The sequence below is a fragment of the Crassostrea angulata genome, chromosome 9, assembly GCF_025612915.1.
Source record: "Crassostrea angulata isolate pt1a10 chromosome 9, ASM2561291v2, whole genome shotgun sequence".
NCBI lineage: Eukaryota > Metazoa > Mollusca > Bivalvia > Ostreida > Ostreidae > Magallana > Magallana angulata.
In genome coordinates, this window is record NC_069119.1 from 27,571,610 (window position 1) to 27,859,967 (window position 288,358).

General features: G+C 33.1%; 19 protein-coding genes and 1 pseudogene across 24 annotated transcripts; 13 read left to right on the forward strand and 7 right to left on the reverse strand.

Annotated features, from left to right (window-relative positions):
• Positions 1-4,027: 4,027 nt before the first annotated feature.
• On the forward strand, positions 4,028-6,256 carry LOC128163696 (protein singed-like). The gene is made up of 2 exons (XM_052827326.1): positions 4,028-4,949; positions 5,183-6,256. The coding sequence occupies exons 1-2, from the start codon at positions 4,062-4,064 to the stop codon at positions 5,810-5,812; spliced, it is 1,518 nt and encodes a 505-aa protein (XP_052683286.1). The 5' UTR covers positions 4,028-4,061; the 3' UTR covers positions 5,813-6,256.
• A 6,217-nt stretch (positions 6,257-12,473) lies between these two features.
• Positions 12,474-15,369, forward strand: LOC128163840 (fascin-like). Its single transcript, XM_052827508.1, has 2 exons — positions 12,474-13,382; positions 14,152-15,369. The coding sequence occupies exons 1-2, from the start codon at positions 12,504-12,506 to the stop codon at positions 14,779-14,781; spliced, it is 1,509 nt and encodes a 502-aa protein (XP_052683468.1). The 5' UTR covers positions 12,474-12,503; the 3' UTR covers positions 14,782-15,369.
• A 6,900-nt stretch (positions 15,370-22,269) lies between these two features.
• Positions 22,270-30,723, forward strand: LOC128163138 (neurogenic differentiation factor 6-A-like). Of its 2 annotated transcripts, none has more exons than XM_052826649.1 (2): positions 22,270-22,602; positions 28,630-30,723. In XM_052826649.1, the coding sequence occupies exon 2, from the start codon at positions 28,637-28,639 to the stop codon at positions 29,744-29,746; it is 1,110 nt and encodes a 369-aa protein (XP_052682609.1). In that variant the 5' UTR covers positions 22,270-22,602; positions 28,630-28,636; the 3' UTR covers positions 29,747-30,723. The 2 variants fall into 2 exon arrangements, with proteins under 2 accessions (XP_052682609.1, XP_052682610.1); XM_052826650.1 differs by lacking the exon at positions 22,270-22,602 and adding an exon at positions 27,574-27,958.
• Positions 30,724-33,256: 2,533 nt separating this feature from the next.
• On the reverse strand, positions 33,257-51,119 carry LOC128163794 (electrogenic sodium bicarbonate cotransporter 1-like). Of its 2 annotated transcripts, XM_052827459.1 has the most exons (21): positions 50,996-51,119; positions 47,241-47,270; positions 46,716-46,781; positions 45,707-45,866; positions 44,670-44,830; positions 42,931-43,101; positions 42,500-42,648; positions 41,955-42,203; positions 41,586-41,732; positions 41,214-41,332; positions 40,765-40,939; positions 40,372-40,505; positions 39,445-40,009; positions 38,944-39,057; positions 38,149-38,310; positions 37,211-37,389; positions 36,758-36,830; positions 36,574-36,642; positions 36,146-36,322; positions 35,266-35,376; positions 33,257-34,175 (listed from the first exon to the last, which is right to left on the reverse strand). In XM_052827459.1, the coding sequence occupies exons 1-21, from the start codon at positions 51,024-51,026 to the stop codon at positions 33,996-33,998; spliced, it is 3,222 nt and encodes a 1,073-aa protein (XP_052683419.1). In that variant the 5' UTR covers positions 51,027-51,119; the 3' UTR covers positions 33,257-33,995. The 2 variants fall into 2 exon arrangements, with proteins under 2 accessions (XP_052683419.1, XP_052683420.1); XM_052827460.1 differs by lacking the exons at positions 46,716-46,781; positions 47,241-47,270; positions 50,996-51,119 and adding an exon at positions 46,373-46,442.
• An 11,469-nt stretch (positions 51,120-62,588) lies between these two features.
• Positions 62,589-64,282, forward strand: LOC128164143 (EGF domain-specific O-linked N-acetylglucosamine transferase-like). Its single transcript, XM_052827884.1, has one exon. The coding sequence runs from the start codon at positions 62,966-62,968 to the stop codon at positions 64,280-64,282; it is 1,317 nt and encodes a 438-aa protein (XP_052683844.1). The 5' UTR covers positions 62,589-62,965.
• Positions 64,283-67,840: 3,558 nt separating this feature from the next.
• On the forward strand, positions 67,841-69,204 carry LOC128162547 (EGF domain-specific O-linked N-acetylglucosamine transferase-like). The gene has a single exon (XM_052825784.1). It carries the CDS (start codon positions 67,841-67,843, stop codon positions 69,155-69,157), a length of 1,317 nt encoding a protein of 438 aa, XP_052681744.1. The 3' UTR covers positions 69,158-69,204.
• Positions 69,205-72,396: 3,192 nt separating this feature from the next.
• LOC128164053 (EGF domain-specific O-linked N-acetylglucosamine transferase-like) lies at positions 72,397-74,821 on the forward strand. Its single transcript, XM_052827770.1, has one exon. The coding sequence runs from the start codon at positions 72,702-72,704 to the stop codon at positions 74,016-74,018; it is 1,317 nt and encodes a 438-aa protein (XP_052683730.1). The 5' UTR covers positions 72,397-72,701; the 3' UTR covers positions 74,019-74,821.
• A 2,628-nt stretch (positions 74,822-77,449) lies between these two features.
• On the forward strand, positions 77,450-78,766 carry LOC128162449 (EGF domain-specific O-linked N-acetylglucosamine transferase-like). Its single transcript, XM_052825661.1, has one exon. The coding sequence runs from the start codon at positions 77,450-77,452 to the stop codon at positions 78,764-78,766; it is 1,317 nt and encodes a 438-aa protein (XP_052681621.1).
• A 3,326-nt stretch (positions 78,767-82,092) lies between these two features.
• Positions 82,093-83,732, forward strand: LOC128164196 (EGF domain-specific O-linked N-acetylglucosamine transferase-like). The gene has a single exon (XM_052827951.1). The coding sequence runs from the start codon at positions 82,319-82,321 to the stop codon at positions 83,633-83,635; it is 1,317 nt and encodes a 438-aa protein (XP_052683911.1). The 5' UTR covers positions 82,093-82,318; the 3' UTR covers positions 83,636-83,732.
• An 8,358-nt stretch (positions 83,733-92,090) lies between these two features.
• On the forward strand, positions 92,091-151,945 carry LOC128162947 (uncharacterized). 2 transcript variants are annotated; one of them, XR_008240741.1, is made up of 10 exons: positions 92,091-92,749; positions 101,723-101,930; positions 102,438-102,499; positions 102,643-102,729; positions 102,957-102,993; positions 103,435-103,597; positions 104,681-104,838; positions 106,240-106,334; positions 106,867-107,393; positions 151,928-151,945. XR_008240741.1 is itself a non-coding variant. In XM_052826381.1 (9 exons), the coding sequence occupies exons 1-9, from the start codon at positions 92,512-92,514 to the stop codon at positions 107,040-107,042; spliced, it is 1,224 nt and encodes a 407-aa protein (XP_052682341.1). In that variant the 5' UTR covers positions 92,091-92,511; the 3' UTR covers positions 107,043-108,317. The 2 variants fall into 2 exon arrangements, 1 of the variants encoding a protein (XP_052682341.1); XM_052826381.1 differs by lacking the exon at positions 151,928-151,945 and having other exon boundaries at positions 106,867-108,317.
• Positions 108,735-113,754, reverse strand: LOC128162948 (kielin/chordin-like protein). The gene is made up of 7 exons (XM_052826382.1): positions 113,639-113,754; positions 112,588-112,713; positions 111,975-112,133; positions 111,609-111,767; positions 111,052-111,180; positions 109,999-110,121; positions 108,735-108,917 (listed from the first exon to the last, which is right to left on the reverse strand). The coding sequence occupies exons 1-7, from the start codon at positions 113,691-113,693 to the stop codon at positions 108,772-108,774; spliced, it is 897 nt and encodes a 298-aa protein (XP_052682342.1). The 5' UTR covers positions 113,694-113,754; the 3' UTR covers positions 108,735-108,771.
• LOC128162949 (protein PML-like) lies at positions 117,989-120,111 on the forward strand. The gene is made up of 2 exons (XM_052826383.1): positions 117,989-118,368; positions 118,463-120,111. Exons 1-2 carry the CDS (start codon positions 118,218-118,220, stop codon positions 119,119-119,121), a joined length of 810 nt encoding a protein of 269 aa, XP_052682343.1. The 5' UTR covers positions 117,989-118,217; the 3' UTR covers positions 119,122-120,111.
• On the reverse strand, positions 120,190-138,332 carry LOC128162950 (uncharacterized). Its single transcript, XM_052826384.1, has 8 exons — positions 137,967-138,332; positions 135,338-135,376; positions 133,196-133,387; positions 131,333-131,497; positions 130,651-131,049; positions 130,039-130,141; positions 129,119-129,325; positions 120,190-122,963 (listed from the first exon to the last, which is right to left on the reverse strand). The coding sequence occupies exons 1-8, from the start codon at positions 138,022-138,024 to the stop codon at positions 121,217-121,219; spliced, it is 2,910 nt and encodes a 969-aa protein (XP_052682344.1). The 5' UTR covers positions 138,025-138,332; the 3' UTR covers positions 120,190-121,216.
• On the forward strand, positions 142,275-159,680 carry LOC128162946 (calcitonin gene-related peptide type 1 receptor-like). Its single transcript, XM_052826380.1, has 13 exons — positions 142,275-142,777; positions 150,561-150,668; positions 151,441-151,517; positions 153,032-153,132; positions 153,489-153,615; positions 154,003-154,156; positions 155,385-155,451; positions 155,794-155,857; positions 156,147-156,226; positions 156,575-156,710; positions 157,732-157,773; positions 158,661-158,801; positions 159,440-159,680. The coding sequence occupies exons 1-13, from the start codon at positions 142,678-142,680 to the stop codon at positions 159,467-159,469; spliced, it is 1,227 nt and encodes a 408-aa protein (XP_052682340.1). The 5' UTR covers positions 142,275-142,677; the 3' UTR covers positions 159,470-159,680.
• Positions 159,681-162,641: 2,961 nt separating this feature from the next.
• On the forward strand, positions 162,642-169,305 carry LOC128163779 (uncharacterized). 2 transcript variants are annotated; one of them, XM_052827432.1, is made up of 4 exons: positions 162,642-162,777; positions 165,113-166,609; positions 168,068-168,097; positions 168,831-169,305. In XM_052827432.1, exons 2-4 carry the CDS (start codon positions 165,208-165,210, stop codon positions 169,226-169,228), a joined length of 1,830 nt encoding a protein of 609 aa, XP_052683392.1. In that variant the 5' UTR covers positions 162,642-162,777; positions 165,113-165,207; the 3' UTR covers positions 169,229-169,305. The 2 variants fall into 2 exon arrangements, with proteins under 2 accessions (XP_052683392.1, XP_052683393.1); XM_052827433.1 differs by lacking the exon at positions 168,068-168,097.
• A 148-nt stretch (positions 169,306-169,453) lies between these two features.
• Positions 169,454-188,240, reverse strand: LOC128163778 (uncharacterized). Its single transcript, XM_052827431.1, has 17 exons — positions 188,137-188,240; positions 187,820-187,913; positions 186,615-186,666; positions 186,002-186,091; positions 185,694-185,810; positions 185,172-185,261; positions 184,627-184,776; positions 183,577-183,675; positions 183,350-183,463; positions 182,903-182,989; positions 182,699-182,800; positions 178,677-178,772; positions 177,606-177,987; positions 176,472-176,657; positions 172,836-173,104; positions 172,092-172,618; positions 169,454-171,618 (listed from the first exon to the last, which is right to left on the reverse strand). Exons 2-17 carry the CDS (start codon positions 187,821-187,823, stop codon positions 171,323-171,325), a joined length of 2,661 nt encoding a protein of 886 aa, XP_052683391.1. The 5' UTR covers positions 187,824-187,913; positions 188,137-188,240; the 3' UTR covers positions 169,454-171,322.
• Positions 188,241-191,293: 3,053 nt separating this feature from the next.
• On the reverse strand, positions 191,294-219,097 carry LOC128164308 (uncharacterized). Its single transcript, XM_052828098.1, has 18 exons — positions 219,055-219,097; positions 218,705-218,788; positions 215,548-215,599; positions 213,317-213,406; positions 213,041-213,157; positions 212,033-212,122; positions 210,652-210,801; positions 209,975-210,073; positions 209,754-209,867; positions 209,292-209,378; positions 209,101-209,202; positions 208,622-208,705; positions 198,777-198,872; positions 196,420-196,801; positions 195,477-195,662; positions 194,733-195,010; positions 193,934-194,451; positions 191,294-192,067 (listed from the first exon to the last, which is right to left on the reverse strand). The coding sequence occupies exons 2-18, from the start codon at positions 218,706-218,708 to the stop codon at positions 191,775-191,777; spliced, it is 2,742 nt and encodes a 913-aa protein (XP_052684058.1). The 5' UTR covers positions 218,709-218,788; positions 219,055-219,097; the 3' UTR covers positions 191,294-191,774.
• A 9,662-nt stretch (positions 219,098-228,759) lies between these two features.
• LOC128164325 (uncharacterized) lies at positions 228,760-239,640 on the reverse strand. 2 transcript variants are annotated; one of them, XM_052828117.1, is made up of 4 exons: positions 239,524-239,640; positions 234,813-235,241; positions 231,646-232,074; positions 228,760-229,357 (listed from the first exon to the last, which is right to left on the reverse strand). In XM_052828117.1, the coding sequence occupies exons 1-3, from the start codon at positions 239,599-239,601 to the stop codon at positions 231,841-231,843; spliced, it is 741 nt and encodes a 246-aa protein (XP_052684077.1). In that variant the 5' UTR covers positions 239,602-239,640; the 3' UTR covers positions 228,760-229,357; positions 231,646-231,840. The 2 variants fall into 2 exon arrangements, with proteins under 2 accessions (XP_052684077.1, XP_052684078.1); XM_052828118.1 differs by lacking the exon at positions 228,760-229,357 and adding an exon at positions 229,975-230,164.
• Positions 236,424-237,842, forward strand: LOC128164323 (uncharacterized; annotated as a pseudogene).
• A 14,208-nt stretch (positions 239,641-253,848) lies between the features above and the next one.
• LOC128164324 (uncharacterized) lies at positions 253,849-276,316 on the reverse strand. Its single transcript, XM_052828115.1, has 12 exons — positions 276,235-276,316; positions 275,927-276,023; positions 274,847-274,898; positions 274,407-274,499; positions 273,187-273,303; positions 272,694-272,783; positions 269,757-269,906; positions 269,324-269,422; positions 269,112-269,222; positions 268,592-268,678; positions 268,384-268,485; positions 253,849-254,412 (listed from the first exon to the last, which is right to left on the reverse strand). Exons 2-12 carry the CDS (start codon positions 275,928-275,930, stop codon positions 254,403-254,405), a joined length of 915 nt encoding a protein of 304 aa, XP_052684075.1. The 5' UTR covers positions 275,931-276,023; positions 276,235-276,316; the 3' UTR covers positions 253,849-254,402.
• Between the last annotated feature and the right edge of the window lie 12,042 nt (positions 276,317-288,358).

Consider the following 288,358-nt stretch of genomic DNA (forward strand, 5'->3'; position numbering starts at 1 on the left):
TGTGTACATTTAGGCCAAGTAGAGACACAAATATCCAAAAATATAAATGTTATTAATGTCTCGGGGGGGGGGGGGGGGGGGGGAGGGGGGATTTTGAATCTCCCATATTAGTTGGACATCATTTTGGTCTACATTTGGATCATATTCTTACCACGGAGGAAGTACTAGTTGATATGAAAACTTATATTAATCAACTTTTAAGATGACAAAAATCTTACTCGCGTACATGTATATATGCGCTCAAGGCTGTAGAAACTCTTTCAATAAATGAGTTATTTTCTAGGGTTTTTCCTCTTTTTTCCTCCCTTTTTTTCGTTGTTTTTTTTTATGTAATATGATTTTATTTTTTATCATTCAAGGTGAAAAATTAACGCCAGCAAAAAAAAAAATATATCTGATTTTTAGGTAAGGTAAAGTGTTATTTTTCTAGGCTAGTAAATTCTTCATTCACCACGAAGGTGTAAAAAAACACCACAATGTGTAATATCATGACTGTATATAATATACAAATCTGATCAGAGCGAGAGCGAGATTAACATAAGCCTTTTGGCTTGTTTCTCAATCTTCTGTGTACTGTCAATATAATATGTATGATGAAATTTACTAAATAAATATCGTTTAAACTAAAATACTAAATCTGATCAAAGTTAATTTAAAGCTGCATTATCAGGTCACGGTTTCAGTCAAAAATTATTTTTCCGATTTTAATGTTTACAATGCTTAAATATTTCTAATATGCAACCAAAATTTGAGTGTCATTCGTCGAGTTATAAGCGAGTTACAGAGCTTACAATTCTTTACTATGTAAACAAAGCTTTTGTTTACGTTTTGAATGTTGAAGGGAAAAGTCCAATTTTAGACCTTAAATGAATGTGTTAAACGTTAGGAAATGTTTATTAATGCTTAAAATGAATAAGAAGATAGACAAACCAGCTTGAAAAAGATTTTTTTACTGGTATATTGAACCTATGTAATCAAAAACAGGGCACGAACCTTGTTTACAAATCAAAGAATTGTGAGTTCAGTATCTTGCTTATAACTTCATGACTGACTCTTAAATTTCATTTGATCATTAAGGTGGTATGGGACACATCCATGCTGTGACGTATTGTTTATCGGACTAATAATAAAACCAAGTTTAATTATATAAGAAGTTTCTTCTCCAGTCGTGTTATCTAACAGGTAGTGCAGTGGGTTAGAGGGTTTACTACAAATGCGTAAGTCATGAGTTTGAATCCCACTAGGGGATTTACAATTTTTTCTCTCTCCCGATATTTTTAAAAGCTATTTTTGTGTTAAATATTTTAAAATTTGAAAATTCTAAACCGGTGAAAGTATTTCAATTATAATATACTTTAATCCACATCAATATCAACATGTCCCATATAACCTTAAAAATGCAATTCTAAAGCAAAAAAAAAAAAAAGAAAAATAGAATTTGACCAAAATCGTGACCACGCCCCCTTAAAGGTACATGTATTGGTAAGGTCAGAATATATTAGACCATACTCACACCAAGTTATCTTATGAGGCCCATGGGCCATATTGCTCAGAGACATACCTAGTCTAACTTGCATCACTGCTATCAATAGGTACATGTATATCAATTACAGCACAACAGAGTTGAGTTTAACATATTTTATTGACTAATAATGCCAAAAGGATTGTACACAAGTTCCAAAAACTTAGGGAGAATAGAATTAAAAGAAAAAAAAATCAACATGTAAATTTCTTTCTACATTTAAGTAAAACACATCTAGCGATGTTTGCTGTATCTCCAAAGAACAAGGTTACCGTACAATTTCAGTCATATTTTGCCCTGTTTTAGAGTGGATTTTAAAAATATCACAAAAAATTGAAATGTAACGTCTATCTTCACAAAAATACCCATAAATTAAGAGTCTATAAATAGTTACCTGATTAGACTTTCACAAGGTTTATTGTGACGTCATAAACAGTGCATTTTCCCGTAATTTTCATTAAAAAAAACTGAGCAAAAGACACAGGGTCCCACCGTCACCAACTTTTCTCAAGTCAATACTCTGAGTTTTTACCTCAATTGTTTGTACTTTCTTTTAAGAATTTGAGTTGAGGACTGAGTTGAGTGCTTTGAAAATGTTGGTGAAGGTGGGGCCAGTTCCTTCGTGGTTTTTTGAATAAAAAATAAATATGTCCGCAGCCGTCGCCCACGATGAAACTCATATTATAACTTTATCATGTGATATCACATGAAATATTCAAATTCAAAAATTCGTTGTGGGCGACAACTGCGGACACATTTTCCTCTTCAAAAAATTATGAGAAAATGTGCCATTTTTCATCATTTTTGACTTAATCTTAGAAATCTGCAAAAATGTCTAATTCATAATCTTTTTTGAAACAAGATAAAAGTTTTTGACTTTATATACACACATGTTCAAGATGGTATAATTGTATTTTTATGAGATTTAAAGAACTTTTGAATTTTAGGGCAAATATTGAGAGAAACTGTACCTTCTTCTTAAATGCAACTGTTGATTTTTTTCTACTAGGCAGACATATTTTTATTTATAGCCGCTAACAAAACAATTCAGTCGCTCTCTGGCGCATTTCCGATATTAAAAGCATGAGAGAGAGAGAGAGAGAGAGAGAGAGAGAGAGAGAGAGAGAGAGAGAGAGAGAGAGATTCCCAGTTTTTACTACAAAATATGCATAATGACACATCAAAAGAGCCCGGCTTTCAGTTCTACTTCAGTACTTTGATTTATTGTTTTGTACAGTTCCTCGGTTAATGTTTTAAAGGAATAATCGGTTTAATGATATTTTTGAGTAATTGTTTTAAGTTAATTATTAGTATCTGTTGATGACGTATTTCCACCGCATAATAATATTTCTAAAAATTTTCAACATATATTTTTATGAAAAAAATTAAAAGATATTAAGAATACATTTGCGGTCAACGAATTAATCATCAGATATACCATTAATTTTTTAGATAAAATATTCTTAGCTATATAACTATTATTTAGTAAAGAAAATACTGGATAAATATGTATTTCATCTTTTTCCTGTGTCATTATACAGAGCTCTTTTTCAAAGGAGTTCAGTATAGTCTAAAAATGGGCACGGCCATCTATACATAAATACATCTTATATATATAAGTCGATGACTTTTATACCGAATATGAAGTACTGGAAAATTCGGCATTGCAATTAAGTTAAATTATTATTAATAGCATATTTTATCAGAATGCCATAAAGTTACGGCAGAAAATTCTTATCAGCTAGAGTGGTCGCCAGGGGTAGAATTGATTAAACTCTGCTTGTTTGGCGCGATCGCATATGCCGTAAGATTTGTCTGAATAAAGCGACAGATGGCGGGAAACTTGGTTAAAGCAGACGAGACGGCGAACGTTATCGGGCAGGTCAAGTGGTTGTTATACTTGAGTGTTTTTATTGACGGAAAAAGAGCAAATACAATTTGAAGGTTTTTAATGATTGAACAAACTCGGGTGGGGTTTTATTTAAATTAACTTTCAAAGTATTGCCCTTTGTCAAAACCTAAAAGGCAAAAAAAACAACAACAAACAAAAAAAAAAAAAACACAAAAAAAAACTAATAATCTCCGGAAAAGTTATTAAACAAATGGATAGTATAATCATTATTTTTAAAGAACAGCACTTTAAAATTTCCCTTTCATTAATATTAAGAACATTGAGAGAGAGAGAGAGAGAGAGAGAGAGAGAGAGAGAGAGAGAGAGAGAGAGAGAGAGAGAGAGAGAGAGAGAGAGAGAGAGAGAGAGAGAGAGAGAGAGAGAGAGAGAGGGAGAGAGAGAGAGAAATGTTTCCGTAATTTGAGAGTTCATGTACACACTAGGTCTATATTTTTAGTATACCCGTGTACTTTAACTTTCAGTTTTGTACAAAAAAAATTATTTATACTTCTGTGTGTAATATTAATTTGTCACCCAGTCTATATTTATTTACAGATCAAGTTGACGTCACAACTAACGACGTCACAATGTACAGACTGACGTCATTAAAACTTTTGCGTAGTTACATTTCTCACAGTACTGTCGATTATGGAGTCCGAAAACTTCTTCGAGTGGAAAATCGGGATCATGAACATAGAGGAAAAGTACCTCACGGCGGAAGGATACGGAGATAAGGTCAACGCCTGTGGCACATCCCTCCGCCAAAAGCAGACGTGGACTGTTGAGTTCCACGGGGACGAGACGGTGTACATTCGGAGTTACGCCAGGAACTTTCTCTCGGTTGATCGTCTGGGAACGGTGACCTGCGCAGCTGCAGAACGCGGGGAAAACGAGCAGTTTGTGGTGGAATACGCCACAGACGGTTCCGGACGCTGGGCTTTCAGAAACAAGAAACAGAAGCATTATTTGGCGGGAACTCAAGATAAAATCGACTGCCTAGCCAAGAAGGCATCCGAGGAGGAGCTATCACTGTGGAACACCCCCTTCGTGCTTCACCCCCAACTGACCCTGTTTTCGCTCGCCGGGAAGAAATTTGCGATCGCCGATAAGGACGGAGTGAAGGTATCGGGTACAAAAGCGTGGGGTTCGCATGCTTTATTCACGCTGGTATATCACTGCGGGAAATATCGGTTCATTACCGCCGATAATCGATCTCTGTGTAAAGACGGTACATTGGTGGACACGCACGACAAGGACACGTTATTCGGCATCGAGGTACATCTCAGCGTCGATAAGGCCCTCACTGGCCTAGCCTTCAAAGACAACGAAGGCCGATTCCTGTCCGCGAGTTCCGCTTCCGGTCTCCTTAAAGCGCAACAGAAGCAGCTGAAAAAAGAGACTCTCTTCCGGTTCGACCTTTGTCATCCTCAGGTCAGCATTCTAGGAACAGAGGGCAAGATGGCGCATGTTGCCTTCGGAAATGAAGTCATGCTTAAGAAACAAAACAACGAGCCATCAACATCTGAAATTTTCCAGGTAATGTTATTCTACATGTTACAGTGATCAGCATGTCGAAATGTGCTGCTTAAAAATTATTATTTTGATTGATTGAACCGTATTGCGTGATTTTACTTTAAGAAGTTATTTTGAATTTGAAATTTGGAGAAAAAAAGATTTCCCAGAATCACATTCTTGAGCAATTTGAACAATATTGAAATATGGAATTGTTAATTTCTTTATCCAAACTTTCTATTTTTTATTCGATTTAGTTGGAATACCACGGAAAGAAAAAAAAATGGTCCATTGAAACCTATGAGGGTACATTCTGGGGAGTAGGGCAAAGGGGTAGAATTGATGCTAATGCCAAAACAGTATCAGATGACAACCTTTTCGAGATCACGTGGCTTTCTAACGGAATGGCTGCCATTAAAGGGTCTAACGGGAAACCATTAGTGAGTACCGGAACCGGAAATCTGGCGGCCAACCTTCCGGACGACGCTATAGACGAAGGTTTCCAGATCCGACTTCTGAACCGTCCCCAGATCGTCTTCCGGTGTGACTTTGGTTACATAGGCATGAAAAACGCAACCGGAAGTAACAAAGACGAGTACATCTGCACCAAGCCGTTCCCGAGCGTTATTTCCGTTCAACAAATGGAGGACGGGAAATATAGTCTGCAGAGCGAGAATGGAAAGTATTGGTGCATCAATCTGCAAGCCGGGGGATATCCATCCATTAAAGCGAACAGCGCCGAACCTGTTCCGTTCGTTCTGGAATTTCGGGATACCTTGGTGGTTACCATTTTGGCGCCAAATGAACGGTATATGACCTGCGACAAAGTGGGTCATTTTCACGCAACTTCCACAGAGCCAGGGTCGAAATGTTTGCTGTTCATATGACACTGAGAAATTTGAGATTATTTAAAAGTCCACTTTCAAATTAATTTTGCATGTTTAAATCGAATATAACACTTTATTTGTAATTTTAAGCTGTTTGTTCAGATTAAAAATTGTGACCTTAAAGTCAGCTTTACTCGTTTGCTGTTTATTTGACACTGAGAAATTTGAGATGAATTAAAAGTCCTCATTTTTTCAAATCACTTTCGCATCTATATATATCCAATATCGCACTTTAACTATAAAAGCTGGTTGATTCAGATTAAAACTGCTACTCTTTAATCATCTTTACTTATTCTTAGAAATTTATATTACAAATAAATACTTGTTCATGAAAAAAAGGAAAATTAATAATATTATTGTATTCAATAACTGATATCGTCATCATATTATTATTATAAGTATTACATTGTTATAGAAGTCTGTACTATGGAGTTTTAAATTTTTTTTTCTTTGGCACAGTCAAAGCGTTTGTTTGTTTATTTGACATATTGAGAAAGTAAAGATTATCAAAGTCCTTTATCAAATGAATATATACAGTGTCGAACAATACTGTGGTTTCATCAATATTCGATTAATACCAATTTTCGTGGATTTCGTTGTTAAGTTGATCCACGAAATTAAGTGTTCATTGAAGTGCAATTTCTACTATTTATATGTATTGAAATGATCATTGGCCATGAATTTACGTATCCTTGAAACTGTGATTTTCACTTTATCCGCGAAAATTGATACCCTTGAATATTGATGAAACCAAAGCTGTTTGACTCGGATTAAAAAACTGCTTCACTGTTTTCAGCATAACTCATTTATAAAATTACAGAACATATTATATTTCATTTCTTTAATCAGCATCAGTGCATGACTGAATTCATCTTCTTCTTTTTTTTAGCTCACCTGAGCTAAGTGTTTAATTGTTTACAATTTCTATTTACTAGCCATATTTGAGTGTTAAGCTTCGAATTATAAGCAATTAAGATACAGAGATTTGCTCACAATTCTATGTTTGTACACAGATCTTAAAAACTAAAGATTAAACAAGAGGCCCATGGGGCCACATCGCTCACCTGAGCAACAATGGGCGTTCAAAAGATATGGTCCCTCGGTAGAAAAACAAAAAATAAATATTGTAAAGTATTCGAATTTTACACTTTTTTTGTATACATGTAATCTTTGACATTGTACCTTCATGAAATACTATTTTTTACCAGAATAAGAAAATTCTACGCAAGATATAAAACTAAACATTTGGTAGAGGTATACTGTTAAGTTGTTAACTTCCAAATCCCTATATTTTCGTTCTGCCCCCCCCCCCCCCACTTTGTAAAGCGATCAAAATATATGAGTGCATATAGTTACATTTTTTTCATCAACTACTCAGTACTTACTAGTTATTGTTTTAAAAAAAAATAATAGTTATTGTTTTTTATTTTAAAAACCCTACATGTATAGATGTGAAGAAGAAAATTGTACCTCAATGTGCTCAATTTCTCAAATTAAAAACATTCAAAAATTTTATTTGTCTTCTCCATTACAATTAAATGACTGTTATTTACTTCGCGTACAAACCAGGATAATTATCCGCTGTGATATTCTTAGGAATAGCGATAATTACTTTATCCCCGCAACAGAAATGTGTCAGAAATATGGAAACTGTTTTAAAGATGTCGTTTTTATTTACTCGTGTCTGAAAAACTATCAAAATTGATGTAGATTTCACATTATTTATTGTATAAAGAGAGGGAGAGTAGATATATACAGAATACTGTGGAATCATTAAATTTCGTGGGGGCCAATTTTCGTGGATGACTTAAATTTTACAGATTCGTGGGGACGTAATTTCGTGTTTTCATATATATCTACAAAAGGGAATATGACGTTATTACCCTAATTCATCAATTCGTGAAGGATGTTATTTCGTGGATGAGAGGTACCCAAGAATTCCACGAAAAATGAGCCACCACGAAATCTAATGATTTCACAGTATCATTATTTTATTTTGTTTGTACAAGTATTTAACATACTCTAATTCATAGAGATTTTCTAATGTTCAACCAAAATTTCAGCGTCAATTGTAGAATTATAAGCAAGATACAGAGCTCACAGTTCGCCTAGGTTTGATTCATATTTTGTTCACATGAGTTTATTACATTCAGCTTATGATTTTTAACTTGGTATTTCCTATTCAGCATTTAAAATGGAAAAAAAGAATGGCCTAAGATTTTATATTCTTTTATTCACTCAATACCAGTTCACTGGTATTTGAGGTTCAAAATCAGTTTATACAAATGTACACAAACACAGTGAAGGATCACATGTACAGTAGGAGTAATAATGACGAAAAAATGTTAAGTTTACAATACAATAAGATGTTAAAGTTGGTTTCTGAACGAACAGACTTTGAAAATTTTCTCAATAAATATTGACAATTTTTTTACTTTTTTAATCTTTAGTTTTTAAGATCTGTGTACAAACATAGAATTGTGAGCAAATCTCTGTATCTTGCTTATAATTTGAAGCTTAACACTCAAATATGGTTAGTTATTAGAAATTGAAAACAATTAAACACAAGAAACATTCACTAAAACAAATTAAGAACACAATTTATTTTTTCGAAATGAATCATATAGATACATGTATATACCTACATATTTCCGTCAGCAATGTCAAACTTTATTTAAATTGAATAAACTCGAGAAAATGCCGAGCATCGCAACAAAACCTATTGCATTAATCTACCATTACGCAAAAGATAATGCCGATCGAATTACCGGTAGAATGAATTGTATTTCATTATTATTTAATACATCAGATTTTGCTTAATTTGCGCAGGTATACAGTTAACTGTTTGATTTACCAAAGTCTCTGTTTGATTTGATACGTAAAAATCACGAAATAATACAGACGATTGTTCCCAGGTTACAAGCAGAAATAATGAAAACGAAACGAAAATCGGAACAAGCTAACACCAACGTCATGTGTGAAAACTGTCAACGCATTGAAATATTTAGCCTCAATTTACTTCACAAAATCGGCAACGATATATTTTGCATGTTTCAAAAATTTCCCTTCATACGCGAACTGTTGCACAACAAGCAAATTCATCATAGTCAGATCGACCCTTTTTCTTATAATGTCATGGCTGCTTTAAACAAAGAACCTCGTTTTAGATATATGGAATACGAGTCTAGGTAAAATGGGTATGCAAACCCGGGCCGTGGCAAAATAAAAGCCAAGGCAGATCGACAATCGTCAATTCCAAATACGCATTATTTTGCAGCAATATTTACAGCGAATACAAATATACTAGTCCATCAAATATCCTGATATTTTAATGAGATTGGCAGATTAATATCTGCCAATCTTTGTTTTGCCCAGACCAAGTCTTGCCTACCCATTTTACCGGATGCCGGATTACCGGATGCCGAGCCCGAAGCTATTAAACTGATTGAAACACCCATTTCCTTTATTATTATTTTCGTAATAACTCAAATTTGACACAGAATTAGCACTTAATTTTTGCAATTTATATTTTCCTTCCCATAAGGATAATTTATGCTAAACTACGTTGAATTGGAATCAGTAGTTCTTGAGAAGAAGATTTTTAAAAATGCACCCCCCTTTTTCTACAGTTTCAAGGTTTTCTCCGCTTTGAATACAGATCGGACTTTTATTTTTGCAATTTATATTCGCCCTCACATAAGGATGCTTTGTGCCAAATTTGGTTGAAATTGGATAAGCGGTTTTAGAGAAGAAGATCAAAATGTAAAAAGTTTACAGACGGACAGACAGACAGACGGACAGACGGACGACGGACAAAATGTGATCAGAATAGCTCACTTGAGCTTTCAGCTCAGGTGAGCTAAAAAGTAAAAAATTTGTCAATATTTATTAAGAAAATTTTCAAAGTCTGTTCTTCCAGAAACCAATTTTAACAACTTATTGTATTGTAAACTTAACCTTTTTTCGTCATTATTACTCCTACTGTACATGTGATCCTTGACTGTGTTTGTGTACATTTGTATAAACTGATTTTGAACCTTAAATACCAATGAACTGGTCTTGAGTGAATAAAAGAATTGAAAATCTTAGGCCATTCTTTTTTTCCATTTTTAATGGTGAATAGGAAATACCAAGTTAAAAATCTTAAGCTGAATGTAATAAAGTCATGTCAACAAAATATGACTCAAACCTAGGGAAACTGTGAGCTCTGTATCTTGCTTATAATTCTACGATTGACGCTGAAATTTTGGTTGAACATTAGAAATTCTATATGAATTAGAGTATGTTAAATACTTGAACAAAAAAAATAAAAGAATGATATTCTGTATATACCTATTCTCTGGGGTCCCCTCATTATACAATAAATAATGTGAAATCTACATCAATTTTGATAGTTTTTCAGACACGAGTAAATAAAAACGACATCTTTAAAACAGTTTCCATAGTTTTGACACATTTCTGTTATGGGGATAAAATAATTATCGCTATTCCTAAGAAAATATCACAGCGGAAAATTATCCTGGCTTGTACGCGAGGTAAATAACAGTCATTTAATTATAATGGAAAACAAATTAAATTTTTGAATGTTTTAATTTGAGGAATTGAGCACATTGAGGTACAATTTTCTTCTTCACATCTATACATGAAGGATTTTTTAGATAAAATACAATAACTATTATATATTTTTTTAAATACAATAACAAGTAAGTAATTGATGAAACAAATGTACCTATATGCTCTCATATATTTTGATCCCTTTACAAAGTGTGTGTGTGTGGGGGGGGGGGGGGGGCAGAACGAAAATATAGGGAATTGGAAGTTAACAACTTAACAGTGTACCCCTACCAAATGTTTAGTTTTATATCTTGCGTAGGATTTTCTTATTCTGGTAAAAAATAGTATTTCATGAAGGTACAATGTCAAAGATTACGTGTATGCAAAAATAATTGTAAAATTCGAATACTTGACAATATTTATTTTTTGTTATTCTACCGAGGGACCATATGGCACAATAATTGTTGCTCAGGTGAGCGATGTGGCCCCATGGGCCTCTTGTTTTTATTTCCTTGTCATGAATGTCTACACTGTGGCGTTTTAAGACTTTCGGGGCGATTCTGCAATTTTTTGCTACATTACGGGTATATTGGAGGCATTTTAACTGTTGTGAAGGCCTGTCCCGAGACACAGTTAGATTATTCTAACTAAGCAGAGTGTATTGAAATTCATAGCATTATTGTTGGCTTAAAGCTTGGTGATGTAAATGTCTACAGTACGGTGTGTCGATGTAACTATTTCGTAAATGTCCGATATTATATGCAATGTCAACCCGCGCACGCACGGGTAAAAATCTAGTACACCTTAAAAAAAACACGGGTGAAAACCTAAACGTTTTCAGGCGGGGGGGGGGGGGGGGGGGGGGGGGGTGGGGGGGGGGGTTACACACCGGGCAAGCATATATTAATCACTCAGATTTGCGAAACTCTGGGTGTTACAACACGTATCACTTTTTAATTATGTCTAAAAACCTAAACGTATTGAGGGGGAAGGAGGTGTTGTGTTACACACCGGGCAAGCATATTAATCACTTAGATAAATTGCGAAACTCTGGGTGTTACATCAAGTATCACTTTTTAATTATGTCTGATATTATTCAATCATTTTACTAGAGATATTATTTTCTTAAAGTACATGAATGATATATATATATATATATATATATATATATATATTCAAATCACAAAAGTATTTTCTCGGTGTCCGGTAAAAATATAATAAAAGAAAAAAAGCAACACTAACTGCAGTTAGTGTTGCTTTTTTTCCTTTATAATATATATATATATATATATATATATATATATATATATATATATATATATATATATATATATATATATATATATATATACACACACATATATTTTCGAATAAAGTAAAACAGTTGTGTAATGTTTGAAGTCTACACAATTTATGCTAAAAATTATGGCGATTTATTGATAAGCCAATATTTTTTGGTTCATGGCTCTATTATAATTGCTCATTACTTTATATTTTCCTAGTCTAGAAAGTCGGTTAGATGTAACTCCTTCACACATTACCGGTCATTTGTGAACGTCTGTAAATGAATAAATTCAACCGTAAAGAATAATTGTTCGATCTTGTAGGCGATCGTCTCAGATAGAGAGAGAGAGAGAGAGAGAGAGAGAGAGAGAGAGAGAGAGAGAGAGAGAGAGAGAGAGAGAGAGAGAGAGAGAGAAAGAGAGAAGGAGAGAGAGAGAGACCAATCCACACTTTACAAAAGTTATGTCCCTTGGCCGCCATCTTCGGGGAAAAACCCATGTATTTCTAACAGTAGCCTTTGTAGTTTAGAGGGTTGTAACTTTGTTATTTGACATTAGAAATCGGTTTACCCTGTGGATATTGATTGCCCCAAGTTGGGGCAACCCACACATCGAAGGAATAAATTAAATTCTAAGAGATTTCTTCAAAGGACGCCCAAATGTTTGGTTGCATAAAGAGTGGAAAAATTGTTTTTTTCCCTTTTGACCTTTGGGTTGACCCTGCAAAGGGAACAGCTTTTGCAAACTGTGAATTGGACCAATAAATAACGTGATCTATATAATCGACGTCATAGAGGTCATGACGTCACAATCGAAAAATACATACACGATGAAATAGACATGAAGCCGCCAAAATGAACTATGCGAATACATTTGAGTGGGTGATTGGGATCGTGAACGCGGAAGACAAATATCTTACTGCGGAAAGATACGGGAACAAAATCAACGCAGGGGGGCTCGCTCTACGACAGAAACAAAAATGGACCGTAGAATTTAACGACGACGAAAGCGTATTCATCCGAAGTTATGTCGGGAGTTACATTTCCGTCGATCGGCTCGGAACGGTCACGTGTGAAACCAGGGAGCGCGGGGATGACGAGAAATTCATGCTGGAGTATGCTGCAGACGGGTCGGCTCGCTGGGCTTTTAGAAGCAGGAAGCATAAATACTTCCTGGCCGGAACTGGCGAGGGGATAAACTGTCTCGCCAAGAGGGCCTCGGACGAAGACTTGTCACTCTGGTATACTCCTTTTGCTATGCATCCCCAGGTGACAATCTTTTCGATGCTAGGCAAGAAATTTGCGATCGCGGATTCCAATCACATTTCTTTGGCGGGTATCAAAGCATGGGGCCCTCGGGCCTTGTTTACAATGGAGTTCACGCACGGGAAGTATCGATTCAAAACCTCCGATAATCGATACCTCTCCAAAACTGGATCGCTGGTTTCCACCCAAGACGAGGACACGTTGTTTGGAATGGAAATTCACTTAAGTGAAGACAAGCGGCTGAAAGGTTTAGCGTTCAAAGACAACGATGGTAGATACCTCTCGGCCACTGGACCCTCTGGGACTCTCAGAACTAACTACAAAGTCCTGCGCAAGGAAGAATTCTTCCGCCTGGAAGAATGCCACCCACAGGTCATCATTGTGGGAAATGGCGGGAAAACGGCCTCCGTGGGGATGGAAGTCATGCTGAAGATCATCCGGGTCCCAACTCAGTCCGAAATTTTTCAAGTGAGTATACTTTGTAACTTAATTAACAAATGCGGTTTCAACTTCGATTGGTTATAGGAATAAACAATTACATGTAATGCAACATGAGAGGAGGATGATCGAGCAGATAATTCATACTTCGTAATTTAGAAGAAATATTGTTTACGTTTTAATATTCAAGAATCCGTTTAAGTTACTGTACTGTAATATATCAAATGAACACTAGTGTTTGGTGTTAGTTTCATATCGTAAGGTTTGAAAAAAAAAAATTCAAATTGTGCTTGCAATGATGACAAATATGCAGATCTCTAATTTGTCACGATAACTGTTATTTTTTGTCGCAATTTTCAGGCAAAAACGTTTATATCGTGTAATGCGGAGAACAGAAAAATAAATTCGAGTTGGATAATCTCCTGGGGTGATCAGTTGTTTCCGGGTTCATTGGGGTGTGGTTGCATGGATTTCTTGCAAATATTATTTATAAATAAAGACTTTATTACATAATTCGTCCATCACAGGGATAAAAAGTAAAACACGCACCTTCGAAATTTGCGAAAATTGAGCCCCCCCCCCCCCTTTCACGAACTTTAGTACTGATTTACAGTTTTAGCATTGTAAAAATGCACTGGCTCATTGCAGTTCTGCCAAACTACCATTTAGAGGGAATTCTTTAATAAATAAGTTACTTGTCAACGCTATTTACCGCATGTATTTAATTGAAGGACATACATGTATGAACAAGCTCAGAGGTCATGAACAAAAAATGTGCATTAGATTTGTAATTTTACAGTTGGAATACGACAGCGGGAAAAAGAAATGGTCAATTGAAACCTATGATGGAACATTTTGGGGCGTGACACAAGATGGCCGAATCGAGGCAGTTACAAAAACGTTATCAGACAACAATATGTTCGAAATACGTTGGCTATCTAACGGAAGGGCGAGAATCAGGGGGTCCAATGGGAAATACTTAGCCAGCAAAGGGACTGGGAACTTAGCCGCCCGTATTCCGGAAGATGCAGACGACAGCGGTTTCCAGATCCGGCTTCTTAATCGCCCGGTGATCGTATTCCGGTGTGAGTTTGGATTCATCGGAATTAAAACTATTCCCGGAAGTAACAATGACGAGTACATTTGTACCAAGGCTTACCCGAGTGTTATAACACTGAAGCAGATGAACGATGGGAAATACAGCTTACGGAGTGAAAACGGGAAATATTGGTGTCTCAGCATACCAACAGGAGGTTACCCTTCTATTAAAGCGAACAGCGCCGAGCCTGTTCCGTTTGTGATGGAATTTCGGGACTCCTCGCTTGTCACAATTTTGGCGCCAAACGGTCGTTATCTGCATTGCGATAAAGTGGGCCATTTTCATGCTTCTGCGTTGGAGCCAGACGCGCAATGTTTGCTGTATTGTTAAATTTGAAATTAAAGAATTCTTATCTAACAGATAATAATAGCACCTCATCATTTTGCAGTAGTAACTATTTCAAGAGACATCGGTTGTATACCTTTATTAAAAAAAATCCCAGTTCATACATAGGTAGTGCACGTTTGTTATACATCGTATAAATTTTTGCTCAATCTGGAAAAAGCATGCGAAAAATTCACAAAAATTCTTTTTTTTTCTGGAGGGGTTGGTCGGGGGCTGGAGTCTCTATACTTGTATACAATAGTTGATTTGCAATTTAATGTTTCTCATCATGTGGGTCTTAAAGTACAATACATTTTCAGGAAATGAGTCCAAGATTTTTTCTGTGACATGTTCCCTCTTTTTAAAACTGACAAGGTTTTACATGAATTCATGAATGAAAAATCGTAATATTTCTTTCGACCATTCTAAAGCTCTCGGAACATCTCAAATAATTTTCTCATCCTGGTACTTTCATGTCGTTTGCAATTTTTAAGGCAAAATTACCAAACAAGCTTTAATATTTTAGCCATGTCTTGAAACCTGCATAATGTGATTAATTGGGTTTTTTTTTTTTAAGAATTATTTTTGGAATTTATTTCTTCATTTATTATAATAAGCGATTGAATGTTGTTCAAACATTGATAAATATCGAATTTTTAAAAGCAAAAAGTGGTAAAAACGGTAGCCTGGGACGGACTTAAGAGACCATTCTCCTTATGATATAAACAAGTAAACACCACAAACTACAAAATGTATAATTATCATATGTATAGAGAATATCTGTATTTTCCTTTCAAATAGTGATAACCTAAAATTGTCATGTGGTGTATAAAATAAAAACCGCATGCGTGAGAGTACTTTAAATTTTATTTATAACCAGCATCATGAAATTATTTGCAGCCATTATAACGCAGTTGTTTAGTTATAACAAAATTTGAGTGTCAATCATTGAGTTATAAGCAAGTTATAAGCAAGATACAGAGCTTACAATTCTTTAATTGCTACGTAAAGAAAGCCTACATCCTGTTTTTGCTTACATTTTGAATGTTGAAATGAAAGTTCCAGTTTTAGACTTAAAATGAATGTGATGAACATTAGGAACTAATTATTATTGATTTGTTTATATTTTATTGCATTATATATTACAATGGGATTGCAGGCACGTAGCATCAGGGGGGGGCCAGGGGGGGCCTGGCCCCCCAACTTTTTCTCGCAGCAACAAATTTTTGAAAATTTACATATAAAAAAATGAATTATATAGATTTGGAGGAAAAAGAATTTTGGTAGGGAAGAATTTTTTTTTTGGGAGTATAGTTAATCCCCCCCCCCCCCCCCCCCCCCCCCCCACGGATTGGGATTTTGAAGATTTTTGGAAACTTTAATTTTCCTTTTTTTTTTTCTTTTTTTTTTTTTTTTTTTGGCTTGTCAAGATTTTTTTGATGGGTCTGCCCCCCCCCCCCCCCCACTTTCAAAAACGATGCTACGTGCCTGGATTATAAAAACTTAATTCGCCCTCTCACTACACGTTAAAAAACAAATACAATATTATTGCAAATACGTCTCAGTTTGTACTTATACAATAATAATTTACACCAGTACGTAGATATTTGATTTGTAGTAATTTAAGAAAGTTAATGATATCTAATATTAGTATTACATGTAATTATTATTAATCCTAATAATTAGAAGATGGGCACGAACCTTGTTTACTAGACAAATAAATGTGAGCTCTGTTTATCTTGCTTTTATCTCCACGACTACACGAAACTCTCAAATTTTGGTTGATCATTAAAAATTCATTTCGAAAGTATTTTTTTTTCAATTACATGCAAGAGGGCATTAATAATGTTTGTAACACAATACGATCTTCTGTTCATTTGTGTGAAACGGTGTGAAAACTTACCGTAACTTGAGCGTCAAAATATTAAGCAATCACATCCAATCCGCCCTCCAAAGCATCGAGGATTCTAACTATAGTACTTCATTATTTGAAGGAAAAAAACCCACAATATTTAGGATATTCTACTTTATTATTTGAAAGGAAAAAACACCACCGATTAGAATAAAAATCCTACGATACTCCAAATGTTATAGTTGATATCGGGTGTTAGATTATAAGATCTTTTGTTCTGGAATTTATTTACTCATCCGCCGGATTCAAAACGGAAAATGTCAACTAAGCATTCAAAACGGACAATTCAAAGTTAATTTTTAAAACAATTGAAATTTCCTAAAAATTCCTTTTACGACTTGATTCATTGTGAAAGCTATGTTAAATAGTAAAGTCAGACATTTCTTGGGTTTTGTTTACTTTCGATGCAAAGAACCGATTGGAATGGTTTTTTAAAAAACAAAATCGAAACCAAAAAAAAAAAAAAAAAAGCAAAGACAGAAAAATAATAAAGAAATCGATTAAGATTATATCAAATACAGCCGGTATTTTTCTCGCCTTTCAATGAACTGACTGATAGACCCTACACAACCCGGATTTCCTCTGTCGATACGCATCTTTGAATTGGGATTCAATTTAAAAAAACTGTCAAACATAAACAGTCACATATAAGTAATCAAATGTACATGAATCAAGAATAGTACTGAGTCTGAGTAATTCAAAAACGAATAAATTTATCACTTCTAAATCCGAAAGGGTTAATAGAAAGTGAACGTTCAGAGGTAACATATCGTGTGGTCTAGTGGTAAATCTTCTTTATTGTATTGTGCGTTTATATACCCCCCTTAGGCTGCAAAACTTTAGCTCTATGTGAAAATGGGGTGGCCAGATCGGAGAGCTACAGTGTATGTACAGTTACGTACACACAGAAGAAAAAACTGTATACTTACGGCGCACAAAAAGTTACGCATGGTTTTTGACTAATATCAAACTAATGAAGAGATATATTCAGTAAATATTTCCATACCAAAAGATTTTACTACAAATTTATCCCTTTACTTGCCTCCTAAACGTTTTTCCTAAACGCCTTACCCGACCTCGGAAAGTAAAGCGTGTTAAATTCACTTCATGCAGGATCAAGAGTCGCCATTTTGACATGTAAACAAACTGCACCATTTCCCTTTACGGGGCTGGTGACCCCCACCAGCCCCGTAAAGTGAAATGGTGCAGTTTGTTTACAAAATTAAACAATATTGTTTATAAGATATTTAGAGAAAAGAAAAGTAATGACATATAAAGTAAAATGTCTCCGAGTCGAGAATATTTGGTATTTATATTTTTACGGAATATATTGATTTCCGAAAATACGCTAATAAGTCCAAAACACTACATGCGCAACTTTTTTACGCAATAATTTTGCAGGGTTTTCTTCGGTACTTGGTTTTTCAAGCCGAGTTTCCCGCAATCGCGCCTTTTCGGGCCTTTCCGGCAAGCTCGGGAAAACACATCGAATGTATTACCTAGGCGTCCATGACAACCCCCCTTTTTATAAAACTTGATATAAATACAACACATTTTACGATCTGTTGAGATGTGAGCTATACTTCATTAAAGTAAACAATATACACTAAAATATAACAAAGAAGCGACACACAAGACTGTCTATCCGATACTTATTTTAATGGGAAGCGACTCCATTTTGTATAAAATTATAACGTCTGGTGATGTTAATACATTCGAGGTGTTTTTCCGAGCTTGCCGGAAAGGCCCGAGAAGTTGCGATTGGAGTTTCCCGTAGAGCTACCATAACAGTTCTGCATTTATTATCCCCCCCCCTCCCCGACCATTAGAAATAGCAATGGCCATTAATAACTGCATGGATACAATAATGAGTGGTGTATAAGCATGTATTTTGCATTAGAGACATTCTTTCAAATAAATTATAAACATGCACGTCACTGTACGCGCTTTCTTGCTCAGTAGTACTTTATCCTACTTATGTATATCGTCTCAATATCTATTGTTTGATGCAATGATGAGAATAAACTAATTAATGATAAAGTTCAAAAAGATTTAGAATTGCCTTCGTCAAATTTCAAACTAGTCCCTTTTTTTCTAAGTTGAGATGACAGTTGAGATGACAGTTGAAATTTAGATCGGCCACGCCCTCCACGATCTAAGAGGGTTCATTGGGTGAAATTGATTGATATTCATAAACAAAACGGAAACGCCCTCTTTGTATAAAAATTGTTTTCCCAGAAACAAAATACTCATAATATACGTGACAATATAGAGATTAATTTGATTTACTATTTCATTAAAAAAAAAAATTAATAATGAATCCCTATGATTTGCGCAAAAACAGAAAAATGCACATAAAAAGATATATTGTAACCCTGCATGTTTTGATTGTTGATCATTGGCGGGAAAATACAGTTAATTTTATGGTTTGAGATTTAATATGAATACCATTACCAAATAATCTATTGACTTATTTCTATTTAAACGGCTATATGCTTTGGCTGTTTCTATTGGGGAAAAATCCGTGGGCAGAAGCATTTAAGAGTGAAACTATGATCAAGTGCTATGTAAATAACGATCATAGGATGGAGATTGTTTGAATTTTGTGATCAATAAGATGACTTTCTTCCTATAAAGAAATGGGTTGCATTAATTGGGGAAACCTCGAATATAATCTCATAAAAATGCATGTAGGATATAATACTGCGCTCGTACATGTATATCTTCTAAATGTATGTGTAGTGTACATGTACATTTGTACCTATTATTTAACATGTTGAAATTGACACCCTGCTGGTTTTGAAGGCACAAAATGAAATCGGCCATCGACATAATATATGTTCTATATTACCAGCTCATCATTTATTAAAAATATATATAATAAAAACAAAAGCTTTAAGAGAATGGGTTCGCATGTATTTTGACATAAAAACATACCAAGTAATTCTCATTTCATTGGGTTTTTTTAAAAATATGATAATGCTATGTTCGTAAAGAATATGAATATGAATAACAACACCGACATGAATTAATTGATAATTTGGAACACTGGTATACAATGTACATATGTACATGTAGTTAGGTAGACGTAAGCGGGTCCAGCAATATTTTCCTTCGAAGGGGGAGGGTTCTGATCCATGAGGAATAATTATTTTAAATTTGCAGGAGGGGGGGGGGGGGTGTGTCCGAGGTTAGTAAATTCCAAAAATCTAGCGACCTGTAGCTACATTTGTATAGGTTTTTTTTTTGCATGTATAAAAGTTGCAATAATTTACTTTCGAGTTCAATGGGTTCAAAATACGGCCCACAGAAACTTGCGCTAGTTTTTGGCCTTTTAAACCTTATTTCCTCACAAACGAGACAAGATTAGTCATTTTCATTAAAAATAAAATCCCTATAAATTATAAAAGGGATTAAAAAGTGTCGAAAATAAGCGCACCAATGTAGCCTTGTCAAATACTGTATGTTCAATATAAATTTGAAACGTAGGGAAAAAAAGGAATCAAATTCCAATAAACACCGTGGAAATTAATTCTATTTCAAAGCTTTTTTAACAACTGTATTAAATTACATATTAACAATGATAAAGCGCGTGACCTTTTATTGATGGAAAATAGGAATCTGGGTATACATTTACAATGTTACTACGCACCTGATGCATATATAATATATTAAGTATTTTGCCTGCGTGGGTATCATTGTAAATTATTGCAAAATATTAAAATCTGTGTCATATGTACGCAAACCGAGAGGAAATTCTTCGTATTAATAAAAATGCATCAATTGATATATTAAATATAAACGTTTGACAGAATATATTAAAAAAGGGAGAAAATTAATATTTAAAGCTGACTGAGTTTATCAAGTTTCTTTACCAATTGCACCCGGTAAATTCATATTATTAATCAAATCAACATGACACATGCTTACCATTATATAAATAGTGCCTGTTTGGGAGGGTAACTGTTGAAATTGGCACCCCGAGAATCCCATTGTCAACCGACGCGAAGTGGAGGTTGACAATGGTTTTCGAGGGGTGTCAATTTCAACAGTTACCCTCCCAAACAGGCAATATTTATTTTATTTTATTATACTGAATGTCTTATTTTTAAAGAAAAATTTTACTGCTTTTATATAGAAATGAAGTGGATTTATACGGCGAACCGTACGCGCATTTAACAATTCGTTGTGTTACCCGTTGCCAAGTGTGTTGCTAACGGGGAGGCATCGTCGGAACCCACGGGTTTTCTATCCGTTACACTGCTTTCAACAAAAAAACTGAAAGCAGTGTAACGGATAGAAAACCCGTGGGTTCCGACGATGACGGGGAGGGTAATAGAACGGATTACCAACTGCGTCTAAACCAATCAGATTTCAGTATTTAACATGAAAGTATTATAGTAATATATTGGTATTAATTTCCCCCTAGTTTTGTGCTTACTATTAACTAAAGGAACTGAGTGAAATTAATCGCTTATGATAATGACATGTGTACATACCGCTTACAATGAAGCAGATACATACATGCATTGAAGTATAAATAAACAACCGATCCCTAGGACCTAAAGGTCACACTATTAGCACTAACTGATTTTCAAGCCACGCGAGAGAATTTACTTTAATTCTCTTGATTCAAATTTAGTATTTTAAAATTTGCAGGTTAAATTGGAAAAATTACAACTGACAATTTGCAATTATTAAGATTGATGCGCGAATCCATAGTTTTTTTTTTTTTTTTAGGGGGGGGGGGGGGGGGGTCCCACGTTTTATTGAATTATTGAATCCTCTCTATATCCGCGCATGTTCCCAGGATTACATTATTCTTTCAATTGACCTTAATTTTTATTTTTCTCTCGAATCTGTATTAGCCTATACTCTAGTTTGTAAAGTTCTCGCATTGAAACCCCCCCCCTCCCGATTTTTTAATCTAAAGAGTAATTTAGGATTTATATGTATGTCATCAGCTTTTATCCTCAGTACTCAAACAAAAAACGCGTGATTCGTCTTACAAATGAGTTTTGACTAACGTCCTAAAACGTGGATTAAGAGGTTTTTGAATTCCTTGGGCCTTTGGCGAGCTCCCGTTGCTAAGCGCTTAATGTCGCGTTACCCAGGTAACCGTAAACTTCGGCACGTGCCATTCTGCGGACAATTTTTGAACTGACACGAAAACTTGAGATAAGTGTTTACTTTTCTATTCCAAGATAGTGTCGCCCTAATAGCTTTCTAGCGATATAAAGTGTTCATTATCAAATAATGACGATTTTGCTCTTTTGCTCGCGCCGGGATTATTGACAAGTGTCAAAACAATTTAGATACATTAGAATTAATAAAAATAAAAAAAAATTCCCAGCAATTTTTATCATTTCTAAATGCATACCGACAATAAAATGAAACACTTTATTAAGTAATGTTTAAAAGACTTATTTAGCCTGTTTACTCTGTAGCGTTATTGTCTTTTTCAGTTTTTAATTTAAAGGGTAATAATGAGCCATAAAGCTTGATTAGGTAGTGATATAACCGTCAGTGGCCTGTTCGCGATTCTGTTGTTGGATATTGATCAAATTGCATATCTCCCCCCGATAAGAGAAAAGTAGGGGCATTTGCGGGGATGAATAAAATTTGCAGTTATAATTCTTGAATTTCACTGACAGATGTGGACCTAAGAGAGTCGGACCCGGCATTTCTTTTGATAGAGTCGTATTTATATTTGCATCATAATTAAAAGGGTTAACAGGAGCCGCTTTTATCTTACGACATGACATATGGAAGTGTTTGCGAAAAGTGAAAGTGGTGGCACTAAGAAAATAGAGGGAGACAAAAAAATAGAGGAAGGAAAAAGTCGGAGAATTGAAAAACCCAACCCGTAATCAGCACATATAGAAAATTATGTCAAGATTTCCAGATTGATAAAGGTAGGAGTCAAATTCTCTCTCTTTCTCTCTCTCTCTCTTTCTCTCTCTCTCTCTCTCTCTCTCTCTCTCTCTCTCTCTCTCATTAAAAAAAATAACGTCATTACAATTTTCAATCAATAAAAAAGATATCAAGTTTAAATTTTTTTTTAGAATTTCTAAAATATTTCAGATTTTTAAGATAAATCAATTAAAAGGAAATGCAATGATCGATATACCACATATCAAATTTAAATAATTACAAACATGTCTTAATTTAAAAACAAAATAGATTTAATAAAGTCAAAATTATTTTAAAATGGGAAATCTGCGAGATTTATGAGTACCAAAAATGCGTTTATATGAATTCATATCAACTTGATATATTTGAAAGGCTTATTATTTTTTTAATACTATTAAAAAAATAATGATAAGCCATTCGTTGATTATAAACAGAATCTATTAATAGCATTTTATGGTAGATTAATGCTCATTGTTGACAATGAAAATGTTCAATGGGGAAATTCATCTAATAGATCAGTTGAATCCACTTGATGAAATCTTTTAAAATGCGCACTTGCAGAATGGATTCGATTTCACAAACAAATCGTGATAAACGCCATTTAAACTACGGTTTACTTTGGTCAAATAAAAGAAATCCTTTAAAATCCCGACCGCCGTTCAACCCCGGGGAGAGTTCTGTCGTAATTAGGGAGTAGTCATTGTAAAACGCCTCTAATGACGACACAGCACGCGTGATTGGTATCGCGTTACGGCGTCAAATCCGTTTTTATTACGGAATCACGTACGAGTTAACCAAGAATTTCCCTTGTCGAATATTGATACACCATATTTAGAACTTCTCGAGAAATCGGGAAAAACAATTTACATAAATTAATTTGAATAATAGATATTTTTTGTCATAGTTTTTTTTCCTTTCTCTTTGAGCGACGTCTGCTAAATAGGTTCTGATTCCCATGAAATTTTGAAAATGATGTTTGATGAATCCGAAAAAAAAGGCGTCGTTTGTCGGCTTTTAGCATCTGTCTTCTGCAATAGAATTTTTAACTTTATTTTGTGAAATTTTTATTGTAGACATGATATAGATAGTCTGTTGACCAATTAACCAATCAAACTTTTCTGTATACTCGCACATGTAATTCTTTTACCCAGTAACGGGACACGGTTGCATGCGCTTTTTTTTTTGGCCAAAAAATGAGTGTCTATATTATACTCTGTGTTTAGAAATAAAGTCTGTAGATAATTAAATAAATTGCAATTAATATTTTTGTCATGCAAGCATGTTTCAAAATAAGATCACTATATTCATTTCAATTCATTTCCAAATGAATGTCAAAATGCTCTGTTGTACCTAAAAATAATCAGCGCAATGATTACTAGATAAATCGCATGCACTTAATTTATTTGGTCGTGCAAACATGCTTCAAATTCAGATCACTATTTTTTATCTCCATTTTCCATTTTATTTATTCGAACGTGAATTCAGAAAGTCAAAGAAAAGTGACTACTGTGGAGACCTGTTAAGACATCACGATCTCCCAATCCTTAATTAGAAAACAGCGAAGAAAGATGAAAAAAAAAATCCCGCGGTGTCATTTGCCTTTGATCGAATTTCTACTTCTGCAATTATAAAAGAAATAAATAAAAAAAAATCAATTTTTCTTCGACAATAATTCACCTTAAAAGAAAGTCACGTCTGTTTGGAACATAGAAGACGCGTTAACGGGGACCCCCAAATCGTTCCCCCTCACGCGAGATTCCCCGGCCCTAGTGAGCCCCAGGTGACCGGATCTGATTAAATATGCATTAAGTGGGTAATCAAGACCCAATTTGCCATGAATCACCTGCAAGGAAGAAAAGGGAAAGTTGACAGAAATTATCTACGCCGGCCATTTTAGCGGCTACCTGTCAATTGTATGTTGCATTAAGTATTCATGTGATTTTTTACTCCTTTTTTTTTTTTTTTTTTTTTTGGAGCCTTATTTTCTTGTGGGGTCTTTGTTTAGAACACGCAATATTTATGGACCGGGCTAACAAGACATTGTTGGATTCCGAGTTAATTTGGATTTTATGAGTATTTTAGGTATATGAAGTCGAAAGCGCCGCTCTTAACAGTTAATTAGATTTAATAAATAATCTAATTCACTACTTTACACGCAAAGTAAATTTTGCATTAATTAATTACATGTATGTACATGTGCGAACATTGTTTTTTTCTTGAGGCACTAGTACAATTTAGCACATATTTCTTAGCACAATTTCTACACGTATATTATAATTTTACATGTACATGTATTTATAAAATCCAGTTCAATTTGTAGTATCCAATGACGTGTGTTATTAATCAAACTGGTTTATGCATTGTGTACTTTATTCGGTTTGAAACGAAGCTTTATTCGATTACTGATTAATATCATTCTCTAGTTTTATTCGAAAAGGTTATAGCAAAATCTCCCCATTTTCCCCAATAATCTGCTTCAGTTTCGTCTCCTTATTTCGATTCATCAATAAGAAATAATAAAAATATTACCAGGATCTTAATAAATTAAGCCCAAAACAAACAGCGCCTTTCATCAATAACAACTTTATTAGAATTTAGAAAAAGAGGGGAGGGGGGTGATTGTATTTTATTGGTGACATTTTTAACTGCTGACTTTACTACGAATCTCAATCTGTTATTATAGCGATGTTCAAACAACAACCCGATAAAAGCTATAAACACGGGATTCGCGCGCGTGCCGTACTGTACTTTAAAACCACTCAAAATTCAATAAAATGTAGAATAAAAATTTCTGGCGTATAGATAGACGCGGGATTATGGTCATATCAACGCTTAAGAATTTGTGAAAACCGGTGCGTTCTATTGTCTATTCACACATAACAGAAGCTAGGGCAACTGGTCAGCTACAGAGAGGGTCATCAAGCACTCTATTAAGTCAATTTAGCGGGGGCCAGGTGTCCGTGGTTGACTCAGGGCGACAAGATCAATGGCGATCGGGATATGTTAGAAGATCCTTTGATCCGGTCATCAGTTATACACTGAATCCCTTTCCTTCTTCAATTTGGGTCCAGTTCATTAATTATAGCGGCATAAATCGAAATGATGCACCTCCCCGCATAAATAAATGTCGCTACAAATCGAGTGCATTGCGTTTTCGGGGGATGGGATTCTCGGGGGAGCCGTTTCTTGCAACCTCCCGAAATAGACCAGCTTCTTTTGTGCTCGGAAAAGTTTTGACCAGGAAATACTCAATTTGAAGTCAACCACATGAAAAGACGATAAATTTCATTAATTTTGTTAATGTGCATCGCTCCCCCGGGGGACCGAATGTTAAAGAGTATTGATATCAGCCGAGAAAGAAAACGGTATAGGCATTATTTAAGCAAATTTTCCGGTTTAGGAAGCATTTAATTGCACGTTGAATCTTAAAAAGAACTTGACATACGCGATCTTTAATGCGTTTATTTAAACAAGGAATTTGGCTTTAAGACCGTTTGACGCGGATTGACAGGTTACAAACTGAAATTGAGTTTGCGATAAAGATTCGACATTTCCCGACAAATCTGCACTTTGTTAGAATTCTCCTCATTCTAGTGACCAATGTATCATACCATAAAGAAATGTAAATAATTGAATTAGTTCAATGGATGCATCGCCTCTGTGGCACGTGATCGGCGCGTGCCGACCCTCCTTCAGAGGAAGAGAATAATCTTAATATGCAATAAAAAAAGTTCGCACGTGAAATTGTAATGTATGACTTTTTTCCAAGAGAGTTTGGTTATTCCTCTTTACGAATCTTCGGAATCTCGTGAGGTTATTGTTACATAAAAGTATATAATCATGGTTGAAAATGAGACAAAGTTTTTGAATTATTTGATGTTGAAGTGAAATCAAAGTAAGTTTTAATAAAAAAAATATAAATTGAATTGATTATGTAAATTTCGATGATCAGATAAGTTGATATTTGAATTTTTGATTGAATAAAAGAAAATAACCAAACAGATGTTCAAATGATCACAGATAAATTTGTATGCGAATAATAGAGTAAGGTACACGTATTAATCATATGTTAAGATTAATTAATAGACAAAAATAGTCTGAGAAAAAAAAATTATACTACATAGAATATGAAATACGTTTTTAAAGGGTAATTTATGTTGTAATTGAATGAAGTTTCCAAAACATCGATAAAATTGATAGATCGATTAAGTAAATGAAACATATAGAAGAAGCCAAAAAATCTTGAATCATGAAAAAAAAAATATTTCTAAAATTGAAAAATAGATGGTTATAAATATTATATTGTATGAATCTATTTAAAATAGAAATAAGAATCAATTCTTCATGAAAATGACTTAACGGCTGGATGTTATGAAATTGTTTTAAGATGAAAGGTGATCAATATAAAAGCAGAAAAATCTAGCTCATTCTCCGTTATATAATTTACATATTAACAAAATAGTTAGTGTTCAAATTAATTTAAAAGCCTATAATAAAGAATAGAAATACATGGTTACTAATGTAAACAATGAAGCCTTATTGTGTAAGTATCTGTCAAAATAAGGCTGTTCTTCCTATCTTTAACATCTGAAAACCATCATTTAAATTCAAAAAAGACGAAACTTGATATTATTTTTCGTCACAATCTAAAGGAGAAAGGCTGTGGCTCTTTTATCCGACTCGAACCTTTTAAATATTCGTCACTATAATTGTATGCGAGTTAAATCTGTGAAGATACGCATTTTCGACTCTATCATAAATTCACTATTGTTAGAAAACTCTTGGCAAGAGATGAGTGTATTCTCCATTGTTTGTGCGCATGCTCAGACATCACAGTTGGTGTTAAGCGCACAGATGGCCCAGACTTCTCACAAAAGACTTTGAGGGTAACTTTTTCCTGATATGCCCCACTGAATCAGACATTATCAGCACTAATCAATGTAATTTGATTATAAAGGATGATTTTTATGATGGAAGACAAAAAAAACGAACTGGGACCTGCTGTTATGCTATTCTGTCTTCTGCTCGTTTTCCTCAGCACTGCACCCGATCGCCCAATGATGTCAAAATAAAAAAAAAATCCTAATTGACAATTAAAACTTGTCTTATTCATTACGCGTGAGAAATGACTGGTATAAATGGCCGACCGGGCAGGTCCCGTGACATAGAGACATCTCCCCCTCTCTCTCTCCCCGACGCCCGAGAAATGGAGCTTTGTGTACCCCCCAACGGGATTTCTCTATATTTCTCAACGGTGCCATAGTTCACTTGTGCCTCATTTATTATTTACTTCCGCGGCCTTGAGAATATTAATCGGACGTACGGCGATCATTTTCATTCATTCTTGTTTTAACACAGGTAGTATTTTCAGATTTGTTATTGCTATGTTTGTCTCTGAGGTTCGTTTTTTTTAAGGAAAAGTAAGCACAATTTAAATTTTTTTGAATTTGACTCTAATTTTTTTTTCAATTTCAGCTGTATTGACTTTGTATTATTCTATAATATTTTATCATATTATTATATAAAAAAATATACTTGTATGCATCTCATTATTTTTCACCCGCGATTTTTAAGCATATCGTTAGGCTAATTAAAATAATTTATCAGGTTAAATCTTAAGTTGAAATTTTGTAGAGTTAAATGCAAAATTTACCCGATAGCTTTATGTTAATTTTGAATAAATGTATCTAAAAAACATGCATGCTTCTCTAATTCTTAACCTTCCATTTCCTATAAAAAGTATTCTATCGCCAAATCTATTTGACATTGAATTTCTAGATCTGTTTTATCCAACTTCTTTGACATTTATAATATTGATATTAATTTAATATATAATTACGGATTTCATGCTTTTTCTATATTCAATGTTTTTCAATTGTCCAAGAATTCAAATAAAATTTAAAATAAAATTCATGCAGAAGTTGATGATATTTTTGCAATAATTACATGTGACAAAATTCATTTAATCAACTTGCATTTTGAATTCAAAAAACCCCAAAAATTATAAATAAATGTTTTTTTTTCTTCAGAGGAATAATGCCAATAAAGCTACAGAATCCCAGCATGGACACAGATTTAGATCTCAGTCTTGCAGGAAGTGATTTTGAAGATGCGGACATTGAAGATTTTTCAGACATTAACGAAAGCGATTTCGACCAGTGTAGCATAAAATCTTCAAGCAGTTCCAAACGTTCTAATACTCGGGACGAAAAAGAACCAAAAACAAATAAGGATGAACCCAAAGTGCCGAAAAAACGAGGTCCAAAAAAGAAGAGGATGACCAAAGCTCGAATAGCTAAACTGCGCATGCGTCGAGTGAAGGCTAATGCCCGTGAACGTAATCGAATGCATGGACTGAATGACGCATTAGATGTGTTACGTCAACACGTGCCTTGTTATTCCAAAAACCAAAAACTGTCCAAAATAGAAACCTTGCGTCTCGCCAGAAATTACATCGGTGCCTTAGCAGACATTTTAAAATCGGGAATGAAACCGGATTCGATTTCTTTCGCCAAAGCCTTATCAAAGGGACTGTCTCAAAACACGATGAACTTGGTGGCCGGCGGCTTACAACTGAACCCCCGGACCCTTCTCCCGGAGTCGTCGTTTGGGAAACCGTTCCAATTTTATTACAATAACTCGTACCAAGTGTCTCCGAACAATGACCAGTACCCACAGGCCTATAACAACCCACAGTCGTACAACCAGTCCCCTCCAAACCCCGTTATAAGTGCCTCGATTTCGCCCAACCGTATTATGTCTTACACTGCTCATATCAACCAATCCTCTCTCAGAGGAGATCCGTCTTGCCAAATGTCGCCTTCTTCTATTGGATACGCCACGTCATGTGACACCAGTCCTCTGCAAATCAGCAAAGCCGCCGCTGTGCCTTCTCTTCAAGTCGAAGCTGTGACGTCAACAAATTTCATGCGCTGTGACAGCACCGGCGACTCGTATATGTGTGGCATGACCGGGAGAAATCTCAACAACAATGGGATCTATTCACATGGTCACGTGACATCATCTCAGGAATGCAATCCTTATATCATGCTGGAAGACATCTCCGAGTTCCAACCCGATTCAACAGTGAATCCGGAAATGAACATAATCAGCGCGGCTTCGAATCTGTTCGACGTCACAGGTTAACGTAAGGCAAACATAGTGATCAACCCCACGACGTTAATTTTCCGGATATGTTTTAAACTGTCAACTTTACTGAACGGCTTTCAATCTATATGACGTCACAGGAAACGGCGAACGTAATAACCAACATCATGATGTTACTTTTCCGGATATGTTTAAATATGACTATTTTTTCTACCTATTATTTTTTGAACTATTAAAACCCTCCAACCTCAAAAAATATTAGGGTATAACATACAAATGTACATGCATAAAGAAAGAAAGCTAAATACCATTACAAATGAGGATTACTTTATGTCTCTCTATCCGTCTTTCTTCTTTCTCTCCTCAATGAAAGTTTCTCGTCTATGGTTAGGTTCCATTGTCACAAACTTTACCCAAGTCAAAGTCTGAAGTTTGAGTTTTGAACTCAAATTCATACACTTTCCTTTTAAGGATTTGAGATAAGGAGGCTGGATGGTCAATAAATTAACTATCTAAAATTTTAAGATATGATATCTTTTATTATTTAGTAAAGAAAAAGTCCACATATTTACTTTTTAAAATCTAGTATTTTCCTATATTTTTATATAGAACTCTCGTTTTAAAGGAGGTCAATACAGCCTAAAAAATGGCCACGACCATCGAGCCCTCTTAAAGACTGGGTTCAGAGTTTTGAAATTTTGATAACGGTGGGGACCAGTTCTACATTTGTTTTTTTCTGCAATGATAGCTTATATATTCTATTTATACATTTTTAATAACATGTCATAATTGCCAAAATGGCCGATATTTTAATATACATTAATATGCATCTAGTCAATGTACAAGGCTACTTGAATTTTGTACTATTATTTTTTCTGTAGTTTTTCAATGATATATTTATTTTTTAATATCTTATTTTGATATTATTTTAATTTTACCTAGTCATATTATTATACGTTTTTATTTTTTGCGTTCACATATAATAAAATATATTATTCTTTGATTTTTAAAAATGCCAAAGTTTTAATTTCTGTATGTTTCTGTATATATATGAGCTGTTCAAAAGCTTTTCTAAAGTACATGCATCTATTTATTAATTTAAGATCAAAGTCGATTTTATTTGTGTTTTATGAAATAAATGCTTTTTTCCTAGAAATCGAAACATATATTTTTTTTAAGAGAAAGTAAAACCATAGTTTGCATTTTATTCGAATAATAAAATATTTTAATTGAACAATTATACAAGCATTCTATTTTACAGCCGTTCGTTTTCCTGAGTTTGTTTTCTTTTCTTTTTTGGGGGTGGGGGGTGGGGGTGGTGGTGTTGTATAGCCCATAGGCTAGGTAAAAATTATTAATTACACGTATATTCAAACATATTGTCCACACATTGCTTTGGAGAAAAAACCCACAAATGCTCCTAATTGTTTTTTTTTTAAAGATGTGCAAAAGATGCACCCCCCTCCAAAAAAAAAATGCCATGTCGGGCAATGAAATTTTTTTTATATCAACTTATGTAGACTGATTATTGTAAATGCAAGTCGCTGTAAGCTAATAGAAGAGAATCTGCTTTTCTCTAACCTTTTAATAGGGCTATTAGAGCTGTTGGTTAGTTTGTTAAAAGAGCGATGAGCTTTTGCTCTTCTTTGTATCAAATTTCATTACGCTGTTTTCTTTTATATCATGATGTCATACTTGGCTTACAGTAAATTTTCGTTAACAGTAAAATGGGAATAAACCATAAAAAAACGAGTCCATTATGTTAGAACCATTTCAACAAGAGCTCCATTATATTAGGACCATTTTAACAAGAGCTTGGACTTTCAGTAGCATGTAACTGTCAATTTCTTGCGTCAAAACAAGTTTAAAATGACGCTGGTTTCAAGCGAAATATATACACCGATTGTGTATTCTTAGCTCAAAAGCCAGACAAATCTTGTTGATTTCAAAGGGCCATATATCTGAGAGACCAGCAATGAAATAGACAGGCCTACGTCACATAGCTGTGTTACACAACTACCCAAAGTCTAAGCTCTTGTTAAAATGGTTCTAAAACGACCGGACAGCCACAATCCTCAATTTAATCCTTAAAAGACCGAGGTGCATTGCTCTACATTGTGTCAATTTTCGTTACGCTTTCACACACGCGTCAAGTATCAAGAGAACAACTAATAGACATTTTCTTAAGGTCAAGATGTTGTAAATGAAAGGTGCCTACAGGTTTATGAAATTAAAGACATAAATTCTTTTAATGGTTTTGATAATGCTTTATAACATTACTTTTGTTTCATAGGGAGTATCGGGGCGTAAATTTATGGTAAACACAATAAAAAATCGTGTTTTAAACAACCATTTTCTATGAAATATGAAGGATAAAAGTAACAATTCTCAGCGTTTTGTCCATTTTTGGCTGACGAAATATATCTAGAGTGCCTACAGTCTCTCCAAAAACGGCATTAAACAAGCTCTTGACCTACTCTTTAAAATGATGCCAAATTGAATATAGGTACTTGGATTACTTTTTCCTTGAATAAGTATTGAATGTCAAAGTACTGTTTAATTTTCTACATAATTCCTTTAAAGCCGTAAAATACGGGGAAACATTCATCAAATCAATTATGACGATGAGAACTTTGCAGGTTGTTAAAATCGATTTTGTTTTTATCATGTGTATTTCACATGCAAATTCAATTATACATGTACCCTTTGAACCGTTCATGAAATATAGATAAAAAAATCCACATTTTCGCCGAAATCGAAAAATGTTTTTTAAAGAAATTAAAATGATAATATAATGATATACATTATGTCAAAAGACCCCCCTCGGTGTTTACATAATTATGTAAATTCACGTTTTTATGTGCATTCTGTGTAATTTATTTTTTCGTGAAAAAGAGCCAACGTGTTTCTCATCAAAATTTGGCTTGTGAAATACTAGTAAGATTGTTAATTTCCCGAAACAACATCATAATTATATACCTATCATCAACATGACAAGAAGTTCTCATTTTTTTTTCAAGAGAATTTCGTGAACACATAGTAGAGAAAACGACGTGAAGTGTACATGTACTCAACTTTTATATATATATACATGTAGGATATATATCTCTCTATTCCCATACATTTATCGGATTATTGATAGCCATTCAGAGGCCTTTGATGTATTTGCCTGTAAATTTTTAAAATTTCATAATACGGGCTTGCACCTCGTGCATTAGTAGACTAATTGTTCATGGGACAATTAGTCAGTCTTTTCACCCACCAACTGCTGCTTTTGTTTTGTTCAATTCTATTCCAAGCAATCCGTAAAATTGAAGAAAAAATCCTGGAAGCGGAATCAAACCCGCGAATCTTGGATTAGAGGTCTTTACCTCTACTACATTTTATTAAAATGTAATTTTAAATTTTTAGCAGGAAGGTAAAATAAAAATAAATTAAAGACGTGTTTTTTGCTTTAAAAATTCATTTGAAATTGCTTAAAAAAATATCAAAATGAAATTCTGTACTAAAAAAAAAATAATAGCATAGCGTTATTGCATTAGATACCAATTTAAACATTCATAGACTTTATTAAAAATATGAAAGATCATAAAATATTTACACCATTGTTACAGCATTATCTATCTAACATTTACTAAAGTGGAAAAAAGTTCCAAAGCATCAAACAATTTAAATTCAAATATACAAAAATACGTGTACAAAAATGTATCAAAATTAAACTGACAATGTAAGTTAGTAATCAAGTGGAATTCAAGTCAAATTGCACGACATCAAATAGGATTTTCTTGACTTCAATAATTGTAATGTGAGCACAGTATCAACGCTCAGTATTTTTCTACTGATAAAATAAATTCATATCACTCAAATAATAAATGCATTTGTAATTTCATTAAAGCAAAAAAAAAAGAATGACTATTAACGGAATAAGCCAATGAAAATTATCTTAAAACTGGTTATACCTGGTATAATTTTTTAATAGAAAACATAGGTCACGTGATATTTCCTTTGGTTGATTCTGAGAAAAGAGAAGCACTAAAGTATGAATTAATATTAATTACAAATCAACCTTGAAAAAGAAAATTAACATGACTTCAGTAATAACCAATTGGTTTCAAACAAAATCAAATTGGAAGAACATTTTCATGATTTCGATGTTCAACGTCACAAATCTAAGCGCAATTCTATACAGAACAGTCATGATAAGCATTGCAAGAACGGCCGTGACTAAAGTCACCTAACGTCATCACTTCCGTATTTTTTCTTTAAAAAAAAAAACACCACTTCCGGTTTATAATTTTGTGTTTCCGGTTCCGTTACTTTTGCGGTGATGCATGATACTGGCGTCACATTCGTCGGAAACGAAAAATGTCGGCTTAATGGAGTCCTCCTTGTCGTTGATATCTACAGAACTTCCGTTGTTGGAGGAACTCGAGTAGAAGGACTTGTAGGGCACCTTGCTGACTACGCTCTGAAATCACACATGAAATATGCTGAAGGTAACCATCTTTTTTTTATGTACAAACAAAAATTTTGCTTACAGATTTGAGAATACCTTTGAAATCACACCAAAAAAAAAAAACGCTGAAGTTTACTCTTATTATTTTTTTTTTTGTTAGTGCGAACAAGAATTTTGCTTACAGATTGGAGAATACCTCTGAAATCACACATGATATACACTGAAGTTGTCTCTCAATAACTCTTTTTACGGTAATACAAACAAGAATTTTGCTGAAAGATCGGAGAGTACGTTAAGTATACTATGTAATCTAATAGTCCCGAGGTAGGGTAAAAGTAAGTAGAGAAGGCGGGTATTGACGATTTAAAATCAGCAAATAATACAGTTTGAAAATTTCTCGAAACTTTTACGGTAATGCAAGTGTCTAATGCATTTAATCTAATGGCCCGGGACTAGGATAGAAAGGAAAGGGGGGTATGGGATTCGATGTTACAGTAAGTTTAAATGATAAATAAATGCACTACAATTTACAATGTTCTTAGGTAAAGATTTGAATTAACTATTCTTAAGTCTGTAAAATAATACTGGAAAAGGAGGAATTAATGATTCAATTCTTAGATCTTCACGATAAATAAATTCTAAATATAAAAAGGAGCTTTGCACGTCCCTTGCAACATTATGTACGAAAAACCAGGAATTTGATAGCCAGTATCCTCCACCCTCATTCCCGCGATGGTTAGAGGTGTGTGTGTGTGATGGGGGGGGGGGGGTGTAAATAAATTCTAACTATAAAAAGGAACTTTGCTCGTCTTTTGCAACATTATGTACGAAGAACCAGGAATTTGATAGCCATTTCTCCTCCACCCTCATTCCCGCGATGGTTAGAGGTGTGTGTGTGTGGGGGGGGGGGGGGGGGGGGGGGTGTGTAAATAAATTCTAACTATAAAAAGGAACTTTGCTCGTCTTTTGCAACATTATGTACGAAGAACCAGGAATTTGATAGCCATTTCTCCTCCACCCTCATTCCCGCGATGGTTAGAGGTGTGTGTGTGTGTGGGGGGGGGGGGGGGGTTGTGTGAATGAGTACACTCTTAATAAATACCTTCTCCGATTCCTTCTTGCCGGCCCCGGGAAGAAGATCGTCCAGCCAGCGAAGCTCTCTCTGCTGGAAGAAGCACTCGATGATCTTCCTAACCACTCCTGTGGCGAGCACCTGCAAACCAATGGGGTCAGAAGTTAGATTAGTTGTGAATGATTCATAAGAAAAGTTTTTGTCATATTGGTCAAACTTGTGCATAGGTAAATGCAATGTGTATAATTAAGGTCAATTAATATAAGGTAGTATAACGGATGCATACTTTGCTTATTAAAATGCTAAAATTGGGTTTACAAGATTTCAAATCAATATTTTATTTTTATGAATGTTTAAATTATTTTTAATATTTTCATTATATATTATAGCAACTTATATGTAACTGTACCATTTACTTTGTATTTAATCTGTTTTATACATTTTTTAATATTCATACAAATATAAAAAAAATTAATCAAAATATAAATGGACAATAAAAAGTCTTAAATATTTTTTCTAATAGTCATATATCTGTGAATAATCAATATGCTATCGTGAAGACCAGAGTGCGAGTTTTGAAAACAGTAAACCAACTTTTTTTCGAATATGGGACATTTTCGCAAGGTTCGCTGGGGCCAAATCGTTGGGAATATTTCTCAACGGGAACTTGCCCATGTCATACTGCCATATATAGGTGTTATAAGAAAAGGGATATGGATGAGGCTCGATCGCGAAATTTAGTCACCGCGAACTATAGTCTATGTCCTTAAATCGCGAGAAATAGTTCCTGACAACCGCGAATTAAACTGGTTGCGAGTCAATTTGTCTCATGAAAGTCGCGAAATAAAGTCGCTGCGTATAAAAGGTCTACTTTACTGTTCTAGAATGTAAATAGGTGCTAGGATCTTACCATCATGGGGAAGCCGATGGAGATGACCTTGATCGTCTTAACGACCCACAAAATGGCCAGACAGAGGACCTGGATGATGGTAAAGATGTGGATCCTCCAGAGAGGCACGTGACGCACGTATGGTAGATCGGGCTGGTACTTGACGGGCTGGACGAAGAGGAAGAGGCGGTCCACCAGCTGTAAAAGGGAAGATAATCAAAATATAGGACGATGTTAATTCATAACTGTAAAAGGGAAGATTGTCAAAATAAATGTATGACAATGTTAATTTATATCTTTAAAAATTTAAAAAAGAAGATTTATGAGAACATTTAATAAGTGTATTACTGAACTATAAGTTGAAAACTAAATTATTGTTTGTCATTTTTGACATACATGTAAAATGTAATTTTTTAACCGATATTGAAAAAAAAATGAAGTCTACAAACCTGCATTCCACGTAGAGCAGAAAATCCCATGTAGAAAAATACTCCATACAGAACTGGCATAGGGATATACTGCCAAAAAAGAAAAGACGATTTATTACATGTTTAAATAGATCGTATTATTCAGCTGTCATTCTTTTTTTCAAATTTTTGAAATTATGATAGCTGCCTTGATAGAAATACTAACCTTGAGAACGGATGTAATTAAAACAGCGCATCCACTGAGAATTCCAATGCCAAGAGCGGTAACTCTTTGTTCTCTGAAAAAAAAAACCAATGTAGTTTTTTCGGTTATTCAGCCATCAGAAAAAAATGTTTGATTTAAAAACTGAAATGACAACATGAATTTCACGATTCTTGTTCACTATTTAAAATATACTACTAAAGAAATAATTTTTTCACTTTTTTCTGAAAAGAACCCTTATTTTATTTCAATATGTGTACAAGTATTGCACTTGCGCGCATTCAGAATTTCTTCCGGGGGTGGTGGGGGGGGGGGGGGCGGACGGGGAAATTTTTTTTTTTGCCATATGTAGGTCTTACGCTCTGTATACTTGATAACTTTACTATGAATTTGAGAAATTTAATTGTATGGGGGGGGGGGGGGGGGGGGGGTAACACCCGTTTAGTGTTTGTGTACCTGACTCCAAGGAAAGATGGCTTTTCACCAGGAGCGGTGCATTCTGACTCCTTCTTCAAACTGTTGATGTGCGCAAGCGCAGACACGGTAGCGGCGACGTACCACGGGAGACCAAGGAAAGAATGGATACCCACGCAGATGGCGACGACAAACATGTCCAGATGGTAGCCGACGCCTTTCTGTAGGAAACGAAAAAAGAGAAACAAGATGTAATAATAATCGGGGCGATTATAAGGTCTCCCAAACGAACGAGGCCATCATTGGGAGTAGGGATGACCCACATGGGTCAAACTTTACAGATAAAAAGATTTAGAACTTGATTATTGTTATTTTTGAAGTTTCATGATGTTCCCCAGTGGTCCTTTACTATACATCAGGTGAACCAACATGACCCAAGGAACAAGAATATATATGGTTTAGGGGTGGGGATCTTAACCATTTTCAAGATATTTGGGCACTTCCTGTTTGAGGGGGGTCAGGACCACCCCCGGGGCCAATGACCTACATACCATTTGATGCCCTTTGACACAAGAGACAAGAATATATATGGTTTAGGGGTGCGGATCTTAGACATTTTCAAGTTATTTGTGCACCTCCTGTTTGAGGGGGGTCAGGACCCCCCCCCCCCCCCCGGGCCCATGACCTACATACCATCTGATGCCCCTTAACACATGGAACAAGAATATATATGGTTTAAGGGTCAGGATTCTGACCATTTCTGAGATATATGGTCATTTCCAATTCCTGGGGGGTGGGAATGACCCCCAGGTTTTTAACTTTACATTGAAAATTAGTAAAGTACACTGCGCCAACCCACTCTAAAGATAAATGCTTTGTAAATGTAATATTTTCTATTGTTCGAATGAATAGATCTAATATCAAACGAGGAATATTTAAAAAAAACTGTACACTGTTCTGGATCCACGTTCATATCTTACCTTTAGTTTGTTCTCCTTCCTGTTGACAATAACAGCTGTGATCTGCTGGTCAAGGAAAATCAAGATGGTGGACAGGAGGGCAGGGATTCCAGCCGCTAGGTAGAGCCACCAGGGGTTCTTTTCGCTGAATGGATTCACGGTCCACTGAGCACGGCGTGTCGGCTGATGAAAATTTAAAATCAAAATTATATTACCCTCTAATATAAGTAAGATGTACTTAGAAGTATTTAACTTACGACTAGTATATTTTAAATATACAAAAATTTACGAAAGTCACGCGCTTCTCATACGCTTTTTAGGTGTAGTAGTGCGTTCAAAGGTATGCATATGACCTTGAGAATGACATTGACCTCTTTAATAAGTTTGACCTTGGTACAATGTAAGTGTAAAAGGGGTGCATGCATATTGATTTTTTAAAGACTGTATTTATTTTTTTTATAAGCGCACATCTAGGACAGTATATATAGCTGCACGTTTGTCCTTTGTTTTTGTTTCATAATTCACGGTAAATATTTCGCGCTACGTCTAGTAGAAGCTCGCTAACTCAAATATATACAAGCAAACTTATGATCGAAACAAACGCGCAAATTTTTTTGTGTCGATTGCGATTGCTTTTGAATGCGCTTATATTTGTCTATTTACATTAATTTCTGCTTGGTTCTCTGATGAAAGGAAGTCTTTCAATCTAAAAGAAACTGCCTTTTACTTTTACATTTGTATTTACTATTTTTCGCGTGTGAGAAAATTTCGCGAGGTTCGCGAGAACCTGGTTTTTGTTGACAGTAATTGACCCACCTTGAATTGTTCAGGTACGATAAGTTTGGGGGTGTTAATTCCAACGGCAATGTCCACGCCCACCATGATGAGGATAGCCAATAGGACGCCGAAGTCGCTGATTCTCTGACGGATCTGTGTAGTAAACGAACAAGTTTTTTTAAATATTTGTCATAAAAAGAACAGAGAGAAAATTTCCAAAATAAAGGTTACGATAGAAAGAAACATGCAGTAACAAAAATGGCCGTCGAAGTCACTTTTGAACGAATCTGAGTAGCAAACGAAATAAGTTTGATATTAAGATCCATTTCTTATACACGAACCATCAACTAAAAACGGTATATGAATAATTTTTCAAAATGGGGATATCTAGGTAATCAAAGACAAGTGCATGCACGGTTGATATTTTGGTTCGTATATAGCTAGACTATTTCTGCTTAAGATCAAGTTAGAACATTGTTGTTCGGGTTCGTTTTGCATTGTTTATAAAATCTAAAAAAAAAAAAAATCTTTTTTTTTTACCATTGTTGGAAACAGGGTGGTCCGCTTGAAGTCAATAAAGGCTAGGGACAGGGCGAAGGTACCGATGAACAGAAGAATGGAAAAGAAGAAGACATCCGCCACGTAGTGGACCCCACATCCAGCACCTTCCATGTAGCTGCCGTACATTGCGCATGTGTCGTTAGAAAGGGAAGCCCAGTCGATGGTCATGTTGGCCAGATCTGCGCATGTGTAGTTGACGATGCTAGGTGTGGTTGAAGGAAGAACGGTTGAAATTCCAGTTGACGCAGTTAGTGCGGCTGATGTCGTAATTTCCGTGATGTTGCAGTCACGTGGCACGCATGCGCAGCTGGGTAATGGAGCGTTGGGATTGAAATTGACAGGACTGTCCTGACCAATTTCGATCACTTTCTTAAACGCTTCTACGATGAAGATCACCGCGATCAGCGTCGCAAAGCTCTCTTCCGTAAACCGCGTTATGTATTTTACAAGGGCACTGAGGTTAAAGATGACTATTATCAAGATGAAGCCCACCGTCCACATTCCCACCCAGAATCGCATCGGCATGAAGTCCCAGTCATTGTCCCTGGAAATATAAAAAAGGTCAAAATGATGAAACTAGATTAATTAAGGATGCTTGTGGTTTACAAATTAAGAGGCTTGATGGTCAAGAACTTTACCATCAGATTTTCCTTAATTTTATTTTTTTTATACAATGTCTTGAATTAAAAACATGTATTTAGTAAAGAAGTCCATAAAGTTTACATTTTGAATTTGGGCGGTTTCTCATTTTCTTATATATAGAGCTCTCCTTTTAAAGGAGATCAATACAGTCCCTATATATGCCCATGACTATCGAGCCTCCTTAAAGCAGTTGGTGTACAGATACCGAACTGTAAATACACGTGTCCGTATTGGCAATGAGCCAGGTATTAATGGCGACCTTACTTGCACAAGTTGTAGATGATGGCCTCTAACACCAACATGGGTCCAGTACTTCCGAGGATGTTCAAAGGTTGTCCACTAAACAGGGCAAACAGGATTCCGGTCACAGCGGCGGCAAAAATACACTCCATCACCCCCTAGGGTAGAAGATTTAAATTTGATTGATTGATTGAAATATTGAGACATAGATATATTAATATTGACGTGTGGAGAAGTAGTCTAAGTGAAAAAACACACTATCAAATGAATTGTTTTGACATAACTTGTTGATAATTGTAAATTTAAACTGACCCGTGGTAATAGGTCTGTTTTCAAGTTTTCATATCATCATATAATTTTCCTAAGTAGAAATCTTAGGATTTTCCCCGACATAAAAAAATGGCGTTGCCTGTTTACCATATATTGGTCAGTGGCCTGTCCCAGAAGACCTCCAAACGTGACGTTGGGGGTCAGGGTTCCCAGGAACACGTAGACGAAGGAGCCCAGACACTGCACGTGAAGGGCGTCCTTGAAGTCGGACGGGTAGAAGGGGACCTTCCTCCGGATGTCGTCTATCAGCCCCTTAAACGGTCTGTCAAAATATAATTATAATGGGATCTTTCAATTCAGAAGTAGTGAAGCGTGGAGAGCGCAGTCTGTGCATGCGCAGTAACACTTTAACTTGCAACTACAATTGCAATGGGCCAACCAAATAATAATTTTCTGTTAAATTTGAGTGACTTTTTCCAGGTGTGTTATTCCACCTTAAGTACAGCCATACTTTACTTGTAGTACCCTTTTAAAAATCGCTATTCATAGCTCGATGCTTATCATTATTGTGACATGCATTGTAGGCTTCCACTTACATTTTCGACATTACAAGGGTGGGGTCACAGTGCGATTCTTCTTCCGCATCATCCGGTTTCTTCAACGGAAGTCCTGGAAGTCCCGAACTTCCGGCCACCACTGACTGACGTCTATGTTCCTGTGTACATGAATCTGGTCATTAATACATTTCCAAGTCGAAAAATATAAATACATGCACAGCATTTTTTGATAAATTGTCTTAGTTTCCTTTAACAGATAAATTACTGCGCGCTGTTATAGGTAAAGTCAACGAATAAAACTATTTCAATCGCAACTTCTCGGTTTTTTCCGAGTTTTTCCAAGCTCTGCCGGAAAGGCCCGGTCAGTTGCGATTAAAAGATAGTCCTGCCTGCGTACGTAAAAAAACAAACCTGGGACTGGACTTTTCCAGGGGGCTCCAGACGGATTTTAGGATCCCATTCCCCAGGCGGAAGTACGATCACCTGTTCCATGAACTCGTCAAATCCAGCCAAAAGATCGTCTCTATCCCGGGCTTTATACGCAACTTCCCGGAAAATCTATTAATAAAAATAAGATCTTTATTTTGCATCCTTATATGTATATCGCGTGGATAAAATAAAGGTCTTATGCATACAGATATCAGGATATTTTTGCTAACTAGCATCTACCCTTAACATGTTTCCTCTATAGATTCGTTTCAGAATTATTTTAACATCAAGGAATGCATTTTTATGGGAAAAAAAAATTCAAAACAAGCATTCAACTGATCTGGATCTTACATCATCCACCATCATGGTTCCCATGCATCGTCCAAACTCGATCAACTCCTCCTCTTCGCCGCGTCTGCCAAGACAGAAGAAGACGAAGCGAGTCGGGATGTTGACTTCACTGAGGTCGTTCTGCAAGACCCGGGGCTCCTTCAGCCGCATGAAGCCGACCACGCGTGACGGAAGATCTTCCACCTCACCTACCATGATGTTGGCCACGTGAGAGTCCTTGGGAATTTTTCTGAGGAAATTGGTGTTTGGCTGTTGAATGAATAAATAGAATGAAAACAATGTTACGGGTTGAACGTAATCGTTACTTTTCGGATCTTTCCGGTAAAGCTCGGATTGAATTATAAAAAAACAAAAACAAAATTAATTGATAAAAACAATCCAAAAGAGAAACCAGCTCAAGAAAAGGAATATAAAAAACAGACCTTTTTTTTTTTACCTCCATTTGTTAAATATAAAGTTTTCTTCTCAATCAGTTTGGCGTTCGGGGTTGAAATTCCGGAGCTGGGATTTAAAATAAATTATGAAAGGGGTGGGGTTGAACGTACCTTCCAGCCGGTAGCAATAGAACTCTGTGAGGGGCTCTCTACCATGCCCATTTCCTGTAGGTCATTGTTACTGTTACTACTGCCCAGTCCGTCACTGTTGATGCTCGCCATGCTAGCCGACGATGGGAGGTTGGCCCTACTTCCGGTGTCTGCGTAAAAATTTTTTTTAAAATAAATATTATAAGAGCTCATTCAACTGATAATCGTAAGAAGAAGACAAAAGCAAAATAAAAGAGGGGAAGACACTATAAATATTTGCTATTAGCTTAAAGAATCTTCCCATCATGATCGCTTTTGCCCAGTTACAAGAAGTCAGTTTATATTTATCTCCTGTTTTAATTATGATATCTCTAGACAATCGCAACTTCTCGGTGTTTTTCCTGAGCTCTGTCGAAAATGCCCGAGAAGGTGCGATTGATCCGAAGAATTACTTGATTCGTCCATGATGTCCGCTAGGGGGCGCAAAGTCGTTGATCCGCGCCTTTGGTTCTTGGCTCTCTTGACGTGGTGATGCTTGTGACCTTTGAGGGCAACGTCCCGGATGTGAGGCCGGAAGCGCGGATCTAGCTGATTGCTGTCCACCCATTCGTCGGTGAACTTGTCTAATCAAATAGGAATTACATTCGTGAAATTTCATAAACCTAGGAAATGGGGGGGGGGGATATTTACATACAAGATGGTAGAAAAAATGTTTTCTTGTTTTCTCGTAACCTTCAATGCCTATCATCTACATAAATTTGTCAGTAACAAAAACTCAAAAGACAAAACAAGATTCGTCTTGTGTATATAGAATTACGCTTTGTTTGTCTCTGTTGCATGCCCATTAGTATTAATAAACTTTTTAAGTTTCAAATTATTTTTTTTACAATCCTCATAATCTTATAATTCTTCTTTACGTTTTTTTTTATTTTTACTTTGCTTAAAGCAATTATGAGCTGTATTTTTTTAAATTCTATTTTGCTGCAAAAACCTGCTAGTATGATAAGTCTGCCTGTAACTTAAACTTTTATGATAAATAAGATTTGTAAAAATCATTAATTTTTGTCAGGAAAAAGATTTCACTTATAAGGAATATACAGCCGATCAATTTTTGTACAGGACGACAAATATTCAATTTTGCTCCGATTTAGATTTCAACATGAATATTGCAGCTCATATTGCTTTAAACATCGCATTTTAAACATTTTGATTTTACGAAATAAACACAAACATATGTTCCCATTTAAAAGTACTAACAAACAGTGAATATAGAACCCCATGTTTTATTGCTTTTAATTTAACTGCCAGATATTTCTTTGATGTGATTAAAAAACAGAGAGAAAGCGAACGGGTCTTAAAATATAACTTGCGATTCAAAAGAACACCAGAAGTGGAAACTTCCAGACCAATTTCGGTTGACTTTGAAGCATATCTTAAGGTACTTAACATACTTCCCCTTGTATTTGCTTACTCATCTAAACTTTCAACTTAGATTAGCACAGAAGAAGAACCGCCGAAACTAGTTCGAAATGATTTTACGTTCGAAATACAAGAACGAGTTTTTTCTTCGTTTAAAATTTTGCAAATCAGTTTCTCTTTTTTTTTTTAAATTTCAATTTATGAACTTTGAATCGTGCTTTAATGAGTAGATATCTCATTGTAAAATTAATTCAAATCTTTTAATAAAATTAAAGTTGGTAATTACTACAGTATAAGGGTTTGTAATACTTAATTTACAGAGTAGTTGGATGATTAGAAACATGTAATCAAACAAAGCATTTTTTATTATACAAACAAGGGCTGGGTAGTAATCTTAAAACTTAAAATGATTTTTTTTTACATTTCTAAACAATTATTTACATGTAATTTTACTATTTTTTAAATAAATTGCTTTTAAATTTTAAATTATTTGCTTTGAATTATAATATCAATATTTTCAGAAAGAGTTTTTCTCTTTAGGGAGGTAAGAAAAGCCTTTGAGACTGGATGCCTAACAAATAAACCGTAAGATCTACTTATAAATTTTGAATTTGATTTTGTCATTAACTATACTAGTTAGTAGAGGAAATCCAAATATTTTCGGTTTAAATTTTGAACTTTTATTTTATCTTTTTAAAGAGCTCTTTGTCTCAAGGAGGTATATAAATGACCAAGGCCATCAAGCCACCTTAATAGTACTAAATATACCGACCTATGACCTGGGAGAGGGTGTGGCAATCGTAGTCGATGATGATCGGGGCCTCCTTCAGGGTTTTCCTGAGATTGAACATCGTCTGCATGGACAGGGAGGCCACGTGGGGTTTGGACCACCTCTTTCCTCCCTCCTCCACAACTTCCTCATATTTCACCCACCTACGAACAGCGCAAAATGATTAGAATATAGCTTCAAGTAAATCACAACCCCTCGGGCCTTTCCGGCAGGCTCGGAAGTGTTTTTCCCAGCCTACTGGAAAGGCACAAGAAGTTACAGGTCTGTAGCTCTACGTGCGGGAAAATTCGGGTTGACATGCCGTAGAGCTACGGTAAATAAATATTACTTGCAAATTACTGAAGGGTGTGCACAAAAAGTTGCACTAGTTTTGGACTGATTATCTTATTTTTCTTTAATTATTCAAAACCGAAAAATTCTTATTATAATATTATCAACCTACGATGCACGCAAGGTTCACAAAATATTTTTATTTATCGTCAATTAGCACTATCGACCTCGAAAAAAACTCGGCCAGTCTTGCATACACTTAACACATTGATTTCCGACGACGGAATAGCATAGGAATAGCATAAGGAATAAACATTCACTGTATTCACATTCACAAATATCTGCACATATTTACATATTGTACATATTTGCATGCGAACGTGCATAGAATTTTTAAAAAGTTGCGTTGATTGTAACCGTGTCACTATAAAGTAGGGTACTCTCACTTTTACAGAATAGTGCTGAATAAGGCGCATTTCACTGATTAAATTCAAATTAATCAAATAGTTCAAATTAGAACTGGTATTTTTTAAACTAACGGTAACTATTACAGACCTTGGTTTTTAATCGCCAAAAATCTTAATTTTTAAAATTAGACACGTATTTTAAACCCCTTTTTTTTTTAAAGGTCAATTGACGCAAAAATAATTTAACGTCCGCAAAAATAAACTCTTCAAGGCAACCGTATTTCTGGAAATTTTTTTTGTGAATGCGTGATAATTTCAAAATTAATATTTCTGTGATCGTACCTGGCTGCTTCACGCCATTCGATGTTGCCATTATATTCCTTCAGGACGTCCAGCTCGCTGAAAACTCCATGGGCTTTGTGACCCTCAGACTTCACGTTGTTGATAAGGTTCTGAACCCATTCCGACGGATTATACTTTTCCGAATCGTCCTTCGGCCCACCTGTATAATTAACAATCATTGATGAAATACATCTTTAATTGTTATATATTTTGATAAATAGAAAGTTTGAGACTGTAATAGCAATCTTTTATATTGTCTCTTACTTTTTCTTATCCTGCAGAGTTCCATAGCGGTAAATATTGCACAGGCAAAGCTTTCACAGTGCTTGTGTACACATAAAATTGCGACGCATAAGGGTACGTGTACGTGATAAATTAAGGTCTTTCTTTTTTCGTTTTTTTTATATGTTTAAATAGATTTAACTTATCAATCGGAAATTGTACAGCCTTTGAAAAAATATTGAAAAGTTTTTGGGGGGATATAAATTTAAAAGTCGTGAAAAGGTATTTTTAGGAAAAGTTAAGATTTTAAAAAAATGGATTTCTGCATATCATTACTCTCCCGGCCGCAATAAAAAACAAAACAATACTGAAGAATTATCAATTTAATTTATCTTATTTTAGTTCAAAAATGAAAAGAACAGTTTTAAAAGCATTATTAATTACCCAAGGAAAAAGAGTTCCCTTGTTTCTTCTGAATCTGGCTCTTGCACGTAGACATTGGAATTCAATGGAGTTTTTAATTTTTTTTTTACAAAGATTTTAATCTTGTTTTCTCTTTTTTGCGTTATATATATACACAGTGCAAGAATGCCATAACAAAATGGCGGTATGATTTATTGACGTCGTATAAGAGAAAAACAAGCTCCATGAGCAAACAGACCCCTCTTTTGATATTATTCATTCTCAGACAAATATCCTACATTTTGCAGCTTCAAACGAATTTTTGTAGATTGAGGCCAATTTCAGTATGAAATTGTACAGTGGTGAAAAATCTATTGATATTTACCATTAGACACTACACGTGGTCTGTCTCTTCTGTTGGGCATGCGCACTCCAACAAACTGGCCATTGGCTGAAAAATTTAATAATAATGATAAAGAATGCATTTTTGATTTTTAATAGATGTAAGATTTTTATATGAGGCACGTGTTCCATTATGTTAGAACACTACAAATCGAATAAAAGGCCTCGGTATGAAAGAGCAATCTCTCATCTATTAGATTTTCGTAACCAACTAGGCCATTACACAACTTTACAAGCCATTAGTTTTTACAAGTAAACGTAGTTAAACTGACAAACCAGTTTAACTTTATTTATATAATTTATATTTATAATTTATATAATTATATTTCTTTGGCTAAAATCACAAACTGACTAACTGCATGAAGCATATTCATTTAATTCTTTGATTAAAAGCAAATACATGCATGGTATATCATTTATCATAGTTCTACCAAAAGACTTCGAAAAGCTATATCAATGACATGTAAGCTAGATTTTCAATAATTAGAGCGATTTACAAAATATTTACCTGAATTATTTCTGTCGCTTTCGTCCATTGCTGCTCAAAAAAGCAAAAGAATAGATAATATCAATAATTGATAATATTAATATAATTTACACCTGGTAATAATTAACTTATGCCATAAACATTCATTATGATACAACAAACCTACCGAGCTTCGATTTTGATAGTTTTCTCGTGCACATAGTTTTACTATCGATTTCGATTGTTCCTTTGTATGAATTAATTTGCGCAAAATTTGATCGTGAAAGCAAAGGTATGTGAAAACATGTGTTTATTTTATTCAAAAGAAAAAAAACCAACAACACTAATTTGCGTAAAAAGAACCCTCAAGACCACGAGAAAAGATGCATATATTTAAATTTCAAATTTACAGAAAAAGTCTTTTAGTTGATAGTTTTTCACCGACGTTTCATAACGTTGTGAGGCGCCCCCTGGCGAATTTTGTTTCTCGGCCATATTCTGATCGTATCTAATGGGAATCTGGTCTATTGCTCAGATATTAAGGCGTACCTTTATCTCCCTGACGATCAGAGCTTTGGGCCCGTATTAATTTCTCCTGATCTAACATTGTTCTCTCCTCGTAAACAATAATATATACACGAAACATATGACCCCGAACCATGAGTTTGTAACAAATGAAAAACTCCATGAACTTTTGTTGATTTTATATTAATGTACTTCAATGTATTTATACATTGTAGGTCATACTTGATATGTATACGCGTTCCAGAATGTATAGGTAAATATCTAGATCTACTATTATAGAAAATTGTTTAAATTATGGTTTAATTCTATAATTAAATAAAGATATATTATTTTCATTTAAGGAGACTTCCCTAAAAACTTTTATAAACTTTTTTTTTTAATTTTAGACGGGTCCATTAGAGAAAGCTCATGAGGAACTGGTAAAATGCTGGCGTGTGAACATGAGTGGAAGAGGAGGGGAGGGGGGGGGTACTATTTGTCCAACATATACAATGTACTGAACAAATTGCGTGTACAGTACGAAAACTCGTCTCTTTTGATAAGCTGCGATTGACATTTTCCTCCTATCAATTTGACAAGGGGTACAGCTAGGCATGAGAGTGGCAATAATGTTAAGAATTGTGGGTGGGTGGAGTCGCACGGGTGCTACATGTATGTGTATGTCTGATGCGTGTAGTTGATGTTGTGTTTCTCTCATCAGACAGACAACACAAATATTTATTGACAGGCTTTTGGCTTTAACTGCCGTAACTTTAATCTGGAGGATTCGCGTGGGGGAAGGGTGTCATGGATTCCTCGCCCCCATTCTTTAAGTTTAGATAATTAACAATGAGATGTCCTAAAAACCAGACAGTATTGACTTAAAATTTGTCTGACTCGGAAGACGATTGTCGTAAAATATTTAGGTATTTATGGTAGGTGTTACATACATGTACAACTACATGTATTAGCCGGTGACACCTTTGAAGTAGGGCCCATTATCCCACCTGACGCGATGATTCGTGTACACAATACACGTAATTAAAGAAACGACGACCCGGTAAATTCAATAATAGAACCAGACTTGCGATATCTTTTTGAGACATCTTGTGATGCAATTAATGTTGTTTTATGGAGTCGTTTGAATTGAAAAGTGTGCGTAAGGTGGAACGCAACTAGGTGTTAATCGCCAATTATCCGTGACAGATATACATATGTAAGAAGCGGAAACCGGTTCTAACTGGTCATGCTCTACACACCCGAAAAGCTTTGTTAATTACGCTCTAATAAACGCATCGCCGACAACCCCCCCCCCCCCCCTTTTCCTTCTACCAGATAACGGACTAGACTTTTCACGGTTCGGTGATTTGTTCTTCTTCATAAATTACGGAAATGGATACCTTTTATCAGTTTCTACTCCAATGAATCTGGGAGTTGATTATTGAAAATGGACCTTGGCGTTGCTTTTAGAGCAAGAGATCTGCCCAATGGGCACTATCTATCGTCAGGGTCAAATAGTTCATTTATATTGGAAGAAAATTGTGAATTTTAGTTCAAATCTATCCGGCTCTAAATCTAAGTTTTCAAATCATGCCCCCCCCCCCCCAAACATTAAAGAGTTATTTTGATCAAGTTGTTTTTTTTTCTCTCTCAAAATATTTGATGAGATCTAGAAGGTAATTTTTATTAATTTCGACAATTTCACCTAAATTACGAGTGCTTCCGAAAATTCATAAAACCATATTATGATCGACACTGAAAAAAATATTTTAGCTATCGATTTTTTATATTTGTACAAGACAAAAAAAAAAAAAAATAGAAACAAAAAACAACTGAATTAACTAATGTTGATTGTTCCCCAAATAGGAGGTACAGAACTTAGTCTACCAATAATTTAATGCATAACCTACATGTACATGTAAGTATACTATCAACCTGTCCATACACTGATGCAATCGTAGACGAAATCTAATTAGTCAGACCTCTTTTTTAAGAATTTAGAGAAATACGACACTTGTTACATCTCGTAAGATATTCTGACTCCCTGGGTTAAAGTTTTCACAAGTGCTCGCCAAAAATTACGCAGCGGGGAATTGATCAACAGTTAGTCTAAGGGATCGCTACCTGTCGCGATGTTGCGTCATTTTTACACAGGTGAGAATTTAAATACACGAAGAAACAAATGATTTTATTTTTGAATACATGTCTGAATAAACAGTTTTGTTATGTCTGGTCTGTATACATTGTGTTACAAATCTGAAAAACCTGATTGTGTTATAATAAATCGTCATTTTTTTTTTGGCCTTAATATTCTAATCAATGCGATAAATAAACGTATTTCAATTTCACATTTCTTAAAGAATTACATTTGTTACTACATTGGGTCTACTGGTAAAACACACATTTCGTAAAGCCGTTAGAAAAGATTAAAAAGAAATACTGCTTGTTTTTACCCCCCCCCCCCAGTCAACCCCCTCCACCTTAATCCCAATGATAAAATTAGAAAATTACTACAAAGAAAGATACAGAAGAACTAAAGCATGATATCTGCTCAGATTTTACCCTTTAGCAGAACGGGTCAGTTAGACAAGCTAAATTCAATAAATTTGTTCCGCGTTATTAAATTGGGCGGTTTTAGGTCCATCTGATAATCGTTTGATCAAATTCCCCCAATGAATCAGCAACAGTTGTTTGCATCTACTCAGAATGTACATTGGGTTTCGATGCGATTTTCGTAGTTGCGTCAGAAATATTTGTAGAGAAATTTAAAAATAGGATTTAAATGAATTATTTTCTTAAATTGAACAATTTTGTAAGTTACATGTATTGATCTCTTATATATATATATATGTATATATAACGACTGAAACGATTCATACGGGACAAATCTCCCTAATGTTGAATTGAACAGATTGCCCAGAAATGTTACGCAGAGAATCATTTTTCTCCTTGCGTATCGTCAAAAAATCTTTGTGCAAAGAATTTTTAATAGGGCAGTTAATGAGTTAAAAAATAAAACCGCGCGAAATATTTGAGAACATCGATAATTCAGTTGCAAAAGAAAAACAATAATTTTTTTTTTAAAGTAGCACAAAATCTGATATAAAAGCTTCATAAGATTTTCATTTTCCTAAAAAAAAAACTTATAACTAATTGACAGTTGACTTTTGATAACTTCTTCGACAAAAAAAAATTTTAAAAAGGAAAATTGAAATGAGATTTAAAAAAAAATCAAAGAAAGACCCTGTTATGATTAAATAATGACGAAATAAAAAAAAAAAAAATCCACTCACTTTTTCCGTTGACTCTCACAGAATAACTCATTCCACATACGGCCGCTTGCCTTAACTTTGCAGACTTCTTTGGATTCTGAGAAAAACTCTCACCCCCTCCCCTCCGGAACTGAAGAGGACAGTCCCGAGTCACGGTGCAGTTTATATATGGCGGGAAATTGTCACACTCCAGCGATTGTCCCACTTTCGGACGCAGTCGGTTACGGTCGGCTGCGTTCGGGTGTTCTCGGGTTTATCGCGTGGATCTCGTCAGCGTTTTCTTTAATGGTATTGACAATGGTGGCTCCTGGTACCATTTATTTTTGATCGGGACCAGAGGCCTAATCTGGATGGACCAACTTTTGTACTCAATGGTCTAATATTTGTGGAAAAGATTTTTCACAAACCTTACTCTGATCGAAGGGTCTTTGTCTTCAAATTTCAGTCAGCTGCGTGTTCGCCTTGTAAATAAAAAAAAAAGAATTATATGAAACAAATTTCTGTAAAAAAACTGAAATATTTAATCATTTTGAAAATTGATTGGCTGCATTTGCAGGAAATAGAAATAATACTAAGGGAATAAAAGAAAAAAAGAAAAGTAATATTATGTAATATAAACATCTTTCATAATTTTATTATGAAAGATGTTTATATTACATAAATTAAAAACAATTTGATGAGTCCCCCCCCCCCCTCCCCCGATATTCATTGTGATTAAACTTAAACTGTAAAAAAAAAAAGTCTGATAATGATAAAACGAAAAGAGGGGGTGGATATGCCATATAGGAATTTTTTGAACTTGCTGAACTTGTTGAATTTCTTATTGACTAAATGTTAAAAATCATGATGATGAACCATATTTCGGTTGTCCTGTAAATTTAGGGAAAATATATGGACTGATTCGGTGCATGATTCAAACATGTTGAAAGTCATTTAAAATAACTTAAGATATAAAGAAAGAATTTTGTTGATAAAGTTTCAGGTTTTATAATCATGATGAAAATTACTATATATATTATATGACAGACACGTAATAAAAGATCAAATTCAAATTTCGAAGGCCGTAATCGAGTTTTTGGCCTTTGCCTAAAGAAAATGTCACATCGGTATTGACAAGTAAAATTAAAAAGCATTGAGGCATTGAATCAAAAATATAAAACCTTAAAAAAAGAAAGAAAAACATTACCAATTGATACATTGTCCAAACCAAAATTTCATAAATGTATATACGAACTTTGGTTATAGAAGAAAAGGAAATAAAATGTGTATATGTATTTGAAAAAGTAAAGGTAATTTGAAAAATATAGGGAAACGAAGATATATAGAAACATTTTTTTTAGCCGCTGTTACGCGTTTGATTTGTATTAGCGATGAATCAAGTTACTTTGAAACAGTTTTCATGTATGGCTGCAACATCAGTATGTCTGCATTGCTTCATTAATTAAGCAAATAAAAAGCAAATTCTCTTGTTTACTGAATAAAACAAACATGCTTATACATGTATAGATATCTGATCTGATAACCCCCCCCCCCCCCAAAAAAAAATGCATCAAAAGCAAAATTTCTATCATAGTTTAACATCAAAAGAACTAAAGCCACACAACGCTTGCCTTTTTCTTAAAATTTTTGTCACGTAATCAGTCGAACTCACATCTTCGGGGGGAGAGGGGAGGGGGGAGAGGGTTGGATGTTGTGGGTGGGGGTATCAATATATTTCTGACCAAGACATTATTGTATATTTAACAAAATCAAAAGAAAAAATGGTTCAGCTTCACCGCTTTTTCTCTTATTTAGCTGTCCACCCTAAGGCGTTTGCAATTCACTTTCTTTTTTTTTTTTATCTTTTTGCACGTCACGCTTTGATGTAGATCAATATCATCAACAATGAACTAATGTTCTCAAGGTTTGGTCAAATGAACTAATGTATTCATGCTTTTGGTCAATGTTCTTATAACTACAGGTTTGATCAATTTTGATCTTTAAAAATAGACGTCAACTTTATCTGTATGACGTATATATATAAGGGAAAACCCAAATTACTTATTCGGCTCCAGTGGGCAAAAATGATCATTAACATGTTATGGACAAGTTCAGGAAACTGGACCCCTCCTCCTTTTTTCTGCATCGACACTTTTCTGATATCGATATATATGTACACAAATATGATTTATAAAGCCAACTGACCTCCTAACCCTCTGATTCTAGAATACAGTGTAAAAACAAAAATAATATTTGTACCGAAAATTCAATATTAATTGTACAATCCACATGCATTACGAATCTACAAGTTATAGATAGAATAATATTCAAGTTTGCCAAGGGGATCCAAGGCATATTTTTGGTAAATTTACTACGTAAATTAAAAAAAAAAAGTTTAAATTTTTCAGAAGGGGGGAACCCCATCCACGATACTTCCTCTAGATCCGCGCATATATTGGTGGTGTGCATTTATCAAATATATATTGCGTGATATCCACACCCCGTTTTTACGATTAATTTTTGCATCACAATTTTGCTGACATTATCATTTAACACAGTTCAGTTTACATGAAGGTGAATACATTTATAAATATATATCGTAACGATTATGTATGAGGACGCATGCTATGAAATGCGATCGCTCTCTGTATGATCTAGCATGTATTGTACATTTATTTGAATATTGTTTTGTAGCATATACAGTGTACATGATATTACATATGTAGGTACATGTATAATCATTTTGATCGCCTCATTGTTTGAATACTGCAAGTCGAACAACCCCCCCCCCACCCCTCACAACGTGTTCGTGTAAGGTCACACGTATTTTTTTCTTACGTGTACACGCAAGAGTAAGGGTTCGTCACTTACGGTTGCGTGTAAACACACAGATCCATCACATATGTTTACGCTTATTTGTAAACTTTTTATTTCCTCAGATCTGATCCAAATTCTCTGGACTAAAGTGCTGAATATAAAGCTAACACCATATTTCTACATATAACATTTTAGGGCAAAAGTATTGTAAAAGTAAGCAACATCCTATTTATCAATACAGAATAAGGTGAATGCACGTGTTTTTGTGCATTTATAAGGAAATGGGACCCAGTCTTCTTGAGTTACAGTTGCATCACTTAGTAACGTTATTCACAAGTTATCTTTTTCTCGTATATCAACTTTACCGCTCACGCAGTGTAATAAACATGATGAAATATGATAAAACAATAAATTTTACTCCAGTGCCATGCTAGTGTATAAAATGATAAAGAGCTTGATATATGTTCATATTTAAACAGGAGCGAGAGAGAGAGAGAGAGAGAGAGAGAGAGAGAGAGAGAGAGAGAGAGAGAGAAGTTACTATCATAATCATCCATTCATTGAAACATTTTGATTTAGTTGATACTTTCGGTTGATCGCCGCCTCTATAAAAATAATCCCCGATTTTATCTAATAATTTTCAAGGTTTCTATGGTTGGAGGGGGTGGTTTTATGGTCTTAATTTTTACCGTCTATTTATGCGATCTATAGTTATTATAAAAATATTGAATCAAAATCCAATTATAAAAATGAAAAAAAAAATCGTTTAAAATGGTACTGGGAATATTTGTGTTTCTAACAAAATATAATTTAAACCGTATTTGGAACCATCTAAAACATTGACTATCTTTCACATGATCGTTATTAATATATAAAATTATTCTCAATGTTTTCATATCAAGAATTTGATATAATTGTTGTGATAAAAAGATAGAAATATAATTATATTCTTGTTTAAAATCATTGTCAATTCGACTCTTTTTCTCTTTGTTGTTGCGATTGATATTATAATATGAATGCGCTGCTCGATTGCTTAGATCATGACGATATTATGTACAAATCAATATTTAGATTTAGACAAAATGAATTTTGTACAGGGCAATATGATAATTATATGAATCTAATACATATATATAATTACAGTAACTATACTATATGAAAGTGCTCTATTTTCAGGACATTGAGTTTTTTTCACACTTAGTCTCGATATTTTAGAAGCATGTCCTTTGAGGGTGATCAGAGTTAAGCAGACGACAATCGGTCGAGTAAGACCTTGAATCGGTGACCTCGAATGGAATTACTGAGTAATATTGAATAAGGTTAAAACAACACCGCCATGTTTTTACAGCAATCTAAGCCATCGTTTAGCTCACTGGGAATTTTCACAGATAACTGACCCCCAATTGTACGAGAACCTGCGCAGTTTTCTTTCTCTCCCGATTTTTATGTCTCAATTTAGATTTTATTTTTGCTAGTCTAGCACTTCGTGAGGGCCATGCCCTTTTAAAGATAAATGTCATTCTTTTACTTCTGTGTGGTTTTGTTTTCGATTTGTACATACTCGAGTCCTTTTGTTGAATAAAAAAACATCGTTTTGGTAAATCGAAGAAGGGATGAAACTTTGGAAGAATCTTTGCTTCACTAGACATAAGTCGTTTTCCAAATCCTCTTCAAGCGGATCAACAAAATTATTTCGGAAATAAGCATTCATAAAAAAAATTTGCTGAATAAAAAGTCGATTTGAGATTCACTTTGTACAAAGTACATCCTAGATGACGCCGGGTTGAAATATCAAGATATCAAGATTTTCTTTAACAAGATTTTACAAAAAAAACTAAAAAAAAACTAAAAAAAAAAAATATTAAAACAATTCCAAAAAGAAATGAATTGGTTATTATTCCTTTGTGAAATAAAACGCACCTTTATTCATTTGGCTTGTATAACAATTTTTACAATATACATACATACATGTAATCAATACTTATTATAGATTAAAAAAAAATTGCGATATTTTATCACAGAGTTATAATACGATTAAAAAAAAACTTTTGCAATTCATCAAGTGAACATTTAAACATAAAATATAACTTTATTCATTTTTTTTCTAAAAGAACAAACAATTTTCAGGAAAAGTTTGTTAAAGTTTGAAGTCCTACATTAAACATAAAGAAAATAAAACCAACAATATTTCCTTTTTATCTAAAATACCGAAACTATAAATCTTTTCACAGTCCATTATAACGAGAGAGAGAGAGAGAGAGAGAGAGAGAGAGAGAGAGAGAGAGAGAGAGAGAGAGAGAGAGAGAGAGAGAGAGAGAGAGAGAGAGAGATTTTGAGAGATTTAATGCGAAACTACTGATACTGTTTTGATAATGGTTATCACATGTTTGTAGATCAACTAATTACCATGGCGTTACATAGTCTATTACAGATTTTGGGTCTTTAAATGACTTGTTCTGTTTGCTGGACAGGGGCGAGGACAATAGGGTCAACAAGTTCTGCCCTGGGGGCAGGGTAACGCAATAGTATTTGTCTTGCTAACCTAACCCTTCAAATTAAAATCCAATATTTCGCTTACGATTCGTAAATAGCTTGGGAGCTCGAGAAAACATCAATTTCGTTGTAAAATGAAATGGAGTTTCATTTATTATCTAAAAGGAAGAAATTCTAGATGTTTACTGTCCAAAAGTTAATCAACCATACGATATCATATCGGCGATATGTTTAAAACTAATGAAATCTAAATAAAAAATTTCAAGAAAAGACAGCTGCAGATCATTGATGACCCCCCCCCCCCCCAAAAAAAAAACAAAAAACCAAAAACAAAACAAAAACAACAGCAAAACATCATGATTCTTTTCGTATGATTATATTACATGTAATAAATAAATAATCATCTGTGGTATTTACAGTATTACAATGTAGCTGTAAATGTAAATAGTATATAACTGTACAATGTAGAAAATAGTACGTAGAGAGTGTACAGTATATTGAGACTACATTGTACATGTAGTTTCAAACATGGACTCCCACCCCCCACCCCCGACCAGTTCATTATTTAAATCTATATCATGCAGATCCAGAGAGCTTCCAGGACGTTTGGTCTTACTGATACGCAGTCCATAATTCTCCTCAATGTTCACATTTACCCGGTCTTTAGGAAATTTTCCTGTGGGCAGGCTGGAGGAGAACTATGCTAGACAAAGGAAAATAATAATAAAGTTGCAATGAATTTGCTATGCATTGAACCGAGCGCCAGATTTGGACCTGTATCTCCAATTTTCTAATACAGTTTGTAAAAAAAAAAATTTGATATTACATGTACATGTAATAATATTCCTTCACTTCGGTATCTTTTCTTACTGAGTGTTTAAACTCTTTTAATTTGCCCTATTACATTCTTCTGTGAAAAGTCTTTGAAATTGTTTGTTTTGGATGAAAAGATACATATTTCGTTAACATTAACAATTTGAAGTAGTTGGAGACTTTTGTTTATGACGACGCCATTAAAAATGTAAGTACAGCAACAACATCAATAGAAAAAGGTTTTTTTATACATGTATAAAATTATAAACGGAATTCTTAATGAATTATATTTCGACAGCCTCTAATTAACAATATCGTATATATAATGCAACACCAGTAATGTCTAACTTATTCTTTACTGTCAAATTTTCCGAGACAAACTTCTAAATATTTACATGAATCTTACATTTACTGACAATCATTATTGTATAAAAAAAAACCGCAATGCGTAATATGTGTATATATGTTCTAATTGTATTTGCAGTGACATATAGGCCCAATGGGCCGGGTGTTTCATTATTTATTTGTGTATTACATATAATTATGTAATGTGTTAGAACACAATTCACTTTAATAAATTATTTGCTTACTCACTTACATATCCAGGAACTAGCAAGCGTTATTTAAATACAAAATCAACTGCCATATTCTTCAATGTACAATATACATGTACAAAAAAAAAAAAAAAAATAAAAAAAAAGAGATTTTGATTGCGTACGTACATATATATCAAAATATGCTAATAGAAACCTTACTCTATTGTATGTAAATTATTTTGAATCTTTATATTTGCCAATTATTGTAAGGAGAGAGCTTCATTATTATTATAACTTGACTGTTCCCAATCCCATTGTAAATATATGGGCACACATTAGCGTTGAAATATATTCAAACCAACATTACGCAATGTTGACTTTACTGTTAAGCTACATAGTATCCTTTAAAAAAAGACCGGAAATCTACATTTTTCATGTACAAATCTCACCTACCTCGGTACATCGTACAACGCGGCACGATTACACATAATAAGCTATTCTTCGTGCGTACAACTGGCGTACACTTGTAAGTACATGTATACACTTTATCATCTCTAAATTTGCATAAAATTGTACGTGTACAAAATTTACCTCACTTTAGAGAATAATCATATCGTAAGGTCAAAATCACTTACATTTATCAAACTCTTTTACGTCTGGAGGTGGGGAATACTATAATAACATGTCTTTCTTCTGACTAGCTAGCTTCCTAGCTACATATATGAACCCAAGGGTATTTGTGTAGCATATCTACGAAGATGTACATATATGATATTACGCGTATATATCGAAAATGTATTTTGTGTGAACGGTTGAGTTGTATGGATTTAAGGTCGGTAACCTGCAAGAGAATCTAAGTTAGTTTTCACCCACCTTGTACGGTACAATTAGTATTTCATGTTGGTATCATGGTAATAGTTAGAATCTATTTCTGACCCCCCCCCCCCCCAAAAAAAAAAAAAAACCCACAACAAAACAACAACAAAAAAACAACCCCCCTCAAAAAAACCCCCAAAAAACTAGACATTCTTTTCATCAATTAAAACCTGCCACACATTACTTAACAACAGCTATATAAAGTAAGAAATAAAGGAGAGGAAGTGAACCAAATTAATCACAAATGAAAGTAAGGATCAAATAAGAGAAATAGAAAAAAAAAATCCCGATAATTAAGCTAAAATATAATCAAATTAATAATTTGTACCCATTAAACCTTACAATTTAAAATGTTTATAATATCTGCATAAATTTTCTGACAAAACGATTTATTATATGAATTTCAATTTACTCTTATTTTGACATTAATAGCTTAGTTTTTTTTTTTTAAAGAGAACCCATAGTGACCATCTGCTCCTGCCGATAAGTTCAAACAGAAGCAGGCTCCGGAATTCCTTGGTCATTCCTTGGTCAGTGGGCCATTGAGGACCCACCCCAGAGATATTAAGGCCATAATCTTCTAAATTTAGTCAAAATTCGCTAAATTTAGCAACAGATCAAACGGACAAACTGCCAAATGACCCGATTTTGAAAACCATGAGAAAAGAATTTTGAAGCAAATGATTTAGATTATAGTTCGCTTCATCTCCGAATTAGGTCACGGTCGCGTCTGTGCGTCAGGCCCCGGGGGTAAGTCCGAAGATCAGCGACCTAAATGGACCTCTAAATGAAAGGTAAATTTTCTACAGTAATTGCTAGTAATGTTGATGCTATTGGCAGATTAACCGGATATAGAATAGATAAAAGCCGAACCGAGAACCGTGACGGGGAAAAATGAAAATGGAGTCCGTGTCAAAACATCTAAAACTCGTTTTTGTCCATGTAAATGCAGTCGTGCAGATAATGTTATGTTCTGACCACTTAGAAATATACAGCAGGTCAATTTTTTGGAATGTTTTCTTTAGTCAAATCAAGGTAAAATCATTCCCAAATTAAGAGCTTTTATGGTTTTGATTTTACTGAAAAGATTATTTTTTTGAAAGCGTGTAAATAGTTTTTATATGTATGAAGACACTCTTCAGATATTGATTAGTCTGCATTTTGCCCATTTTCCCATTTCTTCTTTTTTAATTTGTATTTGGCGTTAAGAATAAATTAGTCAATGTCGCCTTACATGCAATCCTTCATGTTAGTCTTATTCATTTTTAGCTTCTGTTACCATGACATCAGCACCATATAAAATAATTAAAATGTGTTAGAGTGTGCCTTGCTTCTTTATTTAAGGAATAAGGAATCATTCTCTGAGTATTATGAAGTGATCAAATACGATCGGGCGCGATCAAATCTTCTAATGCCCAAAGGGCTTTATCACAAAATTGATCACACCTGAACGTATTCGATCACCTCGTGATATATTAAGAATGGTTCCCTAAAACTTATATTAATATACTTTTCATCGATTGATAAATATAGAATAGTCATTGATGAAATTTATAATTATTGGTCTATACATTACAAGATCGATGTTGATGATATGAGTGTTATCGCCGACAAAAACAATGGGAAATGTAAATATTCAGATATCATTGCGGAGAATTTAAAAATAAATAAATTGAGATTTTAAAAAAGGAAGTTTGTAAGCACGTGCTTACAGTTTTTCTATGTAGCATTTTGATGTCAATGAACTAAATCTGTGTTGTGTTATCAAAATTGAACATTTAAATATTTCTATTCATTTTGACCTTGATGTAGGGAGAGGGCCTAAATAGACTTTGCCTGCTGCCTAATCCCATTCAATATATTATATTGAATAAAATTTTGTTTAAAAATAATGAACTCAATCAACTCAGTGTGAACACATTTTTAATGCAATATTCAGAAAGCCATTTTTTTTTTTATTAAAGTGAGTCCATCTATTGATTTTTTGAATCTCGATACCATTTTACAGAGGTACACAGAGATTAGAATAACAAAGTATACAAGTAATGTCCTTGATTTTAAGGTATGTCCAAAAAAATGGCCCAAGGCGTAGATGTTCACTGCTGAACAAGTATACAGCGGTAATAAAATTATATTGACACAGACACAATCGATAAGTTAATTGATAAACATAGACGATCGTGAACTTGAATGTACTATAACAATTACAGGGGATGAAATAGGAGATGCCATTGCTTTCTCTTGGTGTCATCTGAATCTACTGGGAGATCAGTTAATTCAGTACAGCAATTCTGTAAATATGCCAGTCTGTTTATTCGTCAGTTCCACCTGATTTTCTCTGAATTCTGTTAAGAAATAAAAGTATAATGTGAAAAATTAATATAGATGAAGTCGGAATGACCTTTAGTTTTGTTTTAATATAAGAAATTAAGTAAATTGCATATTTTTAGGTTCAATAAATCATTTTTTATCATCATTTTTTAATTTTTTGATTTGACCTTTTTTGAAAAGAATAGTTCACCATCATAGGGTCATACTCAAATACTAAATAGGAGGCATTTTAAATACAACAATACGACATTTTATAGAAATGGCTTTTTATGAAGGTTCTTGATTGATTTAGACAGGTGTTTGTGTAATTTCATAAAAGGGTCGTCCATACTATTAATTAAGGTTCATATCTGATATTCATGTTTTTTCTTCCTTTGCAGTACATTTGTATAACTACATGTGTTTATGTTTACGTATTGTTCATAAGCAAATGATATCTTTGTCATTCCTAAAACCAAAAAAAAAAAAACCCCAAAACAAAACAAAACAACCCCCCTTCCGCGCCCCAATTAAAAAAAAAAAACCCAAAAACAAAAAACAAAAAAACCACAAAAAACACAACCCCCCCACCCCCTCCTCCAAAAAAAAAAAACAAACCAAAAAACATATCATCGCTTCAATAAGAAAATAAATAGCATTTAAGAATCCATCTGAACCCAGTTAAAATCAACAAAAATCTATCAGAATTCTTTTAAAGTATACAACATTGTGCAATATTTTTTTTTTTATTTTAATAACTATATTAGGTCTTCTATAAATATTCAATCTTTATTCTTAACAATCCAATCGGTAAAGGACAACGATACGAAATATCAAAGACCCAATTTATGAAAGTCAAAATAGTCAAAAGCAAATAATTAAAACCCTGTGGTTTTAATTAATTTCTGTAATCATTGGTTGATGAACATTACCATTCACCGGGTTTACTCTCAAAGTTGAGAGTAAATTCAAAATGGTGCGCCAAGGGAAAAGTTGGTTTTCTGGGTTATATTTCGACTCATATATCACTGAAATGAAAAAAAAAGAAAGATGATTAAGCCATTTCTGAATCGCACTTTTGTTTACAATCAATGATTATTAATTTTTAATTTTGAAAGTTGATATTCAGTTTATTTCAAAATTGAGAGTAAATTCAAAATGGTGCGCCAAGGGAATAGTTGGTTTTCCAGGTCAAATTTCAACTCTTATTCATCCATATACTGTATGAAAAATTGCCGGCCTATAAAACAATGGCACTGTACAGATGTAGGGGAAAAATCGAAAAAAGCAATTAATTATGAAAAAGAGACATCATTTGGAAAAAAAATATAATTACGCACCTGTAAGATTGACATATGATAACACACGATATTAAAATGAATATGGGACTCAACAACAATAACTTTCATATTCATAATACATGTATTGATTTTAATTGATCAATATATAAATGAATTACCTTTAAATTTCGCCTGCCTATATTTTTTTTATATCTATACGACACAACGGAATTTCTAAGCCCCATCCCTTTGCTCCCTTATCTCGGTCCTCCAAGAATGTCGTCTATTTGGAACTCCCCCTCCCTTCCCCCCAGAATATATGGTCCATGAACCTCTTTTTAAGGCGTTACCTTGGGGGAACCCGTTCTGAAAATGATCGATTAAGCTATCATGGCAAAGGCATCAAATACGTTTATTGGAATATAGATTACATACCATTATGCTTTAAATATCGCGTACATTCTATAATTCAAATCTAGTGAAAGTAAACTATACATGTATAAATCATTTTATTTTCTTTTACCTAATACTGGAAGCGAAACAATGGTGAATGGCATCGGTGATTTTAGAATTCAATTTGTTCATGAGCCATTCCTCCATAATTCTTATCACTTCATGAAATTTTAACGCTGATAAAAGGTGTAAAGTTCGCCGCAGTGAGCAATTTGAATATTTCATGAACAATAAAAGGAGGATGCCTTAATTGTGGAATTTGAAACGAAAATCAAGTTCATCCATACCAGAAGCCCGGTTTACTTACAAGAACTAGGACGAAAAAAAAATAAGTTTAATGTTCTGAGGTTATGATTAAAAAAAATGCGCTTAGCTGATACTACATGAATCTTGTGCTGATTGCAGTTGAATGCAAGAATTGAGCGACAGCTGGAATGTATAATATAAGGAGGAAAACTTCGTCTATTCTTATCAGTGTAACAGTGGTATACGTTATTTTATTCATTTATATCATCATTTATTCGGATGATTTTCTGTACAATCAAAATGTCGTGAGTGAAATGTGGTTACATTCAGCTTCAGACAATTACTGCTTCCCAAGTGCTTCCTCTCATGCGCAGCAACCACTTTTGTTCAAATTCTTTTACGCCTGTGATAAGGAGATCGTCTTTTTCGACAAGATGTTTGCCGTGGTTAGTAATGTTTTGTTCGAATCTTTCATCCGACCCCAAAATCAAACCCCTACATCGCAACCTTTAACCAAATTTGGTTTAAGATCCCTTTCGACACATTGCGCAGGCGTAGTGGATATAACGGGACTACATCTCAAGGAGCCGATTTTGACCTGGGTTAAACAAATGAAACTAACTGAGAGGTTCAATGACAATGAAAAAGCCCCGGTTCATAGAGATATCGGATTATTGTTATCACGACACGACGAAGGGAACTTGTACCATGCGATGACCCAAATGTACAATATTGTGATAGCTAAGCTTCTTCTAGGGATATCGCCAAACAGAAGCGTTGTTGGTATTTTTGCCGATGATTATGGGAGTCATACGATTCTACAAGAATTATGGGATAGCTTTTTTCAAGAGACCCTGCCACTATCGGGAGAGAGTCATAGAAAATTTTATTTTGATAAACTTATAATGATTAATTCAGGTTATGAAGGTTACCTTAACCATCATCGCTTATCCAAACTTCCGTTCGTCGGGGAATTCAAACAATATTTTAACAGTCTGTTTGGCACATGTAGCCAAAGAAAACTGGACTGTTCTAGCATTAATATCCGGGTAATTCTGAGACAGGACGGAATGTATAGAAATGGAACAACCAAAGTTACAGAGCGAAAATTTTACAACGAAAGGAACTTGTTGAAGGAAATTCAAAAGTCTTTTCCGAGTCACAGTGTGAAAGGCTTAAGACTTGAAAATTATCCAATGAAAAAACAGCTTTTATTTATTTCAAAAACAGATTTTCTGATTGGAGTACACGGAGCTGGAATGACCTTTGCCCTTTTTCTACCGGAACACGCGGGAGTGCTCGAGCTGTTTCCTTTATATAGAGATACCGGAAATGTTCATTATAGAACTATTTCAAAATGGCGGAACCTGCATTACCGAGCTTGGCAAAATTTTAAAACGGAAAATGAATTTCCAAACTTTCAAACTAATTTTCCTGTTCGAGTGATTGCGTATTATATTCAGGAGTTTCTTAATTCTAGATGTAAACGTCACTCGATGAGCTAACAAAAGAAAATAGTTGTATAAGTATTATTGAATACATGATTTTTTGGGGGGCTAAGGAGAGGGGGTGGGGGGCAAAGAGATCTACTTTAATATCAGGAGTGAACCAGGAAAGAATTTTATTGGGAATTGAATATCTGTTACATTATTCATAATGAGTTGAATTACTTATTACATATACACTGTACTTGTCTTAACAATGAGAAAGGTGTAGGCTATACATGTACTAGGCCCCAAAATCATAAATATCTATCTTTGTTGGTACTTATTAAATAATAAACACAAAAGATAAGATGAGGAAATTCTTAAGTTTTTTTTACCAGAATATAAATAAATAATAAACAATATTTATTCAAAAAGACATTTTTCCTGGCCACGATATTAGATTAAGACATACAAATATTTTTCATCCAATATTGATGCTAACAGCCCTTCATTCAGGTATTCCCTAGAGTCACATTTGATGTCAACATAAACTAATGGAGATACGGGATTCACAATTCTCTGTTATGTAGGCAAAGCTCAGGCCATGCTTTAGTTTACATTTTCGTGCTGAAAAGAAAATGCCAGGTTTAGAGGGATATAGACACGATTTGAGCTCAACGTTTTTAAAATTGTATTTCTCTATGCTTAATGTCTAGAATATTTGATATGAGTATTGTTATTCCATCACCTAATTTGGATGTCAAATATCGAGTTACAAGCGAGTAACGGAGTTTAGAATTATTTGTTTCATACGAACAAAGCTCGGTCTTATTATTGTTTGAATACATGTATGTTTTGTATTGGTATAAGTTTCAATCAAATCTTGCAGTGTTTTTTGTTGTTAATATTGTTTTCCACTATTGAATTTATCAAAATTATGGTATTTCTTCACATTACATTATTTGAAATTAAATTTAAAAAAAAACCAAAAAAAACCCCAACCCCCCCCCCCCCCCCCCAAAAAAAAACAGGACTCGAGTTTTGTTTGGATAACAATGAATTTTGACATCTGTATCTTGCATGATTGTAATTAACTTTATCTGATTTTAAAAGTTTCATCAAACAGTAAACTTATTAATTTATACAAATTGAAAAACAAAATTTGAAAAAAAAATTGATCTCAAAACGTTTCTAAAATCCCGTAAAATAAAATTCTAGAAAATATTCATTGGTCTTCATAAAGAACTGGCACATATATATGATACGTTAATCTGCTTGAAACATGATTTCTGCCAGTCTATTTAACTTATGGTAGGAAGATTGTTTATATACCAACTGGAAGAACCTGTGCATGTATCTTTCTAAATAAAACCATTCAATCTTAATGAGGCACTTAGAAAAGATACCTTTAGAAAGTGAAACATTTAATTTTAAAGTATCTAAAATGAAGCTTATTTTGTTCGTTGGTGATTCGGCCTCCTTATTGTTCACAAGCAGGCAGTTTTCAATTGACTGACACAATATGCATCGATCAATCTGGTCTGATCCGATTTTTTTTTTATTTGTTCATTCATTCATTCTTTATTTCTTTAAGCTTTGCAGCTCATCAGATTATACAAATTTAGCATAGTAAAGTACAGAAGTGGGTATTTTACAGGAGACCCTATTACATTGTACATACATAAATATGAAAAATGACATAAGTAAAGGGGAAAAGAATCAAAAGAATTACATCTAAAGTAATTTACAGATATTGTTTCTTAATTTCATACAATAGTAAATGTATTTGCCGAGGTTACACATATTTTTAAAATTTTCGTTATTAAACAATTGCAACAGCTTGAACTTCGATGGTTTCTAAGAGAAATACTTTTAATATATTTTTCACGGTATTCAATATATACTGGACACACTAAAATAAAATGGAATTCATCTTCAACATAGTTTTTACATGAAAAGCAGTTCCTTTGGGCTCTGTGTGTATTGTTGTTCATTCATATAGTTTTACACAATACTTCCTCTAAGTTTTCTTCGAAAATTGATTAAAAAAAATGCATGACAGTTTGACATGCATTAATTTTGTTAATATAAACATGTAACTGAATCGTCATATATTCCAAAACCCCCCAAAATAACACACACTGTAGGACCAATGCATCGTGATGGTTGTTTTTTTTTTTTCCAATCAACTTGAGCCATCCTTAAGAAATCTGTGTTTGGCATTGTCGCCTGGAGGTTTCAAGATCCAGGAGAGAAGTTTTTTTTTCATTTTCAAACTTGAAGTTTAACTAAGTAAAAATTGGTAAAAAATAAAAAAAATCTCCATTTCAAAAAAAGTTCTTTATTTTTTGCCTATCACATTTTTAGTCGGGGGGGGGGGGGATTTCAGTAGGCAAGAAGTAACTCCAAACAAACTATAATAAAATAATTAGAAACCTTTGGTTTTAATTAATTTCTGTATTCATTGCTTGATAAACATTTATTTACCATTCACTGGGGTGCTGAAATGAAAAAAAAAGAAAGATGATTAAGATATTTCTGAATCGAACTTTCGTTTACAATCAAGAACTATTAATTTCTTTATTTTGAAAGTTGATATTCAGTTTTTTAAAGTTGAGAGTAAATTCAAAATGGTGCGCCAAGGGAAAAATTGGTTTTCCGGGTTATATTTCGACTCTTATTCGCCCATATACTGTATGAAAAATTGCCAGTCTATAAAACAATGGCACTGTACAGATGTAGGGGAAAAATCGAAAGTAGCAATTAATTATGAAACAGAGACATCATTTGGAAAAAAATACAATGTAAGATTGACACATAATAACACACGATATTAAAATGAATATGGGACTCAACGACCATAACTTTCATATTCGTAATACATTGTGTACATGTATTGATTTTAATTGATCAATAAATAAATGAATTACCATTCGCCTGCCTATTTTTCTTTTATATCTAAACGACACAACGCAAATTCTAAGCCCCTTTCCTCTCCTCATTGCCGTTTCTCCAAGAACGTGGACTCTATTGGGACCCCTCTCTCCCCCCCCCCCCCCCCCCCGAATATGGTCCATGAAGCTTTTTTTAGACGTTAGCTTGGGGGATCCCGTTCTAAAAATGATCGATTAACCTACTATGGAGAAGGAATCAAATACGTTTATTGGAATATAGATTACATACCATTATGCTTTAAATATCGATTACATTTTATAATCTAAATCTGGTGAAAGTAAACTATACATGTATAAATCATTTTATTTTCTTTTTCTGAATACTGGAACCGCATCAAGGGTGAATGGAATCGGTGATATTGGAATTCAATTTGTTCATGAGCTATTCCTCCATAATTCTTATCAGTTCATGAAATTTTAACGCATATGAAAGGTGTAAAATTCGCCGCAGTAAGCAATTTGATATTTCATGAACAGTAAAAGCAGAATGCTTTATTGTCGAATTTGAATCGAAAATCAAATTCATCCATACCAGAAGCTCGGTTTACTTACATGAATTAGGACGAAAAAAATAAGTTAAACGTTCTAAGTTAACCGTTCTGATTCAGAAAAATGCGCTTGGCTGATAAAACATGAATCTTTTGCTGATTGCAGTTGGATGTAAGAATTGAGCGACAGCAGAATGTATTATATAAGGAGGAAAACTTCGTCTATTCTTCTCAGTGTGGTAGTGGTATACGTTATTTTATTTATTTATATCATCATTTATTCGGATGATTTTCTGTACAATCAAAATGTCGTGAGTGAGATGTGGTTACATTCGGCTTCAGACAATTACTGCTTCCCAAGTGCTTCCACTCATGCGCAGCAACCACTTTTGTTCAAATTCTTTTACGCCTGTGATAAGGAGATCGTCTTTTTCGACAAGATGTTTGCGGTGGTTAGTAATGTTTTGTTCGAATCTTTCATCCTACCCCAAAACCAAACTCCTATATCGCAACCTTCAACCAAATATGATTTAAGATCCCTTTCGACACAGTGCGCAGGCGTAAGGGATATAACGGGACTACATCTCAAGGAGCCGATTTTGACCTGGGTTAAACAAATTAGACTAACTGAGAGGTTCAATGACACTGAAAAAGCCCCGGTTCATAGAGATATCGGATTATTGTTATCACGACACGACGATGGGAACTTGTACCATGCGATGACTCAAATGTACAATATTGTGATAGCTAAGCTTCTTCTAGGTATATCGCCAAACAGAAGCGTTGTTGGTATTTTTGCCGATGATTATGGGAGTCATACGATTCTACAAGAATTATGGGATAGCTTTTTTCAAGAGACCCTGCCACTCTCGGGAGAGAGTCATAGAAAATTTCATTTTGATAAACTTATAATGATTAATTCAGGTTATGAAGGTTACCTTAACCATCATCGCTTATCCAAACTTCCGTTCGTCGGGGAATTCAAACAATATTTTAACAGTCTGTTTGGCACATGTAGCCAAAGAAAACTGGACTGTTCGTCCATTAATATCCGGGTAATTCTGAGACAGGACGGAACGTATAGAAATGGAACAATCAAAGTTACAGAGCGAAAATTTTACAACGATAGGAACTTGTTGAAGGAAATTCAAAAGTCTTTTCCGAGTCACAGTGTGAAAGGCCTAAGACTTGAAAATTATCCAATGAAAACACAGCTTTTATTTATTTCAAGAACAGATTTTCTGATTGGAGTACACGGAGCTGGAATGACCTTTGCCCTTTTTCTACCGGAACACGCGGGAGTGCTCGAGCTGTTTCCTTTATATAGAGATACCGGAAATGTTCATTATAGAACTATTTCAAAATGGCGGAACCTGCATTACCGAGCTTGGCAAAATTTTAAAACGGAAAATGAATTTCCAAACTTTCAAACTCACTTTCCTGTTCGTGTGATTGCGTATTATATTCAGGAGTTTCTTAATTCTAGATGTAAACGTCACTCGATAAGCTAATGAAATGAATGAATGAATGAATGAAAATACAGTGTAGTTGTATGAGTATTAATGAATACATGGTTTGTTTGTGGTTTTTTTTGGGGGGGGGGGGCTCTTCCTTAATATCAAGAGTGAACAAGGAAAGGATTTTATTGGGAATTAAATATCTGTTACATTATTCTTAATGATTTAAATTACTAGATGGATACATGTACACTGTACATGTCTTAACAATGAGAAAGTTGTATACATGTACTAGGCCCAAGAATCCTAAAAATCGATCTCTGTTGGTTCTTGTTAAAGAATAAACACAAAAGATAAGATGAGGAAATTCTTACGTTTTTATTACCAGAATAAAAATAAATAACAAACAATACTTATTCAAAAAGACATTTTTCCTGATCACGATTTTGGATGAAGACATACAAATGCTATTTTTTTTCAATATTGATGCTAACAGCCCTTCATTCAGGTATTCCCTAGAGTCACATCAGATGTCAAGATAAACTAATGGAGATACGGAACTCACAACTCTCTGTTATGTAGGCAAAGCTCAGGCCATGCTTTAGTTTACATTTTCGTGCTGAATAGAAAATATGCCAGGTTTAGAGGGATATAGACACGATTTGCGCTGAACGTTTTTAAAATTGTATTTCTCTATGCTTAATGTCTAGAATATTTGATATTGGTATTGTTATTCCATCACCTAATTGGGATGTCAAATATCGAGTTACAAGCGAGTAACGGAGTTTAGAATTCTTTGTTTCATACGAAGAAAGCTCTGTCTTATTATTGTTTAATTACATGTATGTGTTATATTGTTGTAAGCTTCAATCAAGTCTGCAGTGCTTTGTGTTGGTAATATTGCGTTCCACTATTGAATTTATCAAAATTATGGTATTTCTTCACATTACATTGTTTGAAATTAAATTTAAAAAAAATACACAAACAAACAAACAAAACAAAAACAGGACTCGAGTTTTGTTTGGATAACAATGAATTTTGACATCCGTATCTTGCATGTAATTAACTTCATCTGATGTTTAAAGTTTCATCAAGCATTCAAAATGCTAAAGTATATTTATCAATGCATACAAATTGAAAAACAAAATTGGAAGAACAAAAATGATCTGAATACGTTTCTAAAATCCCGTCAAATAAAATTCTAGAAAACGTTGAAACTTCATTGGTCTTCATAAAGAACTGGCACATATGATAGTTACGTAAATCTGCTTGAAACATGAGTTCTACCAGTCTTACTATTTAGTTTATTGCAGGAACATTGTTTATATATCAATTGAAAGAATCTGTGCATGTATCTTTATGAATTAACCATTCAAATTTTGGTGATGCACTTACAAAAAATACCTTTAGATAGTGAAGCCTTTAACTGAAAAGTATCTAAAATGAGGCTTATTTTGTTAGTTGGTGAATGGGCCTACTTATTGTTCACAAACAGGCAATTTTCAATTGATTGACATAACATGCATCGATCAATCTGGTCTGATCCAACTTTTTTTCTTTGTTCATTCATTCATTCATTCATTCTTTATTTCTTTAAGCTTTGCAGCTCATCAGATGATACAAATTAAGCATAGTATAGTACAGAAGTGGGTATTTTACAGGAGACCCTACTGCATTGTACATACATAAATATAAAAAATGACATAAGTAAAGGGAAAAAGAATCAAAAGAACGAGATCTAAAGTTAGTTACAGATATCGTTTCTTAATTTCATACTAAAGTAAAAATATTTGCCGAGGTTACACATATCTTTAAAATTTTCGTTATTAAACAATTGCACCATCTTGAACATCGATGGTTTCTCATAAAAATACTTTTAATATATTTTTCACGGTATTCAATATATACTGGACACACTAAAATAAAATGGAATTCATCTTCAAGATAGTTTTTACATGAAAAGCAGTTCCTTTGGGCTCTGTGTGTATTTTTGTTCATTCATATACTTTTACACGATACTTCCTCTTAGTTTTCTTCGAAAATGGATTTTAAAAAAAATGCACGACAGTTTGACATGCATTTGTTAATATAAACATGTAACTAAATCGTCATATACACTTCCAAAAACCCCAAAACAACACATACTGTAGGCCCAATGCATCGTGATGGTTGTTTTTTTTTTCAATCAACTTAGGCCATCCTTACGAAATCTGTGTTTGGCATTGTCGCCTGGAAGTTTCAAGATCCCGGATGGACGTTTTTTTATTTTTCAAACTTGAAGTTTAACTAAGTAAAAATTGGTAAGAAATAAAAAAATCTCCATTTCAAAAAAGTTCTTTATATTTTGCCTTTAACATTTTTAGCAGGGGGGGGGGGGGGATTTCAGTAGGCAAGAAGTAACTCCAAGCAAACTGTAATAAAATAATTAGAAACCTGTGATTTTAATTAATTTCTGTATTCATTGCTTGATAAACATTACCATTCACCGGGGTGCTGAAATGAAAAAAAAGAAAGATGATTAAGATATTTCTGAATCGAACTTTCGTTTACAATCAAGAATTATTAATTTTTTTATTTTGAAAGTCGATATTCAGTTTTTCAAAGTTGAGAGTAAATTCGAAATGGTGCGCCAAGGGAAAAATTGGTTTTCCGGGTTGTATTTTGACTCTTATTCACCCATATCCTGTATGAAAAATTGCCAGCCTATAAAACAATGGCACTGTACAGATGTAGGGGAAAAATCGAAAGTAGCAATTAATTATGTAACAGAGACATAATTTGGAAAAAAATATATTTACGCACCTGTAAGATTGATACATGATAACACACGATATTAAAATGAAATGGGACTCAACGACCACAACTTTCATATTCATAATACATGTATTGATTTTAATTGATCAATATATAAATGAATTACCATTCACCTGCCTATTTTTGTTTTATATCTATACGACACAACGCAATTTCGAAGCCCCTTTCCTCTCCCCAATGCCGTTTCTCCAAGAAATTGGACTCTACTGGGACCCCCCCCCCCCCGAATATGGTCCATGAAGCTTTTTTTATGCGTTAGCTTGGGGGATCCCGTTCTGAAAATGATCGATTAACCTATCATGGAAAATGCATCAAATACAAATGTACGTTTATTGGAATATAGATTACATGCTCTGAATATCGATTACATTTTTTTATTCAAATATACTGAAAGTAAACTATAAATGTATAAATCATTTTATTTCTTTTACTGAATACGGGAAGCGCATCAAGGATGAATGGAATCAGTGATATTGGAATTCAATTTGTTCATGAGCTATTCCTCCATAATTCTTATCAGTTCATGAAATTTTAACGCAGTTGAAAGGTATAAAATTCACCGCGGTAAGCAATTTGATATTTCATGAACAATAAAAGAAGAATGCTTTAATTGTCGAATTTGAATCGAAAATCAAGTTCATCCATACCAGAAACCCGGTTTACTTACAAGAATTAGGACGAAAAAAAAAAGTTTAACGTTCTGTGGTTCTGATTGAAAAAAAAATGCGCTTGGCTGAATCTTGTGCTGACTGCAGTTGAATGCAAGAATTGAGCGACAGCTGGAATGTATTATATTAGGAGGAAAACTTCGTCTATTCTTCTGTGTGTGGTTGTGGTATACGTTATTTTATTCATTTATATCATCATTTATTCGGATGATTTTCTGTACAATCAAAATGTCGTGAGTGAAATGTGGTTACATTCAGCTTCAGACAATTACTGCTTCCCAAGTGCTTCCGCTCATGCGCAGCAACCACTTTTGTTCAAATTCTTTTACGCCTGTGATAAGGAGATCGTCTTTTTCGACAAGATGTTTGCGGTGGTTAGTAATGTTTTGTTCGAATCTTTCATCCGACCCCAAAACCAAACCCCTACATCGCAACCTTCAACCAAATTTGGTTTAAGATCCCTTTCGACACATTGCTCAGGCGTAGTGGATATAACGGGACTACATCTCAAGGAGCCGATTTTGACCTGGGTTAAACAAATGAAACTAACTGAGAGGTTCAATGACAATGAAAAAGCCCCGGTTCATAGAGATATCGGATTATTGTTATCACGACACGACGAAGGGAACTTGTACCATGCGATGACCCAAATGTACAATATTGTGATAGCTAAGCTTCTTCTAGGGATATCGCCAAACAGAAGCGTTGTTGGTATTTTTGCCGATGATTATGGGAGTCATACGATTCTACAAGAATTATGGGATAGCTTTTTTCAAGAGACCCTGCCACTATCGGGAGAGAGTCATAGAAAATTTTATTTTGATAAACTTATAATAATTAATTCAGGTTATGAAGGTTACCTTAACCATCATCGCTTATCCAAACTTCCGTTCGTCGGGGAATTCAAACAATATTTTAACAGTCTGTTTGGCACATGTAGCCAAAGAAAACTGGACTGTTCTAGCATTAATATCCGGGTAATTCTGAGACAGGACGGAATGTATAGAAATGGAACAACCAAAGTTACAGAGCGAAAATTTTACAACGAAAGGAACTTGTTGAAGGAAATTCAAAAGTCTTTTCCGAGTCACAGTGTGAAAGGCTTAAGACTTGAAAATTATCCAATGAAAACACAGCTTTTATTTATTTCAAAAACAGATTTTCTGATTGGAGTACACGGAGCTGGAATGACCTTTGCCCTTTTTCTACCGGAACAGGCAGGAGTGCTCGAGCTGTTTCCTTTATATAGAGATACCGGAAATGTTCATTATAGAACTATTTCAAAATGGCGGAACCTGCATTACCGAGCTTGGCAAAATTTTAAAACGGAAAATGAATTTCCAAACTTTCAAACTCATTTTCCTGTTCGAGTGATTGCGTATTATATTCAGGAGTTTCTTAATTCTAGATGTAAACGTCACTCGATGAGCTAACAAAAGAAAATAGTTGTATAAGTATTATTGAATACATGATTTTTTGGGGGGCTAAGGAGAGGGAGTGGGGGGCAAAGAGATCTACCTTAATATCAGGAGTGAACCAGGAAAGAATTTTATTGGGAATTGAATATCTGTTACATTATTCATAATGAGTTGAATTACTTATTACATATACACTGTACTTGTCTTAACAATGAGAAAGGTGTATACATGTACCAGGCCCCAAAATCATAAATATCTATCTTTGTTGGTACTTATTAAATAATAAACACAAAAGATAAGATGAGGAAATTCTTAAGTTTTTATTACCAGAATATAAATAAATAACAAACAATATTTATTCAAAAAGACATTTTACCTGCCCACGATATTAGATTAATACATACAAATGCTATTTTTTTCCAATGTTGATGCTAACAGTCCTTCATTCAGGTATTCCCTAGAGTCCAATTAGATGTCAAGATAAACTAATGGAGATACGGGACTCACAACTCTCTGTTATGTAGGCAAAGCTCAGGCCATGCTTTAGTTTACATTTTCGTGCTGAAAAGAAAATGCCAGGTTTAGAGGGATATAGACACGATTTGAGCTCAACGTTTTTAAAATTGTATTTCTCCATGCTTTATGTCTAGAATATTTGATATTGGTATTGTTATTCCATCACCTAATTGGGATGTCAAATATCGAGTGACAAGCGAGTTTAGAATTCTTTGCTTCATACGAAGAAACCTCGGGTCTTATTTTTGTTTAAATACATATATGTGTTGTATTGTTGTAAGTTTCAATCAAATCTTGCAGTGTTTTTTGTTGGTAATATTGTTTTCCACTATTGAATTTATCAATATTATGGTATTTCTTCATATTACATTGTTTGAAATTAAATCTAAAAATATATGTAAACAAACAAACAAACAAAACAAAAACAGGACTCGATTTTTGTTTGGATAACAATGAATTTTGACATCCGTATCTTGCATGTAATTAACTTCATCTGATGTTTAAAGTTTCATCAAACATTCAAAATGCTAAAGTATATTTATCAATGCATACAAATTGAAAAACAAAATTTGAAAAATAAAAGTGATCTCAAAACGTTTCTAAAATCCCTTAAAATAAAATTCTAGAAAACGTTGAAACTTCATTGGTGTTAATAAAGAACTGGCACACATGATAGTTACGTAAATCTGCTTGAAACATCAGTTCTACCAGTCTATGTAACTTATGGCAGGAACATTGTTTATATATCAATTGAAAGAATCTGTGCATGTATCTTTATGAATTATCCATTTAAATTTTGGTGATGCACATACAAAAAATACCCTTAGATAGTGAAGCATTTAACTGAAAAGTATCTAAAATGAGGCTTATTTTGTTCGTTGGTGAGTCGGCTTTCTTATTGTTCACAAACAGGCAATTTTCAATTGATTAACATAACATGCATCGATCAATCTGGTCTGATCAAACTTTTTTTTTATTTGTTCATTCATTCATTCTTTATTTCTTTAAGCTTTGCAGCTCATCAGATTATCAAATTAAGCATAGTAAAGAACAGAAGTGGGTATTTTACAGGAGACCCTATTAGATTGTACATATATAAATATAAAAAAAATGACATAAGTAAAGGGGAAAAGAACAAAAGAACAAGATCTAAAGTTAGTTACAGATATCGTTTCTTAATTTCATACTATAGTAAAAATATTTGCCGAGGTTACACATATCTTTAAAATTTTCATTATTAAACAATTGCAACAGCTTGAACATCGATGGTTTCTCATAAAAATACTTTTAATATATATTTTTACAATATTCAATATATACTAGACACACTAAAATAAAATGGAATTCATCTTCAACATAGTTTGTACATGAAAAGCAGTTACCTGGGCTCTGTGTGTATTGTTGTTCATTCAAATACTTTTACACCATACTTCCTCTAAGTTTTCTTCGAAAATGGATTTTAAAAAATGCACGACAGTTTGACATGCATTTGTTAATATATACATGTGACTGAATCGTCGTATATATTCCAACCCCCCCCCCCCCCCCAAAAAAAAAAAAAAAACAACCCCAAAGAACAACACACACTGTAGGACCAATGCATCGTGATGGTTGTATTTTTTTCAATCAACTTGAGTGATCCTTAAGAAATCTGTGTTAGGCATTGTCGCCTGGAGGTTTCAAGATCCAGGAGGGACGTTTTTTTTTTTATTTTTCAAACTTGAAGTTTAACTTAGTAAAAATTGGTAAAAAATAAAAATTCTCCATTTCTAAAAAAAGTTCTTTATTTTTTGCCTATAACATTTTTAGCGGTGGGTATTTCAGTGGGCAAGAGGTAACTCCAAACAAACTATAATAAAATTATAAGAAACCTGTGTGGTTTTGATTAATTTCTGTAATCATTGGTTGATGAACATTACCATTCCCCGGGTTTACTCTCAAAGTTGAGAATAAATTCAAAATGGTGCGCCAAGGGAAAAGTTGGTTTTCTGGGTTATATTTCGACTCTTATTCGCCCATATACTGTATGAAAAATTGCCGGCCTAAAACAATGGCACTGTACAGATGTAGGGGAAAAATCGAAAGTAGCAATTAATTATGAAACAGAGACATCATTTGGAAAAAAATATAATTACGCACCTAGAAGATAGACACATGATAACACACGATATTGAAATGAATATGGGACTCAATGACCATAACTTTCATATTCATAATTCATGTATTGATTTTAATTGATCAATATATAAATGAATTACCATTCGCCTGCCTATTTTTGTTTTATATCCATAAGACACAACGCAATTTCTAAGCCCATTTCCTCTCCCCAATGCCTTTTTCTCCAAGAACGCGGACTCTTTTGGACCCCCCCCCCTCCCCCGAATATGGTCCATGAAGCTTTTTTTAAGACGTTAGCTTGGGGGATTCCGTTCTGAAAATGATCGATTAACCTATCATGGAAAAAGCATCAAATACGTTTATTGGAATATAGATTACATGCTTTGAATATCGATTACATTTTATAATTCAAATCTACTGAAAGTAAACTATACATGTATAAATCATTTTATTTTCTTTTACTGAATACTGGAAGCGCATCAAGGATGAATGGAATCAGTGATATTGGTATTCAATTTGTTCATGAGCCATTCCTCCATAATTCTTATCAGTTCATGAAATTTTAACGCAGTTGAAAGGTATAACATTCACCGCAGTAAGCAATTTGATATTTCATGAACAATAAAAGAAGAATGCTTTAATTGTCGAATTTGAATCGAAATTCAAGTTCATCCATACCAGAAACCCGGTTTACTTACAAGAATTAGGACGAAAAAAAAAGTTTAACGTTCTGAGGTTCTAATTGAAAAAAATGCGCTTGGCTGAATCTTGTGCTGACTGCAGTTGAATGCAAGAATTGAGCGACAGCTGGAATGTATTATATTAGGAGGAAAACTTCGTCTATTCTTCTGAGTGTGGTTGTGGTATACGTTGTTTTATTCATTTATATCATCATTTATTCGGATGATTTTCTGTACAATCAAAATGTCGTGAGTGAAATGTGGTTACATTCAGCTTCAGACAATTACTGCTTCCCAAGTGCTTCCGCTCATGCGCAGCAACCACTTTTGTTCAAATTTTTTTACGCCTGTGATAAGGAGATCGTCTTTTTCGACAAGATGTTTGCCGTGGTTAGTAATGTTTTGTTCGAATCTTTCATCCGACCCCAAAATCAAACCCCTACATCACAACCTTTAACCAAATTTGGTTTAAGATCCCTTTCGACACAGTGCGCAGGCGTAAGGGATATAACGGGACTACATCTCAAGGAGCCGATTTTGACCTGGTTTAAACAAATGAGACTAACTGAGAGGTTCAATGACAATGAAAAAGCCCCGGTTCATAGAGATATCGGATTATTGTTATCACGACACGACGAGGGGAACTTGTACCATGCGATGACCCAAATGTACAATATTGTGTTAGCTAAGCTTCTTCTAGGGATATCGCCAAACAGAAGCGTTGTTGGTATTTTTGCCGATGATTATGGGAGTCATACGATTCTACAAGAATTATGGGATAGCTTTTTTCAAGAGACCCTGCCACTCTCGGGAGAGAGTCATAGAAAATTTCATTTTGATAAACTTATAATTATTAATTCAGGTTATGAAGGTTACCTTAACCATCATCGCTTATCCAAACTTCCGTTCGTCGGGGAATTCAAACAATATTTTAACAGTTTGTTTTGCACATGTAGCCAAAGAAAACTGGACTGTTCTAGCATTAATATCCGGGTAATTCTGAGACAGGACGGAACGTATAGAAATGGAACAATAAAAGTTACAGAGCGAAAATTTTACAACGAAAGGAACATGTTGAAGGAAATTCAAAAGTCTTTTCCGAGTCACAGTGTGAAAGGCTTAAGACTTGAAAATTATCCAATAAAAACACAGTTTTTATTTATTTCAAAAACAGATTTTCTGATTGGAGTACACGGAGCTGGAATGACCTTTGCCCTTTTTCTACCGGAACACGCAGGGGTGCTCGAGCTGTTTCCTTTATATAGAGATACCGGAAATGTTCATTATAGAACTATTTCAAAATGGCGGAACCTGCATTACCGAGCTTGGCAAAATTTTAAAACGGAAAATGAATTTCCAAACTTTCAAACTCATTTTCCTGTTCGAGTGATTGCGTATTATATTCAGGAGTTTCTTAATTCTAGATGTAAACGTCACTCGATAAGCTAATGAAATGAATGAATGAATGAATGAATGAAAATACAGTGTAGTTGTATGAGTATTAATAAATACATGTTTGTTTGTGTTTTTTTTTTTGGGGGGGGGGGGGGGCTCTACCTTAATATCAAGAGTGAACAAGGAAAGGATTTTATTGGGAATTAAATATCTGTTACATTATTCTTAATGATTTAAATTACTAGATGGATACATGTACACTGTACATGTCTTAACAATTGGAAAGTTGTATACATGTACTAGGCCCAAGAATCCTAAAAATCGATCTCTGTTGGTTCTTGTTAAAGAATAAACACAAAAGATAAGATGAAGAAATTCTTACGTTTTTATTACCAGAATAAAAATAAATAACAAACAATACTTATTCAAAAAGACATTTTTCCTGATCACGATTTTGGATGAAGACATACAAATGCTATTTTTTTCAATATTGATGCTAACAGCCCTTCATTCAGGTATTCCCTAGAGTCACATTAGATGTCAAGATAAACTAATGGAGATTCGAAACTCACAACTCTCTGTTATGTAGGCAAAGCTCAGGCCATGCTTTAGTTTACATTTTCGTGCTGAATAGAAAATATGCCAGGTTTAAAGGGATATGATACGATTTGAGCTCAACGATTTTAAAATTGTATTTCTCTATGCTTAAAGTCTAGAATATTTGATATTGGTATTGTTATTCCATCACCTAATTGGGATGTCAAATATCGAGTTACAAGCGAGTAACGGAGTTTAGAATTCTTTGTTTCATACGAAGAAAGCTCTGTCTTATTATTGTTTAATTACATGTATGTGTTATATTGTTGTAAGCTTCAATCAAGTCTTGCAGTGCTTTGTGTTGGTAATATTGTGTTCCACTATTGAATTTATCAAAATTATGGTATTTCTTCATATTACATTGTTTGAAATTAAATTAAAAAAATATATGTAAACAAACAAACAAACAAAACAAAAACAGGACTCGAGTTTTGTTTGGATAACGATGAATTTTGACCTCCGTATTTTGCATGTAATTAACTTCATCTGATGTTAAAAGTTTCATCAAACATTCAAAATGCTAAAGTCTATTTATCAATTTATACAAATTGAAAAACGAAATTGGAAGAACAAAAATGATCTGAATACGTTTCTAAAATCCCGTAAAATAAAATTCTAGAAAACGTTGAAACTTCATTGGTCTTCATAAAGAACTGGCACATATGATAGTTACGTAAATCTGCTTGAAACATGAGTTCTACCAGTCTTACTATTTAGTTTATTGCAGGAACATTGTTTATATATCAATTGAAAGAATCTGTGCATGTATCTTTATGAATTAACCATTCAAATTTTGGTGATGCACTTACAAAAAATACCTTTAGATAGTGAAGCATTTAACTGAAAAGTATCTAAAATGAGGCTTATTTTCTTAGTTGGTGAGTGGGCCTACTTATTATTCACAAACAGGCAATTTTCAATTGATTGACATAACATGCATCGATCAATCTGGTCTGATCCAACTTTTTTTATTTGTTCATTCATTCATTCATTCATTCTTTATTTCTTTAAGCTTTGCAGCTCATCAGATGATACAAATTAAGCATAGTAAAGTACAGAAGTGGGTATTTTACAGGAGACCCTACTGCATTGTACATACATAAATATAAAAAATGACATAAGTAAAGGGAAAAAGAATCAAAAGAACGAGATCTAAAGTTAGTTACAGATATCGTTTCTTAATTTCATACTAAAGTAAAAATATTTGCCGAGGTTACACATATCTTTAAAATTTTCGTTATTAAACAATTGCACCATCTTGAACATCGATGGTTTCTCATAAAAATACTTTTAATATATTTTTCACGGTATTCAATATATACTGGACACACTAAAATAAAATGGAATTCATCTTCAAGATAGTTTTTACATGAAAAGCAGTTCCTTTGGGCTCTGTGTGTATTTTTGTTCATTCATATACTTTTACACGATACTTCCTCTTAGTTTTCTTCGAAAATGGATTTTAAAAAAAATGCACGACAGTTTGACATGCATTTGTTAATATAAACATGTAACTAAATCGTCATATACACTTCCAAAAACCCCAAAACAACACATACTGTAGGACCAATGCATCGTGATGGTTGTTTTTTTTTCAATCAACTTAGGCCATCCTTAAGAAATCTGTGTTTGGCATTGTCGCCTGGAAGTTTCAAGATCCCGGATGGACGTTTTTTTATTTTTCAAACTTGAAGTTTAACTAAGTAAAAATTGGTAAGAAATAAAAAAATCTCCATTTCAAAAAAGTTCTTTATTTTTTGCCTTTAACATTTTTAGCGGGGGGGGGGGGATTTCAGTAGGCAAGAAGTAACTCCAAGCAAACTGTAATAAAATAATTAGAAACCTGTGATTTTAATTAATTTCTGTATTCATTGCTTGATAAACATTACCATTCACCGGGGTGCTGAAATGAAAAAAAAGAAAGATGATTAAGATATTTCTGAATCGAACTTTCGTTTACAATCAAGAATTATTAATTTTTTTATTTTGAAAGTCGATATTCAGTTTTTCAAAGTTGAGAGTAAATTCGAAATGGTGCGCCAAGGGAAAAATTGGTTTTCCGGGTTGTATTTTGACTCTTATTCACCCATATCGTGTATGAAAAATTGCCAGCCTATAAAACAATGGCACTGTACAGATGTAGGGGAAAAATCGAAAGTAGCAATTAATTATGTAACAGAGACATAATTTGGAAAAAAATATATTTACGCACCTGTAAAATTGACACATGATAACACACGATATTAAAATGAATATGGGACTCAACGACCATAACTTTCATATTCATAATACATGTATTGATTTTAATTGATCAATATATAAATGAATTACCATTCACCTGCCTATTTTTGTTTTATATCTATACGACACAACGCAATTTCGAAGCCCCTTTCCTCTCCCCAATGCCGTTTCTCCAAGAAATTGGACTCTATTGGGACCCCCCCCCCCCCCGAATATGGTCCATGAAGCTTTTTTTATGCGTTAGCTTGGGGGATCCCGTTCTGAAAATGATCGATTAACCTATCATGGAAAATGCATCAAATACAAATGTACGTTTATTGGAATATAGATTACATGCTCTGAATATCGATTACATTTTTTAATTCAAATATACTGAAAGTAAACTATACATGTATAAATCATTTTATTTCTTTTACTGAATACGGGAAGCGCATCAAGGATGAATGGAATCAGTGATATTGGAATTCAATTTGTTCATGAGCTATTCCTCCATAATTCTTATCAGTTCATGAAATTTTAACGCAGTTGAAAGGTATAAAATTCACCGCGGTAAGCAATTTGATATTTCATGAACAATAAAAGAAGAATGCTTTCATTGTCGAATTTGAATCGAAAATCAAGTTCATCCATACCAGAAACCCGGTTTACTTACAAGAATTAGGACGAAAAAAAAAGTTTAACGTTCTGCGGTTCTGATTGAAAAAAAAATGCGCTTGGCTGAATCTTGTGCTGACTGCAGTTGAATGCAAGAATTGAGCGACAGCTGGAATGTATTATATTAGGAGGAAAACTTCGTCTATTCTTCTGTGTCTGGTTGTGGTATACATAATTTTATTCATTTATATCATCATTTATTCGGATGATTTTCTGTACAATCAAAATGTCGTGAGTGAAATGTGGTTACATTCAGCTTCAGACAATTACTGCTTCCCAAGTGCTTCCGCTCATGCGCAGCAACCACTTTTGTTCAAATTCTTTTACGCCTGTGATAAGGAGATCGTCTTTTTCGACAAGATGTTTGCGGTGGTTAGTAATGTTTTGTTCGAATCTTTCATCCGACCCCAAAACCAAACCCCTACATCGCAACCTTTAACCAAATTTGATTTAAGATCCCTTTCGACACATTGCGCAGGCGTAGTGGATATAACGGGACTACATCTCAAGGAGCCGATTTTGACCTGGGTTAAACAAATGAAACTAACTGAGAGGTTCAATGACAATGAAATAGCCCCGGTTCATAGAGATATCGGATTATTGTTATCACGACACGACGAAGGGAACTTGTACCATGCGATGACCCAAATGTACAATATTGTGATAGCTAAGCTTCTTCTAGGGATATCGCCAAACAGAAGCGTTGTTGGTATTTTTGCCGATGATTATGGGAGTCATACGATTCTACAAGAATTATGGGATAGCTTTATTCAAGAGACCCTGCCACTATCGGGAGAGAGTCATAGAAAATTTTATTTTGATAAACTTATAATGATTAATTCAGGTTATGAAGGTTACCTTAACCATCATCGCTTATCCAAACTTCCGTTCGTCGGTGAGTTCAAACAATATTTTAAAAGTTTGTTCGGCGCATGTAGCCAAAGAAAACTGGACTGTTCTAGCATTAATATCCGGGTAATTCTGAGACAGGACGGAATGTATAGAAATGGAACAACCAAAGTTACAGAGCGAAAATTTTACAACGAAAGGAACTTGTTGAAGGAAATTCAAAAGTCTTTTCCGAGTCACAGTGTGAAAGGCTTAAGACTTGAAAATTATCCAATGAAAAAACAGCTTTTATTTATTTCAAAAACAGATTTTCTGATTGGAGTACACGGAGCTGGAATGACCTTTGCCCTTTTTCTACCGGAACACGCAGGAGTGCTCGAGCTGTTTCCTTTATATAGAGATACCGGAAATGTTCATTATAGAACTATTTCAAAATGGCGGAACCTGCATTACCGAGCTTGGCAAAATTTTAAAACGGAAAATGAATTTCCAAACTTTCAAACTAATTTTCCTGTTCGAGTGATTGCGTATTATATTCAGGAGTTTCTTAATTCTAGATGTAAACGTCACTCGATGAGCTAACTAAAGAAAATAGTTGTATAAGCATTATTGAATACATGATTTTTTGGGGGGCTAAGGAGAGGGGGTGGGGGGCAAAGAGATCTACCTTAATATCAAAAGTGAACCAGGAAAGAATTTATATTGGGAATTGAATATCTGTTACATTATTCATAATGAGTTGAATTACTTATTACATATACACTGTACTTGTCTTAACAATGAGAAAGGTGTATACATGTACTAGGCCCCAAAATCATAAAAATCGATCTCTGTTGGTACTTGTTAAAGAATAAACACAAAAGATAAGATGAGGAAATTCTTAAGTTTTTATTACCAGAATATAAATAAATAACAAACAATATTTATTCAAAAAGACATTTTTCCTGGCCACAATTTTAGATTAAGACATACAAATGCTATTTTTCATTTCAATATTGATGCTAACAGCCCTTCACTCAGGTCACATGAGATGTCAAGATAAACTAATGGAGATATGGGACTCACAATTCTCCGTTATGTAGGCAAAGCTCAGACCATGCTTTAGTTTACATTTTCGTGCTGAAAAGAAAATGCCAGGTTTAGAGGGATATAGACACGATTTGCGCGGAACGTTTTTAAAATTGTATTTCTCTATGCTTAATGTTTAGAATATTTGATATTGGTATTGTTATTTCATCCCTTAATTGGGATGTTAAATACTGAGTTAAAACGAGTAACAGAATTTAGAATTCTTTGTTTCATACGAAGAAAGCTCTGTCTTATTATTGTTTAATTACATGTATGTGTTATATTGTTGTAAGCTTCAATCAAGTCTTGCAGTGCTTTGTGTTGGTAATATTGTGTTCCACTATTGAATTTATCAAAATTATGGTATTTCTTCATATTACATTGTTTGAAATTAAATTAAAAAAAATACACAAACAAACAAACAAACAAAACAAAAACAGGACTCGAGTTTTGTTTGAATAACAATGAATTTTGACCTCCGTATTTTGCATGTAATTAACTTCATCTGATGTTAAAAGTTTCATCAAACATTCAAAATGCTAAAGTCTATTTATCAATTTCTACAAATTGAAAAACAAAATTTAAAGAAAAAAATTGATCTCAAAACTTTTCTTGAAATCCCGTAAAATAAAATTTTAGAAAATGTTCATTGGTGTTAATAAAGAACTGGCACATATATATGATACGTTAATCTGCTTGAAACATGAGTTCTACCAGTCTATGTAACTTATGGTAGGAAGATTGTTTACAACTGGAAGAACATGTGCATGTATCTTTATAAATAAACCATTCAAATTTTGGTGAGGCACTTACAACAGTACCTTTAGATAGTTAAGCATTTAAAGGGGCATGGTCACGATTTTCGTCAAATTCTATTTTTCTTTTTTTATTAATTACAATGCTTTAGAAATACATTTCTAATGATCAAAGGGAATTTAAGTGTCTTTAAGTTTTAAGCAAGATACAGAGGTCACAAATCTGTGTCATGTAAACAAGGCTCGTGCCCTGTTTTTGTTTACATAGGTTCAATTCACCAATTACAAACCTTTTTCATACTGATTTTTCTATCTTCTTATTCATTTGAAGAATAGATAAAACAGTTCTTTACGTTTAACATATTCATTTTAGGTCTAAATTTGAAATGTTTACTTCAACATTCAAAATGTAAACAAAAGCTTTGTTTGCATGTCAAAGAATTCTAAGCTCTGTTACTCGCTTATAACTCAACAAATGACACTCAAATTTTGTTTGCCTATAAAGAATGCCTTACTGAAGCATTGTAATCATTCAAATCGGAAAAATAGTTTTGGCGAAAATCGTGACCATGCCCCTTTAATTTTAAAGTACTGTATCCGAAATGAATCTGATTTTTTTCGTTGGTGATTCGGCCTACTTATTGTTCACAAGCAGGCAATTTTCAATTGATTGACATACAAGTAACATGCATTAAGGTCTGACCCGACTTTTTGTTTGTTTGTTCATTTATATGCTATTGCATGTTACTAAATGTCTTGGTTTTCCTCAAACATAGATTTTAAACATGCATTTGTGAATATAAACATGTAACTGAATCGTCATATATACTTCCAAAAACCTAAAACAACACATACTGTAGGACCAATGCATCGTGATGGTTCTTTTTTTTTTTTTCAATCAACTTGTGCCATCCTTAAGAAGTCTGTGTTAGGCATTGTCGCCTGGAGGTTTCTAGATCCAGGAGGGAGGTTTTTTTTAGATATTTTTTTTAAAACTTGAAGTTTAACTAAGTAAACATTGATAAAAAATAAAAAATCTTCATTTTGCAAAAAAAGTTCTTAATTTTTTTGCCTATAACATTATTAGCGGGGGGTATTTCAGTGGGTAAGAGTTAACTCCAAACAAACTATAATTATGTTTTGGCTCAATAAAGATTTTCATTTTGATATTCTATAATTGCAAATACGCATTTATACATGTACTTTACAAACACTGCAAATAATGTCTTCACCACATAATAGCTATATTTTTTTTTGTATAACAGATATATATCGCTCAGAAAAGCGTAAAACTGAATGCAGCTCTTCGTAGCTATGCATATATAGAACCTTTATAATTACAGACCTGGTTTAATGCTTTCTGCCATTATTAAGTAATGACCATAATATCCGCTGTAATCCACGGATCAATACTAATGTGAAACAATTGTGCCCGTTTATGCAATATTAGAGTTAATCAAACATGTCAATGGAATGCGAGGTGTAAACAAAAGTCTGAATCATCAGCAATTGGTCGATAATTTTATCGACGCACTGAAAGATGGAATTTTTAATTGTAAGTGGAGACCCATGATAAATGAATCTGTTTATTATTGGGTAAAACTGGAATTTCAACTGCCCTATAGAAAACACATGCAAGAAATTGCCAACAGAGCAACAATTGATGACATTGGGTGGATCTAGCGAAGGAGAGAGGTGTGTCGGGCGAAATTCTGGAAAATTCAATTCTTTTTAAATTTGCATAATAAAATTACCGAAAATATGGCTGGGACCATAACCCCCAGCAAACATAAATATATGTCGGACTTCCACCCCCCTGAAAAAAAATTCTGGATCCACGCATGGCACAACGCAATGTTGATTGAATCCGAACATCGTTTATGTTGCAATGCATTCAATGTCCAACGATCCCAGGATACGTTCGAGTTACCTCTCTTGAAATGTAAAATCAGAAACCCAATCGAATTCGAACAATTTTGTTGCTGAATCATCTTTTAAACTTCGGTATGATCTACATGTAAATGTATAAAAAGGAGATTTTTTAAAAATTGATAGATTGAATTTCAGGGTAAAATTATCTCATGTTTGACATAACGAGAAACCTATTTAAAAATGTATGCATGGATTCGAGGGCGACACACCAGAATATTTGCCCTGGGGTGACAGAAAAGCCCTGGGGAGTTACATAGTATGTCACCCGATGCCGAAGGTGGATGTATTATGCAACATGCTCTTTTTTTTTATTAGTTTATGAATCAGACTCTCACGGCCGGTTGTTTGTAACCATTCATAATTATCATGAAAAAAATACTCTATTCTTTTTTTTTTCATTTTAACTTGTTTCAGAACAAAACTATTACAATTTAATTCCTAATATATGCATGAAAGAACTCCCTTAAGTTGCAATATTAATTTTACTTTTGTTATTTTAAAGTTAACCGGCACAAACTATTTGTACGCTGCATTTAAAAGAACGCCATTGCAGCGGTTTTTTTTCTAACAGTTAGCTTTTCTATTCCACAACATACACATTCATATTTGATGAATCTCAGCTCTTTGGCTTTTTAAATGGAAGCTATCAGCAAAATGAAACACGGCTACTTTTTACTTTGAATCAATGAAATGAATTATTGACGGTACGCCATTGGTTTTCTTATCACGTCCTACTGCTTCCTGTCTTTAAAGTAAAGTACCCCCCCTCCTCTTTGGAAAATTTTATTTCATTAAATTCACAAATTCGAATATTAAAACCGGAAAAAGGCATTGGACCCACCAAACCCCCCGCCTTAGAAACACCTTTGGACCCCCTCCCGGAATCAAAAAAATCTACATTGTTTTTTACTAAAAAAACAATCAACAAAAAACCTTCAACAACAAGGCCTGATGGGGATCGACTATGGTATTTCAATGTACATCTCAAACATGAGATGATTCGATCACAGTACTTGTATAGTGGTGGTTCTCGACCACTTGTTGGTGACCCTGAGAACCTTACACTTCAAATGACCACGTTTACCTTGCTCTGTTAGACACACATGCTGCAGTAATTTTAATTTCGAGCAATATTTTTAACTTGTGCATTAATAATCGCGTAGATTGTAGAATCTCATTGAAATGCTTATTCTTAGTAAAAACTATATATATTAAGCGTAGTGGATTTGAATAATTATTTTCCTAAATGTGTGTCTTATACAGAACATATTTTCCTCATTGAGATTAATATGCTCTAGAAATGGCCATCGCCATTCAGCCCTTTACAAGGATATTTTTTCAACGTTGGTAATGGCACGGTCTTTGTCTATCTTTACATACATGAACTTTCAGACCAAAAACTTGATTTATATGTTTTATTTGGCTGTGAATCATGTATGTCTGAACACAAAATCAGCACCGGTGAGTGATATTGCCGTTCACTTATTGCTACTTATAATCGATCGTTTTGCACGCGAGTGCCATTATTATCTTTGGGTTTATGTCTGAAAGGCTTTCTTGTCGAAATACTCCAGCAATCTACAATTTTCATGAATAATATATTCATAAATGCAAAAACATAAAAAAATATTATCTATTATAATTATTCATACCTGTCATTTTGTCCCTCTGTTATATCAATCAATCAATCAATAAATCAATCAACCGATCGATCAATAAATAAATAAATCAGCCAATCAATCGATCAATCTACCAATCTACCAATTTAAAATTCTAACTTCTTTCCAGACAATACAGATACTATTCAATAAATACCCAAAGTCAATTAATTAGTCTTTTTACAACAGTTATAATAATACAATGATCACTGTATAGTTCACCAAAATCAAAGTAATTCAATGTAAATCATTAATATCGATATTAAATAAAGTCAAATTTTTGTCTATTATCAGCTTCCAAAAGCAGTTTGTGTGTGTGTGTGGGGGGGGGGGGTTGATGATTTTCTAATTGGTAAAAATTTTAGCATTTGCCTATTGTAGCTTAGTTTAGGTACATGTACATGTAGCTGGACAATTAACGAATACTTTCTTATTCATCACATGTACCTTAAAATTTAACATATGATACTTTTGATAATAATCTATTATATTGAATAAGAAAATTTCATAAACTAAGTATTATAGCTTTAAAATTTGAATAAAAAAACTCTTAAAATGGCCACGGCCATATCGCCCTCTTTGAAAAGCAAGTGAAATACATTCAAAACCCCATTAGAGTCTATTGAACTATTATTAGAGTGAGTTTTAAGCAGGCTACAAATTCTATATATTTTAGTTTTTATTTTTGAGCACGTTACTTCAGTTATACAGTCTAGAGCTCTTCTCCTTAAGGAGATTAATTAGGTCAAAAAATGGTCACGACCATTCAGCCCCTTTAACAGGGAACGATAATGCGCTATTCTGCTGTAGATTAGCTTAGGTGTGAAACATGGGAATGTCGGTGTGTCGACCATTTAGATGCATTCAGATGCATTATTCTGTCTGCCCCCATCAACAGAAAAAAAGATAAAATATTCATTCCCTAAATGCATGCATGCAATTAAGTTTATTTCATTTTGCACTAGTTCGATGAATTGCTGGATTCCTTTTCCCCACTTAGATTTGTCCAGAATTAAAAAAAAAATATTTGATTTTGATTTCCTGTCTGGCGAAATCTATAACGATTTAAAAAAAATGTTATTACCTTGATTCAGAAAGATAAAATTATATTCTGCGCGGTACATATGTACATGCAGCTACTAATTGCTTTCTGGGAAAAAACGGCGATAACATATTTTAATAATGATCCAGAAATATTCTTCCCGGAGGGGGTGGGGTTTAGGGTGGTTCCAATACTTATTTTCGTCATTAAGTCATTATTTATGAATTTAATATGGAACTGAGTTTTCCGGGGGGGGGGGGGGGCTATATTTTTATAATCGTCCTTCCAGAAAATTATGTACATGTATAAAATACTTATACATTAACATAACTCTAAGTTTGGAACCAAGATGTCGCTGTGTTATTAAGTATATCGCAAATGCTGATTTACATGTATATGTGAATGAATAAAAGATTTCAGAGTTGTAAAACCCCCACCTTTTTACACTTGTCTTGCAAGAGGTTTTAGAACCATTTAAACAGGAGCTTGGACTTTGGGTAGTTGTGTCAAACAGCATTATAACAAAGGCAGGTACTGTGGTTTCATCAATATTCGTTGAATACCAATTTTCGTGGATTTCGTTGTTGAGTTGATCCATGAAATTAAATGTTCATTGAAATGCAATTTCTATTAACATTTTGTATTGAAAGAGTCATTGGCCACGAATTTACGTATCCTTGAAACTGTGATTTTCACTTTATCCACGAAAATTGATACCCTTGAATATTAATGAAACCACAGTATATTTCATCGTTGGCCACTCAGCCATGGGTCTTTCAAATCAACAAGATTTGTCTGGCTTTTGAGCTAAGGCTTAGCATGCAATTTATGTAACTATATTTCATTTGGAACCAGCGTCATTCGATATAAAAAGCTACATGTGCGTTCTACCGAAAGTCCAAGGTCTTGTTAAAATGGTTCAACTTTGTACTCCGATCCCTATCGTGAATCGTCAGATACAAAATATTTAAAAAATCCTACAAATGGAGAGGGGATGTTTGGGCTTTTTTCTTCCCTCGAATATTCAAACCTAACCAAATTCACATATTAGTAAAATTACCAAAATTAGCGACAGAAAGCTTCGGATATCCCAATCCCAGCCCGGCAAACAATAATCTCTCAGCTCCCCCCCCTCCACCCCCCCCCCCCCCCCCCCGCCGTTTCTGAAAAATGTTTGTATTCGCTTTTGGTTGTTGTAATGCATGCAGTTTGACCTAGCAGGATAGACATTTTAGTACACGTAAGTAATGTGTTTTTTTTATTATTTTCAAATGTGAACAACCGTGGGCTTTGACGAAATGCCTTGATTGTATTATCGTATGAGACATTATGAATACATTGATGAGATTAGCAAAACAACTTATTTACGACGTTCTCCTATTTCCATACATTTATATCGCTGACATTGTCTCAGACAGTAATAAAAGAATTCCCTTCGAACATGTCTGCATCGCGATACATCTGTGACGTAACAATGCAGCAAAACAGAAAGTACATCCAGCATGATAAGCTAAAAAACCCGGCCGGAACGGCACAATGATAACACTCAGCATCGCTCTTGTTGCTAAAAATTACTGACGTACTAGCATTATCAGAGATTGGTTTTCTGATTTGATACTCCCATCATGCCTGGCCGTTCATAGACACAGCTGATAATAGCTTGGGATAATAAAACGATTATCATTCCACAAGAGTATTCAGGCAGTGTTGTAATTGGTAACCCCGTCTCTAGAACCATTGTTATATACAGAACCGATCCACGGGACGAACAATGGGTAATGTTTCGGACTTGGCGGCGACGATTCCATTACCAGAGATGATTCTTCAGGACCGTAAATAAACTCGCCATCACTTAATGCTGACAAAATGTACTCTATTAGGGCATCCTGGTCCATTCTCCGATTGTTCTTTAGATAATTCATTAAGTCACGTGGTTTTATTGGTTTCATTTTTCATTAAAAGTCAGCAGTCATAATTTTCTTTCATGAATAGTTTCCTTTCATTTTCTTATTTTTTTGTCTTAATTTTTGATTTAGAAATTTAAAAAGCAGAAAGCATTGAATTTGCAAAAAAACTCACTTTTTATTTATTTTATATTTTAAAGTAAAACTTTAATAGTTTTACGCCACTTTGAATTTCGCTTTATCAATGTCAGAAATATATATTTTTCATAAACATTCACATCTTTGTTTTTTGTTAACGTGCCGCATGTAACAAGCTACAAATGTCACATGCATTCGCTGGTATGCACATGTGCATGTATAAGGACAATATTATATTCTGAGTATAATAAGACAAATCGATTTTTTCTCTTTTTTATGTGAACCAAAGATAATTGTGACTTTTTTGATTGATCATTTTTCGTTTTATGGCCTCCCCCCCCCCCCCCCCATGTGTTATTTGTCGCATTATAGCTGTATGAAGACACAGTGGTAGCAAGTTTCCCTCTGTTGTGATCTTTCGTTGCCATATTGTTTTGTAGGGAGAAAAAATATTTTTTTGTAATTAATTCGAGTCAGCCCTAAATAAAAAAACTATGAAACCCTAATAGTTCCATGTGGTGAAGAAAACCAAATCCATTTTCCTCGCGTCATTCTGTGACATGAATTCAGAATCCTGGCTAATTGCTGCTGTAAATCAGGGCAAAAAAGGATAGAATCTTTTTGTTCTGTGTTCTGGCAAATTCCATTACATTAAGACTGTGCGCGACAATTATACCAATCACGATCAAAGCCTTAACAGCAAAAACATTATAGGGGGGATTTTCCCGAACCAGTCAGATCTCCACGACAGTTCTCGCGGGAGAGACAGTGAATTCAATTACAGATCCGTGTATGGATACTGCCAGTGACGAAATAGAGGTTAAATGCTTCGAGTGAGGACTAATTTCACACATTTCTTAAGATGAGAAGGACCGTCGAAAGAGACCAAGATTAATTGCTTCACGAATAGAAGAGGAAGCCGAAAAGAAAAAAAAAACCCTCAGCCTCTTAAAAGACAGATATGTATGTCTTATGTGCTTTCAGCTACACATATTTTCTGGTTTATGGCTTTTTGAACATATTGTTCGTGGACGCCGCTCGTAGAGATTACAAGGCTTGCAGACAAGGTGTTGTTCCACTTCATCATGTATTCCGGATGGATTGGTCGGACAAAACGACGGCGCAGATTTGTAAGACTCAAACCAAGCACATGAGCCTTTACCGGATACCCAGTAAACGAAAGGAGCCTGAATTTATCCGTGAGTATACGTTCATTTTTAACATTACAAACATGGACCTTTGTGCGTTGTAGATTTAATATTTCTATTAATAAATCATGCTTTTTAAGTATGTTTCACAGTAGAACCTATATCTTTAGATTATTCATTTCAATATATAAAGGTATTCTTAAATAAATTAATTTCTCAATTTATATTTATCATTTTTATATGTTCGCTTGTGTATAAACTTACATGTACAGACGATATATGGAGATGAAAATCAAAGTATCGAGAGTAAGGTTGACACAATCCACGCAGATCACATGAATGTAAATAAAATGAGTTCACTAGATCGTGTCCAAATGGGTCAGGAAAGAATGTCACACATCATCCATGAATTTACATGTAAATGAAGCAGGGGTTGAATTCGGTGGACAGTTAAACATGAATAAGAATCATGATTCTTCTGTGTTGTGTTTGGAGCCAATCAGTATCAATGACCTCAAACACAAAACACGGTTACAAGAAAAAAAATACTAAACAATGCAGAGGACTTGATTGCCATTTTTATACTGAAGCGACCTCCATTATAAAAGAACTCAGTATGAAGATATAGGAAAATTATGAAATTTAAAAACTAAACTTTATGGAGGTTTTCTATAATAAATCATTATAGTTTATTGTTAAAAACAAACATTTATCTATCTGAAAATTTAAGGTAAATCTGATGGTAAATTTCTTGCCCACCATTTTTGGTTTTTGGCTTTTCAGAAACTTCTTAGTGTTAACGAAAAACAAGATTAAGCTATTATTTATGTAGCAATATGTGAACACATTTTAGTGAACACAAAAAATACATGATATAAATGGCTGTACTTAATATCTATAGGCAGAAACCGCATGCGTTTATAACAGTACATTTCCAACACTGTGAACCACGCACAACGCATATTATATAAAGGCTTGTCTTTCTCAAGTGCCCAAGATATAATGATCAAACAATTCTTGTTTATGAAACAATTACTACTACTCTCAAGCCATAGAGAACGAGAGAGAACGAAAATCGATCGCACTAGATTTCAATTAGACTTGTATTCTACAAAAACATTGCTCTGAAATATTGCATCAATATCTTTACAAGCAGACTGACATTAGATTCAATTCTGAAAAACACAATCAAGTTACATGTATTTTATGGGGTTTTTTGAGTAATTTTTGTTGGGTTTACATTTTTCATCAATCAAAAGAGTTCGGTGATTTATCTGCATGTTGGCTATATAAATCAGAGACAATATTGTGTTGTTATTCTAGTATTGTGGTGAATAGTGATTGTCTTTTATCAACAGGTTGAAATGTTTCTGAACCTTTAAAAAACATAACGGTACAGTCATCTAATTACTTAGTTTGACTGAAAATTTTCAGCCCGGATTATGCCGTACTAGTATCAAAATTTAAATTACAGTCAAATTTACCTACATCGTATTTTATATATGTATAATAATGATTGAAATATCACCCATACTATATAACTATATACATATATGACTGCCATTTCAAGGGCAGGGCCCTTAAGGTCAAAATTCTAGAAATTCTCCTTTTGGGTTCAAATATACATCTACAATTATAAGCAAGATCTTGTATATATATTTTAAGCATTTTATTTTTCAACATTTTAATAAAGCAGTTTTCTAAATGAAGGATCAACCATTTTTAACACCCTATATATATATATATATATATATATATATATATATATATATATATATATATATATATATATATATATATATATATATATATATATATATATATATATATAAGAAGCACTAGCAAACCAACAACACTCACACTCAACAACAACACTCAACAACACAACACACACACACACACACACATATATATATATATATATATATATATATATATATATATATATATATATATATATATATATGACCTTTGGCACATTGGTCAAGAGAGAGAGATAGAGAGAGAGAGAGAGAGAGAGAGAGAGAGAGAGAGAGAGAGAGAACTGCGTTTCATTTCCTGACTGGTGTTATATTAATTGACAGAGGCAGTATTCAGGATTATATACATTAATATCTGTAACTGACAAAAAATAGGTCACTACACACACTTGGTCAGCAAATCGATAAAGACATCACATTGTATATCATTTCTGAAATGAAATAGCTAGATACTGTCATAAAAAAAATCAATACTTCGTTTCTTTCTTTCCATTTTGCTGTAGCAAAATAAAGGGCCTTTGTATAGTTATACCTTTAAGAATAATTTCAAAGTACTTGTTACTTGAATTTCTGTAAGCTGCAAGTTTGTATGGAGCAGGGTCGTCTATCCGATTTTTTTGACCGGGGGCTATAGGCCTGCAGCTACAAGGTAAACATAGTGACCGGAGACAGTTGCGCACGAAAACACCAGGTTAAAATTTGAGGGTAGAACCTGATGTTTTAATTGTAATTTGACGGGTATAAACTGCCAAAATAATCATTGCATTTATTTTGTAGTTAGAAGAAATCATGTCCATTTAATTAATATATTTTCCTCAGATATGGACAATCGGAACATTCTCGTTTATTCTCGACCTCACGGAAAAGACGTCGACCGAGTGATGTTCCGATTTCATGCAGACATGAAATGAAAATGCGAAATCGTTGCCAAAATTTTAACTTTTGTTTTTGTGCTTGGAAATAAGACGAAATGTCACTTAAAAGGAAAGTGGCTCCCCCCTCCCCTTCCAAAAAAAAAAAAAAAAAATAAAAATTTGATGATTGTTTGCACTGAAGGACATTTACCTACAAATCCTATGGCAGTTTATGGCAGTTGCGAGGGACTTACGTATGGCGTAGGCGTAAACCCGTGATAATGTGAAAAAATGGGCAATTTTTCGAAATATTTTGAGAAGTCATTGGCAATTTTAATTAATTTTATGTGTAAGTTGCACTTGTTTTATTCTGTTTAATTTGTATTCATTACCAAAAATAGGCCTCGGACCCCACGGCAATAAAACTATTCCTCCACTAATCCCCCTGAAAATTTCTAGATCCGCGCATGCACCGTACCTCTGCACGTAAACAAAATCGGAGCTCCATACAAATAAAGCAGACAATTTTCATATGGTGAGGTTTGTCATCCGACTAGCACTGAATTCAAAATTAGGGTTCAAACGACAATGATTAAGAGGACTGGATACCTGAAGTCAGTTTTTAGATTAAAATAATTTCCTTAGAATGAAGAGGTCTGTATTGTAAAATGTTCAAATATATACAAAAAAAAATGTTTCCTTTACAAAACATTAGATTATGACCAAAAAATCTATATTTGAAGTTTGTATAAGGTAGATCTGTTTTGGAATTCGTTAATTTTCAAGTGTCCGTATTATAAAGGTTTTCCGAGGGGCAAAAATCTACAGTTTTAAAAGGACAAACCCTCATCTCTTGTTACCAACAATGAATTGCTCTTTTAGCATTGAATTTTTTAAAAAAAAATTTAACAATTTAGAATCCATTATTTACTCTTTTATCTTTCTATCTGGATTTTTCTGCATTTTTTCTTTGTATTGATTGCATTGTTTTTTGCGTCTTTTCCTGTAATTTTTGTTCCACTTTATTTCACTGAGTGCATTGTTTCCCGTGTCTAACTTCTACCTTTCTTGCTTCGAATTTTAAACGCATTATAATTTTAAAAAAATCTTTTTCGACAATTTCCAGATCCGGTTTTCTGGTTTTGTTTTTGGTTTTTGCTAATTAAAAAGTTTGCATTGAATTTCTTGAAGCCAATACATTAAAAATACTCATTTTACACTTGCTCGTATAAAACAGAGACAAGACGCTAAAAGCAAAACCTTAAATTATTCTCTAATATTGATTTTTTTACACGACTCATTTACACAAGAGTATTCACATTTGAATTTATCTAGCACTTCGATCCCGACAAGATTAGACGGGGGCAAAATAATTTCCCATGTGATGCATTTCGCAAGGCGTCTTCTTTCTTTCTCCTTTTCGATTCCAGTTTAATTACTCTCGGAAGAGACATTTTGTAGGTTTTATCATTTTGTTAATTTCCGGACATCCAGTGCGTTGTTATTTGTGAGTTTAATTCGCGGTTTCTTCTTAATCGTCTTTGTTTCTTTATCAGCGCTTTAATTGTAGAACATACCATTTGCAGTGCGCACGCTCTTAGAGGTAATTGTGTCCAAATTTTTGGGGTAAAAAAAATGGATCTAACAGTTTTTTATCGCCAAATTTTTTGACCTTATTTGTGAAGCATTAGGTACATAGCTTCTGTCTACCAACCCGCAGGTCCCGATTTCGAATACTGAAGGACCTTAATTCAAAGATATTTTTTTGGTCATTTTCAAAGCGAACACATTGCTTAAAATCCATATTTTTAAGTATTTTTAATTAGAGGAATTGGCTTGTATTCAGAACTTTTCACAGGTGTGTAGGACCCTCGAGGCGATGTTACAAACACAGCGCAATAATATTGAATGAAATATATAGAGTGTGTTTTTTCATGTACATGTAAATATGATAATGAATATCAGCATTATCTCACCAGAGGTCGTGCTGCATAAGCTTCGCTTACACCTCTGTCAACGTTGGAAAAATAGTTTGTCACATGATCAAAACAAGCATGGCGAGCACATGGTGTTGTTGTTTTGATACCAGGCACGTAGCATCGTTTTTGAAAGGGGGGGGGGGGCAGACTCATCCAAAAAATCTTGACAAGCCCAAAAAAAAAAAAAAAAAAGGAAAAGGTTACTTTCCAAAATCCTTAAAATCCTAATCACTTCAATTTCACCAGAGGGGACTCCGTCAGTCAGTCCGTCTGTCCGTCCGTCTGTCTGTCCCACTGAAGTTTTCCACACTTTTTTTCTTTATGCGTTTGAGGAATAATATGAAATTTGCTTAACAGCTTCAAAATGTCAAACTACAGATCAAGTTTACACTTTTGTGGCGTCTGGTTGATATATTTTCGAGAAAATTAATTTTTTATATTCCAATTTTTTTATGTTCGGGTTCGATATTCTGGATAACAGTGCATTGTTTTCACAATTTCCACAAACCGGTAGGGGACGTGTATTGCTTATGCAATACTCTCAGAATGCTTGTTAATTAGTCCCCTACCGGTTTCACCGGAGGGGACTATAGCTTTCCTCTGCGTCCGTCAGTCCGTCTGTCCGTCCGTCCATCCGTCTGTCCGTCCGTCCGTCCGTCAGTCAGTCCGTCTGTCTGTCCCACTTCAGTTTTCCACACTTTTTTTCTTTATGCATTTGAGGAATAATATGAAACTTGCTGAACAGCTTCAAAATGTCAATCTACAGATCAAGTTTACACTTTTGTAGCGTCTGATTGACATATTTTCGAGAAAATGAATATTTTATATTCCAATTTTTTAATGTTCGGGTTCGTTATCGGGTTCGGTGTGTAACTGAATAAACGAGGTCAGTATGTAGTCAGTAATAATATCGTGCGTAACTTGTACCATTCCTTTTCCTGTACCATTCCTTTTATCATTTCTAACAAACAAATAAATTCTATAAAATAGTGTCAAGCATTGTTGTAAATTTAATCGGCAGGGTTTTTTTGTATTATTATTACAATCGGGTTCGTTGTCGGGTTGGGCTGTTTCACTGTTTGGTTTGATTCGAGGTACAGAAGACGGTAAGAAATGATAGTGTGCATAACAGTGCATTGTCTTCACAATTTTTTACTAGCGAATACAGAATAGACTTGGCGAAATTACAGGAGATGAAATAAGGAGTATTATTTTACCTATTTCCTATTTAATTTCTATATCAACTATATAGTTTTAATTTCCTCTGTTCTTTTATCTCTGATTAAAGCATGACATCTCGTTTACAATAGCTCTGAAATAGTTGTGTGCTTGGAAGCTTTCATAGAATAATACAAACCGGTAGGGGACGTGTATTGCTTATGCAATACTCTCAGAATGCTTGTTTTCCTTATTTTCATTTCCATTTTTACATTGTCACAGAAAAGTTTTGGGGGGGGGGGGGGTGCGCAGGCCCCGATGCTACGTGCTTTGATACTTCATGGTAAAACAGGTAAAACGTTTGTGGAGACGTTTAAAACGGTCATTATATACATGTATATGTCATTGCTGTTGATTTGTATAAAATCATTGATGAATTGGGAGCTTGCAGAAACCGCCTTATGAGTCAAAACTATTTTGCTAATTTTTCATGATTTTTCAGCTTTTTAGACCTCCCCCAGCTAATTCCCTGCAGAGGGTTGACCTTCCGTACCGCACTACATGTAGGTCATGTGATCAAATTTTAGTTCTTACCTCCGCAAAATAGTTCTTATAATAACTTTGAAATAAAAATGGATAAAGGCATTAAAGATTCAAATTCAATTATTTATGATCATGTTATAGATAAATTTAATAACTAATTTATTAACTTAATATTTTAAATTGCATTTTGACAGGCACGTAGCAGGTTGCCCCCCCCCCCCTCCCACTTTTTCTCGCAGCAAGTAATTTTATTTTAAATTTACATATAAAAAATTGAATTATTATGGAGTTGCCCCCCCCCCCCCCCCCCCCCCTCACACACACTTTTTGGGGAGTATGTAAAAATTGATATGAAAATAAGGAAATTAGGAGTGAAATTGGAGAAGTTATAGAAATACTACCCCGTGAGACAAGTTGAACAATGGCAGTATCTTAAACTGTATCCAGGTGTCATCCTTTTGGGCATGGAAACTCAAGTTGGAAATTTATTAAGTTAAATGAGTAGGAGAAAGAATTCCTCTGCAATTCGCGTTTTAAAGCAATCAAAACAATGCAAGAGTACGATAAAGAAGCTTAAGAGCGAAATCATAAATTCAACCTCCTTTGACTATGATCATTTATTTAAGGTACATGTACTAGCTAGTATGATGACTATTGGTTTGTTGATAGGAATTAGAACCATTTTAACAAGACCTTGGACTTTCAGTAGGACGTAGCTATCTATTTCATGCGTCAAAATAAGTTAAAAATGACGCGGTTTCAAGCGAAATATGCACCGGTTGCGAAGTCTTAGCTGAAAAGCCAGACAAATCTTGTTGATTTCAGAGTGCTATGGCTGAGTGGCTGACGATGAATTAGACAGACCTACGTCACATTGCTGTTTAACATAACTACCGAAATTTCAAGCTCTTGTTAAAATAATTCTTACTATTCTATTCTACTAGCTAGTAATGATGACTATTGGTTGGTTGATAATTCTTACAGGTAGGTGTTGGAATGTTAAATATTTCGTTTTTGCTGGAGATGTGGGAAAGGGGAGAGGTAGACTGGTACTGGCGCTTAAGGTCAAGTTGTCTTTCCCGTTTTCAGAACTTTTAAGTTTGTAAATATAACTCACGTAGAGCCATTTTAACAAGTCCTTGGACTTTCAGTAGGGCGCATTTATCTATTTCTTGCGTCAAAACAAATTAATAGTCTGTGACGCGGTTTCAAGCGAAATATGTACCGATAGTGTTAGCCCTAAAGCCAGACAAATCTTGCTGATTTCAAAGAGCCATGGCTAAGTGGCCAGCAAAGAAATAGACAGGCCTACGTCCCAATGCTGTTTGACACAATTACTCTAAATCCAAGCTCTTGTTAAAATGGTTCTAAGGTATTACATCGAATTTATAACAAACCAACAGTTATACCGTAGAATCAAACTTCCACACAGCCCTTCTTCCTTTTCCATCAAAGGAAAGGGGGAAAGCCTCATAATTTAATTTCCAGTTGATGATTTGGCAAGTGTTAATGAACGCAATTCTATTATCAGTCAGAATAAGATATATTCCCCTGTGGAGATGCTTTTGATTTGATTTACTGTGGGTGGTGCTAGCTTACGGAAGCGTATTCGTGTCATGTTGACATTTTATTGTTGTTGATTAAGGTCAGACGCGACCTATCTTCCATGATTTTCTCTTTTTTTTCTATTTCCGCAATGTGAAAATTTCCACTGCGTTATGTTTAATTTATATTTTCATGTTACATGAATATTTTCCATTTTGATATATCGAAAATATATCTCATTTAATTGCATTTTATACGCAATTAAAGAAAAATTCAAAATATTTTAACTCCGAATTTAGGTAGCCTGGTAATGCACCCCGACTTTTTGTTTTTAGCTTATAGCATTAACGGGTTTTAATACAAATAAAGAAGAATAATCTATCAAGGAAAATTATATAAAACTGTGGAACATCACATCTGTCATTAAAGTAAAGCTATTGCTGTCCAGACCCCTTATTATGAGTTGAGGTTCCAACATTTATATTTCGTGCGAATTATACAGATTAATGTAGAATCAGCGTTTGCATAAGGAGTCTTAGATTTCTGAGTACTTAAACTACAACACCAAATTTTTTTAACTATGTATAATATACACAAGCTCTAGCATACTTGCGAAGTTAAAAAAAAATTGATCATCTTGGATATTTAAGGTCCATCTCAAAATAAAGGTACATTTACAATAATTTATAGTTGTTATATGTATTACATGTATGGGGAATTGCCATTTTCCAAACTTCGAAGAAGATTATAAAAATGTTGCAATTATTATGATTTTTCGTCAAATTGTATTGCATGAGAAATCGTTACACTCCGTGAATGCATATTTCCTACAGTAGCTAAATATTTCGAATAGCTTCACATTATATAACTCTTCTCAGTGTATTAATTCCACTGTAATTATTTTTAGACAGCATTGCAATCACGTGACACTCAACAACTTGGTTTTTGTACATGTGTAATTTCTGATCGATTGAGCTTTAACGACTTGTAAACTGGTACTAGGTGAATATTTGTAATGTGTGAAACCTCCCAGATGGTGAAATTTTCTTACATTTCTTATCATTTCTTTTGTCATAATTAAAAAGTAAAAATTCTTTTTGATTCACCGTTCAATATATTAGAAGTTAACAATTTTGATAAAACAAATCTGTGGTTTTATAATGATTTTGCCTCATTATATTGTAGAGGTTGTTCTAACCAAACCATGGGATGTTTCCAAGGTGATGGTGACTTTCTCCGGTACTGTACATGATGTCAGCTCCCACGATTCCTCATTCTCCTTCCTGTCATGCGCAGAAAATCACGACACTGTCCTGCTTCAGCAGACGGGAAATAAAACCTACTGTGTTCATTTCTTAGTCAATTTGCATACGAAGTCATCTAATATAGGGAGGTAAATATGTGTCGTTGTCTTTTCAAATACTGTTGAATTTTGTCGTAAAACTCAGGATTTCTACCTTCAATTCATGTCATCCTACATGTATGATTATCTGATTCATTGTAAATTTAATTATTAAGAACCATTTTAATGAGACCTTGGAATTTCTGTAGGACGTATCTATTTCTTGTGTCAAAACAATTTGAAGATGACACTGGTTTCAAGCGAAATATGCACTGATTGCCTAGCCTTAGCTCAATGTCACATTGCTGTTTGAATCAACTACCCAAAATCCAAGATCTTGTTAAAATGGTCCTTTTTCATCCATGCATGTCTTAGAAATTGAATATTGCTTGTGAATATTCTTTCAACACGCTAGCGCTAATAAAATCAATGGTTATTTGATCGATTTCAATATTAATAGCGTAATTAGAGTAACTTTGTTCACACATATATTATTCATATCACTTATACTGAAATCTCCTACTTCCTTTTGGGTACATGTACTTCTTTTTTCCTCAGATTGTGGGTTACGGAGAAAAACGGAAAAGTGAAAGGAATGAGTATTAAAATGAATCACGAAGGTAAAAATATGAATCGATTGACGACAAAACATCATCTTCTCAAGTTTTTTGTAAAAAAAAAAAAGCCTACATGTAAATACAGATTATAGTACTTGTTATTTTTTTTTCTGAATTTTCTACGTGTAAGTTTATTTTTTGGGCAGGTGTTCGTCCTAATGCATCACGATTTAGAAGGAGTTACCCAGAGATGCCCAGCTTGCAGTACGGGAACTCTTCCGAAAAAATGTCAGGTATTTATATTTACATGTTGTCAAGGTAACCATTCTGTCCTTTTGTTAGAACCGCAAAAAATTCAGATCGACTTAAATATATGTTATATGATCATAAATACAAAGGAAGTAAGCAGTCAAATGAATCAAATAGTATTGACTGCCTTAACAATTAAAGTTAATTATTTTGGACATCGTCGGAAGAAGCAAAAATTCAGTTTGATGATGCTATTCAATGGATATTTTAGATATATCAGAATGCGGCAACACCAGAAGCTGCTACAGGTAAATAACTTTTGTTCATATAAATAATTTCATGTACATGTACTGTAAACAGGGTTATTTTCGCCCTACTACACTGGCAAACAGTTTCACCCGTCTTGAACTCACCCAGACACAGTTGTGGTTAAAGAGAGATAATACTGGACATTGAAATTCGCCTAGTCTTAAATTCGCCCACTCACAACGATTGCGAAAGGGGCTAAAATAAAACGGGGGCGAACATTTCCCTGTATACAGTAATAACTTTAGGGGGAGGGTCGGTTTCTCTTTGGAAATTCAAACTTATCAAATTCACTCAGTAAAATCACCAAAAATGGACCTTGGACCCCTGCCACCCCCCTTTCCAAACAAAGAAAAATTATCCACCGGATCCTCTCCACTATAACATTTTCTGGAATCGCGCGTGGGTGCAAGTAAGTTTCACTTAAAGATTGCATTTTTCAGGTATGACAAAACAAACAGCCAATGCGGACACATGGAATGTTCCTATTTTTTGAGTTACACATACAAAAAAACTCCGGAAAAAACGGAATACGAATTCGATATGGAGCTAAGCGGCCGATCCTCGGGCTGGATTGCTGTAGGCTTCTCTTCAGACCAACAAATGGTAACTGCATGCCATTCCTTTCCTTGTCTGCTGTCATTGATAATGAATGCTATCGATTCTAGTTTTGTTGCGCGTCTCTTTAATAGAAAATTTGATTACACAAGTGATATTCTTTTTCCATTTCTGCGTCTTTTGCCAAAGGCCATACCGTGATCAAAATGCAGGGATGAATGTTTTGTAACTGCGTTGAAGGAATACTATAAAGCAGCAATATACAGAAAATTTGTTAAAGCGAAGTCCCGATAATCTAATATAATTGAGAATTTGTGAGACTATAAAATAATCTGTTATACGAGCATTAGTTTCTCTATCGGCATTAAGCTACATCTAAAATAGAAGACAAATGAATAACTTGATTTCTACGCAGTTAAGTGTTTGAATTTTGGAATATCTTGTACGAATGTATCTATACCAGATAATGTCAGAGAGTTGTCAGAAGGATCCGCTTGGGTATAAACTTAAATGTGTGATATCTTAAAATCTCTTCAGAAGCTTGTATAGGTCATTTGCTAGTAGTTTCTTATTCAAAAAGCATGATATATATATATTATCATAGGCAGTACATGTAAGACTAGAGCTTTGTGTACATAATATCATTGACTTTTTGCCTCCGTATCTCCCTTCAGTTGTAACTTGACTTTTAACATTCAAATTTTGGTAAATCTTCAAAGCACACATGTTAACTATTTTGTGCCCCCTCCCCCCAAAAAATAAAATTAAAAATAAATCATTCATCTCAAATCGTGTCTAGTCCTTTTAACGTAAATTTCACGTTAAAAGTAATCATTTGAATTTCAGTTGATAAATTTGTAAATTATTACGTGTAATAACCTGAATATTTTTTAGGTATTTATAATATGATGTAATGCAACTAAAATTCTCAAACATTGTTTTCACGTGAAATTCACACAAGAAAGCAACCACACGTGAATTTACGTGAAAAAAAAATCAAAAACATCACAAAAAATTAATTCACATTCACTTTTTTTTTTTAATTTTTATTTTTTACGCGAGAGTCACATTACATGTAGTAAAATAGCATGTGTAACAAACTGCATGCATCCTGTATGTTTCCCTTTACAGATGGGAGACGCGCTTATCTGTAAGACAAATGCCGCCACCCGGGAGATCTCGGTTCGAGCCTACCAGATAACAATGAGACACTCCCTCCCTACACCCAAAGACGGCTTCGTTTCAAATTTGACGTCTAGCGTACAAAGAAATGGCTACTTGTATTGCAGGTAAAGATCTTAAGACTACAAAAACATGGTCATTATAATACTGTAAACATACTTTTTTTGCTTAATTTTCTTCAATTTCTCTGTATTAACCTTATACATGTAATTGTAATAACCTTATACATGCAATGGTAATAATCTTATACATGTAATTGTAATAACCTTATACATGTAATTGTAATAACATTATACATGTTATTGTAATAACCTTATATCTGAAATTGTAATAACATTATACAATCATGTAATTGTAATAACCTCATTTTTTTAAAAACACGATATGCATAGGCCTAAATAACATTACATGTAATTCAGTTGCCTTTGTGTTCTTATTTGATATGAATATAGCGAAAATACGATGATTGAAAAGAGGTTGTCTTGGAACGTTTCTCATGTCTAACATTTAAAGTCTGTTACTCGAACTGGTTAAAACAAAGTACGTAGTTTGAATTGATCACCTTCTTTGGGTTTTTTTCTCCGCAGCAAATTGCGCAAGGGTGTAAATACCATCTGTATCATTACGCACCAATGATGATTTTGAATGTGATTGCTTTTGGTCAAGTCTAGTTGAAAAATTTGTTGTATAACAAGTGAAACGCTGTCAATGTGACGGCAAACCGGGTTTTCTTTTATGTGAAGTGTATCCATAATCCATGTCAATCCTGAATTGATAAACACTACCTACCGTATCCAGTGAAAAAGAGTACCCTATATGCAATATCTGGCCAAAAAAATGACTAAGTTCAAAAGCTGGTATTTTTTTCATTAATTATCAGAAATTAAAATCCTATCAATATGCACACCTCTGATATATGTGCAAGTGATCTGCAAAAGAACAACTTCCTATAATGAACACTGTAGGAGGAGTTATCCGTACAATGAGAGTACCCTATATGTAATATATTGCCAAAAAAGTTCAAAAGCTGGTTTTTTTTTTTTTTTATAAATTATTAGAAATCAAAATCCTAACGATATGCACACCTCTGATTTATGTAAAATTGATCTGCAAAGGAACAATTCCCTATCTTAAAAACTGTAGGAGGAGATATCCGTACAATAAGGGTACCCTATATGCAATATTTTGCCAAAAAATGACTAAGTTCAAAAGCTGGTATTTTTTTTCATAAATTATTAGAAATCAAAATCCTAGCGACAAGCTCACCTCTGGTTTTTGTACAATTAATCATGATCTGCAAAAGAACAACTTCCTATCATGAAAACTGTTGGAGGAGTTATCCGTACAATGAGGGTACCCTTTTTGCAGCCGCCCGCCCGCCCTCCCGCCCGCCATTTTCACCATTTTATTAACCAGATTTTTTCTGTTGGAAAACCCGGTTAAAAATATAGCATTATCATATCATAATGTCTTTGAAAATTGCAAATTTAAAATAAATTGCATTTCAGATTTCAGTTTCGCAGTGGTCAAGACCAGATAATGGAGATGACCAACGATTGGTTCCAGCTGTATGCAAAAGGTCCAATCACTCACAACTCTAATGGTATGTTACATCTTCAGTAGAATCATTTTAATAAAACCTTGGACTTTCGATAGGATGTAACTGTCTATTTATTGCATCAAAGCAAGTTAAAAATGACGCTACTTTTGAGTAAAATATTGAATGCGAAGTCTTAGCCCAAAAGCCAGATAAATATTGTTGATTTCAAACAACCATGGCTACATCACACTGCTGTTTGACAAAACTGGTCCAGGCTCTACGTAACTATTTCTTGCGTCAAAACAAGTTAAAAATGACGCTGGTTTCAAGCAAAATATGCACCGATTGTGTAGTCTTAGCTCAAAAACTAGACAAATCGTGTTAATTTCAAAGAGCCATTACATGTATGTAGGCTGAGTAGCGAGAAATGAATTAGACAAGCCTACGCCACATTACCGTTTGACACAACTAGCCCAAAGTCCACGCTCTTGTTAAAATGGTTCTAGCTACTTTTCAGTCATCTTGCAGTTAACTATAATACGGCAGAGTTTAATTTCATCAATTCTATTATCAGAAATTTTATTTTTTTCCACAGATGGCGGAATATCTAAGCACCAGGAGACGCCACTAATGTCGGATTACAAGATCAGTCTGATAAAAAGCGTAGACAAAATGAACGTGTACACCAGCGCAGGTTCCTACGTCACTTCCGGCCCAATACTGTGGTTTTTGACATGGACTTTTTTCACAATAATTTTATTTTTCAGCTAATTGATTTTTTTTTCTCACTTTTTTAAATTGGATGTTGTTGAATTTTTTTTTTTTGTGTTTTAGTTCGAACCAAAGTATTGCCACATCATTAACTGTATATAACAACTTATCATTGAAGTTATAAACGATTTAGACAAGATTCTATCTTGTAATCTAAATATTGCTTTTCCGGTTTCGGTGTCGTTTAACGTGAAAATAACAAAAACACACACAAAACTTGATACCGGTAGTCATTGATTATTTGTAGATTATTGATTTAAAAAATGTTTTATTGTATTAGAAATATATAAATGATACACATTATTGATCGCTCTTGCCCCTAATGTATCTTTTCTCCCTCTGTCGTTTCTCGTTTCTCTCTCTCTCTCTCTCTCTCTCTCTCTCTCTCTCTCTCTCTCTCTCTCTCTCTCTCTCTGTGTTCAAGTGTCTTTCAGACTGCTATTTGTTGTGTTTTGTGTTATGTTTGTACTTGTTGATGATTGTCCTTTACAAAATGTAAGCTCACTAAAATCAAAATATAAACATAATACATGAAATTATGTTTTGATCTAAAGAATCTATACTCTTTCCCAAGATGTCCCCTATTCAGATTTTGCTTAATTACTCGATATTTATAAATACCTCAGAGTTCTTAGGATGTTCATTCAGATAAGGAAAAATTTCAAGATTCGCCCCCATTAGCTTATCAGGTTTCAATACACATCTTAAAAATGTTATGTCTACGAGGATTTCGTACTGAAGCAAGCCCGGATGATAATTTTGAAAAATTGCGCGAGGTATTCCAAGTGACTTCCGAATGGAGAAAAGATGTAAACATTCCCCATTATAAATCTCCGTAAGAAAACTTATTTCAATCTGTAAATTTTTCCGAGAGAAAAATGAAAAATGTTTGAATGAAGATATCTTGGAAATTTTCCCTTTCATCGATTTCAACTGCACTTCATTCACAGGTATGTTTATTTTCATTAAAAATCGTCCAAAACTTATTTCGTTCCTGTAAATTTTTCCGAGAGAAAAATGAAAAATGTGTGAATGAAGATATCTTGGAAATTTTCCCTTTCATCGATTTCAACTGCACTTCATTCACAGGTATGTTTATTTTCATTAAAAATCGTCCAAATGTGCGGCCATTGGGATCTTGGGACAGACTGCAGTAGATTTTTGTTAAAAACACTTTACACAATTGTTTGTCTTTACCATAATATATCATGAAACTGTCTTTTCTCTGTCATTTTTTTCACCAAATAAAGGTTTGATATTTATAAATGTCTTGTGCATTTTCAGATCTTGAGGAGACCATGTACATTACTTCACCGTTTTTTTTTTAATTTATGCGTTATCAAACAGAATTAACATGTGTATTGTTACATGTGCAATAATTGTTCGATTTGCATCTTACGCAATCTTATTGCGACAGAAATATATCATCTTTTTTAAACATATATATATATACTAATGCTCAGAAGTTTCTGTATGGTTTTGATCAATGTCTTTCATTTTCTTTAATACACTGTTATCAATACTAGTAGTCGACATCATATAGCAACAACCAAACACAACACTCACCCACAAAACCATATAAGAAACCAAAAACAAAACAACAGCATGCCTTCCCCCAAACTACCCCCCCCCCCCAAAAAACAAAAAAACAAAAACAAAAAAACAACCAAAAAACAACAAAAAACCAACGACTAAAAAGTTACTACAAATTGTAGAGGATTTTATTCGGCTATTGTGGAGGTGCCGTTACGGGCGGACAGTACATCTTGGTACAGGCGACCACGCCCCCTGCCGCACAAAAACACCTGTTACATCCGTCGTCCGCGGGGAATCCCTCGCCTACCTGGAACATCTTGCCGTTGTAGTCGCACACCTCTGCGAAAAAAAGTGGACAATCGTAAACTTGTAGTATATAACAATCGTAACTTCTCGGGTTTTTTCAGCAGAGTTTGGATTAACGCCGAGGTTGACTTTCCGCTCGTGGGAAAGGTCCGTTAAGTTGCGAGTGACTATGTAGTTTATTTAAAACGTTTTCGCGCGAATACATGAATATTAAAATTTATTCATGGAGTCAGAAAACTGATTTGGAAATTTCTTAAAAATTATTTCAATAAGATTGCTGATTCATGATCAGCTTCTCACATTCGCAAAGCCCCGTTGATGAGCTTAGAATAACACTTTCATGGTAACTTGAATGTTAAGATGTGCATTTTTTATGTACCTCTGTTTTATTTCCTTGCAGGCATGTACACCGTTCGATTGTGCACGTAAACTATGTTTTTCTGATATGAACAGTTATGATTTCTATGAATTTTCCAGAAATGCACGGTTCTTTGTGTACCACGTCCCTATTTCATATACACCTATTTGATGCATGGTAATGTTGTGCGTGCATACAAAAATCCTTTTAACATGGACGTTTCACACGAATCTGTCAAAACTTTTTTGACATGGTGCACGTTACTGTAACTGACTTGACATGCACGTTACTGTAACTGACTTGACATGCAGGATACTGTAACTTACCTATAATGGACGTAACTGTAACTTACTTAACATGCACGGTACTGTAACTTATTTGACATGACATTACTGTAACTTACTTATCATGCTCGTTACCATATCGTTTCAGACATGCATTGTCTGTTTTTGTAACACACTTATTCAGCAAGTTAATGTAACGGTTACTTTCTTGAACTGCACGGTACAACTTACGTAACATATTACACAGTACTATAACTTACTAATCATGTACGTTGTTGTTATTTACTTGACATACATGTTCTATAGCATATTTTCCATCCAGGGCACTGTATCTTTCTTGAAATGCACGGTACTGTTACAGTACTTACTTGGCATCCACGTTTCTGTAACTTACTTGACATGCACGTTTCTGTAACTTACTTGGCATGCTCGTTTCTGTAACTTACTTGGCATGCACGTTGCTGTAACTTACTTGGCATGCACGCTTCTGTTGTACACGTGTAGGTCCCGTCCTCCTGACAGTGACAAGTGTTACAACCGTCCACACTGTTGAACTTTTCCCCCATCATGTGTGTATGGCCGTTGTACGTGCACCCTGTGTATAAAAGGGTAGAGTAATACATACTTTTTCAAAGCATTTTCAGCATTTGAAAAACTCACATTCTAACGAGGCAGAGTCTATTTTGATGAAATTTCATGAAACTTTATTTTCATATTAATTTTTTTAAATTTAAAAAAAAAATCATTTATGACTATCCCCATTTCCTTTAGGGTCGCTCAAATGTTACTAAAGTTTACTATATGGCCCTATAGGAAATTGCTGGAATGTAATCATGTTTTCCCATATTTTCTGTATTTCTAGATCTGTCCCAGGTAGTGTCTTTTTTCCCGAATATGTATATAATTTGTATATTATCGTAGATTAGTTTCTAAATAGTTAAAATAAATGAATAAAATCGCACGTGCCTGACATTTGGTAATGAGCGTGTTTAGATCGTCGAGTTTGTTCCAAGGGTTCTACAGTATCAACGATAATTTTTTTTCAACGTCCAATTCCTTTTAAATTGGGAATACATTTTGGTGTAGAAAATGCAATTTAAAGACATCAAACAATCTATGCTACCTAAAAATTTCTTTTGAGGCCTTTTTAATAGCTTCTTTTGAAATATCCATTGCCGCCTCGAATACACGAGCTTTTATTCTTCGGTTTATTGCATAGTTATCAATAGATGATACTGATGCTGTCGTTAGCGCCGTTTTAGCATTCTATCCGGATTTTGTATTAAAAGCACAATCTTTAAAGTCAGTAGTGTTACGAAGAACCTTAATTTTGAATAAAACACCATACAAAGCAAAATTATAACTTCGCACCTACGACTAAATGAAAATGAATTTAAAAAAGTCATGTGCACTCGAATTGTACTCATCCTCTTTGAATCTATTGAATGATACATTTTTGTTCATAGCTCTACCAGGCAGTGTGTATGAATATGAAAATCATTACATTTTATTGTGAATCATTTACCTCTCATGCATGCCTTCTCCGTGCATGACGTAAATCCGGATTCAGAACACGTGCATGTGTTGCATCCGTCCGTAGAAGGATAACTACTTCCGGGCTTGTGGTCAGTTCCGTTGTAGTGACAAAGCAACACTAAAAATAGAACAAACTAGTATTTTAACTTATGATGTAAAACGATGTGTCAAGCATGCGCAGATTTTAACTGGGTGTTGGGGATTGGGAGGGGGGGGGGGGGGTCAGAACCATTCCTGTGAAATTCGAACTTCATAAATTTACATAAAAGATGAATACATTCACATATATCCCCCCTTCTATAAATAAATTTGGATCCATGCGTGTCAAAAGCTTCAGTTTTAAAAATTTTGATTTTGTTGTAAACCTTATCACAGGTAAGAAAGGGTACCTGTGTGATTGATTATTTTTATCAATATATTTTGCACAATAGATTTTGATCAGCCGGACACGCATTTGTTTTTCTAATTATAAATGAAAGAAGCTGTTTAATGAAGTGTCATTCATTTCCAAATTGATGAATATGTTTAATTTTGTGTGTGACTTACTATTCTGACAGAACATTTCCGTGCACATCGCGCCACCATGAGCCGAACAATAACAGGTATTACATCCGTCCGTAGACCTGAAACTGTCTCCAGCCCAGTATTGTACGCCATTGTAATGACAGCCTCCATGTTGTTCCACGTGACTGGTTGTCATTTGACCTTTGACATAAATTCAATTGTTTCGTATCAGATTTTGAAGGAAGTTTTGAATATTTCATGATTTTGGATTTTATATCAATATTGATAACTTGATACAATAACAATAGATATATTTTATATCGATCAAAGATAATTATTAATAGTAGTTTCTGACGAAATTGTTGCTAATATGAAAAAAAAAAGATAAATAAAAGTTGAATGCCTTACGTTTGCCAACTGCACTCGGAGGGGGTGTTGTTGTAATGTCAGAGCACGCGATTTCTGTACAGGCTGTTCCATGAAGTGTACACATGCAGTGATTACACCCGTCATGCGATATAAACCGGTCTCCTTCTAAGTATATCCTGCCATGGTAATTACACCTGTCTAAAAAAAAATGTACCAGATGAAAAATGAAAACACGTCCAACAATATGATACATGTAGTTACACTTTTTAGCAACAAATTTTTAATCCTTTTCAACACATCCTAAGTTCGTGTAACAAGCAATGGCTTCCTTAAACGTTACGCAGAATAAAGTACTAATCCTTTCCATTTATATAGAACAAAATACATCTCATTATACATATTATGATAAAAGCCTGCTGGATTTGGCATTTCGCATTTCGCACGCGAATAAACATGATGATTCAGGAAGCCGGATGATCAAGTATAATATTCTTTCTCAACATTTTAATTTTTATTTTTGGTCAATTATTTGAACTTTGGTTTTAAATATTTTCCTGCATGTTTATCTTTAATCAAAACGCTCTTAAAATGAGATCAAAATAATGTAAAATTGGCCATAATTATCTATCCCTTTTATTAACAATATATTTACGAGGGAAGGTGCAGTCCCCCGTTGTACAGTGCAGTCCGTGCGCGTAGCACGTGCACAGGTTACACCCGTCGTCTGCTACCCACGTATCTCCTATGGAGTAGGATACGCCATCCAGGTTACACGCCGCTAGAAATAGACAAGAACAGCTATCCTACTAAAGTACACGTAAATAACTTAAAGGAGGCAAATTTCAAGGATAATAAGTTTTGAACAAATTTTTACAGGTTTGCAGGGAAGTTACTTGTATTTCTGAAATCCTCTTTAATGAACCATAAATTAAGATCAATTAAATTTGACCTGTATATAATACACGTATATGTAAATGATTAAGTTCTAAATGTACATGTAGTTAGAAAATAAAACCTACTCTAATTTATAGAAAAATCAATTGCCGCCAAATTTCGTACACGCGAAATATACTGCGTTTACAGTATTCAATACACATTGTATTAGAAAGATTCTCAAATGTAAGCTATTGTATTTGAATGTTGTCGTGGCGATAGTACAAGGCACAGCTATGACTGTCACTATCTTAAACATCTCAAAACAGGACATGCTTTTGGACTACAGGCACGCTGCCCCCCCCCCCCCCCAACTTGTTCTCTCGCAGCAACAAATTTTTTTAAATTTACACATAAGAAATTGAATTATCGTGGAGTTGGTCCCCCCTCCCCCCCCCCCCCACACACACTTTTTTGGCAGTATGTAAAAAATTGGTAAGAAAATGAGTAAATAAGGAGTGAAATTGAAGTTTTACATGTAGATATGCTACACCAGCCCCCCCCCCCCCCCCATTAAGATTTTGTAGATTTTGAAAAAATCCAAATATCCCCCTTTTTTTTTTTGCTTGTCAAGATTTTTTGGATTAATCTGGCTACCCCTTTCAAAAACGATGCTACGTGCCTGGACTATACAATATGGCGTTTACATTGAACTTCTACGCAACAACAAAAACCATTCATATGCACGTGATACTGCTAATTAATCTCGTATTTCTGTATGTTTAATTAACGACTTTTCTGTCAAGGCTGCAGCGGAATTAAACACTTACCGTCGATTTGCGATACCAGTACTAGAACAAGGCTAAAGACAATAGCTACCGCCATGATGGATTTTTCATTGAACCTTTCTGTAGATAAGAAACGGTCACGGCCTGACCTATCTCTACATAGTATACATTCAAGTACATTGTATTTATAAGTGTGTGTTTGATCTGGCCTATTGTTGTGGTTGAAGACCAACTAAGATATAATGTATGTATCAATAATATCTGCTTTAAGGTAGATTTACGCCCGCAGACGCGGATCTAGAAAAAAAAATATTTGAAATATAGATTCGTAGGAGGTTTTTGTTTCCCTGGTGAGAGAGAGAGAGAGAGAGAGAGAGAGAGAGAGAGAGAGAGAGAGAGAGAGAGAGAGAGAGAGAGAGAGAGAGAGAGAGATTGTTACCAAAGTCTAAGATTTGGAAATAGAAATTACCCAGGGTATACCCCTCCACGCATGTCCTATACCGTTGGTTGAAATTACTAAATCATCCACTGGCGGATCCAACCAGGCTCGTAGAAATCATTTCCTGAACAAAAAAAAAAGATATTTTCATTTTTTTTTTTGGAAAACAAAATAAAAATTCGACGATATAAAAACCCAAAAATCTTTGTTACTATCTGTTCTTGTACCTGTTACATGTATAAATCAATTATATATATTACGTCTGTTCATGTATATGGATAAATTGTTGTACTGAAACAGTATTTATCTGGGATGATAAGTTTTTTTTAATATCCAAAGCTTAGCATTCTGAAGGTTTTGCACAGGAAATAAATTTCCCCTACCGGCATCCGCAATATCATGAAAAAGAAAATCAATGCTATTTTATGCGCTACATAGGTATCGAGAAAAATGTGTATACATGCATTATATGGATATGTGGATACATCGCCAAAGTAATAAATTGTGTTTTATTGATAATTTAATACTTCGTTATGAACATCACTGGATTTTCACGCATCATTGTAAAAATGATGGTGTGGTCCATCAACGTCTCAAAGCCATGGCTTAAACGGGCACGGTCACGATTTTCGTCAACTCTTATTTTTCTGTTTTTATTGTTTACTATGCTTTACTAATGCATTTCTAATGATCAAACAAAATTTTAGTGTCAGTCGAAGAGAATTGAGATAGATACAAAGCTCACATTTTCTTTTAAATAAACAAAACTCAATAGACATGATATGTTTTTGTTTACTCTGGTTCAGTATACATGTACTTGTAAAAGTTTTTTTTTCAAGCTGATTTTTCTATTTGCTAATTCGTTTTCAAAACGAATACTCAGTTTCTAACGTTTGCCACATTCATTTTATATAGGTCTAAACCTTGAATTTTCAAAATGTAAACAAAACCATGGTCTGAGCTCTGTTTACATAACAAAAGAAAACTGTAAGCTCTGTATCTGGCTTATAACTCGACGTCAGAAAGTAAAATTTCGTTTGACTATTGGAATTACCTTTATGAAACGTTGTATTTAACAATTAAAACGTTAAAAATAATTGTGACCTTAATGGTCAACATGCCCCTTTAAGATCGCTCTGCATAAAAATTCATAATTGTTTACGACAACAGAAACCCTATTAGAAATACAAGAAAAAAATCTATTAATTTTTTTTTCAAAATCACAAATGTTTATGATTTGAATTAATCAACAAACATGTAAATACATGCAAGTTAAAGGTTTTTTTTTTGTATTATAGAGAGGGGGTTGTCGGTGAGTGGGAGGGTGTGAAATTGCCCTGTAGTTAAAATCGCACAATCAATGAAAGGTAGACTGACCATAATATCTTTGTCGGTTTGAATTCCGATGAATCAAAATTTAAGAGAAATTTTAAAGATGCAACTCTGGCATACTTGAAAGGATGTTTTCTCAAAAAGATGCAATTGCCCGAATTGTTTTATTTTTCTTGGTATACATGTATTGAGAAAATGCGATTGCCTGCATATGTATTTCATGGAACATCGAAGTCGAGCTCAAATTATCTCACTTACTTAGTTGGTGTATATCTATATCAAGTTTTAATAATAAAAAAAAGTGGTTTTGTCTTGCACGCATTAGTTGTTTTTGTAGGAAAGGCCCGAGAGGTTGCGATTGTGTTAGTTGTACAATTAGGTAACTCTTCATGCCAAAAGAACAGATTTATTGACACAAACTGTTCAACCCACACAAAAAAAAGAATTGAAAGTAAAAATAATTATATTTGTTTTATTGATACGCGGATTTTACATATTACATGAATTTGTTAACATCAATTTCAATTAAAATTTAGTGCGTTAACCTGATCTTTCCATATAAAGATTTTTTAAAAAATAACTTTTTTCACACAAAAAAGTCGCACATGTATATACAATTAAATTAAAAATTTAAAAAAAAGTTGTTGTGTAACATAGTTTCTAATAACAAATTAATCAACAATAGAAACAGACAATAACCTGCTGGTATCTACTACGTCTTTTATATCAAAATAAAGCAAACTGATACGGAATTAAATTTATGCTATAGCCTATAAGAGTTTTTTAATGCTTATATAATGTACTTTCTATCAGGCGAAATCGTGCAATACGTATAGTACTAATGTTTCCATAATAAAGTTTCCTGGTATCCCTGACAGTGTGCGTATACTAAATGTCTGTTTCCAATATAATCCTGATTAATATGTTTTTTATTTCTGTTTATCGTACGTAAATCTCACGATATTATCGCGCTGTTCACGCTTGTTTTTTTTTTTATGGACACCTTATTAGAAATATACGATATCATTACTTGATTTTACGTCGACTAAATAGCAGTGCATTTACACTGAAGGTATAGAATCCAAAAGTCAACTCGTAATCAGGTAGATACGTACTTCATGAATATCATTTCCGTGAACTCTGTCCGTCCGTCCGTCCGTCCGTCCATCCATCCGTCCGTCTGTCTGTCTATCTGTCTGTCTGTCCGTCCGTCTGTCTGTCTGAAAGTTATCACTCTATAGTTTCTCTCTCTCTCTCTCTCTCTCTCTCTCTCTCTCTCTCTCTCTCTCTCTCTCTCTCTCAATTTTATTTCAACACGGAATAATTACAAACAACTTACTTCAGATAATTTGTGTCACTCGCTTCAGGAAAAAAAAAAAGGTTTTTAGACCATTAAAAAGCCTAAATATACATTTTTTTTCTATAACACTTTGTCTTTTTCTTAGATATGTTCTATTGTAAGCTCAATAAAAACTTGGTATGTATTTTATCAGCTCCGTTATTTGGAATATCTTTAGATTTGTTCATCGAGAATAATATATTGCCTACAGACCTCTGTACATTAACACACAAACAAACCCATATACAGAGCTATAATATTTCGTCCACAACAACAAGTTGCACAAGCGTATCCTATATTTTGTGACACGACAGGATAATGCCCATTATAAATACATGTACACTGTTTAAAAAAAACTAGAGGAAATTCGGGAATAAAAGTTGGCGATGTTTATATATTTACATCTACATGTACCAAGCATAATTTCCTCTATTTCTTACGGAAACTGAGAGTTAAGGTCAGACGACACGTTCCTCGAGAATCTTTTTTGTATCTCCTCGTAATAAAGAGTTCCAATAAAACACATTAATTTTTATAATTACTTTAAAAATGATCAAAATTTACTTGAAATTGGTTATATGTGTACATGGTCGAGTGGTTAGAACCGTGGCCACTCACTGCCAGATGCGTATAGGTTCTAGAGTTCAAATCCCCGTCCCGGCGGAGATATACTTCTAATTTAGTGAATTTCGCTGTCCTGTAGATGTATTTATTTTTATATCAGCAATTCAAGTGTATTTTCAAGAAGATTATATAGAAAATTCCATACTGTAGTATTTTGCAAAAATGCCTGGTAAGGTACCCTAATTTTTTGCAAGAAAGCTTGTCAAAGTAGTAGTAAACCATTAACAAATTCCTGGAAAAAGTTATCTAAAATTGAAGAACGTGTCGTCTGACCTTAATTCATAGCTCTATAGAAACAGCCAGACTGAAATCTACACGCCATGTTTGCCACGTGTCTTCCTGAATAGAAACAAATGCAAAGCTGGGTTCCTTCCTTTTCAGAATGACGAACAGATACAAGCCAAGAAAGAGCATTTAGCTCAGCAAGATAGTACAGCTAATAATCAATATTGCAACGGTGAAAGTGATGCTCTTCTGAAGTTCTACCTCTTCATTTTTCTTTCCATTCTTCGTATAAGACATCTGGTCATTGTTTTCATTTCCCTGTTCCTCTCCGTACGGAGAACCATCTTCTTGCTTAAAAGCTGGATTCTTGTTGTGAAAGTAATTTATTTGATTAACAATTTTATATTCAATTGTAATAAGGTAATCTGAAAATATAATTGTCTTCTTGTGAAAGTAATTTATTTGATAAAAAATGTAGGTGCAACATATAGTTCAAAGATTGGATTAGAGGAGTCGGTGGATTTGGAGGACATCAGCATGCCAAAGTCAGTGTGCCTGCAGAGAAGTCAGTTTATAGTTTTTGATCTGGAAACCACTGAACTAGGTATGTGTAATATGGACTTGTCATTTTTCCCTTGTCAATTTTGTAAAGGTTTCCTTCGATGAATTTTCTTAAATTTGAGGCCTTATCTTCACCTGTAGGCAGGACTTCAGATATCCTCCAGATTGCATGTGTTTGTGGAACAGAGAGCTTTAATGTATACATGAAACCAACATGCTGTAACATCAGTATTTCTGCATCTGAAGCAACAGGTTCGTATACAGGATTTATCGTGAGCAGAAATAATTTTGTGATTGTCCCTTACAAAGTATTTACTTATCATTTCTAAATGTTTTATTAAAACAGGTCTTACTTATATTGGAGGTGTTTTAAAACACAAAGGAAAAGCCGTAGAATCATTACAAGCATCTGACGGACTTCAAAGGTTTCTCCAGTTCCTTTCACAGTTTCCTGATTCCATTTTGCTCGGACATAATATCCAGAACTTTGACTTACCAGTTCTGATACACCAGCTGTCCAAATACAACCTTCTGAAAGCCTTTGAAACTGCAGTCACTGGATACCTTGATACTTTGAAGCTTTCAAGAAAAGCCTTCCCTAAAGCTGATGTTGGAAACTACAAGCAGCAGAATCTTGTTCAGAAGCTGATAGGAGAAACCTATGAAGCACACAATGCCATCGCAGATGTTTCTTCTCTTCAGAACCTGTTTAACCTCAAACTGAAATCCCACTGTGTTAGTGATGACATATTTCATTTGTCATATTACAGTTGTAAGGAATCTTTGGATCCACTTGTAAAAGGCAAAGTTATTTCTTCTGTTACATTGAAGAAACTTGTTAGCCTCTCGTTAACCATGGCAAAACTGCAGGTTATCCACCAGCGAGATCCCCAGAACGGGATTCACAATGTGTTTTGTGAGAACATACCAAACTCTAAGAAACCAAGAGTATCAAAATCAAAAGCTGTTATTAGCAAAGTTGTCCAGTATCTTTCAAATTTGTAATTTTGAATCTTAACACAAATCAGAAAGCTATTTATATAACGCCTATATTAGACCTTCGATTACATTACACATGATTGCACACCTAGTCCCCATGTCTGACATGCCATGTTTCATGTGTTGTCCAATTGTTAGGCAGATAATATGTACCGGGTATTTATGTTCAGCTTTGATTATTTGAGCCCATGTTTTATGCTATTTTTACATGTGTCATCAAAACTGTGTTAATTAAAGTGAGTTCTGTAGTTAAAAATACCTTTACTTCTGTCGTCACACGAGGCATGTACGCACTATTTGACTTCATTATCATGTGTAACTTTCACATTAGCAATTTGATAGGTACATTAATATGTTAAATAATCTATTCTAATGCTGTATTTTACAGCTGTAATGAGAACTTTGAGCAGGTAAAGACTGTTTTGACATAAATATGCGATTTACTCATGTTTTTCTGTATGATGTTGTATAGGGTACCCAAAGTTTTTTGGGTGTGGCTCAAAATTTAATGTGATGATAGATAAGTTTTATTTGTTTAATGTGTTCAGTAGATGTCTGTCTTTCTTTTAGACATAATTTAAAATGTTTGGCTCAGAGGAAATTTTTAAAAAAATTGTTTTGAAAGTATTTTTTTGGTTCAGATTTGATGATTTTTTAAGGGGGGTATGTTGTATAAATAGTCAAAAAAGTTCTCTAGCTGCATCTCATCCATAAATATACACAATTTTTGTCATAAGGATATATTAGAGCATTATTCTGCAAACTATGGACAGTGGTTTTTAATTTATAAACTTTTTATACTTGAAAATGTAAAGGTATGCTTATAGCAGTGATTGAGGTACAACTGAATATATGGGGTATGCGTATATGATGGACTGTTACAGTAAAATTAATCTAATTATATCAACATTTTTTGTGTTTTTCTTTTTCATGAGATGTTTATTAGTTGATTAAAAGCAATTTTACTTGCATTTCTCAGATAAATTTAAAAGGCAGGAGCTACCTTAATTTGTATGGCTTGTTGTGAAAATAAAATTGAATCGAAAACGAATATTTGTCTTTATGCAGTATGTATAAAAAACAACAACAAATGAGTGAATTATACAATTAATTGGTTTCAAAACTCTAGTAATACATGTATACACATTTTAAACACGAACAGCGGTGTAAAACATTGGTTACAATAAATGTAATGAATAATTAGTCAGTCAAATATGAATCGTCAATCAATTAACTAAAAGGCGTGGACATTTTCAAATACTAGGTACTATGAAAACTAATTCGGTAATGTGATGAGGCATACGTAAAAAAAGAAAAATACAAGAGTTGTGTACAACATCAGTGGAGGCTACGATTTCTTCTTTTTAAAGCGCTAAGCATAGCTCAGCGCTTTATTGTCGTTAGACTTCTATTTCCGGTGCAAGGAATAACTGCCCTCTATGAGCAGAAATATACATCATTTAAACTGGTAAGAGGTATAGGGAACCAGTTATCTGGGTGACGGAAATGGCCGAGTAGATATGATTGGTCTGCGGGGCTTACGTACATCAGCACGGGATGCTACGCAGTGATGAAAAAATATAATGCGTATTCAGAAGCTAAAATATAGAAAAATAAAATCTTTTCTTTGCAAGAAAATGTCAAAATCTGTGATAAATTACTGTTCAAAAGGTATAATTTGTGATTTTAACATATCATTTTCAGGCAAGTATCCATATACAAGTCGTGTTCAGCTTTAATTCACATCATCTTCAGAAAGTAACACATATTTAAAGAAATCTGGCCTTCGATACTTTAAATTGATATTCATTAAACATAAACCAAAATTTCAATAAGGCTCATTTCCGCCTACGCTTGCACACAGTAAATTTTCTTAGAACCAAGCTAGGTTAGCGCTTTTCAGTACTTTCAGTACTTTGATTTTTTTTATAGGTGTGTGTGTGTTTATGGAAGGGGGGGGGGGGGCTGGAGTGTCAATTGTTTAATTGATATTACAATGTAAGTAAAAAACAATATTTGTAAAATAGGAGGTAGTATTAATAAAAATCCTGCTCGTACTCCTAGCTTTTGAAATTTTGAGAGAGCTCTAACTTTCTCTTACTCAGTAACTGATCAATCGAAACGATCCTTCGAACCGTTTTCTTTTTCGTATATAGAGAGATTTGACATATTTCCTGTATGTGGGATCACTGAAGAAATAAACGAAAGGATTGACGACTGCATTCAGAGATACAATATCCGTCGCGTAAGAATAGAACGTGTCTTCCTGAATAGAAACAAATGCAAAGCTGGGTTCCTTCCTTTTCAGAATGACGAACAGATACAAGCCAAGAAAGAGCATGTAGCTCAGCAAGATAGTACAGCTAATAATCAATATTGTAACGGTGAAAGTGATGCTCTTCTGAAGTTCTACCTCTTCGTTTTTCTTTCCATTCTTCGTATAAGACATCTGGTCATTGTTTTCATTTCCCTGTTCCTCTCCGTACGGAGAACCATCTTTTTGCTTAAAAGCTGGATCCTTGTTGTTTTGATTGTCCAAAATTGTTGCATCAATATGAGACCTATTCGTTGGTTTAATTTGTATGGCTTGTTGTTTAGCACATTCCTCATTTGTATTTTGCTGTTTTAGGTCATTTAAGGTAGGTTGTTGTTTTGCGTCACTATTGGTGTTTGGTTGTTGTACCAATGAGGCAGGTTGTTGTTTTGCGTTATCATTACCAATATCCGGTGCTTCGTTTGAGTCAACTTGTTGTTTTGCATCGTCCCCCTTATTTGCAGCTTCATTTGAGGTAGCTTGTTGTTTTGCATTATCGTCACCCTTATTTGGAGCTTTATTTGAGGAAGCTTGTTGTTTTGCACCTCCATCCGAATTAGGTGGTTCATTCAGGGTAGCTTGTTGTTTCGCGCATTCATCGTCCGAATGTGGTTGTTCCTTTGCAGTAGATTGTTGTTTTGCGCAATCGCCATCTGAATGTCGTGGCTTATTCTCGAAAACTGGTCGTGTTTTGCAAGAATCGTTAGGCTTTGGTGATTTACTTGGGGCTATCTGTGTAGCTTCTAAACGAGAAATAAAGTCGGTTTGCTCAATAACAGTTTCAGCATTCAACCCAATATGCGCAGTTGTCTTGTCAGCTGCATTCCCTTTCTTCGCAAGATTAATTTTTGAGCTCCTCAAAGCAAATATGATTCGAATGTTACAAAATCCTGAAATACCGGAAACAAAAAGAGAAAGACAAAGTAAGAGGATAAAGTAAATCGTTGGTAACTCCTCATATACTTGTTCTTCGTCCACCCAACACCGCTTGACCGTGAAGGCGCCAATATGGAAGTTCTGATGTCCAATAACAAACAGCACAGGGATGCTAAGAATAGCTGCCAAAAGTGAACAAACTAGCAATTTTATGACAGTGAACAGAACGGTTGTCTCCTTGGTGTTTGGAGTGAACAGGCGACGGTACCTGTACAGTGCCAAAACAAGAACGAAGAAAGCAGACGCCAGACCTGCCGAAAACCCGCTAAAATTCGACAGTTTGCAAATAAATTCGTTGTTATCGACTAGAACAAACCTCATTCTATTATACTCTTTGAAGATGAACACTAAATTTGTGGCGATGTCAAACATCGCCAGGGCCAGAATAATGGCCTCTGATGGCGTCTTCCTTCTTGGTAAATTACGAAAAATGTGGATCACGTGACTGTTTCCTATGATCCCTATCGCGTAGAACACGAGGAGGAGGATTCCAAAGGGTAGTCTGGCAACTCTCTCCGAGTGAACCAATGTCTGGAATTCTGGCATACTGTTGTTAGAAGACTCGTTCATATTGATCCTGATGGATGCAACATCTGAAGTGATAAAATAAAACGATTAAAGGATCACAGTATAACAGAAACAAAAACAATGATTATCATACTACTGTGATAGAGGAAGTTTACAGTGCAATTACAATTTAAAATACAATGCAAACTTTCATAGATGCAACAACTGGAGTGAAAAAATTAAGATGGTAAAAATTCTTCAATTTCACAAAACAGTTATTCTGCTGTTCCTGAGTATAGAAGAATTATGTATGCATGTTTATTGTGCAGATTCTTGACAATGCAGTGGCTGAAATCATATATTTACTGATATAGTAAAATTTGGCGTTTAGCATAAAAGCTACACTACTGTTATTGAAAACTCACTTATACTGATAAATGCAGCCCCTGGTGCATGCAGCAAATTAAATGAAACTATAAAAAGTATCATTGTATCTCATATGACAGCTAATTGTACATGAATGTAACACTGTTACATGTTGATAATCCAAATAAGCATGGGGACTCTCTGTCTGCCTCAATTACATTTGTTGCTTGTCTCTGATTTTAAGACCATTTAATCAATAATTTCCACAATGATATTTTGCATAGTACACGCCTTAACACTTCAACCTCGTTTGCAAAACTTAACCATTAAATATCAAAATGAAAAGGAACATCTTACCAAGTATATTCTTCTTTGCTTAAATCCTTCAATATCTGTCGTCAACACTGTATGAGTTTGAGTTTTATTAGTGTCAGCATCTTATCAAACATAGTTTGGCCACGTGACACATGCGTCATTGTAATATATATGACGGCCATGTCCGTTTCGTCTGTCACGATTACGGGTACTTTTGAAATACAATATCTTTTCTCATATGTCTTTTTATTTACGTGTTGAGAATTATATTTACAATATACGGACCATAAAACTGAATAGTGATATTGGTTTTTCGCGTTGTTAGGAAACATAACGTGGTTTTATGACAAATTTGCCGTAGAATATAGAGTTAATTACTAGGTAAAATTGATCTGGGGTTAACGATGAGAAGCTTATCGTTATATTTCTGATTTGTTAACACTGTTAACCAGTATCAGGTGCTAAAACTGTGTATGATTTTTGGCCACCCAAAATACCTAGTTTAGAAAGATATAAAAAATTCCTAATTTCACGCGAATAAAATATGTTCGACAACTATTAAAAGGTGCGAAACATGGTAGAGTTAATTAAAAGAGTTGGATGGTTTTGTCCATTTTTAATAAGACTATAATTTCAATCACCTTAAAATTAAATCATTAAAGAAATTGTACATTTATCAAAATAAATAAAGTTCTATAAACCCAGGCTTTGAAATAACCATTTATTTAAAAACTGTTGTCTATGTAATTCATTTCACAATTGTCCCTGTTGGTTTTTGAAAGAAAATGTTTTCCATCCTAACCTACCAGGTATATCTTTAATGAATGTTTTTAAAACCAAGCTATAGCATTGTTTCCCCATAATGTATGGTTTGAACACAAACGGGTTAAACTCATGCTAGTTTATTTAAATACAGTTGTAGTCTTGCTTTGGTCGTTGTTAAGGAATGAATAATCATAAAACAGTTTTTTTTATTCATGCACTAGCCTTTTCTATAATCGAATTCGCCCTTAATGTCCGTGAAGAATAATGTATGATGTAATTCTGTTATGTCTTAGAAAAACGGAACCCCACGTGAAGTCTTTCTATAGCCCCGACAAATATTAGCATTTTACACTTGGTTATACCAATCCCTTCTCCTTCAAAATCCCAGTCCACCTTGCGATTTTAGCTAGGCCTTTCAATATAAAGTTAACAACTCTATGGTAACGTTGTATCGTATATAAACCATACAGCAATGCTTTTCCGTTTACCTGCATAAAATAATAACATTCAATAAATATGTATATAAAATATTTATACATGTATATTTTACCTAATAATGAACAGGTTTTTAAAAAAGGACATCTATACATGTATTTGTTATTCAGGAACTCAGTAATCTGTGTTCGTCATACTTGCACAATGGTTTGACTTTCTTTAATCTTTGGAGTCCATAAGTACGTACCCAGTTGGCGTGGATCTGTTAGGGATATCATTTTCTCGTTCGAAGTTCCTTTTTATTACGTTTGTCATTCACTGCAAACATTAATTACTTTTCAGGTGTTATTACAAAAAACATGGTCTATAGACTCTATAATATCCCCTTGTATTGAAGACTTACCTAAGATGAGCCCTAGGTGAGCTTCGTGATTAAGTCATAGGTATTTCGGTGTCCTGTTTCGTAATTTCTAAAATCGTTTCGATTTTCAAAACCAAATACATCTAGACAAATGATATCAAGCGATATGTTTCTAAATTTAGTCAAGTAAAGGTATTCACTTCATAATTATAAAGTGAAAATTAAAAAAAAAATTACCGCTGAAATTATCTATCAATGAACACGATTTTCGTGCTTATTTTTAAATCGCCATCACGATAACTGTCTGGTTAGATTCCTCCTACAGTGTCATGAACCACTAGGTGGCAGGAATAAGGCACATGCTGCATGTTCGATTCAGGTTAAAATTCATCAAACACCAACTTAACCGAAGTTTCAGTTAACAAAAAATAAATCAAAACAGAACAAAACAAAACAATAAAAAAAAACCCAACTCCTGAGAATAACATTAACAGAAGTATCATTTGTAACCAGACTGACGGAGGTTTATGCATTTCCATGTCAGTATTAATTCTATTGATTTTACCTTTTGTGTAAAAACTCATTAACTACAAAGTATACGTCCAACTATAAAGGAAATAGCGACGATTTCTATGGCTGTCGACATGATAGTGAACAGGAAGTGACGATAAAACAATTTACTTATCAGCATTTTTCGAAACTTTTTTTTACGAAAATTTGATTGAACTTTATTTTGAAAAGTAATTGATTTTTTTTTAGAATCAATTTAATTAAATACTATGTGGTGAATCAATCTTTAAATTTTTTTCTATATATCAAAAAAAAATAAATAAATTATAAAGCAGACCTACGATCTGAGTGACAGTATTTTTTTTTTATTTTTTTTACACAATTGGATATTTCAGATTCTTATACACATTCAACAGTTTCCATAATGTCAATGAAGTCGAAAATCTCAATAGTACAATGAAAAAAGTGCAGTTCATCAGACACACTCTCAAGAATTTAATTTCATCGTGATATAATAATAATTCTGTGTGTAACTGAAACCTTTTGATAATAAAATTGAAATTGAGAAAAAAATTTATAGATATACATAATAGGTAAAATGATATGTGCTATATATTTGTAGTTTTATATTGGAAATCATTTACATAAGGTACATGTATGATATATGTCTAATTTCTTTTCCAATTTTAGCAACTTCGTCGGTTTTCCAAGACAAATACAATTGTGCTATCAATTAAAAAAAAACTATATTAAAATAATCTTTTCAATGCAACAAAAACTTGTCAAGAATTTCATTTATAAGAGTGGACTTAAAAACTCGTATTTCTCTTAATCAGAAATATCCTTTGACTATACTAAATATATTTTGTGATATAATACAAAGTCAAAAAAGAGATTATTGTTCATATGTTTGTTTTGCTTTAAGTATCATTTTTAATATCTTTTGGAAATTTTTTTTTTTAAATTGTTCAAATCTGACGATGAACACTTATAAGCTTACACTACGTCACAGGGGTCATAAACTTAAGTTCTAATCAACTCTGTTCAAAAGCTCATGGAACCAAGTTCTGATCAACCCTGCTCTAAAGTTCATGAAACTTAGTTATGATCAACGCTGATCATAAGTTCATGAAACTAAGTTCTGATCAACTCTGATAATAAGTTCATGAAACTAAATTCTGATCAACCCTGCTCAAAAGTTCATGAAACTAAGCTCTGATCAACTTTGATCATAAGTTCATGAAACTAAATTCTAATTAACTCGCTCAAAAGTTCACAAAACAAAAGTGTGATCAACGCTGTTTCAAAGGTCAAGAAACTAAGGTGTGATCAACTCTGTTTCAAAGGAGTGTTCAACTCTGATTCAAAGATTATGAAACGATGCTGTGATCAACTCTTGTTCAAAGGTTATGGAACTTTTGCTATTAACTCTAATTCAAAAGATCTGAAATTAAGATGGGATCAATTCTAATATTCTAAAGGTCAATAAACTATGGTGTGATTACACTGTATTTGTATTCCAAAATCCATGAAACTAAGTTGTAATCAACTCCGATTCAAAATTAAGAAAAAAAACTTAGTTGTAATCGTATCTGATTTCTTAGTGATACACTAATCTCTGATCAACTTTGACCATGGGGCCAATAAAATTGCTGAGCTCACTAATGGCGTTTTGTTAATGATAAATACCGTAGCTCGCTTATAAACACCTGTAAATGTAGCCTACTTGAGCTCATCTATGATCTGTCGTTTAAGTAACCTATCTGAGCTTTAATTGAAAATTAGAATAAACTATCTGAGCAAACCTATGACATATTGTTAAGGATAGTAAGTTTAAGGGGGCTGGGGGGGGGGGGGTCAAAATATAATATAATATAAAACCATCAGATTTATTTGAAAATTTTATATGTGATTTCTGAAGCTATCAACTACTATTTGATAAAGAAATATTTCACGTATTTTAATATGAAATTTTATCATTTTCCATTATTTTTATATGGAGCTCTTCTTTTAAAGGAGATCAATATTGTCTAAAATGGCAGCCACCCTCTAGCCCCCTTAACTTATCGATGATAACTGGTTCATGAAATTTAAAGTAGAGCTCACCTATAATCAAGCATTAACCTTAATAGGTAGAGCCCAGCTATCAAATCATGTTGACATAAGTATATTCATATTGTACATGTAATGATAGAAATTTGTGCTCACCTTATATTTATATTAAAACATAAACACATCTCAACTACAGCTTAAGAAATCTATTTAAAACACAAAAAGAATTTTTTTTAGTATTTTATAGGTTTTCATAATGTACATTGTACAGTCAAAATAATAGCATAATATCAGTACATATTTAACAGCAGATTCATTCTAATCTTTGATAATACATTTAAATTCAAAGTCACTCACTTTGAATAATCTTTGAGAGATAGTAATAAATATTTTTATTTTTATTTGACAGGCTTAAAAAATGTATGAGGTCTGTTCCAGAAATTAAATGACCTAATTACATAAATTTGACTAATAATGTCTTACAATTTTCAATCTTATTATAAACTGTATATTTTATTTTTCAAAGAACAAAATAGTAACGTTTAGAAATAAAAATATACAAACGTATGAAAGGTGATTAAGTAAATATCAATGGACAGCTTTAACAGAACCACATGTAAATAAATGTAAAAAACACAATCCAAATCAAAAAGGGAAAATCAAAATTCCGTTATTTTTGGACCCCGTTTTTCATATCTGCATCCATTTACACCCCTGTTTGCCAAAAATAAGCCTTTACAAGTCAAAGTTCATGGAATTTTCCTGAATCATTGACATTTAAATGCATTACACAGACATTTAAAATGAGTAACGTTCCTCTTATTCTTATAAAAAAACTTATGAAGCATCAGAGGAACGTTCCTCTTTACCTAAACTAAAATCTCTACATTTCACCTGAGGAACGTTCCTTTTTTCACTTCAACAGAAATCTTGACAAGTCATCTGAGGAACGTTCCTCTTTTCACTTCAACAGAAATCTTCACAAAGAATATGAGGAACGTTCCTCTTTTCACTTCAACAGAAATCTTCACAAAGAATCTGAGGAACGTTCCTCTTTTCACTGCAACAGAAATCTTGACAAGTCATCTGAGGAACGTTCCTCTTTTTACTTCATCAAAATAAATTTCTAATTCAAATTATACCGTTAACGCTAGAACTTTTGAACTCAATTGATTAATAAATAACTAAAACATGTTTTGGTTCTTATCATCTATAAACTATGGATATATCATTATCCAGTGTTCAATTTCACCAATGCATGCGTGAATGGTCTATTTGTTGTTGTTTATTAACAAATAAGTTCGCATGTGACAGATATATAAGATGTTTCATTAACTTTATATCTGTTTTTTGATATACAAGATAATTATTTGACCGGTCAGTGATATTTTTTTTCTGTAATATATCATTTTTCTTCCAGTATGATTTCTTCTTTAGGAGATAATCCGCTTCGAATTCGATCGTCTATACTATCATATGGATCGTCAGATTGAACCGAATATCCGCACTTTGTATTTTGGTCAACCGGAAGTTGTTCGTATCCCCCTTCCTCGTTTGTATAAACATTTGCTGACGTTTCATATGCATTCTCCTGGTGTGTTGTAAAAGGTTCTTCATATGTATTGCCATCAGTGTCTTTATTTCTGTAACTTTGTCAAATAAATAAAAATATATATATTAAATGATTATTTCAAGAAGATATTGAGAAAATAATTTGATATATATTTTTGAAGACGATACACTTGAGCAATATTCATGTTTTGAAACAAACATGTTTAAAGTTTGTATTTAGAATCGGTATACATGTACTTTAAAGTTGGAAATGCATGTCATAAAAATAAGCTCGTCAACCTTACAAAATTTGAAGTCTTTTCTTAATTTATAAATATTATCATAATAGCAAAAATGTCGTTCTTTATCAAATGACATTAACTGTAAAAAATTATACCAATAAAAATAAGATTAATTGAAACTTGATTTAATCATGCAATCTCCAAGCAATATTTGCTGCCATTTCCATGACGGATTTTTATTGAAAAACTGCAATTGATTGCTGAATGACAAATAAGATTGTGGTTTTTAACTTCTCTCATTTTTTGTAAAGAAGAGACTATTCAAAGGATCAAATTAAAGGAAAAGTGCAGTATACTTGTCCTGTACAAAAGTATTTTGTTATACAGCTGTATATTCCTCATTCGAAAAATCTTTCTTCTGATAAAATCTAACAATTTATTCAGATTATATTTATCATTAAAGTCTATGTTACATAAAAAATTATCATAATAACAGTTTCTTGCAACAAAATGAAATTAAAAGAAATATAGGTTTAATATATTGCTTTATATTGTTATACTTGTCTTACCGTTTTCGGAAAACCACAACAGAGCCAAAAACTATAATTGAAATAAGAAGGATTCCGATCACAGCGCCCATAACAATGACCGTCGTGGAAGAAGACGACCCATCTGTAAGTATAATACATCTTCATTTGCACATGTACGTAGCACTGTCGCTAAAACATGATGAACCTGAACTGTTAAGTCAACTGAAAGTCGACTGAAAGGTCTGGAAAGGTGACTGAATATGCAAAGCCCTGATATACGGTCACCTTTTAGTTACATGTACATTTAAGTCCCTTTTAAGTTTTATCCTGTAGGGATCATTCAATTTTTTGGGACATAGTCATTGTTTAAAAATTTAAGTGAGATGTACGTTTCATGGGTTTACTTTAACGAATAAGTACAGACCTGTTTAATGGATAAATATTTTGTTTAAAATTGTTCCCAAGTGCATGAATTTTTTGAAGAATGATAGGGTATCACGAGTTCTAATTATTCCTCAATATGTCATTCTACTTTGATGTATCAAAGCGATGATATTTCTATCTTAACATCAAATGTTGATAAAAAAAATTTCATTATCAAAATTATGAATTAAAAAAACAAATTAAACATAATAAAAGATGGAGTTTCACCATTTGTTGCGGCTTCGACTGTTTGTACAAGTTGTGTTGTAGATTTTGTGGTAGCTGGTGATGAATAACCGGTATCCGTCACTGTTTCTGCATTTTTGGTTGTTCTCGGGTAAGTTGTCGTTCTTATTGGTTGCGGTAAATATGTGTTGTTAAATGTGGTGAATATGTTTGTCGTTGTTATTGGTTGCGGTAAGTTTCCTTTTGTTGTGGCCGTTGAAGCCGTTGTGGCAACGGTTGTGATGTTAAATGTGGTGAATATGTTTGTGGTTGTTATTGGTTGCGGTGAATTTCCTTTTGTTGTGGCCGTTGAAGCCGTTGTGGCAACGGGTGTGTTGTTGACTGTGGTGAATATGTTTGTCGTTGTTTGAGATGTTGTCGATGTACATGGGCCAGATTCACCTTAAAGAAGCATTTAATAGGTAATACATAAACGATAAGAATGTATTGCATTTTATTGCTTAGGAAGCTAGGTGCTCAATAACTCAATAACTCAATCCTTATCATTTTAAATAAAAAGTTTTTTTTAAATAAGTTTTGCAATTCATTTTGTCAAAAACATCTTTATTATTAACATTAGAAAACGACTTTTACAAAATAAAAATATTTTTGTACATCGTACAAAGATTAAAGACAAAAAGAAGTCGTACCAAGCAGTACTGAAAGTTTAATTCAACAAACTTACCAAAACAGTAGCGTTCTGGACATGAGTCAAGAGCGGGAAGACAGTATGCCATGAACTGTCCGCAGTTTCGTATTTTTATCGTCACTTGACGTTCACAACAACTGGAGAAGCCGACCTTACACACAGATCTCTGTACCTCTAAATTAACTTCTGTAGGGTGAGTACCTGAAAAATAAATTAAAATCATGTAATTATTATACTATAATTTTCACAATTTGATATATGTTTATTACGTAGCTATTATATTGATGTTTAATGTACTATTATTAAACTTCAATAAAATTAACAAGAACTCATAAATATAAACTTTCATGAAACATTACGTTTCCTAATAGACCCATCAGATCTCTAAAATTTCAATTTTGTCCGCGGTCCACCATTTTGTAAAGTTTTAAGGTTTTTAACTTCTTTTACAGAACTAGAAAACCGATTTCAACCCAACCTTTGCACAAAACATTGGGTAAGATCTTTCATGCTTATTTTGTTCAGCAAAAAAGTCAAAACCACTTCAAAAAGGAAATGGACTTGATTAGAAGAAGTAAAAATTATCTAAGGTATTTCTATCTTTTTTAATAGGATTTCATAAAATTATAAATTTCAAGATTTTGTGATTTGTTAATTGCAAGCTAAGGCTATGTAGCTTCTAGGTAGTCCTTCGGATTTGTTTCAGACCAGGAGCTACAGACCCGCAACTGAATACTTTTTTTTATTCATAAAACAATCATATTAAAAAATTTCAGGTAGAACTAAAGAGTAATTTACTGACCGCATAATGCTCTATCGTGTAGTTTTTGAAAAGTTTTCAGTACGGACCCTTTATGCAGTAAATTTAATAAGTTTTTTCACATTTTGAGGAAGTTCTATCGAATAGAGATGTATTAATATTTTGACATTATTAAGTTTATTTTCAATATGGTTTTTGCTCTATTTGAACCTAAGACAAAACGTTCTCAGTTTTGATTAATAAGGACCTTGAAGGGATATAACTTGGTCAAATATAACGATTAGAGAAGTCAAAATTGTTATAAATTATAGCATATTATGTTTTTACAAGATTATATATTTGTTTTGCTCTTTTAATTAAAAAAAAATCATCAATTTACCTTAATTAAGTTTTACAAAGCACTCGGAATTCAGTTTGCATTTTATAGAAAATCATTATATAATAAACTCTTAAAAAAAAAACCCAGATTTTAATATAAAATATTCTAATTACAAGCTTAGTATAACGATAAATAGAAATTTATATCGTTTACCAATTACTAGTACCATTTGATAACAGTTTTTGTAGTTTACGTAAAACGGCAGATAACTCTAACTGCCACAAAGTACCTTAATAAATGTTGCAGTGTATAAGGATTCATTAAGTCTTTAAACTTGCATTTGCTAATTTGAAAGGCATACTATAAGAAAGCTTAGTGGTGAATATAATAAAACATCCATTAGATCCACTATACATTTTTCTCTAAATGATTGGTTTGAAAACATTATTTAGTAAAGACAATTTTATAGATATATATTTAGCCTTACAATTTCATTATTTTCCTGTAGTTTAATAAAGAGCTCAGGTCTTGAAAATAACCACGTCCATTAAACCCTCTTTATATTTAATAATTTAACAATATGATGATATTGATAATAAAAAAATATTGTTTAGAATCTTAAGACGACTCCTCTCTTTAAAATGAAAAAAAATCTGTATAAATCTATAGTTAAATATTAAATTTTTAAAGCTGAAATATTAATTTTGCAATTTTAATTCTCTACTAAATAATTTTTTTGATGTCATATGATAAAGCTTCAGGCAGATCTGATGGCCCATTTGTTGACCACATAGCCTCCTTGTATTAGGGTTATTCATACCATTAAGCCAGTATGGATAGACTGCTCCACATTTTCCAAGACTTGGGCACTGATCCCACATCCTCTCACTGTATCGGTACCATCCAGGGACTATATAACGGTCACAATACTGGGTACCACTGGGTTGATCACAGTTAACGTACCGCGCTTCCGGTTCAAAGGGCACCGTTTCGTTGGCAACTTCGCACGGATCTGTCAACGTTTTTGAAAATGCAAAGAATGAGTTTAAAAAAAATGTTAACATGTTACTACGAATAAAACGTATATTTAATTATTGTTACCTGCAGTACATGTTTTGCATTGATTTTTTCTGATTTACATAATTACACATACCAGGTATTTTACTAGCGGATGATACTGTTTTAATGACCAACTCGCCAAGATCTTTACAATGTTTACTAAATGAAGTAGAAAAATATGCATATACTTGGAAACTTCATTACTGTCCAAGTAAAAGTGCCTTTATTGTTTTTTCAAAGACACAAAAATGTTCTGTTTCCTATAGTATTAGATTATTTGGTAGTGAAATTCCTATGTCTGATAACACTGTTTATGCTGGCTGCCTTCTACAAGCAAAAATGAAAACTGACAAGCTAACCGAACGAGTGTGCAAAACTGCAAGATCAAAAATCCACTCAATATACTCTAGTGGTGTTAATAACTCCTACATTCATCCAGTTGTGTCTGCCAAAATATGGCTCCTCTACTGTGAAATGGTCGTCACTGACACTCACCGACATGCAACTCTTTGAATATGTACAAAGGCACTTCTCCAGATTCATTCAATGATATTCCAAATTTTCTCCGTTGCTCTCCAGCATCTCAAATATTGGACTGTGGACCATGCAAGGCTACATTGATAAATGCTGCTTATTGTTTTTAGGGAGACTACATCGATCAGACCAAAACTCTTTACAAAATCGGATTTATAGGTTTATTTCTGATGTTCATGTAACTGAAAAACTTTTTGCAACTAAGAACTTGTTACGTACAGCTAAGAAATATAAGCTCTTCGATATGATTTTTAACAACTGTAATATTATTTTTAACAAAAAAGAATATTCAAAATTGGTTATCAAAACAATTTGGGCAGAGGAAGAAAAACAATGGCATAGCTCTCTCTGTGTAAACCCTGAACTCTCTTTTTTTAATAGAATACATACGAATTTGTGCCCTAATAATCTTCAGCAGATTGCTAAAGAAGAACCCTCAATACGACTGTTGATCAGTACAAGTTTCATCAATGAAAACTGTACATGCAAACCTAGTCCGTTATGTTATAAGGATATAAATAGCTATTATATGCACCTTCAGTTGATTTAAGCTGTTATAATCTTTTAGAAGACAGAGAAATTATGTTTGAAAACATTTTAAAATTTCTTGATGTCAACGAATATTGTTTGAAAATCAAGATCCAAAATTACGGTTTTCATCCCTAATGGGATGTGTCAATAGTACAATTTTTGAAAATATATCATATACAAAATGGAAGCAGATTATGTTAATCGTTGCATTTATGTTTTATAAAAACAGAGGTTTCTTTGCAATAGATTATCGTAATTTATAAATGTCTATCAAAATATGTACATATATAAATATGTTTTGTTTCTGTTCTTTTTTCACTTGAGTTTATAATTTGATTATGTAATACTCTCTATTAATTTGGAGGAAATAAAGAATATCTTATATATATATATATATATATATATATATATATATATATATATATATATATATATATATATATATATATATATATATATACACACACACACACACACACACACACACACACACAGGTACTTTGAAAAATGATGGACAGGTACAGTCAAAACCCATTTTGCAATATTGGCTACCAAAATTAATTTCAGCTAACCAATTGCAACCATAATCTTAGTCTGTCTCTTTGGTGCATTGATAAAAAACTAATACCGAAAGCATATTTAATATACATTTAATTTGATTAATTTTGGATTAAGTCACTTACAATTTAGCAGATATAAATAAAACCGCTGGTTCTAGATATGTACGTCACAAATTAGGCGTATGAGTATTTATTTCATTTCTTATATTGATTAATATTCTCTTTGCATGCAAATATATATTTCTGAATTCGAAAAAAGAAAGCTTTCATTCACCAACCTTTTTCATTAGTTTCACAGAAATGCAGTAGTTGTGCACCTAAAGTAAAAGAATAAGAATAATTATACGAAGAAGTCTGACAAATATACTATTTCTTTGTTATAAGAATTGGAATTTTTTACTTGTTTTAAGCATTAAATGTTTTCCCAATTCAAATATTCGGCGCAATTTTTGAACGGGGTTTAAATGCTTCGTTCTCATGGGGGGGGGGGGGGGGGGGCGTATTTCTTTGTTTTAAGAATTGGAATTTTTTACTTGTTTTAAGCATTAAATGTTTTCCCAATTCAAATATTCGGCGCATTTTTTGAACGGGGTTCAAATACTTCGTTCTCATGGGGGGGGGGGGGGGGGGTATTTCTGTGTTATCAGAATTGGAATTTTTTATTTGTTTTAAGCATTAAATGTTTTCCCAATTCAAGTATTCGGAGCAATTTTTGAACGGGGTTTGTATGCTTCGTTCTCATGGGGGAGGGGGGGGGGGGGTGTTACATGTACGCACACTGTATAGTTCTGCAATATTTAAGTCCAGACGACGAAGAATTTCAGCAATACTTTCTAGATATTTTATTCTACCGAAAAACCCCACTAGTTGGTAATGCATCTGATTTCCAAATTCAAATATTAAAAATGTAAAGTTTACAGTGGTGTTTAGAAGTACATGTATTTAGTATTGCCACCTTGTTTTGTCGATGTTTTAAAGACGTGAGTACGAACAGGGTACATACACGTAGAAAGTCAGGGGAAATCATGCAAATGGTGGAAGTTTTATGCAACTGTCATAGCAAGTTTTTGATTTTTAAAATTCTGAATTTAAGTATAGGACAGATCATCACGTGAAAGATTTGACCTGCATTCATATTCTTCATCCTCTAATTTACAGCGCTATTTTCACATGTACCAAAATGTTTTTTCCAGGAATTGAACATAATTATCGTTTTGGAACGCTTTTGTTTGCTACATATCTTGATTAATCTTATTACATGTACCCGTTAATTAATACATGTAATACCTTTATTTGGTACAAACAACAAATGTCGTCGTAAGATCTGAGATATCTTGGGCTCGTTTTCGTAAAGACGCGTAAGTTTTTGGGCCTTCCTTAAGGTCAAGATCTAGTAAATGAAAGGTGCCTACAGGTTTATGAAATTGCACCGAATTTAAAGTTAATCGATAGGGCGTTTTGTGATTCATAAATTAATAAAGCGGCTTCATAACTAGCAGCGGAAACTATGATTTTTTTCTCACCTACCATCTTAAGATTGCTAAAATCACTTACTGGCAATAAAAAGCCCCCCCCCCCCCCTCCCTCTATGTACATATAGTTGGGTTTTTAAAAATTGAAAGTCTATGGAGATTTATTTAAATTTTCTCCCATTATTGATATTAATTGTATTAAAAGGTTCTTTAACAGAAAAGGTGTATTTTGGTAAAGCTTTTGAACTGCTGAATACACTCCAAACTTTGAAGATGTTTCCTTTCTATGTGAGGTTCCACCAATCGAATGACTCTGTGGGGTTGATATAAATTAAATGGAAGGATACAGGCCTTTACCTTTTGATATTCGACAAATAAAGCTATCGGGCTTCTTTTTAAAATGGTTGTAGTGTTTTAAATAACTGACTTTAGGAAGCCGCGATAGGCCATAGATAATAACGAACATAAATTCCGATTTTAACTTCCTCGTGTAATATGAACTTGTTGTAATGTACACCCGTCATTATTACATTTACTTGTTAAAAATAAGTGATACCTTAAAATACAGAATTGTATATGTATTACATAATGATATCGTACACGTATTTACAATGTATCAGGCTAAAGCTTCGTTTTAGAATATGGCGGGGAGTGGGGGGGGGGGGGCAGTTTCTTCGAAATTCAATTTCCTACATGTTGATTTAATATAATGTAATTTAATGTTGATTACTTACAGAAAAAAATGTTTTGTTACGAGAAACAAGTGGGGAAGGTGGGGTGTACTGTAATGTGCTTCTTTATATCATGTGATTTCGTATTTTTACGTGGGTAAAAAATCAAACATCTTCACATTTTGTAAAATTAATGTATGATAATATAATCTCATAGATTAGGCTGCGAAATTTTTTTTGTAACTACATGTAATTCACAATGAATTGACCCAAATGTATGTACATATATTGTATTCCAGAAAATGGAAGCGAATTTTTTTCAACGATAAAAAGAGTTAAATGAATTGAATCTTTGAAGTTAGAGCTTTTGTTGTTTTACAGTTTTCTTCTCTCGACATTTTTGATTTTGTGAATTCTACATGTTTGTATGCACAGCTATCTAACGTCTTTTACTTTTCTCGTTATGCTTTAGAAATATTTTTTTATCATCACCCTACCATATAACACACTAGGTTATGGGTATATTTTTTTTCATTCGGAGAAAAATTTAAAAAAAAGAACACGTCAAGTGCCTGTTATAGAATATAATGTAATCTTTGGAATTTTTACATGATTTCAGTATTTTGCCATTTTTTATGCATTATTCTACTGCTCCAATAATATTCAATACCTGATCAATTCTCAATACAAACTAACCTAAAATAGAAATAAATATATACACACGACACCTGCATGATCTATGATTACGTGTATAATATACTTACCTGCATCATAGAAAGTCAGCAATAGAATGGACCAATACACGGTTTTAACGTAGGACATCTTTGTCCTAAAAATCGATAGTCCGCTAAACCTTGGCACAATTTCTTAGAGAACACATTGTCCGTTAACTATTCCATGTGTAACTAAAAAAAAAATAGTCTTGGTGGGTTTCTTTCAGTCGTACTTTTTTAAACCAGGAAGTCCCGATTTGTTTCGATTTCCATGTATTTTTTTTTTAATTTCATTACGTGTGACACGATTCAACGAATACGGCTTTATGCACGTGCAGGCATGCATGCAGATGTATCATAAAACTAAAGATAATGCCAAACGATTCGCAACCGTCAAGTTGATTTAAAGTTCTTTCAGGTTTGTATGGGACCTAACCTTTTATACAAGAACCCTGGGTTTTCCGGGTTAAGTGTTTGTTTGCAGTGTGGGTTTGTTTCGTACAGTACTGAGGAGAGAGAGAGAGAGAGAGAGAGAGAGAGAGAGAGAGAGAGAGAGAGAGAGAGAGAGAGAGAGAGAGAGAGAGAGAGAGAGAGAGAGAGAGAGAGAAATTTCGGGGTTGCATGGCTCATAATACAACGATCAAGATATTTTTTTTTGTTCCGAGATGGGTTGGATTTCATCTTTAAGAGCGGGGATATGATTATTTTTTTTTAATATGGATGAATTTAATGGCGCTATCTAAATTTTCAAAGGAGAATAGTACCATTTACCAATTTTTCATGCAATTCACAACTGATATCGTCTCCTTATTTGCCTCAGTCTATATTTTAAACATGCCAACCGACCTCGGAAAATGAAGTATATTAATTTACGTCAAGTTTGAGAGTTCCCAATTTCATTACATCTATCAACAAACTGCACCACTTCACTTTACGGGGCTGGTGATGGAGTTTCAAAGAATATCAGAAGCCAGTGAAGTAAAATGGCCGGGGAATTTTCTTGAATCAAATATTTGTACAGAATGTATTTGGAAATGAGAATAATCAGTCCAAAACTAGCGCAATTTTTGTGCGCCGTAAATTGCAGTTATTTTTTACTATGGGAGGCACTGTAGCTCCCAGGTCGGGTCGTCTATCCGATTTTTTTTCAGACCAGGCACAACAGACCTGCTGCGATATACATGTACATAGGATGTCGATGTTCGTAAATCTATTATACCTGTAGCTCTTTTGTTATGATGTTTGTTTTTACCTGGCGTTATAAAAGGGAAACGCAATTTTTCAAATTGATATTTTGAGGGGATCTTAATTAACAAAAACCCTATTCCTACAAATCTCAGAAATTTGAATATCTAAGTTGTCCCCAACAGAAAAAGCCACTGGGTGTTGTCATGCGCATACCTCCAAAATGAGTTAAAATTAATTTCTTATACAATGACTTCTTCCTGAGGCTTGGTCTTCAGTATCGAGGATCAAGAAATTCATATCACGGGATCTATGCAATTAAGAAGTGGTTCATCAACAAAATATACTTAACGATTTTTTGTAATCAACAAATAGTTTGACAACTTTTGATAAGATTACTAATACAGCTCAATCTCTCTCTCTCTCTCTCTCTCTTCATGTTCTCTCTCTGAGTCTCTCTTTCTCTTCTCTCTCTCTTCATTTTCTCTCTCTGAGTCTCTCTCTCTCTCTCTCTCTCTCTCTCTCTCTCTCTCTCTGAGTCTCTCTCTCTCTCTCTCTCTCTCTCTCTCTCTCTCTCTCTCTCTCTCTCTTTTCTCTTCATTTTCTCTCTCTGAGTCTCTCTTTCTCTTCATTCTCTCTCTCTCTCTCTTTCTTTTTTTAGACCTCAATATAAGAAATTAAGTTGTATGACGATTAACCGTGTTTTAGCCTTTGCTGTACATATATACATGTTTGAGATGTAATCTCCATTCCCAAGGAATTATGACATAATAATTACAGTCTACCAAATTAACATATGAAATGCAATTCATCACATATTCCGTTCAAAAATATTCTCAACCGTGCACGATACAGATATGCTTCTTCCGGGCGTGAGACACCACCTCCGGTTTTTACAACCAGCGACCTAAGGAAGCTGTATGACTAACTGTCAATATCGCGTGCTCAATCTGACAAATAACGGAAGGTATACATTAACAATCTATGATATTGTCACAGTAGATACATAAATATACACCATACAAACACGTGCCACTCTGTACGATTCTAGATAAACTTTTAAATTGATACTATCTATTAATAGTGTTACTTTTTCATTATTTCCTTGAAAATTTGTATCAACCACACTATTTACTTACTGGATAGTGCAAGTTAAAACAATACTGTGATGTTATTTCGATCTTTGTTTCACAGTTTTAAATTTTACCTGTGACAGTCCGATATTAGATAACTTCATAATATCAGACCGTTACGAGTGGTTACAGTACAGGCATCCTGCAAATTCAGAACTGTTTTTGGCATATATCCATTATGTAAATGAAATGAAGCAGAATGATTTGTAAAACTGTTCACAAGCAATGAAGAGACACAATGTTTTAAAAAAATATATACACTTCAAACTGCCCATTCTGCCATATTTTACTGTCTTCGGCTCTGCGCGCCTTGGGCTGTACAATATTTGACATAATATTTATTCATTTTATTCATTATCCCTTTTTACTCCATTTCCAGTTTAATTAAAACAGGCGATTTTACCAAATGAATGCAACAAAAAAGCCCCTTAGTGCATTTCTCCGTTTCAATTTTAAGATCATGCATTTCCAGAAATTATGCGTTTGATAAACACTAATTATGATATCTCCTGCAATATGGAGTGCCCTGACACACTCGATCGCTACGATAATGCATTACGATCATCTTATCAGATGAATGTCTATGTCCTTTGAGGACGACCTGTCGCGACCGATCGTATCGTAGCTTTAAAAATTGCAAATATGGCATGTTATGTTTTATTTTTTCGGTCTCGTTTGAGAGTGCAGCATTAAAGTAGCTGTTAGCACTGATTTACGATTAATATTGACACGCTACTTCAGAAGACTATGCAGCAAAAGTTTCTGAAATCTTGTCTTTTAATCATTTTCTGATAGAATCGGTGTCAGTCCCAGAGATACTTGTACCGTGTTATTGGATTGCGTCGAATTACGATATGATATTTTTATATGTTTATGCATATGAATCTGCCTTTCACTGGAGGATTGAGGTCTGATTTATATTTGTACAGTATTTATATCAGAATTTTCCAAATTCTTTCCAAATTTAGCTTTTCCAATCACGAGTTCTCCGTAAAAAAAATACCATTGATAAGATCACTAATCAATCTCTCTCTCTCTCTCTCTCTCTCTCTCTCTCTCTCTCTCTCTCTCTCTCTCTCTCTCTCTCTCTCATATCACGGGATGTATGCAATTAAGCAGTGGTTCATCAACAAACTTGTACTTGATGCCTTTTCGTAATCAACAAATAGTTTGACAGTCTCTCTCTCTCTCTCTCTCTCTCTCTCTCTCTCTCTCTCTCTCTCTCTCTCTCTCTCTCTCTCTCTCTCTCTCCGTCAATCACTTATTCACCGTGCATCTTCAGCGTGATTGATATTGTTTTAATCAGAAAGTATAATTGCTCGTCGTCAAAGCCGGCTATATATGTACCTGTATGTAAATACTAGAACATTATCCAAGATTTGTAACGTTTAATCGTAACGTGAAATGTATTAATCATCGTAGCAATACCTTGATTAAACCCGAGAGACCCTAGTATTCCACGGTGGTTCCAGAACTAACCGTTTCCGTTTCCCATGCATTTGATATTTCATTGCCTCCTGAAAGGTGATTTGATAGATTGATGCATCCATCCCGGCAATTAGAATTACCATTCCTCAATACAACAAGTAAAGTGGAAAATAAATTAAAGAAGTCACGAAAGGACGAAACCAAGTTTTTGTGGGATTTTTTTTTCTAATTCTTTTTTTTTCAAACAGAATGAAATTTCCACAAAAAATAATAGAAAAATCTTTGTGATAAAAACACACGAAAATTTCTAATGCCTTCAAGTATACTGCCCCGCCAAACCACCACTTTCTAAACAACCCACCCCCCCCCTTACCCCAAACCCAACAACACGATAGTTGACCGTCGGGGATTAGGCCGATGACGTTGATACTCTATGATGCTCTATAAGCTATAGTTATGGTCCGATTTTTCTTCATCATTGATTTATTTTCAGAAGCAAATCCTTGCGATTGAATATTACGCAGACCCCGAGTGTTGGCATCACGGCATTAATCATGGCAGTGATTGGATACTTACAGTAACCTCCCTGACATAGGGACGAGCGGGGGTCAGGCCATGGAGCGGAGATTATATATATAGAGGAAGGGAAAGCCGTGCCGCAAGTAGACAAATCGTTCTGTGTGATTTGGTAAAGATACTGTAATATTAATGATCTGCTGAAGTTTCATAGATTGGATTAAAAAAAAACAACCCACGATGTGCAATCAACTGTTTTAGTAACGAAAGGAATAGACCCCTATCTTATCCTATTATACGCAAAGCTTAGTTCTTATTGATGCAGATGTTAACTGATCAAGACCCGCGTTAGCGATGGAGTATATAATATACAATTAATTCATTGTTTTGATACTACATGTATAAGCTGTTTATAACTTTAAGCTATAAAGCCATTAGGAAGATTCTTTTTTTTTTAAACGGTTCGGAGTAATTTTAAGGAATCCCTGAAGCGTCACTACATGCTATCAAAGACTATGTTGAATTCGCTTCAATTCTTGGTTCTGCCGCTTGTTCGCGAATGCCAACAGAGGCTAGCGTCATTCACATTTAACTTCACAGGTAAGAATTTTTATTTTTTTAATTCCTAATCAACGATTGTATTTATAAACCGAAAATGATTACGGCCGGTTTTTTCAACAAGTTATCAAGCTGGCTTATCTTAAAATTCTAGAACCATTTTAACAAGAGCTTTGACCTTTGGTGGTTGTAGTGTCAAACAGCGATGTGACGTAGACCTGTCTATTTTATTGTAGGCCACTCAGCGTCATTTTTAAACTTGTTTTAGAATAGCTACATCCATCTGAAAGTCCAAGGTCTTGTTGAAATGGTTCTAAATACATTGAATGAAACTTTCGGCCTTAAACCATGCATGATTTAGTTCTAAATTCAAAGTTGTTAGCTTAATTTTTTCCTGAATCTTTATAGATAGCTCTTCTTCTTCAGTAGATAAATACTGTAATCAGGGATATATTCGCCCCCGTTTTATTTTCACCCCTTTCGTCGCCCTCGTTGTCAGCGGGCGAATTTACGACTGGGCAATTTCCAATTTTTCAAGTCATCTCTTTAGTACACAAGCGTGTCTGGACGAATTTAAGACGGGGCAAAACCGTATGCAAATGTTGAAGAGCGAAAATAACACAGGGCGAAAATAACCTTGTATACAGTTTACTCGTTGTCTGAAGTGGGTAGTATTGGCTTCGAATATCCAATTTCTTAACCTTCGACTTTATGGCCTATTATCAACTTTTAAAAAAGTCACAAATTACATGAACGTCGTATGAAACTACATTGATAAACCTTGTCAAATGCAGAAATAACAATACATTCAATGCCAACGAAATATTTGCCATCAAAATAAGTGTTGTAGATCTAGCGTTTGTATTAATTAATATCGGTGAATGATCCCAAGGGAATCGTTAAACATCTCATTCATCATCGGCTTATGGCCTTTATTTTTTAGAAGAAATACAACTAAATCAACTGTGTTTTTCTTTTATCAAAGGTACATGTGTGAACGTATGTCAGTATACAACATGTATTTTCTCTAAGATAATTAGTATTTGATGTTCCAGACATGTTATGTAGATTCAATAACCAAAGGTTGATAAATGGATATAAATTAAATGACTATTGCTTATTCATATTCAAATTTCTTTCGATAAAAACAACTCGTAGGCGATATCGTTGATGATTTGCATTTCTCATGCGAATCATTTTTTGTAAAATATTCGATCAATGAGACATAGACGACGTTTTTCAATGAACGTGGCACTAGAACCATTTTAACAGGAGCTTGGACTATGAGTAGATGTGTCAAGCTGCAATGTGACGTAGCCCTGTCTATTTCATTGCTGGCCACTCGACCGTAGCTCATTGAAATCAACAAGATTTGTCTGGCTTTTGAGCTAAGACTGCGCAATCGGTGTATATCTAACTTCAAAACAGCGTCATTTTTTACTTGTTTTGACACAAGAAATAGCTATCTGCACACTACCGAAAGTCCAAGGTCTTGTTAAAATGGTTCTATTTTCCCTAATCGGAAGGTTTTTTCAGCTCATATTAAATAGTGTTTTTATTCGATATATGAATTAATAAAATATATATGCAAATGTTTTAAATAAAAATAATGTTCATAATTGTAGGTTCAAATCGAACTGACATACACCAATAAACCAAGACATGTATTAGTATTGCTACTCGTTCCTTAGTGCCAACTTTATCATCAGTTACTTTTCCCCTGTCATCTTTTTTAGCTCCTTTGAGCTAAAGCACGTATTTCCTATTTTGAAACACGCACAGAGCAATAATATAAAAAACCTTTTGATAATTAATAACGCAGAATAAATACCAGTATTGTTAACATGTTGTTCGATCAGTTGAGTCGAAAAGTAATGACTTTCATGCTGACAAAAGTTATCTTTTATCTGCAGGTTCCATAGAGATTGGTCATTGTTAGTGTACTATACCAACTGTTAAGATCAAAGTCTGCTAAATCAAAAACCTTTTAATAATCCTTCATAAATTGTCTTCCTCCCTCGTCCACAGGCAAACAAAGGTCTCCCTCAAACTCTATCAGTCTCCGAGAAAAAATATATAGTATCTAAAGAACATGTATCCGGGCTATTTTGACGTGTATTGAACACGTTTTCATGATATGGCATTATTACAGACTAAATAGACACAGCGATTCATAATTGATGTTTATAAGAATGTGTGCATACATGTATATTTATATTGTTGTCATGAATAACTCTCGGCTTGATAACGAGGCTACAAGTGTATACAATGTATTCCGCCGCTCATCAAATTTACATGTATTGCAAACTCAACATATTTAGAATATAACAGAGAAGAGTATCATGCATATGTGATGTATAAATATATATATATGGTATAACGGGGAAATATTCGCCCCGTTTTATTTTCGCTCTTTTCGCCCTCATTGTGAGCGGGCGAATTTAAAACTAAGCATTTCATTATCGCAAATAATACCTCTTTTAACACAGTTACAACGGGGCGAGTTCAAGACGGAACGAAACCGTTTGCAGGTGTAGGAAAGCGAAAATAACACGGGGCGAAAATAACACTGTACACAGTATCGGATGAAAAATGTCTTGATAATCATTCTACGTTCTCTATTTTAACGATGGAACTACGTTTTTGTGCGGAGATCGATTTCAACAATTGTTCAGATCGTGGACTGTAACTACAGCATAGCCATTGCTTACGCAATAAGCCCGGGTAAAAATGCTCTGGAAATACCCTAACGCATGGTTAACACTATAGAAAAACACGCCAACTTTATCTTCTGTGCCGCTCTCACATGTCCCTTGTCTCATAACTACATTTGCGAATCTTTGTCCTCAAGATCAGCGAGCAATCTAAGCTGATGTCCGAATCATTGTCACTTTGATGCACATTAGGCCACCCACGATTACCGTCACTTTAAAATTCCAAAATCTACAAGATCTAGAGAGCGATAAATCTGTAACGGGATGGGAGAAATGATGACGGACCAGACCGGGATTCGAACCCGGGCCCCCTGAATCTCTAGTCAGGTGCTCTACCAACTGAACTATCTGGCGCCGTTATTCGAACCGGTCTGAACGTCACAAATCAATAACAATCAAAATCTAAAAAATAATATTTGATACAAATACAGCAAGTATTCAAGATACATGCAGGCTACCTTTTTAATATAATGATCTTTCCTGAAAATCCCATTGAGTGTCTGATCCATACTTATTATAGTTCTCAATGTGCTTTAAAAATTTCGAATTCCTACAGATTGCGGTATTTTAGTGAAAACAAACTTGAAACAATCAAATCAAAATGAATGGCGTTTGCTTGACAATGTATTTTTAACATATTTTTTTTTCCTAAACCTACGCGCGGTTTATATTAAATAAGAATTAACTTTGGACAGCCTTACGGCGCAGAAATGACATACGTAAATCTCCGACAAGGATTTACGGGGACAGCCGAGCGTCGAGTTGAACAAGACTATATTGACTCTGGCGTAGTAATACTTACGACTACAAAGAATATTCAAATTGTTCGTACCATTTAAAATCTGACTATTTTAAAGGTATTTTTAAATAAGTTTCCTTGAATAACAATGCTTCGGAATACACTACATTGAATTTATCTATTATTTTCAAGGACTAAGTGTTGTCAGCGGTATTGATTTGTGCTGAGGTCCAGACACTGTTTCACTTTCGGTTTGTCTGAGTAACTGCATAGGAGAGTTGATTAAAATCAACTCCAAAAAAAGAAGATTACAATATAAAGGAAAAAATAGAATTTTCTTTCTAAATGAGCAGCAGTATTGATATTGTTTATGTCATCATAAATCGAAAGAAAGACAAAGTAATTGCATTATTTGGTATGTTTTATGGCTATGATATCCTGAGCTAAATGCGAAAAATTCGAAATTAGTTGTCTTTTTTTAACTGCAAATGCTAGGTTAATTGGGATTTTAAGAAATTTTTTCTCAAGGAAAGGAAATTATAAATAGAATTTTTGTCACAGACCGACAAAATTAAACACGTCATGTTATACATAATAAGCACTTATTACGTAAAAGTTAAATATGCGGCTAATGAATTTGTTGATTTAAGGTGTAAACGCAAATAAAAATAAATGCATTTAATTTAATACGCGTATTAAATTGTTTCGAAGCAGGAAGTTAGAGGCGAAAAGGAAATTATATTTTGTTTGTCTAACTTGTAATCAGAACCTAAATTAGTCCAGTTGACATAGGTTTTTTTTTAAAAAAATAATATGATGTATTCTCTTGTCAATGTTGTTCATACGGATATAAATGCAGCAATTATCGCTGAAAGAATACATAACTGACAAATTTACTTTTACCTTAATATTCCGCATAAAGTACCAAAGCATATTACTGTTAACATGTACATCTCTTTCTAAACAATATTTACCATGTATCCCTTTTAAAGGAATGATCGGCATGAAATATCATTGGTCAGCTCTGTTTATATAATATACGCAATATGCAGTGATTTCCGAAATGGCAAGGCATGAATGAGCTTTACTTTTAGTAGGCGAATAATACTTCCGACTAATATTCCTACGCATATGTGAAAAAACGTGATTTGAATCATTATGTATGTAAGTCTATAAATGTTTTATTTTCAGGGTAAACGGATAAGATTACCGTTTTAGTAATCTACGTCTAATTGAAGATTTAAATAAGGTTGTCATTGCATAGTAAATAAAATAGTGCAAGGCGCACTGCGTGCGCAAATAGTTAAATTTGCCGGATGCCTCATATGGACACAACTGTGATCGGCCGAAGCCGATCACAAAAATCTTCAACGAGCTAAAGTCTTCCCTTTACAACAAGGGTTCGATGGTCGTTGTCATTTTTAAGCTGTATTGTTCTATTTTAGATGAGGAACTCTATTGTAATAAAAATAAAGGAATGAAAAACCCTCAAAATTAAAAGCTAAAATATTTAAATTTTTTTGACTAAATAATTGTTCACAGCTTCGTATCATAATTATTCTAGATTTTGAAGTAGATCTGATAGTTTGTATACCACCCATGTAGACTCCCCAAAGTATTTCCTTAAGAAATTTGTTGTTGGGCGCTAGGTATGGCCGGGTGGGCGCTGGATTGGGCAATACACACTTTGACAATATTCATATAGAAATGTCTCATTTAGATCCACAAGTATATTCACTTTTGTGTCTTTATTATCAAACCGTTCATCAATCTCATTTAAGTTCCTAGTTAACGGAGGCATGTGCTCTGGCATCGATTTCCTCGGTGAAAACTAATCACATGATGATGCGATAAGAAATGGTTTTCTAGTTTGATCTTCTTGAGTTGATGAAAATTACTACAAATCCTCTGTTAAGCAGCTGCTAGATGTATGTGACCCGTGTTGTAATTAAAGCCGTGAAGACGAAATAATTTGGCATCGTTTTCCCGGTGCCAAGAAAAATCGCCCCCGGTTTATTTGAGGCTCAGTCTGTTCAAAGCGATTATCTTCAAGGCGCATTTCTTCTATTGCAAATGTGGTGTTTTTAAACTGTCAATTTGTAACTAAAGATAAAAATGGGAGTTTCTGTTTGCGTGTAGTTCAAAATTAGGATATTTGAAATCTTTCAAATCTAATTAAATCGATTTGTTGACTTTAAATAGTTAGTAAACAAGCAAAAAAAATTTTTTTACAAGATTTTCAAGCAAAGGTGGACCGTGGCATTCTCATTAATCATTCAACGTAAACGTGAATCCAGTTGTCTATAATACTTTAAATATCTAAACAGCGTGATTCTTTGAAGCTCTGAAACGTCGAATTTAATAACCTCTTCAACAGAAGTATTGGAAATCGTTCTAAGACTGCAATAAACAACCATTTTCTTTATGAATTTTTTATTAACGAAAGAAGAAGGATATATTCTTCCTCTTCTTTTATTTCTATGCTATGATATTGGATAAAATGTGTTTATGTTACTTGTGGTTTGTCATTTTTGACAGATCTTATTCGAATTGATTATATTTTATTGTTTTTCTGCAACGCAATTACTATTATAATAATAGCTATATTGAAGTTATTAGTGAAGGAATGGATCAATACACTACCGTATGATTGTGTTTCATTCATCTTTCTACACAACAAACTCAAGTCCCACAGGTTGAAGCTCTGCCATTCAGTCAACTGAATGATAACTGAATGGTCATTAGCACACATCAAATCATTGGCCAAGATACTTTAACTAAAACCAACGCAATGTAAATTTTAGAACAATGGTTCTAATAAATCTGTTTTAAAACAATGCAGTAAAAATGAAAAGGAAAATATACTACTGGGAAAGGTTCGTAGGATCTCTTATTTGAGCCTAAGTTATTGTTCGGCGTGACTCTGAAAACAATATATTTAATAAACGAATCGATAAAATCAACCAGGGAAGATTTAAACCGCTCCTTGTCATTGACTACTACAAAGCTTCCTCATTTTTCTTTTTTCTCATTGTTATGTTTATGCGTGTACATGTACATGTAATATTCAAGCGTCCCTGTTTAAACAAATGATACTTGGATTATGATATTTTGGACCATAAAGTAATACAATGTATGTAGAAAAAATCCAAACATTTTAGCTTTGGAGTTTGAATACTTTTCTATAATATTCAATTCAATATTAGAAATGCGTCGAACCTTACAAAATAGTGCATGCGTTTTATGAGCCATAAATATCATTTTTACATGGACGGAACTGTACAATGTAGCTTAATTCACAGTCAACCTGAATTTACTGTGGAGCTACAGTTCTGCTGCCAGGTTATAACTTTTTATATATTAACCTTTTTTTCTCTTTTTCATTCATATTAAGACTACATGGTCAACAAATAAGCCAAATAAATCCAAGTAATTCAGTAAAAAACAAAAACTTTAAAAATAATACATCACAATCATAAAGAGAGCTCTTCTGTTAAGGAGGTTTATGCAGTACTCTAAAAATGACCTTGAACACAAAACCATTTTGTAAAAGCACAAACAGTTTCTAACAAGCAGAACTATTGTTTGTTTAGACAAAATGAACACCGGCATATTGAATTATCCACTCTGACTTTTCTTAAAAGGAAGCTCTCATGTGCTCAATTAGAAGCAGAAATAATAATCTTCGATAATTCGGTAACCGACAGGATATTGGGTAATCAACAAAGTAGTTTCCTTCTAGCGCACCTGCTCCACTGACACCATATTCCTTAATTACGAGGTCCACAAAGCCATAGGTCGAGCTCACCAGAAGTCAATATAATACTTGACAGTACATGTTTATGATAATGTACTTGTAAACTAGATGTGAATTAAAACTGCGCGAGTGACGTATTTTTTTGTTTTTTGTTTTTTGTTTGGTTTGGTCTACACATATCATATTCGTGCTTGTACTAATCAGAGTATAGAAGCAAGTTACACAATATATTACGTAACTCTGGTCTGTTTTCTATGATCCGATTTATACAAATAAATGTCTATATTGATTTTAAGAAGTAGATGTCTATATATAACTCTTAGGTTGATTTGTGAGTCAAGAAACATAATTATAATTGTTAACCCGATTTAACATTTTTTTTTAATTATTTGTTTGCATCCTTCATTGATTACTTTAAGTACATGCAAGGTAATCTTTGAGTTTTTGTTAATTTTCTTTTCTTTTTCATTTTTAAGCAAATTGCATTGACAGAAATGTTAATTAAAACTTCAGCTGCTGTCAAATCTCTCAAATTAAATTCACTAAAATGTTTTCCAAATTAACCGAATCGCTTTAATTAAAGTACTCTAGTTAAATATTTTTTTTTATCTGTAGACGATGTTTTCTGCAATGGAACTGCCGATGATTTCGGGGGCTGTTTTAATTTTACAAAGGCAGGACGAGTCGAGAAGATACAGTGTCCATTTTTCTTCAACAAGAAAGGTACCACGTTCAGAAAACCCCAAGTCTTAAACAATCTGAGCTGCAATTTTAAAGTGGAATATTTTTTTTTGGAAAACTGTAATAAGATATTAAAATGACCGACAAAATGATGGTTCAAACACCTTTGATAGCCATACACTGTATTTCTATGAGGAACGTGCTAATTCGAGCAAATTTATAGACATGTAATGATTACAGGTTGTCTTTAGTTATAAATTTGGTTTGCTCTAAATTACATTGTACATGTTTAGAAATCTTTATCACAGTCATGTATGATAAAAGAAATACGAATAAGTTTCATCATACATATGCATATACCAGAAGAGATTAAGTAACACGCATAATTTGGCAGAAAAATAAATTATAAAATTCACAGCCATAATGTTTAAAAATCATGAAAACTATTCATATAATTACATGTATTTTACATGAGTATTTATGCACACTTTGGTTGTTTCATGTAATACTTGCCGACATTATTACATAATAACATAGAATATAGAAACTTCAGTGGTGAATGCTTGAGCAAAATTAAGATATTTGGCGTTTTATTAAGACATCAAGATTTGATCATTTTATTTGAAAAAAAAAATGTCATGATTTTTAAACATTGTAACTTCGTGTATAAAGTGTCACGATGGTGAAACATTGTAGGTTTCGTGTATAAAGTGTCATGATTGTTAAACATTGTATGTTTCGTGTATAAAGTGTCATGATTTTTAAACATTGTATGTTTCGTGTATAAAGTGGCATGATTGTTAAACATATGTAGGGTTCGTGTATAAAGTCTGTTCGCGGGAGGGCAAATGGCTGAAATCCGACTACCACGAATGCCGGCAACAAAATTATGTAAGTATATATAATACACTGTAAACAGGGAAATATTCGCCCTGTTTTATTTTCGCCCCTTTCGCCATCGCTGTCAGCAAGCGAATTTAAGACTGGGCGAATTCCAATGTTCCAATTTATCTCTTTAGTACACAAGAGCGTCTGGGCGAATTTAAGACGGGGCAAAACTGTTTGCAAGTGTAGAGGGGCGAAAATAACACGGGGCCAAAAAAACCATGAATACAGTATACATATGTACATAGTAATTTTCGCCCTTCTATACTTGCAAACAGTTTCGCCACCGGCCTGAATTCGCCAAGACACGGCTGTGTTTAAAGAGAGTTTAACTTCAGTTAGTAAGAGACACGCCCAGTCTTAAATACGCCCACTTACAACGCAGGCAAAAATAAAACGGGGGCTGGTATATAAAGTCTCTCTTTCTCTCTCTCTCTCTCTCTCTCTCTCTCTCTCTCTCTCTCTCAGTTTTATAATTTAAATTTTCCTCACAATTTATTTAGAGCTCTTCTTTTAAAGGAGATTGAGATAGTCTACAAACGTCTAAGACCATTCAGTTATCTTAAAACTGGTTTCCGTTATATGTATTTAACATGAGAAATGTATATGTACCATGAGTCTGTAAAAAACCCCCAAAGAATGCCATAAGCATCATGCTTAATATACAATTAATGCACATAACTGTTCTAACGGCAAACTCAACCAGGAAACATAAAAAACACGCAACAAATGAAGATCTGCAATAATTTGTATCACGTATTATAATAGAATTCCTTTATTAAGACATCACCAGAAGCAAAATCTTACATCGGCAAAAAAAGTTCGGTACAACAAAAACAAAACAGACAACAGAACAAAGAAAGGTTTCCCTGAAGGATAAGGTAGAGAGAACAGTTGATCTTTGTTAGGCAACATAATGGAACACGAGTCAATGAATCACTGAAATTGCGTGGTAAAAATCTCACTCTGTGTAGATTTTATGGTGTTTGAATATTTTTCCTTACGAATTCTGGGGAAAATATGAACCCCTCATTGGAACTTTATGTATTTTATTTTATTTTGTTCTTTTAATTTATTATTTAAAAAATTTATTCATGGTAGTAATAGTATAAAAATGCTATTAGATAAAGACAAAATGACCTCTTGTATGAAACTGTTGATTTTTTTCTAGAAATCATTCTGAGCATTTCAGCATTAAATGCATATTTAATATGAGACCTGATTGTACTTATATCTTAGATGTATGTATAAGCTATATCCCGTCATGCTACTGTATTTCCTATGCCCTTGAGAAATTTGCATCAAGATGATTGACCCATGATATAGTGTATGTCGAAGCTGTATGGATCCGGAACCGAAAGCTAGCGTGTTCATATAACCCATTATGATATGTCTAGATCGTGGCTGTGTGAAACCGGAAACTAGCGTGTGCATGTGACCCATGATATGTTTACTAGATCTTGGCTGTCAGAAACCGGAAGCTTGCGTGTCAACTGATTTTATTTTACTCTCTCCCACAGGAAGAAGTGACGGCTATGTATCCGGTCTATGTATTCATCGGGGGCTATCTGGTGTCCATAGTTCTCCTGGCTATTTCACTCTTCATTTTCCTGTACTTTCCGTACGTATCCATTTCTCATACGATTGAGAAATGTCTTTCTTACACGATATTGCATTAATATATTTAAGTGGTCACTATGGTCTCCACACGAAATAAATACATGGCGTGCATCGATGCATCTAATGATTGGCACATCATTATATATTTATCGTCTGTATCTATTGTAGTAGGGAATCAGTAGGTTATCACGGAATATTTCAATTGGTAATTGTGTTTTAAGAACACAATAAACATTGTCTATATAATTTGGTTGACGGTATTGGTGCAGACTTTGCGATCATTACATGATCATCGTTGACTTTTACGATCCGAAATCCGGTAGTCCTTATTTATTTACTTATTTCTTTTCAATGCAGACAACTTCAGTGCGGCAGAGTGACTGTTCACAAGAATCTCTTCCTCTCTTACATCTTGACGGGAATCTCATGGATTTCATACTTTGTTCTCGTGACTTTTAATGGCGAAGTCCTGCTCAGAAATCCGGTAAACTACAAATTTCTTTTTGCACCTTTTAAGTTCGATATTTACATGTACTTTTGTACATAAAAATATACTTTGGAGTTGTAAACCTTGCCTTTCCGACAATGGAAAAATACCTCTGCATAAAAGTTGCGAAAGGCTTACTTTGATTACAGAGACCATCATTTCTGCTCTGATTTATACTTGTCAGATTCAATCCAAATGAATATTCGTAGGAAAATTAAAATAATTGTCTTCCTGTGTTTGCTCTCAAAAGTTATTGTTTCTCATTGATGCCTTTTGGTGAATTCACTATGCCAATAAAAAATTGACTGACATCAAGTGTAATCATAATAAATGTAAAACATAGACGAATATGTGACTATTTTCGTTGCTATTTCTTGGTTTCAGTCGTGGTGTCAGATCCTCCACGTGTTCACCTATTTCTTCATGCTATGTAACTACTTCTGGATGTTCTGTGAGGGCCTCTATCTACACACAATCCTCCTGAGGGTCTTTAGCACCGGAAGGAAGCTCATTGCTGCTTGTCATGTGACCGGATGGGGTATATTGCGCATGGTTCTTAGATGAGATATTCATATTGCATTTAGCATTGATAGGATACATCGGTATCATTCATTTGTTTCGTAAATATATTATTAACATTCTATTTATCACAGGAAATATAATGAGTCAATTAGTAAAGAATTCATTATCAGAATATCTGAGTGAGCATCATGAAGCATGGTCATTGGTCGTTTTATAAATACCTGTATGTTTTTAACGACAGTCGAATTATTTTAATTGTTTTCTTTCGATGTCGTTACCTTACCCTGAATCATCCATGAAACATTCCAAAGAACTATACAATTTACATTGCGGCACTTGTAGACTGTCCAAGAGTCTTCTCATTCTAACACGTACTTATTACTAAGTTTTACTTGTAGCTACATGTAGTAATGACACGCTTTGCATCTGCGTAAAAATACAGTTTTAAAAAATCCAAACATATATTTATGTAGTTATCCTGCACAGTATTATTAGTGCAACACTAAATCATGGAATATAGGTCGATCGGTAGATCAAAGAATTCAGTTCTCTAGAAATAGTTCTAATCGTACATTATTCATTCGTTTCTCGTCAGATCTAATGATTTACTTTAACTTTAACACTCCAATGCCAATACTTTGCATTGTTGCCCCAATTTTCAAAGATAAAATATAAAAAAAAGATAAAGAAGTCAATAAATTTGATATTATCATTATCTGGTTATATATACGAGTTATCCTCCGGGTTATTGCTTCACTGTTCGTTATGTATGAATACTCTGAAATGCAAACTAAATGTTCGTTTTACACGTGTAAACAGAGTTTGAAGGTCCTTCCTGATATTTAAGAGGGCCATATTTAGACTACTTTTACCTCTTTGAAAGAAAGAGCTTTGTATTGAGGTATAAAAAGCCAAATTTTTTTGGATTTTTTCTTCATCTAATTATAGCTTACAACTAAACATAATACTTGCTCACGTGTTTAGTTTTATATACATGTATTTCAGTGATTTTTGTAGTTCTTGCAAATTTCAGTGTCTCATAAATTTTGATTACAGTTCTCTACCATTCTTAACATGTTATTATCTTTGGGCATATATTTTGAAGGTTTTAAAGAGTGCACTAGATTTATTAACCATTGAGATTTGAGCAAAAATAACCGACTAAAATTATCTTAACTTAAGGTAGATTTGATGGGTTATTTGTCGACCATCCAGATTTCTTAGCAATGACATTTTCGTTATAGGTTTTCCACTAATTCCAACTGCAGTTTACGCTTTTGTGCGTAGTTCCGATTCATCGAAGAATACAAAGTAAGATATAAAAATGCATAGAAGCAGAATAATAATTTAGTAGAATATCTAAAGTATAAATACAAGCATTAATTAACCTTTAATTCAAGCGCAAACAGAGAAGTTTGTTGTTGACTATATTCCAATGTACACAAAATTCACTCATATTTTTACCATATTCATTATTTTATTTTTGTTTTAAAAAGCCCCTTTTGTTTTACTAAATATTAAACAAACATCGATTAAGTTGAATGCAGGGGATATGAACAATGAAAAGCTATATCGAATAGCGACCAACACATCTTTTTCTTGATGTTTTTTCAATATATGTGAAGTAAGTCGTCATTTTCATTGTATCGACAGATGTTGGAATCCCTACGCAGAGTATTTGTGGATAATATACGGTCCCATCATCGGCTCCCTGTTGGTAAGACTTGCTATTTACCTGTCCCATGTCACAGGTGCTTGCGAACAGACCCCCATCCCTCATCCATAAACACTTACATAATATTTGTATCAGTCAAGCTTTCACTTTACTTCTGATAATAATCACAAGGCAAATTACCCGGCTATGTCTTATACACTACTTTTTTCTACCCTGTGTGTCACTTAGCAAAAACATCTCTTCCAATATCTGTATATGTTGAAATATCACGTCTGATATTATACTGTTTTTAACACAGGCGGTTTGAAATTGGCTCTTGGTTTTATTTCAGTTGAACGTCATTTTCCTCATCAACATCGTTCGACTTTTGATGACAAAATTGAAGAGAGTTCCAGAGGCAGCTCAAACTAAGTATGTTCTCTAAAACAGTCAATTTATTATAATTATTACAAATGAGGAGCATTTTCAGTTTTTGAGGAATCAATATTTTGCTTACTTTCAATCCACCATGAACTCATTTTTAAAAGTTAGAGTGATCTGCCCTTCGACGTATAATACCTGTAGTAAAAACTGAAATAAAGAACAGTTCTTGCAAATGGGATAACGATATAATTATTAATAAAGCATTAAAAAAAAATAAACTTAAATTTTGCAAGATTGAAAATATTTTATATAATTATTCAGTTTTCTGTCTGTCACTAAATGTCAAATTTAATTCTGAATTTAAATGAAAAGTACAAAATTTGATTGTTTTCCCAGGAAAGCAGCGAAGGCCACACTAGTATTGATCCCGCTCCTGGGACTTCATAATCTTCTGTTACCTGTACGACCTGAAGACGATTCCCCTATGGCGGAGGTGTACACCTTCCTCATCGCCATATCCCTGTCCCTCCAGGTAGGGTGATCTTTGTAGTGTCAACCAGGATTCTTGAATATCAATTGCCAGACATTCCGGAGTTAAATACTCCGCTCATATACCTTCTGTTATCAATTTAGTTCTTCTTTGTTTCCGGTTACGTTTAATAAAGTTAACGATACACACGTGTTGTGGCTAATCTTTACTTATTGGCGCATCTTGAAGAATTAATGCCATGCAGATCCAGTTGAGTTGAATTGGACCTGTTTTGACACACGCCTTTGAAACATGAATAAACAAGTTCAATTCTTCACGAATAAAACCTAACATAAACTTACGATTGAAAAAAAAAGGCATGGAGATTCAATGTTTTACGTTGTAAATGATATTTAAAACACATAAATGTACTTACAGATTTGCGTTGAAATTTTGCTTATGAGATCCAGCGAAGTGAACCACATGTAATCAAACTCCATTCAATTTTAATTGCAGTACTTTACTAATTATAGATAGTTTCTATTTAGATAAAAAGAAATTGATTAATTTTGTTTTTGAATATGGTATATTTAAATGTTCGATCTTGATCCAACTCTAATAATTTTAAATGGTTTTGGATTGATTACTTAACACTTTGTAAAGTACATTTATTTCCTTGCTGTTGTAAATAGAGTTTTTTTTAACAAAAGCCTCGACTTTGGGCATATATTGGGGTTATATATAATTTCAAATGAAACAGCGTCAATTTCACACAACAGAGCAGTTCTTGGGTAAAATACTTTATGTGTGATTTTGACAGTTTATGAATATTGATGAGCTTCTCTTAGCAAATTGGAAGAAATGGGTCAATATTTGATAGCTTGTTTTGATGAGCAAACTAGATAGTAATATTCCACCGAAAGTCCAAGTTTTTGTCAAAACGGTTCTGGTGTTTAAATTTTTTGCTGCAGGTCTGTAGCTCCTGGTCTGAAAAAAAATCGGATGGACGAAAGGGAGAAATAGACCTGCAGCTAATCAATAACGGGGTGTATCTATGACTTCACACATATTCTCTTATTTTTAGGGATCTTTTGTTGCCATCATTTACTGCTTTTGCAATGGAGAGGTAATTTAAAATTATTTTTTATTCTTATTTTTATGATCAATTTCCTTATCGGTTGATTCTTAATAAATACAATGTACATCTTACTGCGTAAAAATATATTAATTTAATTTGTTTCGGTTTAATATTGCAGTCATCTACAGTTAAACATTTCATATGATTTTAATTGACTTAATGTGCGTTATATTTTAACTGTTTTTGATACTCCTATTTTATATACGACCATTTCGGTGACTATACAGAAATACAAAAAGACGCGAAAAAAAATATTTGTATAGAATTGGGACATTATCAAAGAGTATAGAATCAAAATTAAGATTTAAATTCCAAATGTAAATACTCCCGATGTTTGAAGATAACTATAAGGTACACATGCATGATTTATTAATGGTTATGGACATTTTTCTGAAAAAGGCTGGTCAACAAAAAGCCTTCAGATCTTCCTTAATTTTGAGATATTATGATGTTTTTAGAGCTCTCCTTGTAAAGGAGACCATAACAGTCTAAAAATGGACACGACCACCAAGCAATCACAACTTCTCAGGCCTTTCCGGCAACCTCGGAAAAACACCTCGAATGTATTAACATCACCGGATGTTAGATTTTTATACAAAATGGAGTCGCTTCCCATTAAAATAACTATCGGCTAGACAGCCTTGTATGTCGCTTCTGTATTTTATTTTAGGGTATATAGTTGACTTTAATGACATCTCAACAGATCGTAAAATGTGTTGTATCTATATCAAGTTTTATGAAAAGGGGTTTGTCATGGACGCCAAGGTAATACATTCGAGGTGTTTTTCCGAGCTTGCCGGAAAGGCCCGGGAAGTAGCAATTGTACCACCAAGCCCTGTTAAAATAATCAAGGTATCATAATGGTTGTTCATCAGGTCACAACAATACTGAAAAGGAAATGGAAACAACACTTACTTATGAGGGGGACCTGCATCAAAATTGGCAACTCTCACATCACCACTTATTCCGTTACAGAGAATGGGCAAATGGAAGTCGTTTCGGAGGAAATCAATGAGGTAAATCGAATAATACAGCCACGAGTTAATCAAATTTAGCCCCAAAATGTCAACTTTAAGATTTTAAACAAAATGAAAATAGAAGGAAATGCCTGAAAGAATACATCGGAAAATATGCCTGATTATGTACATGGCTTTTATCAGTAGAATACCATTTCTTCTGAAATTAAACAAAATATACATTAAAGACAGATTTCATTACAAAAATCATATCATCGCATTCTTCTAACTTTGAAATTTTATAACACGTTTAGAACGTGAGTTGCGTACAATAAAATAGTATCACAATACAATTATCTGCGTGGTATATGAATTTGAAAATTGTCAAGCCATCTTTTTAGTAACTTTTGCACGTGTCAAATTCACAAGATTTCTTTTATTTAGTTACATGTTCTAAGACCTTTCAAAAAACTATGTCATTTCGAATTATTTTTATCATTGTAACAGAGTCAGTGTATAAAGTAAAACACTAAACAAATAATTAATTAATTTATGAATATTTAAATAATTTATTTAATTTTCTTTAGATGTCCAAAAGGCATTTCATTTGGGATTTCCATAGTCGGCAAAGAAATGCTCTTTCAATTTTATAGTGATTAATTCTTAATTAATATTTCTATTTTTTTTTTCTTTTGTAGGTCAGAAAATGTCATCCTGCTCAAATTTAAAGGATATATAATAATGATTACCTATAGGTATATTCAAGGCCACTATCTTGTTTTCTCTTTCATTATGTCTAATTCATTGGCAAATGAATTATGAAATAATGTACATTTAATAAAATATCATATGATTAAATAATGTAATTTTTGAGATTTTGAATTGATGAGTTGGAGGGAGCGACATATATGGATAAATAAAAATTAATTTGTCACGTTACCGCCGTCTTGTTTTTTTTTCTAGACAAAATAAAAGCATATTGAAAGCTACATGACAAACTTTGCATAGTAATTTATTAATACTCTAAATAAATTTCATTTAGCAAAGTAAAATGAATCACTCGAAATCTAAAAACTAATAATTTCAATTAAATAACTTTCTTCTCTTACTTCTCTTTCGCACCCGTTTTATATTCGCCCCTTTCGCACTCGTTGTCAGAGGGAGAATTTAAGACTGGGCGAATTCCAATGTCTCAAATTATCTGTTTTATATTCGCCCCTTTCGCATCCGTTGTCAGCGGGAGAATTTAAGACTGGGCGAATTCCAATGTCTCAAATTATCTTTCTTTAAACACAACTGTGTCTGGGCGAATTCACCCCCCCCCCCCCCCGTATACAGCAGTTAGTTTTCATATGTAGAGTCACGTAAGATAGTTAAAGGTTCTGTATATCATAATGGTATATGATTTGCATGTTTTCACGTTGCCTTATATTTGCATGGTTATGTTAATCGCTAAATATGGTCATGTAATATATCATGGTCATGTTACATGTATATATCATGGTCATGTTATATATCATGTCATGTTATATATCATGGTCATGTAATATATCATGGTCATGTTATATATCATGTCATGTTATATATCATGGTCATGTAATATATCATGGTAATGTTATATATATATCATGTCATGTCATATATAACGGTCATGTAATATATCATGGTCATGTTATATATCATGTCATGTTATATATAATGGTCTTGTTATATATCATGCTCATGTTATAAGTAGGATTATATCTAGGTTATATACTTCCGTCTCAATTGTTCAATTCCAATTAATTCAATTCAGTTTGGAAATAGAAGTTTTTCCCTTAAGCAAATAAAATTTACTTTGCATCATTGACAGTTATGCTTTATAACCATGTTTGCGGGCTTTTTAACAGGAATTTTCTTAAGTGGTACAGTATATAGCGAAGCGAAAAGCAGTTCCATTCAGTGGGGTTTATCAGATCATTCCTCTTTACACCGATAAAAACGTTTGAATTGGTGAAAAAATACTTTGCAAAAGAAATATATCACATAATTATCAAATGGTTAATGTCAGTACATCATATTGGTGATTTTTAATTTTTTTTTTTTTTTTTTTTTTTTTTTTTTTTTTTATGCTTGAAATATACCCTATGTTACATGTATATATAGCAGAACGTCTACCGACTTCGTTTGAATATAATAATACGTGTATATCAAATTGAACCAGACATGCCAATTTTATTTGTTTCTTCGGAATATCTCTTCATCTGCCTGTGGAGTAGCATGTTTCCCTGTTCAGAAGAGGAAACAAAAAAGACAGCTTCCGGTTCCAGCTGCTTTTCCCGAATACTTTTCCTCCAAATTCTGAACCTTATACATCAATGCGACCAAGTCTACATGTATACCAATAAATTGACGCACAGTAGTCAGTGGGATAAGTTTATTTAAGGAATAAGGAATCATTCATTGAGTGTTACATGTGTGTATGAGGTGAACATTTCGGTCGGGGCGTGGTCAAATCTAATAAGGGCTTTATGATATATTTGAACACTCTCCGTCCGAAATTATCACCTCATATTATTCAAAGAATGACTCCTTATCACTTATATAAATGTTATTTCCAATTTGTACACTGTAAAACAACATTATTTTAAAACCACTATTTTCTAATGTAGTGCATGGAATGTATTATACTACGCGACGCAGCTGCCAATACCGTTTTTCGATTATGTTATAAGACACACTCTTTTAGTGTCACTCATCTTTTATGAAATTACTAGGCTATAGGCTTCAAAATTAATTCGTAATGTTTTTATAGACAAAGAGAGTTGAAAATGTAAATATCTATGGTTGAACTTATTAACACATTTCTTCTTGTACATAAACGCACATAGTTTGGTACGATGTCTCTTTCTTGTATATACTTTAATCAATCTCTGTAGAATTTCCGTAATAATGCGATTTCTAAATTTTATCTTATTTACTGCATAAAAAAAATACTAATTTTTTTCATTGGCTATAATTCATTCAAATGCAGGTACAAATTTCTATGTAATAATCAGATCCTCAAGTATGGCCCATCCTTCTCCCAGGGATCATGATTTGAACCGCCGTCTTAACCCAAACTCCGAAACCTTCAGAGACAACAAAAAATCCAAAGAAAATCCGAAACTAAAACAGAATTTCCAGACAATTTGAATTAATTACACCCGCGTTATACATAAAGGACAGTGCAAAACATCGTTTCAGGAGTTTTTCCGAATTTCATTTTTCCGAGCCAAATACACTATAATAGCCAAGAGTATTACGTGGGCTTTATAAAGGTTATGTCGTTATGTCGTCTTTTGCACCGAAAGAAGAAAAGAGTATCGATGAAAGTTTTATTATTTTCATTAATTTGAATGCGAAAATATACAAAACTCGATGAATATGTAATAACATTTAAAGAATCACATCATGAAATCTAGATTGAGCACCACAGGAACCTCGGCATTCGACAGGCAAATTTAAGAAACTGTCGTGGATTCATTAAAATTCGCGATGGCTCAATTTTGGTTAAATTCGCGGGTACCTTTTACCCACGAGTCAACCTCCTCCACGAATAAATAAACTAGGATCATAAAGTCATTTTTCCTATTGTATGTATAAGATAATACACGAAATTACGTCCCCAAGAACCTGTCAAATTTAAAAGCAATCCACGAAAATTGGCCCCCACGAATATTTAATGAATCTACAGTACATCGGACAACAGAAAACTGATTTTTTATTTGGCCTTTTTAAATCGTGTCTATGTTGCTTGATTTTACCGATACTTCAGATTATGTTTCGTAATTCGTTTAAATAATCAATAAGTGTATCAAAATCCACGCCCGAGATTTTGAAATTGAACACGAGTAGCGGTATTAAGTTTGGAGTATTATACGTGAACGGAGATTTAAATACACTGTATAAAGACCTTCTCAGTTTAAAGTTAATTGTTGAGAACGTTTAATACATTGATCGTCAGCGGAAATGTGTTGTTTTTCAGGATATTCTGTCGATATATCAATAAACTAAGGTAAGATATTTATTTATTAAGAACATATCTATTAGGAAAAGAATGATGAGTTTCTTGTTTCTACCTGTATCTTAAAATACATGTCTGACTCGCCATCCAAAGTAGAATCTCTCTCTCTCTCTCTCTCTCTCTCTCTCTCTCTCTCTCTCTCTCTCTCTCTCTCTCTCTCTTTCTCTGTAGGAAGATAATGGTCATTTCCACAATTTTTTTTAAAAATTAGTTAGATCGTAGAATCTGATCATGAGATATATAAACAGTATATCAAACAGTTATTGTTTGTTTAAAAATGTTCGTTATTTAAATCGATTATTTTATAGTTTCGATATTTTTTTTAATGTCAAATATAGTGTTCTATCTACATGGCAGAATTCAGTGTTTTTTTGTCGAAATACCAATTTCAAACACACTTAAAAGAAGAACAAATAAATTTTATTTAAAAAAAAATTAGTTTGCTAGATTTACCGTCTTTGGCCGAAAATTATTCACCATGCAGTTTTAATTTTTTTAAAATAGTTTTTTCTAGATATCGATATATACACGTAAGTCAAAGAATGGTGTATTCAGTGAACGGTCAGTGATGAAATATAAATATAAGCAAAATGCGTCGTTTCTTGCATTAGAAAAAAAGTATGTAATGTCAATTATTATGTACATGTAACCGAACATATATGTATAATATTATGTACATACATTTGTGAATTTTCTGTTTTATTTTACTTAATGTAACACTGTTTTCTATCGGGTTCATGCATTGACCTAAGCATTATTATAAACTGTTCTTACAAAGAGGTGGTTAACTTTGAAGTTTTTCTCTAGTTTCAAAAAGTGACAATAAATGTCTCTGTTAAAACCAGATCATGAAATGAAAAAAAAATAAAGAGTTAGATAGCAATCGATACTTCGAAACAATCTTTGAATTGTTCTTAAAACAGAATTTAAAAAATACAGTTGTCCATTTAAATTGTAAAATATACGGCTATGAGGACGCTAGTTTTGTAACTAAACCTTGAAGTGATAATGAATGTCTTCAGTGTAAATTTAAGCGTTCCTTACTTCTCCCCCGATTCGTTATAAAATAGAAACAGGTAAAACCTAGCTTAGATTAAGATCTTTCAGTTTGAGAGAGAGAGAGAGAGAGAGAGAGAGAGAGAGAGAGAGAGAGAGAGAGAGAGAGAGAGAGAAATGAAAACGGTTTAGTATTTTTTGTATTTTTCATTCAATATATATCACATTACTGACTTTGAAATTACTTGTCGGATTTAAAAAAAACCCAAAACTTGGAATATCATTGTGGGGGACAACAAAGTACACGAAATAGTATAGTTTTATTTATCATAAAAACATTATGCAGTGTGCGTGTGGCGGAGGGGGGGGTGTAAATCATTTATCCCAACCTCTAAATAATGACGATTTAAATCAACCCTAAAGAAGCATTAACTGTTAAACTGTTGTAAGTTTGAGAGTGTTATAAGTAATGAGTTTTAAATGAAAGTATAAATCTGGTCGAGCCGGGGTCATGATTAAAACAAGAATCGGTGGAGTCAGTGGTGCGGAACGGTAAATGTGTATTGATTGGGCAGACAGCGTGACGGGATTCCTTTCCCTATAGCTACATGCGGGTCGTAAATGTAGATAATGCAAAGTACGAGAACTTAATCATTAACTATATCATACTGTTATATTACCTTACTTTGTTTGAAAATCAAATTTCTGTATAAAAAGGTCACCAGCAAGTAAAAATTAGGTTTAATGAGTTTATATATCTCTACATATAAAATTTTCATACAATAATTAACTTAGTTAATATTAATTTAATAATACTAGAATAACCTAACAATACACACACACTGGACATGCATGTGTATCTGTAAACATGCTCTCTCTCTCTCTCTCTCTCTCTCTCTCTCTCTCTCTCTCTCTCTCTCTTCTCTCTCTCTCTCTCTCTCTCTCTCTCTCTCTCTCTCTCTCTCTCTCTCTCTCTCTCTCTCTGCATAAGAGAAAAACTTAAATCTAGGTTCAATATGTTTTAAATCCTCTTGCAAAAAGGGTTTCGACCTGAAAAGTTTAGAAGTGTATTATACAGACCTTTTATATTTGACAAAGAAAACAGGTATTAAAATATTGTCTCAAGAACTGAAATATTTCCTTAATGACATTTAAAAAGCGGTGTTTTGTTTTTTAAGAAAACATTTCAAAAAATCTTAAATTGCTTTTTAAATTGAATCGATAACCAATGTATAAGAGTTCATTCATCCATATCTATCTTAAACATGTATACAGTCAGACATCATTTATCAAAGCTTATAACACAATGTACTTTCTGCTTTTTTGAAAGAGTAATTATTGAAGGAGAGAGCGAATGAAGAAATGAGTACACTGGACTAGAGTTTGCATCTTTAGTTGATTTCAGTAGACAAACTCTGCTTCATAATGCCGCTTCAAACGGGCCTCGCTTTTCACAGAAAGCGACAGACACTGGAAAACCTGACGTTAGAAAGACCACAAAATTTACAGAGCTTCTACGAAGCAGTGGAAGACGCCCTGAAAAAGATCGAAAACCACCTCCGTTACGTCGAGTTAGAATACTATGGAGTCGAGAGGTCCCCGGATGAAGAGATAAAGGCGTGGTTACCGGCACTTACGACCGTGATGGGCCACGCTAAGACCGGGATCTTAGTCTCTAAACAACAGCTTAAAGACGTGTTCGATCTCTACGACCGGTCTATTGGTGACCCTACGATGATCGTAAAACTTGACAAGGAGGCCGTGCAGACGACTCTTGAGGTCATTAGCAAGGTCGAGTTATATATAAGACACAAATTTGAAAACATCATCAATGGGATTTTACTTGTAACGAGCTACATGAAGAAATACTGTCTTAGCTTTAGTGGCATTAGCGGCGATGTGTATTTGGAAACAGCCACGAACTATGAAAAGCAGCGCCGAGAGCTAGCCGAAGCTATACAGATCAATTTGGATGATATTCCGGTCATGATGGACAAGTTTGAGAATGACGGCATACGATTAACAGAACTAGGATCCGTGCCGAGAAGAATTGCCGAGCGCCTGGAGTGTGGTCACGTGCCTTTTCTGGTGATGTTCGCGGGAGCTTGTGAAAATATCAGAAATGCTTGTATAGGTGTCAGGAAATGGATACAGGCGGATGATGGCTATTCGACATTCATTCAATTCGACATTACGGACTTGGAAAAGAAGAAAGAAACTGATAGTAAATTACTTCGAGATTTACAAGTAAAAGTTTCACATCTTGACCATCGGTTAAAAGTCTGCAAACGCGAGATTCAGGAATGCGTCGGCGAGTTGAAAAGAGTCGCAGCGAAAGAGAAAAGTCTCAAAAAGCACGAGGAACAACTGAAAACGGATCTACGAGAAATAGTTATGGAACTAGAAATGAAAGAGCGACAACGTGAAGATACACTTCATGAATCGTCGGTGTTGACGCATAAAGAAAGAGAACAGTTAGAAAAACTAACGAGTGAAATCGAACACATGAGGCTGAAGAAGCCAGTTTTGGAACGGAAAGCAGACGACCTGAAACGGAAACTAGAGTTCATGAAATTTAGGAGAGAACTAAAGAGTAAGCGGGAAACTCAACTCCAAGAGGTTAAAGAGGAGCTTCGTGAGGCCAAACGCGAATTACGAAGGACCGAATCTGAATGCGAGCGTCTGGAAAGGAATATCATTAAACTGCGAGAAATCCATCGATTCAAAACAAGTCCGGAAGTGCTGAAGAAACTGTTTTACAACATGCCACTGACTCACAAGGGGACGGGCGCTGGGGGCGGGAAGAAAAAGAAAGGTGTTGTCATCGGTAAGCATTACGAACGTCTTTCTTTTACATTTTAAATACTTTTAGAACAAATATAGGTATTATTTGAAAAATTAGTACCTCATTCATCCCATTTTTGAAATAATGTATTTTTGTGCATGTTAGTCAGCTCCGTTGTGCATAAGGGCTTTTGTGAAAATCAACCTACAACTAAAAAAATACAATAATTGTTGCATATCAAATTTTATGTTTTGTATAAGTAGTTCATATTAAATGAAGACATATACGGATGTCACACACTTGCCACTTAGTTTTCCTTGTTGATGTCAAGTCCTTTTCATTATTGCCTATGAAGTGCATTTCGTTGTAAATGTACATGCATGCACTTCATCATGTGGGCACATCTCTTTCCTCATTCGTGTTATTTACATTTCGCCATTTAGCATATTCGTATATATTAATTGTGTTATCTAAATACATAGTTACTTCATCACTTGTATTTTGTGTGCCTCATATTCATGTTAGGTACGATTCTCGTTCATGGTTGATATACATGTATTATACATGTATGTACAGTATATAATTTAAATTCTGGTTGTAACGCCTGACTTGATTGGCTAAACAAATTTATATATATCGTATAACATAACTTGCCTACGCCACAATACGACGCGCGTGCGAGAACTATTAATTCGCTTGACGTTACGTTTTAATTTTGTACAAATTAACGTCATTTTACTAAATAATTGTCCTTATTTTTTATTTTAGTTGTAGAAATTTAAATTATAAGGAATGAACTAAATTTCTATCTATGTTATACGAGTATAACGTAACTTTGGACAGTTTCGCAGTTTTTAAAGCTTAAACTGCCCCGAGTTATGTTATTATATCGTATAACATACTAGTAGGTAGAAATTCAATTCATTCCTTAAATAAATAATCATTTTACATTTTGATTTCGCTTGTTCGACTAAATTTATACCCTTGTGGGATGTCCATGCATCACTTGTAATGTAATTGACAATTCATCTTCCATAATATTTCATCGGCGTATTTTATTTTATGTGCATTTCCTCTCTCGTGGTAAGTATATATTAATTGTTAACGATTACTACCATTGGTCATTCATGATTTGTACATTTTATTCATTTATGCTCCGTACAACCATTATGATTCGTTTTGTAAACATGGTATCATCATATTAATGATTCTCGATGTGTGTTTTGATAATTCATGTTAAGAAGGCTCGATGATCGTGGTCATCTATAGACTATATTGATCTCCCTAAGCAGAAGAGCTTTCTGTAAAAAGATATAGGATAATACTCATAATTCAAAGCTTCTATATATGAAATTTTCCTTTACAAAATAAAAGATTAAAACTTAAAATATTTCTTTTTGAAAAGTTAAGGTCAATCTGATTATTAAGTAGGTGACAATCCAGCCTCATTTCGTTTTTCATCATCGACATGTATGACTAAATAACACTTAATTTTTTCAGTTATTCCGGATTTGCCATTTGCAGATTCTGGTAAAATGCATGATATACTCTGTGATACCCGTTTGTTGAAACCATAGCACTAATAATGCAAATCTGTTCTCATATTTCATATTTCTTCTGAAAACTATTTCAGAATCTTTATTTTATTAGTAGCATTCATTTTATCAATAAAAGTTATTTCTTTCTTAGTTTGACCATCTTAGATATATACATGTACCCATTTTTCTTTCGTTTGCACGTTTCCGTTTCTAACAAATTTTAATTTTTTTTAATCTGCACATTAAACAATAAACAACTATCAAACCAACCTTTAACATTTTGGAACTTTTAGTTTCTTTCACTAATCCTTTTTCCCAAAAACAATTTCAGAAATGATATATATAACCATGTAAATGAGTTGCCCCATTAATGTTTTTTTTCGCATAATACCTCAGCTTAACCATTGCTTAACTCCTTATAATATGATTGCATTTTTAGTCTTATTTTTCCTCTCTGCTTTTTAGCGAATTCCATTTATAAAAAAAACAAGAATTCACCGATTAACTTTTTATATATTTAGTTGACTTCACTTATCGATTAAAGTTTCTGCTTTAATGCAAAAATCAATACTTTACTATCAAAAGTACCTTTAGTTATAAAGTGACAGAATATACATTATAAAAAGATACAAGTTGATATGAACGCATAATAAGGAGACTTGCATGTAGTACTGAGGTTCAACCTAAAGATAAGTAATTGGATGTTAATTTTCTATTTAATTCAGACAAGCTCGAGAAGGCCACAAGAGTGACAGCCACGCTTATTGACAAAGACTGGATCCCTCTGTACCGCACCCTACCTTTCCATCCACCCAGGGGCGAGGAAAACCTGAGAGTGGACATAGACGACATCACGAACACATTTCTTAGGGACACCCTCGAAGTCCATGCCAAGCAGGCGCTCTATAGATGGCGCCGCATGCATACGAGGGCTAGTGTTGATGACCTGAAGAAAGCATTGACTGCTATTAAGCGGAAAGACATCGCAGATAAAGTAGACGAGGAGTTATCTAAAAAAAGAGCAGTCAAACCTAAAACTTCTTCTGCTGTGAAATTTCCCAAGGTGCTCGTTCAGACCCAACAGGTGCGTGTTCGACACAGTTTATCAAATCCGATCAAATGACGTCATAATTAGTGATCTATGTAATACAAATTCAAGTACAAGCCAAAGGTTTGAATTTAAAATAAAAGAGATTTATTTATCAATAGTTGTTTGCTTTTTGCTTTAAAATAAAACTTTAGATAATGGAAATAGAAGTTGCAGACCAATTTTGAATTTGATAGTTAAAAAACGAAAATGCTGAATAAAAACCTCCAAATGAATAAATAAAATGCACAAGTTGAAAGTCAACAAAATTAATCCTTATGCATAATTATAAAATGCCACGTGTAAATACAATCATTAATTGCATTTTATAACAATGTAAGAAGATACTTGTATTGGTAGTTTCTACATGTACAACTAGCAACACACATTTGTTTAGCTAACATTGTATTTAGGTTTTTTATCATAAAGTTGTAAGATGCATCAAAGGGTTTGCATATTTTATATCACAGAATCACCAATATTTTCATTATAAATTATTTGTTATGCGTAGAAAAGTAGATGACGATTTCATTTTATTTCGCAATGTACTAGAATAATCACATTGTCATGTTTTTTTCTTTCAAAGGACTGATCCAGTAAATGATGTTCATATTGCCATTTAATTTGTCGTTTCATTACTCAGCTCAAAAATCAATAACACACTTGCTTTCTTAATAAAACGATACAGTCTTTATTTTTTGTTGAAGAAGAGCCACATATAAAATAAGTTCAGCATTAAGTACTCACAATCCTTAGATTTTTCATAAAAAGCACAAGCTTCCGGAATTTGGTTACACGGCAAAAAGCGGTTAGTGTATACGCTAACCGCTTTAAATGTTAACTATATATGCAAAAAGATCTAGATTGAATTAACGTTTTTTTGGTAGAATTCTTCAGGGGTTTTTTTGCTCCGATTATTTGTATGAAAATGAAGGAATTCACACAGTGATAATGAAAGGGATTATTATAATATAATATTTCGTTTGTTTTTTGGTATTTTTGATTTCATTTCATTCGTTTAAAAAACGTTTATAGTTATTCTTTTAAATGAATGATTTTATTCTATTAACATTAAAAAAAGTTAATGTTTCTCATATTTAGAAGTATCTGAGTACATGTATATTACTTGATAAAGAAATTATAAGAGGCATGACGTCGAAAATCAAATAGTGTACAAGGAGCCATTTTAGACTTTATTTACCTACTTGTAAAGAAGAGTTCTGCATATAGATTGAGGAAAATGTTAATATTTTAAAGCTATACAAATTAGATATTTATTTTACTATAATATTTAGTTAATGGCTAAATTATCACAAGTAAAAGTTCAAGGCAGATCTGATGGTTAATTTGCAAACCCACCAGCCTCCTTTATAATCAGGTTATTTAAAGATATACTAATTAAGGACGACTATTGCATCTTAAATAATGGACTACGACCTATATTAAAACTAAAAAAAATAAACTCATCACCCATACATGAAGCTACCTACAAATGTACTACAGTAACTGAGTCAAATAATGCTATTAATCATGATAGAAAAATAGCAAATCTTTTTTTTTTAAATAAACGGACCGAAGCACATAATATTTAAAATGTATTGATTTTATTTTAAATCAATACGATAAAAAGCTAACTAAATGCTTGTTATGTACACACCAGAGGCGTGTTCAACGGTGCGAGCTCTCGCAATCGCCTGCTAAAATTTGTGGTGCGGGTATAGGGAGTTTTGGCGAGCGCTCGCTTTGTTTAACTCGTCACAGGGTGTTAACGTTGTTTAATTTAAAAAACAATCAAACTAAAACGTATGACCATATATCTTAAACACAACATAAAAGCAAAAAGCAAAAACATCTAAACTCTAAAACACTAAAGGAAAGCACAAAAAAGAGATTTCAGTTTTTGTATCAAAATGAATATGTGTAAAAACTTATCATGCCCCAAAAACTAATTATTCAGGTAAGAATTATTGTACAATCAATTTGGGCCTTTTTCAACAATATACATTTTTTGTATCTATTACCTAAGGATTAATATGTCATAGTATATGTAACTTTCCGCTTCCATGTACTACATGTATTTTTCTTGCCGATTTGCGTATTAAGCTTTATGTAGAAACATCCGACAAAAACCTATGATGACTTGCTTTCCAGCTGGTTCCAAAACAGATCGTCTCGACCGATTTTCCTCAGTTCACCAGCCAAAAACTCCAAAGGAAGTTTTTTTTGCCCTTGAATACGACCAATAAATCGGCCAATGAATTGATGTTTTGTTTTTTGAGCGGTCATTTTTAGCTCTTTTTTCAGCTGTTCTATCTCGTTAACAGAAAGCTGTTCATAGATGGTATTTACGATGTGCTCAAGACTATCATATATTGCTTTGTAAACTTCTTCTCTGTTTTCATCCATCTTCGCTTTTGCGTCTTCCGCTTCAAAAAAGGTTAAAATGTATACATCAAAAAGTGTAAAAAAAAAAAAAAAAAAAAAACACCTCTTACTTCATATGTCAATCAAAAATTGTATCATTTTATTAATAATATTTGCAATTTTTGATAGTTCATTAACAGTTAAATCTTGAAAGTTAGTGAAAACAAATCTTTCTTCACAAAATTAATTTGTAACCCGATTTTAAAACTGAACATGATGTAAAAAATATTGCTCAGAAAATAAATATTAGAGAGCGGTATTTAAAAAAAACAACCCCAAAACATTAAAATTTTAAAATCTCTAATTGCTTGCGGATTATGATTCCATTCATGTTTGTTTTGATTTGATGTTATCAAATCTCTGAATGATTTAAAAATCAAAATCGATTTGGGAACATCATAAAACATTTTACAAGAGTATAAACGTTTTTCTAGATACCTCATACATGTACATATACATTTTTCATATAGTTTACCTTCATACTTTTTTACAAGATAGCCCCAATTCAATCTTTTCCAGTCTATTAGATTTTCCTTACGGATCATCAATATGTAACCCTTTGGATCTTTGTTTTCCACGTGGCAAAGTTTTACATGTGCAAAACTGGAGCCGTATTTAAGGAATTTTATAACCAGATTTTCTCCCTCCATCGGTTTCACGTCCCCTCGGAACTCTAGACCTATTTCTTCACCAGATCTTATGGTAAAGTCGGAGCTTTCGTCTTCTTCTTCAATTTGCATCCATTTCTTTTTTAACAAACATTTTGCTTGCTTGCTAAGATCAAAACCCTTCGACTCAATACAGTATACACACAGCTCAATGGTTTCCCCAATCTCTTCGGGTACCTTATACAATGTAAGTAGCTTGCATTTTGATTTAATTCCCAGAAGTGTATGGAAAGCATTTAGCAATCTGTTAAGAATACTCTTCTTTGTTTCAGGATTTTCAGGATCTTTTATAGTTTCTTTCAAATTTTGATCTTTTGCCTGCACGATATAAGATCTACAAATAATAGAGTAACTGTGAAAAAAGCATAGTACAAGTTTATTTTACAAATGTCAAAATCAAACTGATTTTTTGGTGTAGTAGGTTGTATAGAATGATATGTGGTCGGAATATCGTATGAAGCAAAACGTATGTTTTTTAACCTTTCGGTCGATTTCAGCGGGCGAATTGAACACTTTGAGTCCTCTATTATTATTTATAAAAAAGTACTCACATGGCATCTTTTTGCAGCATTACATTGAAAACCATTTTGCCTCTCTTAGTTTCTGGTTCCACTATATCACGATTCCAATTTACAAACTGAGTGTCTGTTGACACACAAACAAATAAAGATGTTTCTGCTTCATCGACTTTGGGGAACTCCACAGTAACCTTTCGTGAAAATGCTCTTGCTTGCAAACCTTCGGAAATTGTTATGTTACCATATTTATTAGGGTTTTCTTCTTGGTATTTCTTTATTCTTTCTTTGTCCGTTAGGTGAACCTAGTGAAGATAAATTAATCCAAATAACTATTTTCATTTTCATTTCTAAAATAAATTACTATTTACCTCCTGGTGTATAACGAAAAGGGGAAAGAAACATTTTACCTGAACATGTTTGGGTTAACCACTGCTACATGAACATTAAACATAACATTTCCATTATATTAAATAAAAAAACAAGAACAATGACATGTTGTCTTGATATTAAATTTTTTTTGACCATTAAACAGGGAAAAAAATAACTAAATTCGAAACCCAATTTTTTTTTTACAAATGATGGCCATTTTGTCCATCCTATGCAATATATCTATATTCTTAAAGTAAAACTCCCAAATAATGTAAAACTTTATAATATACTTATTAATTTGATGTTTATTGACTTACCCAATGTATTTCATTGGTAAAAATTGAACCTCATCAACAATTTAAAATGTTAATTATTTAAGGGTACTTGCATAATGACGTCACAAATTGTAGCATTGTAGTTCTTGAGAAGGTTTTTAAAGATTTATTCCTATTCATTTCTATGTCAAACTTCAAACCCGTCTTGGGAGCCTAGTGTTTGTCTGGGTTTTATTTTTTTTACAATTAGAATTTAAATTTCGGCATGCTTGCGTAGTAATCTCACAAACTGTACCACTGTATTTATTGAGAAGGTTTTAAAACATTTATTCCTGTTCATTTCTATCCGGGGTTTACTTTTTGGGACAATTAGAATCTAAATTTAAAGATGTTTGTCTGGGGTTTAGTTTTTTAGGGTCACCTAAGTAAACTCAGGTGACCCATTGCAATCCGTTTTAGTCCATCGTCGTGCGTCGTGCAATGTGCGTTGTATATCGTGCGTCATGTGTCGTGCGTCGTCCGTTAACAATTTTACATTTTTAACTTCCTCTTAAAAACTACAAGCCTTAGGCTAATTGTTACCATATTTGGTATGAGGCATCTCTATGCATGGTAAGAGGAATCTAAATTGTGAAACTCGTGGTTCTACCTCGCCGGGGCACCAAAAATGGGGCCAGATATGCCAAAAAAAGCCAAAAAAAAAAAGAGAAATCTTTTTCTCTACTCCCACACATGTGAGGGAGTAAACTGCTTGCATGATTATGATGTACATGAAACCCTCTACCAAATTTGTGAAATTCATGACCCCTGTGTCAGGGGTTCAGGCTCTAGGGTAAGGCCAATATGGCCATATAGTGAAAATATTTTAAATCCTAGTAAATCTTCTTTTCTACTCATATATATATATATATATATATATATATATATATATATATATATATATATATATATATATATACTTTTAAAAACTAAATGCATGATAATGATGTCCATGAAGCCTTCTACCAAAATTGAGGAATTCATGACCCCTATGTCAGGGGTTCAGGCTCTAGGGTGGGGCCAATATGGCCATATCGTAAAACTGTGTTCAATCTTAGTAAATCTTCTTTTCTACTTACATATATATGTTTGTGAAAAACTAAATGCATGATTATGATGTACATGAAGCCCTCTATCAAAATCTTAAAATTCATAGCCCCTGGGTGAGGGCTATAAAAATGTATTAAATCTTAGAAAATCTTCTTCTCTTCTCCCATATATATATTTGTTAAAAACTAAATGCATTGTTATGCTGTCCATGAAGCCCTCTACCAAAATTGTGATATTCATGACCCCTGTCTCAGGGGTTCAGGCTCTAGGGTGGGGCCAATATGGCCATATAGTAAAAAAGTATTAAATCTTCGAAAATCTTTTTCTCTTCTCCCATATATACATGTATTTGTTAAAAACTAAATGCATGATTATGATGTCTATGAAGTCCTCTACCAAAATTGTGAAATTCATGACCCCTGGGTCAGGGGTTGTGGCTCCAAGGTGGGGCCAATATATATGACCATATAGTAAAAATGTATTCAATCTTAGAAAATCGTCTTCTCTACTCCCATACAATGTATATAGTTGTTAAAAACTAAATGCCTGGTAATGATGCCCATGAAGCCGTCCATCAAAATTGTGAAATTCATGACCTCTGTGTCAGGGGTTCAAGCTCTAGGGTGGGGTCAATATGGCCAAATAGAAAAAATGTATTAAATATTTAAACAATTTCTTCTTCATTCCCAAACATGTGGGCAAAAACTGAATACATGGTGATGTTTTCCATAAACTCCTCTACCTAAATTGTGAAATTCATGGCCCCTGGGTCAAGAGTTGAGGACATCGGGGGGGGGGGGAGGGTAATGTTTATGCATATAATGTTTTAAAATCTTCTTCTCTATTCTCGCACTTCTGTATGAAAATCTTACTTCATAATTATGTTAACCAGGAAGTCTTCTATTAAAATTTTAAATTTTATGTCCCGTGGAGTATGTGTTTTGACTCTAGGGCAGGGCCAAAATGGATTTTTAGGAGTTGGTATATATCATATATGTTTAAAAATTATCTTCTTTACTTCCACACACCTGAATGGAAATTTAAACTGAATTCATCATTTCGTAGACCCGATCTTTAAGTTTTTCATCAAAATTATAGGTTTCAAAGTTCTTTTTCAAAGATTTCAGGCAAGGGTGGTCAACCCCAGAACGAAACCCAATTAAATGAATATATGAGACTCCTCGACAAGTTTGTGTATGGGATGTATGCCACTCAGGTGACTGTTAAGGCCTATTGGCCTCTTGTTTACGATTAGAATTTAAATTTGAGGATGCTTGCATAGTAATCTCATAGACTGTAGCACTGTAGTTCTTGAGAAGACTATTTTTAACAATTTCTCTATATATTCTTTCTGTTAGACTTTAATTAAGGAACAGATTAAATATTCATTTGTTTTTTACGATATTAAATGGTTTGGAGCAGTTTAAGTTTTATAAACCGCGAAACGGTTTACAAAAAGCGTAAATCGTTTCAAAAGATTTTGTATCGTATAAAACTACTAATAAATATCGAATTCATTGCTTATAACTAAATTTATTTTACTCTTCATAGTAGATAAAGACGGTCATTTGACCTTCAAAAAGTGAAAAAAAATTGTATAAAATTCAAAGGTCACGTTAGGCGTATTGATACGGTTTTGACGTTAGTCTTACTATGACGCAGGCAACATTCTTTATACGATATAAAATCAATTTTTAGCCAACAGAAAGCGTGTTAAAACCAGAATTAAATTATTACAGTATAATTATAACATAATCACCAAATGATTGAAACAGTGAACTTATTTATTGATTAGTCTTCTATTAGCACTTTGGACTATATGATTTAAAATGAACGGTAAGAGTATATACATATTACGTTAAAGTTCACCTTATTTAATGTTTTGACCAATGGTCATAATCATATATATATAGGTAATAGTTATCCTTTATCGTACCTTGAATTTAATTGTTTCGCGGCCTCCATCTGAAGGGGGAAGTTTTATGGAACAGTTTGCTTCCGGAATAGATATCGTCACGCCCTTTTTTATGTCTTCCCTACTAAATGTCTTCTCATGCGTTGGAAAGTCATAGTGGACAACTAAAAATTCTCCTGGCTCTATTTGCATAGAAATTTGTCTTCCCTACAATAAATTAAACAAAATACAATCCCAATTACATAATAATCACAAGTGTAGAAACTTTTACTTCTCTGACTAGGGTTTCGAGAATGAATTTTTTGTTTGTATTTTTATAATTTTTCTTTTACAAATATAATATATAATAAGGTGATATAAATTTTTTTGTTGCATTGATCCGTGATTCTCTAGAACTACTCAGCTAACGTGTTAGATAAAGTTATTATTAAAAGATAATTTTGTAATATTTCTTTTATTGTAAAATATTTTACGTAAGATCTGAAATATTAATTACACTCCTGTTCAATAAGATTATTTTATCAAATTTTAAGTTTGATAAGGCGAGACTGACCATGCCGGATTAATCATTTTTATGACATAATCTTTCAGTTAAGTTTAATGTATTTTTTTTTATAACCCCCCCCCCCCCCCCAAAAAAAAAAACGAAACAAAACAAATAATAGAACTACTTACATTGTACAAACACTCAGTTTCTACTTGAGTTTGCTTCTACACTAGTACTGTATTTATATTGTAAAAATTGTAATATTATGTGCTGTATGGGTACTTTTAAAGTTAAAAAGGCATAAATCCAAACAGTATGCATATGAACTTGGTTCGTTTGCTTTTATTAACAATTAGTTGAATACAAATGACCCTTTCTGTTGGCTAAACAAATGGAAACTACACCAAAAAATATATATTATATTTGCATTGGCAATCTCAATTCCTTTTATCTTTTCTTTTTGGAAGTCAAACTTTCAAGTTAAAATATCTTATAATTAATTTTAAGGATGTATGACCAATTACGTTTAATATTTGAAGACATTAATTGTAACATCAGAGTTACTATTATGGTACCTTATGTTATACCCCCCCCCCCCCCCAAAAAAAAATAGCAAAAAAAAAAAAAAACCCAAAAAAAACTATACACTGTTAACAAACGGTTCATACCTCAATGACCACATTTTTCGTTGACTTCCATTTGCCACCTTTGAATACTTTACCGCCAACAGATTGACATGTGAGTGTATACTTATTGTCCACGCGGACATCAACAAGTGACTTGAACCTCTCCATTTTGTACGTGTGGATTAATTCACTTCTATCCATATCGCTGCTTTTTAGCTTTTTGTCAATATCCTCTGGAGCTATTTTAGTTAAACTTCCCTCAAAATCCGCATCATTTACTACATCATCATCAGAATCAGTGTCGGACTCTTCAATAAAGTCATTTCCTGTTTCATATGAATCATCAGCTTGTTCCAATTCTTTAGGATCTGCCAAAATACACACGCTGACATCTTCCTCTATCCTTATTTCTCCTGGTGGTAGGCTATAATGTGTAAAATTGAATCATATACTAATAAAAAGGTAGAACATGCACATGTAGAGAACAGAGTATTATAGGAATCTGGTGAGCACATTGAATGCATTTTTACACAGCATCTAATTTTTCCATTGTGTTTAAAAAGTATTTCTGTTTTTAATAGGAAAACGTGAACTCAAATACATTTATTAAAATACGTTGAAATTTTAAGTCCTTGAAATGCTTTATTTTTATTTTATTACAAATAAATAAACATTTGAAGATTATACTGAACCACTGATAGTTATATTTATGTTACAGTACTGGACTAACTATATATATTTTTTTTACATGATTGAACATCAACGTTGTAATTATGATTTTTTCGAAAAATATACTTTCAATTGCTAATATCATACGTTATAGTATTAATGGATATGGTACAATTTTTTCTTGGGTTAACAACTGGTCCCAGAAATCACTTTGAATTTGTTTCTGTATTGCTTTAATATCAAACAGCCGTGGTCTCATGCATAATCTTGTTTTTTTGATCGCCTGTCATTTTTGTAAATAATTACATGTATTTGTCTTTGATAATACACGTCAACTATTCATTTAGTCTTTAAAAGGAATTTTTAGCATTGTTAAAATATCCATTGTAATATAAAATCCTGATTACAAGTTATCTTTAAAAAGTCAAGATATAACTCACTTACCATTTATCCCCATCCTCAATAGTGTCGTCTATTTTTACACACACAATTTCAATCTTTTTCAGAAGAGGGATTAGTGTGTCTGAACATCCAGTTCCACTGAAGTATAATAAATAGCATTGTTGATTAAACAATGATAACATTGATAACATGTTATGGTGATTCAGCAACAATTATACGGAACGCAATGTATATAATTATTGTGTAAGGAAACATCCTCAAATAGTGTAAAATCAAGCTTATTCAAATCATGGTCCATCCGTCCGTCCGTCTGTCTGCAAACCTTTTACTTGTTCAACTTCTACTCCAGAACCACTGTCTTAGTTTAAACCAAATCTGGCACAAAGCATTATTTTGTAAAGGGACTTTAAGTTTGTTAAAATAAAGGGCCAGGCCCTCTATCAAGGGGAGATGATTATGATTTATTGAAAATTTGTGGATATTGTTAAAAAATCTTCTTTTCAAAAACCATTTTGCTTGAAAAGCTGAAACTTGTGTGGAAGCAACCTCAGATAGTGTTAAATAAAGTTTGTTCAAATCATGGTCCCTGAGGGTACGGGGGATAGGAGCATATGGGATGGGGTTAAGTTTTTTTACATAGAAAAAAAAAATTGTTTTTCTTATTACAAAACATTTTTTTTTCAAAAAGATGCAACTTTAGTGAAAGCAACTTAGCTAGTGTAGATTCAGTTGGTCAAAATCATTTTTCACAGGAGTAGACACAGGAGTAGGCCACATTTGAAGTCTAATTTTACAAAGGAAAAAGTTTTAAATTCACAAAATCTCAAATGTTAAAATACACGGTTTTACTCATGTGCAAGCATTTTGATATATTGTTGATTCTTTAAAATTGTTAATAGTTTGGCCCCTGAATAACTCTTTGGCTTCACAAACTTGTTGTAGCATTATATCCCATTCGATTCCTTTTCAACTGTAATGCTCAATATGTAAAATAACTTTAAAATCACCCTGCGACAAAAAGGCTTAATGATAAGCAGAATATCCATGAGAGAGTTATTCTATAATGTCCAGATATTTTGTATATGACTCCGTAAAGTTAATTTTATCATGTCTGTTGTTGCTCAGGTGAGCAATGTGGCCCATGTGCTATTTTTAAACAATACGGTAAAGCTCGTTTAGTACAAACACCGATATAGCAAAATCTTAGTTATAGCGGAGTTTTTTTGAGTCCCCAGCAAAATTCTTAACAAATCTTTGCAAAATTTAATAGTTATAACGGATTTGGATATAACGAATTTACGGATATAGCGAACTAGTTTTGAGTTCCGTAAAGATGAATGATAACGAAATTCAACTCTTTTATTTGGAATTTCTCTACAGCTTAAAATATTTGCCTTACCATTTAATCAATATTATAGTTTGATGGAATTTATTTTCCCACAGGTATCAAAGGAATGTATTTTCATTCTAAGTCCAATTTAGTAAAATTGTCGTCTGGTAAAAGCAATCATGCATATATATAATTTGCTAAAGTTATTACATGTACTACGAATTCGTTATACGGATATAACGAATAACGGATATAACAATTCAGAGGTAAATCCATAAGTTTTAGGACTTCGTATAACCAAGTTTTACTGTACCGAGATACGATGAAAAAATATTATAATTTATAATGAGGTTATGCTATTTTAAACAAAATACGAGGGTTTATCAAAAAGTACGAAGACTTTTGTCATAGCTGTATATGTTACTTAATGTCATATAATTTCTAAATTTGATTTGATTTTGAAAGTTTCAAACAATTTGCAAGAAAAACAAATTTAATAAATTCTTTTTTTTCAAAGACCTATTTAGAATCTTATCGTGTAAAAATGAGGTAATGGCGCACGGTCAAAATTTGTGTTATGTAATAAACCATATAATGTTAAATGTAATATTTCTATCAATTAGGTTTAAAACCAAATAATATTGAAACCTCACATTAAGTATAGTCATGGTTTTATTCTGTGTATGAAAAATAATGGGATATATTGTTTTGTTGAACAGATATTAGTAACTGAAGACAGGTAGTCATCTTTAGAATTGACCAAAAACGTCGACGTCGCCGGACGTCACGGCGCATATAGGAGAAGAAACAAAATGGATTTTACTTAGGATTAATAAAGATACAAGCTTCGAAAATGTTCAATTGTGCACAAAATAAGTAAAAAAAAATATTTCCAAGTATGTGTTGAACTGTATTACAGTTTTGGGGGTGGTTGTAATTGTATCAAACAGTCCGAAAGAGAGTAGAATATCTATAAATATTTGGTTAAAAAAAGTAACATCAACCAACGTTAAGGGTTTTCCTTACTGTAAACTAAGAAATACACAGTTAGAAAATGAAAACTTTGAAGAACTGACTTATGACTCTCGCAGAAATGTGTGCAAATATGATGGTTCAGTGCTATTTGTGATTGTAAGGTGAAAGGCAAAAGAGACTAAGCATGATATAAAGATGGGGTATTCATGTATCTATAAACTGCGCGTGCTTAAACTTGACGTCATGTTTTGAACGTTACCATGCGCCGTGGTGAAAAAACAATGTTTTTAAAAGGGGTTACAAAAATACCGTTTCATCAAATATACTAAAACTTTGCATATCAATAGAACAAGTGTTAATGCATAGATTAATCTGTTAAGTATGACTTTCCTGAAAAAAAGATATGATAGACAGCCACATTGTCTTCGTATTTTTTGATTGACCCTCGTTTGTATTGTAAAAAAAACACAAAAAAACAACAAAAAAACCAACAACCCCGAAACAAATACAACCAAACAATTGGTAAGCATAAAATCGCCTCTCGAAGTGTTTGTCTTGTTCTCTTTGTTTGCAAACAGCAATCAAATTACTGAGGTACTGACGGGAGTTGATTTTATCGATTATCATTTCTTTTAAAATCAATTTATCTTGCATGTCAATTAGTTTCTAGTTTGTATTTGAATTACGCACTTTTTTATAATATGAATTTTTAGACTTTTCCGACAAGAATTTCGAGAAACCCCATGTGAATCATGTTGTGAAATATTTAAAGATATAATTCAACTGTCTACTAGTATGTATTAGTTATCGAAACAATTCTAAAAATTGTATGGATTCAAGCACTATTGATATCGAACTCTAGTCTCGTTTAACTAGACGCTCGGCTGTCCCCGGTAATATCCGACAAGCAAGAGAGCCCCTCTCTGCTTGTCGCAGATTTACGGAGACAGTCGAGCGTCTGGTTGAACGAGAGAAAATTAACTCTGGCGTAGGAATACATGAGACTACAAAAATAGCTAAATTGTTCATAGTGTATAAAATTTGACTATTTTCAAAGTGTTTATAAATAAGAGTCCTTGAAAATCAATGCTTCAGCATACATGACATCGAATTGTTTTCTATTATTTCAAGAACTTAGTCTTGTCAGCGGTGATGATTTGTGCTTAGGTCCAAACACTGTTTCACTTACGGTTTGCCAGAGTAACTGCATAGGATATTTGATTAAAATCAACTCCAAAAAACGATTTGCCATAATACAAGTTCTTGATGATAGCTTCCAAAAACTTAAATAATTAGTATATCTTTAGAATAAAAAAACAACATTGTACATAAAAGTTATGTGCCACGACAAACATTAACATATGGCAAAACCTCTTAAATGTAAAACTATTTACAAAAACTTAGAAGTTGTTATAAGTCTCAACCACTGAAATTCATTATTGAACGTTTCAATCACTGACAATTGATTAGAAGTCTTTTTTAAAGTCTTTACCAAGTAAGTTTTAACTAATAATGTTCTGTCTCTCTTGTGTGAGACGTTTGTGTGTTTGTTTGTTTGTGTGTGTGTGTGTGTATATATATATATAGATAGATAGATAGATAAATAGATAGATAGATAGATAGATAGATAGATAGATAGATAGATAGATAGATAGATAGATAGATGGATAAAAGTGGTATTTCTGTTATAGCAGGGATTTAAAAAAATACACATTCTGTATTGTTGTCAAAATAAGTGAATGAGACAGTATACACCTACCGCTCAAGGTTAATGTCTGCTGTCAAGTTTTCGTTGCATTGTTTTATTTGTTTGCAAACAATATCGACACTGTTAAATTCTAATGATGACTGATCATCAAAACTGAAAAAAATCATTATTATTGTTAAAATCAATTTTGTACATATTAAGTTGAGTGTATTTGTTGATTATTATTTTAGATCCAACTTAAAGAAAACAAATTACCCCAGACTGCGAATAGCTCTTATTCCAAAGCCAAGCAACTTTTTTACGCGTTTAAACATCTTTTTGTATTCGAAAGAATTTGATGACCTGTTCAAATAAAACAAACATTCGTTATTATTGAACACAAAATTTAAATAATATTACGTTAGCTAGATTTGAACGTTACCTTATTTCCGTTTTATTGAGCATTTTATTTCTAAAGCATATATTTTAGAATTAGAATTATTAAATACATGTAAACGGCGCAAAAAACTATTCTTTACAACTATTTTATTAGAGTATCGATTGTAAACAAATATGCTATCGGAAATGATATCTCTCATATAAAGACAATTTTATGAAATGTTGCTTTGAAACAAATCACAGTACTTTATATATGTTATAAAGATTAAAATTAATTTTCTTGGCAACGACCATACAGTCCAGTCTAGACTTAAAAAGTATTACCAATCCTTATCAGAGGTGCATTTTAGAATTTCCCTTGTAAGTCCACACGCTCTCTGTACGAACAAAAACTGCTTCACAACACTAGAGAGGAATGGTTTGAAACCTTCCTGAGTTCTGTGGAATGATAAAACTGTATTAAAATCGATGTGTGAAACCCCGTACATACGAGAACATTTATTAATGAAACAGAATCATTATTCGATGCAGGAAACTGACGGTGAACATACCTAAATTTGCTAAATTCCATTATTTGTAAAACTTTTCGGACTTTTGTGGAAACAAATATATTAAAGTTGATGCTGGACTGGTGCAAATTTGCCCTGCATCTGTAAGTGATGTAACAGAAAATCGTACATTTGCAACATCATGTGCAATCCCATATAACATTCAAATGTTCATGTTCTGATTATATGTCGTTCCAATAGTTTACCTTTTAGCTCTTATTTACTTTTACCTATAGTATTTACCAATGTGTCGTTAGCTAAATACAATGTACATGTTATATGTTTTACTATAAGACTTTTGCCATTCCTGTTAAAGCTGCTTGGTCCGATTTATTTGTAATTACAGTATCAATTTTTTTTCATACAAATCATTTATCTTAGAAAGTTTTGGACTTTCTCCTATTTACACCAGCAGAATCAGTCTCCTTTCAAAGTTAGAAATATTCAAAGTAAATAAAAATAATTTCTCTTTGGGCAAACGAAAAAACAAACAGAAATGCATCACGGGAATGTTTAGAAAAGGAAACCGCTTGGTTTCGTCCCCCGAATGATTGGGGTTATTCAACCCGCATGCTATGCATCGATTGTAAAGAAAGCAGACTTTGGAAATATTAGCGAACAAAAGGTACCCATGTTTATTTGTAATTTGTCTGATCATTTCGACCTTTATTTAAAGCGATGTCAAATTCGTAAAACAACCATACCCGTCTCGTCGTCAGGGGTGAAATTTAACATGAGGCGAAATAACGCGGTACCTTTTAATGTCGTTTGTTTTGTTAGCAAATTTTGTACGTATTTCTTTTCATTGAAATTTGGCATAATTGACGGGTAAAACTACTGTAATGTCTATTATTATATATATACTATGCATAGCCATCGTTTAAAAGCGTGCATAAAATTGATATTAAATCGGACCAAGCAGCTTTAAATAGATGGACAGATCAATGAATAGATAGATAGATAGATAGATAGATAGATAGATAGATAGATAGATAGATAGATAGATAGATAGATAGATAGATAGATCAATAGATGGATAGATATACTAAGTACAATATTATTGCATCTTTCAGAATTCCTTCAATAGTAGCACCATCTGATAAATCCGTTGATTGCTCTGGTGTTAAGTATGCTAACACATTATCGAAAATAACGGGTATTTCCAAAAGTCCGCAACACAACTTCTTGTTGTCGGAAGAAAATCTATGAAAAAAATATAATGAAAACGTGACAACAAGTTTTGATAGCAAAGCTGTTTAACTAAGATATTACTGTAAATTCCTAATTAAACGCAAAGAATTAATATCCGCTAAAAATCGTGAGAAGCATCCTTCGCGGATTTTAAAATCTCGTCATAATTTTCTGAGAACTATAAGAAATAAGGAGAGAAGTTCAACGTTCGCGATTGAATATTCTCGCGATTTGATACAAACCAGCGGGATCGCGGAATAAAGTACTCGCGTAATATAAGGAATTTACAGTACGCTATGGCTATTTATAAAGCTTTACATGAAAGATCGACTGACTAACCCGACTTGTATATGGGTTTTTTATGAATATTCAACTCGGCCAAGTACTTTCAAATACAAATGACTTACCTCTTGGATAAATGTCTAGATATCATGCACATGATTGCACAGGTGGTCTTGCCAATTTCAAAGACAAGTGGGAAAACTTCATCACATTGTCTTCAAATAAAAAAAGATTAAAAAAAAAATGTAAAATTAATTATAACACAATTAAATTACAATTCGGATGATACTTCATGAAGACATTGAATTTTTTTTTGCATTCTTGACCACTTAATCGTGAAATGTGATGGCCGTGGCTGTGGATGGGAGTAGATCTTTAGATCTCCTCCTAAGATATTTACAAAAGAGAAAAAAAATAATTGCCTCATTTACAAAAATGTTGATCATTATGTTAAAATTCTTTCCTCCGAAAACACTAAGAAGTCAGTGTCTAAAAAATTCGTTTTCTATGGTGCATATTTAATTTAAAAAGATCACAGTTTCTTCTGAATGTGTGCAGATGGTTCTTTCTTACATCGGTTAGTGTTTGTGATGCACTTATTGGGTGTTTTAAAACCGGTAAATGACTGGATGTATATGAAACCTCACCTGAATCGTACGAGGGCATCATCTGTCGTGTTACTAAGTATAACATGCAATACTTTGACACTTTCCATCGTTTCCCTCAAGATTTTCTCTCTTTTTTTCCAATCCTTTTTTTCATCCCTTTTGATGTAATAAGTGACAATAAAATTAGTTTATAAAATGTAAGTTTCAAAAATCTATCTTTGATGGGTTTATAGAATGTCTGTTAATGCAGTTGTAAATAAATACCTTGCTTGGCATTTTTAATATAACTATGATCATATGTTTTTCATAATGCAGTTTTTAAACATGCTGGTAGTGTCGCTACTTACAATTTTAGGTCCGACGTTTCCCTCTTGAGTTGCTCCAAATGCAGTTTGATTTTTACGACTCCATTGTCAACAATATATCTATGAACGTCTCTAAAAAGAATCAATATAAATTCCTGATTTATTCAGAAAATTAAGAGTTGTCCCTATTGATGCTAAGCTAAATGCAATTTTGGGATTGATTTGCTTTCTATATTTCTTTATATTTTTAAATGATTATTGAAATGCGGTGGTTGGTTGTGAGCAGACGGTATCTTAATTATTTCAAAAAAAAAAAACTTTTCGTGTAGAATAAATAGAACTGTATGGTCTTGACCATTTTAAAGTTATTGCTACTTTTGTAGACTATGCGCACTGCTGAAACATTTAGAATCTTTGTTAAAATGTTTGATGCTAAAATATCTGAGTTTATTCTCTACTAAATATTACATGATGTTCCAAACGTTTAAATATAAGGCAGATCTGTTGGTCAATTCTTTGACCACCCAGCCTTCTTGAATGTACTGTTTTGTTATAACAACCATGTGACATGGACTGGTTTGCGGCGAGAAATATTCGCGAAGAAGCTCGCAAAAATTTCTCGCACGGTAATAAAAGTTGGTTTACAGTAACCTACGGGTCTTTCTGGTCCATTTTCATCTTCATTTCGACCTCCTTTTTGATTTTATCTGGAAAAAAGTGTTTTTAGCAATTTTAATTGAATCCAGTCAAATCAAGATAACAAACCACGCATGTCCAGGAAATAAATAAGAACAACTCTCTCCCCCCTCCCCCCGCTTACAAGAATATTAATTCCAGCAATATGAATGTTAATAACTATTCCACGAAATAGTAATTTTTATCATTGCAGACCGTTTGTATTTAAACTGTGTTATTATGTGTTCATGAGACGATGTTATGCATACCTTTTAAGTTTTTAATCTACATAATTATATACAATTGTGCGTTTCTCCGAGTTTATATGACCATTGACTTAATGTGTACATCATACGATTGTTTTCATACTTTTTATGTCTTTTTTTTATCGACATACATGTACATGTAATAATATCGAGTGTGCGTTTCTCTGAGTTCATTGACATAATACACCGCATTCTTTTAAATCCGCTCCTTATCTTATTAGTAAGATTAATCGCTCGTGTTTTGAATTGCACTTTAGCTGGTAAAAACCTATTCTCACTGATTAATGCCAATAGGATTAATGATGGTTTTTCTGTAAAACTTTTTCGCAAAATACACCTTTATTCATAAGCAAAAAGTCATGCGTCGTTTGTAGATACCATTTAAAAACTGTAAAAAAAAATTGAGTATACAATGCCGTAAAATTCAGAACAAATAAAACCAAAGTTCGATATTTCGATAAATGGTGGACAGTGCTTACTTTTTTTAATCTCAGCTCCTTAGAGGTATATGCGATAAACAGCCCCACACGTAGGGAAATTGATTTGCGATTGAAACACTGACAATGTTAAATAATCGTATCAAAAGACATAGCTAGGAAGTTCTGGAGCCAGATCTTATCTTTAATAGGTGTCCCTAGTTACCTCAATATCCGATTACCTTTATTTATTGAAGTTACATTTATCAATTTCATTGAGACAGATATAGCAATAAGTTGGAAATGAAAAGAAGAGAGCGATGTGCAAATTTTTGAATAAAAAGAATTTAATTTACGTTATCAAAATTACTTGTTTGTGCCTAAACGTTAAAAACGTGTTTACATTATTCACTGGGTTTCATCATTAGATTAATTTGATGACTTTTTTCGTCTATTAAAAAAAAACAACATTAAAGTTTGATACTTTAGAAAATTACACTTACCCATGCTGAGCACAAATCTTAATCAACCCAACAGGTTTTTTAATTTTTATTGGATTTCTTTTTTGGACTTATTTCTTTAGATAAATGCTGTTTTCTGAAATGATAAAAAAAACAAATAATCAAATAAAATCTAATTAAAGCATTCACCTCACAATGCATTTATTAAACATTCCAGTTACGTAGAGAGGCAAAAACAGTATTTGTTTTTGAACAGCAATTCCTTTCTAAAGATAATGTGTGATTAATTAACTGAACTCCTATACCGCTGTATATTTATATTTAAAATTCTTTTCGAAGATATTAAAAATGCAACAAACCTTTAACCAACTACATCAAAACCGCTGACACAAACTTTATTCACTGCATTGCAAAGCTTCTACCTACATGACTGTTAGTTCTGTGGTAAAACGAGGAAGTGAATATATTTTGGATTAAAGGTGATAAAACGCACGTATATCGATTTTAATGGTTGAGGACTTCACCCTAACTAACAAAACCCCGAGCAGGCCTCTGCCCTTATTTGATTATCTTATCTAGATATTACCCAAACGGCACGAGTTTTGATTATTACAAGTAAAAATACATAAATATTGAACTTTGTTTTAAAGATTCTGTTCTGACTTTTTTTCCCAGACATGTTCTTTTTATACAGATTTCTTTCAGAACTAAACAAAGCAGGAGATGAAGTAATATGAAATTTAAGAAAACTCATTGGATTGGAAAGATTCTTGAGAATCTTTAGATTAAGTTCAAATTCAGATAAATAACCTAATTGGAAACAAGTAAATGCGCACGATAAACATAATACATTCTTTTGTCTCAAATAAGGGTAAAGCAGTTGTTTATTACGAAAAATTCGTTTCAGAACAGTATGTGAAAAATACCTTCTACTAAATTTGAACTTAAGTTCCTGCAATGAACCATAATTAGTATGTAGGAAAAAAAATAAAAATGCTAAAGCTTTGCATATTTTACATGAGCATGGCTACTTTTCAATTTTTTGACTTGGTTTATAAAAAAAATATTTTAGTTCCTAATTCGAATAGTTTTCTATATAGTGATACATGGATATTTATCTTGAGATTGCTTGATAGCTATTTTCATTTTTAGACTGTATTGATCTCCTTGAAAAGAAGAGGTTATATAGATTATAGGAGACTACCCTTCAAAAATGTCAAATAAATGGATTTTTTCTGGACCACATTTTATTTTATAGCATAAACATTCATATCGAATCAATGTTTAAATTGTTGACCATCTAGCCTCCTTATAGTAAATCTATATATCTTTTTGTGGAGCTCATGGTATTTACACGATTTATATAGCCAATGAGGGACATGATCGGCAAACCCCATTAAACAGAGGAGTCAATATAAAAAAAAGTTCAAAGAGGTCAGGCACAAAAGCTAAATATCTTTTTATCGCCATGATTTACTAATGCTACGCATAAACATTTATGACCATCGAACGTGTGTTGACTCTGTTTTCTCAGCTTTATTTCCAGACTTACATGTATCATATCAGACAGTGTAATAAAACATTTGGTTCACAATTGTTACATATTGGTTACAGAAGTCCTTTATTCAAAGACATATAACTAATTTGCACTTTAAATAGTCACAATAGACACGCTTTGGCAGACCTAAGACCGCAGATTGACTAACTAATATCACGAAGTTTAGGCGGGAACTAAAGAGTAAGTGAGAAACTCAACTCCAAGATGTTAAAGAGAAACTCTCGTGAGGCCAAACGCGAACAACGAAGGACCGAATGTGAATACGAGCGTCTGGAGAGGAATATCATGAAACTGCGAGAAATCCACCGATTCAAAACAAGTCCGGAAGTGCTGAAGAAACAGTTTTACAACATGCCACTGACTCACACGGGGACGGGCGCTGGGGGCGGAAAGAAAAAGAAAGGTGTTGTCATCGGTAAGCATTAGGAACAATCTTCTTTTACATTTTAAAGATTTTTAGAACGCATATAGGTACCATTTTAAGATGAAGAATTAGTACCTCATTCATTGCATTTTTTAAATAATGTATTTTTTGTGCATGTTACTTGGCTCCGTTGTGCATAAGGGCTTTTATTTAAATCAACCTACAACTGAAAACATACAATAATTGTTGCATACGTATCAAATTTTATGTTTTGTATAAGTAGTTCATATTAAATGAAGACATATACGGATGTCAAGCACTTGCCACTTACTTTTCCTTAGTGATATTGAGTTCTTTTCATTATTGCTTATGAAGTGCATTTCATATTATATGTACATGCATGCACCTCATCATGTGAACACATCTCCTTCTTCATTCGTGTTATTTACATCTCGCCATTTAACATATTCTTATTTATTAATCTTGCTATTTAAATCCATAGCTTCTTAATCACTCGTATCTCGTATTTTGTGTGCCTCATGTTTATGTTAGGTACGTTTCTCATCCATGGTTGATATACATGTATGCTATATACATGCATGTGAAGTCATAAACATAATCATTGTACATTTAATTACGCTTGTCGAATAAAGTTTATCACCCCTGGGGGAAGTCCATTCATCTAACTAGACTATTATTGCCATAGCAACATAAAGGTCTTAGTTCTTATATCATATTTGAATCTATAAGAAATTGCTTCTGTCATTTAGAAAAACAAGAGAAAAGCTGTCAGTGTGTCAGTGTGACAGCAAAGCGTTTTTTCTTTTGTGTGAACACTATCTATAATCCATTTGTCAACCCTCAATTGATGAAAACAACCGATCAAGAGAAATGGGATACTCTAAATGCAATATATTGCCAAATTTTACTACGTTTAACAGTTGGTAATGTTTTCATAAATTATCAGAAATCAAAATCCTAGCTTTCTAACATAACAAACAAGACAATTAAACATATATAACATTACAAAAGCTCCAAATACCTTTAAATTGGTGACAAACACACAGAAATTACAAAATAGGGAGAAGTTTCCCAATCTTGGAGACTACCACTTGCCTCTAAATAGACACACGTCCACTCTGCTGGACTGCACGGACTGAAGTGCGGTATTCAAAATTAGCAGTGTACACGTCACTCCAGTGACAGGTTTAGAGAGTAAAAAGAAAAGTGGGAAATTCAAACATGTCTTTTAGAGAAGAGATAAAAGAAAAATATATTTTTATAAAGATTTCATACTAAATAAATTTTTTTATTTAAAAAAGTAAAACGTTTCATTGACAGTGCTGAACATGATTTATTCGATATTCATATGATGCATTTATTCACACCAAATTTTTAATTCTACAGTGTGTTACTTGCAAAGAAATCAGATTTTCCTCTTTTTCATAAAAAATGGCATATGATAATAGGAGCATTTATCATTCTTTGAACAACAAAATCATATTTCAAAAGGATATTTTAACTATCCATAAAATAAACTTTTTGTGTAGCATTCCTATTTAACCATCACGTTCAAAGATATGATTTATTAGGCTATAAACTACCAGTACTTTTTAGTACAGAAAATCTATATATTTTACTTTTTTGTTTGTCTACTCTTCTATAGATTAATCTAAATGTTAAATATAAAAATCACGACAATTGACCTAAAGCTAAGAAAAAACTCGTGCTATAAAAACAATCTTGTTGATATTATCAACTATGTATAATCAAACACATCATGACGAAAACATAAAAACAATACAAACAATTTTCTAACTCATTAAATAAAACAAAAAGGGACTTTTTATTGTAACATAATTCTTCGTTTTACAGTTTTAAAATAAAATATACAAAAAATCATGCCTAGAAAACTAAATATTCTAGTAAGAATTAATATACAATTAACTTGGACTTTATCTAGAACTTACAGGAGCTACTACTTAAACACTCATATGTCATACTAACTATTTGGTTTCAGGTGATAATTTCTTTGCCAATTCGCTAAAGCTAAATGTAAAAACACCGTCAAGAATCTATGATGTCATGCTTTCTAACTGGTTCCATAAAAGATTGTCCTGGCCGATTATCCTTAGTGCACCTGCCAAGAATTCTAGAGGTTTCTTTTGCTGTTGAATACGAGCAATAAATCGTTCCATGAATTGAACTTCTTGTTTTTGAGCAGTCATTTGTAGCTCCTGTTTCAGCTGCTGTTTGTCGTCAGCCGAAAGTTTGGTAAAGATGGAATTTAAAATATGCTGCGGATCATTTTGTAATACTGATGTAAGTTTTTCCTTCTGCATACCCATCTTCCTCACTTTGTCCCCCGCTTAAAAATATATTCATGACAAATGTATCAATGAAAGTGTAAATAGACCTACATGGCGTATATTTGTTTTGTTTTGCGTGTCCCAAAGTTTGCAAAAATGGGGAAATTCTTTTTTTAATTTGCTTCCGTCATTTTTTTGCGATTTAAAAGGTGTCTTATAGTAAATGATACATGATATAATTTCTGCGTATTCAATTATTTGCGATTTAATAGAGATCGCAAAACAAGAGACCCAGGGGCCTTCACTCTGATCAAATAAGCATTAAAGTATCCAAATCAAAATATCTTCAGTAGTTCAGTAGTTCAGTAGATCTTGCTTAAAAAGATTTTCAAAATTTGCCCATTTTTATCTACATATTTCTATGGTAAACATCAAGTTTCTTTTGTTGTTACAGTAAGAAGATTTTTCTCTATTCCTATAACCCCCCCCCCCCCCCTTCACTTTATGACCCACCTTTCTCTTGGGAATCATGGTTTGATCAAACTTTAATCAGCACAAACCGTGCTTTCACACAAGTTACTGCTTTTTTTTAGACTAAAAACATTCCATGAATATTTTAAAACATTTTATCTATTTCTTCCTATGAAAAAATTCATCACCCTTTGTGACCCTGCTCAACCACCAGGAACCATGATTTAAAGAAACTTGAATCTACATAATCTGAGGATGCTTCCACTCAATTTGAGCTTTTATTGCTCAATAGATTTGAGAAGAAGATTTTTAAAGATTTTCTCTATACATTCCTATGTAAAAAATAATCCCCCATTGTGGCCCGCCCAACCCCCAGGGACCATGGTTTGAACAAATTTGAATCTACACTACCTGATGATGCCTCCACACACGTTTAAGCTTTTCTGACCAAATAGTTTTTGAGAAGAAGATTTTTAAAGATTTTCTCTATATATTCCCATGTAAAATATGACCCCCCTCCCCATTGTGCCCCAAGCCTACCCCCGGGGACCATGATTTGGACAAACTTGAATATACACTACCTGAGGATGTCTCTACACAAGTTTAAGCTTTTCTGGCCAAATAGTTTTTGAGAAGAAGATTTTTAAAGATTTTCTCTATATATTCACATTTAAAACTTGATCCCCCCATTGTGCCCCCCATACCCCCAGGGACCATGATTTGAACAAATGTGAATCTACACTACCTAAGGATGCTTCCATACAAGTTACAGCTTTTCTAGCCTAACAGTTTTTGAGAAGATTTTTGAAAATACCAACACTTTTTAAAATAATATTTCTAAATTATCTTCCCTTTAAAGAGCGTGAGGCCCTTCATTTGAACAAACTTGAATCCCCTTTACTCAGTGATGCTTTGTGCCAAGTTTAGTTGAAATCTGTTCAGTGGTTCTGGAGATGAAGATAAACATGTGAAAAGTTTACAACAACGACAACGCCAACGCCGACTGACAATGGAAAAATTTTGATAAGAAAAGCTCACTTGAGCTTTCAGCTCGGATGAGCTAAAAAGCCAAAATTCGATCATCACAACAAATCACTGGATATATGGTATTTCGAACAAAGAAAGTGTTTTTCCTTTTTTTTTTGCAATTTTCATTTGTTCATAAACAATTGAAAATTGTAAATTAGTAATAAAAAAGGTGTCTTTGACAACATGTTATTTGCATCTTAATTGTAGATATAACAAAAAATGTTAATTCTTAAAAGATAGATAAAGGAGAAGATATCTTCATATTTAAACAATGTGTACTGTCATTGTTAGTTAATTATGATTTTGATGTGATTTTATCGTTTCTTCGAGAAACTTATAAATCAGGGTGAAAATATAATCATGAAGTTGATAGGAGTATACATGCATATCTCTGTTAATGATAATATGAATCAAAATTAGTTTACCTTCATACTTTTCTACAAGATAGCCCGAATCCAATCTTTTCCAATCTAAAAGTTTGTCCTTACGGACCATCAATATATAACCATTTGGATCCTTGTTGCTTAAGGAGCGAAGTTTTACATGTGCAAAATTGGAGCCGTTCTTAAGAAATTTAATAACCGAACTTTGTCCTTCTATTGCTTTCACGTTCCCGCGGAACTCTAGACAGATTTCTTCACCAGATCTAATGGTAAAGTCTGTGCTTTTGTCCCCATCTTCAATTTGCATCCATTTCTTTTCAAAAAACTTCTTTGCTTGTTTGCTAAGATCAAATCCTTTTGACTCAATACAAAGCACACACAGTTCAATTATGCCACCCATTTCCTCGGGTACCTTATACAATGTTAATAGTTTGCATTTTGATTTAAATCCAAGAAGAGTGTGAAATAAGTTTTGCACTGTCTTAAGAACACTTTGTTTGTTGTTTGGATCTTTAATACGTGGTTTCAAATTTTCATCTTTGATCTGTACGATGTAAAATCTACGAAGAAAATTTATTAAAACAGCACATTTATTGAATTTTTTACAAAAGTCAAAATTAAAAATGATTTTTAAAAACAAGAGGGGTGGGGTAGCTAGAATGCTGTGATATACATGTAAATACTAGACAAGTGTCGGGGTTTAATTTGAGAGGAAGTAATATAAAACTTGAAATGAAGATATCAAGGCTGCATAAATGTTAGCATTATAAGGCGTTGTCATTTTATAAAGAAAACAATTCAGACAAACAACTTCACTATATTTGTATTTAAAAATACCTACGGGACATCTATATTCAACATCACATTGAAGACCAATTTGCCTCTTCTAACTTCCGGTTCCACTATATCACGATTCCAATTTCTGAACTGAGTGTCTGTAGACATGCGAACAAATATTGATTTTTCCGGTTCATCGACTTCGGCGAATTCTACAGTTCCTTCAGTTACTTGTCCTGATTTTGCTCTTGTTTGCAAACCTTCGGATATTGTTACGTTGCCATATTTGTTAGGGTTTTCTTCTTGGTATTTTTTAATTCTTTCTTTGTCCGTAAGATGTACCTAGTGTTATGATAATGTTTGGACACAATAGAGTATATGAATAACAATATATTTGTAAATGTATATGTTTAAGACAGCAATGACACTCCATGACATTTTTAAGCACATAACCATGGTTTTGCTTACATTTTATATGATAAGACGTTTTCAAAAAGAGCAAAACATATGGATTTCCGTAACAATCATTTTATAATGATTTTCATATTTTGCTGAGGCAAATTAGTTTATGAAGTAGGACATCTTCGCATAATCCTATTTTCTAAGAAGCTCAAAAGAAAAAAATATAATCTGAAAGAGCTGCATATGATCGTTACAATTTTTAGACTCTGCATAGAAGAAATGGTAACTAAATTTAAAGATAAAATATTTTATATTTCTCAAGTGAAATAAAGTTGATTGCTACATCATATCCTAAATTTTTACCTTGAGTAGGAAACCTTTTTACTATTTAGCCTAGTAATCGTACCTTAAAGTTAATGGTAACAGCGCCTGCATCTGAAGATGGAAGTTTTATTGAACAATTTGCTTCTGGAATAGACATCGCTATGCCCCTTTTAACGTCTTCATTACTAAATGTCACCTCGTATGTAGGAAAATCATAGTGAACTAATAAGTATTCCCCTGGTTCAATTTTCATAGAAACTTGGCTTCCCTACAATAACAAAAATCGCAATACATTCTCATTCACATGGCAATATAATAAAAGTGTAAATATATGTTCATCTGTGGCATAAAATTTCTAAGATTGAACTTTGTTGTCTAATTATTTTCTTGAGAATTATTATTTTGTACTCTAGAAGTTTAACTTTCACAAAAAATGATGTATGCGTCATGACAATTAGTAAAATTAATTCACTCTATAATTAGATGGTATTGTTTAATCTATTTTGAAATGTGATAACGGGAGAACAGGCATGAATGCACATTTTTATTTTATAGTTTTTAAGACCATTTATTTTATTCAAATCAGAATAACATTTTCTTTTAACATTCATTAGAAAAATAGACGGTCAATTTTTACTTCAGTTTGATTCATTACCACCCTGAAACATACGTTTGTAACCTTTTGTACATTTGCAAGTGTCTCTTAAAAACTGTCAATAAAATAAGATAACAGGATATAACAATTAGGATTTATGAAGACTTTGCCTTCAATATCTTAAGTATCAATTAGATGGCAAAATCTAGTTGCAATACAAGTAACTATAAAGTAAATAAACACAGATGTTTGCAATAAAAAAGCACCATTGACATTTTTTATAAGCTTAATTTTTATATCTAAACTTTAAGGATGAACGACCTTCTACGTTTTATATATGAGAACATTAATTCCAGTAATTCTATTAGGATGCACTATGTAATCAAACAAAAAAATGACGATACATGTATATTACTAAAGGTATAAATACCTCAACGGCTACATTTTTCGTTGAATACCATCTACCATATTTGAAGACCTTACCGCCGACACACCGACATGTAAATGCATATTTATTTTCTACGCGAATATCAACAGGTGACTCGAATCCCTCCATTTTGTAAGTGTTGATTATTTCACTTCTATCTATATCACTGCTTTTTAGAACTTCTTCAATTTCCTCTGGAGGTATTTTTGTTAAACTTCCCTCAAAGTCCGAGTCATTTACAACGTCATCGTCAGAATCATTGGCTGACTCTTCAGTACAGTCATTCCCTTTTTCGTTTGTATCATTCTCTATTATAAATCCTTCAAAATCCGACGAAAAGCAAACACTGACATCTTCCTCTATTTGTATTTCTCCTGGCGGTAAACTAAAAGTTGTACAAAATATGTGAACAAAACCAATTTATAAATCAATATAAAAGCAGTACATGTAGACACCGAATTTTTCGTTTATTTGAAATAGTGTATACATTTTTTTCACACCTCATTTAATTTTTGCGTTATGGATTTGAAAAGCATTCGTATTTTTTTTTTTACAAATACATGAATCAATTAAATCAGCTCTGTATTACTATTGTCCACTTACAAAAAATCCTATTAGGGTGAAGGGAGAGGGATGTATGATGTGTATTATTTTTCTGGGACAAGGAATATGATTGTTTTTATTTTATTTAAAACAAACCTATGTCATTGTTGTGCTTTTAATGCTTGTGACCTGAGTTATAATTAATTGTTAAACAAGTGAAACCTTTATATTGATTTTTTTCGTAATAAAACATTCTGGCGAGTTGAAAACACTAAAACATTGATAACTTCAATAATTATGTCTTAGTTTATATTTTATTATATTTTGTGAACATTAGCCTTTACATGTAACTGCGCAAAATTGTCTCCATTAATTTTCTTTATTGTATCTTTTTCTTTCAATTTAAAGTTACTGAACAGATTATAAGAGGATTTTAATTAATATTGTAAAAAAAAACTACGCATATGTTCTATATTATGTTGATATTTCAATGATTTGAGACCAGTGATAAAATGATTTGGACATTTGAATTTATTCGTTGTTTATTTAAATTTTTCAGTTGCGTGTAAGCCTTAGTCTAAAATTATATACATGGTCATACAAACACAAAAAGTAAAAAAAAGATATATAATTGATTATAAAAACCCCTTTTTGCGTTATTATTAAAACAAAACTAATTAATGGAATACTTTTTTTTAGTTTTAAAGAAAATCTTTCCAAATAACTTTTTAAAAAAGTAAATCGATGCATATATCAATCGCAAATGATACATGCATTGACATCATATGCGATATTTATTTATACATGTAACATACTTATTTTGTGTTTATAGCTATACACGCTAAAATTTTCATCAATTTTGAATAACGTTAAAAATGCATTTCTTTGTTTATGTACAAAAGATACCTTTCTTTTGTAAATTACAATATTGGATTCCATCTTAAAATATTCAAATCATTTAAAATAAAACCTTAATTATTAATTTTTCAGGAAAGTAAATAATTGTTTTTTTCATTAATATTGATGATGGATGAGCGATACCGACATCGTTCCGCATGTCCGTGCGGAATCAGGGGGCCTTTATGGTTTGCTAAATTACATTTTCGTCACAGTGTTATGCTTAACAGGTGTTAATTTGAAATAAAATCATGTTTAATGAGTGAATTGCGTTTGTCGAACACGTTAACCTTTATTTCTTTTCAATAGGATACCACTCACACTAACTGCACTGTAAGGATAGCCTTTAGGGGGAAACATATACTGTACGTCTTTTTTCCAGGGAAGTTTATACATGTACGTACATGTACGTCCCTGGTTGCTCACACGCTTGTGTTTTTGTTTTCTTTTGTATATAGAGGACTGATTTTTTTTAAATATAGAATAATAATTTTTTTATTCTTGAAACGCTAAAACAATTACGAAGGTGTTGACCCTCCACCCATTTTTGTATAAAGTCTGACTTTTGTATAAGTCTAAAATTTGCTGTCGATATAACGTGATAGATTGATATTCAAAATGATGCATTATTTTCCTGACAGAAAAATCAGTATTCCTTTCTTTATTACTTAAAAATTTGATATCTTTGTTAGGAGATCAAATTCAGCATATTAATCATTTCAGCGTAAAGGTATATCTTTTATAAGAAAACAAAGACGTATTTTCCCCGTCATTCAAAATTGACGTAAATTAATTTTAGCGTATAAGCTTTAAAAACAATTTTGATCTTGGATATTAAACCTTCTTAAACTATTTATCGTAAACTCAAATCCCGAGCTAATAAAATTTATCTTTATTGAATCAAGATTAAATATACTTACCACTTAGTTCCAAACTCAACAGTTTCGCCGATTTTGAAACACAAAATTTCAATTTCTTTTAGTAGAGGATTAAGTGTCTCATAGCTTCTAGTGTCACTGATGAATAAATAGTGTAAATGTTAATACATTTATAATATTAATAGCATAACATTGTGAATACGAAGGGATTTTACGCATGCATTTACTAGCAAAACATTTTCCTATTTTTTATTTATGTAAATGTACATGACCTCTATTCAATAAAGCAACTCATCTTAAACCGCTGCACAAAATTTTCCGAAACTTTTGGGAATTAGAAAACACCATGTACACATGCATATGAGCAGGATATTCCAGGTCCCTTTTTTTCTTAGAATTTCGGCTGTTTTGCAGTTAGACACTTGGCCATTCATTGAATGGAGTAATGTTACCACTACTCCTCTTAAACTGCTGTACAGAATGCCCCGAATCTTTGTATCGTATGAAGAACTACTGTTAAGTACTTCTCCATGTAAGAGTCAGGAAGGCCCCATGCAGGTATTACACACAATAAATTTTAAATTTGTTTATTTCTTTTTAATTGTCATTCAAATTAAACCTCGTTATCTTTATGAATTAAAATAAAGTTCATTTCTTCAGTATATTGTGATATTTACTCCCATGTAAATTGATGGATTTGATGGATAGATTTATATATCAACTATTATTATGATGGACTTATTATACAGAGTTATTTTTTTAATGATAAAAATTTTAATACCTTTCTCTTAAAATTTAAAGAATACACAGAAAATACCATTGAGATTACGTACATCATCAATATGAGAGGTAATAAATGCAATCTTTTGTAGCTACAGTTAATTCTTTGTTGTATAAAATAAGTGTCTATATCCATAGTTGCATAATAGTATGAATGTAAGTGAAGGCAATTTAGGGATGGACATTTGTATGTCATCTAAGTGAGTAAGTCAGATGACCTATTACATTTACTACCCATTTTTATCCGTCGTCTTGCTTCATGCGATGTGTATGATATTAAAATTAGGGCTGGGCTCTATTGATTATATAATGAATGGTCATGAGGTTGGTAACCATTGTATTTTACATAGGTTATAGTGTTACATAGTAAACATCATGTATGCGCAAAATATCAAATCCATACATTTTCCATCTTCACGTGCACAAAGTCAAAGCTTTGTGATTACGGAACTCCTCCGTAAATATGTCTTGAAGGTGTGTCCATATTTACTCAAAGATTTTTATGACCCCAACAAGTTTTTCTTTTTAATTGTGAGCATGCTCACAGTGCCCCTAGTCTCATAGTTACCGGTGTCACTTTTGTCAATTTTGTGTCACATTTAATAGGTGTATAAACTCTTAACTACATGTATCTTAAATGTTTGTAAAATTATCAGGTGCTACAAAAGAAAAGCGGAAGAGACTTGTATACCTCTGCTAGATGCGATTGCCCGTCATCAAGAACAGACTTAAGAAAATAGTATTTCCAAATTCAGACACTTCTGATGATGACTTTTCCCATGTTGTTGGTGAAACGTACCAAGATATCAAAGATGCAAATTTGAAATGTCAACTTGTGTCCCTGATAGTACACACTTGTGTAACTCTTGACAATATTTCCAGAGATTCCAAAACATCAGATAGACAAAGCTAGAAGACATGCTTTAAAATTAAATAGCACATGGTCCTTGTTCTGATGTTCAACCAAAAGCGTCTTCTCAACACAGAGAAAGAGAATCAATTTTGCTAAGTTACAACATGCAATTCAATTTTCAGTGATCCTTCATTCAACGAGATTCCATCATACACTGCAAGGAACGTAAAGCTAAATTCTGCAAATAATTTAGATATTCCTGATATAGCTAGGACTATGATTCATTCAAATTTGATCAAATTTACAATGACTATTGGTTAGTAGCAACTTTGAGCCTGTAAGCGAGTCGACTCTATATGAAGTTCAAAATGCTTTGGTGCCTCAAAACGGAAGTCCTTGAAAGTACTTGATAACATTGCAGTTGATAGTTTTATAGCTTTTGCCACTCTGCGTAGCTTAGTAGATAAGCTTGATGAAGCTTGATGAACCTCAACAATGGAAACAAAATGAAGGAGAAGCTGTTCAATGCGCGACTGTACCTAAAGACTGATTACAAACTTCACACCAAGCAAGAGGATAAATGTGCTTTTATCTGCTTACAGTATGCACTGAGTAACCATAAAACAAGCATTCTTAGTGTTTCATGTGATCATGGGCATAACAAAAATTGCAGCAGATGCCGTATATTTGGTGAAGCTGTGAGATAAATTCATGAGGTCATCAGAAAGACTCCAACAAAGCGCAAAAGGTATTTTTGCAGGATTTCGAAATGTCCATTACCCAAGTAGAAGACTGGAGATCTCATATTGTAAGAACCTTGAATCAGGATGACGAAAGAATATACATTCTGCATGACCTGAAGAGCAACGAAGTCCTAGTGATTTTAGAATTGGCAGTAAAGTACTTACCACAGATATATCGTGAAAAAATGAAATACTTTTATGGTCAGAAAGGTGTACACTGGCATGTATGTGTTGCAGTTTTCAAGGATCAAAATGGAAGTTTTGTGGTAAGCTAATATATTAATAACATTTTTTTTTGTACTAGTCAATAAGCATAGGTCTGTCAATTGATTGTCAGGTTTTTTTGCCTTCAGTGTTAGATATACTTTATGTATTGTTTATGTTTAGAAAAAATGAAGTTGCTTTACCTTAAACAATTTTACTGTTTTGTACTTGTAACACAAGATTTTTATTTGCATAATAAATTATGTGAAACAGGACTTCTTTGTCGTTCTTTCATTACTAGAACATACACTTGTAACAATTAAACAACATATACCACACATTTCAGAAGCTTACCTTAGATCAGACAGCGCTGAGTGTTACAGTACCCGCAACGCTATTTTTTACAAGATAAACGATAGGATAGGATTCACGCACGATAGGATAGTATTAACGCACGATAGAGCAGTATACACGCACGAAAGGATAGGATTAACGCACGATAGAACAGTATACACGCACGATGTGATAGGATTGATACACGATAGGAAAGGATAAACGATGTTCATGATAAACGTATGATCGCTTTAAACGATATTTACGAACAAACTGATAATGGCAGAATTTGAGAGAGAACACGTACAAATAAAGATTAACGTGGAATTTCTTTTCAGTAACAATTGCCGAGTTGTTAATCATTGCTGCATCATTTATAGAATGTATAAAAATGACCAGTTAATTTTTTTTCAACTAAAATTATGAGGTTTAATGATCAATAAATTTTCTGTATTGTTAAAATTGTTTTCATTACCGAACACCCTAGCCAATCACCGCGAATATTTCAGCCCGAGATTAAATCACTCGGAAAATAGCGGGTTTAATAAAATATAAATCCAACTCTATATATATCGAGTAAATATAAAATCTATCATAAGTACATTTCTCTCTGTATAAGAAAATGATGCATTAAAAACGAATTATTACAGACAAGTTAAATAAATATTTACGCAGATACACATTCTGCGTACGATTTGTTAACATTGTTTTCATTACCACACACCCTAGCTGATTGCCGAGAACAATTCAGCCTGAAATCAATTATTACACGGAAAATAACGGGTTCAAAATACAACTCAGGTTTTAATTAAATATAAATTATATCATCAATAGTTTTGTTTCTGTAAAATATGATGCAACAAAATTATATTGCATACAAGTTAATGTTTACGCAGGGATACACTCTGCGTACGATTAAATATATTCGATATACAGGTAAATATGTTACCTTGTTCCTAAGAACTTCGTTTTTCATTTTCAATGTTAACAGATATGATTTACATATAATATTGGTTAATTTTGATCTAAAAAATTTTAAAAATTATTATCCTGACGGAATGTTGGATAGGATTCTACAATTCTTGTTATATAAATATTCGTATACGGCGCACCGAACGAGTTGCAACTTAGTAATAAATTTACTTGCTTATGAAAAGGCACGAAACGATTAACACGATAGGATAAACGGAAGAATTGTTGAAATTAAACGATAAACCTGATAGGATTAACGCATGATAGGATAGCATTAACGCACGATAGAACAGTATACACGCACGATAGGATAGAATTAACGCACGATAGAACAGTATACACGCACGATACGATAGGATTGATACACGATACGATAGGATAGGATTGTAAAAAATAACGTTGTGGGTACTGTAACACATATATGGCTCTCCAAACAATCTTTGTCAGAAGGATCAGGTAATTTATTTGTTGTTTTCATCTCCGCACAGTATTCATATATACTGTACAACGAAAACATCTCATATAGTTGTTGCCTTGGCATTGCTTTTTGGATGTTGTTTATTTTAAAGAAATATATAAATATTTGTTCTCATCAATCTTGAGAAAAGGTTCAAATGTTCATATTTGTTTTATGAAGTCATGTATTATCTGTTTAAGCATTTTGCAAACAAAATTCAAATGCCCTTGAAAAGAATCTTTGGGAATGAATATATATATATATATATATATATATATATATATATATATATATATATATATATATATATATATATATATATATATATATATATAAAATTATTGAATCATTATTTTTTGAAAGATGTAGTATCATAGCTGCAACGGTGTGTGCAAACAAATTGAGTAACGTGCCAAATAAAGGCATATCTTAACCTTTTGACCTCCTGTCCGTGTTATAGAGTTTAAAATACTGTTGCTTTCAACAGATGCTATAAGCAAGATACATGTGTAATTTAAATGTATTGTATCTATTAACAATTATCAAACAAAATTTTTTTTTATGTTTTGTGTTATTGTGTATTTTATTTTTTTAGGTATTACTGTGTAGCGTTATGACTATAGTGAAACACAGAGTTGGAAAAGTTACTGTGATGCTAAAATCGCTTATATGAGGTCAAAGATGAGGATATTTTTTTCAGACGGCCACATTATATGTTCAGCATTCCAAATGAAGGCAGCCATTGATAGTTGAACAGGAGTAAGGGGACTTGCATTGCTGTTGTTAATGTTGATGCCACCAAACAAGAACTCACGAAACATTCATGGAAAGGAATGAGCTTCATATTAAACAGAGTTCACATCAACAGGAATTAGGACACGGAGAGCCTACGGAATCGGAAAGGGTTGCTATAAGGACAAAGAGGTTCTTCTGAAAATAGGACAAAGCAAGGTTCCCACACGTCTGAAATCATCAGCGACTTTAACTATCCTGACAATGGTAAAAATAATCTCAAGACACCAAATACAGATAATGAATCAGGATAAAATCATCTGTCTGATAGCATATTAAATAAGGGGGGAGAGGATGATGACGAAATTACACTAGAATGAACTGTAAATTGTTCTGTTTTCCTGAATATGGATGTATGAAGTCATATAAGACTTTTGATAAGCTTAATCAGCATCTACTCATTGGGAATCATGTGTTTTAAAAACTTCATGTGACAAAAAAAAATGAAATATGGGCGGCAAAATGTGACAGTGTGCTGACAGCTACTCGTCCTAGACATGAACAGGAATCAGAGGTTTCAAACAGAGTGGATTTGCTAGTTCAAGAATGGGCTTTGATGAAAGAGAAAAGATACAGCCGATTCCTTCAAAAATGAAGAATTTCTTGACTTTCTAGTAATCTGGTAGAAGATGGAAGTTTTCACCGTGTGAATGGCTACAGCCAATTTAAATTGTTTCCCTTGTACACGACTTGCTGTAAATTCCAGTCAAGCAGATGTGATTTGTGCTGATAAGCATGAATAGACGACAGTGACTTGCTGAGTGTGTAAGTGAACTGCAGATGTTTTCCAAAATGTCACTTGAACCTAATTCATAATTTCTTAACACAAATCACATTTCCATGAGTTTACATCCTAAGATGTTTATATGGCATCTCCATAAAATAGTTTTGTCAAATTGTTTTGATGAATTGTTGCCTTTACATAGATGCTGCCGTTAATGCTAGACATACAGAATTCATTCATATTAAAAACCAGTATCAAATAATCGGCAGTTTTAAAGCTTCGTTTTAAGTAAAAGACCATTTATAAACGTGTGGTTTGGAGACTATCCCTGCTACGTGTAAACAACTGAATGAAGAAAATCTAATGCATGTAAAATCAGCTTGGTGCAGGTAAAAGATCAACACAATTTTAGAATATTTTACGTACAATTGGTAGAGAAAATATGTACCAACTGAATGTGAATCGTGCTTGGGAAACCTACGGATTAACCCCAATTTTAAGTAAATCGATTTTGATTTGTAAAAATGTGCATTATTTTGATGATTTTGTGTAATGTTTCAACAATATCTTCCATAAACAAAATATCTACTTCTTTCCCAAGCAAGAACTTCAAAGTATATGACTTAACAAAGGATTTTTCTTAAAAATATGTATGATTTAATGTCATTAATCACCTGCGCCGATGCGATTTAAATAGATCATTTGCAATATTAGGATTCAGCCGTCACATGATTGCAAAGTGCATATGACGTCACAAAAATGAATCAGATATAATTTGCAACATCGGTGTCAATAAATGTAACATAGATTTTAAGAAATACTCCCGGTCAAAGTATTTTTGTGATGATTCAAATAACATCGTTTTCTAGCCATATTTTAGCATCTGGACGCCTTAACATTGCTGCGTGTTTGGGAGAGTAACATTGACACCCCGAGGAAACCATTGTCAACCTCCGCTTCGCGTCGGTTGACAATGGTTTTTCAGGGGTGTCAATTTCAACTGTTATCCTCCAAAACAGGCACTATCAATTTTATTATACTGAATGTCTTAATTTTAGAGAATTTTAATATTGCTTTTATATAGAAATGACGTGAATTCTACGGCGAACCGTACGCGCATAATTTACGCGCATGTAACAATTCGTTTTGTTACCCGTTGCTGAGTGTGTTGCTTACGCTGAGAGTAATAGAACGGATTATCAACTGCGTCTAAACCGATCAGATTTCAGTATTTAACATGAAAGTATAATAATATACTTTCCCTGCATATTTGTGTGTTCTTTCATCCAAGAATGATATCCAGTTGGTACATGTAGCCATAGCAACATAAATGTTATGCTTAAAGTTCGAATCTGTGAACATACATAACATAGAAATCATTGAATACATTTTTCATCATGCACATGTGCCACCTACTGCCTAAATCTTACATTGAACATTACTTAATTTAGAGCCTGAAGTTAGGGCCTGTTGTTGTTCTAAGACAGAGTTTAGATGTTAATATTTGCTGGTAAAATTAATCTGTTGATTTATTTTGTGTGTTATCCCCTTTCTTAAATTATTTTGTGTATTTAATGCGTATCATAAATGTAATTAAGTATGTGTAGTGTTGTCAAAAAATTTTGAGGCATATGGTATGTGAGATTGACTTTTTTTATTTGTGAGGCCAAGGACGAACCACATTGTCAGCTGATACTTTTTTAAAGAACATGACAATGATATGTTGTAAAGTAAACTCGAGCGGTGAACTTTTATGAAATTGTGTGAATACATTCCTACTTAAATAGTAATTCAAAGAGATTTGTTAAGCTACAACGTAGATTTTACATACAGTTAGGAGGTAATTAATTAAGAATGTTAAATATTGTTAAAAAACTCGAAAAAGGTGTGTCCCTGGAGCAGTACAAGCAGTTAAGAGCAATTGGATGGATTATATAAATGGATTATTTTCCCTGATAAACAGTAGCATTGGTTTGGTAATTAAAGGGACTTTGACACGATTTGACTTAAAATTTTCAAATTTTTATGTTTCCTTTTGAATGTTTATACTGACAAATATAGAAGTTTATATTGCTATGTCAAAATTTGAAAGTCAAATATCAAGTTATAAGCAAGATACAGATTTCATAATTTTTTGTTTTGTAAACAAAGCTCGAATATTGTCATTTTTTTACATGTGTGTTGTATTGGTGTAAGTCACAATCAAATGTATCTTTCTTTTGTTTAAAATAGTATTTTTTGAAGATTCTAAACTAGTTTAAATTATTTTTACAAGTCATTTTGTCTAAGAAATGGTGATTCTCTACATTACAGTTTTTGTGTACAAATATAAGACTCGAGCTTTGTTTACATAACAACCAACCAATTCTTACCTCTGTATCTCGCTTGTGACTTGACTTTAACATTCAATCTTTTGGTCAAGCAATTAATATGTTCCAGTAAACCATTTTATACATAAAAAGTAAAAATAATTTTTGCTCTAAAATCGTCTCCAAGTCCCTTTAATGCCTTCCTTATAATTTTCGTACAGTAATGGTTTATTATTTTTTTTCTTCCAAATTTTGTGCTCGCGATTATTCAATCAAAGTACTGAAGTACTGACGGGAGTTGATTTTATCGATTATCATTTATTTTGAAAGCAACTTATCTTGAAAGGCATTTAGTTTTAGTCTGTATTTGAATTACGTACTTTTTAATCATATGAATTTTAGACTTTTCCGACAAGAATTTCGAGAAACTCCTTATGAATCATGTTGTGCAATATTTTAAGATAGATTTCAAACTATTTTTTTAAAGTAATCGAAGCAATTCTAAAAATTAGCACTATTGTTATCGAACTCTAGTCTCGTTCAACCAGACGCTCGGCTGTCTCCGTAAATCTCTGGGAGCCTCGCTGCTTGTCGGAGATATACGGAGACAGCCGAGCGTTTGGTTGAACGATGCTATATTAAACTCTGGCATAGGAATACATAGGACTATAAACGTATCTTAGTTGTTCGTATTATATGAAATCTGACTATTTTCAAAGTGTTTATATATTGATAAATTTCTTTAAAAAACAATGCTTCAGCATACATTACTTTGAATTTTTCTACTATTGTCAAGAACTAAGTCTTGTCAGCGGTAATGATTTGTGCTTAGGTCCACACACTGTTTCACTTTCGGTTTGTCAGAGTAACTGCATAGGAGAGTTGATTAAAATCAACTCCCAAAAACTATACGACCAATTTCCACTATATTTTCACATATGATGAGACGTGATATGAATTTTATATGTTTATGAAATTTTTGTTACCGTTAAAAAAATGTTAGATTAATATATTGACATTATATAATAGAATATATGGTTAGTATATAAAAGATTATTATTTTAGTTGTTTGAAAATTGCTATCCCTAGACAATATGAACAAACAATTTAATTTGAAGCTTTTAGTTACATATGTAATCATTACATACTGTTTTATCTATTAAGATGATATTTACAGTTTCTCTAATCCCCTGGGATTACATACCTAAAAATAGTGATTCATATATTTCAAAATATTATGAAAGCCGTACGTAGGAGTATTTATCCTATGAACTCCACGATGGGGGAAAATCCCATATATGTAGGAGTTAATATCTCTCAAATATTTTCTTCTCCCACGGTATTTTCATGAGACTTATGGTGGGAATTATAATCTTACCATTCCTCTTTGGGATTTTAGAGATTTGAGAGACAATTAGAAAACTAAAGCAACATGTACATTTAGGTTGTCAAGATAGATTAAGAACAAAGAGTCCCACCAAAATATAAACAAAAGTTGTGTCTAACCGAACGGGTATCTGAAAGTCTGGACTTTTTCGTGTCCGGACTTATATTTCACAATGTATTTTATCATTACAATATGATTAGCAATACCGGACCAATAATTTTTAAAGAACATAATGTGGTTATTATACATTAAATACCCGGATGTAATGATATCATAATAGATAATCATTTTCTATTGTTGTTAAGGTAAACCAATAAGTAAGCATTTACTCACCTATCCATGTGCCTGTTGTTTGTCAAACTTTGTTTGCGAACAGGATTGACCATTATACAAGTTCCCGATGACGGCTTATCAATACTGAAAAATACGATATTTGTTATTAAATTATAAACATTGCACATAGAAATGACTTGACACAACTATAATTATTTAAAATCCCATGTTAATTAAAATCATTTCCGCAATCTGAGAAGAGTTTAACTTCCACTTGTTCTTGCAAGTCTCAAGCAATGCTAATAAAGACAGTTAAGCTTAACCGATTACGATGGTTCTTGTACGTCTCAACAATAAACGATAAGTCTTAGTTATCGTGTATGTCTTAACTGATGTTGAGCCGTTATTGTGTGTAAAGATTATACATGTATATAAGAATATTCGTATATCTTGTAATGTAATGATTTGAATTAAAAAAAAAACACCCAAAAATATGCATTGCCGTGTCAAAATGAAAAGATACGCACGCATACACTTACCTCTGTAAGTACTTGTAGGCTGTCAAACTTTGTTTACATTGTGTTATTTGTTGGCAAACACGGTCGATCATTTTAAACTCAACCCATGATAGCTCATCAAAACTGAAAAAAAATTTACTCACTAGAATTTGAATGTTACATGTATCCGGTTATCGATTTCAAGATCAAAAGCAAAGTAAAACAATTTATACCTCAGACTGCGAAGAGCTTTACTTCCATAGCTTAGCAACCGTTTCAGGCATTTAAACATTTTCTTGTATTCGAAAGTATGTGATGACCTATCAATTTAAAACTGATTAATTTTCACCATTACAAACAATTTACGTAGGCTGTATTGGACAGTCACATTGTGTGTGTTTTATTAAGAACTTAATTTGGAAAACATTCATAATCAATACAAAATGTGGGTTTTTTCCGATATAAGTACGTTAATGCTAGTTTTATGATGTAAAGGATGATCATTGGTAAACAAGTTAGTCATCGGATCTGTTGCATATTCTCAGTTATTATTTTGTAAAATAAAGCTATAAACCTTTACATAGTATAAATTAACTCATACAGTTTTGCCTTAAATCTTACAAAAAACTTTTTTTTACTTTATAAATGTTAAGGATATAAAAACGTTCCTAAAACAGCCACTTGAAAAGTATTACCAGTCCTCGTCTGAAGTGCATTTTAAAATTTCTCTTGCAAGTCCACAGGCCCTCTGTAGAAAGTAAAATTCCTTCACAACATTCGAAAGGAATGGTTTAAAACCTTCTCTTGTTCTGTGAATATTTAAAATGTAAACAAATGCAAAGTATGAAACACCTTACGTCCGAAAGCATGAATAAAAACACCATTAACGAAAGCAGCAACTTTATATTAAACATACCTAAATTGGCTTAGTTCCATTATTTTCAAAACTGTTCTCACTTTTTTGGAAACAAATATATTAAACTTGATGCAATCCTCATGCAGTTTCGCCCTGCATCTGCAAAATAATGATGCAAAGAAAAATTGTACGTTTACCAATGCAACAGTATACCAATATATATTAACTTGCGAAATTATACAAAGCACAAATTAAAGCACAAGATGAATCTCTGCCATTCAGTCAATTGAAAGGCGACTGAACGGTAACTGAAAGGTGACTGAATGGCATAGCTGTGCCATTCAGTCACCTTTCCAGACCATTCAGTTATCATTCAGTTGACTGAATGGCGGAGCTTCATCCTGTGAAGTCCACCAACGTTGAGATAACGATCAAACAATGAATATGCAATTTCTATTGCACAGGTTCTCATTTCTTTTGGTTCGAATTTGGACTTTTAAGCACTGAGTCTCATTTACCTTTACCCATTTTACTTACAAATGTGTAGTTAGATAAATATATAGATGTAGTATGGTTTTTTTTTTACACAAGACTCCTATAAATGTCATTTCTGTTATTTAGATAGATAGATAGATAGATAGATAGATAGATAGATAGATAGATAGATAGATAGATAGATAGATAGATAGATAGATGAATAGATAGATATATGATATATAGATAGGCAGACTAAGTACAATATCATTTCATTTTGAACAACTCCGTCAATAGTAGAAGCATCTGATAAATCCGTTGATTTCTCTGGTGTTAAGTAAGCTAACACCTGATCAAAAATGACGGGAATCTCCAAAAGTCCACAACAAAATTTCCTATTGTCGGGAGAAAATCTGTAAAAAATAAAAAAAAAAACGTTAAAATTAATTTGTATAGTAAATCTGTTGAATTTAGATCCATACGTTATGGTTATTCGCCAACCCGTCCCTGACACTAAGTAACCCTGCATATTCCCGTAATCGGTCAGTAACAATATTGATTTCTGTTCTAACCATGCTACTTGGTTGGTAAATATAAAGGCATTTATTTCCTTTCAATGTTACACTGATTTTGCCAAAAAGTGACAATCAGCAAAGAGTGACCCGTATCTTTGGTCAACAACTATTCACTAGTGTTAACAAATCATAATACTTTCAACAAATTAGAATTTCAGTTCCAGAATTTGTGATTTATACATATTTTTTAAGTGCTTTTAGATTCTCGATATTATAAAATGTTGATGAACCTTCATAATGCCTTTTGATTTTTTTCTTTCAAAGTGGGCTAACTTGGTCCCAAATTTAAGGCACTTTGATGAAAACAACAAATTCAAAGTGAGTTGATTTCGTCCCAAATTTAACGCACTGTCAAAAAAATGTCAACGTGCGTTGCCATTAACGTGTTCGGGTGAAAGCAGCACTTCAAATCATGAACAGTGCTCTGGGCCTTATAAAGGGTGTGTGCAGCGATGTGCGTATATGTAACAATAGAAATAAAAAAATAAAGCTGGCGGTGGTCGGAAAAAGGGAAATAATTTATGATTTAATGTCAGCTTTAATTTGTAAACCATGAACAGATTATGTTGACTTTAATATATATATATATATATATATATATATATATATATGATGTATAGTTTGCATAAACGGGGAATACTTTCATTTTCATGTTCATCACGGTGAACACATTCACTTGCTACATGTATTAATATTCAGCACTGTTTTATAAAAATAAACAGTTTTTGAATTTTCCTTAATTTTGTCAGTCATTAAACTCGGAGTTGCCTTAACCTACCCGCAAAATGTTAAAAGTTTTCAGAAAGACGAAAGAACAGATTGACGAACAGTGATCAACATGTGATTTGAATCTTTGGTTCAAGGGAGCTAATAAAGAAAATTGTAGTTATTTATTTATGCATTTCCGAGAACAATACAAATTGTTAGTTTACAAATACACACATGATTTTCATTGATATAAGAAAAAAATCACTCTATTTTGTCTAAGATATGCATTTTTACTTACAATAGGGTTATCATGAGTATAAGACTCGGATATGTACATGTAAATTCAAAGGACGTGTTATACCTCATGGATAAATGAGTAGATATTATGCACGTAATTGTACAGGTAGCCATGCCAATTTCGAAGACAATTGGGAAAACTTCGTCACATTGCCTAAAAATAAGAAAAGACTTGTAAAATTCAATAACACAAACATTTAAATCAAAATTCGACTTATACTTCATGAAAACATTGAACATATATTTAAGCAATCCTACCCACTGACTATATAGTTGTTTCGAAATTGTTGTTGGGAAGGGGGTATAGAGCTTGAGATCTACTAACATGTTTGCAAGGAAAACAAAAATAGAAAAGAAATACAGTACCGATCAGACCCAACCTAATTAACAGAATGTAAACCCCAACTAAACTCTGGGTTTACTTTCTAGGTTTACTCTGGGTTTACCAGAGTGGACCCAGAGTAAACCCAGGGTAAACCCCAAGTAAACCCAGAGTGGACACAGAGAGTAAACCCCGATCAGAAGAATATCCTGAAAGCAGACGCTACATGTGTATTCGGAATATACAAGGGGCAGGAATTACAGGCAGTAGGGTGATAAGATAAAATACAGGTCTGCTTCACACTTCAGTGCGTATAGTTGACTCCAAAAGCAATTCTCGAGTAAACTCAAAGTAAACCCCGAGTAAACCCAAAGTAAACCCTGAGTGGACCCAAATTTTCAAAAAGTAAACCCAAAGTAAACCCAATGTATACCCGGGGTTTAGTTGTGGTTTACTCTGGTGTTAGGTTTGGTCTGATCGGTACTGTGCAATTATGCAATGCTAAAAACAATAAGGAAGAAGTATTGTCTTGTTTACAAACACGTTGATTTTTATGGTCTTCAAAAATGGTTATCTATGTGTAAAATCAAAAAAAAATTGTCAGTTTCTGAAAATGTGAGTGTGTGTGTGTGTGGGGGGGGGGGGGGGGTCCTCTTGTACGAAGTCCAACTAACCTAATGTTGTAATAACTCTAAATGACTAGTAAATGATTTTTTTATATTATCCGTGATCGTGGATTTTCCATCTCACCTGAATCGTATGACGTCATCATCTGTCGTGCTGCTTAGTATAAAAAGCAACACTTTGACACCGTCTATTGTTTCTCTCAATATTTTCTCTCTTCTTCTCCAATCTTTCTTTTCATCTCTTTGAATATTATAAAAAGTGACCATATAAATCATTTATAAAATACACATGTATCTGTTTATTATACTTTTTTCTGCATTCATTAAATGAAAATAATTATGATAACATTATTTTCGTAATGCAGTTTTGAAATGTCGTGCTGATAATGGCGCTACTTACAATTTTAAGTCCGACGAATCTTTTTTGAGTTTTTCTAAATGCTGCTTGATTTTAACGACTCCATTGTCAACGATATATCTATGAACATCTCTGAAAAAAAAATCATGTTATTTAACCAAGAACTTAGCCTTAAAATTCATTATCTATTCAAATGTATGTGCCTTATTAAGGTCTTCCGTTTCCAACGGAAGACCTTATTGTTTTCGTACTGTTTCTTATTATTATTTTTTTCCACAAATTTTGTGCACGCGATTTCTCAGAAACTATTCAGCCGATTTTGACAATTTTTTCACAGATGATTGCCAGAGGTCATAATTCTAGACTTTTTTTGAAATTTTGAAATCGTCACTTCCGGTACCGAGTTACGGCGGAATTTCTATCTATTTACGACCTATTTTGTGCAGAGCTGATCTCAGAAACTATTAAAGATATGAATACGAAATTTTCAGGATAGGTAGTGTATAATTTGAAGTTGTGCACTATTATATTGTTTTACGCCAGTGGCGCCATTTCTTGGAGCTCGCCTGGGCTCGAAAATTGGGTACGAATTTCTATTCAAAATATTCATACGTTTTGATCTCTATCTTTTTATGAGTTGATATTTTGTTAAGACATGTATAACAAAAGTAGTAGATAATCATAAGTTCTTTCCAACGAAATCAAGAAAAAGGGGGCTGGCCCCTTTTTTTGGGGGGGGGGGGGGGGGGGTGGCAAGAAACTCTTAGAGTCTATTACAAATTACATAAAAACGATTAAGATTTCGTAATGCATTATAAAAGCAAAGTTGTTATTTGTAGCAATATCTATCTGGAAAACTCATTGCAACACCCATTTATTACGTAATTAAGGATTTGTATACATTATCTGAAAGTGTGTGTGTGTGGGGGGGGGGGGGGGTAATTCTAAAATTATATCGATTATTCATGGTATGATTAAAAACAGAAATCACAAGGAAGACCTACTCGTTACTCGTAACGAGATCGTATCTAGTTTTTTATATTTTTATTTCAGATGGATTAATGGTCGTTGCAATACTTTAAATATCTTAATCTCACTGTACAGAAGAGCTCTGACACTGCAATAAGCACATTTTTTTATGTCACTCGGTTGAAATTAATCCCTAGGGTTTAGAGACAACCTGCTATCCGGGTCGTTCCGGACACTGTGTAACTCCAAACATGTTTTATATTTAGTTCCGTAATATTTGATATATCAATAAACAATAGAATATTCCATCAAAAATAATTTGCACTTACACGCCATGAATTTGCATCTTTTAAAACTGTCCCAAAAGTTCAAGTTTTATGTTTGAAAATATCCAGTAAAACAAAATTTTAATTCATATCATTTGTCCTGTTAATTGTTAAGAATATATAAATAATTAGATTGACATCAAAAGGATAGCATTCATAACTTTGATTAATATTATTTACAATGTACTTTATAATATTTAGTTCTACACCTCTGAAATTGGTACTAGTGTTACCCGGATTACTAATTACTCGATTTATCCGGGAGTTCAAGGATAGTCCCTAATGAACTTAAATTCAAGGCAATGCTTAAATGTCATTTTTCAATTTATTTGGTCTCTGTATTTCTTCATTGCTGTTTCATCCTTATTCTAAACATTTTTTTTGCTAAGCTGCGGATTGTTTTGAGCAGACAGGATCTTAACTATTCAAAATACTTTTTTTCTGTTTTAGAATAAAGGGGACTGTATGGTCGTGACCATTTTAAGGTGGCAGGGAACACGTCCATGTTGTGACGTATTGTTATACGAAATTACAATGAAATAAAGTGTAATTATATAAGTAGTTTCTTTCCTAATATTTTCACCTAATAGCGTAGTCCAGTGGATAAGGGGGGTTTACTACGAACCTGTAGTCTTGAATTCGAATCCCGCGGGGAGTTTGTACAATTTTTACCATTTCAAAAAAACTTTGAAAGCTATTTTTTGGGTTAAATATTGTAAAATTTGAAAATTCTAAACCGGTGTAAATATTTCTATTCTAAAGTACTTTAATCCACATTAGTATCGTCAGATGTCCCATACCACCTTTAAGCTAATTCAACGTTTTTAGACGATAAGCATAAGCACTGTAGAAAGATCCCCAAGTTATTGAATTTTCTTTAATAGATGATAGATGATGTCCCAAAATTTTGTGTTTAAAAGTTAAGGCAGATCTGTTGGTCACTGGGTTGACCACCCGACCATCTTGAATGTAACATACGGGTCTTTCTGGTCCTTTGACATCTTCTTCGCGACTTCTTTTTTAATTTTATCTGATAAAGAAAGATTTTTAAGCATTCAATTATTACCAGTCAAATCAAAATAGATAACATAATGTAAATTAGGTGAACAAAATAGAAACAAGAAACAATCATTCTCCCTCCCGGCCCGGAAAAAAAATCCAGCGAAATGAAACAATTAAAGCACAATTGGTAATATTGATAATTGCTGACAATTTTCATTCAAAATGTACATGTACACGTACATCACACGCCCTTTAGTCCTACTTTTTAATCTATCTATCTACACTATATACGTTTTTGTGTTTCGCGGGGTTAATATCAAAATTGATTCTTTACATTTTTTTAAAATTTTGCTTGAAGTTCTTTTAGCAAGATCAATCATTCGTGTTTAAAATTGTATCTCAGATTATTTAAAAAAAATTCACAGATAATGCTCAACAGAAGAATGACTTTAATGGAAAAACCCTTTTTACAAAATACGTGTTCGTGTATATTGCAATGATAAATCCTGCATCGCTTGTTGATACTGTTTACATGTACTAAATTTCTGAAGCAAGTTGGAGTATCCGACAACATAAAATGCAGAACAAATAATACCAAGGTTCGATTTTTAGATAAATGGTGGACAGTGTATACCTTTTAAAATTTCGAGCTCTCCAAAGATAGATAAGATGAAAACCTTTACATGTTGGGAAATTGATTCGTGAGTGAAACACTCATAATATTAAAGAATCTTATCAAATGACATAGAAAGGCAGCTCAGGTGCCAAATTATATCTTTCAGATATGTCCTCAATGACCGCAATATCCTGATACACCAGAATATACTTTTAGTAAAGACAGACAAAACAAAACGTAGGAAAAAAGGTGTGTTGTAGATATAGTTAAAACTAGACTCTTGTTGCAAAAGCAACAAAAAGGTCTTCCGTTTTGATATACATGAATCAATTTAACCGTAGACATTGCTTCTCTTACATAGAAAAAATAGTTAATATGATAAGTATTGTAAATGATATATCCAGACGTTAGTTCCATGTAAAACAACGAGATTGAAAAAGAAATCAATTTTTGAAGTACTCTCTGTGACGACCGGAAGTAATGCCGAACTAAACAAAACAGGTTATAAAGTTTGGTTGTTAAAATTATGATTTATTTGAATCCTTCCGGTGAAAATCGGAAATGGCAGTTGACAAAATAAAACCCGCTAAACATATCATCAATCAAACGTTTATCATTCATGAAAGCTTTGTGTTTCATTCACTTACAGTGACAAAAATCTTGCGGGCATCAAATTTGTAAAAGGAAAAGCTACACAGAGATATTTGAGATATCTCACCGGAAGGAACAGTTATTTGAAAATTTAACATTATAAAGATGACACATCTAAGATTGTATACTGATATATTCATTCCATGTAAAAGAAATAAAGAAAGAAAAAACATATTATTTGTAGTGCTTCCGGTGACAACCGGAAGTTACGCCGAACAAAATAAAATAGTTTAAAAAAATGTACATATATAGGTCTATCATCCCACAAAGTTTGATTGTTCAGGTCGACATCATTTATGAGATCTCGTCGAAATATGGTTTTTTGTCTCGGGACAGGAAACGGACAAACGGAAGCGTTCAATGTAAATTGTATTAAATATTTCTTGTATACTTGTCTTTTGTACATTATTGTTCATCGAAGTCACTACAAATATCAATGAAAAACAGTTAAACTGATAAAAAGTTCGATTTGTTTGAACTCCTCTTGTGTGGACCGGAAGTGACGGAAGACAAAATGAAACCGGTTAAACATATCTTCAATATAATGTCTATCATTCATGAACGTTTTGCGCTTTGATCACTTATAGATTCTGAGAACTTGTTTGTACAAAATGAGTTTCAAAAAAGGTACCTGAGATATTTGAGATATCTCACCGGAAGTAGAATTTTTTTGTTGATATAACATTGCATTGATAACCTATGTATAGATTTATACTTATATATCTATTCTATGATAAAAGAATTTAATGCGTAAAAATAGTTATTTTTGAAGAGCTTCCGGTGACAATCGGAAGTTACGCCGAACTAAACAGAATAGTGTAAACACATGTACATACATAGGTCTATCATCCCACAAAGTTTTATTGTTCAAGTTGTTACCGTTTTTGAGATCTCATCGAAATAAGGTTTTTTGTCTCGGGACAGGAAACGGACAAACGGAAGTGCTTAATGTAAATTTTATTAGTTATTTTTTGTATACTTGCCCTTTGCATTTTATTGTTCATCGAGCACACTACAGATATCAAAGACAAAAAGTTAAACTGATAAACAGCTCGATTTGTTTGAACTCTTCCTGTGTGGACCGGAAGTGACGGAAGACAAAATGAAACCGGTTAAACACATCCTCAATCAAATGTCTATCATCCATGAAAGTTTTGGGCCTTGATCACTTATAGTTTCTGAGATCTCGCGGGTACAAAATGTGTTTTAAAACAGCTACCTGAGATGATTGAGATATCTCACCGGAAGTAGAATTTTTTTGTTGATTTAAAATTGCATAGATAACTTATGTGTAGATTTATACTTATATATTTAATTTGTGGAAAATGAATTTATTACGTGAAATGACTATTTTTGAAGTGCTTCCGGTGACGACCGGAAGTAACGACGAACAAAACAAAATAGTTTAAACACATCTACATACACAGGTCTATTATCATACAAAGTTTTGTTGTTCAAGTCTTTACCATTCTTGAGATCTCGAGGTGACAAGCTTTTTTGTTGTGGGACAGGAAACGGACGACCGGAAATGATTTTTGAAAAAATGAAAAAAACGTCCCTAGCGTTTATCATTTCCTATTATTCCTGAAAATTTCAAGAAAATATATCCAGTCATCTCTGAGAAAATCGGGGAAAAAAATAAGAATAATAATAATAAAAAGAAACATTACAATCACTATAAGGTCTTCCGTTGGAAACGGAAGACCTTAAAAAATGCTCTTTAAAACATATTAATCAATTGTGTAATAATCATTGCAAAAGTCTTAGTATTATTCGCTAATTTTGTGTTTTATAATTTGATCAATTTGTGAACTCTCTTCCCCTTTGATAACTAATAGCTATATTAAAGTTAATTTTTTCACTTACCCATTCTGATTTCAAATCTGTATCAAGCCACTTAGTTGTTGAATATTTACTCTGAATTCATTTCATATCATCACATACTGTTTTCTATAATGATAACATGAAATAAAAAACAAAAACTCAACAAAACATCGGTGACTTCTTCGCTGTACCTTATTGAAAATTAAAAAAAAATTATATACATTTATAGAAGCAAAACATTACTTGTTTTGGAGAAAACAGGTCTCTTTACAAGATGCATTGATATTATTGAACTTATTTTACATATTAATAGCTTTACTTATATTTTGATTTTTTCCATAATCTCAATACAAAATACCCTTTTATAAAACATCAAAACTGCTGTCACAAACCTTTTTCATCGCAAATGTCAGACTACCACCTATACGTTTATTCTGTGGTATAAAGCGGAAGTGAATATATCTTGAATTTAAAGGGATAAAACGTTCATATATTGATTTTAATGGTTAAACATTTCACCCCATTTAACAACCTTTGGTCTCATATAAGTATCTTATCTAGATATTAATCAAATGACACACTTACCGTTTATTTAAGTATGTCCATATTAAACTTTTCTTTGAAGATGTTGTTCTGATTTTGTAATGTAATTGCTTTTTTTCAGGCACCAGTATTTAAGCAGATGATAAAGAATGAAATAAGATATTTTAGTTAGCAAATAGTTTGGAAAAGAAGGCAGACAAATTAATATATATATACAAACTTGGAATTGAACTGAAAACCTCCAAAAATGTAATTTTGTGTCTTAATGACAAATCATGGGTATAGAAAATGTTTGTCGATAATAAGGATAACATTATTTAGAAACTGTAAATTAAATTCAAACTCACAAAAATGATGTTATTAGGAGAAAAAATACGCACTGGTTTGATTAAGATAAAACACATCTAAATCACCTGTTACAATGTATATGCTATGCATTTAGGTGTTACGAAACGCCTAAAACATTACTGTCTCTGTCATTTTCACCGACTAATGTATGAGCACGCTAACGGCATGCCGAACACCCTTTCGCGTCGACTTTTTTTTACATATTGAATAGGCTTACGACGTCATGTGACCAGATGATAATGAATATTTCAAACTGAGGGACTTAAATACCAGGTCGGTCAGTAAAAAATAAATAAAAGTTATACTCAATACTTTTAGATGCGTTTGAATTAAATTGTATTTTTGCAGAAAGTTTCTTAAAGAAAGTTATGTAGATTAACACGCTGACAAAAGTTGGGTCGGGTTTCGAAAACAATTAAAACAGTGTCAAAAAGGTACATAAAGATTTAAAAAAAAGATGACGATATGGCCGAGGCCATTATCATCCTTTTAATTCTTTTTGAGAAAAAGAGCTCAATATGGTACCTGCAGTTCAAGTCAATATTTGATATACACGTAAATTCATCATCCTGAAAATCTTATTGCGATCGCATAGATACTGAGATGTTTGGTTTCACATCTGAACGTTTTTTGAATCAAGCCGATTTGGCGCAAGATGAAGTGACGTCGCGGAATCAACGCTGTTTCATGAGATCTTATAAAATTTGTACGTTTTCTTCCGTTTCTTTTTCGATAAATGAACAGTTGTTTTTATATTTTTATTTCTTTATTGCATGTAACCATTGATGAGTAAATACACTTAGTTGTTTGAGCTGAAACCAGTATTTAGCGAAGTTCGGAAAATTATTTGCTTCATGAATTTAGTCAAATATACAATGTATACCACACTTTGCATACAAATTCACAGCATATGTAGCAAAATGACGACAAGTCAAAGCACCTTTGTTATTAAAAAAAAGTATTTTTCGTATTTGTTTGTTAATATTGTCATTCCTGCGGATGATTTTTCCATGAAATGATTATAAATATTGATTTGATACACATTTTGTTAAAGTAACGCGGAATCTATTCCTTCAATGAGACATGAAAGTACAACTATGTCGCTTGATTGATTAAAATTGATTCTGGACCAATAACAATCAAAATAGCATGCATATATCAACAGACAGGATCATAAAAAGAAAGTCAAAGATAAAGTTTAAGTCGTATTCTTTAAAAATACGATAACAGAATTTCATTCCCCAGTTTTTTTTTTATATAATTTGTCAAATTTTTCAAGTTTATTCAGATTTCATAATGATTCGGTGTCCGCATACCAGTTTAAGCTATTTTGAGTATACCTGCTGACTATATCGCTCGAAAGAAAGTTGCATTTTATCAGATAAGAAATTAAGACCAAAATTAATTATCAATGTGATTACCTTTGAAGTGATTACTTGCAGTAAAAAAAGAAAGATTAGAATTGCTGAATTGTAAATTTTGTCAATTTTAAAGTAGTTAGATACGTAACAATTATGGCATTTATTTTGAAGCTAATTTACTTTTTAATAGTTTCATTCATAATTCTTTAACCACTGATTGGCGGACTATACACACATATTAGCTAATGAACGCCTGATTTTACACGGTATGATTTATTTGTTTCCGTTTTATCTGATAATAATGGAGTAAATAATGATAAACAAACCAATTTACCAGTCTAAAGTGTTAAACCCCCCTTTGTTCACCAGATCCATGTACATGTACCATATGTATGCATACCCCAAATATACACGTGTCTGGAGCAGAAACTTCGTTAGTTTACCTATTTATCAGTGTCTTTGTCTCAGAACATTCGTGTGTGAAGTGATTTTTATGTAAACAAAAAATAATTAATGAACATAAATCTGGCCATGCAAGTGTTTAAGATATCGTTATCATCGGTAAATGGCGATGAGAATAATTCAAATCCTTTAAAAAGAATTCTGACTTTAACAAGATAAATACGGTTTCAAATTTCTAAATTTACAATACTTTAAATAACAAGAAACGTCAAAACTTCAGATCTACATCAATCGTTTTGGCTGTAAAAGTGATTTTATTTTCTATAACTTTATAATGAAATGTCCTTCTACTGACCTCGTGACGTCACTTTCGCTGAGGCCTCGTTATTGGCAAATTCTATTGATTCTTGATTAAATTTTTCAAATCAGGTAAAAAAAAAGCCTCATTGATGCGGCTTAATTCCGTTTTTTTCATCGATTTCGATGCGTTTTTTTTTGCATTAAATTCTGATAAACAGATTCTATGACATAAGTTTTACATAGGCTGGGCTGCAAGTACCCTTTAAACATTTACTAGATATTCATTCACTACAAGTAGGTATGGCCTGTAAAATATCTTATGTGTTTAGTTATATCAAATTGAAACATAAAAAACCAAACAATTAAATATCATACGTAGATATCATATGACGCAAAAAATCACAATTAAAAAACTATCTCTTAAAATAAGTTTTTGCCATTTGGGTTTATGTATTTCAACTTATTCGCTATGCAAGGTCATGCGTTACATCCGAACATTTTCATAAACGATGTCTGGTTTATCACGTAAAGACGACCTGGTCCGGTCTTGTGCAGAATGTTTAACCTCTGACATACATTAACAACAATGTCCAGTGTGATTGTCAATGTATATTTTTTTGCATGTGGTAAAAGGCTGAAATATAATCAAGAAATACAATGAACACTATAAGTTTTCTTCAAGATAAATTTACATACTGTAATTCAGTGATACTTGATAAATAATTAGCTATACAAACACTATACATAAAGTTTATGATACTCATGGCCTCCAAAAAATAAAATAAAAATCTAGAAGGAATTATTCATTAAGGGGACTTAACCCACCAATGCAATATTTAAAAGACCAATAAAAATCCTTTTTGAAAAAGGATTGTAAAAAATGACACCAATATCGGCTTCCAATTATTTAATATAGATTTTTCACTATTTTTTTTTTTATAAAACTAGAAACACCTTTTAAGCTGCAAGCATGATATTTTAGAGCCCAAAGTTTGATATCCATAATGATCTCTAAATACATGTCAAAAACGGCCAAAGAAACTTTATAATATTTTTGAAGAAAAAAAGTTATGAAAATAAAGAATTGTAGATTTGTTTTAACCCAAGGATAAAAAATTATGAATGAACTGTCACTTGCATTCAACATTTACTATACAATCCTGTTTCGACAGAAAATTAAATGAACTAGAGAAAACATTGTAAAATCTTTAAAGTTTTCCGATTCTCAGCCTCAAAGAATTTCATAAAAATATTATTTATCCTTCAAATTTTATAAAAGAAAAAAATGAAAAGAATTTTTTGGTATCCATGCATTTTCTAAGTTATGCAATTTTGGCCACGATGGATACATGTATAATGGAATTAATTTACAAGTTGAGATCAAGTCAGAAAAAAAATATAGGTTGTACCGATGCCTAAGTGGCACGAAGCCCTTTGTCTTTAGTTGATAGGTCTTCGTTGAGACACATAGCCAATAGGTTCGTTGATTAACTGTTGGTAAAATATACACTATAAGACTAATTAAAGTCTATATAAAAGGCAGATTTACGGTACGAATAAAAAAACGAATAATTTAGAATTCGTTAATTCAAACCGATCCCGATCGAATTAAGCCGATCCCCAACAAAATCATGTAAAGTTGAAATGTAACATTTCTGCAAAACTTCCAGCTGAAATGGTATAGTTATTTAATGACTTTATAATGCGTGTCAAACACCCAGAGTAACTGCAGTATTTTTGTAAAATTTCATTTTGAAGTAATTCTAAATTTCGCAATCTAGAATTCATTTCTTTGTTAGATATTATTGATCGATAAATACTGTGACAATTTGTTATTCTGTATATCTTATCCACAGATTAAAAAGATATGAAATAATAAGAGTTTTGATTTTTAGAAAAATCTTATTATTAATGTAAATTTGTTTATATTATTTATTTTAAAAAAAATTTAATCTTTGGCATGTATTTATTCTTTATTATATTACAAATTAACTACATGTAACACCAAATCTTTAGCCCTAAAATCCTGTTTTGCCATTAAAGTAATCTTTCCGATTTCACAAAAAAGGGGGGAAAAAACTAGATACGATCTCGTTACGAGTAACGAGTAGGTCTTCCGTTCAATTTTTAAACGATATGATGAAGATATCAATGAAATTTCAGAATCCCCCCCCCTCAACCACTCTCTTTCAGATAATGCATACGATTGTCAATATCCCTTAAAATGTTTAACAAAGAGTTTTGCTTTTTCAGATACAGAACATTAAAGGTTTAAGATTTTAGTCCCCTATAATCCCTAATTACATCATCAATTGGTTTGGAAATGAGTTTTACAAATTGATATTGTTACGACCAACAACATTGTTTCTGTATTGCATGACAAAATCTTGATTGTTTTTAAGGTATTTGTAATAGAGTTTACAAGGGTTTTGGTCCCTAATTTATGGGACCAGTCCTTTTTGAGTTCATTCGAAAGGTCTCACTAATACTAACAGTTTTTGTTCTTACACTTTTCTAAAATTGTTTTTCATTTTTTAGATACAAATGATTGAATATTTTAATGGGGATAGACTTTGATGTTTTGATTAATGGAATTGATTAGAATCATCAATGCAAACATTTTCTCTTCTACAATACTTAACAAAATATGTCTCCTTTTCTAGATATATTGCGTCAAAGTTTAAGAACTTTGGCCCCTAAAAATCACTAATCACGTAATTAAATGGCGTGGCAATGATTTTACCTGATAGATATTGTTACGATCAACAACTTTGCTTCTATAATGCATAACAGCATCTTTATCGTTTTTAAGGTTTTCTATGTGTAATAGAGTTTACGAGAGTCTTGGCGAGAGAGTCGAAAGGTCTCACTAATACTAACAATTTTTGTTTTTACACTTTTTTAGAATTGTTGTTCATATTTTAGATACAAATGATTGAATATTTTAGGGGCCAGCCCTCTAGATCCTTAATGGGGACATAATTTGGTGTTTTGATTAATGGAATTAATTAGAATCATCAATGAAAACATTTTCTCTTCTACGATGCTTAACAAAATATGTCTCCTTTTCTAGATATATTCCGTCATTTTCAAACATTTTCTCTTCTACGATGCTTAACAAAATATGTCTCCTTTTCTAGATATATTCCGTCAAAGTTTAAGTAAATGATTAAACAGTTTAGATCTTGGAATAATTAAGGTCTTCCGTTTCCAACGGAAGACCTTATTGTTTTCGTACTGTTTCTTCTTATTATTATTATTATTAAGGTCTTCCGTTTCCAGCGGAAGACCTTATTGTTTTCGTACTGTTTCTTATTATTATTATTATTTTTTTTTTCCAAATTTTGTGCACGCGATTTCTCGAAATCTATTCGACCGATTTCAACCATTTTTTCACAGATGTTAGGGCGTGATCTAAACTTAATACATTTTTCTTAATTTTGTCGTAGTCACTTCCGGTACCGAATTGTCGGCCATTTTGTAATTTTTGACGACTCATTTTGTGCAGCTATAAACTCGGAAACCATAAGAGATATGAATATGAAATTTTCAGGATAGGTAGACGATAGTTTGAAGTTGTGCAGCATGTAGTTGTTTAATGCCTGTTGCGCCATTTCTTGGAGCTCGCCTGGGCACGAAAATTGGGTACGAATTTTCATTCAAAATTTTCACACGTTTTGATTTATATCTTTTTATCAGTTGATATTTTGATAAGACATATATAACAAAAGTGGCAGAGAATCAATAGTTCTTTCCAACAAAATCAAGAAAAAGGGGCTGGCCCCTTTATTTAGGGGCCAAGAGACTCGTAAACTCTATTACAAATAACTTAAAAACGATAAAGATATTGTAATGCATTATAGAAGCAAAGTTGTTGATCGTACCAATATCTTTTCGAAAAAATCATTGCCACGCCCATTTATTACGTAATTAGGGATTTTTAGGGGCCAAAGTACTAAAACTTTGACAAAAAATAACTAGAGAAGTATACATATTTTGTTAGACATCAAAGAAGAGAAAATGTTTGATTAAATGATTTAAATTGATTCTAATTATCAAAATACGAATTTCTGTCCCCATTAAGGATCTAGAGGGCTGGCCCCTAAAATATTCAATCATTTGTATCTCAAAAGTAAACATCAATTTTAGATGGATGTAAGAACCAAAAATGTTAGTATTCATGAGACCTTTCGTATAAAATCAAGAAAAAGGGGCTGGCCCCTAAAATTAGGGGCCAATAGACTCCTAAACTCTATTACTCATACGTTAAAAATGATCAAGATTTTGTAATGCATTATAAAAACAAAGTTGTTGATCGCAGCAATATCAGTTTGTAAAACTCATTTCCAAACGCATTGATGACGTATTTAGATATTTTAGGAGACTAAAATCTTAAATCTTTAATGTGCTGTATGTTAAAAAGCAAAACTCTTTGTTAAGCATTTTAAAGGATATTGACAATCGTATACATTATCTAAAAGGAAGTGGTTGAAGGAGAATTTTGAAATTTCATTGATATTTTAATCGAATCGTTTAAAAAATTGAACGGAAGACCTACTCGTTACTCGTAACGAGATCGTATCTAGTTTATTATTATTATTATTTTTTTCCAAATTTTGTGCACGCGATTTCTCGGAATCTATTCGACCGATCTCAACCATTTTTTCACAGATGTTAGGGCGTGATCTAAACTTAATACATTTTTCTTAATTTTTTCGTAGTCACTTCCGGTACCGAATTGTCGGCCATTTTGTAATTTTTGACGACCCATTTTGTGCAGCTATAAACTCGGAAACCATAAAAGATATGAATATCAAATTTTCAGGATAGGTAGACGATAGTTTGGAGTTGTGCAGCATGTAGTTGTTTAATGCCTGTTGCGCCATTTCTTGGAGCTCGCCTGGGCACGAAAATTGGGTACGAATTTTCATTCAAAATTTTCACACGTTTTGATTTATATCTTTTTATCAGTTGATATTTTGTTACGACATATATAACAAAAGAGGTAGAGAATCAAAAGTTCTTTCCAACAAAATCAAGAAAAAGGGGCTGGCCCCTTTAATTAGGGTCCAAAACACTGGTAAACTCTATTACAAATAACTTAAAAACGATAAAGATTTTCTAATGTATTATAGAAGCAAAGTTGTTGATCGTACCAATATCTATTAGAAAAAATTATTACCACGCCCATTTATTACGTAACTAGGGATTTTTAGGGGCCAAAATACTTAAACTTTGACGCAATATAACTAGAGAAGTAGAAATATTTTGTTAGACATCACAGAACAAAAAATGTTTGAATTATTGATTTAAATCGATTCCACTTATCAAAACACGAATTTCTGTCCCCATTAAGGATCTAGAGGGCTGGCCCCTAAAATATTCAAACATTTGTATCTTAAAAATGATCAACAATTTTAAATAGGTGTAAGAACAAAAATTGTCAGTTTTCTTAAGACCTTGCCAAAGAAATCAAGAAAAAGGGGCTGGCCCCTTTAATCAGGGGACAGGGTACTCTTAAACTCTATTACAAATAACTTAAAAACGATAAAGATTTTGTAATGCTTTATAGAAGCAAAGTTAATGATCGTACCAATATCTATTAGAAAAAAATATTACCACACCCATTCATTACGTAATTAGGGATTTTTAGGGGCCAAAATACTTAAACTTTGACGCAATATAACTAGAGAAGTAGAAATATTTTGTTAGACATCATAAAAGAAAAAATGTTTGAAATAATGATTTAAATCGATTCCACTTATCAAAACACGAATTTCTGTCCCCATTAAGGATCTAGAGGGCTGGCCCCCAAAATATTCAAACATTTGTATCTTAAAAATGATCAACAATTTTAAATAGGTGTAAGAGCAAAAATTGTCAGTATTCTTAAGACCTTTTCAAAGAAATCAAGAAAAAGGGGCTGGCCCCTTTAATCAGGGGCCAGGGCACTCTTCAACTCTATTACAAATAACTTAAAAACGATAAAGATTTTGTCATGCTTTATAGAAGCAAAGTTGTTGATCGTACCAATATCTATTAGAAAAAAAAATTGCCACACCCATTTATTACGTAATTAGGGATTTTTAGGGGCCAAAATACTTAAACTTTGACGCAATATAACTAGAGAAGTAGAAATATTTTGTTAGACATCATAGAAGAGAAAATGTTTGAAATAATGATTTAAATCGATTCCACTTATCAAAACACGAATTTCTGTCCCCATTAAGGATCTAGAGGGCTGGCCCCTAAAATATTCAAACATTTGTATCTCAAAAATGATCAACAATTTTAAATAGGTGTAAGAACAAAAATTGTCAGTATTCTTAAGACCTTTTCAAAGAAATCAAGAAAAAGGGGCTGGCCCCTTAAATTAGGGGCCAGAGCACTCTTAAACTCTATTACAAATAACTTAAAAACGATAAAGATTTTGTCATGCATTATAGAAGCAAAGTTGTTGATCGTACCAATATCTATTAGGAAAAAATATTGCCACACCCATTTATTACGTAATTAGGGATTTTTAAGGACCAAAGTACTTAAACTTTGACGCAATATAACTAGAGAAGTAGAACTATTTTGTTAGACATCATAGAAGAGAAAATGTTTGAATTAATTATTTAAATCGATTCCACATATCAAAACACGAATTTCTGTTCCCATTAAGGATCTATAGGGCTGGCCCCTAAAATATTCAATCATTTGTGTCTTAAAATGATCAACAATTTTAGATGGGTGTAAGAACAATAAATGTTAGTATTCTTAAGACCTTTTCAAAGAAATCAAGAAAAAGGGGCTGACCCCTATATAAGGGGCCAAGACACTCGTAAACTCTATTACAAATAACTTTAAAACAATAAAGATTTTGTAATGCATTATAGAAGCAAAGTTGTTGATCGTAACAATATCAGTTTGTAAAACTCATAGCCACACCCATTGATGACGTAACTAGGAATTTTTAGGGGATTAAAACATTAAATCTTTAATGTGCTGTATGTGAAATGTGAGTGGAAATTCTGAAATTTCATTGATATTTTAATGGTATCGTTTGAAAATTGAACGGAAGACCTCCTCGTTACTCGTAACGAGATCGTATCTAGTTTTTTATATTTTTACGTGTTTTTGATGAAACATGATGCTGATTTGGTTAAATATGCAAGTTTAATTGAAATGTAGAAAATGCGCTATTTTTGAAACAGGTAGACAATTTTCTCATTAATGTACAACATGTGCAAACTTTACGACTAAATGAGCATTTATTTGTTTTATATTAAGAACATATTGAATAACTTGGCATATTACTTAATTCAAAATATGTTTGGCGTGTCCTCTAACTTTTTGTCTAAATCTAGCGTTGATGATTTTTTTGGCTATAGGACAAACTGACTTGTCAAATTTAGACATGTTCAAAATATGGTGATGCATATCTTCACAAAAACACAAACAAGTTAAGAAATATTCATCGTGCAGGAAAAAATACACAAACGCAAATCGACAGCTTTTTATTGCTGTGTGCAAGTACAATTTGTTGGCTTGCATCAACAGCATCCTTAGAACCAGTGGCTGAATCTTCAATAAGGTCGTTCCCTTTTCCGATTTCCTCTTCATCATCCGCTTCTGGAATAGTCTTTGTCTTGCCCCTTGTATCGTCTTTCTTGTATAAAGTTTTCTCATGTGTTGGAGAATCATTTTGCACAACTAAAAACTATCCTGGTTCAATAAGCACAGACACTTCACCTCCCTACAACAAATCAAATGTTATGTATTTCAAACACCATAACAATCGCTTTAAGATGAAGATAATGTTTACATTTCTGACATAGAAATCCGAAGAATGAGCTTTCTTGTGTAATCTTCTTTGTAATTCTTTTAATTCACAATTTTTTTTTATTAATGGAGCTATTCAAGAAGATTATTTCCATGAAATTTGACATTTGATAAAGGTGGAGCAAGCACGATAACCGATTCCTTTGTTGAAAGATTTAGAGTCTATTTGAACGCTCTTTTCTTTTTTCTTTTAAACGGAAATAACAATTTTATAAGAGTTGTACAAGTCTTTACGGTCAACTGTATTCGTTGGATTTACCAGATAGAGACTCCCATTTTTGCATATACAGCTTCATTTTGGATCAGAATCCGAAAATGACGTTTGAAATACATTTAATCATTTGGGGTAAAAGTGAAAAAATCTCGGATTGTTTAAAACCTAGATCTAAGAAAACAATTGTAAACAGTTTGTCACAATTGCATTCAAATTGTATAGGGTTCTTAAAACATTTCACCAATCTGGTAAAAAGGATGGTCCTTTAAGTCAAACGAAACAATATTTACAAAAGAAAAACAATTTATTTACAAATATACAATAAATAGGAGGTGGTTGACATCAGTTTTTTTCGGATGGACTAGCTGGCATTCTACAAGACGGCTCACATTAGGTTAGTTCCGTAGGACTGGAAAAACATTAGTTTTTGGTTCGGATATTAAGTGTCCCACCATAAGTCTTTGCACAGATATTACATCGTCCACCACGTGCCCACTCCGGGGCCACCTATTTAAATATCGAACACTGTGGTATAATAAGTTTTCTTATACACATATTTGAATATAGATATTGACTCATTAAACACACAGCTGCAGTATATTTCCATTCTGGGCTACCGTAACATAACAGCTATTTAAATTACAATTACACATACCTGTAGTTTAACTCTACTCACAATGCAGAACTAATATAATAGAAAAAAAATATGACACTAACTGGGTTGTATCTCTCTCACACAAATAAGCCCACACAGGGATGCCGTTCCCAAGATCACACAGCATGGGAAACGCCCACGATATCTCAGCAAGAGTACAGACACGTCCACAAGGCTTGTCGCCCAGAATACATCTAACCTCACTCTTCAATCCACTTAGCAAGTTAATTTAAAAAAAAATCATACCTGTTAAACAGGTTTTCTCCAGTAATATTACTACACCCAGTGACCACTCATGCAAGCAGAAATATATAAATAACTCAAAAGTATGGATATTCATTTCAAACAAAATTTAGATACCAGAACTCAACCCAAATGTATGGGAGTATGTTTGGAACATAATTGTGACACAGTTCATAAAAAGAGACCTACAAGCTTTAAATAGTGAATCTTTTATAATCTTTAGTTTTACTTATAGTGCAAACAACATGCATACAGCAATTTTATGCATATCATTTACAATTTCATGCTATGCTATGGCATGCAATTTCGATAATTTGAGATTTGTATGCTTACGCTATGAGAAATGAAGGGCCAGATGACATGATATGCTATGATATTTGTAACAACGGACGACGCATGACAACTAATTGCAATAGGTCAAATATGTGACTCTTATGATTTTAAAAAATACAAATAATCATTATTTATATTCAGTGTTCATTAATATTTCACTTATACAAACATTTTTTTTTTAAGTTCTGCAATTTTCAAATCTTAATAAAGCAATTATAAGAGATATGTACTGTGGGATCATTAGAATTCGTGGGGACTCGGTTTTCGTGAAATTCAGAGGTACCTCTCATCTGTGAATTAACATCCTTCACGTACAAATAAATTAAGGTTGTAAAGTCATATTTCCATTTGAAGGTACATGTATACATTGCAGGTAATATTCAAAACAAAATTACGTCCCCAAGTACATGTTACATTTTAGCAATCAACGATAATTGGCCCCCACTAATTTTAATGATTCCACAGTATCCTGACAACATACACTGGAACATGGTTTGTTTGCTTGTATTACAAATCTAAGTTAAGTTGCAATTCAAATAACAACCACTTAAATACACACTTATTTGCAATACCAAACTCAATTCCAAATGGTCTTTTTTGTAAGCTTGGCGATAAAAAATGAAACAATCTTTATTTTAAGGATGCAAGGCCAACTACGTTTTATATTTGAGAACTTAAATTGTGATTTCCTTGTTACATTTATGTTCATTATGTATTTAAACAAAGAGAATACAATGTAAATTACAGATACGATTACCTCAACAACCACATTTTTCGCTGACATCCATATTCCACCTTTGAAGATTTTCCCGCCAACAGATGAATATTAAAATGCATATTTATTGTTAATTTGAACATAACCAGATGACTCAAATCCCTACATTCTGTAAGTGTAGATTATTTTATTTCTATCTATATCACAGGTTTTTAGAATTTCCTCAATTTCCTCTTGTTATATTTTTGTTGAACTTCCTACAAAATCTGAGTCATATATACCAGCATCCTCAGAACAAGTGATTGACTCCTCAATAAAATCATTCCCTGTTTCATATTCATCTTCTTTTTGAATAGACATGGTCATGCCACTTTTAAAGTCTTTCTGTAGAAATGTCTTCTCATGTGTTGGAGAATCATAGTGCACAACTAAAAACTCCCCTGGTTCAATTTGCATAGAAACTTGACTTCCCTACAACAAACCCGACGTCATACAATCTCAACTATATGATAAACACATGCATAAATAGATTACATTTACATCTCTGATATATAATTCTGAAGATTGAACTATCTTGTGCAATCTCCTTCCTAATTTCGTACTTTTCATTTTGACGAAAAAAATAATAATTTATGCATGGAATATACCATACATTACACTCATCATTAAACAAGAAGGTTTCAATAAAATGTGTCTTGTGATAAGGGCGTAGTAGGCATGATTACTCGTTTCTTTTTTCATAATTGTACGTGTTTTAACAGATAGTGTTATGTTTGTTACAAATAAAAATAACAATTCAACAAGATTTCTAAAGACCTTGGCGGTCACCTTTGTAACATAGCTGCTAGTATGACCTGTCAAGGGGTCTCATTTGGCATTTTAAACTTTAATGTGGAGTATAACACTAACCTGAATTTGGTGTTTTAAAAATGTGTCTTCTAAAAAAAGAAGGTGGTTCGGAATAATTTCAGAGTCATGGCTGAGCATCCGACACAAGGGCTATGACTTTACAATTTTGTTGGAAGGTATTATGAACATCAATGTGATGCCTTCAGTTTTCCTGCTCCTGTCCTTGCCATGGACAGGAGAGAAGTTTTTTTTAGGATTAAATGCATTTTACTATATGGACATATTGGTCCCGCTATTGGCCCTAAACCCCTTACCATTAATTTTACCATTATGGTAGATGGCTTCATAGAAACTATGCATTTAAGGGAAAACAGGGAGTTGCAATGTAAAATTATTTGTCAATGATTTTTTTTGCTTTCTTTAACACATTTAATTAAGATGTCAACTACAACATATATCTTTTTTATGACTACTAGCTTACCTTACAAGAGAGATATTTTGATAGGAATTATTCCCCTTCTTAAGCATTATGATTTTTTTTTTAACAATTTCAATTTTCTGCAATAATGTTTACAGCATTGGCTTTTTTACATAGCAATGCCATTATTTGATCAAAATATTGTTGAAATCAGCACTTTAAATTTTGAAGTTTTTGATTCTAAATTTGAAAAAAATGTGATGGAACATAAAAAAGTCAATGATTTTTTTTTTATAAATGACATATCTTAACCTGAGCATGTGCTGTATAGCGTATGAAATTTTCACGGCAACTGTTTTTGGCATTTAAGTGAGATACTACATAGGAATCACTCCTACTCCTTATTCTGGAATTGTGACCTTTTGCAACAAATTATGTTTTGAACCATCAAAAATGTAATGCATTATTAAGATTAATCAAATAACATGAACAGATTATTATCAGAGCTTATATCTGATTATAATAATCGCTTATAATTTTGTATATTTACATTTCTAAAATTAAAAATGTTAAACTTCCACCAGCTCATGTTTTGACTATGACCACTTTAAAGCCGTTTAGTACGAGAAAAAAATCTATCAAATCCTGTATGACGTCATGATGAATCAATGGCATCATACATGTAACATTATACAATCAAAATCAATTATGACGTCATGATAGAGTTAGCACATCAAAACATCATGGCAATGATTGTCACGTGATATGTGGCCCCCCTTCTAATTTCCCCCAAAATGTGCTGGATTAGAGACGAAGATGTTAACATTACATAAATGGACTTGTTTGGGAGAGTAACAGTTAAAATTGACATCTCCGACGAAAACCGTTTCCAAATATTAAAGAACGCATAACCGACTTCTATAGGAATGACGTGAACTCTACGGCGACACTTAGGCGCATAAATTATGCGCATGTATCAATTTGTTGTGTTACCCGTTGCCAAATGTGTTGCTTAAGTTGAGGATAAAAGAACGGATTTCAGTATTTAACATGAAAGTAAAATAATACTGGTTATTCGCTCAAAGGTAATTATGACATTTTCTCGGCCATGCTTTCCTCTGTCGTTGTTTGCGATATAAAAACATGTATATTTTTTCGATTGGAACAATCCTGTTTAATTTATTAAGGAATTCCTATTTAACCCGTTTCAATATTTGTTCAATCTTAACTTGATAGTGCTGCAAAGTTCCTATTCTATGCATTGTTTTGATAGAACATGCTATTTTCCGAGCAAGCTGTATAAATGATAGGAATGTGTTTTAAGAACTGGACAAATAACTTTTTAATATAAATGAAGGAGAATAGAGGATTCCGTCAGTAATCTTTTTAAAACTTAAATTTTTTGTCGCTACTTGATACATGTATCTTTATTGCTTTTTCGGAAACCACAAGGTAGTGTTGTTCTAGTTCGTTTACATTAAGGAATATGCGTAAGCTATTTATAGTTATCACATGATAATGCACCGATGTGGTGGTAAATATTTGCTATCCGTGTTTATTGCCTATACATCTTTTCAGACGGAAAATGATAAGTTTTGACGAATTTTACATTTTAGAATAATGGCCTTGTATATAGTTTTCAAGAAGAAGTTAAGAACATAACATTGTGAACGACGACGCAAAATAGACGACTAACGACGACAGAAGAAAACCAATTGCAATAATTCACCAAAGAGACTCATATGATCTAAGAATACTTATCAGCTATTACTTCAGTTTTCTTGAATACTGTACTTAAACACATATTTTTAACTTAACTTAAAAGATGAATGGTCAACTATGTTTTATGTTTGAGAACTTAAATTGTGATTTCCTTGTTACATTTATGTTTATTACGTATTTAAACAGAGAGAATATAATATAAATCTAAAGATACAATTACCTTAACAACCACATTTTTCGCTGGCATCCATATTCCACCTTTGAAGACTTTCCCGCCAACAGATGGATATTCAAATGCAGATTTATTAGTAATTTGAACATAACTAGATGACTCAAATTCCTTCATTCTGTAAGTGTCGATTATTTTATCTCTATCCAAATCACAGGTTTTTAGAATTTCCTCAACTTCCTCTTGTGAAATTTTTGTTAAACTTCCTACAAAATCTGAGTCATATATACCAGCATCCTCAGAACCAGTGATTGGCTCCTCAATAAAATCATTCCCTGTTTCATATTCATCCTCTTTTTGAATTGACATTTTCATGGTACTTTTAAGGTCTTCCTTTAGACATGTCTTCTTATGTGTTGGAGAATTAGAGTGCACAACTAAAAACTCCCCTGGTTCAATTTGCATAGAAACTTGACTTCCCTACAACAAACCCGACGTCATTCAATCTCATCTATTTGATAAAATCATGCATATATAGATTATATTTACATCTCTGATATAGAATACTGAAGATTGAACTGTCTTGTGCAATTGCCTTCATAATTTTGTACATTTCATTTTGACAAAGAAAAATAGTTTATGCATGAAATCTACCATACATTACACTCATCATTAAAATAGAAGGTTTCAATAAAATTTTGTGTGATAATGGGGGGTATAGGCATGATTACTCGTTTCTTTTTTCATAAATGTACAGTGTTTTAACAGAGAGTTTTGTGCTTTTTACAAACAGAAATAACAATTCAACAAGATTTTTAAATAAAATATTAAGTATAATAGTACTAGTTATTCGCTAAAAGGTAATTATGGTTGGAGGTCCTATAGTCGTGCGTGCCCAGTAGTCGTGCGCCATCTTGTTTATTGTCGTATTTGGTCACGTACCAAATATTACGTCATAAACTGCTGCTTTTGAAAGGTTGATATCAAGTGTGTATAAACAGAAACAAAGAGTTAAAATGCGGAATAAACAGGTAGGAAATTATACAAACATATATTTTATGTATAATATCCGCCATTTTGTAAATACCAAATTTACTATTTATAAAAATGCATGTTTACCGGGTTGAAGCGTACATTCCAGACATGAAAGGCACATGACTTATTAGCATATCTAAATGTAGAGGTCACAATGTGTATCGATTGTTTCTACAGGCCAAACATTTTAATTGTTGGGTTATGAAAATGTTCATATTTTTTGTAGACATAATTATAACGCAGGAATAAATTTAATTGAGAAAGGGGCTAAACACAATAATTTTAATTGAGGAAAAAACACTTTTATACTTTTAATTTGAATTAAAAAATATTGGAATTTTTATTTACTATACAAAAAAAAAAAAATATTTGAATGAATTTACATTTTAAGTAGGAAATATTTGTCCAGTTTAAATCTATAAGAACGGTTCAATATTCTATTCGTTAAATAAAATAATTCCTTTGTATTAAGAAGAACAATTAAAAAGTCAAATTAAAGATCCCTTTTCATATTTTTAGACCCCAAAGAAAAAACCCAAAAGTAAATTTAGACAGTACAGTCTAACTCGACTCATAAATGCATATCTAGCTGTCAAAGAAAAGGGGACAAGTGTTCACAAAGCTGGAATGCAGTATACTGTTCGAACCCAAACTCTTCGCGACCGGGTCAAAGGGAAGGTGGACCTGCAGAAGGTAACAATGGGGCCAGCACCATTGCTTGGACAAGAAGAGGAGGCTATGCTCGTTTTGCACTTTAAAGCAATGGCCTCATTTGGTTATGTGTATACCCGAAAAGAGGTGACCAATATGGCATCTGACTATGCCATTCAGCTACGCAAGAGAACCAAGCAGCAGAAACCTCTCATATTAAAATGGTTTAGAGGGTTCATGAAGCGCTGGCCAGATCTGAAGGTTGTTAAGCCACTGGCATTGGAGTATCAACGCGCAAAATCATCGAATCCAGGAAATGTACAACGATACTTTGTTGAACTGTCGTCGATCCTCACAAAGTACAACTTATTTGATAAGCCCCATATAATTTTTAATGTGGACGAGAAGGGGATCACACTCAACCATGCACCTCCTCATGTGGTATCCGGCACTGGAGACACGCCACAAGCTGTAACAACAGGAAAGTCCTCTATGGTTACCATACTGGGATGTGGTAGTGCCTCTGGGATTGCCATTCCCCCATATTTTGTCTTTCCTGGCATGCGGATGAGGTCCGAGTTGATGGAATGCTAAACACCTGGAGCAGCTGGTGATGTCACAGAGAGTGGATGGTCAAACTCTGTTATATTTCTTCAGTATTTACAGAGACACTTTGTTCATCATGTTCCTGGTGGACTCGATGAACCAGTTCTGCTGCTATTAGATGGGCATAGGTCTAACGTTTCAGTTGCAGCTGTTGAATGGGCAAAGGAACACAAGATCGTGTTGCATGTTTTGCCAGCGCACACTAGTGATATTCTTCAGCCCATGGATGTTGGTTGCTATGACCCTTTACAGAAAATTTATAACAATTTGTGCCACCAAAAGATGAGAGCAACATCAACAGTAATCACCAAACAGGATGTTTGTGCCCTAGCATGCCAGGCATACAGCAAAGCTTTATCAGCTCAAAATCTTCAGTCTGCCTTCCGCAAGTTTGGAATTTATCCTTTTAATGCTGATGTGGTGCCAGCAGAAGCTCTTGCCCCTTCATCGGTATTGACTTAAAGGAACGAGGAAGAAGACAAGAGCGACTCTGATTTGGATGCAGATGAAAACAACAACAGTCAGGATTTTTTTGCAAAGCGAACTAGAGAGCTTGTTCTTATAAAATCCGAGGGATTAAAGGCCAAAAAAGAACGCAAAACCTTGAGCAAGATTACATCAGGCAGAGCAGTTACTGAGCGGGAGGTATCAGCAAAAATTATGGACCATGTTTCAGCAGCAGCAGCCCCAAAACAGAGAAAAAAACATAAAAAATCAGACACTCCCTACCACCTCTACGAAGAATGGTAAAAGTCCAAAGTGTGGAAACAAGAAGAGGAAAACATCTGCTCAAACAAAAGGTCATTCACAGAAACCTGGCCCCTCCAATGAGCAGCTAAATGACAACACATCTTCAAGGCAATATTTCCTATCCGAAGACTCTGAGGACGTCTCTATTTCTGAGGAAGAATTGTGTTGTATCTATAAAATTTTCACCCCACATGCTGTTCGAAATAGCACATCCCTTATTTTTGTAAAGTGGGTACAGTGTGACAAATGTAGACATTGGGTGCACTTAATTATTATATTACTGCACTGACATCAGAGTAGTCCGGATAGGGGATCACTAAATATGCCCTCACTGTAAATAGAGTAGAATTTGAGTTTCAAATTTTTGTATACCTTGATCTTGAAAAATTAATTTGATTCTTAAGATAGTATTAAATATCTGTTATCTTGAAATACAAATTATCCTGTATATGACTGTATCATAAGTTGTGAAATGATGAAATTCACCAAGATTATGAAACATAATTTATTCAACTTATCGTTAATTTTTCATAGCATTTGTTGGAATATGTTGCTATTTAAGAATATGTTTGATATGTTATTTGTGATATCAAAATGAAAAAGTTACAAACCACACAAAATTTACTTTTCTTGGCCTCATTGTTTGCTTACATATCCGGGTGCACGACTACTGGTTCCAAACAAAGATGGCCGACAATAATTCCTCGCTTCGTTTCGACCTCGATAATAAGCTGTTTAAAGCACTTAAATGTATTTTAGATACACAGAAAATCAGAATAGAGTTCAGTAAGTTTAATTATCTTGACAAGTAATCCTTAATTTAATTTAACCGCTCAATAAATCAGATTATTTCTTAAGCGCACGACTACTGGGCACACGAGGATATGATATTTTCTCGGCCATGCTTTCCTCTGTCGTTGTTTGCGATATAAAAACATGAATATGTTTCCGATTGGAACAAAACTAAACTGTTTTTTTAAGAAATTCCTATTTAACCCGTTTCAATATTTGTTCAGTCTTAACTTGCAAAGTGCTGCAAAGTTCCTATGCTAATCGTTGTTTCGATAAAGCATGCCATTTTCCGAGAGGGCTGTATAAATGTAAGGAAATCAATGTGTTTTGAGAACTGGACAAATAACATTTTAATATAAATGATTAAAATAAAAGATTCCGTCTGACTCAATATTTTCTTTTAAAACTAAGATGGTTTGCCTTTACTTGATATCTTTGTTTTGTGCAAACCGCAGGGTAGTGTTTTTCTTGTTCGTTTATATTAAGGAATATGTGTAAGCTATTTATAGTTATCACATGATAATGCACCGATGTGGTAATAGTTACTACCGTGTTTATTGCATATACATCTTTTTAGACGGAAAATAATACATTCTGACGATTTTTACATTTTAGAATAATGGCCTTTTATTTAGTTTTCAAGAAGAAGTTAAGAACATAAAATTATGAACGACGACGCAAAATATACGACTGACGACGAAAGAAGAAAACCAATTGCAATATTTCACCCAAGAGACTAAAATGATCTAAGAATACTTATCAGCTATTACTTCAGTTTTCTGCAATATCGTACTTAAAAAAATATTTTTAACTTAACTTAAAGGATGCATGGTCAACTACGTTTCATATTTGAGACCAATAATTGTGACCTCGACAATACCTCAAAAACAACATTTTTCGCTGACTTCCATCTACCCTCTTTAAATACCTTTCCGCCAACAGATGTACATGTAAATGCAGATCTGTTGTCCACGCTAACATCAACAGATGATTCGAATCCCTCCATTTTGTAAGTGTGGATTATTTCCCTTCTACCAAAATCATAGATTTGTTCATTTTCCTCTTGATATGTTTTTGTTAAAGGGCTCCCAAAATAAATCGCATTTTCTTCGTCATGATCAGAATCAGGGGCTAACTCTCCTAGAATGGTATCCTCTATTACACATGTAGTACTCCATTTATCACTTTCATCTTCTGACCAAATATTTCCAATTAAATTTTCCTCTATCTGTATTTCTGCAGGCGGTCGACTAAATTACAAAAGACATGCATCTAAAATCAATTATAAAGTAAACAGGAAATGTATTTTTGGAATTTATATTCTGCTTTATAAGTTTTAAGATTTTTTATTTGTTTTCTTCAAATAAGAATAATTTATACCGATTTGTCTGGGTAAAAATATACGATTCAAAAAAAACAAAACAAAAAACAATAGGTAAATGATCCCTTACTACTGCTTGCGACCTTTGAAATATGAAAAGAAAAATCTGTAAAAACAAAAAATAAAACCCGGAAGAAAAGTCAAAGATTTAAGGAAGACAATCGGTTTATCAATGATGGTCGCATGCGATGCTACAGCTAATTTATACTTTTTTAAACACCAAGAAAATGAATTTTAATTATTTACTTTCAACACAGTGAAAGCAGAAAATGTAAAGCGTCCCGTAATTTAGAAACGTGCGATACCTCTCGTGATCATTTATTGTAAAATCAAACCCTGTTTAAAGGTTATATTTATTATGTCAAGATATAACATACTTACCAATTAGGTCCAAACTCAATAGCTTCACTGATTTTAAAACACACAATTTCTATTTCTTTAAGAAGACAGTTAAGTGTGATTGACCTGTCAGTCTCACTGAAGTACAACAAAGAGTATTTTTGATTAGACAGTTGTAAAATAGTAACATGAATTGATGATTCAGTAACAATAGTACGCAATGCATTTAATTGTTACACTTAAGACTTTTTCGTTATTTCTTTAATATATGCTGGGCCGTTATTAAAAATTTACATTTGAAAGAATAAATGAACAAGAGGCCCATAGGGCCACATCGCTGACCTGAGCAACAATGACTTTATATGGGCGTTCTAAGGATATTGTGCCATATGGCCCCTCGGTAGAATAACAAAATAAAAATAAATATAGTAATGTATTGAATTTTACAATTATTGTTGCTAACACTAAATCCTTGACATTGTACCTTTATTGAATACCATTTTTTTTTTATCAAAAATTAGAAAATCCTATGCAAGATGTAAAACTAAACTTTTGGTAGGCAACACTGTTAACTTTCAGTTCCCTATATTTTCGTTATGCCCACTTGCCCCCATTTAATAAAGCAATCAAACTATTTGAGAGCATATAGGTACATTTTCTTCAACAACTTACTAGGTAATGTATTTTTTAAAAGAAAAAAAAGTATTATAATAGTTATTGCATTTAATTAAAAAAAAAAAATTCGATAGATATGAAGAATAAAGTTGTATCTCAATACGCTCAATTCCACAAATAAAAACCATTAAAAAATGTAATTGATCTTCCCCATTATAAACGACTGTTCTTTACCTGGCGTAAACTCGTGTGACTTTTATAACCTTACTCACTTGATTGATGAATACTGTTGTCAGGTAACATGTTAAAGAGCTATTATAATCAATGTATTGACAGGCATATCACTCTATTTTATTAAGACCCACCCATTATTTTCATTTTTATTCAAAATCAACAATTGGTTACAAAGCAGGATGATTCGCTGTAATATTTTCTTAGAAATAGCGATAATGCCTTTATCCGTAACAAACTGTGACAAAGCTATGGAAACAGTTTTATTGAAACTCTTTTGACAACGCGTTTTTTTTTTATCTAATTGTGGCTGAAAAACTATCAGAATTGATGTAGAATTCATGTACTTCATCATATAAGGAGGGGGCCCCAGAAAGTATTTACGGCATATCATCCTTTAATTTCTTTTGCACAAGTATTTAAAGTTTAGCGAGGCATTTCTAATGATCAACCAAAATTTCAGAGTCAGTCGTAGAATTATAAGTAGTATACAGTGCTCACGATTCTGCTAGGTTTGAGTCATATTCTGTTCACATGAGTTTATTACATTCAGCATAAGATATTTAACTTGGTAAACAAAAAAAAAGATAAATAAAAATTAAAGAAAACCATAGAATTGTGAGCAAAGCTCTGTATTTTGGCTTAAGTATAAAGCTTAACACTCAAATAATGTTATGGTTAGTAAATAGAAATTGTAAACAATTAATCAGAAGAAACATGCACTATAACAAATAAGGAGCATGCTTTATTTTCAAAATGAATCAAATATATACTTACATATATCCTCAGCGATATCAACAGATTAAACCATATGTTAACTGAATAAACTCGAGAAAATGCTGAGCATCTTACAGTGCATTAATCATTCATTACGTAAAAGATCATATCAAATCACCAATAGAATGAATTGTATTTTAGTACTTTGTTGATACATCAGATTATGTTGCGCAGGTAAACAGTCGACTGTCTGATTTACCGATGTCTGTGTTTGATTTGATAAGTAAAAATTACAAAATTGTACAGGCGATATGGTTCCCAATATTACAAAGCATAAATAATGAAAATGAAACGAAAATCAAAACAGGCTAACATAATTTCACCGTCAAATGTAAAAAATGTCAACGCATTGAAATATTTAACCTCAATTTACTTCATAAAATCGGCACCAATGTATCTTGCATGTTTAAAATATTCCATTTGCACGCGAACTGTTGCACAGAAAACAAATCAATCTTTGCCAGATCGATCCGTTTTGTTTTTAGAAGTATTGAATACCGAACCCAAAGTTATAAACTGATTGAAACATGCCTTACCTTTATTATTATTTTCGTAAAAACTCAGATTTGAAAAAGAATTAGCCCATAGTTTTAATTTTGCAATTTATATTTCCCTTGCCATATGGATTATTTATGCTTAAGTTCGTTGAATTTGACTCAGTAGTTTGTAGAAGAAGAGTTTAAAAAATGCACACCCTTTTTCTTCGGTTTCGAGGTTTTCCCTGCTGTGAATACAGGTCGGTCTTTCATTTCTGCAATTTGTATTTGCCTTCTAATAAGGATGCTTTGTGCTAAATTTGGTTTAAATGACTGAGCGGTTTAAAAAAAAGAAGTTCAAATGTAAAAGGTGTACCGAGGGACGGACGACAGACAGACAGACGGACGGACGGGCCGACGGATGGACGACGGACATGTGATCAGAATAGCTCACTTGAGCTTTCAGCTCAGGTGAGCTAAGAACGCAGGTATATGATATGAAATTATATAAAATTGATAAAACAAAATGTATACATGTAGGTGATCTTTTCAAAATTTTGCTGATCTTTAAATCATTAGCATGATACAGTAAAACTCGTTTAGTACTACATGTAAACACGGATATTGCGAATTCTCAGATATATCAACAATTTTGGGAGTCCCCAGCAATATCTTTAAGAAATTCTTCAAACATGTATTGTTCTTGGGAACACGGACACCGTGAATTTTCATACATATTAAACTGGTTTTAAGTCCCTAAATGTTTTATAGTTTAAATAAACTAGCATTTCTGATTTAAACAATTCAATTCTTTCAGTAATTCAATTTTCATTTGAACTCTTCAATTTAATATATATAGTTATTTTAGATTTCGAGAGCAAGTATTTTAATTCATGCCACAAACAGCACAAATGAGAGTGATATGGAAAAAATGCACAGCTCTTTTTATTGCATTCATGCAAAAACATTATAACGAATTCGCTCTACAGATATTACGGATTGCAAAATTTTAAGCTAAGTAAATTCACGGGGCCATAGGACTTCGCTACATGTATAACTGAACTATGTATATGTATTAATTATGTATAAACAACAGTTATTTTGAGAGGGATGTCTGACACTAACTACATTAAGACATTCTGTAAAATCACGATAGGGAAATATTATCTATAGAAAATATTTTATATTATACTTGTGTATTATTAATTTATTCAATGTAAAATGAAGCAATATATTACAAACTTCAATCAATTGAAAGTCGTTGCCTATATATGGTAGAACAGATTTATTACTATCTATTTCATATGTATTTATTCGTTTTTGACTTTTCTATTTTCGTTTTGTGCAGTATATTCTTAAATAGTATTCATCTAAAGTTTTATTGCGCGCGTATGGTTCCTTAATTTCATTGGTTTATATTATTATCCAATAAATTTGATTCTCTATTAGTGTAAGTAACCGTTCAAACTAAGTAAAATTGGGCAGTATTTCATTTTCAACGACGTCGGACAATCCAGTGTATATCAGCTGCATCTTGTAGTAGGTTAATATTTTATTAAGGTCTTCCGTTTCCAACGGAAGACCCTCTTGTTATTCTATTGTTTCTTTTTAGGGTCTTCCGTTTCAAACGGAAGACCCTTTTGTTCTTCTTCGGATTCTTTTTAGGGTCTTCCGTTTCCAACGGAAGACCCTCTTGTTATTCTTCGGTTTCTTTTTCTTTATTAGGGTCTTCCGTTTCCAACGGAAGACCCTCTTGTTATTCTACGGTTTCTTTTTCTTTATTATACTTTTTTTTCTTTTTCTGACTTTTTTGGAGCGTTGTTTCTCAGAAACTATTCAACCGATTAACACCAATTTTTTACGAGTTATAAAGCATCACTGGCGCTACTAATTATTTAAATTTTAAATGATTACGTCACTTCCGGTTTCAGATATGGACGATTTTGTAAATTTTTAAGGGTCATTTTGTCCACGCATCTCCTCTGAAACTAATAATGATAAAAGCTTGAAATTTGCATGGATTGTAGATGAATGTCTGTAGATTTCCCTCCATGCTTCCAATTGCGAAAAATGCGCAAGGCCTAGAAGCTCGCCTGAACCTGAAAATTAGCACCAAATTTTTTCACAAAATTTTCGCACTTTTTCCGTAATATCTTTTGACGTATAAATATTTTGTTAAGACATGTAATGCAAATGCTGTTTCAATTTGCACGGGCTTTTATTTGATATCAAGAAAAAGGGGCTGGCCCCTCAAATTAGGGGCCAAGAGGGCTCTAAAGTCTATTTGCAATAACCTTTTAGTGAACAATAATTTGTTATCAATTATAGAAGCAAAAATGTTCATTGAACGGCTGTTTATCTATACAGTACCATACTTAAGTCATATATTACGTAATTAGGGGTTTCAAGGGGCCAGAAGTTCAAAACTTTGATCATTAATATCTGAAAAAGGAGAAATATTTTGAAAAGCAATGTAGAACAAAAGTTCTTCAAAATAATGTTCTTAACAATATGCTACCTTAAATGTTTTTGTTTATGACCCCATTTAGGAGTTAAAGGGTCGGCCCCTAAAACACATTTGTACAGATATCTCAAGAACGGTAAACATTTTGTGAACACTTGTTAAACAAAATATGTTCATATTTACAAGACCTTTTATTTGATGTCAAGAAAAAGGGGCTGGCCCCTCAAATTAGGAGTCAAGAGGGCTCTAATGTCTTCTTACAATTACTCTTTACTGAACAATATTTTGTTATTAATTATAGAAGCAAAACTGCTCATTGTACAGCTGTTCATCTATACATTACCATACCTAAGTCATATATTACGTAATTAGGGGTTTCAAAGGGCCAGAACTCAAAACTCTGATCATTAATATCTGAAAAAGGAAAAATATTTTTAAAAGCAATGTAGAACAAAAGTTCATCAAAATAATGTTCTTAACAATATGATACCATTTTGTTGTTAGTGGCCCCGGTAAGGGGTTAAAGGGTCGGCCCCTAAAACGCATTTGTACAGATATCTCGAGAACGGTTTACAATTCATGAACACTTGTAGAACAAAATATGTTTCTATTAGCGAGACCATTTATTCGATATCAAGAAAAAGGGGCTGACCCCTCAAAGTAGGGGCCAGAAGGGCTACTTAGTCTTTTCATAATAAGTCTGTTCTGACAAATAATTTGATATTATTCATAAAGCAGCAAAGAAGCTTTTATTAAGCTTAATTTAAAACCGAAACCCGTTTTAAAATCGGACGATGCATTACAGAAATATCGGGGTTTAAAAATTGATTTTTCCGGAAATTTTGATTTCGCGTCCTTGGTTTAAAAAATAGCGTAATGTTTAAAGTAAAATTAACTCGTACCAAAAATAATTTTTAAGTCGTACTTGAACACATTCGGATTTTTTTTGTTAAGTCGTTCTTGAAATAGGAAAGGTGTTTGTTAAGTCGTACTTAAAATCTTTCGTATTTTGTTAAGTCGTACCAGGAATAATTCGATTTTTTTCACCTTTTATATTTAAGTTACTCTTGTTATTGGTTTAAGAGTTCTGCTTCTTACAGGAACTTCCAGCTTTACTTCCGACATTAACGGAAGACCCACTCGTTGCTTTGCAACGAGCTTTGCTCTAGTTATTCTTTTTTTTCTTTTTCTGACTTTTTTGGAGCGCTATTTCTCAAAAACTATTGAACTGATTTGCACAAAATTTTCAGGACTGATAGAACATGATCGGCGCTACATTTTATAAAATGTTCAAATGATGACGTCACTTCCGGTTTCAGGTATTGAGGATTTTGCAAATTTTTAAGGGTCATTTTGTCCACGCATCTACTCCATAACTAATAATGATAGAAGCTTGAAATTTTCAGGGATTGTAGATGAAAGTCTGTAGATGTACCCCCATGCTTCCAATTATGAAAATTGCTCAAGGCCTCGAAGCTCGCCTGAACCTGAAAATTAGCACCAAATTTTTTCACGTAATTTTTCCACTTTTTCTGTAATATCTTTTGACGTATAAATATTTTGTCAAAACATGTAAAGCAAAACTTGTTGAAAATTTCACGGGCTTTCATTTGATATCAAGAAAAAGGGGCTGGCCCCTACAATTAGGGTCCAAGAGGGCTCTAAAGTCTTTTTACAATAACTCTTTACTGAACAATAATTTGCTATCAATTGTAGAAGCAAAAATGTTTATTGTAGAGCTGTTTATCTATGCAGTACCATGCCTAAGTCATATATTACGTAATTAGGGGTTTCAAGGGGCCAGAAATTCAAAACTTTGATCACAAATATCTGAAAAAGGAGAAGTATTTTGAAAAGCAATGTAGAAGAAAAGTTGCTCAAAATAATGTTCTGTACAATATGCTTTCTTGATATTTTTATTGATGGCCCCATTAAGGAGATTAAGGGTCGGCCCCTAAAACACAATTGTTCAGATATCTCGAGAACGGTTTACAATTCGTGAACACTTGTTAAACAAAATATGTTTATATTTGCAAAACCTTTCATTTGATATCAGGAAAAAGGGGCTGGCCCCTTAAATTAGGGGCCAAGGAGGCATTAAAGTCTTCTTACAATAACTCCTAACTGAAAAATAATTTGATATTAATTATAAAAGCAAAAATGTTCATTGAACAGCTGTTTACCTATACAGTACCATGCGTAAGTCTTTAACTACGTAATTATGGGTTTTAAGGGGCCAAACATTCAAAACTTTAATCATTTATATCTGAAAAAGAAAAAACATTTTGAAAAGCAATGTAGAACAAAAGTTGCTCACAATAATGTTCTTAATAATATGGTACCTAAAGTTTTGTTGTTGGTGGCCCCGGTTAGGAGTTTAAGGGTCAGCCCCTAATCCATAGTTGTCAGACATCTCGGAAACGGTTAACAATTTGTTAACTTTTGTTGAACAAAATATGTTTATATTTACGAGACCTTTAATATGATATCAAGAAAAAGGGGCTGACCCCTCAAATTAGGGGCCAGGAGGGCTAAACAGTCTTTTTATAATATCTTTTTTAAGCGATAATTTAATATCAATCATTAGACAAAAACAAAGAACTTTTTAAGCTTAATCTAACGCCGAAATCCGTTTTAAAATCAGACGATGCACTACAGAGATATAAAGGTTTTAGAATTGATTTTCCGGAAATTTTGATTCCACATTCTTGGTTAAGAAAATAGTTTTATGTTCAGAATTAAATTAACTCGTACTTAAAATTATTCGATAATTGTTAAATTGTACGTTTACTCATTCGGATTTGTATTTGCTAAGTCGTTCTTCAAATCGATAAGGTTTTTGTTAATTCGTACTAAGAATCATTCGGATTTTGTTAACTCGTACTAAAAATATTTTTTTTTTCTTTTTGTCTCAGTTACTTATGTTTTTAGTTGTAAGAACTTTGCTTCTTACAGGAACTTCTAGCTTTACTTTCGACATTTAAGGAAGACCCACTCGTTGCCTTGCAACGAGCTTTGCTCTAGTTCATTATTATTATTCTTCCTCTGACTTTTTTTGTGGCTTATATCTCAAAAACTATTCAACCGATTTCCACAAAATTTTCAGAACTTGTTTAGTATTGTAAATACTCGAGGTTATTAAAATTTGAACATATGACGTCACTTCCGCTTTCTGAAATTGACAATTTTGTAAATTTTTAAGGGTCATTTTGTCCACGCATCTCCTCCGAAGCTAATTAAGATCGAAGCTTGAAATTTTCAGGGATTGTAGATAAAAGTATGTAGATGTACCCTATTGCCTTCACTTATGAAAATTGTGCAAGGCTTTGAAGCTCGTCTGAACCTGAAAAAAAGCACCAAATTTTTCCACGAAATTTTTGAACATTTTCTTAAATATCTTTTGATCTATACATATTTTGTTAAATAATGTAATGCAAAAGATGTTTATTTTTGCAAGACCTTTAATGTGATATCAAGAAAAAGGGGCTGGCCCCTCAAATTAGGGGCCAAAAGGGCTCTAAAGTCTTCTTACAATAACCTTTTACAGAACAATAATTTGTTATTAATCATAGAAGCAAAAATGTTCATTGTACAACTGTTTATCTATTCAGTACTCTAGCTAAGTCATATATTACGTAATTAGGGGTTTCAAGGGGCCAGAAGTTCAAAACTTTGATCATTTATATCGGAAAAAGGAGAAACATTTTGAAAAGCAATGTAAAACAAAAGTTGCTCAAAATAATGTTCTGTACAATATGCCACGTTGAATTTTTTGTTGATGGCCCCATTAAGGAGTTTAAGGGTCGGCCCCTAAAACACATTTGTACAGATATCTCGAGAACGGTTAACACTTTGTGAACACTTGGTGAACAAAATATTTCTATATTTGCAAAACTTTTAATTTGATATCAAGAAAAAGGGGCTGGTCCCTAAAATTAGGGGCCAAGAGGGCTCTAAAATCTTCTTACAATAACTCTTTACTGAACAAAAATTTGTTATTAATTAGTGAAGCAAAAATGTTCACTGTACAGCTGTTTATCTTTACAGTACCATACCTAAGTCATATATTACGTAATTAGGGGTTTCAAGGGGCCATGAGTTCAAAATTTTGATCATTAATATCTGAAAAAGGAGAAATATTTTGAAAAGCAATGTAGAACACAAAATGTTAAGAATAATGTTCTTAACAATATGGCAACTAAAGTTTTTTTGTTAGTGGCCCCGATAAGGAGTCAAATGGTCGGCCCCTAAAACACAGCTGTTCAGATATCTCGAAAACGTTTAACAATTCGTGAATACATGTGAACAAAATATGTGTACATTTGCGAGGCCTTTAAAAGAAAAAAGGGTGGCCCCTCAAATTAGGGGCTAAAAGGGCTAGTAAGGCTTTTTATGATAACTTTTTTCTAGGCGATTACTTGATATTTTTCATTTAGCAAAAACAAAGAACTTTTTTAGCTTAATCTAACGCTGAAATTTGTTTTAAAATCGGACCATGCGCTATAGAGAATTTGGGGTTTAAAATTTGATTTTTCTGGAAATTTTGATTCCGTGTTGTTGGTTTAAAAAATAGCGTGAAGTTAAATGTAAAATTAATTCGTACCAAAAATAATCGTGTCAAGTCGTACATGAACACATTCGGGTTTATTTTGTTAAGGTATTCTTGAAATCGGAAAAGGTTTTTGTTAAGTCGTACTTAAAATCATTCGGATTTTGTTAAGTCGTACCAGGAATTATTCGATTTTTTTCTTATTGTTTTATTTACTAGCTTAAGAACTCTGCTTCTTACAGGTACTTCTAGCTTTTCTCTCGACATTAACGGAAGACCCACTCGTTGCTTTGCAACGAGCTTTGCTCTAGTTATTATTATTATTAGGGTCTTCCGTTTTCCAACGGAAGACCCTTTTGTTTTTCTACGGTTTCTTTTTTTTCTTATTCTTATTATTATTATTCTTTTTATTTTTTTTCCAACTCAAATATTTCAAAAACGCTTGCATCGATTGTTTTGAAATTTACAGGTTTAATGTATATCTTAAAGATCTCTATGATATGAAAAAAATATTTGATGACGTCATCAAATTCGTCAGATATTGACGTTTTTCGCGTTTTAAAAAGTGATTTTGTCCGGAGCTTTTCTCATTTCCGATTAAAGATAAAGCTATGAGATTTACAGAGTAGGTAGAACTACCGTTTTACTTATGACATAAGGCTGGAAACTCAATTCGGACACTTCCGGTCGAAACCGGAAGCAAAACCAATTTTTTTGAATTTTCATGTTTCTCAATTTTAAAATTTTTACGTACGCATCTTACAGTAATTTCCATGTTGAGTTCAAAACTGAAATCCGTTTGAAAATCGGACGATGCATTACAAAGTTATTGGGGTTTAAATATTGATTTTTCCGGAAATTTTCATTCCGCGTCCTTAGTTTAAAAAATAGCGTAATGTTCAAAGTAAAATTAACTCGTACCAAAAATAATTGTTAAGTCGTACTTGAACACATTCGGATTTTTTTCGGTTAAGTCGTTCTTGAAATCGGAAAGGTTTTTGTTAAGTTGTACTTAAAATCATTCGTATTTTGTTAAGTCGTACCAGGAATAATTTTTATCTTTTTTTTTTAGTTACTCGTTATTGGTTTGAGAGCTCTGCTTCTTACAGAAACTTCCAGCTTTACTTTCGACATTAACGGAAGACCCACTCGTTGCTTTGCAACGAGCTTTGCTCTAGTTATTATTATTATTATTCTTTTTCTTTATTTTTCTGACTTTTTTAAAGCTTAATATCTCAAAAAGTTTTCAACGGATTTACATGAAATTTTCAGGAATTATGGAGCATCACTGTCCCTAAAAGATCCTAAATTTTTAACTACAACGTCACTTCCGTGTTTACGTTCCGTCAATTTTTAAATTTTAAAAAAGTGATTTTGTCCAGGGCGTTTTTCAAAAACGCTTGAAGATAGAGACTTGAAATTTTCTGTGTTGAAGCATTCATCGTTTTTATTTGTACGTAAGGCTGGAATTTTGTTTCCGTCACTTCCGGTCCGAACCGGAAGTGTTTTAAAATTTTCGAATTTTCGAATTTTTCGTTTTAATTTCAAATGTTTACGAAATTTGTAGAGTTGGTTACGCTAAATACGAAACTGAAATCTGTTTGAAAATCGGACGATGCATTACATAGATATCGGGGTTTAAAAATTGATTTTTCCGGAAATTTTGTTTCCGCGTCCTTGGTTTAAAAAAAAGTAAAATTAACTCGTACTAAAAATAATTGTTAAGTCGTACTTGAACACATTCGGATTTTTTTTGTAAAGTCGTTCTTAAAATCGAAAAGGTTGTTGTGAAGTCGTACTTAAAATCATTCGTATTTTGTTAAGTCGTACCAGGAATGTTCGATTTTTTTCATGTTTTTATTTTAGTGTTACTCTTGTAATTGGTTTAAGAGCTCTGCATCTTACAGGAACTTCCAGCTTTACTTTCAACATTAAAGGAAGACCCACTCGTTGCTTTGCAACGAGCTTTGCTCTAGTTTTGTTAATTATTTCTTTACTACATGTACCATGCTAGTGATTAGGGCATATTATTTTAATTGCAAGGTTTATACTTAATCGTATTTTTGCAGTTAATCTTGCCATTGTAATTTCTGAAACTTGTTTGTAAGTTCTAATATTAAATTGCTACAAAACATGGTTTACCATATACATGAATATTGAAGTAACGGTTGCATTTTTATCAACGAATTATCGAAACTAAAACATATTGAATGTGCATGTAAAATTGTATTTTGTCTAATGTATTTTTCTTTGTTTATAGGTCAATGCTTTAAAACGTTTAATAAATCTGTAAAACAAAACGGCTGTCTTTTGGATTTCCTTACTGCTCGGTTACACATGGCGCTGCCAGAAACCATCTTCAAGCATGGACCACCGTAGGAATTTATTTTCCAAATATGCAGCTAAGTATCTGTAATAGTAAATTTATCAGAAAGAACTTTCTATTGTGACAGTGAGTAAATATCACGCTGAATGATTTCCGGTGTCAAAGTCCTTATACTTTCCGCGGAGTGAATTGTGTTCGTGAGTACTGTTATTACCATTATTTTGTCACCATGAAGAAAGCGGAATTGCAACATCGTGTTCATGAATTAGAAATCGAACTATTAGAAGCAAAACACAGATCACAATCCAAACAAGTTATTGAAAAACAAACTTTTATACCTGAAACAAGAAAATTAAAGACTTTTTGTGGCCGCCCTATGTCAAAATCCGATGTTTCTATTGATGATTGGATAGATGAAATTGAAATTGTATTCTCAGCACGAAAATATACAGATTTGCAGAAAGTTGACCTTATCTATTCACACTTAGAAGGCCAAGCGAAACAAGAAGTGAAATTCCGCCCAGATATTCGGCAGGACCCTTATGCCATATTGGACTGTCTCCGTTCGGCATTTGGCAACCCGGAATCAGTTACCTCGTTACAACAGAAATTCTTTGAAAGAAATCATCAGGATTCAAAAACAATTAGACATTATTCGTACGCATTACTGGAGTTATACCAAAACGTAGTCAGAAAGGACAGTAGTGTTTTTTCCAAACAAACACCTTACTTTGTTTGAAAAATTCGCTAATGGCTTACGTGATTCGTCTGTAAGAAAAGAAGCAAAGAAACTACTAAGGATAAAACCTACAGATTTTCACACCTTTCGAGATGAAATCATCGTATTCAGCGAAGAAGAGGAAACCGCAGACAATACAATCGCTACTTCGACTAAACCGAACACGACCAACGATCAACATAATTTAAACACCCAGACGACCGACTCACCTACAACTGACCAGCTATTGAAAATAATTGAAGCGCAGCATAAGCAAATTGACTCTCTAACCGGTTTGATCAGAAACTGTGGGACCAGCCAGCAAACAAGGGAAAATCGCAACTATTCCCATTGTTGGGAGAGTTGGCCATATTCAGAGAAATAGCCGTTCTACTAAACCCCGTGAATCAACAATCGGATAGTCGGAAAACAAATCACATCTATTAAAGTGAGTCCGTTAATAGATGATTATAAACAGGACTCGAAATTCCATAGCCGGGTTATTGGAAAGTGTCATAAACATAGGTGTTTCTGGAATAAATCTTCCGTGCTTAGTTGATACGGGTTCTATGGTTTCCACGGTAACGGAAAGTTTCTACCGCAAATTCATTGAGCCTCTTGGTACATCGCTGATTCAGAACAGTTTTATTCTTAAAGCAGCCAATGGACTAGCAATTCCCTTTATCGGTTATATTGAAGTTGATGTTCATCGACTGACGATTCTACCCGGAAACATAAGGAAGCTGTACCCGGTGTAATTGGCATGAACATAATGAGCGAATGTCGAAATATGTTATCTACATGTGAGATTGCTGTCGTTGGAGATTTTGCAGAGAATAGTGTGTTCGATAATAGATCTATTCATGGACTCGCTCGAGTGAAAGGGACTTTCTCTGTACGCATTCCAGCCAATACCTCTATTGTTGCTGAGTGTACCGGACCGCATATTGATGGTGACGTGATTGTTGATCCCTTGACCAACGGCGGGCACCTACACCGTAATTTCCGGACTGTACCTACCTGCGTTACCGTTAGCAAAGGAAAATTATGGGCCAGAGTTGCAAACATCGGTGATGAAGATATATATCTAAAACCGCGCACTATGATTTGAACGGTGTCGAAATGTGATGTGGGGAATAAAAATTCGAACATTGAATTTAATCGTGTCGGCTGTGTCGAAGAAGTATTTATTCAGAAATGTGAAGTGTACGAGATTTCTTCCGGTGATGATGAATTTACGTTACCAGGGGATATTTATCAGCTTGATTGTAGTGAAAAAGATAAAGCATTGATTACCTCTCTTTACCGGAAATATAGTGATGTCTTTTCTAAAAACGACGACGATATCGGATGCACATATCAGTTCAACATCGTATTTGTCTTACTGATAATGCACCAGTTTCTCAACAGTATCGTCGAATCCCTCCATCTCAGTTTGAAGAGGTTAGACAACATATTCGGAAGCTGCTTGACAACGGTGTAATTCGCGAGAGTACAAGTCCCTTCGCATCTCCGATCGTGCTTGTTCGAAAGAAAGACAACTCTTTGCGGCTATGTGTGGACTACCGTAAACTCAACGAGAAAACTATCAAAGACAAGTTTCCCCTGCAGAGAGTTGAAGAAACATTCGACGTGTTGCATGGATCTTCCATATTTTCTACTTTAGATCTCACTTCCGGTTACAATCAGATTGAAATTTCAGAAGAGGATATACAGAAAACTGCTCTCACTACACCTTTTGTACTTTATGAATACACCCGCATGCCATTCGGTCTTACAAACGCTCCGGCCACATTTCAACGTTTGATGCAACATTGCTTCCGTAAAGAAGTTTGCAACTCTTTTCTTGTTTTTCCTGACGATATCATCCTTTTTTCCAAAACATTAAGTGAAAATGTTCAGCGTCTCGACAAAGTGTTTTCCATTCTTCGTCAACATGGACTGAAATTGAAGATGAAAAAGTGCCGATATTTTAAGCTGTCTGTTAAATATCTTGGCCATGTCGTTAGTGAAAACGGGATAAGTACTGATGAGGACAAAATTAAGTGTATTGTTAATTGCAAGATACCAAAAAATGTGAAAGATGTGAAGTCATTCCTTGGTTTTGCGGGATACTACCATCGATTTATTAGACATTTTTCACAAATTGCGGAACCTTTACTAGAAATTGCCAAGAAGAATGCTAAGCATCCAAAGACAATTTATGGTGATAAGTGGACATCAGAATGTCAAGACTCATTTCAGAAGCTGAAATCTTTATTGTCATCAGCACCATTAATAGGATACGCTGATTTTACATCTCCTTTTATCTTAGAAACGGAAGCTAGTTCTCAAGGCCTGGGGGCTGTATTATCCCAAGTGCAAATTGGACGAACTATCGTCATCGCTTACGCTAGCCGATCGTTGAGACCGAAGGAAAAGTCTTCAAAGACCATGAGCAGTCTGAAACTGGAACGTCTTGCTCTTAAGTGGAGTGTGACTGAAAAATGCCGTGACTACCTTCTTGGAAATAAGTTTGTCGTGTTCACAGACAACAACCCGTTGAAGTATTTGTCATCAGCAAAACTGGGAGCGTACGAACAGAAGTAGACATCGCAGTTAGTGGACTTTGATATTGAAATTAAATATCGTCCTGGTAAACAGAATACCAACGCTTATGTTTTATTCAGACTTGCAACTGACAGTGATGTTCTAAATCAGTGTATCGATGGAACCAACATTTCACTAAAAGTTAAGGCAGCTCAGTCCTCTGTCATATATATCGAGTCAACAGATGTTTCTTATTGTGACACGTTTCCTAGTTATTCAAATGATGATCTCCAGGATTTACAAACCAAAGATTCGGTTATTGGAAAATGTAAGGAATTCGTTGTATCTAAAACTGTTCCTAAACCAAGTTTTATTCGAAAGCAGAGTAAGAAAGTGCAGATTCGTTTACGACAACTTAAACATTTGGAGTTACGTGATAGTGTTATTCATAGACGAATTAGTGACCCAAAGCTTGGTGACATATATCAGATTGTACTTCCGGAGTGTTTCAAAGAAATAGTTCAACATAGTCTACATGATGAGAAGGGACATCAGGGAATCGAGAGAAATTTCAACATAATCCGACAAAGATGTTACTGGCCTAATACGTACAAGGATATTAAGACCTATTGTAAAAAATGTGAGAGATGTGCAATTTCAAAAACACCGCCACTAACTGTTCACACTAGTATGGGACATTTAAGTGCATCAGAACCTATGGAATGCATTGCAATTGACTTTACGGTTCTTGAGAAATCCCAAAGATTCGAAAATGTACTTGTGTTGACGGATGTGTTTAGCAAATGGACTATTACAGTTCCTACCAGAGACCAAACCGCACAAACTATAGCGAAAGTGCTACATTGTAGTAAAGCAACTCTTTTGTACATTTGGTGTATGTAAACGTATCCACTCCGATCAAGGAAAGTGCTTTGAAGCTGAAATAATCCAACACCTTTGTTTCCTTTACAACATCAAGAAGTCCAGAACTACAGCGTATCATCCTCAGGGCAACGGGCAAAACGAGCGCTTCAACAGAACGTTACACGTTATAATGTTACACCAAACGCATCGACTGGTTATTCCCCCTACTACCTGATGTATGGACGACAACCAAACCTTCCGATAGATTTTCTTCTAGGCTTAAGTACCAAACCGTTAGATAAAATCAATATTAACAGATGGGTGGATCTACATTCGGAAAAGCTTTCGTTTGCTTACAACAGAGCCAGAGAAGAACTCAACAAAAACGAAATAGCAAGAAAGCAGATACATGAAGCTGGAAAATCGGAACAAGAACTACAGATTGGTGACAAAGTCTTTATTCGAAACAGAGGATTAAAAGGTAGAGACAAAATTCAGGACAAATGGAAAGCTGAGGTTCATGTTATCGGAGACAAGCGTATAAATCTGTGTACAGTGTGAAGCCAGTGAATATTGATTCTGTGAAAACTGTGAATCGTTTGGAATTAAAACCGGTCAATATGTGAAATGTGAATATATATTCGACTGCGGATATTTGTGATGCAAAGTTATTTGAAATTGTATATCTAATTATTTTAAAATGTATTTATGATATTAATTCGAGGACGAATTAACATTTTGCTGGGGGGTATGTGGTAGAACAGATTTATTACTATCTATTTCATATGTATTTATTCGTTTTTGGATTTTCTATTTTCGTTTTGTGCAGTATATTCTTAAATATTATTCATCTAAAGTTTTATTGCGCGCGTATGGTTCTTTAATTTCATTGGTTCATATTATTATCCAATAAATTTGATTCTCTATTAGTATAAGTAACCGTTCAAACTAAGTAAATTTGGGCATTATTTCATTATCAACGACGTCAGACTATCCAGTGTATATCAGCTGCATCTTGTGGTAGGTTAATATTATATTTAGTTATATACACAGGATGAATCTCTGCCATTCAGTTAACTGAAAGGTGACTGAAACGAAAGTGAAATGTGGCTGAATGGCATAGCTATGCCATTCAGCCACCCACAGGATGAATGACCATCTTTAAGTCCTCCTTAAAGATAGCTTAAAGGTGTTTAAAGGTAGCTTAAAGACGATCTTTAAGCCACCTTTAAGCTACCTTTAAGCTATAAGTATTGCTTAAAGGTGGCTTAAAGAAAGCGTAAAGATGGCTTAAAGGCAGCTTAAAGACTATCTTTAAGCCACCTTTAAGCCACCTTTAAGGACAACTTATAGGTCCTTAATGTCCAAACTTCTTTAAGCCACCTTTAAGCCACCTTAAGCTATCTTTAAGCCACCTTTAAGCCATTAAAAAAAATTTAATTCAATATTGTGCTTAATTTCCAACAAAATGTATTAACTTTATGAAAGAAAAGGTATTAAAACGGTTTTTGTTCTAGAAATAAAAATGAAAAAGAAAACTAAAAAAAACCGGCCACGGCGAGAATTGAACCCGGGACCCTTAGTTTACTAGCATCACCACACATCCTCTGCGCCACGGCAACTTACATATATTTGAGCGTTTTTATATTCTATATATCAATGGATATTGAATCACTGTATTGAATGTTTTTATTTGAAAAGATTTTGACAAACCATTCAGTTTGTAACAATCAATTATATCTAATTTATAAATTACATGCATGCATGTATTTAGAATGAAATACGGAACTTGGTCTTCAGTGAACAAAAATATATTATACCTAAATGGAAACCGTTAGGTTCACTATAGTAGGCTTTCTTAGTTAATAAATTTAAACCGAGTAGATATACGTTCATCTAATTTATAGCTATAAAAATGTAAGAAAGAAAATGAAATCATTTCTTTTATTAAAGGCATTGATACTATTAGGGTATTTGTTCAATTTACCGCAATTTCCCGGTTTTCATGATCGCGGCGCCGTTCCAATATGTTTAAATATTTACATGTAATTGTATGTACATGTACATGATTTTTAAACTATCAATTCTATAACAAACAAAATTACCAATTACCGGTGACGTATTTACTGCATGTGGCAATTGCAAATGAGTTGTACATACAATTGTATGATGTGCCAGGTCGGGTATATTTGACATATTTACCCTTATACATATATTTAAATAATCAACCCCTATTTATGCTCACCGGTACATTAATTAGTAAGCCTCATGATTTTACTCTTACATACATGTATCGTTAATTTGTAGACGTAACATCTTTGAAACCCAGAGCTAGGAAATAATACTTTGAAAATGAATTACAAATGTAAATTAACTTTTATTCACTAGACTTATCGTATACTCGTACATACTAAGATTCAACGCCTTTAGAAACCCTGACGTGCACCTGGGCACACGACACACCTGTTGTGTATATCTTGTATATTCTGTGTTAGTTCCAGGGGTTTTCCTAAGTTGGACAAACAATAGACTTTAATTAGATGTACACAAACATGCACCTGGGCACACGACACAACTGCTGTGTATATCTTGTATATTCTGTGTTAGTTCCAGGGGTTTTCTTAAGTCGGACAAACAATAGACTCTAATTAGATATACACAAACGAACAAAACTATGTCTAGACAAACAAAGCAGTAATATCCTGCCCGATATAACAAAGGCAGTTGAGAGTCTTTTCATCTTTAACATGTATCTAGCAGATCTAGAGTTAGAAATAATGAAAATTGAAAAAAAATACATACCTTAAACCGATTAACAAATTAAATCATGCATTTTTGGTTAATTATCTTTATTTTGTTTAATAACCGGATGAACTGAGAGAGAGAGAGAGAGAGAGAGAGAGAGAGAGAGAGAGATTTTTTCACCGATTAATTTATAATAGGAAACAAACATACTTTAATTAGTTTTATGCACATAGTAAGATACAGAGACTGCGCTCATACCTACAATAATTTTGAAACCCCCAAAAAATTATAAAGTATTTTATAACGGCAATCTGTGTCCATCAGAGCGGTGCTGATGATAGCGATCTGTGTTTAATGGAGCGACGATTAAAACCGCCTGGAACACCCCCCCTTCCTTGGAAATTATATTATCACTTTGATGACCCCCTCCCATCTCTATAAAAGAGCTTTTGCATTTAATATATGTTTTTATTGTTCAGCTTGATCAATATTGACTTAAAGGCCACTTAAAGACAGTGTAAAGGCAGTGTAAAGAGAGCGTAAATCCCACTTAAAGATGCTTAAAGGTGGCTTAAAGGTAGCTTAAAGAAGTTTGGACATTAAGGACCTATAAGCACTTGCTTAAAGATGAGTTAAAGGCGGCTTAAAGGTTGTATAGCCTTTAAGCTCCTTTAAGTCACCTTTAAGCCACCTTTAAGGACTTGCTTAAAGATGGTTTTTCGCCATGTGACCTTTCCAGATCATTCAGTTAATCATTCAGTTGACTGAATGGCAGAGGTTCATCCTGTGATATTTCTTTACTACCATGATAGTGATTAGGGCATATTATTTTAATTGCAAGGTTTATACTTAATCGTATTTTTGCAGTTAATCTTGCCATTGTAATTTCTGAAACTTGTTTGTAAGTTCTAATATTAAATTGCTACAAAACATGTTTTACCATATAAATGAATACTGAAGTAACGGTTGCATTTTTATCAACAAATTATCGAAACTAAAACATAATGAATGTACATGTAAAATTGTATTTTGTCTAATGTATTTTTCTTTGTTTATAGGTCAATTAAAAACGTTTAATAAATCTGTTAAACAAAATGGCTGTCTTTTGGATTTCCTTACTCTTACTGCTTGGTTACATATATATATATATATATATATATATATATATATATATATATATATATATATATATATATATATATATATATATATATATATATAAAATATATATATATATATATATTGATAAATAACAATAAAAACCAAATGAACCAAATTAACACGACTAAAGATGATTTGAAACAAAAGGCCAATAGGCCTTAACGGTCTGCTGAGTATCATATAACCTCAAAAAGTTTCCTATATGTATTTCATTAAGATTCATTCTTGAGCAGAAAAGCTATAAATCTGTAATAACGACCACCTCCCTGACTGAAATCTTTCAAAACGGACCATGAAACCTATACTTTTAGCAAAAACTTAAATATCATAATAGAGTGCATGACTTGATATTAAAAGGTGCAAGACTCTGAAAGAAATTGTTTAACCATATTTGTTAACTTTCAGGATAGGTGACAGGTTTTTTGTGTATATGTTTTCATAGATACAGTGTACACTAAAACAAGGTGGCTAGTCTAAATGTTTAAAATAAAACAACCTCTCATCCCCTATCCCCGGGGGCAGACAGAAACGCTCCCTGTGAGCATTTAAACAATCAAAATATTAACCCAGCTTTGAAAGCCATCAAGAGTTATTTCTCATGTTCCAGCTTTTGGTTACTCAACATTCATTAAAAATTATTCAACATGTAGCATTTATATACCAAAATCATTTTTACTTAGTCATTGATCTTAGCTCGCTAATTATTAATTAAGGAGGCCGATTTGGGTTTTTTTGCGGTAAAACTACAACAGCATAACTCTTTATTTTTTAACCATTAGTAATTTAAACCAAATCTCGTTTATTTGCGAAGGTTCATGAAAATCGACCGTCTGGTTCTTTTTAGGGGCCATCTCAAAATAGAGGTACATTTACTATAGGAATATATAGGAAACTGCATTTTCCGCACATCAAAGCAGTTTAAAAAAATACTACAATAGCTCTTTTGCTCAAATTGTTATATATGATTAGTAATAGCTTTTCCTACCTTATATGTAAAAAACACAAAATTCTACCGTCTGGTTTTTAGTGGGGGCCATCTCAAAATATTAAAATGCACCAAATTTTGCTATATATTTGGATCATCACAAATGATGATTGGTATAATGGATTCATTCCAAAAATCAGGAAATGTCCTCGAGGATAGCATCATTCTGTATATAAAATTTCAACAGTGTACATGTACAACTTTTACTTTTTCTTTTATATTATTTCTTATAACGTACTCCTACAAAGCTTCATTTTATCATAACGTCATAAAAGCGCAATGGCAATGCTCCCCTACCGCACAACGTAAAAATCGTGTTAAAAATAAAAATTTCCTTTAACAATCTAAATATTTTTATCTGTATTTTGTTTATTGTGTTCAATTTTATAAATGATATCGAAAAAAATTCATAAGAAGTATAAATCAACTGTATTATATTAGAATGCGCAAAAACATGCGCAATGCAAACTAAAGTCGGCCTCCTTAACTATTAACAAGTCTATTTGTTTTTTAAGAAAGTTCAAAAACTGTTTCTGTTCAACTCAAAAACAAACAAAAAACTTGCATAACACTTTTGATAATACAACGTCTTTATAAATAGAAAATATTCAGTGATTAATAACTAAATACGAACACGCAAAGGAAGATTTTAGTAACATGACATAGCAAAGGAAGATAACTCTGTTATGAACAAAACCCAAGGGGAGATAACTCCGTTGACTATTATAACCCCCCCCCCCCCACCCCACCCCGAACTCTTTTCAAATGCTTTCACAATCTACAGACCCTGAAACGTGCTACTACATCAGTTGCACGGTTCGGTTAAGTGCGATTTTTGAACGGAACGGTTCGTTTTGTGAACGGTATGGTTCACTTTATGAACGGTACGGTTTGTTTTTGTGACAGGAACGGTTCACTTCTTGCTCGGTATGTTTTGCTTAAGATAGCCCCACTCTTTCTGAACGGTTTGCACGCTTTATTAATGAGCGAGGTACGCGTGGCATGACGCTTTGATTTTTCTTAATGTAGTTTTGTTTAGTTTTTCCCCGATCAATAGCTACTGCAGCAAGGTGGTAATTATGACAAGCATGTTTTTTTTACCTAAATGATATATTACAAATGCATTTTAATCTAATTGAAATCGAAACTTTTATTTGTTCCCACAATTTCGATACGTTATGTGAAACTTACACTCATTGAAAACTGGGAGGCGGATGGCAGTTTTAATTTTGATAACTCTGTTATAAGTAGTATTTAATTTTACATAAATGTAATTATTGCGATAGAATAAAGTAACGTTTTTATTTAATCCAATATATTTTTGTTAATACAGCGGTTTGTCGATGATTCTAACAATTATTTTATTTTTTTTATTTCTATACATATACATGACATGAAGTCTTTTAATATTTTTTCTAATCCATTTAAAATTGTTTCGAAAAATTGCCCGGACTTTATTCCGATATTTCTTTAGTTTCTTTAAGTGTTGTCTTGGTTCTCGGCTTGTTGCTATTTTTACAAGCATCTTTCTATTTCTTTATTTATAATGAAGCTCTTCCGTTTTCAACGGAAGACCTTGTACTGATTCTGATGGCAATTACTCATTATTGTTATTCTTCTTCTAGACGTTTTTTAAACCTTAATAACTTTTTTCTTTGTTATCTGATTTCATTCTGATTTTCAGGGTGTATTGTAAATTAGATGTAGTTTGTACGTCACAAAAGGATGAGAAATCGAGACTTCCTGGTTTGAGTTATTCCCCCTTTTAAAGAAATTTAGGGGCATTCGTTTACGGACAAAGGCCTCGAAATGGTCAGTAGAAAATAATCCAAAGTAAGAAATCTTTAAGATTGACATTTTGAATGTTGTCCTCTGATTTTTGTATTTTATTTAGTTTTAATTGTACCACTTGAACTATATAATCAAAATCTATGTTTTAAAAATTGCTAATGTTAGTCATGTTTTTGCTTTGTAATTTTTTAGTATGAAATATTTTCTAAATGCATATAGAACAAAAGTTGTTTATAAATTAAACGGAAAGTATTTGCTCTATAACTAAAAAAAGATTCATGCTACGATAATGATTTTGCTAAAAAAAAGTTGCTCTTCATTCTATTAACAATTTAATTGTAATATTGTATTGTTTGAATATTGCATAGTATGAGAGTTTTAAGCTTCACATGAAGACATGCATACCCGCTTTCATTTTGCTAATAGGGAAAAGCTCCCTGTGCGTAATAGTGTTTTAAAGTTGCAGTCAATACCTTTCTTGTCTAAATATATCCTCAACTTATCACAGACATGCCTTCATCTGTTTTACGAGAAATCTAACTCTTCAATACTCTGCAGTCGGAGGGGGGGGGGGGTTACATTAATATATAGGAAATATGCATGAACTAATTTTCAAGAGTTCAAATTGATTTTCTAAAGCCCTGCTTGGTAAGAAGTTAAGTTAGTGTGAAAAGACCTCCTATCAATATATGTACCCTGAAAAGTGTAGGTTGTTTTATGAAAACTGATTGACAATCCTTTCTTGACTGAAAGCTGTAACGGAAGACCTCCTCGTTGCTTGCAAACGAGCTCGACTTTAATTCTGATCATTCTTTATTGCGTACTACTGTAGTACTATTGCCGATCGAATTCCCCTGGTAAATAGACAATGCAAAAGTACACACAATTAATAATAAGATAAACAATGACTTCAGTTTAGCAATCTTGGAGTAATCTGCTATAAAGTTTTTTGACACGGAATTTTATTCATTAAAATATTGATTCTAGGATTTTCTGCACTTATCCGTATACACAGATCACACTTACATATACATGTAACCGTCATCGCTTCTCTGATCTGAAAAAAGATCGCGTGTATAGTCAAAATATGACTACTAGTATCAGTTTCTGGTATTCCCTTACACAATACATGTACATGTAATACATTTCTTATGATATATACACAACTTGATATACATAACAAGTCAATAGATTTTAATGGCGATTTTATCATTTTATTATCATTTTGTTGGACAATTGTCCGCTCTTCACTGTATGCATGAGATTTAGCTGACGTTTTGACATTTGCTACCGTACCTGTTTATATTTCATTTACTTTTTACTCACATACATGTACTTGTTGTGAACAGTACACAGAAAAATACCAAATAATCATCAAACAATTGTTTTAAGTGATATATAAATTAAAATTTATCTAAAAAAAAATAAAAATACATACGACAGCGGGAAAAGAAACTTTGATTGACATTCGTACATGAGTTTTAATCATGAAGTTGGAAGAATTTTTTGTGGAATAATTTCAAACAGGAACACTCTTTTAAATATGGATTTAGGAAAACACAAAACAGAAACGTTTTCATTCGATAATTTTTTCTAGCTTTGTAAGAGGAGCCAAGTAGCACATGTTTTGTAACTATTTAAATAAAAATAACAGAGCTAAATCTTAGTATTTGTTATCTAATCACTAATCACTTCGAAAAAAATCTAACAAATATTGAAATTATCTGGTCAGCGTTAATATGCGGCCATATTCATCGAAAGACATGAAGTAAATTAGCCGTATATGGAAATTGCACGCTCATTGCACGGTACGGTACGCTTTTTTGGTCATTTTGAAGCGGATCCTGCATAAATTATTTTTTACACGTTACAGTTCATTTTGTTAGCGGTTCGGTTTGCTTTGTAAACGGTACAATCAAAAAATGACAATTATAACAAACCGTGAACCATCTCAAGAATACATTAAACGAAATACAAATTCAAAGCAGAGCAATTCGTTTTGTGAACGGTACGGTACGCTTTGTGAACGGTACGTTTCATTTTGTTAGCGGTAAGGTTCGTTTCTTGCACGAAACGGTACGGTTTGTTTTAGAGGTGTAGTAGCATGTTTCAGGGTCTGTATAAACTTTGATAGACAGACCCCTTACTCTTTCTATATTTGTGAATTTACTCAGTTCTTTCATTGACATTCCTGAGCAGAATAAAATAATAAGACAAAATTTAATATACACCCCCTCCGATTTTTTTTCTCTAACAGATGCAGGATAGTAGAGAAGAAGATTTGTAAACGTTATAAGCATTAACTCTATATGTCCATACTCCCCCCCCCCCCCCCTTCTTTTTGGGAGAATGTAAAATTCAAAATATTTTTTTAGCCTTTCACGATTTTTTGGATGAGTCTGCCCCTCCCCCCCACACACACACTTTCAAAAACGATGCTACGTGCCTGACACATAATTATACAAATAGATAAAGCATTAAACAGAAACCAAACAATTGTGAAGTGTATATGATTTTCTGGAACACCAGGGCAAGGAGTATTATTTAGTGTCAAATACACATGGAAATCTTCAATGAACTATCCGTGTAATACATGTATAATGTTTTTGTTTAAAGCGGGCTTACTCGGTATTGGTTGACGTACATGACTTGTGTAATGTGCATAATAGAATAATCAATATATCATTTTAATTAATTAGGTAGTCAAAAATATGTTATTTTATTTCTTTTATCATATTGAAAATTTTGAATTTTCTAGGTCAGTGTAAATATACAAGTTGTCAAATTGATGTTTACATCCAATTTTCTGACCTTTGTCGCTCTTTGTCATTGCGCATTTCAGTTGATTTGAATTTTAGGGGTATAAAACAAAATTAATGTATTTTCGTTTTCAATCATTTCGCGATGTTTTGTATTTTAGCGCATTATAATGTATTTTATACATGTATTATGATAAGTTACACTTTTTAGATATTTTGATTTTAATGCAAGATTTTTAAAAGGTAAAGTTTGTACTAAATGGGATGTACACTTTTAGCAAAAAAATATAATATAAGTTTATGAAATGCATCGCATAAAATTAAAATTAAGGCACGGTTTTTTTTACATAAAGTATGACTCTCTCTCTCTCTCTCTCTCTCTCTTTCTCTCTCTCTCTCTCTTTCTCTGTCGTGCACATTTATTTGGGAGAAACCCCCGTGTGCACACATTAATTCCGCAGAAACCCCCGTGGCAATCAAATTCCAGAATTAAAAGTATTAATTGTTCCTTCTCAGTATCTGAATGTGATAATACATGTAACATAAATCGCATTAGTGATAGAATACAATTGTCGTTTCATAATTTATATGCTTATTTATGTTTACGTCCGAACTTACGCCTACCAATACGTGGACGTAAAAATTTGGCTTAACGTTAGTCGGGCGTAAATATGAGCTCTTTAATGAAACGCAAATATTCGAACTAGTCCCGTATTTACACCGGCGAAGCACTAAGTCTGGACGTACGACCCTTTATGAAACGAGCCACAGGAGTCATTAATTTCACAATTTAGGTGGAAGTCTTCATGGACATCATAAAAATGCATTTAATTTTTAATAAATATATATGGGAGCAAAAAAAAAATATAGATTTTCTAAGATTTAATACAATTTACCTATATGGCCAAATCGGCCCCACCATAGAGCGGGCCATGAATTTCATAATTTAGGCTTCATAGTCGTCACAACCACGTATTTAGATTTTAACAAATAAACATAGGAGCAGAGAAGAAGATTTTCTAAGATTTAATGCATTTTTACAATATGGCAATATTGATCCTGAACCCCTGATCTACGGGCCACGACTTTCATAATTGTGTAAAGGAGCTTTACGAACATTATAATCAAGCAATCAGTTTTTTCCTCACATATGTGGGTATTTAAAAATTCGACCTTCTCTGCATATTTGACGCACAAAAATGGTAACAATTGGCTTTGTAACTTTTAAGAAGAGGTTAAAAATGTAAATTGTTAATGTGGGCGGACGATGCACGACACGCACGACGACGGACTAAAACAGAGAGGAAGAGGTCATTGAGTTTACTCAGGTGCCCTTAAAAACCTATGAATTGTTGTTAACAAAAAATATGCATAAGATTTTGTTTGTCTTGTTCGTATTGTTTGAGAACTTGATTGACCATAATACCAGTTTCCGATGATAGCTTACGAAAACTAAAATATTTAATATTTGTTGTTGGAAAAAAACATTGCACAAATGATTGATATGACACGACAAACATTATACGAAATCCCATAAAAGGTAAATTAAAAACGTATTTTCGCAAACCGAGAGATTGCTGTTAGTCTTAACGTAGAAGATAAGCTCTATAGGTCTTAAACATTGGCGATAAGCCTTGTAGATTTTAATCATTAATGGGAATTTTTTGTTAAAACTATACACGCTATGGTAGAAAACAAAATTTCGGATAAAGTACCCGTCAATATTTTTGAAGAATTGAAAGTTGTTTTACTTGAAGGCTTATGAGTGTTGGTACATGTAAATTCATGAATTGATTTTTAATGATAATCATTAGTTAGAGGGATGTCTATTGTTGAAACTGATATGCAATACGTAGGCTCCTTTTTTAAGTACAAGAGAATCAGAAGTAAAATACGTAATTTGATGCTATGACTGTAGTGTTGACTTTACACAGGGAAATTGCAAGTTACAGACGGGACGTAAAATAACACAAAAAACATGTGATGGCGCAACATGCACCGGTACGGACGGTCAACTCTTTTGCATGATATTAGATGGGGGAGGTCTTAAAAGTTAAAAATTCATTAAAAATGGGCAGATAAGGAAATGGTCGAAATCTTATGAAAACCACAATGTAGAAAATGTTACACATTATTGTAATTTTTCTTAGAAATTGGTGATTGGCCTTATAAAGAGTGAATTAAAGGTATTTGTGCTGAATGGGAACTGAGGAAATTCTAGTTACAGAGTTTTGAAGACACTTATCCTCTGGGTACAGTGAATTGTATCAAAAAAGTGCCCTGCCATCTATAATTTACGTCAACTTTGAATAACGGGGAAAATGCATGCGTTTGATTACTTATAAAATTTACCTTTATGCAGTTAATTATAATGCTCAATTCGATCACATAACAAACATATCAAACATTAGACAATAAAAAAAAAATTATTTTCCTGCCAGGAAAGTGAAGAGCCTTCTCATGAATATCAATCTATCACGTGAAATCGACAGCTAGATTTAGTCTATCATACAAAATTTAGTGAAGGGTCAACATCTTCATAATTGTTATAGTTTCATAAAGGAAAGTATACATTTTTTCAGTAAAGAATAAATTTGTCCAGTATACAAGTACAAACAAAAGAAAAAAAATACAAGCCTGTGAGTCTATATGAATACATAAAAAAACAACATAATCTTTGTAATGAGATGGAATTCACCATTGTTATTTAAGAAAAAGTGTAACTTTTATAAGTAGACAAACATATACGGTTTCACTGTCATTCAAAATTGGCGCAATTTATAACGTGTATAGCGTTAATCTCAACCATTGGGTATAAATTTTGTTTTTTCTTTCTCATGGACTATACGTTTTGAAAGCTTTTGCCATTCCCATTAATTAGAAGTCTAAGACTACGTATTAATAATTAACTATATGTATAATACATTTTAGCAATTGATGGTTTATCTCTCGTGTGCGTGATGTTTGTTTATGTATATAAAACAATATGCTATAATATTATCTGTTATAGCAGGAATTAAAAAAAAACCAGAACTTGTATTATTGCCAAGATGAGTAAATGAGTAAAAATACACATACCACTCAAGGTTAATACCTGCCGTCAAGTTTTCGTTGCATTGTTTAATTTTTTTGCAAACAATATCGACACTGTAGAACTGATACAATGACTTCTCATCGAAACTGAAACGAAATTGATTATTTGCCGTCAAAATTGCACACAGAAATTTGAGTGTTTCGTGTATCAGGTTATAATCAATGAAGATTCAAAGAAAAGTAAAACAATTACCCCTGACTGCGAAGAACTCTTACTCCATAGCTTAGCAACCCTTTTATGCATTTAAACATTTTCTTGTATTCAAAAGAATTCGATGACCTAACAAATAAAAAAATCCACTTTCTGATATTTTATTTACCATTACCAAACAATATTACCGTAACGTTAGTTGCCTTTGAATGCCATATTATGTGTGTGTTTTTTCTTTACATATAGCTCTTAACTTTAAAAACACATTTATATATAAACACCGGAAACACTACAATTTACAAGGAGTGTATTAGTGTCAACAAACTAGCCATATGACCGGATATATCTTACATGTACATTTAATCTATTATTTGTAAGCTATTTACTTTTATTAAATCTTTAAATCTATATCTACTTTACTTTATGAAGATCAGTATCAGTCTAGAAAAGACCACTAACCGACAACCACGTTTCTTGAAAATCATTTACAATATTTCACATATCTTTATTTGTATTTACAAGGCCACGATCATACCAACCAGACCTTTAAAAAAAGTATTACCAGTCCTCATCAGAGGTGCATTTTAAAATTTCCCTTGTAAGTCCACATGCTCTCCGAACGAACAAAAACTGCTTCCCCACACTCAAAAGGAATGGTTTAAAACCTTGAGTTCTGTGGAATGTTACAATTGTATCAAAATTAAACCCCTTACATACGAGAACATAAATCTAACAGAATCATTAAATAATGCATCAAACTGACGGTATACATACCTAAATTTGCTTTGTCCCATTATTTTTAAGACGGTTCTCACTTCTCTCGAAACATATATGTTGAAATCGATGCAATCCTCATGCAATTTCGCTCTGCAACTGTAAATGATACCACATAAAATCGTATAATTTCCAATGCATCAGTCTATGCATATATGCTATCATTTTCAACGTTATACTCATTTTAAAAACACTGTCATGTACTGATTATTTTTTGGTCGAATTTTTACTTTTTTGCATTCATTTACTTTTATCTATTGTATTATCAATGTGTGGTTAGATACATTTGATATGTTTTAAAATTGGACTCTTTCATTTACCATTTTTGATAGATAGATAGATAGATAGATAGATAGATAGATAGATAGATAGATAGATAGATAGATAGATAGATAGATAGATAGATAGATAGATAGATAGATATAGTAAGTACAATATTATTGCTTCTTTTAGAATCCCTTCAATAGAAACACCATCTGATAAATCCGTTGGTGTCTCTGGTGTTAAATATGCTAAAACAGCATCGAAAATAACAGGAATTTCCAAAACTCCAAAACACAATTTTCTATTTTCGGGAGAAAATCTGTAAAAAAAAGTAATTATTAGTTTTTATAATTAGACTCACGAACCATACTACCTGGTTGGCAAATATAACGGCATTTTCCCCCTAAAATATTACAATGAATTTCGCGATGCAATGACTATCCACATGTACTTTATGGGGAATTAGACACGATTTGAGGACTATCCACATGTACTTTATTGAGAATTAAACACGATTTGAGGACAATACTTTCAAAGTTTTAATGCCCCAATCAAAAAAGGGAGGGCATATTGCTTTGCTGTTGTCCGTCTGTCTGTCGATCGATCGGTTTGTCAACCATAGTTTGAGCACATTTTCTTTGCATAGATAGATAGATAGATAGATAGATAGATAGATAGATAGATAGATAGATAGATATTATTGAAATGAAATTAATTATACAGATTTATCATGATAGTATCTATGTCAAGTTCGATTATGGGTACGATCATACAATTTTAAATAGTATTATGCTCCTTTAACTTAAAAAAATTATAATTGTTTGCAGTTTCCGTTCATTTTCTTCGCAGAGGTTGCACGTATTGAAATGAAATTTAGTATACTAATCTATCAAAACAATGTATAGGTCAAGTTTGATTTTGGATACAATCGAGCAATTTGTGACACAGGTATGCCCCTTAGACTTGGAATAATTCCAATTACAATGTATTTGCAGGATTTTTCCAAAGAAGGGAGCCATAAGTGTTTCGCAAACATCTGTTGTTTTATAGATAATTCAAGCGCAGCGATTTATGTTATTTTGTTTACGTTTTCAACTGTCTTTGTTTGTGACAACACCACAAAACAAATTTTAACCCCCCCCCCCCTCAGCGCAAAAAACCTCATAAAACATGAGTGACACAAAATGGGCGTGTCTTAAAGCATAACCGAAAAACAGCATAAGCTGCCCCGCATGGTTATACATAGCATGTGATACATGAGAAAATTGTAGTTTTTTAATGTTGTTTTTAACTGTACTAATTGAAAATAATATAAATATAAGTAATAAGGAATCGTTCTTTGAATAAAATGAGGTGATACTTTCGGTCGGAGCGTGGTCAAATCTATCATAAATCCCTTAACATAGCTCGCGGTTTTGCTGACGTCACAATAGGATTCGACGTAAAGAGTTGACCATCATTGCAAACTCATACATTTCTTTAAAAAAAAAAACAACAATTGATCTTCTGAAACATAAAGTAAAATATTTCAAAAAGCTAAATTGCAGTTTTTACAAACATTTATTATTATCATGTGCTTAAAATTTAAAGACGTGACATAAATTGTCGCATTTAGTTCTATTTTCCATCTAAAATCCTGTTTAGACAAAGATATTGTAAATCAGTTGAATCGTATGCATTAACGTCGGTCGTGGATCTATAATGAATACTGTATTTTTAAATACTGATCTAACTATCAAAATTATTTTGCATTTAGCTAGTTATCATTTACGATTACAAACTTATTAATATGTCAATAGTTATATGGTAATTGTTTTTACATTGAATGATCGATTGACTCATTGAGTTTCATAAAAAGAAAAATAGTCATGTTTCTTCTCTTCACAACCTTACATTAAATGCATTTGTGCATTTGAAACATACAGAATAATTGTAATTCAATTGATGATGTCGGGCTAACGTCGTCATAAAAATATAGATTTGTGTGAAATCTTTTAAATGTTTTAAGTTGTTTTGCGAAAAATTGCAATTGTCCGAAAACACATATAATTATTTTTATGAATTGGTTCAAAATTATCTATTCTGTTATTGTGTTGAGTAAAACTAAGTTCGTCTAGATCGTTTACAAGTTTGGAGCATAGTTTCGAAATGCGTTTCCCGACTAAGATTTGCATTTTACTGTATATTTTATTGAAATGGTGTTGCTCAATTTTAACATCGACAGTGTGTTTGAAACACGATCACATTATAACCACGCAGACGAATCTCAAATAAAATTTAGAAATAAAACTCTGAAACCTATCGATCACGGGGACAACTTTTCTGAGTAGGTTTTCCCACAAGCAGTTAACCCGTAAATAAGTTACATGCTACATCCGTAGCACCGACAAAAATGAAACCCACGCTATCTTGTTAACGAATTATTGACTCTTTAATAAAAATGAATGTTAAAATGCCATTATAACGATTTTAGAAATTTAATTTTTTCGTTTTTAATGATTTCAATATTTCAGTAAGGCATTTCTAAAAGGCAACCAAAGTTAGAGAGCCTTTTGTAAAGTTATACATGTAATCGAGGTACATATACAGAGCTCACATTATTTGTATTAAAACATTAAACCTCTGGTCATGTTCATAAGAAGAGTTTTAAAGACATACAACTTTTTTCACTGTTTTGTTTGCGCCTTATATCTTAATAATGTAGAATCCCTTTTCTATAAAAAAAATTTGTTCTTAGTTAAGCTAAATTTGGGTTAGTCGTTTTGAATAATAAATTGAAAATGTGAAAAGTTTTCAAACAGACGGACGGCAGACGGTGACAGACAGACGGACAGTGGACAACTTGTGATTGGGACCTCCGGGCTAAGGCAGCTAATTAAAATTGTTTCTATTTTTTAATGAAGACAACTTAGTTTTAAGGCCAACGATTCACGCATTTGTATAAATGTGTTAGTGTTTTATAACGAAACAAAAGTGATTATACATGTATAATAAATAGGTATAGAAAACAATGTTAAGCAATGCTATTTAATTATTTGATTGCATTTGGGTCATCATATGTATTTGACTCGGGCAAATTGATTCAAATACAAATGCCATGACCTACCTCTTAGCTAAATGTGTAGATATCATGCACGTAATTGTACAGGTGGCTTTGCCAATTTCAAAGACAAGTGGGAAAACTTCTTTGCATTGCCTACAAATAAGAATAAAATAACTTTTTAAAGTAAGTATCACAAAATCAAAGCAAACTTCGAATGATACTTCATGAAAACACTGAAAATAAATAGTAGCATTCTTGACATCTTTTAACATACTTAAAAGCAACACAAAAAAAGAAGAGAAAATTACTGCCTTGTTTACAAAAGTGTTGATCTTAATATAGATATTCCACTCCCAGAAAAAAAAACCCACAGAGAGGCTAGTTTCTAGTAAATATATAAAAAGGGTTATATGTGTGCATATATATTTAGTAATGATGACAGTTTCTGAACGTGTTTATACGGTTCTTTCTTACATCAGTTTATGCTTTCGGCTGCACCAATTGCGTGTTGTGACTGCATGAATTTAAAATTTGAGTAATGAGCTTTCCACCTTACCTGAATCGCACGAGGGCATCATCCGTCGTTTTGCTAAGTATGGCAAGCAATGCTTTGATACTTTCTATCGTTTCCCTCAAAATTTTCTCTCTTCTTTTCCAATCCTTTTTTTCATACCTTTTGATGTAATAAGTGACAATAAAATTAGTATATAAAATGTATGTTTAAAGAGATCAGTTCCTCTGGTTTTGTGTAGCCATTTTGGGTCACTTCTAGTATGGAAAATCTGTGTCATATATGGATTCTACATGTAAATTCTTTTTTAACAATGCCAAATAAATTATATTGAATGAAATAGTGAAGGAAAACTTAAATATTTACAGAGTTTTGTAATGGACTATATTTTGTGTCGGAGGGTTTTAAGAAAAAAATGAACAGTTTTCATATTTCAGTTGTTTTAGAATCCCGTAATTTTAGCTTTCTTATTTTCAAGGAAGACCAAATTTTCAGATAGTTTTTTTTATTGGGATATCTTTGTGATGTTTCAACAAACATATTCTAACAATATTTCAATATTTCTGTCGACATATATTGACATATTTTACTGATATTGCATATAAGTAAAAAAAAAAAAATTCCAATTTCCCCTTAAAATTAGCTTGTTATATGCCATATCTCAACATTATATGACCCAAAATTTTGGTTTTATTTTCTGGATTTCTGCGTTTCTTTTGATAAGTCTATTATAATTTGAGGAAAGGATTGAGACTTTTAAATAATTTTATTGCATGTTGAATCGGTTATGAATAAAAGAAATGTGTTTTTCAGTGAAAAATATCAAAATATCATTTAGGTGAAGAAATTGCAAACTTTTTCTCTAGGATGATTTTAATTCCATTAATTCATTAATAATGTACATTTCTATTTGATACCATGGTTCCTTTCGATCAAAATTATACAGGGAAAAGCGATTTATGTGCAATTTGTACTCTCAGTGCAGAAAGATCATATTAATTACACCGTAGCACCGAAAGGAGCATACAGACTCCAATTTTTTTTTTTTATTTTGGTTAATCAATGTGTGTAGATGTTAAAAAATGCTTAAGAAAATACTTAAAGATTTTTGATCGCAGGATTCAACGTCATTAACTTTGGTGGGTTTGTAGAATGTCAGTTTTAAGCATATGTTAATAAATATCTTTGCCAGGTATTAGTTAATATAATTGTGATGATATTTTTATAATGGGGTTTTAAAATGTGCTGATAATGTCGCTACTTACTTCAATTTTAGGCCCGACGTTTCCTTCTTTAGTTGTTCCAAATGCAGTTGGATTTTGACGATTCCATTGTCTACAATATATCTATGAACGTCTCTGAAAAGAACCAATATAAATACCAGATATTTTAGAAATCTAAGGCTTGTCCCTAATTACGCTAAGCTTATTGCCAATTTGGGGTTAATTTTGTTTTATATATATATTTTCTTCATTTTTTAAAATGAATTTTGATATGCAGCGGGTGATTGTGAGCAGACGGTATCTTAATTATTTATTGATATTTTTATAGACGACGTGCGCTGCTTAAACATTAAGAATCTTTGTTAAAATGTTGATGCTAAAATATCTGAGTTTATTCTCTACTAAATATTAGATGATGTTTAAATAAAGGCAGATCTGTTGGTCCCTTGGTTGACCAGCCGGCCATCTTGAATGTAACATACGGGTCTCTCTGGTCCTTAAACATCCTCATTTGGACCTTTTTTCTGATTTTATCTGAAAAAAAGTGTTTTTATGCAATTTTAATTAAAACCAGTCAAATCAAGATAACAAACCATGCATGTCCAGTAAAAAAAAAAAAAATAGGAACAACTTCCACCCCCCTCCTTCAAGGATATTAAATCCAGCATTTCTTCGAGATAGTAATTTTCATTATTGCATACCGTTTTTATTCAAATTGTGTTATGATGTTTACGACTTTTATTTCATACTTTTTATGTTTTTATCGACAGACATGTACATGTAATAATATCGATTGTACGTTTCTCCGAGTTCATTGACATAATATACCGCATACTTTTAAATTCGCTTGCTTATCTTATTAGTAAGAATAATCGCTCGTGTTTTGAATTGCACTTTAGCTGGTAAAAACTTATTTTTACTGATAATGCCAAAAGGATAAATGATGGTTTTCTTTTAAAAAATAATTCACAAAATACACCATTATGTAAAAGCAAAAAATCGTGCATCGTTTGTACCATTTAAAAACTGTAAAAAAAAAAATGAGTATACAATGCTGTAAAAGGCAGAACAAATAAGACCAAAGTTCGATATTTCGATAAATGGTGGACAGCGCATACTTTTTTTTAATCCCAGCTTTTTAGAGGTAAATGTGATAAACAGCCCCACACGTAGGGAAATTGATTTGCGATTGAAACACTGACAATATTAAATGATCTTATCAAACGACATAGCTAGGAAGCTCTGGTGCCAGATTTTATCTTTGATAGGTGTCCTTAGTTACCTCAATATCCAAATACCTTTATTTACTGAAGTTACATTTATCAATCTCATTGAGACAGACAGCTATAAGTTGGAAATGAAATGAAGTGTGCGATGTGGAAATATTTTGAATAAAAAGAATTACATTTACGTTATCAAAATAACTTGTTTGTGCCTAAACGTTAAAAACGTGTTAACATTATTCACTGGGTTTCATCATTAGATTAATTTGATGACTTTTTTCGTCTATTAAAAAAAAAAAACAACATTTAAGTTTGATACTTTAGAAAAATTACACTTACCCATGCTGAGCACAAATCTGAATCAAGCCAACAGGTTGTTTAATTTTTATTTGATTTTTTTTTTTTTGGATTTATTTCTTTAGATAAATGCTGTTTTCTGAAATAATAAGATAAAACAAATAATCAAATAAAATCAAATGAAATCGTTCACCTCACAATGCATTTTTTGAAAATTTCAGTTACGTATAGAAGCAAGAACAGTATTTGTTTTTAAAAGCAATGCCTCTTTTAAGATAATGTGTGATTAATTAGCTGAACATTTATACCGCTGTATATATATTTTCGAATATATTTAAAATGCAACAAACCTTTAATCAACTACATCAAAACCACTGCCACAAACTTTTTTTCACTGCATTGCAAAGCTTCTACCTACATGTTAGTTCTGTGGTAAAACGAGGAAGTGAATATATTTTGGATTAAAGGTGATAAAACGTATATCGATTTTAATGGTTGAGGACTTCGCCCTAACTAACAGAACCCCGAGGAAGCCTCTGCCCTCATTGTATTATTTTATCTAGATATTACCCAAATGGCACGTGTTTCGATTATTACAAGTAAAAATATATAGATATTGAACTTTGTTTTAAAGATTCTGTTCCGGCTTTTTCCCCCAGACATATTTTGTATTGATACAGATTTCTTATAGAACTAAACAAAACCGGAAATGTAGTAATATGAAATTTAAGAAAACTCATTGGATTGAAAAGATTCTTTAGAAACTGAAAATTTAATTCAAATTCAGATACATGCTCATTTGAAAAAAGTAAATGCGCACGATGGAGTAATCTGTCACATATTAGTGTGTGAAACAGTTGTGTATAATGACAAATTTTAAATTTCAAAGTTTTAAGTTTCAAAACAGTATTTGAAAAATACCGTCTACTAAATTTGAACTTCAGTTGTTTCAATGATCTATACTTACGTAGGAAATAAATTAAACCTCTAAGGCTATTCATATTTTGCATGAGCACAGCTACTTTTAAATATTTTAAATTGATACTTTTCTATATATTGATAAATATGCATGGCCCTTTATCTTGAGATAACTCGATAGCCGTTGTCATATTTAGACTGTATTGATATTCTTTAAAAGAAGAGAGTTACATATATTATAGGAGAATACCCTTCAAAAATGTCAAAGAAATGGATTTTTTCCGTACCACATTTTATTTTATAGCATAAAAAACCCATGTCTAATTTTTGGGGAAGATTTTGGAAGTGGTGAATTTGTTGACCATCACGCCTCTTCATAGTAAATCTATATATTTTTATATGGAGCTTATGGTATTTAGAAGATTAATATAGCCAATCAGGGACATGATTGGCCAACCCCATTAAACAGAGAAAAGAAAGGCTCAAAGAGGTCAGGCACAAAAGCTAAATATCTTTTTATCGGCATGATTTACTAATGCTACCATTGATTTTCAGAATAAAATTTCTTACGCTACACCTTAAAGTTCAATATTTAAAGGGCTCAATGATTTTGGCTATTTTTAGATCATATTGATCCTTGTAAGAGAAACATGTTGTATAGAGATGAAAAAAAAATCTTCTACATTTAAAGCCAACATTTTTGGAATGTTTATTTACAAAAAACTAGTGGATTAATAGTTTATATAATAATCAATCATATCTAAAAAATAAAGGTAAGTATGGTGGTTTTTTTCATGACCATCACACCTCGTACATGTAAAACACTTTGTTGGTCTTAAAAGAATGATTAGTATGAAGCAAAATCGAGACAATTGTTGTTTCGTACATCACTTGAAATGATTTATCCATGCAAAATGGTTTTGTAATACTCTTTTTCAGCTTTTGGAAACATAAAACTATTTATCAGGACCTCTAGGACAACAAAACAGTATGTTTAATTCTTTTTGTGATCGTAAAAAGCAACACACATACTGCATCTTTTTTAATGTATGAAAATTTGAAATCGTCAAGGCTCTTGTTAAAGCAAATATACATTACAGTATATTTCAGAGAAATGCTTCTGGTGATAAAATTTAATGATTTATCACAATCATTTTTATTTGATTTAACTGAATTACATGCAATGCAATAAAATTATTATAAGAGGATTTTACAACAAGGTGAACTCTTAGGAAATATCTCATAATACCTAACATGATTGCATGCATAATTGTTTTTCTAAAAAATAAATTGTTATCACAAATACAAAAACTATTTTCGATAACATGTTCTTTTTGAAAGCTATAAATGATTGTATATGCCTTTGTTAACGCTGTGTTTTGTTGAGTTGACAACTCGACCCAAACTTTGTTGATCAGTGAAATAATCTGTATAAAGAAAACAATATGTCGATGCGCAAGGTTAATCACTTGTATTAACAGAACAGCATGGTCATTTTAAGTAATGAGGAAAGAGTTACATGTATGCATATGAGTAAACATTTTACGTAAATATCTGCGCATGGTTGTTGGAAAATTAAACAAGAGGAACAGAAATGAGACAGAGAAATGACAGTATTTTATTACACAATTGAATAGTGAAAACATTTTTCTGACGTCGACAAAAACATTAGCCATGAATGAATAACTTTTATCAATAAACCTAATCACCACTAGTTTAATTCACACCTGATCAAAGGATAAACAGAACAGATTGTCAAGATTATCACATTTGGGGGCCTCTCCATTTAAAAATATAGTATCCCTGTTTTTCCTTTCCTTTATCTAGAAATGTGTAACTTGCTACCGGTGTGCCGACCACGCTTTCTTTTTGACATTTTTAACACACGGAATATGCTTTCGGCGTCATGTGATCAGATGATATTAAATATTTCAATACAAAGACCTGGTCGGTAGTAAAAAAAAAGTGGGAAGTAAATTTAAATAATAATAAATTTAGATAATGAATTCAGTTGTATAATTTTGCAGCAATTTGCTGGCTTACGTCAATCATCGCAAGGAGAAACAGCGTAATTATAGCACAGAGAAGGCTTAGTGGCAGATGCCATTACATGAATAGAGAAAATCATTCAAATTTTAAAGCTTAAATATTTCTTTATCAATTCGACACTTCCAGATATGTCTTTAACTAATTTTAAACTACAAGTTCAATTATCGCACGTAAGATGTATAAGTCTTTTACTAGGTATACTAAACCTGAAACCTGAAATTAACCAATCAAATGTTATGTATGGTAATTTTATGACGCAAAATAGCACTATAAAATGTGTATTCTAAAAATAAAGTTTTAGTAGACCTTAGAATGATTGATTTCTTATTTGATCAATAGGCTTTCTATATTTGGGATACATGTACGTACAATGTTAATAACAAATATTGAAAGTTTACATATATACCGGGATGTTCTTCAGAAAGACATACAGAAACAAAACCTGATCCACGCCCAATACACACAATGGTAACAGTGTCACAAAATGGATGTTTGTTGGAGCGAAGTTATCTTTATAACATTTCATGTAATTTTCTCCTATGTAAACTTTAAACAGTTTTATAAAGATGATACATGCAATTTAACCCATTAATGATCAATACACCTAGACGTTCTTAAAACATTGCCGGAGACAGATAATATTTTGCTGTCTTATCTATAACGCAGATTCTTCAAGCTTAATTTTGGCCAAACAGGTATTTTAGTATCAACCAAATCAGAATCTCGATTTTAATTATTTTCAATGCCTTGAGCAATTTATTTGCCATTCCATATACCATATACTTTTGTGTGTGACAAATTAAATTAAATCAGTCAAAATGCTAAAAGTCTCTTTGAATGTATAGCTCAATCATTATACTTCTCACAGAAGAAGGAGATTGCTCTGTTTTAACAGGTTTAGGATTGATTACTAATGCTGGATTATTTTCTTTCATTAAAGTCTCCCTGAAGTCTGTAGTACGGGATATTCATCATAACATTACTCTTAATGTTGTTAGCTGAAAAGCTGTTAGTTTTATTCATTAACGACCAATTATAACTAAGTCATGTATAAAACGAATCAAATAATCTCATCTGAAAAGAAAGACACAATCATATATGCAAAAATTGCTTATTTGAAATTTAAATCGATAAACTACTACACTAGTTCTCATTTATTGTTTACAACGGTGGGTCTGTGTGACGTCATAAATCCACAAAAAAACTCCCCAAAAGATAGACAGGGAACTTCACGTGTTTTAACATTTATTTATAACAAGCTTTATACTCATATAAGAAGTGTTTAAAATCGTTTCATCTGACCTTTAAAATAGTTATATTTACACGTATGTGAGTTGATATATTTGTATGGGATTTTTGTCGATGAAGTTGCGCTTGTACTATAGATTCCTTTTTGGGAGTTGATTTTAATCAACTCTCCTATGCAGTTACTCAGAAAGACCGAAAGTGAAACAGTGTTTGGATCTCAGCACAAATCATCGCTGCTGACAAGACTTAAGTTAGTTCTTGAAAATAATTGATAAATTCGATGTAATGTTTGAAGCATTGTTTTTCAAGGAAACTTAATATTTAAAAATACCTTGAAAATAGTCATATTTAAAATGATACGAACAATTTAGATTTTTTTGTAGTCGTATGTATTCCTACGCCAGATTTCAATATTGTTTCGTTCAACTCGACGCCCAGCTGTCTCCGTAAATATCCGACGAGCAGAGAGTCTCTCTTGCTTGTCGGAGATTGACAGTGTCAGTCGAGCGTTTGGTTTAACGAGACCAGAGTTCAATATTGCTTAGATCCATACAATTTCCGAGAAATATTTCTATTACTGATACATGGTTTGATTGAATTAATGTTATCTTTAAATATTATTTAACATGATTCATATGGGGGTTTCTTGACATTCTTGTCGAAAAAGTCCAAAAATTCATATTATAAAAATGTGCATAATTCAAATAAAAATTAGAAACTACATGTACTTGTCATGCAAAATAACATATCATTGATTTTAAAATAAATAAACAGCGACAAAATCAACTCTAGTCAGTTTTTCAGTACTTTGATTTTACGTTTGTATTTAAATATACAAATCAGCTGTTTTTCATCAAATCGCGAGAACATAAAATCGCGAACGCCAAATTTTCATAATATTTTACGTATGTCCAAAAAGCGAGATTATAAAATTCGGGAGACATTTTTATTTATTTATTTATTTTTTGAGGATATTCATTTCTCGTATTTCATTAAGATTCTACAGTGTGTAAAAAAAAAATCTGAAAAGAAATATCTCATTGCCTCTATTTCTTAACGAAATAGATAATAAGTCATAGCTTTATGAAACTGATACTAATATCAACACGCCCCGTTTATCGATTGGTCGAAACTTTCCGAGATGTACATGTACAAATGTAAAAAAAAAAAAAAAAAAAAAAAAAAAAGAAATCACGGACTGCACGAAATAATCATGCTAATGTCAGACTCAAATTTATAAAAAAAAAAGATCATGGTTGTTTCTTTTTCGATTCTGAATCATTTATCTTAAACACAGATGTTCGTAGATATGATATAGTACGAAGATAGTATTATAAAGTATTTTACTTGCTTTTTACGATCAATTTTTTGTAATCATAGCAGAAAAAAAACTACCAAATCCTTTAACGCGAGCTATGCAATTTTTACCTGCAATGCGCCACGCATGAACAACCAACGACAGCATTTTATTATTTAAAAGACATTAATACGTATAAATTCATTTACTATACTAACTATATCATGTATGTATTAAAGAATTATATGAGCGTACAAGTATATGTAGACAATATGTATACACTGTTTTCAATATTGTAAAAAATAATGAAAGTTAACTAAATTAAATGTTGGCACACAATGGTGTATTAAAAAAAATGGAATATTTCACAAATAGTCCATGATATATAATAGAGATACTCATACAAATCAAAACTGTTCCTAAAACAAAATACACTTTTTAATCCTAATGGTGACACAAAACAGATTTCTGTAACATTCATTTGAAAACATTTTACAATTTAATTTTTTTTAAGTAGACATTTCAAACATGATAAAAATATGATACATGCAGCCTATCCCATTAATGATCAATAAATTGACTTTTGTACATAGAATGAGTCTGAGAATTTAATCTACCGCCCTCTTCTCTGTTACTCATTGTTTTCAAATTTTGCATTTTTAAACAAACATTATAGATTTTGCTTTATTTGAAGCTATTCATAATTAAAATATTGGTACGTACACAATGTATATATCAAATATTGAAAGTTAACATACATTCCGGAATGTTCCCTGGAGATACTTACAAAACCAAAACCGATCCACAACCAAAATAAACAAGCCTAATGGTGTCACAAAATAGATGTCTGTCAGAGCTATTGTTTTAAAAACTAGATAAAGAAGATACATGCAATCTTACCTCTTATTGATCGATATATTAACTCTTCTATATAGAAGAATTCTGAAAATTGCATCTACCGTCATCTTGTCTAAAACATATTTTCTTGAGATATGTTCTAAGATATTTTGAAAACTATGGATTTTTTTATATGAATGATTAGGTATATATTATTGTATTATTTATACATACATAGTGTTTTTGGCAAATATTGAAGGTTAACATATATTCCGGAATATTCCCTGGAGATGCTTACAAAACCAAAACCGATCTGGAACAAAATACACAAGCCTAATGGTGTCACAAAATGGATTTCTGTCAAAGCAGCATTGTTTTTCAAACATTTAAGATATTATTTTTTCTTTAAGTAAACTTTTAAGAACTTAATAAAGATGATACTTGAAATCTTCCCTATTAATAATCAATAGCATGGTTTTCCTATATAATTTGGTTCTTGGAATTTTTTACCGTCTTAATTTTTACGCATTTTCATTAGATTTTTTGAAAGATATTTTGCTTAGAATGAAAATCTCGATTTTACTTTCGGTGGTGCTGATGCTATCATATTGTAAAGGTAAGAAAATGTATTAATACTGTTCATTTTCTAAAGTTTTGTTCAAAACATCGAAGATAATAAAACAGTTTTATTTTTAAAAATGAAATACAAATTAACAAATTTCTGGTTACATTTACACATGTCTCAATTTTTTTATTTTGCAAATAATGGCTTTGAGAAATGTAGTAAGGTTTGATCTTCCTCTTTATTTTGTTTGATACAAAATATAACATTTTACTTTAGTCTACAAACTTAGGTTCTCAAATGTTTAAGATAAATTTTGGATTGGTTTTAGAAAAAACGTGATAAAAATATCAGATCAGGCCTTTTCTCAAACAGACGTTGTTAAACTTTTGGACTCAATTTACCGTTAGCGTATTTTCATATAAGACTTTCGACATTAATTATAGACGCAACTCTGTAGCTCCCGATTTAAAACAAAAATTGATGATCGATCCGGGATCTACAGTGCCTTCAGTGCCTCGAATAGTAAAAAAAATCCCTGCAATTTAGGGTGAACGAAAAATTGCGCTAGATTTGGACTGAGTTACCTTACTCACGATATAAATAGTAAATTGTATGAAGAATTGAAATACACAACAATTTATTTTCCGAAGTCGTTAGTTAGTGTAAGAGAACTCTGAAGCAAAATAGCAACGGTGTCAGCAGTTAATTGTCTGATAAAATTAATGGGGTTAATATCTTACAGAGTGTTTGTGCAGATACAAGATAACTCAGTCCAATACTAACGAAAGTTTATATGCGCTATTTTTTTTTATTTTTATTTTTTTTTTACTTTTAACCATAAGACAGTTTACAGACCCTGAAACGTGCTACTACACCAGTTGCACGGTTCGGTTCGTTACGCTTTTTGAACGGTACGGTTCGCTTTGTGAACGGTACGCTTCGTTTTGTGAACGGTACGGTTAGTTTTGTGAACCATACGGTACGCTTTGTGAACGGAACGGTTCGCTTCTTGCACGGTACGCTTTGCTAAAAATAGCTGCTCGCTTTGTGAACGATTTGCGCGCTTTATTAATGAGGTAGGCGTTGCCTGAACGCTTTGATTTTTCTCGATATAATTTTATTTAGTTTTTGCACGATCTACTTCAGCAAGGTTGTAATTATGACAATAATTTTTCTTTATTTATATGATATATTACAAAAGTATTTCAATCGATCTGTTTAAAATCAGAGCGTCCATCCGTTCCCCCGTTTTTGATACGTTGCATGAACCGTGTACTCAGTGACAATCGGGAAGCGGTGGTAATTTTAATTTTGATCAGTCTGTTATTATTAGTATTTAATTTAGATTGATGTAATCATTAAGATAGATTAAAAGAACTGTTTGACTTTAATCCGATATATTTTTGTTAATTCAGCGAACTGTCGATAATTTTACAAAGCATCTTAAGTTTTTATTTCTATACATGTACTTGAGTTGAAGTCATTAAATACTTCTAATCCATTTAGAATTGCTATGATAAATTGCCCCGACTTTATTCCGATATTTTTTTTAGTTTCCTTTATCGTTGTCTTGATTCTCGGCTAGTTGTTATCATTCATAATTCGTATGATCATTCTTTATTGCGTACTACTGTAGTACTATTGCCGATCGCCGATTGTCCTAGTGAATAGACGATGTAAAATTAGTTATAAGATAAACTTTCAGATAAGAAATCTTGAAATCAACTGTCATATATTTTTTGACACGAATTTTTATTCATTTAAATATTGATTCTATGAGTTTCTGCACTTTTTTCTATACATAAATCATACCTACATCTAACCCGTCATCGCCTCTCTTATCTGAACTAAGATCGCGTGTATAGTCAAAATATGACTATTAGTTTTTGTTTTTCCGTTTAACTATACATGTTCATGTAACATATTTCATACGATATGTACACAACTGGATACACACAACAAGTTAATAATTTTTATTCATATAATGGCGATATTTATCATTCTGTGGAACAAGTGTCCGCTCTTCACTGTATGCATGCGATTTAGCTGACGTTTTACAAATGCTGACTATCCTGTTTATATTTTATTTACCTTTTTACACACATATATACTTGTTGTAAACAGGACACGAAAAAATACCCGGTAATCAACAAATGAATGTTAAAAGTGATAAATATATAAGAATTTATCTAGTTGAGTAACAAAAATAATACGACAGCGAGGGGAAACGACTCTGATCGCCAGTACATGAATTATAATCATGAAATCGGAGAGAAATCATTGTTGAATAATTTAAAATAGGAACACTCTTTTCAAAAGGGATTTAAGAAAACATAAAACAAAAACGTTTCATTCGATAATTTTCTTCTAGCCATATAGGAGGAGCCAAGTAGCACGCGGCGCATGGCGTGATCTGTACTGTTATACTTAAACTGATTGACAGGCGAAGCACGTGGAGTCCCGAGATAAAATCCCGCTCAAATGACCAACTATAGAAAGCTAAAGCGAAATAATAAAGTTCAGTGGTGAAACTTTAATTTAAGTTTTAAAATCACACACAAATTCTCTCTCTCTCTCTCTCTCTCTCTCTCTCTCTCTCTCTCTCTCTCTCTCTCTCTCTCTCTCTCTGAGGGTGTATGCGATTGTGTGCAAACCATTTGAAATTATTAGATTTTTATTTGTATGAATTGAATTCATTTATTTTAGACTCATGGTTTTCACAACGATTTCAACACAATGACTAAAAGTTTGTACAGTGGACGATGTACATATAGATTGATCTCGACGGTTAACATTTCGACATCAAACATATTAGATTGAAAATGAATTTTAAAATAGCTGTGTTTGTGCTTACATGTACTTGTTATCTCATTCAACTAATTATGATGTAATTAATCAATTTTTGGTACATTGGTGTACCCGGTAAATGATATTTTTATCGCAAGTTAATATGTGAAAATCCCGCATGTATAGAGTCGCTGAATTGTTCCACGGATCCACGCGCCGATAATCTTACGTGTAGTTTTTTGTGTCCATTTCTACAGACAGTTCTTTTGTTTTTTAGAGATTAAGAAAACTGACAAAGTAGAAGTAAGATATATTTAGAGTATACACACGACAGATTGTGATGAGTAACCTATCCAGGTATAGGTATCCGTGGAAAGATGTGAATACCGGCATCTCCTGTACACCTGTTTAAGCGTCCAAATATACAGAGTTAATGTAAAGTATAATAACTGCTAAAAACCAAAGAAAGACAATAACACCTGTTGTGTATAGAACCAAAGATCAGCTTCTGTACACGTGTTTCGCACGAGTGATTTTTGTTCATGTGAAATCACGACGCCATTACCAGCTATGCGGGAAATAAAGTTGAAAGTTATTTTATGGACTGCGTGTACTATTTTCCGTTCAATACTTGCATTTAATTTATTAAGATTTTGTACATGCATTTATTTACAATTTATCATACATGTATGAGTGATTTTTTGTTTATTTATTGGTACATAAATAGCTCAACAACAAATCACTCGAGTCACCGGTAATATGTGGTTGTCATTTACATTTTCTGGGTCTGCGTAACTTATGTCGACATTTTTTTATTTAAAAAGGATATAAACATATATATTTCAACACTTGTTTAGCCATAGGATATATATTTCTAAACATACGCCACTTTTTTAACGTTTCGGGTAACGATCTCTCTCTCTCTCTCTCCCTCTCTCTCTCTCTCTCTCTCTCTCCCTCTCTCTCTCTCTCTCTCTCTCTCTCTCTCTCAAGAATCACTTAAAGATAAGTAAAGTCCAGTATGTACCCAATATTTCAAACATTTCATTAAAAAAATGATTTGAATAGTATAACCACGAATTGTGTGAACGTTAATAGTTTACAATGTTTAAGATATCGGCGATGCAAGTTTTGTCGAAAAACAAAGAAATGATTACGGTCTAAGAAAGGACATATTTTTGAGAGTTTTAATAAGAATAACAGCTCTAAATCTTAGTATGTGTTATCTAATCCCGTATAAAAAAAAAATCTAGCAAAAATTTCAACTTATCTGGTCAGCGATAATCTCCGTCCGTATTCATCGAAAGACGAAGGTCAATAAGCCGTATATGGACGTTGCACGCTTATTGCATGGTACGGTACGCTTTTTTGTCCGTCTGGAGGCGGGTCTTGCATAAATTATCTTGCACGCTTTTTGCACGGTACGGTTCGCTTTGTGAACGGTACGGTTCGCTCTGTGAACGGTACGGTTCGTTTTGTGAACGGTACGGTTCGATTCTTGCACGGAACGGTACGGTTCGTTTTAGAGGTGTATTAGCACGTTTCCGGGTCTGTAGTTCCCAGGCTGTCCATCCGATTTTATTTTTCAAGACAAGAATTAAAGCAACAGATCTGTATCAATTAGACTATTAGAATTATCCACAATTCAGCTTTATTAGAATTTCGAGAATTTCGTACTTATTTACTCGGTGATCTAAGGAACTAATGTCACTGCTCACAATATATCAGTTTTGTATTTGCAGGCTCTTTTACTCTTCTTTCAATGCGCTGGATGTTAGTAACCAATTAAACATTATATTAATCTTCTAAGAAAGAAGTGAATTGTGTAAAGATAGAGCAACACATTTGCTAGCGCTTTCGAGCGCTAGAAACTACGTTAGTCTCTTTCACTGGAGTACGAATGCTCGACTCCATAGTAGGGGATTCTGGGAATACTGTACTACTGTAGATAAACTGTACCATTTGAATTTCGTTTTATCATCGTCACATGAAGTTTTATTGTAAATGTCAAAAAGTAACGGTAGCTTAGGTCTTAAAGTTATTTTAAATATTATAACAAATAACTTGCTTTTATCTTTACTACCCTCGAGCTCGGAAAACAACCTCGGTTCTGTTTTCGACCTTGCCAGAAAGGCGCGAGAAGATACGATTACTACAAAACAGTACCAATGATTCTTGAAAATTTTTAACTCGAAATTTGAATTACAGTAGATACATAATGAATAATGCACAGTCAATGAGCTATGTCATTGCCGATGTGAAGCGCACTCTAGATTCACAATTATTCTAAATTAAGACCCCACTCCAGCACAATTCCTGTACAATTCCAGTACACCACCATGCCTTCCTATTGTTTAATAATTGATTCAGAAATTTTAACCAATGTTTTAGGGATCTTTTTCTGTGTTTTATGATGGCTACAGCGCTATCACATCAATCTTTTTTAAAGATAAGCTTGTCATATTTCAAACTGGAATACTAGTATACGGGTTTTTGATTCTTTTCTAAATGATAGTTTGAACAATGTAGCTCTTCAATCATATTTAAAAATTTTAAAGAGGTATGATGGCTAAGTTGTTGTTGATCCACTTTCCTTAAAATTGACTTTTTAAACCGAAGCCCGTCGAAAAAATTCGGATATAATATTTCAAAATTAAGGAAAAAAAAACTTTGAAAGTTATAATGCTGAATAGAAAAGTCAATACTTCTTTTAGCATCAACTACTACAATGTTCTTACATCTACGGCTGATAGTTAAAATAAAATTATGATTA

Excerpts from the sequence above, each read along its gene's own strand:
- LOC128162946 (XM_052826380.1), top strand. The coding sequence starts at position 142,678 with ATGCTATCAAAGACTATGTTGAATTCGCTTCAATTCTTGGTTCTGCCG. Across the intron at positions 150,669-151,440 it reads ATTTTTCTTCAACAAGAAAG|GGTTCGTGTATAAAGTCTGT; the intron begins GTACCACGTTCA and ends AAACATATGTAG. Across the intron at positions 154,157-155,384 it reads TTGTCATGTGACCGGATGGG|GTTTTCCACTAATTCCAACT; the intron begins GTATATTGCGCA and ends TTTTCGTTATAG.
- LOC128163778 (XM_052827431.1), bottom strand. Across the intron at positions 177,988-178,676 it reads ATTGAGGATGGGGATAAATG|CCTACCACCAGGAGAAATAA; the intron begins GTAAGTGAGTTA and ends TACACATTATAG. Across the intron at positions 176,658-177,605 it reads CGAAAAATGTGGTCATTGAG|GGAAGACAAATTTCTATGCA; the intron begins GTATGAACCGTT and ends AATTTATTGTAG.
- LOC128164308 (XM_052828098.1), bottom strand. Across the intron at positions 212,123-213,040 it reads GATGACGTCATACGATTCAG|GCAATGTGACGAAGTTTTCC; the intron begins GTGAGATGGAAA and ends TCTTATTTTTAG. Across the intron at positions 198,873-208,621 it reads AACAACAGGCACATGGATAG|TGACACTAGAAGCTATGAGA; the intron begins GTGAGTAAATGC and ends TTTATTCATCAG.
- LOC128163696 (XM_052827326.1), top strand. The coding sequence starts at position 4,062 with ATGGAGTCCGAAAACTTCTTCGAGTGGAAAATCGGGATCATGAACATA. Across the intron at positions 4,950-5,182 it reads CAACATCTGAAATTTTCCAG|TTGGAATACCACGGAAAGAA; the intron begins GTAATGTTATTC and ends TATTCGATTTAG.
- LOC128164143 (XM_052827884.1), top strand. The coding sequence starts at position 62,966 with ATGTATAATATAAGGAGGAAAACTTCGTCTATTCTTATCAGTGTAACA.
- LOC128163138 (XM_052826649.1), top strand. The coding sequence starts at position 28,637 with ATGCCAATAAAGCTACAGAATCCCAGCATGGACACAGATTTAGATCTC.
- LOC128164325 (XM_052828117.1), bottom strand. The coding sequence starts at position 239,601 with ATGGAGGGATTCGAATCATCTGTTGATGTTAGCGTGGACAACAGATCT. Across the intron at positions 235,242-239,523 it reads GTACATCTGTTGGCGGAAAG|GGAAGTCAAGTTTCTATGCA; the intron begins GTATTTAAAGAG and ends GGTTTGTTGTAG. Across the intron at positions 232,075-234,812 it reads CGAAAAATGTGGTTGTTAAG|GGAAGTCAAGTTTCTATGCA; the intron begins GTAATTGTATCT and ends GGTTTGTTGTAG.
- LOC128163779 (XM_052827432.1), top strand. The coding sequence starts at position 165,208 with ATGCCGCTTCAAACGGGCCTCGCTTTTCACAGAAAGCGACAGACACTG. Across the intron at positions 166,610-168,067 it reads AAAGAAAGGTGTTGTCATCG|TTATTCCGGATTTGCCATTT; the intron begins GTAAGCATTACG and ends TAATTTTTTCAG. Across the intron at positions 168,098-168,830 it reads TTTGCCATTTGCAGATTCTG|ACAAGCTCGAGAAGGCCACA; the intron begins GTAAAATGCATG and ends TATTTAATTCAG.
- LOC128162547 (XM_052825784.1), top strand. The coding sequence starts at position 67,841 with ATGTATTATATAAGGAGGAAAACTTCGTCTATTCTTCTCAGTGTGGTA.
- LOC128163794 (XM_052827459.1), bottom strand. The coding sequence starts at position 51,026 with ATGAGTTATTCTGTGAGAGTCAACGGAAAAA. Across the intron at positions 40,940-41,213 it reads ACCCTTGTAATGTCGAAAAT|ACCGTTTAAGGGGCTGATAG; the intron begins GTAAGTGGAAGC and ends ATATTTTGACAG. Across the intron at positions 36,323-36,573 it reads CTGCTCTACGTGGAATGCAG|CTGGTGGACCGCCTCTTCCT; the intron begins GTTTGTAGACTT and ends TCCCTTTTACAG.
- LOC128163840 (XM_052827508.1), top strand. The coding sequence starts at position 12,504 with ATGAACTATGCGAATACATTTGAGTGGGTGATTGGGATCGTGAACGCG. Across the intron at positions 13,383-14,151 it reads CTCAGTCCGAAATTTTTCAA|TTGGAATACGACAGCGGGAA; the intron begins GTGAGTATACTT and ends GTAATTTTACAG.
- LOC128164324 (XM_052828115.1), bottom strand. Across the intron at positions 269,907-272,693 it reads TCTACACATTTAGCTAAGAG|ATTTTCTCCCGAAAATAGAA; the intron begins GTAGGTCATGGC and ends TTTTTTTTACAG. Across the intron at positions 269,223-269,323 it reads ATGGGACAAAGCAAATTTAG|AACTCAAGGTTTTAAACCAT; the intron begins GTATGTATACCG and ends AACATTCCACAG.
- LOC128162948 (XM_052826382.1), bottom strand. The coding sequence starts at position 113,693 with ATGGCGGTAGCTATTGTCTTTAGCCTTGTTCTAGTACTGGTATCGCAA. Across the intron at positions 112,134-112,587 it reads GGGGGACTGCACCTTCCCTC|ACAGGTGTAATTACCATGGC; the intron begins GTAAATATATTG and ends ATTTTTTTTTAG. Across the intron at positions 110,122-111,051 it reads GGAGAAGGCATGCATGAGAG|GGTGCACGTACAACGGCCAT; the intron begins GTAAATGATTCA and ends TTTTATACACAG.
- LOC128162950 (XM_052826384.1), bottom strand. The coding sequence starts at position 138,024 with ATGTCCTACGTTAAAACCGTGTATTGGTCCATTCTATTGCTGACTTTC. Across the intron at positions 131,050-131,332 it reads TCCAGAACGCTACTGTTTTG|GTGAATCTGGCCCATGTACA; the intron begins GTAAGTTTGTTG and ends TGCTTCTTTAAG. Across the intron at positions 129,326-130,038 it reads GTTGTGGTTTTCCGAAAACG|TTACAGAAATAAAGACACTG; the intron begins GTAAGACAAGTA and ends TATTTGACAAAG.
- LOC128164196 (XM_052827951.1), top strand. The coding sequence starts at position 82,319 with ATGTATTATATTAGGAGGAAAACTTCGTCTATTCTTCTGTGTCTGGTT.
- LOC128164053 (XM_052827770.1), top strand. The coding sequence starts at position 72,702 with ATGTATTATATTAGGAGGAAAACTTCGTCTATTCTTCTGTGTGTGGTT.
- LOC128162947 (XM_052826381.1), top strand. The coding sequence starts at position 92,512 with ATGTATGTCTTATGTGCTTTCAGCTACACATATTTTCTGGTTTATGGC. Across the intron at positions 102,500-102,642 it reads TATTAAAATGAATCACGAAG|GTGTTCGTCCTAATGCATCA; the intron begins GTAAAAATATGA and ends TTTTTTGGGCAG. Across the intron at positions 103,598-104,680 it reads TCTCTTCAGACCAACAAATG|ATGGGAGACGCGCTTATCTG; the intron begins GTAACTGCATGC and ends TTCCCTTTACAG.
- LOC128162449 (XM_052825661.1), top strand. The coding sequence starts at position 77,450 with ATGTATTATATTAGGAGGAAAACTTCGTCTATTCTTCTGAGTGTGGTT.
- LOC128162949 (XM_052826383.1), top strand. The coding sequence starts at position 118,218 with ATGAATTTTCTTAAATTTGAGGCCTTATCTTCACCTGTAGGCAGGACT. Across the intron at positions 118,369-118,462 it reads TTCTGCATCTGAAGCAACAG|GTCTTACTTATATTGGAGGT; the intron begins GTTCGTATACAG and ends TTATTAAAACAG.